The sequence below is a fragment of the Microplitis mediator genome, chromosome 7 (assembly GCF_029852145.1).
Source record: "Microplitis mediator isolate UGA2020A chromosome 7, iyMicMedi2.1, whole genome shotgun sequence".
NCBI lineage: Eukaryota > Metazoa > Arthropoda > Insecta > Hymenoptera > Braconidae > Microplitis > Microplitis mediator.
In genome coordinates this window covers 17,555,672-17,844,029 of record NC_079975.1, presented here as the reverse complement: position 1 = coordinate 17,844,029, position 288,358 = coordinate 17,555,672, and the positions used below count along the sequence as shown (strand labels likewise).

The 288,358-nt window shown below is 33.2% G+C and overlaps 3 protein-coding genes and 1 long non-coding RNA gene across 4 annotated transcripts; all 4 read right to left on the bottom strand.

Moving 5' to 3' along the window:
* Positions 1-17,770: 17,770 nt before the first annotated feature.
* Positions 17,771-21,491, bottom strand: LOC130671946 (uncharacterized). The gene is made up of 2 exons (XM_057476096.1): positions 21,408-21,491; positions 17,771-18,997 (listed from the first exon to the last, which is right to left on the bottom strand). Exons 1-2 carry the CDS (start codon positions 21,489-21,491, stop codon positions 17,771-17,773), a joined length of 1,311 nt encoding a protein of 436 aa, XP_057332079.1.
* Positions 21,492-46,232: 24,741 nt separating this feature from the next.
* Positions 46,233-46,916, bottom strand: LOC130671945 (1-phosphatidylinositol phosphodiesterase-like). Its single transcript, XM_057476095.1, has one exon. The coding sequence runs from the start codon at positions 46,914-46,916 to the stop codon at positions 46,233-46,235; it is 684 nt and encodes a 227-aa protein (XP_057332078.1).
* A 33,555-nt stretch (positions 46,917-80,471) lies between these two features.
* Positions 80,472-81,164, bottom strand: LOC130671944 (uncharacterized protein F54H12.2-like). The gene has a single exon (XM_057476093.1). It carries the CDS (start codon positions 81,162-81,164, stop codon positions 80,472-80,474), a length of 693 nt encoding a protein of 230 aa, XP_057332076.1.
* Positions 81,165-109,015: 27,851 nt separating this feature from the next.
* Positions 109,016-260,901, bottom strand: LOC130671872 (uncharacterized). Its single transcript, XR_008990601.1, has 4 exons — positions 260,708-260,901; positions 196,203-196,342; positions 109,367-109,588; positions 109,016-109,281 (listed from the first exon to the last, which is right to left on the bottom strand). It is a non-coding gene; the product is annotated as an uncharacterized LOC130671872 (long non-coding RNA).
* Positions 260,902-288,358: the final 27,457 nt, after the last annotated feature.

Genomic DNA, 288,358 nt, shown 5'->3' with positions numbered 1-288,358 from the left:
GAGACGCTCGTATAATATCTCAGCCAACTTTGAGGAAGAAAATATCACCCAAATCAGTACAAAACTTACTGAAGCCATTATTGATGCAGCTCACTCTGCTGGTATGAAAAACTCACCGTATCTGAATCTACAGAAGTACCAAAGGTCTCAACAGCAAAAGCAAGACTGGTTTGACACTGAGTGCCGTACTGCTAGCAAAGTAGTCAAGAAAAGTTTCGCCGAATGTAAATCTACAGGTTTTAAAAATCCTTAGCTCGAGGCATATAGAAAAGTCAAGAGAGACTACTATAAATTAATTAAAAATAAAAAGAGGAAGAAAAAATTGATGATCCTAGACGCTCTAGCAAATACTAGAAACTCAGCTGAATTCTGGAGGACTATTAAAAGAGTCAAACACTCACAACTTATGCCAAATCCAATATCACTTGATGTTTGGGAGGACTTTTACTCCAAAAACTCCTCTCCAAATGTACCAGATACCACAATGTTTTTCGGAGTAGAGCATCCAGAGCTAGATACAGAATTTACCATGGAGGAACTGGATAAGGCGTTCGCCAGTTGTAAAAATAATAAGTCACCTGGTCCAGATAACATTCAAAATGAATTTTTGAAAAACATGCCATATAACTGGAAACTATATACTTTATGCCTACTTAATAAAATTTTAAGAGAAGAAACTCTACCGGAGCACTGGTTTACGGCCCTTATAACCCTGTTACATAAAAAAGGTGACAAACTTGATCCTCAGAATTACCGTGGCATTGCCTTGATCAATCATTTAGCTAAACTGCTTACTAACTTGATAAACAAACGACTAACAAACTGGGCTGAGAACAGTAAGATCCTTCCGGAATCGCAGTCTGGTTTCAGAGCTGGCAGAGGATGTAACGATAACTTATTTACACTAATGTCTGCACTAAACTGCCGGCTTCGACAGCGCAAAGCACAACAACTTCTGCTTCTTGTTGACTTTAAAAGAGCCTTTGACTCGGTTCATCATGATCTACTGTGGAAAAAGCTCTTCAATGCTGGCTGCAGTGCTAAAATCGTCAGACTACTGAGAAATATTTATAATTCGGCCAATTTTAAGCTGAAAGTGAATGGAGAGCTATCATGTGACTTTGAGTTAAACGAAGGCGTACTGCAGGGGGAACTGCTTAGCCCTCTTCTCTTTCTCATATTCATTGCTGACCTGGAACAGTACTTGAGAGAACCGGGATGTGAAGGCACTAACATTGATGGCCATTTAGACATCATCCTCCTGCTATATGCAGATGACCTCGTCATTCTTGCCTCCTCACCTACGGATCTGCAAAAGAAAATCGAGCACCTCAAAAAGTACTGTGATAATAATCACTTGAGCGTCAATATAGATAAAACTAAAATTCTAATTTGTAGAAGAGGTGGTAGGCTGCCAGTAATGAAGCAGTTCCTCTATGGAGATAAGGAAATTGCTATTGTGGAGTCCTACGAATATCTCGGTATTAAAATCGCATCTTCAGGTTTTAGCAGAAAGTCAGCATCGGCAGCAATTAATAAAGCCAAACTTGCCTTCAATTCTGTGCACGCTACACTCATCCAAGCTAAAACAGACTCTTTTGAGTGTATCAACAAGCTATTCGATAGTATCATCACTTCCACCCTTTTATATGCCTCACCCATCTGGGCAGTTAGATACTTGGATACAATTGAACAAGTTCAAACCGAGTTCTTCAAAAGAATTTTTGGCCTGCCTAGAAACACCGATGGAGCCGTCCTAAGAATCGAACTTGGCAAGCTGCCTCTATCATTTCAAGTTATCTCGGCTACGTGGAATTGAATCATCAAAATCCTTGATATGGAAGATGACAGGTATCCCAAAGTATGTCTTCAGCGTCTAATGACACTTAAAAACTACTGCAGAAGTGACAAGCACAACTGGTTATGCCTTGTTCTTAATCTAATCAATAAAATTGCCCCGGAATTAATACCATCCCTGGTAAAACTAGAACCGGATAGCTGGAAAGCATTCAAGCAGTACTTTCTTACAAAATACAAAAGTTACCTGCACCAAGAAGACCTGAGAAGAGCCACCAATGCTCATCACCTTCAATTACAACTTCCAAGACCAGCTGATGGTGCAAGATCTGAATTCTTAAATAAAAGAATCTCTTTTCCTGTCCTTAAAGTTATTATACAAGTGAGGCTGGCAAGCAAGTACTACTCTCACTTGGTCTTTAACCAATCTTTCTATAAATTTCATCCATGGCAGTTGTGTCCCATTTGCAACACTGAGCAGCTTGATTCCCTCGAACATTTATTTTTTAATTGTCCAATCTACAAGCCCTATCGAAAATTTTATTTGAATGCCCTCAGAGCAGCACCTGATCAGCAATGGAATTTCCTGATAAACTGTGACTCAAAATCAATGAAAAATGTATACAATTTTTTACAACATTGTTGTAGATTAAGAGCATTTTGCTTAAATGAGTAACTTACTTTAACTTTGTAATCTGATGTGCTTTAACCATACTATTGCTTTTTTCTATGTTTTTCTATGTTTTATTTATTAACTTTTATATGATTTTATTTTTATATTTATCTATATATTATTTTTATAATTACTGGTGCAATTGCGTTTAATTCTATGTTTTGTACTTAATTACTATTGTATGAAAAATCTAACCTTGTTGTTATAGACTTGTACATGTCTGTGGAAACAATAAATGAAATCTATCTATCTATCTATTTTTAGAGTAAATTAATAAATTTTTAAAAATAAAATAAATTTTGGAAAAAATAAATTAAATTGTGAAGTAAATATTGAAATTTTAGAAAAAATTAATAAATTTAAAAAATAAAATAAATTTTGGGAAAAATAAATTAAATTGTGAAGTAAATATTGAAATTTTAGAAAAAATTAATAAATTTAAAAAAATAAAATAAATTTTGGGAAAAATAAATTAAATTGTGAAGTAAATATTGAAATTTTAGAAAAAAATTAATAAATTTTTAAAAATAAAATAAATTTTGGGAAAAATAAATTAAATTGTGAAATGAATATTAATATTTGAGAGGAAATTAATGAATTTGAAACTAAAATTGTTCTTGGGAAATATAATTTGCATCGTGAAGGGAAAATAATTTTTTTTTGTTTTGAAACCAAAAAAAAAAAAAAAAAATGTATATAAAACCAAAAGACACTTTGGAAAAATCTTTATATAAAACTTTGAAGGTATCATTATTTTGGTTTAGGGGAACAAATTGTGGTCCAAATGATTATATCAACCGCAAGTTGGTTTGGGTTCTTTTGGGTTTGAGTAACAATAATTAGTAAATTAAAAATTGTGCTTAGTTTTGGTGTCATAATGAATTTCTGGTTTTAATGATGCGATTTATTTATCTTTACCCTCAAAAATTTTGACGGTTTGTATTATCACAACATTTTAATTAGCCTTTAGTCATTGTTGACTAAACCTGACCATAAGAATTATTTCGTTTTTGGGAGGTTTAATTGCAGAGTGATTAAAGGGTGCTGATAAATGTCCGATGAGCAACGTCCATATTCCTTGAGAAGTAAGGGGGATGATGGTCTTGTGAGTGGGTTACCCCTACCTACGCGTAAGAAACGAAATTTAACTTTTGTCGATTCGGGTCTTGGAACGACCGGCATCCCTGATCTCACTGACGACGAGAGTTCGCCAGACGAGAGAGACGAAACTCAACACCCGACAACAAATAATAATAATAATCAAGACAATAATAATCAGATTAATAATAATCTAGATAATAATCAAAACAATAATAATCAGATTAATAATAATCGGGATAATAATCAAAACAATAATAATCAGAATAATAATAATCCGAATAATAATAATCAAGATAACGGTAACAACCCTGAAAACGTAGAAACAATAGCTCTTTAACCATTTAAATATGGTGGAAACCTAAACATGCAAACCTCTCAATAAGACAATTTATAGATAAATTGAGAAAAATATAGATAGCCCGAACTGGGAATCGAACCCAGACCAATTCGGTAACGCGCCGAGTGCTCTACCAGTTGAGCTATCCGGCCCTATACTATATTCCGTTCAATTTGATCTATAACTTATTGAGCCACACCGTCCTTCTTACGGTAATACACCATTTAAATATAGTGGAAACCTAAACATGCAAACCTCTCAATAAGACAATTTATAGATAAATTGAGAAAAATATAGATAGCCCGAACTGGGAATCGAACCCAGACCAATTCGGTAACGCGCCGAGTGCTCTACCAGTTGAGCTATCTGGCCCTATACTATATTCCGTTCAATTTGATCTATAACTTATTGAGCCACACCGTCCTTCTTACGGTAATACACCATTTAAATATAGTGGAAACCTAAGCAAATCGGTCCATATCTTTAAATGATGCCTTAGTTTGTGTTCCTCGGTTTGATGGTGTCCCGAGTGATTTGATAGATTTTACAACTTGTTGTAATGAGGCGAAGGGAATGCTTCCCGACACCGCGGAAGCTAACTTGGTCAAATTAATTTACGGTAGTAAGTTGAGTTCAAATGTTAAAGATTCGTTAAATAATAAAATCCCTGCTACAATCGAGGAGCTAGTTAAAAATTTAAAGAAAAATTTCATTCCAACTAAATCGCTTTTTCAACTACAAGGAGAATTGGGTCGTATTTTTCAAAGGGAAAATGAGTCTGTAATTAATTATGTAAACAGGTTGAGGAAAAAGGCGAGAGAAATTGTCGACTGCTATCAGTCCCAAAATGCCGAAGCGACCCCTGCACAATTACAAGAGTTTAAAGATGGAATTGATAAAAATATAGCTGATTGTTTTACAAATAATTTAATAAATGAAATAGATCAAAGAAGCTGTTTAGAGATTCCCAGTTCCAAAAAAACAGAAAAATATTAGGGAGTTTCTGGGTTTAACGGATTATTATAGACGATTCATTGAAAACTTTTCTCAAACGGCTAAACCGTTGACTAAGCTTTTGGAAAAAGATGCCGATTTTGTTTGGACTCCCGAGGCTCAGAACTCATTTGAAGTTTTAAAGGAATCTTTGTGTACTGCACCAGTGCTACAATACCCTGATTTCTCCGAGCCGTTCATCATTACAACAGATGCTTCCGGAATTGCTGTAGGCGCAGTGTTGTCTCAGGGAGAAATAGGTAAAGATCGACCCATCGCGTATTACTCTAGAGTCTTACAGGGGGCCGAGCTGCGTTATGACACCTACGAAAAGGAAGCCCTAGCAATAGTCCAGGCTGTTAAAAATTTCTGACCCTATGTGTACGGTCGAGCTTTTACTATAGTAACCGATCATAAGCCTCTAGTTTGGTTTAGAACTGCAAAAGACGGTAATGCTAGAGTCCTTAAATGGCGATTACGGTTAGCGGAATACGAATATACAGTAGTTCATAAACCAGGGAAAATAAACTTAAATGCAGATGCTTTATCTAGAAATCCAATCGAAAATGTAAACGTGACCACTCGCGCTCAGGAAAAATTTAGGGAACAAGAATCTCTGGATAGTCGACTCCAAAAGATAATAGATAGTGTGGAAAATGTAGAAACGGTTCAGAAAACAACACAGGATAGTGTTGTGGAACCGCCTAAGAGAGGGAGGGGTAGACCACGAAAGATGGTAAGTACCTCCCCAGAACTTGACTCGGATCCAGTAAACGAGAAGTCGTTAATTGGTGGGTCGTCTTCTTCAAAGGAATTGATAAACCCTGACCCCCATTTGTCACAGGTACCTGACAGGGCGGGAAGTCCGGAGATGGTCCCCGGGAAAATACAGGATAGTATTATCGGACCGTCTGAAAATTCCAGGGGTAGACCACGTAAAGTGGTGATCGATTCTGAGAATTTTAGGGAAGCGATATGGGCTGAAAATTCTTCTTCAGACTCAGAAACTTCACACGGTAGCGACTCTAATACCGAGGATGAATCTTCGTCCGATGTCGAGTCGCAGAGTCCAGTAGTACAAGGTACAGTAGGACTAAAGGAAAATGAGGTGCATTCAAAACCTTTTAACATAGTAACGTCGCGAGAATTATTTCAATATAGACCGGATAGTCTAGTGTATTTCCTTGACTCGAACGGTTGTCCTTGTGATAACGGTTCCCAAGCTTTAAAAAGATTAAATAAACTACCAGTGGTAAAGGCCACGGAGACTGGACAAGTCACCTGGTCTAGTATTAATAAAAAACATTATTTCGGGTTAGTAATACTGAACACCAGTGGGGAATCCTCCATACGTATTCAGAGTAATATAGGGAAAACCCTGGTAGATTAAAGGGTATCCTGAGGGATAAAAGTTTAAAGACATTCTCAATAGCATTCTCCGAATACATTGCTAATGTGCCTTGGGTTGAGGTTCTGAAAATGTTGGTAGATGTTTTTGAGCATGTAGATATAAAGGTAATAATATGTTTAGGAAAGATACGATATGTTCCTCCTGAGGAACGGGATAGAATATTTTTCGAGTCTCACAATTCACCTTTGGGAGGGCATAAAGGGGTTTCTAAAACTTATCAACGAATTAAAAATAATTGTTTTTGGGAAAACCTGAAAGATGACATTTAACGTCGCATTCAGCAATGTTTGGATTGTCAGTTGAAAAAACTAGTAAGAATTAAAACGAGACAGCCTATGTTAATTACTGATACTCCGGGGACTGTATTTGAGAAAATAGCGATGAACATAGTTGGCCCATTGCCGGTCTCAAATAAAGGGAACGAGTATATTTTAACCATGCAGGATTTATTATCTAAATTTTGTATTGCTGTACCAATTCAAAATATGTTGGCCATAACTATAGCCGACATTTTTATCAAATGTTTCATTTGTCTGTACGGAGCTCTTAAGGCACTCCTTACAGACCAGGGACGTAATTTCGTTAGTACATTTATGCAAAGAATAGCTAAGCGTTTTAGAATTAAAAAAATTCAGACTACAGCCTTTCGACCCCAGTCTAATGGGTCTTTAGAAAGATCTCATCATGTACTGGGGGAGTTTTTTTAAACAATACGTAGAAAAAGAGAAAAATTGGGATGACTGGTTGGAAATAGCGACGTTTTCGTATAATATTTCCATGCATGAGGGGACCAAATACACCCCCTTTGAACTAGTATACGGCCGTATTGCCCGCGTGCCTACGTAAGAACCTTTGCATGACTTAGATCGCCTCCCTACTTATGATAACTATATTTGCGATTTGGTGAAGCGATTGATAGAGATTCGTAAGCTTGCTAGGGAAAATCTAATAACGGCGAAGGAAAAACTAAAGATTCATTATGACCAAAATTTGAAGGTAACAGAATTTAAAGAAAATGATTTGGTATTCTTATTGCGGGGGCCCAAACCCAACAAATTTGGCAACCATTATGATGGGCCTTATCAAGTTTTAGAAGTTTTACCCAATGGGAACATTAAACTAAAAATCAAAAATCAGGTTAAGACAATACATCCTAACCGTTTAAAATTAACTAAGATCTCAGATTCAGAAGTCAAAAAGCAATTAAAATCAAAAGTAAAGGGGAAGGGCAAGAGCAAAGATACAGATCCTGATTTCAGGATTTAGAACATATTAACAAATGTTTGTTTTACAGGAAGGATATGGGGACCTTGAAGGCTATTTCGTACTTGTATTTATTACTATTCGTAATAAATTCTGGTAACGCGATTATTGGTAATGATTGTAGTAACAAGATAACTAACATGTCCACTATTTCCTTGGTGGACATAGAGGAATGCGAAGTCGAGGCGGACCGTGTGGACATGTCTCTTGTGGATATGTATTTGCTACAAATAAATGATTTTGAACACACAGAGATTCTACAATGCAAAATTGAAATTAATAGATTAGTTTATTATTGCGGTTTTTGGGAAGATTTTTATATAGTTAATAACGCCTATATGGAATATGTCCACACGACTTCGCGCGAGGCGTGCCAGATAGCGCACGGTCATGGTACGTTTCGTCTCGGCATCGCAATTATAGATGGGTTAGTTTCAAACACTACTACTACGCGTAGTATAACCTTTGCCGGAAGGGCAGGTCCCGATGGATCATGTAAAGGGTCCCAATATTCTGATCCTTACGGTACCTGGGACAATGTTGTTGTCACAGGAAGCGTAACGATCACGATCCAATCTTCTTGGGCTAGGGTAAAGGTAGAATCTGGAAGGATCCACCTACCTTCGGGTCATCCTTGCAAATTAGAAGCAGGATCCTGTATTGACCCCGAAGGAGGTTATACGTTTTGGAACCCATTACCGAAAAACTTTTGTAAAACGAATACCTATTCGGTATTATATAAAGGGGTAGCAACTAAGCTTAAACGAGAACAAGAAGTTATTTTCTCAGTAAATGTAAGGGACACTAGTTTTTCATTAATTGTAACCGGTGATGAGACCTCATGTGGCTAATCATTGTTTAGAACTGAGCACCCTAAACTATTTATAGTTCAGGGGACTGGTTTGGGAATGTTGGAAAAGGATAATGTTGTTACAATGCACCCAGATAATATGGATATATTCCTGTATATAAATATCAAATTTATTTATGTGGAACGTTACATTAGGTCTCAGATCCGTGACTTATATAAAGATGTTATGACATACCGTTGTAAATTAGAGAAGGAGGTTCTACGAAATAGCCTGGCCATCGCCTCTACACAACCAGACGAGTTTGCTTTCCGATTTATGGGGGGGGGGGCCCGGTTACATGGCAGTTTTGGCGGGTGAGGTCATCCATTTAGTCAAATGTATCCCCGTGGAATTAAAACTAGCACTATCGGAGAGATGTTACAATCGCCTCCCGGTAAAAAGGGGAAATCAAACGCTCTTCCTTACGCCTCGCACCCACGTCATCACCACACAGGCGACCGAAGTACCATTTCATTTATTCTTTATAAGTATTCGTTACTGACCAGCTAATATTAACAAGGAAGTTATAAATTTTTAAAGATGTGTAAGTGAAAAAATAGTTTAATAATTTTACTAATTTTTCTTTATTTTTTTTCTTTAATTTCTATCAACTCCTTACAAGTTACATAATCTAATTACTTTTGTTTCAGAGACTCGGGTGCAAGAGACATGCTTGGTACAAGCAAGATTAGTGCAATTTGAGCATCGTTTTTCAGTCGATTAGTTTTGAATATGTTAATTTGTGGGATGAAAATGCTTGGGAGTGAGTTATAATTAATAAATTTATTTGTTGCTCTCTATATCAGTTATAAAAAATTATCGGACATGTATAAAATAAAAATATTTTTACAGGGAATTGGCTAAAGAAACAAATTTAATTAACAGCAAAACTCCATTCGAATGTTTTAAGCATTTCTGTCAACTGTTTCACGAGTTTAAGGTAAAAATAACAATAAAAATAATAATAATAATAATAAACCAATTTTTATTATACTTCTTTCAGTATCACAAAGGAGTTTCAAAAAGAGGAGAACCTTGTGAACATTTTGTTTGGTACCCGGAATTTAATCAATACTACTACACACTACAAGGGCGTACGATTGATTACTTTGAACAATTCAAGAAGTTCTCATTTTTGATTTAACTCATCCACGCATCTCACTACATCTTGAATTTACCAAAAAAAAAACAAAAAAATTAAATAGAAATAGTTGGTTACTTAGTGTTTTATTGATTCACCTTGCGGTTATTACGATTTCTTATCATTAAATAAATACATAAATATTGAATTAATTTGTTTATAAAATAAAAATAAAAACATATAACTAATCTCATAGACTCTTTTACTATACTCTAAACATCATATTCCTAATCTATCGTTTCTACTACTTTGCACTTTTTCTTATTGCTGGTTTTAATGTTCGTTATTTACACTTTTGGATCGCCACTCTTCATTTTTTGCTTCTTGTCTGCTTCCATCAATACATTTACTATTTTTATGAACATCTTACACATTTCTTCGTTAAACTCGCGTTTCAACATGTTACATAAGTATTCATATTTACTTCCTTCAGTCTTCATCTCATCCCAGATTTTTATAAACAGTTTGTCCCCACTTCCTGTTGTCTCTCGTATTTCTCTACATTCCAATGTGTGGGCTAGTGTTTCCAGTTCAGTAGGTATCCAATCAAGGGCCAGTTTTTTTAATGAATAATAAATTGATATTAAACGTTAATAAACAAAAATAGCTTACAGTTGAAATACGTTTTTTTAGAATTTTTACAAAAATATGAAGATTAGGACTAACTGGCCACCTCAACATATTATTTTCTACTAGAAATTTAAAATTTAAATTGCGCGCTATGGAAAGGCGCTGTCATCTAGCCAATGAAGGTTCAGAAACCTCATTTTCAAATTTTAACACTGAATAACTATTATTCCCTTTTAATTTAATTAATTAATTTATCTGTATCATCGGAATCTGGGTAATGAATTTTCTGTATCATCGGTAATTTGTGTAAAAGATTTTCTGGATAAACGGGAATCTGTATAATCACGATCTGTGTAATCGCAATATGTATTAAAGGAATTTGGGTAATTGCGCCATCTGGGTAATCGGAATCTGGGTAAAAGACGTCGTCCCTCTGACAATTAAAACTTGACTTGTGTGACTAGTGCGACGCATGCGTGTATGAATTTCCTGCCTCGTGTCGAGAAGACCGACGCCATTATTCTTGCGTTCATATAATTTCGAGTGACACCACGTGTTTTATATAATCAATGAAATTTGCACTCATCTCGAGTAAATAATTAAAAGTAATTAATTAACTACATTAAGAGTTCATAACTCTATATAAAAATATAATTATTTTTATAATTGCGAGCACCGGACCTCAGAAAATAAATAATAAAAACACCAAGCATTCCAGTGATCTACAGCCTGTTCCTGAGGAGGTTATTTCGACGGAAAACTGTACAGGTGCTTAACTACTATTTCATAAATTAATTCAAGTGCTCATTAAAATAAAAGACTCAGTTTTATTATTTATTTAATTATCATTATGCTCAATTTCTCAATTAAATTAAACGTTATTTTTCGCTCAGTAGCCTCTGCAATCATGCTACCACGTGTTCAACAAATAAATTAAAATCAGTGTAATTTATTATGAACTCATTAAATTTAATTAAATTAAGTGATCATTATCATTAAAACTTAATAACTAAATTAGTTATGCATTCAGTGCTATTAAAAATAGTAATTAATGTGTTCAATAATTAACTTCGCTCGGTAACCTCTGATTTCATGTTACTTTTCATTCTGACACTCTTGCGATCAACTCAGTGTTCAATTAAAATCAACTTAATTATTTTAATTCATTTATTTACTCGAGCTCAATTCAATAATTTGTATTCAATCATTTACGTATTCATAAGCTCAGACATTTAACAGTATTGCTAAATTAAATCAACGATTTAATTTGTAACCCAGTGATATTTTGTGCTGTGACAAATAAAAATATTGTTATATTTTTAAATACGCGTATTTTTCCAACATCCTAACCACCAACCAGTCCTGGCATGCATTTATTTTATTATTATTACAACATGATGAAAAAACATAAAAATTTCGAACAGCCATAACTTCAAAACTAATCGACCGATTTAGCCCGGGAAAAACGAATTATATATGGCTTTATATAAATGCAACATATATGGCCATATATAGAAATTGGCGATATCTAACGATATATAATTTCATACGGCCATATATAGCTTGATATGACTATATATAACTTGACCTGACTATGTATAGAAATTTTAACTGAATTAAAAAAATTTTTTTTTTTTTTATTATTTTGGCAACGCAGAGATTATCAGACCTGCGAATAATTAAATTCCTAATCGAATTGGAAATTTTGATTCAGAAAAAAAACGCAAGACTTATTAATGACCGCACCCGCTTCAGTAGGATTCGAACCCGGAACCTTCCGTACGAGAGACCGACGCTTTGACGACTAGGCTATGCGACCGACAGTTACAACGAAGCTTAGGTGTGCTACTTAAGATTGAAAGAATATAATCACTTTCGAAAAAGCAAAATATAATGACGTTGGTTGATTGATTATTGTTATTACAGTAAAAATTGGTTGATTGATATTCGATGTGTATGATATTGAGATGTAAGAAATTTTCATGTTCACTTTTATGTATGACCATACATTATTTTATACACCTATATATAGTTATATACACTGGTCACAAAAATTAAGGGATAGAAAAAAAATCCGAAATTTGTAGGTGATTTTCAACATGCTGTAACTCGGTGAAAAATGATCGTATAAGAAAATTAAAAAAAGGAAATTGTAGCCTGAAGTTTCTAGTTTTCAGATTTGGACCTCAAATTTTTTTATCATCCACGGTTCCGGAGTAATCATAAGAAAACCAACGAAAAAAAATTTTTTTAATTTTTGCTGGTCTTTCAATACCTCTATGGGCGTCATTAAATTTTTTTGAATAATCCGACCGTATGAATTTTCTAGGAAATTTTATGCCTTTTAATTTGGCCGCCTGAAAAAGTGTCTACGACAATTTGGCGCCGAGTTATCATTGACCAAAGCAAAAAAGTTCATTTTGGCTTTGATAATCAATAACTCCGGATGCATTGGTCGTACAAAGAATGGAAGCAGGGTTTTGAAAACTGGAAAATATTCTCTATACGGTAAAATTAGTGGTATTTGATAGAAAATTTTTTTTTAAAGCGATATTGTTTAGTAAAAAACAGGTCAAAATTCACAAATTTAAGGATATTCGGAAATCTTGCTATAACTTTGGATATAACAAATGAACAAAGGATATCTTCATCTTTTTTTCAACCTCAAAGTGTCCTAAAAGAACCCTGAAAATTTCAAATCGCTGCGAAGCCCGAAGCTTTAAATTTATCGATTTTGTCAAAAATCTCCATAATAGGTAGTTTCTCGATTTTTGTTCATTTTTTCGATTTAAAAATTTTTTTTTTTACCGATTACCTTTATTTCCTTGATCAAAATGTTTGATTGTCGAAAAAAATTTAAATAAAAAAAATTTGAAAAAAATTTTTTTTTTCAAAATTTTTTTTTTTGTTGTATTCGCAATAATTTATCATTGTCAAAAAAAATTCCTCAAATTTTTTTTACCACCGGCATTAGCGTTACCCAAAGCGTATGTTTGTTAATAACATTCAAAGCAGACGCAGTTACAGCGGTAAAAACGAATTTGAGGAATTTTTTTTGACAATGATAAGTTTAGCGAATACAACAAAAAAAAAAATTTTGAAAAAAAAAATTTTTGAAAAAAAAATATTATTTTCAAATTTTTTTTTTTTTCAATTTTTTTCGACAATCATTTTTTTGATCAAGGAAATGAAGGTAATCGGTAAGAAAACATTTTCAAATCGAAAAAATGAACAAAAACCGAGAAACTACCAATTATGGTGATTTTTTACAAAATCGATAAATTTAAAGCTTCGAGGCACTAAGAAAGAAAAATCGCAGCGATTTTAAATTTTCAGGGTTTTTTCAGGACACTTTGAGGATAAAAAAGACGGAGATATCCTTTGTTCATCCGTTATATCCAAAGTTATAGCAAGATTTCCGAATATCCTTAAATTTGTGAATTTTGACCTGTTTTTTACTAAACAATATCGCTTTAAAAAAAATTTTTCTATCAAATGCCACTAATTTTGCCTTATAGAGAATGTTTTCCAGTTTTCAAAACCCTTCTTTCATTTTCTGTACGACCAATGCATCCGGAGTTATTGATTATCAAAGCCAAAATGGACTTTTTTGCTTTGATCACTTTTCAGGACTTTTTCAGGCCGCCAAATTAAAGGGCATAAAATTTCCTAGAAAAGTCATACGGTCGGATTATTCAAAAAAATTTATTGACGCCCATAGAGGTATTGAAAGACCAGCAAAAATTTCGAAATTTTTTTTTTGTTGGTTTTCTTATGATTACTACGGAACCGTGCATGATAAAAAAATTTGAGGTCCAAATCTGAAAACTAGAAACATCAGGCTACAATTTGCTTTTATTACTTGTCTTATACGATCATTTTTCACCGAGTTACAGCATGTTGAAAATCACCTACAAATTTCGGATTTTTTTTCTATCCCTTAATTTTTGTGACCAGTGTATATTCATATACAATAATAATCGAAAACTGTATATTCCCATGTATTGTTATACATGTCCGAATCAAGTTACATATGGCCATGTATAGAATTTGGGATGTATGAAATTTTCATGTTCACTTTTATGTTTGACCATATATTATTATATGTACCTATATATAGTTATATATATTCATGCATAGAAACAATCGAAAAGTATGTATTTCCATTTATTGTTATATATGTCCGAAGAAAGTTACACATGGTCATATATAGAAATTGAGATATATGAAATTTTCATGTTCACTTTTATGTATGACCATATATCACTATATATACCTATATATAGTTATATATATTCATATACAATAACAATCGAAACCTACATATTCCCATGTATCGTCATATATGTCCCATATATGATCTATATATGACCATATATAATTCGTTTTTCCCGGGAGCTCATCTTCTAATTTGATCACGATAATCACCTATAGAATAAGTGTGGAAAATTTCATTAACCCTTCGTTGGTCGCGATATGAGCGATTCTCCGCGTTTTTTTTTCAATTCGTTATAGAAAAAAAAACAATTTTTTCCAACTTTTAAACATTTAGCTATTCTTTCTTCAATTCATTTAGCATGCATCTAAAGAGTTTCTAAAGTTGGAAGTATTTATATTAATTAGATATTAAATAATAAATGTCTTAAGAGCAAAGAATCGCGGTGATTCCCCGTATGCGTGATCAAACTCGACTATGAAATTTTATTCCCAGCGTTGCCAATTGTATGAAACTGTAATAAATAAAAACAATATGGCTGCCATCAGCTGTTATAGTTGTTATGCGCATGACCCATAAAGTTATGAATATTTTTAATCGTGCAATGTTATTGTGAGTAATTTTAATATAAATATAAATAAATAAATATAAATATAAATAAAAATAAATAAATATCATTATATTGCATTAAACCGGTACGTACTTTTGTCTTTGATAAAATGTATGAACATAACGTTTATGATTAGAATTAAAGTCATGATACTACATTACAATTAAATACTCTAAAAATTACTCTAAACCAAGATGATGAGTTTTATTTTAACAAGAAAAAAAATACTAAATGGCTCAAAATTCCTCCTCCAGCTTCAAAAACAAAAAGAAAAAACCTCGTTGTTCATCTCCCAGGAGTTAAACCAGTTGCTCGAGAATTGAAGACACCTATTGAATGTTGGAATTTTTTTTTTCTGAGTCCACAATTGAAGACATCGTAAACTATACAAACATTAAAATTAATCAATTTTCTGAAAAATATTCTAGAAATCGGGATTGTCTGCCGACAAATCCTGAAGAATTACGGGCTCTACTTGGTTTGCTATATTTGGCAGGTTCCTTTAAGATGTCACACGTAAATGTCGCAAGTCTTTGGGCTACAGACGGAACAGCACCGACGTTTTTCCGATCAGTTATGTCTTACAAACGTTTTTATCTACTATTAAGATCTTTGCGTTTCGATAATATCGAAACTCGACAAGAGAGATCAAAAATAAATAAGTTTGCACCGGTTCAAGAGTTGTGGGATAACTTTAATGATCGATGTCAAAAAGCATATATGCCCAGCGAATATCTTACGATCGATGAAATGATGTCAGGTTTCAAAGGGCGTTGCAGTTTTAAACAATACCTTCCGGCTAAACCGGAAAAATATGGATTAAAATCTTTTGCCTTAACGGATGCTCGGACATTTTATACCACGAAAATGGAAATGTACATCGGAAAACAGCCAGATGGTCTTTTTAAAGTGGATAATAAAGCTGCGAGTATTGTTAAAAGAATTGCAAAGCCTATATTGAATACCGGAAGAAATATAACTGTCGATAATTGGTTTAATTCAATCCCACTAATAAAAGATCTCGCTTAAAATTATAATACGACAATTGTTGGTATTTTGCGCAAAAATAAACCTGAAATACCGCCTGATTTTACTAACGCTAAAAAAGAAAACGTTCTTAGTACATTATATGGTAATCATGAAGGCATTTCCCTAGTTTCCTATGTACCGAAGAAAAATAAATGCGTTTTAGTGGCATCAACCATGCATGACAGAAATGAGATTGATGTTACTACTGAAGAAAAGCAGAAACCGGAGATAATAACGTGTTATAATAGTACTAAAGGCGGAGTAGACGTTGCGGACAAATTGAAGGCGGCATACAGCGTTGCGAGATGTAGTTGTCGGTGGCCTCTAACTGTTTTTTTCACAATCTTAAATATTGCTGGTATTAACAGTCATATAATCTATAAACTAAACAGCAACGAAGACGAAAATGGCAAAATTAGTAGAAAAGATTTTCTTAAAAGTTTAGCTTTTAGTTTAACAATGCCTTTTCTCGTAAAAAGGTCTTCTCTGTGTACGTTACCAGTCAAATTACGACAACAAATAAAAGGTATTATCTCTTTCCAAAATCCCAGTGAAAATAATAGTAATAATAATAATAATAAAAATGTTATTGATAATGTTAAACCTGGTTTATGTTATTTATGTCCAAAGAAGAAAAACCGAAAATCCAAAACTACTTGCTCCAAATGTACAAATTATATCTGTAAAGAGCATACCATCACTATATGTATCGAATGTCACGAAATTTCACTATCTGATGCTGAAGACTACTAGTGGTATGTTAGCTCGGTATTGGCAGGGTGTGGAGTATAGGGTGGGGACAATCGAATCGATTGCAGCGCCTGCAGTGGACGAAATATACGTTAAATCGCACTTGTCTTGTTAATAGTTAAATGAAGAGTTAAAAAATAAGAACAAGTAGTTGTTGTGTTGTTAATTGCAAAAATACTGACAGAAATAGTAATTGCAAGTTTTATACATTTCCATCCATGATGTTCATCTTTGGCTAAAAATTATTACGGGGAATTTTTTAAATTACAAATTTTTAACACAAAGTATTTTTAATTATTGAGTTTTAAAATTTAAAATTACGAATAATTGAAATCACTTTAATTTCTTTACTTAATGCAAATTAATAATTTTAACTTTGAAAAAATTATAATTATAATTATTTTAACTCATTTGTTATTATGACTATTATTGTTGTTATTATTATTATTACAAGCTAACCTTATGTCGTTCAAAATAATATTTATTTTGTATTTATTAAAATTTTTTATACTTATTTTTTTCAATACAATCTACTCTATATTTTTCCACCTTTCAAATGTGGTATCACACATATATTTCGCAATCTTTAAAAATTTTAATTATTTGTTTATAAAAACTTTCCGTATTCTCTCTGCGCTTTTTGAGGATGATTTAATGCGTTCGACAGATGTCGTTTTCGTCGCGCACCCGGCCAATAGCTAATGAACGAAGTGATTTTATGGTTTAAAACCATAAGAATTCTTCGACTGTTATAGGGATTGGCAAATGGAAAAAATATATCGATATATATCGTATCGATATTCTTAGACAATATCGATATATACTGAGTAAAAAATATCGATATTTCAATATATCGATACTTTTACTCTCAGGAGCACGATTACCGAAAAAATTGTTAAAATATTCAAATGTGAAAAGACATTTGGTACTTTTATTAGCTTTGCTTATTAATACAATACATATTTAACTATTATTATTACAATAAACATAAAATTATTCGTCAACTTAAAAATTTAAACAATTCTTTTTTAGTCAAACCAATATTCATCTGATATAGATATCAGAAGCACTATTTCCTTGATATGCTCTCTGATTAGTCTGCTTCTATTATCCGGTACAACTAAGTTGACAGCCGAAGCAAGTCTTTCAGACAATACTGAGGAAGCTTGGCAGATTAAATACTTTAATGCAATTTCAGAGAGGACCGGCGTAAAATTCCGACAATTCACCCAGAATTCTACGGGGTCTGATTTTCTTTCTGTTAGTGGTTGGTCTAGATACTGTTTAAGTTCATTAGGAACACTACCAGAACTTGAAACTTCTGCTCTATTTGTGCTGAGGGATATGAGTTTTTCATGTCTACACCAAATTGACGATTCACTAGGTTCTGGTGCTGCTTGAATTGGCCTTAGATCTGGAGAACGCTGTCCTCTACGTCTGTGCTCCGTGCGAATATCATTGCTAATTTTTGTTATAGCATGTGACACGGCAATTGGAGACGTAAAATGGCGGCGTTTGAATCGTGGATCTAATATTGTAGCTGCCGAGAAAAAAGTATTGTTATGAAAGGGAATGAGTTTTTTGTCGATTTTTTTTAGTAAAGCCTCTTTAACAGTCTCTCCCAGAGTGGTCGATGGATTTGTTTGATCCGTTACTTGGCGCAGCAAATTAGAAACAGGAGTTGCTAAGCTTGACGTCACATAATTTGCCCCACTTATCTCTTCAGTCGCTTCTTTAAACGGACCAAGAAGGGCAATAAGGTCTCGTAATACGTTAAGCTGCAAAGTTGCAACCATATCAGGTGTTTTTTTATTGGTTTGACTTTTTGTGGCCAAAATTTTTGCTACAAGAGCAGATAATTTAACAAATCGTTCCAACATATCTAAGCACGAATTCCATCTAGTGCTGACTGCTTGAATTAGTGTCAATACTTCGCCTTCTTTTTTTCCCGATGCTTGTTGTTCAGCTCTTAGTTGGTCCGAGGCATTTACCGATTGTTGAAAAAATGTTACTATGCTTTTAACATGGTCACAGAGTGCTGAAAACTCATGAGTTTCTCTTAGTACCCCATCAACAAATAAATTGAAGCAGTGGGCCATACAGGGAACCCTACGATCATTTCCAATAAATAATCGCAATGCTGCGACCATGTTTGCGCCACCATCAGTGGTGATAGAGACGATTTTACTTTTGTCTATAACATACTCTTCACATATTTTATCCCAAGTTTCTTTGATGTACTCGGCTGTATGACTCTGAAAAAGATGTATAATTATACTCTGTATTAAATGAAATTACCAATCGAAGTAATTGAGAAGTGATAGGTTTGATCTTCTAATTTAAGAATTCCATCAAGTATACCTGTGATAATTTCTGCGGACATAAATTTATACTCTGAATAGTAGGTGAACTCTTCCCTATTATGGGGTCAATAAGATGAACCGTTAATACTAAAAAGCTTCTGGTTGAATTAGTAATTGTAAGTATATCACTTGTGAAGCTTAAATAGTTTGCCTGATCATACCTGTCCATGCTTGTTCATGCCTGGTCATATATGTTCATGTCTGTTCATGGCTGTTCATGTCTGCTCATAGATCTAAAATTTTGTTGACCAAGAATCTATCACGTATAAGATTTTTATTACTTGAAGTTCATACGAAACTTACTTTTCAACAAAATCTCTTAGGTCAGTGGGTAGCGAGTTACACTTTCGAGCGCAAGGTCCACGGTTCAAATCCTGCACACGCCCGAATTTTTTATTTTTTTTATTTTTATAGCAATAATTATATACATGTATAATTGAATATAGTTATACATACTTATATATAATTATATAGGGCCATTTTTTATATATAATTTTTTTACCCGGATGGGCATGAACAGACATGAACATACCTGATCAGACCTGAACATGCCTGATCAGGCCTGGTCAGGCATGGTCATTTTTCATGTCTGAACAGGCATGAGTCTTAAGACTTTCAGTACTTGAAGTTCGTACGAGACCTACTTTTCAACTCAATCTCTTAGGTCAACAGGTAACGCGGCGAACTTTCAAGCGCAAGGTCCACGGTTCGAATCCTGGACACTCCCATATTTTTTATTTTTTTTTTGATTTTTATAGAAATAATTATATATAATTGTATATAGTTATGCATAACACAGGTCTACAATGATTTTGGTGCTGCTAGAAGTAAAACTGATTTCAAGTCCATTCGGTACCCTGATAAAAACTTGATACTTCTTTTTTTAATGCTACGTATAGTTTTCGAAATTTTCATTTATTAAAAAACAAAAGAACATTTAATTCAAAACAGTTAAATACATTTAATTACACATATTATTTCACAGGTTAGAAGCTTCTCTTTTTAGATTTTCTCCGATGGATGTCTTCAGGACATTCCCGTGTAATACTCCAACAGTAATCTGCCATCATATGCTCATCCCAGCGACCTTGGTATCTATCTTCCATCACCTTTAAATCTTAATGAAAACGTTCTCATTATAGTGCCGGATAGTTCAACTGGTAGAGCACTCGGCGCGATACCGAATTGGTCTGGGTTCGATTCCTAGTTCGGGCTATCTATATTTTTCTCAATTTATCTATAAATTGTCTTATTGAGAAGGTTTGCATGTTTAGGTTTCCACTATATGTAAATGGTGGCATATCGACGGCATATCAATAGTATTAATTTGAAAAAAAAAATTATTGATTATAATTACATTAATTATGATAAAATACGTTTTTTAGGTTATTATATCGATCGATACAAACCTGAACGTAGCTTCATGATTTTGACAGCTTCGCACGACATCTTGTGGGCTAATTAACCAAAATATAACCGACAATTAGCGGCACCAAACAAAAAATTTTTTTTTGTAGACCTGTGTAATTATATATAATTATATAGGACCATTTTTTATATATAATTGTTTTACCAGAATGGGCATGAACAGACCTGATCAGACCTGAACATGCCTGATCAGGCCTGGTCAGGCATGGTCATTTTTCATGTCTGATCAGGCCTGAAGACTCATGCCTGCTCATGTCTGATCAGGCTTGAACATTTTTTCCCGGGATATCTGTTTTCTATCAAGCGAGTCACCTAAAATTGAGAAAATAACAGTTATCAAACTATAATTTTAATTAAAATATTCGATAGATGTGCTGAAATACCTTTTTTCTAGATGGGAGTTTGTAGAGAGGACTAATCGTGCGAACAAATTTTTGAAGGCCATTTTTTTCCACACATGATAGTGGAATATTATCTTTACAAATCATGTAAACTAGTGCCTGAGTAATTTCATTGTGTTTTTGTCCACCTTCTAAAATGTATAAGGGAAACAACCAATATTTACTTATTAAAAAAACCAGAGAAAATAAAGCAATAGTATTAATATAGAGTCATGTCTAATTTATCAATATTTTCTCCAATTCATTAAGAGATATCACTAAATGTTATATATAGTGAAATAGTAGAATAGAAAAGGGATTTATAGTTTCACATTCAAAAAGTAATATTTTATAAAATTATGGCACTAAGTAACCTTCAAAACTTGAACTTCTCTCTAAGCAACTGATAAGGGTGGATTGTTTCTGTTTTTTTGGTTTTATATTATATTATATATTATATATTTCAATTGTAACATGAAACCTATAAGACATACCTCAATAACAGGATCATCATCGTCTCTTGTTGGAGTATTTGTAATTCCATTGTCAGCTTTTGCTGTTTTTGATGAACTCTGCATTTTTACAAATTGCATGTAAGCATTATAATGCTTTGTTTTCAAGTGTGCAGCCAAATTGGTAGTGTTTCCGCACGTCTTGTACGTTTTGCCGCACAAGTTGCAAGAAGCAGGTAGATTATTTCCTTTTTTTGAAAAAAACTTCCACACTGATGACATTGTTAAATAAATAATATTAAGCACAACCATATAACGAACCACGCTGCTAAATGCCACTTCCCGCCATTAAACTATATACAACAAGTTACACATACACATACAACTGTCTTTGACACTGTGACAGACACCAAAGAGCCATCTATAGAGATTTTTTTTTGGTTTTGTTCACCATCTACAGAGGGATACTCTGCGTATAATTATATACGATATTACAATAACAAGAAATATATAAATAATAAAAAATATAATAAGGCGTTTAAAAAATATCGAATTTGATATTCAAAAATAAATATCGAATATCGATAATTCGAGATTAAAAATATCGACGATATTTATCGATTATTTTCTGAAAAAATATCGATATTTTGATATATCGATATTTTTTGCCCTTCCATAGACTGTGATTATAAAGTTATTAGATTATCTTTCTGTGATTTTTAACTTAATAAGAAGTCATTAGTTAAAAAAAAATATAATATCTACTGCTATGCCTTGGGAAATTTTTGGTATCTTCTTGAATAATAGCGTCACTCGAATTTTAATTTGAATAAAGTTTCATTTATTTATTGAAAAATAACACAGAAAACTTCACTTTAAATATATTACAAATATAATGGTAGTAAATTGATTTGAATGTCTTACAACTATGATAATAATATTTCTAATTATAAAACTAAGGAATGATACTTCTATTCTATTTAAATCAAAGTTATTCTTAATTAATAATTCTGTAATTATTCTTAATTTTTTCGGTCCTTCTTTCTGACTAACTACCGGCAGTCAGCGATTGCAGGTGATGCTAAAACTGATATTATTACGCTCTGAGAAAAGTTGAACAATAAGTAGTCATGCGGCCGATAGCGAGCGTAAGAACATCACTGTCAGCACTTTTGGAAGTGACCGTGAAAATAATGTACGGAGGCATAGCACCCCCACCCTTAGAATTAAAAATCTTCTCAATTCTTTACAACGTAGATTTTTTTCACCTTTTATAACTAAGACAAATCTTCAAATTCAGACAGCTGGAATTTAGATCTATGGTTTTTAATTACCCGTGTAAAAAAAATTATTAAGAAAAGGTCAAAAAAGTGTTGACTATTCTAAACTTCAAAACGTGACACAACGACGAACTTTTTTTGAACATTTTTTAAACTTTTGAAAATTCACGAGTGAAATCAATAAATGTCTTAATATTATTAAAATATGCTAAAACCAAAAATGGCCAGAAATAGTTCGTAATCCGTTTATTCTAAACGTATTTTGCATAAAAAATGTTAATTTGTGGTATTAAGTCAATTGTTTTCTTCTGTGCATTTTTAGAAGTTTGAAAATCGTTTAAAAAAAGTTCGTCATTGTGTCAAGTTTTGAAGTTTAGAATAGTCAACACTTTTTTAACCTTTTTTCAACAATTTTTTTTACACGGGTAAGGCAATCTGTTTATTTGCTTCTATTGCAGGAGGAAAATTTAAATTTGATGAGATGGAATGTGCGTTAATTAGAACGTTCATAGAAATTCCATTCTATACAAATTCTTGATTAAAGGTTTGAACATTATTAGAATTTCAAGGAGAAAGTTGCATACCTTTTTTACAACAATTATAAATTCTAGTTATCATTTTTTTCAAGATTTCGTACAGTTTCAATTTAACAATTATATCTAATATTACTACTACGCCTAAGCCGTACAATATATATGAAATCCAACTTATTGCTTTTTCATAAGTAGTTTCCGTTCTCTCATGATTTCCTATCCCTACTGCTTCTTTACGTATTTCAGTTAGTGAAGTGCCATATTTAGTTAAATCGCTCAATTTTACATCGGGTGTTGCTGTAGGATGAATTTTAATTGAACTGAAATTCAAAGATGGGTCTTCTAATACCTGAAAATGTTCGCTGAAATTATAAGTAATAAGTGGCCTCGCAGATTGGAATCACGGTGGAAACACGGTGGGTTTGTTCCATTTTACCACTATGATTACGCGGTGTATCCACCATGGTTCCACGGTGGCTTTACCACTGTGTATACACGGTGGATACAGCGTGGAACCACGGTGGTGAAATAGCACAAAACCACCGTGGAATCACGGTGGATACACCGCGTAATCACAGTAGGAACACCGTGTATACACAGTGGTCAAGCCACCGTGGAATCACGGTGAATACACCGCGTAATCACAGTGGATACACTGTGTAGACCCGGTGGTGAAATGGGACAAACCCACCGTGTAACCACGGTGGATCTACGGTGTTTCCACCGTGATTCAAATCTGCGAGGGTGGTATAAATGCTTTGTTATTATCATTATTTCTTTCTATGTAAGAGTTTAATATTACATCATTTGTCAACGCATTACAACCAGGTGCAATCCGTAATAATTTTGTACCATTTATAAGTTTGTTTTCTACTACATCCCCGCATATAATTTTTATAGTATCTGGTATTGGAGCTGAATACAACCATTCACGACTATTCTTTAATTGTATCCAAGCTGTATATTGCATTGTTATTACTTTAAGATCGCAATCGTTTTTATCTAATTCTACAGGATCATTTATGATTTTACTTAGACAAGAATCATGTTTTTGAATGTAATATTTAGGATGAACCGTTTTACAAAAATAAATTGATTTATGGTTTTTACAATTTTCCAAGAAATGTTCATCGCTAGGAGTATATAATCATTTTTCATTGTTTGTTATAATATAGTCATGCGGATTTGAAATATATATTGCTAAATTTTGATGTTATATTTTCGGTGCAGGGATTGCTCTGTATGCTTTATAATAGCCTAATTCTAATAGAGGCACTTTGATAAGATGAATAAACCTATACTCTACTACACTAATTGTTACTTCGCTTATCTCTAAATATTCAAAGTTATTACCATCATGGAGAACAATAGGCATTTCATTTGCACCCCTTTCATTTTGAATTAATTTTATAGAACTCATTACTAATGAGTCATTAGTAGTTCTGGTGTCAATAATTGAAGATTTACTTGATCCGTTTTTGCAAAAGTAATACATTGAGTGAACATATTAACATTTCTACTAAATTCGATTAAACCTAATTCAAGTTTTAAACACAATTCAGTTATCAAAGAATTTTCTTGCAACAATTTTTATTGTTCAACAATAAGTTGCATATTTTCATCAAAATTGTGGAAATTTGATTTCATGTCAGCAAATTTTTTATTATACTCTCTAAATATACTTTCAGTTTTGTGTAGAGTTAATTGTAAAATATATGTTTGATTTTCAAATAACTCCCCAATTCTTTTATTATCTTCATGAACTGCATCAATTTCCGAATTATAATAGTCAGCGTCATCCTGACTCATAGTTCCAAAAAGTATTTTAGTGATTTTACCAACAAAGTCGAAAACTCCCCTTTCATTTCTAATTAAGTTAGGTACCCCTAAAGCAGAAAATAATTTATACTTATCTTGCCTAATACTTTCTAATTGATTTTTTAGTCTTAAAATCAATCGTGTTTCTGTGCAATTATTTTGACATATTGAGTCGACCTTATTGATGCTTCTCTAGAGTTCCGATTCTTGAAATGATAATTCATCAAGATTAAAATAGGATACAATATTGTGGGTTTCGTGAAAAAACCTTACATCTCCCAAATATTCCATGTAAACATTTGGTAGAGTAGAAAAATTTAGTTCCTCGTAATTTTTACCCTCTGATTTGACCAAGTAAATTAGGATTCTGAAACAAATTGATATTAGCATATTTTAATTTATTAGCATGCACTACTATATTTTTATTTCTCTTTTCTAATTTGTAGTTAACGTCAGATAATTTTTCGATTACTTTATAAGGCCCTTCAAACGGCAAATTAAGAGCGTCAGTCTTATCATTTGAATTACTTTCCTTTCGTAACCATACCAAGTCAACTGCTTTAAACTCCTTCGGATTTATCATTCTATCATACCGTGTTTTCGTTCTTTGCTTGCTTTCCAACATAATTCGTTTACTTTCTTCAACAGTCTTCTTTATTTTACCTTGTAGATCGGATAAATATTCTTCATATGTGATATTATTAGTCCTTAGCGATGATAAATCTTTAGGATTATATCCAAAAACTAATTCAAATGGTGTGAACCCTGTACTTTCATGTTTGGAAGTATTATAATATAAATTTGCTAGATGAAAAAAAAAAAAACCCCGAGCGACACATCAGTTTTAAATCTAAATTCAGACATGGCGCCATCTGTTGATTTTTATAAGAACTCTAACGGCACCCCTGGTATTTGCGCCTGCGTTTAGCTCGCACATGCGCCCAGAAACATCTAGTAACAGAACAGTCTGGATAAAAATTCTAAATCTTGCTGAGTTTAATTAAAAGTCAGCTAATTAAGATAAAAAATAAGTTAATATAAAATCTAATTTTATTCTTTTATACAATTCATACTTTTTATCCAGCTAAAAAGTGAATTTGTAAAAAAGAATTCTCTCGAACCCGATCGAGAATCTTCCGGCTGACAATTCTCGAAACTCGTCAGTCAAGTATATAAGCCAGTGCGCCTGGCGCTGCCAGTCAGTCTTACATTCAAACGATTACTGTAAACATCATGCAATAAACTAAAAGTCATCTCTTAAAAGTAAAGTATTATTAATCTAAGTGTGAGTAATTAATCCATCGATAAGAAAATCATCTCAATTGTGTGATCTACAAAACTAATCTAGAGAAAATCAACTTTCGGTGACTTCTAGACAAGGAACTCATCTTGTTCAAGGCTCGCTCTTTCGTTTCACCCTGCTAGATGACCTACAAGCTCCCTTGCGGTACATGCTCGAGAAAATCATCGTACCCAAGGCCCGGCTGATCATCTTCTTGTAAGGTACATCTACAGGCTTCCTTGAACAAATTCTAAAAGTCTCTTCCTGTTAATAGAGTCAGCATCTCTTTTTCTGAGAGTTTGTGGTATTAAGAAAGCGTTCCAGTCGTCTATATAAACGCAAGAACTACATTGATTAGTTTACACGTGAAATTATAATTAATAAATACTTGTGTTCATTATACTAAATTTAGTTGTAAATGAAGTTTCAATAAAATCTATTAAAAACTGACTCTCTACCTCTTGTTCTTTAACAGTTTTCATTGGAAAAATAACCCAAATAATCCTTTAGTACTTGATGACTCCTTTCTAGACTGCCGTTACTCTCAGGATGAAAACTCTTCGTTGTAATGTGATTAATTCCTAACATTTTTTGGAAATTCTTCATTAAATCGCTAGTGAAATTCGTACCTCTATCCGTTAGTATATTACGTGGAAAATTAAAATAAGTTGCGTAATGTTTCAAAAATTCATCTATCACCGTAGAAGCAGTCATATAAGGAATTGGTATGCCCACAAAATATTTCGTTAAGCAGTCTTGAATTGTTAAAATGTATTTGTTACGTCTCTCTGTTAGTGGTAACGGTCCACAAATATCCATAGCAATTTTATCATTGAAACACTTCGGAATATCAGTGATTATCGTTGGCATTTTAGTTGGATGTCTGTTCACTTTATTTTTCTGATATACTTGACCTTTCTTTACGTAATTTTCAACGTCTTTTCTTAAAGTATTCCAAAAATAGTTCTCAGAGATTCTATAATAAGTTTTCTTTATTCCACTATGACCTCCTAGGATGCTGTCATGGTTTTCTTTCAATATTTTTTCAATTTCTTCATTCTGTGGAATTATTCTCTCTTTATCATGCAGAATTATGAGAGTATTTCCTCTACCAAATACTTCTTTCCATATTTTTTCTATTTCTTTCTTAGGAAGTCCAGTTAATTGAGCACACCCATTATGATCAACATGAAGTTCCTTGAATTCTTCAGCAATGCTTAAGTATAATATTTCAAATATTTTTTCACGTAATTCTTTTTTTGTTGTGTGAGAATTCACTTCAACAATTATATGAAATTCTCTATTTTCTTCACCATAATAAACTTCAATTGACCGTGATTCCCCAGTGAACACATCAACGTAACAGGGATGTCACGTTTATAGAATGAAAACTTCCGGTTACGTAAAATCGTAAGTCACATGTACATCACATCTTTATAACATGTATATCACAATTTCACACTCGTTTACGTAACATTGTTACGTAACATAATGAACGTAAATGTGATGTTAATGTGACGTACATGTTACATTGGTGATATAACAGTGATGTTATTTGAATATCATATTTCCATAAGATAGAAGTCATGAAAAAATACAAATTTTACGTTGAGGTTATATAACAGTGACTTCCAAGTGACATCATTTTCTATTCAATTGTACAAAGCACTGTTATGTGCTAGAAATTATATTTGCGATATTACAAAAAAAAATTTATAAAGAAAAGATGTAAGAGATATTGATATGTGATTTTTTGGCTGAAAAAACATATATACTTTTTTTATACGAAAGTACATTTTTTTAAAATAAATATTTAAAAATCTCCAAGTTCTTACTTTTGTTCATTTTTCTCGATACTGAAATATTATTTTTTTTTTTTAAGTATCGTCCCATATGGGTCGATACCAGACAAAAATGTATCCGTTGGACTTGTTACCTCAAATGTGCATTCGATTGAAGGGTAAAAGATGGATCATATGTATCCTTGAAGGAACAATTTGCGCGCCCATAAATATCTTAGCGGTAGATTCCTGAACTACCAAATATTTATTGTGCAGCGACTGCATGTTATCACGTTAGACACTTTATTAATTTTTCCACCTGCTTGTAAATAATTATTTTTATTGTTATTGATTTGTATTTAATTTAATAGAAAAGAATAATAACAATGAAAATTAGAAAAACCAAATAAAATGTTTAATCATAAAATAAATATATTAATAACAATAAAAGTAATTATTTCAATTATTTATAAGCAAATGAAAATACAGATGTAAATTTATATAAATTAAAAAAGGGTTACTCCACCGATTCAACATAAACCTCAGCGGGTTTCAATATCAAATATTATTATTTACATAAATTTAATGTAAAAATATAAAACAAATACATAATTTTTATGCATCACCTTTTCTATCTCAATGCCGTCGAAATACGAACATCATTTTAAAGTAAAATTTTTTACATAAATGTGATGAAATGTTTCGATGTAAAATAAATACAACTATTTTTTACGTAAGAATGCTGTAACAATATAAACATATCCGAAACATTACATTGTAATGTAAATGTGACGATAAAATAGAATCACCAAGATTATGTCACTTATAAGTCGATTTTGTTACGTAATTCCGAGGTAATATCTAGTATTTAAAGCTAACGTTAGTATGTGATATAAATTTAACGTCACATTCAGGTCACTAATGTGATGTCACTCGGTCAGTAACATGCATGTAATTTTAATGTCACATTTACGTCAAAAATTTGACGTACCGTTTACATTGCAATGTAAATCAGCAGAATGTAAAATTTACGTTGAATTTGTTACGTTACATGTTCTCTAGCTGTGATATCACTGTTACGTTAGTGTGTTCACTGGGTCATTATTTCGAACGAAAGAAACATCAACACTACCCTCAGGTATTGGTGAGTTCGTCAGATTCAATTGTTTTCCTAATTTAATAACATCTTCTTGATTTCTGAGTTCTTCTGAGTGATCTTCAATTTGATGTTCCAAATCTTGAAAGTGATGATCTTCCTGTGAAGCTTGTTCTTGCACCTTTTCGTTGCTTTGTACTTCTGTTGTGCGTAATTTTTTATTTTTCTCACCACTAGTTTCTGGTGTTTCTAATTTTCTTTCAATTCCTTTATTCTTTTTAATCTCTCGAGATTGACTTTTTAAATTTCTTGCTTGTGTCTCATTATCTTCTCGTATTCTTTTTTTAAAACTAGATGTAATCGTTTTTCTTTTTCTTTTACTTCCCACTGTAAGTTCTTTGGTTTCTTGTTCTATTTCTGATTCTGAATCTATTAGATCATCGGCATTCATTCTTCTAAACACTAAGACTGGATTTCTGGATAGTGCATCGGCGTTTGTATTCAATTTCCCTTTCATGTAAATTATTTTATATTCATATTCTTCCAAAGTTATCCTCCATCTCAATAGTCTTGAATGTGGGTCTTTATAATTCATTAACCAAACCAAAAGACGATGATCTGCAACAATTTTGAATTTACGTCCATACAATTATGGATGAAAATGTTTAACACACCATACTATTGCCAATAATTCTTTCTCAATAGTTGAATAATTTTTTTCTGCTTTATTTAGAGAGCGGCTAGTATAAGCCACCGGATGATCTCTATTATTTTTTATTTGAGACAATATACCACCAACAGCCGTTCCTGAAGTATCAGTTGTGAGAATTAATTCTTTCGAGAAATCTGGATAAATCAGAATTGGTTCTGAAAATAATTCCTTTTTCAAAATCGTAAATGCATCTTGTTCTGGTCCCCAATGAAATTCTACATTTTTTCTGTAATAAAGTTGTTAAGGCTTTTGCCTTTTTACTATAGTCCTTAATAAATTTCCTGTGATAACCAGTCATTCCTAAAAACTGCTTAATTTGTTTGACATTTTTTGGCGTTGGGAATTCTAAAACACTTTTACACTTCTCGGGATTAGGTTTAACTCCCTCTTCCGTGATAATATGACCCAAATTCTCTAAGTCGCTGGAAAAGGATATTCAAATTTTTATTATGTTCGGCCAATGTCTTCCCATAGATGATAATACCGTCGAGATAAACAAAATATATTCGTCCAATAAGTCCTCGCAACGCATTATCAATCATTTTTTGGAATGTTGCAGGAGCGTTCTTTAATCCAAATGGCATCTTCAAATATTCAAAGTGTCCCTGAGGAGTACTAAATGCCGTTTTCATTCGATGTTTTGGATTCAGAGCAATTTGATGAAATCCACTTGCAAGGTCAAAAGCAAAAAAATATCTTGAATTTCCAAGTTGGTCTAAAATTTCTTCGATGTTAGGTAATGGATAAGCATCTTGAATAGTTTTGTCATTTAATTTTCTAAAACCTGTTACAACTCTCCATTTTTGTTTCCCCGATGCGTCTTTTTTTTTTTTGGGCACAATCCATAAGGGCGAGTTGTAGGGTGAATTCGAATTTTGGATTATCCCATTTGTCTTCATCTCTTCTACTTGTCTAGTTATTTCTTCATGTTGAGCAGGTGGAAATCTGTATTGCTTAACATTTATTGGAATTTCATCGGTTGTTTCTATTGTATGTTCAGCTAAATTTGTAGTAGGTAATGGATCACCTGGTAAGTAAAATATATCCTGGTATGAATTAATAATTTCCCAGATTTCGTTTTTTTTCTTTAAGATATGAGATCCACCAATTTAATGTTATGCCTTGGGAATTTTTTTATAACTTCTTGAATAATAACTTCACTCGAATTTTAATTTTGATAAAGTTTCACTTATTTATTGAAAAATAACACAGAAAACTTCACTTTAAATGTATGACAAATGTAATAATAGTACATTGATTTGAATGTCTTACAACTGTGATAATAATATTTCTAATTATAAAACTAAGGAATGATACTTCTATTCTATTTAAATCAAAGTTATTCTTAATTGATAATTCTGTAATTATTCTTAATTCTTTCGGTCCTTCTTTCTGACTAACTACCGACAGTCAGCGATTGCAGGTGATGCTGAAACTGATATTATTACGCTATGAGAAAAGTTGAACAATAAGTAGGCATGCGGCCGATAGCGAGCGTAAGAACATCACTGTCAGCACTTTTGGAAGTGACCGTGAAAATAATGTACAGAGGCATAACACTACATAATATAATGTTCAATATTTCAATAAACTATTTAGTCACTAAATAGTATTTTTTGAAAGATCATATTCAAAACGATTAAAAAAATTTCAAGTCACTATTCTTAAATAATAATTCTTAATATATATAACCTTCATTCTTATTATATATTTTTATGTATAATTCTTAATTACATGTGAATGTTATAAAATGTAATTTATCAATAAAAAAAAAAATATTAATTTACGAGAAACTTTTATCACCCGACTGATTTCATTGATATTTTGCACTAATTATTAATTTTTATTTCATACTAATTCAAATTTTTCCCGCGCTTACTTAAAAGTATACTTGACAACACTGTAAGAAAATTATCATTGCGGCTATTCCCTAACCGCGCGACCAACAAAGGCGGGCAGTCAAGCGCGACCCACGAAGGGTAAAGATCTGATGAGAAGTGTGGATACTATCGTAATGACCAGTATTATTCATAAAGCATTGTCACAATCGGAGAGAGTGAGGGGACGGGCGAAGGGTTATATTTAATTAATTAGTAAAGCTACCCAAGATATTTATTCTATTACTCAACCAAGGAGCCTAATAGGACCGTCACGTGGCTAGTGTGAGAATGTTTAATATTTGGCAAGTTTTTGTATACTAAATAAGTCTATTTCGTACCGAGCGGAAGTACGATAGACAATCCCGATCGTTGACCTGCGTGGCTTTAGGGTAGGTCAGGGATTTTAAAGCGAGAGGGAAGCAGGTAGGTGAATATGGGCCCTCGAGAAGTCCCTGTTCTTTTACGTCTGTCTCTTACTGTACCCGTTAACTTATGAATGTTAGAGTAAGAGGTATAAATAAGAGGAAGATGTTTTTGATAAAAAGAAAAGAATCTGTATATTCTGATATAAAATTATAATATGGTTTACATTGGGTATATTATAGGTTTAACAATATGTATATATATATTTTGACTTACCACTCAGGTGGAGGTGGTTTACAAATTTGCGCTGATCACACTCTCTCTCAATTCACCGATTTAAATTTATGATCGCGAAATTGTTTTATTTAATTCGCCGGAACACTGCACTGTGGCGTCGTGATTTTACCTCAGAGGAATTAACTGCACTATTCGGACTCGGAGCTACTGGGGTGCCAAGCGGATACACTCCCCTATCTACCGAATACGAACGCGGATATTGAAATTTGTTTTTAGGATTACGATCTAGGAGTCTGGATTCCTAGGCTATAGACCGTCACGAGACCGATGATCCTGATTTGGGTGAGTCGAATCGACCGTGATTTTCGCGAGTTTGAAAATTTAGGCATTTGGCCAAGAAGCCCGATTGCCTGAGCGGTGGACCGTCACGTGGACAACGATTAAAATTTTACCTCTGATTCGCGGTACTAACCGGACTTAAGCCGTTAGAACTAATCGGTACTTTGTTAAAGTCTGGAGAGCTTCGGAGAGATTATTTTTGATCGACTCGAGATCCGGCAGAGTTTAATTCTGATTAGCGATTGACTGCCTTCGTTAGGTTTTCAGCAGTTTATATACTCTAGTTTTGATGGGAAAGTCATAGATTTCTGGTGCAATCGTTGGGTCCATCTCATTAACATGATGAGTAAGTACACGATTCCGGGAATAACTTTCTAAAAATTTAGAAAAGTCCATATATGGACATCGGGTGATATCGTTTTTGTCAACAACAACGGATGAGTAAGTGCTCTAATAGAAAAACAAATGGCTAAGTGCGTAGATCCGATTCGTCACAGCCTGGGAACGTATGAAGTGATTTCGAAATATGTAAATTAGATGGTCGTAAAATTTTTATGACCGTTGAGTTAATTAGGCCTGGTGCGCACGTGCAGGTGTCTCGTTGAGTCGCAGCTATACATACTTTGGGTACTACGCCTGTACGCATACATACATACTCTCTTATAAATGTGTTGTGAATAGGTGTACGCAGGTAAGTGTCGATGCAAGATGAGTATACGGCTAGACGACATAATTGGGTTTGAGCATAGGCTCTGCTCTTTTGATGGAGAGAAAAAGAGAAAGGTATATTGTCATATCGGTCGATCTCTGTTTTCTTACTCATCGTGTATGCACTTACATAGGTACCTGAGAAGATCTCAACACAAAGATTTTGGGTGTGGCTTTGTCTACTGTTTTAATGAAAGAAAACAAATTCCAAAATAGCAGTTAAATCGCAATTCATATGTATCAATCGTTACAGCATACAAGTACATTTAAAAAATAATAGGCGATAAAAGAAATTCTTTTAAAATATAAAATAGCTGTGAAATTTACAGGTTATTCGGTTCACAATAAAATTAAACTGACGAAATTGGATTATAATGGGAAATGCTTAAGTTATGTGCAATAAAAACTAAAATATTCTGTGACGTTTGCTACGTAAATATTAAAATCATTGGATGTCGCAACACTGAGATCTCTAATGAAAAACAACCCCGGGACTCAGATTTCTCGGATGTCCCACTTATGGTGAAAGCATTGGAGAGATCTGGTGGCGTCATGAAGTGAATATCCAAGGGTAACCTACCCCATCTGGTACCATACATTCACTTTACCTTCTAAAACATCCCTTCCAGAGACTCAGGGTGCGCAGTAGACCCCTAAAATATGTATATAAACCCCCGAGAATCTTCCAAAGACATTCAGTCGCTCTCAGTTGTAACCAAGTAAAGACTAAACTCAGTAGTGCAAGCAAGTCTGTTCTACGCTCGAATAATACCATCGTCCAGGTCTAATTGGCACAGAGAAGTTGATTCACCAAGCGAATTGAGCCCCATGGTGGCAGCAGCAACGCTCAACTTGTGAGTACCCTGCAATTGATTCGCTAATAAAAGAATTACGCTCAACTTGTGAGTACGTTCTTCGGTGATCAAAACACTGATATGTACCCCATTTAGGCTCTGTGGCGAATTAACGCTCGGTGTGAGTAGTATTTCCGCACACAACGCTCAACTTATGAGTACGGTGCGGGAGTCGATTCACTAAAAGGAATTACGCTCAACTTGTGAATACGTTCCACATCTGATTCGAGTCGCGAATAGACTTGTTCATTGCAAGTGACTAGAAGATTCACTGGTCGCACCCAAAAGGGGTAAGCAAACGCACTACTTAAAAACCTACCGCATTACTAACACTAGATTGTAACAGGAATTAATAAGCATTGTAAACACATTAGTAACAGAATATATTCTTCTCTTTCTCTAAAACAAGTTTCATCATTTCCACAAAACCTTCACTTTCCCAAATCGTAGAGATTAAGACTTCTCGAGGTCTTTCCGGCAGTACACCTCTCTTTGATTCCTAATACCCTAATAGCCACGCAGGGTAAATAAATTGGGAACCTGATCGAATTCGCATCCGCTCGGCGAATTACTATCAAACTAATCACGTCCATCAAGGTAGGCAAATAAAATACTAATCATAATAAGCGCGAGTTACGACACATGTATGCAACCACCCTCGATACTGAGTACGTTGCTTTAATATATTTTTAACGTCTAAATCGACGCGTATTAATTAAACGGGAACAAAGTAGCCCGCTATTTTCTTTTAATGATTTCTTTATTGTGCATCGATAACCGCGAATTATCTAATTTAGGTATTAAAATACCTACCCCGGACGTGACAGTTAAAAATTTGGTGACAGCGGTGGGATCCGCTGGTGCATTCTCTACTTTCATTTCTATAAAAAGGGAAAGGATTTTGTTTGATTGTTAATAAATATAAATTATTAAAAATGGAGAATTTAACTCATCATCAAAATATTACGGAAGCCATACTTACAAGTATGGGTGAAACAATGGCACTTCAACAAGCTATGCTTCAAGTGCCTAGTTTCGATGGCAAAAATATGCCATTAAAAGCATTTTTTGAAGATATCGAAAATGGTTATGCATACATACCTGAAGGATTAAGAGACGCCTTCTTCAAAGGTGTAAATGTGTTTATGGGAAACGCAGTGGTCACAAATAAAAACAACAAGTGCTACATTTATGCCATGAATTCTTATGAAGATGACGTTGAAATTGAAATACCTCCTCAGGAAATATTTCTATTTGAGTGCGGTGAAAGTTCAGAAGATTTCTTTGATCTAACTTCTGACAGCTATACTCCAAACGAAAATAAAGATCGTTTCGAACAAATAATCGAACGATTACGTATTGATCATCACACTGACATAGAACGTGAACATATTTATGAAATCATCAAAGAATTTCCGCATCTGTTTCACTTACCCGGAGACAAACTCCAAGCTACAACTATACTTCAACATTCTATACCTACCATAGACGACGTACCTATTAATATAAAGCAATATAGGTACCCTCCAGCGCATCGTGAAGAAATGAACAAGCAAGTTCAAAAATTATACAAAGATCAAATAATAGCCGATTCAGTCTCCCCATACAACTCACCACTATGGATTGTGCCCAAGAAACCAGACTCTCGAGGAAATAAACGTTGGAGAATGGTTATCGATTTTCGCGGACTAAACGAGAAAACTATAGGAGACGCTTATCCATTACCCAATATTTCTGAAATCCTAGAACGATTAGGAGGAGCGCAGTACTTTTCAACTTTCGATCTCGCTAGTGGATTCCACCAAATCGAAGTAAATCCTAAGGACAGACATAAGACAGCTTTCAGTACACCTAGCGGTCATTATGAATTTATGAGAATGCCTTTTGGTTTAAAAAACGCCCCTGCAACCTTCCAAAGGGTAATGAATTTGATCCTACTAGGCTTGATAGATACAGAGCTATTCGTATATCTCAACGACATTGTCATATTTGCGGCAACTCTCGCAGATCACGGAGCAAGAGTGCGACGTCTCTTCAAACGACTATCTGATGCCGGTCTTTCACTGCAACCGGACAAGTGCGAATTATTAAGTACAGAAGTTTCCTATTTGGGACACATCATTAGTAATAATGGCGTTCGCCCTGATCCCAGTAGAACTGAAGCAATAGAGAAATTTCCAACTCTCAAAAGTGTTACAAATATTAGAAAATTTTTAGGCCTAGCCGGCTACTACCGTAGATTCATTGAAAACTTTTCAAAGCGTGCAAAATCACTATCAGACTTACTACGCAAGTCTCAGACATTCTTATGGACTGATAATCAACAACAAAGTTTTGACGATTTACGAAAGGCACTCTGTACAATGCCTGTATTACAATATCCGGATTTTACTCGACCATTTATCCTCACTACCGACGCATCTGACTACGCTATTGGTTCTATCTCTAGCCAAGGAAAGATTGGAGAAGATAAGCCTATAGCATATCTATCTAGACTTCTTAAACCAGCTGAGAAAAATTATACAACCACCGAGAAGGAGTTTCTAGCCGTGATTTACAGTATACTTCATTTTCACCCTTATCTGTATGGTCGAAAATTTACTCTTGTTTGCGACCACGAGCCACTTAAACGGATAGATTCAGTAAAACCTCCAGTACAAAGGCTAATACGATGGAGAACACGCCTACGTGAAAACGAGTACGACTTTCTCTACAAACCGGGAAGACTTAATACCAATGCCGACGCATTATCTCGGAACCCAATAGAAGCACAGGTACTTCCCGTACTACCCATGTCGTATGAAGCAAATAAAAAAGGAAACCCGAGGACTGCATCATCTATCGCTTCATCTACTCGTCAAAGAACCCAAGAAAAAACGGAAACAATAGCAGACCGAGTAAAACGTATACACCGCGGGATACCTGACCCGACCCCTGCGGCGCTCAAGAGACCAGTAGATAAGAAACCCAAGGCTGTAACTAAGCCTGCTGCAACTACTACTGCAAACGCCCCCGCAAAGAAAAGGGGACGGCCTCCTTGAAACCCTCCAGTTGAACCTCCTCCAGTACCGAGGGGTAGAAACAGTGGTTTCCCCAGTCTCGTTTCAAAATTACCTCCTAGGAAACCTGTAGTTCATTCTCCACCCCCATTAACTAATTACACCAAAACTCTAAGATTTGTATTCGATGACGGAACTCATTCCTCAGAAGAAGACCTAGAATCAGTTGTTCCGCCACCTGAGATAAATAATAAAAATATTGTGGACATTTCCCCACCTCCAACTACAGATACAGAAGACTCAAATGAATTTTGGTGGGACCCAAAGGGAATTCAACGGCCTACTACGAGTAAAGAACCCGATAAATCTGCGAATCGCGAATCTATAACGTTTAGACATCCAGTCGGAATGTCAACACCGTACGGCAGCACTACAGAAGAATCAAGTGAAGAAGAAACTGAGCCTATCTATAAACACTAGAATAGACGTTCTGAGCATTTACCACCTATACCAGAAGGTCAGGATGAAAACAACGCTGAAGACGAGGAACTTGAGCCACGACCTGTACCACAGATACCCAGGAACGTATCATCAACCATACCATTAGAACTCTACTATCCAGACATTGAAAATCACCCAATAAAACTCATTACCCGATATACTAATGAAAATTTGACTTATTTCAAAGATAACTATCTTCACTTTATCTCAGCCGACTGTGATTTCACAACTCCTATCTTTCAATTACTAATTGATCTGAATCAAATTGATCCACAGGATCTCAAAATCAAGCGACCTCGAGTAAAACAAGTATTAGTTACAACACACGGAAATCACAAAATACTTAGCGCAGTATTGAAAGCGAAACATTATGAAGATCATTCTACTCACGACATTTAAAATGTGTTAGAAACAGTAAAAGACATCATAAACATATATGGACTCAAAAATCTTAGAATTTCTAAATCAGGAGACATGCTGGAAAATTTGAGCCAATCGACAATATCCGATTTACTCTTAGAATCATTAGGCGAATGTGATTGTTTAATTACAATTTGTCGGGGTAATATAACGATACCCAGTGACGAAATTCGTCGAAACATTATATCAGAATATCATGAAAGCTTAACTGGTGGCCACAAGGGCGTAAATAAAACTTATAAACGAATAAGAGAAAGATTTTATTGGACAAATATGAAAGATGACATCGCAGAGTACATACGGACATGCTCAAGTTGTCAAGAACAAAAACTGGTCAGGGTCAAAACTCGAGAACCAATGATAATTACGGACACACCTACTGAGCCCTTCGATAAGATCTCTATAGACACCGTCGGGCCACTACCGAGTACCCCCTCTGGTAACAAACACATACTGACCATTAAAGACAACTTAACGAAGTATTGTATTGCCGTACCAATACCTGACATTGAAGCGGAGACGATTGCTGACGCCTTGGTCCGTAACGTTATTTTACAGTATGGCTCACCACGCATTATCTTAAGTGATCAGGGTAGATTATTTATAGGTAAAGTATTCCATCATATTGCCAAGACTTTTAAAATAAAACATCTTACTACATCTGGCTATCACCCACAAACAAAAAGGTCCCTTGAGAGAAGCCATATAGTGCTTGCAGAATTCATCAAACATTATATTGACAACTATGAAGAATGGGACAAGCTAGTTCCATTCGCAATATTCTCGTATAACATATCTACTCATGAATCCACGAACTTCACGCCATTTGAATTAATATATGGAAGAAAGGCTCGAATACCGAGTTCGTTTCCTTCCCCTGATCGCGCCGAAACATACGGTGGTTACCTAGAAGATCTTATCAAATGCATGACCGATATGAAGAACCTTGCCGCTAAAAACCTCATCCGATCTAAGTACCGATCAAAAAGATACTATGACACAAAAATTAACCCATGTACATTCACACCTGGAGCTTTGGTCTATCTTTTAAAAGAACCTAAAAAGGGTAAATTTGACGCTCAATATAAAGGACCATACACAATCATTAAACTACTAGAAAACAATACGGCTATAATAGAAGATTTGGAGGGTAAACGGTCTCTAAAGCATGTAGACAAATTAAAAATTTGTAACACTCGAGACACCGATTCTGACTAACCTCTTTTCCATCATTAAAATATATTTATGATTTCAGTATAATTATTCCAATTGCGTAAGACTGCAGCCAATCAGTCAATCAATAGTGAATATACCAGGAAAACACCATGGCTTTTGAGTATCTCATACCGATATTGTCAGTTATACTACAAACCCTACAATTTACAACCGGCTTCTTAGCCTACGACTGCGGCCTGTCCACCATGAATATGACTACACTCTCTTTATTAGATATTAAAGAATGTACCGTTCTGGACTCCAATCCTGCTATAAAAGAAACAGAAATTCAACTACTCCAGGTAGCAGAATTTCGGAAAATCCATGTGAGACAATGCAAGGTAGAAATCCATCGGCATATCTTTTATTGCGGAGCATTAGATCACCTCTTCGGCGAAAGACACGGTAGCATCGAATATATTATGGATACACCTCGACACCGTTGTGAAGATTTACATCGGACCGGTGTCATAACTATCCAGACAACTGACCACGCCGACATCGCTGGTAATACCACCACTATACGTCCAGTCACCTTAGCCGGACTAATGAAAGGGGGCGGTTACTGCAAGGGTGAATCATATTCAGACCCATACGGAAGTTGGGACGGTGTCGTTGTATACGGTCAAGCCACGATAACGGTACAGGATTATGAAGCAACCGTGGATTTAGCTCAAAACGAAGTAGTTTTAAGGTCAGGCGTACGATGCCGCTATCAAAATCAAAAGTGCATAGACGTCGAGGGAGGAAACACCTACTGGGATCTACTGTCGACAGACATTTGTGATTCTTATAAATTCACCGTTTTATATGAAGGACCTGCTAAAAGAGTAAAGGATACTCTCTTAAAAGAAAGCCCGGAAGAAATCTATACAGTAACTACAGACCAAGGAATGACATTCGCCTTAGCCACTAGAGGGTATCTTCCAAATTGTGGAGCTAGAATCATTCGTACAGAGCACCCCAAACTGTACATTGTCGACAGAGCAACTAGCGAATACTTCGTGAAGACCCAGAAAATAATATTAGCAAACATAGACCCATATACATTCGTTGACTCAAAATTTGTCTACCTCGAACATCACCTACGTGGACAAATAGTTACCCTGTATCGTGATGTTATAAGGCAACCGTGTGAACTCGAGAAGAAGGTATTACATAACGCTCTAGCACTAGCTTCAGTAGCGCCTGCAGAATTTGCTTATCAATTCATGAAAGAACCCGGATATATGGCTCACGTCGCAGGAGAAGTCATACGGATAGCCAAATGCATCGCAGTCGAAGTACGCCGCCGTGACGCTCCCACTTGCTACCAAGAATTACAAATCACTCGAGGAAACCAATCATTTTTTATGTTACCTCGAACCCATATAATTACTAAGGTCGGGACAGAAATCGATAATAACCCTTTACTTTCTCCCATGTATCGACTAGACGATAGATGGTATGAATTAGATCCAAAACATACCCGGTCAAATCCACCCGTAGTGCTTGTCGCAAGAACCAACCTCACCTGGTCATACGTAGTATTCAAAGGATAAGCCGAGGGAGGAATATACTCAGAAAAAGATTTGAGCAATCTCAGAAGACACATGTTATTTCTTCTCGAACGGCCAGCCGTGTTAAATTCTCTTGCACGAGGTGCAACAGGACAATATGTATCCGACACAAAGATCAATGTCAACACACTAATTGACGAAAACGCGATCCGGAAAAAGCTGGAAGAAGCTTGGCAAAAGATATACGGATTCTTCTACGCAATAGGAACCTTTGATGTCACCGCTTTTGGAGCCTATTTAACCCTCCGAGCCATTAAATTTGCCATAGATGTCCTCATTCATGGCTACGCCCTACACGCTGTTTACGGATGGAGCGTATAGTTGGTAGGAGCGTTATAGGACTCAATGACAAATCTTTTGCTCCATCGACACGCAATGACGAAAGATACAACCGATTTAGAGGACGTAGAGATGCAGAACGTGAATGATACCCTTCTACCTCATGGCAATAATCAGACAAAAGACCCAACATATGTAAATACTTATTGTCCGTATCAACAACCGGGAGAGGTAATCTACAATACCCCAATAGCCAGCAGGAAAAACTTCAATGGCCAAATACATTTCTCAGGCCCAGACCTGAAACTCAAAGACCAGGCAACCACGACAAGAGAAGAAGTCGACAACAACATAACTGCTGGGAATACGACAAAAGACCAAACCGATCAACCAAACTGATAAATAGTGAATACAGTAGGACAGTAACATAAAGGAAGGGAAGAGTAAGGAAAAGAAACATAATGCTAAAAATATATATATAATACACAAATACAAATATAACGGCAAATAATTAGAAGCAATAACGTTTCTTCATTTTTTTTTATTTATTTCATTTACTCAAATTTACATAATAAAAATAGACGTAAATACACACATAAAAGTACAAATCAAGTTTAAATACAACCGCACGGTCGTTGAAACATGGAGTAATTCTGCCGGAACTTGAAGTGAGCCAGCAGGAACATCAAGGCCCTTGGGCACTCCAGCCGGACCACCCAATCGAAGAATCTCAATGGAGACATCCTTTCCACCCACTAAAAAAAAAAAAAAAAAGAGAAAAAAAAATATATATAATGATAAATAAATAAATAAATCTAAAAAAAAAGGGAGAAGAGATAGAAGACGCAGTACTTACCGATAAAATTGATCCCTCGTGGATTCTCCAGCGGTCCTCCGGTCTCCAGGGAGCATGATCATACAACCACCGCTCCTCGGTCAAGTTAATTGGCCACACTATGGCCAGGATTGGATCAAGAAACGGTACCAAGACCAAATCAGGATGCCGCATCAAGATGAAAGGCAACTCCAGCAGCCTACGGTCCCCAAAGGCCAGGAACCCGTCGTACAACGCCAACTTATCCACAACCTCAGGCCGATCATCATAAATTAAATCGACGCCCATGTATGATGATCTACGGAGGGCTTCCTGATGCTCTTCATCAGAACCGGACACTTCCTCATCAGATTCACCCAGTGCAGATTCTTCCTCATCAGACGACTCCGATTCCTCTGAAGATTCTTCCTCATCAGACGACTCCGATTCCTCTGAAGATTCTTCCTCATCAGACGATGACTCTAATTCTTCTGAGGAATCCTCCACGACACGACGACGTTTCAAATTCCGCTGATCCTCTTCTTCCTCACGGATCTGCTTCTCCCGACGAAGATCCTCGAGCTTGTTCCCCAGGTTATCCTCCAAATCAGATAACTCAACGGAGCTTTCACCATCAGATGACTCGGTCGAATAGACTTCACGATACATATTCGAATTCATCGTCCGAACAAAATTTTTGAACTAACTAACAACTACACCATCCCGGGATTATATACACGGCAGTTCAACCTACAAACCCAAACTTCAAAATATGAACAGAAGAAAATCAAGGGAAGGGTACCAAGAGAAACCCGCAGAAAACAGAGAAGAGAAAATCTATATGAATAATATATATATATTAATTAACCTAAAATAAGGGAAAGAGGATGCATATGCTAAATTTCACGGGACTTTAGTGTATCCATCTTCGATATAATCTTTACTAATATTAGAATTTCTTGTTTTTCTTTTTTTTTACGATCTTTTTATTATCAAGTATAACTCATAAAAGTCGTAAAAGTCAAAGACAAAAGGCTACAGAAGGTACACTTATAACCTGTAACAAGGTAGCCAGAGAAGAAAAAAAGAGGGAAAACATCCAAATAGAAATTAAGATTTCCAATGATTTTGTATTTTTACTAACCAATTTAGAATATTTCATTTACACAGTAGTGTAAATTATAAAATCATCGAGGACGATGATTAATCTAAGCGGGAAGGTGTGACGTTTGCTACGTAAATATTAAAATCATTGGATGTAGCAACACTGAGATCTCTAATGAAAAACAACCCCGGGACTCAGATTTCTCGGATGTCCCACTTATGGTGAAAGCATTGGAGAGATCTGGTGGCGTCATGAAGTGAATATCCAAGGGTAACCTACCCCATTTGGTACCATACATTCACTTTACCTTCTAAAACATCCCTTCCAGAGACTCAGGGTGCGTAGTAGACCCCTAAAATCTGTATATAAACCCCCGAGAATCTTCCAAAGACAGTCAGTCGCTCTCAGTTGTAACCAAGTAAAGACTGAACTCAGTAGTGCAAGCAAGTCTGTTCTACGCTCGAATAATACCATCGTCCAGGTCTAATTGGCACAGAGAAGTTGATTCACCAAGCGAATTGAGCCCCATGGTGGCAGCAGCAACGCACAACTTGTGAGTACCCTGCAATTGATTCGCTAATAAAAGAATTACGCTCAACTTGTGAGTACGTTCTTCGGTGATCAAAACACTGATATGTACCCCATTTAGACTCTGTGACGAATTAACGCTCCGTGTGAGTAGTATTTCCGCAAACAACGCTCAACTTGTGAGTACGGTACGGGAGTCGATTCGCTAAAAGGAATTACGCTCAACTTGTGAATACGTTCCACATCTGATTCGAGTCGCGAATAGACTTGTTCATTGCAAGTGACTAGAAGATTCACGGGTCGCACCCAAAAGGGGTAAGCAAACGCACTACTTAAAAACCTACCGCATTACTAACACTAGATTGTAACAGGAATTAATAAGCATTGTAAACACATTAGTAACAGAATATATTCTTCTCTTTCTCTAAAACAAGTTTCATCATTTCCACAAAACCTTCACTTTCCCAAATCGTAGAGATTAAGACTTCTCGAGGTCTTTCCGGCAGTACACCTCTCTTTGATTCCTAATACCCTAATAGCCACGCAGGGTAAATAAATTGGGAACCTGATCGAATTCGCATCCGCTCGGCGAATTACTATCAAACTAATCACGTCCATCAAGGTAGGCAAATAAAATACTTATCATAATAAGCACGAGTTACGACACATGTATGCAACCACCCTCGATGCTGAGTACGTTGCTTTAATATATTTTTAACGTCTAAATTGACGCGTATTAATTAAACGGGAACAAAGTAGCCCGCTATTTTCTTTTATTGATTTCTTTATTGTGCATCGATAACCGCGAATTATCTAATTTAGGTATTAAAATACCTACCCCGGACGTGACATTTCAACATTTTTTCATTTCTTTAAAAATTTCAAGGCTATAAAATTATTGGAAGAAATAGTCAAAACGTAACACTTAAGGTCATAAATAAAAGCTTATTAGCCAAGTCTTACGTCGTAAGACGGCTGAAAAGTTACTTTACACGTTTATAATATTCATTGATTAAATAGAAAAAAAGAGAGCTAGGTTTCTTGATTATCAAGACTATCAGCTATTTCTCGCGCAAGAGCTCATATTGGGAGATCGATAAGAAAAAAAAAGAGAACTAATACTTAATTAGGTTATATAGACGATGTCACTCTATGAAGCAGTCGCCGGTTCTCTAAAAATCATTGTAATAAAAAAATATATATAAAATAATGAAATCGTTAAAATCTCTCGGCTTGTCTCCGTGCTCACGGTTAGCTGACAAGCTGCTACCCAATATTTGACGAGGCTCATTCGTATCCAGTGATAAATAAATTATACGTGATACCTAGTGATAATTTTTACGATCCCTTTGTTTTATAAAAAAATACTACGTGTGATAATTAAGATACTGCTTCTATATCTCTTATCAGCCGCGTTACTCAACCCAGAGGCAGCCATGCCGGCGCCGAATTTTATGATAGCCCGAGTTATAATTTTTAAAGTCTTTTATAACTGCAAAACCCACCGGTCTGTAACTATAACTCTTAGTTTTCTAGTACAAAATCTAGTCCCTTCGTACCGCCGACCCAGTTACTTCTCCCATCGCACCAAATAACATTCTTACCTGATCTATGCATTCCCCTTTGTTGCCAAGCAATCCCTACTAGATAAAAATTCATACTTCTCCTCCCTTGTCGAATAAACTGTCCACATTCTCCTCTCTGCTACTAAGCAATCCCTACTCGAAAAATATTTCCGTTGTAAGATCCACTTACCTCCTTTATTTCAATAAGCTGCGCATCTAATCTATGCATTTCTCCTAGTTACCAAGCGCCCTTACTATAGGAGAGTTCTAGTCCCTCCTCCCCACTTCCTCTCTAATCACGGCGGCAGCCCACCTTCCGAAGCAAAAGACCTAGTAACCACTTTTCTCTGACGATTCTTCCACTCCAAGGAATCTAAGCATTGTTAAGAGGGGGGCCGGTCTACACTCACCGGTAGCCATTAAAACGCTTGGAGATTCCCCCGAAAAGATAAGACCTTCCATTTTGGTTTTTATCATTATCATTATGACTAGAGAAGCCTTAGAAATTCTAGGCCATGTACCCCCCACTACTATAGAGCACAGATGGAGAGACCTGCCTCCTCTCCTATCGTCTGTCGGCATGGGGTATGAGGTGAAAGGTGTGTGTGAGAGGAGAAAGGTGTTGGCGATGAGGTGTGTGCGTGGGGTATGGGAATCGGGCGTTTGGAGAAAGGTGTTGGGTGTGTGCGTGGGGGGTCAGGTGGGTTTGTTGATCTGTGTGATTTGGGTAGGTGATTATGTAGGATGATTTTTGATGATTTGGGATATGGGTTATTGATTATGATGATGATGATGTTGTGAGGTAATTGATGTAACGGTAGGTGATTGGAGTGGGGTGATTTTCCTATGGAGGCTGGGGTTTGTATTGAAGATAATGATGGGATGGGTTGTCAAATAAATGATTTACTGTTATATTATTTCTTATGTATTTAGATATTTGTGATCTTATTTTAAAAATATTTCTATTAATCTACTTTTTTTTTTCATTTACATATACTTTTATTCATAATTACTGATAACAATCTTGTCTAAAAGTTGAGGAAGTGGATGATCGGCCATAACTATATACAATGTATTCTTTGGATTACGAAAATATTTAGTCATTTTATAATTCATTCCTGGAGGATCTTCTTCCTGTAGAAAATATGCAGGTTCTTTTAAATATTTATTAGATATAGTATTAGGACCAATTTTGCCACCATGAGCCGATAAATAATTGATATAACATGACTTTGTGAAATAAGTGATAAACGTTTTATCTTGAAAAGAGACTATAGCTTTCCTTTTGTCATCACGATTGAACATTTTATCTTGAAAAGAGGTTATAGTTTTCCATTTGTCAACACGAGTAAAAGTAGGAGATATTTTCCATTGATTTTGCTGCTCGCAAGCCAAGCTCGCTACACATTTCTCAAAACCATTATTACCACGAGCCAACCAAATTTTTCCGCGATGTTTTCCAATAGTGTCAGTGACTGACCTAAATTGTACAAACAGATTACCAAGCGGCTTAATGTATTTGTTTTTTAGGATTTCACATTCTGTCATTGTGGTCGCTTCACTAACGTACTCATTTTGCATAAACATTATCACAAATTCGAGTGGATGTTCTCTTAAAAATTCTATCACTTGGTTCACGATATCACCAAACATCATACCCAAATATACGAAACCATGATGCATTGCAAAAACATGCTCAATGCTACGTACTCGAAGGTCAACTACTCGTACACCTGCTTTCAATTGTTCAGTTATGTTCAATTGTTGTGTTTGAGCCGCCAGTATGAAAGTTTTATATGTGGCAGAATTATGAGTACCAATCAATGCAATCGTGTTTATTTTTCGTGTCCCTGTCAACTTCGTAAGAAAGTAACTATGATCTCGGTAAGTCGTAGACCAGGTTGTAGACAAAGACACTAATGTCATCATCATCAATGATACATATATAAATATTGTCTTCATTATATAAAAATATACACTATTATTTTTTAATTATAGTCTACTCTATCCTGTCGGCACGAATCAATTTCGAGAACGTATTCAAAGTCTAGGTATAGTGCACAGTTTACATTAACTTCAAGATCATAATCAAAACGTACTTCTAGTCTCAGACTCCCGTTATTAACTAAATTCTAATGAAAAGCCTTCGTCCCCAACAGATCAAGTTTAATTCAAAAACATACAGATCGTATCTTCCATGAACATTTGAGCGTGAAATACAAGAATCCGTATTTCCAAAGTACAATGTATACTATTACTTTATGAGATAACTAATGAAAAATAAAATAGTGGGGAGTAGGGTTTATTACCTTAAAAGTCGATTTTTTTAGCGGGAAGTTAAAATTTTTCGAAAATCGTCGATTTTCTTAGCGGGAAGTTAAAAAAATTAAATTCGTAGATAGTTTAAATTATATACCTATGGCTCTGTCGATACTTCCGAAAGTATTTGGTTTTGCAGATAATAATACTTCAAATTCAGCAGTAAAAAAAAAAAAAAAGCCATTCGGCATCCGAAATGGAAGTAGATTATATATATATATATATATATATATATATATATATATATATATATATATATATATATATATATATATATATATATATATATATATATATATATATATATATATAATTTAATAATCACCAATCAAAAATTTCAAAGATATAAACAATGTCATTATCACCATAACACATGAATCAACTATGTGACTTTGAACCTTTATTAAAAGTGTAACAATTATCGTAAAACAAAAAATAAAAAAAAAAGGAGAATATAGCTTTTTCTATCAGCTATCAAGTTCTTTTTACTTGGTAAGGATAGATATACTCGTTAAAAAATTATACACGAAAAAAGCCGGATTTTTCGTTATTTTTGGAATTTCAAATGTCCACCATTTCTAAACTAGTAGACCGATTTTGCTCATCTTCGAACTTAACCGTGATAATCGTTCAGAGAATAAGTGTGCCAAGTTTCATTAAGATTCGTTAAAATTGTGGCCGTTATCGTCGCAACATGGCGCGTTCTATTACATATATATATATATATATATATTTTTTTTTTTCAAAGTTTCAGTACATATATATATTTTTTATCAACTTTCAAGTTTATTCAAATCAAAACAATTATTTATAAATTATTACAAAACAAAATTAAATTCGTTTTAGACAATTAAATGCAGCTTACAATTTTAACACCTTATAAAATACATTAACTCTCGATTTCGCCTTTTATTTTAAATAGTAACAAATAATTTTCAAATTTAACTTTTACAACATTTACATATATATATATATATATATATATATATATATATATATATATATATATATATATATATATATTTTTCAAAATTTCAGTACATATATATATTTTTTAGTAATGTTATTTATTTTTTATAATAAATACTTTTATTTTTAATAGTAACAAATAATTTTCAAATTTAACTTTTACAATATTCATATATATATATAGATATTTTTAACATTTCACTTACTCATTAATAATTTTTCTATAAGAATTCCCATTCCATTCTTAAAATTTCCCTATATTTATTCATAATTTAGTTTTTTTTTGTTTGTTACATTTTTTATAATTGATTTGTATACTTACTTTTTGATTATATACTTATTATTTAGTTATTTGTATGAAATTTTTTATAAATTCATATTTATGTTTGCTCGTTAACAAATGCTTCCTTATTTATCATATTTTAGCGTCTATTATATTCCTTATATATTCCTTAATAATTTATTTTTAAACTAATTTGATAATATTTTCTTATATATTTCGTTCATCATACTTACCTTTTCTATTCTTTTTCATCATTATATTTTATCTGCTGTTTTAATAATCAGAACTGAATATTCCTTAAATTTCACGTATATAGAAAAAAGTTTTTTTTAAGTAACTTAGTATAACTGTAAAATTGTACATTTAGTTCTATTCATAATGTGGGTATTTTATTTTTTTTAAATTAAATTTTTCATTAATTTTTATATTATTTTTTCAAAATTTCAGTACATTGGTGGTGCATTAATAGTATTATATGTATATAAATTTATTTATATAGTGCAATAATTATTTTGATTGACAATATATATATATATATATATATATATATATATATATATTAGACTGTTTCAAATTAAGCGACTATTTGTTTTTTTTTTGAAGAACTTTGAAAGGGTATGTTAAAATATGTTGGCAGTTAAGATATGAGCTCTTAATATTGATAATTAGAGGTGGCTGTTTATAATTTTCGGTTTTTCAATTAGTAACATGGTAAAAAATACATAACTTCCGAAAAAATCAAGATACAGAAAATTTCTTCCGAAACATTTTGTAGCAAATTTACCGATCTACAAAAAAGGTATTCTATGATTTTTGCATAAATTCAACCATTCACAAGATAACCGACGTCAAAGTTTGATACAATTCGATGAACTTGTTTTTGCTCGTTCTGAATTTTATACCATGTCGACTAATGAGAATTCAGGAATTCTTAATACAGTTTATTGTAGGAAATTGAATGCTCTACAAAAAAAGTCTCCTATCATTTTTCGATAAATCCATCTGTTCGAAAGTTATTGGAGCATGAAGTCAAGTTAGAGTAAATTTTGAGATCTTTTTACTTTTCCGGCGAAACTATCGGACTTATCATAAAATGTCATAAGATCTTTTTTGTAGACAATTTTATTTACTACAAATTATCATTGACAAAGTTTTTTGAAATTCTGCATTTTTTTCTAGTTATTTCCATTTTATTGCCAAGCACCGAAAAAAAATAGTTCTTATCGATTTTAAGAGCTTGGCATTAAAATGGAAATAACTAGAAAACAATGCAGAATTTCAAAAAAATTTATCAGAGATAATTTGTAGTAAATAAAATTGTCCATCGTTTTCTAGTTATTTCCATTCCAATGTCGAGCTCTTGAAATCGATCAGAACCACTTTTTTAACAGCTTGAAATTAAAATAAAAATAACTAGAAAACGATGCGGAATTTGAAAAAACTTTACTGACAATAATTTGTAGAAAATAAAATTGTCATCAAAAAAGATTCTACAACATTTTGTGATAAGTCTGATAGTTTTGCCGAAAAAGTAAAAAGATCTCCAACTTTACTTCGAGCTCCAATAACTTTTGAACAGATAGATTTATCGAAAAATGATAGGAAACCTTTTTTGTAGAGCGTTCAATTTCATACAAAAATATGTATTAGTCTATTCGATCCATTAATTTTTTTAATGAGTTAACAATACTTAAAGCTAAAGAAAAATTTTTCCCGTGTTATTTAAATGGGAAAGTCGAATTTTTCAATGAGCTAGGTCTGTAATCGACAGAATTTTTTTTCTTGCGCGAAATTTTTTTTTTTGTGTTGAACTATGATTTTTTCCACATGCACTTAAAAAAAAAAATCTGTCTCGGTTGACCCTGCGGGCCAGCCCCAAAACTTCCCGCTGTTTTCGTGCTCCTCGAGCTTGAAAACATTGTTGTGGATACATTTTCGAGCTCGAAAATACTTTTGTGTGCCATTGTTTTCGAAAAAAACCGATTTTAGCATTTCTTTCTCCCACGATATCTCAAGAACGAATTGACCGATTTTGAAGGTTGAGGTGGCAATCGGCGTATTTTATTGAGTTCTAGAGCTGATAAAATTTTGAAATTGTTTGGTTCAGTTGTTTCGAAGATATTCGCAAAAAACCATTTTTTACCATTTCTTTTGCCCACGATAACTCTCAAACGAATTATCCAATTGAGATGGCTGAGGCGGCAATCGACCCGTTTTATCAAGTTCTAGAGCTGATTAGATTTTGGAGTTGATCGTACAAGTCGTTTCTGAGAAATCAACTAAAAACTAAAAAAAAAAAAAATTTTTTTTTCGTAATTCGCTAATATTATCGAGTCTTCTCGATCAAATGATCTGAAATTATCAGAAAAGTTAATGGCTAACAAGCTCTTTTGATTGCCGCCTCAACCGTCCAAATCGGTACATTAGTTGAAAAGTTATAGACCGGTCACACACATACATACACACACACACACACACACACACACACACACACACACACACACACACATACATACACACACACACACACACACACACACACACACACACACACACACACACACACACACACACACACACACACACACACACACATACAGACACTCGGACATCATTTTGAAAATAGTCAGAATAGCTTCCTAGAACCTCAAAACGTCGACATCTGATGAAATTTCGATTTTCGCAAATCGGGGTGAAAACAATAACTTCCCAATTTTTCGAAAATCGTCGCTTTTCTTAGCGGGAAGTTAAAAAATGTTGCTCCGAAATGACGCACCCTAATATATATATATATATATATATATATATATAGTATAACGCAAAAACTATACGCTAATTGTTGCGCTGTAACTTCGTTCTCTGCCTTCCAGTCTCAATACGAATAGGGCGCTAGGTAATTTTTATCACTGGAATCACCAAACCAGTAAATCACGATAATTTTGATAATTTTTGATCTGTGGAATTATCTCATAAACCACGCATAAGTAAACTGGATAATTTATGATCTGTGGAATTATCACCAAAACCATACAGAAATAAAATTCTAACTAAAACTAAAATGCTCAGAACTTATAAGCAAAACAAGACAGAGACTAGAAAACTAAAAAACAGAGGTACGCTATGCTATGGTGTCGCTCAGTGTGTAGGTTTATGGAGAGAGGGAATGGTCCGGGTTAAATCATCCCAAACTCGTGTAAATTATGAGCGGATTTGCAATTTTCATTTAACAATAAACAAAATACTATAACATAATACAAAAAATCTTATAGTCTACTTGCCCTACTACGAAACTTTGTAGCGAAAAATTGCCGTAGTCAAATAAAGAATTGAAGAAAATAGAGAAAAATCTCGTGAATCTCCCGGTACAAAAACCCGGCAAAAAAAGTGTAATTTTTTTTGTTATTAACAAAAACATTTTGCAAGTAAAGCCTCAGTCTACTTTAACGGAATAGTGGATAAAGATTTTTCTCATGCAGTTAATGAAATGTACAAAATGAAATAATTCAATCTTTTATGAATCGTTTGGTCACAAAGTTTATACGAAAATGTTAATTATTAATTATGGAAATAATTATTTAATTTAATCAACACAAAAAAATACTAGCCTAACAGTTGCTGTTTGTACCGATGTGTAGATCAATATTGTCAATTCCGGCTCCGATTTATCTGTCTTTCCACGTGGCTGGCTGAAATCAATTAGTACACCCATAGGTTATCAATTGTATGCCGCAAACTGCTCGATAATTCAAACTTATGGTTTAAAATCGATTAAATTGAACTTCGGACTTCGCCGTGATTTTTCATGGAATTTTATCATTGCTGACGTCACTAAACCGATTATAGGTGCAGACTTTTTGAGTCATTATGACTTACTAGTCGACCTAAAACGAAAATGCCTTCGGGATGGCATCACTGGTTTATTGACACCCGGAAATTCTCACACGACATCGGCAGAAGCTAATAATAAAGCAGTTGATGGTAATTCTGCGTATATGGAATTATTAAGAGAATTTACCGATATTACAAGACCTGATGCTACTTAGCGTCAAACATTTAAACATTCAACGGTGCATCATATCCGAACGTCACCTGGACCGCCAGTTTCGTGCAAAGCAAGACGCCTGGCTCCAGATAAGCTGAAAATCGCACAAACAGAGTTCCGAAAAATGATCGGGGAAGGTATTTGCAGACCATCCAACAGCGCCTGGGCTTTACCACTTCATTTAGCGCAGAAGAAGTCCGGAGAATGGAGGCCGTGCGGTGATTGTCGACCGCTTCACGACAGAACACTCATCGATAAATATTCATTGCGATATTTCGACGACTTTGCCACATTTTTACACGGTAAAAATATATTTTCAGTCGTCGATGTCGCAAAAGCATTTTTGCAAATACCCGTTGCACCAGAGGACGTGCCGAAAACGGCGATCATTACGCCTTTCGGATTATTCGAGTTCCGGTTTATGACGTTTGGGCTTAAAAACGCGGCTCAAGCGTTTCAACGATTCATTGACGAGGTCACTCGCGACCTTCAATTCATCTTTCCGTACATTGAAGATATATATAACACATGGAGCATCTGAAAATTCTATTTGAACGTCTCCGTGAATACGGACTGGTAATTAATGAACCAAAATGCCAATTTGGTCTACCGGAAGTAAAATTTCTCGGCCATCTCATCACCAAAGATAGAATCAAGCCGTTACCGAAAAAAGTAGAGGCTATTGTCAATTTCGAGCCTCCTATCACCGTAAAAGCTCTTCGTCGATTTCTCGGCACAGTTAATTCCTACAGAAAGTTCGTCAAGAACGCTGCAGAAATTCTAGCACCGTTAAATAAAATTTTGGAAGGACCCAAAGTCAAAGACTCTCATCCAATCAACTGGACATCTGAACTTCAAGAGTCTTTCAAGTCAGCTAAACGCGCTCTCGTGGATGCTACTCTGTTGGTACACCCTAAAATCGATGCTGACTGGGCAATATTCACCGACGCATCCAAAATCGGTATTGGAGCCGTTCTACAACAAAAAGTGGATAACAATTGGCAACCACTGGCATTTTTCAGTCGAAAAGTGTCTCCGTCGATTCACCAATTGTCGACATACGACCGCGAGTTGAACGTCATCTACGAGGCTGTAAAATACTTTCGGCATATTTTCGAAGGCCGGCATGTTACAATCTACACCGATCACAAGCCGCTTCAGCACGCTTACAAACAGCGCACCGAAAGAGCATCGCCTTGGCGATTTCGTCGACTCGATTTTATCGGTCAATTTACCACCGATATTCGACATGTGTCGGGTATTGTCGCTGACACATTGTCACGCGTCGAAGCAGTATCTACTGCTATAACGTTGCAAGAACTTGCCGACGCTCAACAAACCGACAATGAACATCAGCAGTTGTTACGTCAAACAACTGCTTTAAATTTAAAGACGATACAACTCGATAACGGACCTGCACTGTATTGTGACACTGCGTCAGGTACAGTGCGTCCATATGTTCCAGAGCCGCTGAGAAAGAAGGTGTTTAATTCACTGCACTCGCTAGCTCACCCTGGAATCAAAGGATCATTAAAAATGATCTCCAAACGATACGTCTGGCCATCGATTAATAAAGATTGCCGTGAATGGGCGAAATCCTGCATCGATTGCCAGAAAAATAAAATTCAGAGACACGTGTCATCGCCGATCGCCAGTTTTGAACCTCCAACTGAACGATTTGAGCACATACACATCGATCTAGTATCTTTAGAAACATCAAGAGGCTTCAATCAGTGTTTAACGATCATCGACTGATTTACGAGGTTTCCTGAGGCTGTCCCGTTATCCAATGGAACCGCAAAAACGATAACACATGCACTATCGCTGCACTGGATTTCACGCCATGGAGTACCGAAACGCATTACTTCGGACCAAGATCCGCAATTCGAATCGTCGTTATTCCAATCGTTGATGAAAATGTACGGAATAAAACACTTACATACCACGCCGTATCACCCGCAAGCCAACGGTCTCGTCGAACGTTTACATCGTCAGCTGAAATCATCACTTTTGGGTCACCAAGAGTCATGGTATGACGCATTACCAGCCGTTTTGCTCGGTTTACGCGCTGCTTGGAAAGACGACATCCAGACGACCCCGGCTGAATTATTGTACGGTGAGCCAATTCGTTTACCTCATGAGTTACTCACTCCTAGTAACAAAACTACACCTCACGATATCATTAACACATTAAAACGTCATTTCAATTCATTGGCACCGGCCGAAATGTCGCGTCACGGCAAGCATTCTGTTTTCTGTTTTAGGAACCTTTGTACTTGCAGCCACGTACTGGTACGGAATGACCAGGTTGGACCATCTTTCTCGCTGCCGTACGAGGGTCCATATAGTGTAATAACCAGACACGATAAATACTTCATCGTCGATTTTCGTGGACGACAAATCGCCATTTCAATAGACAGATTGAAGCGAATCCAATCGACACGACGATGATAATAACAAACTCCCAGCCGAATAATACAGCAACCAAGACTCAAAATCGCCGAGTCCGGTTTAACATTTAAAAATTACGCGATTTAACTTTTTTACATAGAAGTTTTTTTTACAAAGTAATAATTCACCACTTTATTATATTCATTCATTTAATTATTTATTTATTCATATCATTTGTAAACATTCCATTGCTTTAATTATCGTGTATTAAATTTAAAAAAAAAAAAAAAAACAAAGGGAGTACTGTAGCGTTGCTACTAGGTGACGCGATCGATAAAATTCGATAGTTTCCGTCGAACATCGATTATTTTATTTATCCATCTCTACCACATTGGTGGGGACAATTAGTAATAGACCGTGGAATTGTACACACGCATCCAGGCTTCTTTTTACTGTATACTGAACCGATGTTGAGGTCCACCCCCTTTAATAGTGGGTGAATCAACCGTCCGTTACCCATTTCTGACTTTCGTAAGAAATAGGCCCGTGTCCCTTTTAGCCAGTGGGCTAATTATTTGGTAACTGATCCTGGTGTTACCCGGTTCGTAAGGACCAGACGACCAGTTGGCCTTGAATTTATATATGCCGAGTGCATCTATAGGATCGGGAGTCGTGGGGCATGATAAATTATATGAAAAGATAGACTACAGGTATTTGCGTAGCAAGCCAAAAGGGTGATAAGCACAAGAGGTTGTAAAAAGATATAATAATAGTATTGTTATACTTACCTATAAGTTGCTGGTTTAATGATACAGGTAGAAAATAGCAGGTATCAGTTAAAAGCAGAGACAATTGTGGTCTAAGCATCACAATTGTCGATTAAAAACCACAAGCAGGTGGATTACGGGGTTGCCGTCTTCTATAGGAAATGCTATAGGCTATGGTGTACGACCAAGGTCGTACGAGGCTGCGCAAGGCATACCTTTACGGGGTTTCCGTCTTCTACAGGAAAATGCTGCAGACTAGGATGTGTAAGTAATTCACACGAGGATACGGGAAAGTGTATCCCCACGGGGTTTCCGTCTTCTGTAAGGAAAGGATACAGGTTATGGTGTATGATAAAGTCATACGAGGATACATAAAAGTGTATCCCCACGGGGTTTCCGTCTTCTGTAAGGAAAGGATACAGACTATGGTGTATGATAAAGTCATACGAGGATACGTAAAAGCGTACCTCTACGGAGTTTCCGTCTTCTGTAAGGAAATGCTATGGGCTAAACTCATCTAAGGTAATGCTTAGAAACTACTAGACGAGTAGGTAAAGTTTAAAGGTTAAAACGTAAATTATATTTATTATAAAGACATAATGAAAGTGAAATGAGAAAAGAACCTAACTGATAATTAGCGGCGCGCAGGCCTTTTTATAGATTCACGTCGGTGCTCACGCGCCGACGTGGTGCGCATCCCTTTCATTTAAAACACAAATGGAGAGGGATTATGTAATAATAATAATAATTAATCAATACGTTAGCAGGTAAGCCAGATAACATATGGTAAATAAACTCGGTAACCGTCTACTATCATGGTATGATAATGAGGTATCTTGAACCTCGTTACAATACCTACAATCACTGTGTTGCTTCCGTTTATTCAAAAAAAACATTTGTTTAAATTAATTAGTTGGTTTTAATAATTTATATTATCACCTCAACCACTAAATATATATATTGTAACGGGTTTTTCACCACCGGGGATCTACCGGAGTGAAGTCCGAATACACTTACGATTATTGGCAACCTTGTTCAAAATTTATAGTTGGGCGCCAGGTGATTTTAATATCACCAAATAAACAATTATCAAAAATGTCGACTCAGGGTGGCGGATCGGGGAAAGGTCAGGCACTTAAGATTACGATAAATAATTGATCAGAATTAAACAAAATTAATTAATCGTATATTGAACACAGGATAATAAATTGATCGGTCTCACAAAAATAATCGGTTACAAACAAAATAATAATTTGCCGTTGTCGGCTTGACTCGATATAAACAAAATTATCAAAAAAAAGTCGTAGTTGATCGAAAAACACGATTAGTTCATTGTTTGGAGAAAACACAGTCGGTTGACGAAATTAAAATAAAATCATTTTATTTTTCACACAAAATACTTGACGAATGACGTCAGAGTATTGTAAACGTAAGACTCGACTCGGTACGAATGAGACACGGATAATCCGTAATTCTCAGAATTGCTCGATGAAATAAAATAAAATATAAAATAATGTTTTATTTCGGTAACACGTTAAATTGCACGATCATATATTTTTTACGTGTAATTAATTATTAAATTAATTATTATTACGTACGCACTGCACATTTTTTATTAATTATTGCACTCGTACACTTTGGTCAGATTCGCGCCGATGCTTCGGCTTGTTCACTTGTTCACGAACTCGGTTATTGTCGGTCGCACTTAATTGTCGCGAATTATTGTTCGTTGATCAAACTCGGATTGATCTTAAATGTCGTACATCGAATTGTTCAAACGTCGGAATCGAATTCTGTTCATTTGGTCGGGTCGAATTGTTCAGATAAAAAAACGTGGCCATGCAGTACGGCGTCTATCCCGGATCTCTCGTTTCAATCCATGCGTTGGATCGTTTGCTCGGTCAAAGTCGGAATTCTTCGTCATAGATGTCACCAAAAGTTGCTTACCGGGTAATTATTTATTATTTCAAATAATTTTTAAACCACGGGTCGATGTCGAATTTTCCTCATGTTACAATATATATATATATATATACATATATATATTTAGTGGTTGAGGTGATAATATAAATTATTAAAACCAACTAATTAATTTAAACAAATGTTTTATTTAAATAAACGGAAAATAACGCAGTGATTGTAAGTATACAGTAAAGTAAGTAGCCTGGATGCGTGTGTACAATCCCACGGTCTATTACTAATTGTCCCCACCAATGTGGTAGAGATGGATAAAATGAAATAATCGATGTTCGACGGAAACTGTCGAATTTTATCGATCGCGTTACCTGGTAGCAACGCTACATATATATATATATTGTTACGAAGTTGCTTCATGCGCCTCCGCCATCACTCGATCCCAGGTAATATCACGTGGAACGGTGCGTCGGCACGTCTATAAAAAGGAGCGCAATCAATTGAATGATAGCATTAACGGTTTAGCAGTCTAGAATCCTTATAATATTCTACTCAGTTATTACCAGTCAGCCCAGTAGTGCTGTATTACAGTTAGTAAATCAGCAGTAAAATCAACACTTAGTTTAATTTTACCTCAGATTGATCCAAATCACATTTAGTTGATTTGCGGAAGCTCCCGTTAATTAATTACGGTGATTAATTAATCAGACCGGCCAGTGTGTGTGAAAGTGGCATAAATTAAGTCTTGTTTTTATTAAAGCCTTAATTAATATTATATACCAGTGTTGAGTGAATTCACCTGTTATCCTGCCCGCCTTTATCGTTAAGGTATAATAAGCTCATACTCGTCCAGTCTACGATCCAAAAGGGGTATCCAGAAGGATCCAGCCAAGTCCAAGGTCAACAGGGACATCAACATCTCCACGAACTGATATTTAGGCTAAGTACTAGTGTTAGCCAAGATATGTAAGGCCAGTTCGGGTATTTATCATAAAATAATATAAAAATAGAGTCTCATTGGGTCTGAGTTACCAGGGTAACCCACGAAAAGGCTGTTAAAACATCTCGTACAGTTTTAAACGGCAACCCACCGTTTCAATGGCGCCCAACGGGTTTTAGTTAGTATAAACTAATTAAGCCTATTGTTTAATCAGTTAATTAAGCCTGCATTACATTGCCGTAAGCAATAACGCCGACGGGTTTTAGTTAATTTGATTAAGCCATAAATTACATCATTTAATTATATAAATTCAATTAATCACTGTATAATTAGACCTTACAGACGTAAAACAAAAAATATCAAGTAGAGTCTGCGAAATAAAAATTTAATAAGATCTGAAAAATTATCGTATAGCAAGCGGGTTCAATTATATAAAATTGTTCCAGAACATTCCTAAAGCCTTGACTTTTTAGGCGTTTTATCAGAAAGGAAACGCACACCGCCAGTTTTTATATTTTTTGCTGTAAAAATATATCATTTTTTTTTCTCATTTTTAGTTTATTTTTGATTTTTTGTTGAAAAAATTACATTTTTGTTTAAAAAGAAAACTACCCGGGAGTAAGTTTTCTAAAGAATTTCTTTTTGCCCAGGAACGAACAAAGAAAAGTGAAAAATCATTCACTTAACTTATTATTTTAGTTTAGAATTATTATTTTTAATTTCCAAACCGGAAATAATACAAGAAAAATTACTCGAGAATTATTTTTCTAAAGAATTTCTTTTAGCTCGGGAAAGTAAACCAAAGGAAGCGAAAAATTCCAAGGAAATTATAAAAACGCATTTTGCAATACCAGTGATAACCATAGTTATAAGATAAAATATTGTTAAGGGTTTTTTTACAAGTGATTACAGTGAAAATTATTGTAAAATTAATTATAAGTATTTTATAAAAATAGATATTAAGAATATTAGAATTAAGTATTCACTATAAAAGTATAAATATTTTAGTGAAAAATATTTATCGAAAGATAAAAACACCGGATATAACAAAAAAAATTTAAGTAAAAGTCTAAATAAAATCAGTAGAAACCAGAAAATTCTGGATATAAAATTTTGTTACAATAGAATTTCAGTAGAGATTAAAATCTTAAAGCAAACAGAAAATAGGTTCTGCTAAGTAAATAAAATTAACTGAGTGACAAAATCAGAAAAATAAAAGATTTAGAGTGTGTATAAGCATTAAATTAAAATTTAGTCAAGTAAACAGAAACTCTTATAATACAGAGACTAAAATTTTACTTAGTAACAGACCAAAAACAAAGACTTAAATTTATACATATAAAATAATAATAATCTGCTTAGTAACAGAAAAACAAATACGACAAATATACCCGAACAGCCAGGGATGACTCATTGTCACGACTAAGCGTTATCAAATATAAAGAAAATCAGACCAAAACAGAATAGGCGATAAGTCGCAAAGGCGGCAAATATTTAAATTTGAATTCATTTGTTACAGAGTTCTACTTAGGAATTCATCAAACTTACGGTCGGTAATAAAGAAATTCAAAGGTCATATATAATACCTAACGCCATCTACCGGTAACAGTTGTTAACAAGTATTTATGTCTCTTTCTGAATAAAGACGCAACTATAAAGTTGTTGACAAGCCAAATTTATTACGCATCACGTATTCAACAGTAAATAAAGTTTATTACACAAAATAGTTTTTTTGCTGAAATAAAATAAAACACGTCAGAAGAAATAAAATATATATTTTAACATTGAAAATTAAACCGTTTCAGGATATAAATTGTAATATATTCAAGATAGAATTTTATATAAAAATTTAACCACGTGCAAGCAGGTATTGATTTAAATATTTTATAATATAAATTTAGTATTGAATCTGGTAAAAGGTTAAAATAAAATAGTAAATTTTAGTTTAAATTAATTTTTGCACAAAATAAAATTTAAAATATTTTTCGATAAAATTTGTTTTGTTGATCCGTGATTCGTGACGTCGAATACTAATAGAAACATATTGAAAGTTAACAGGTGTAAACAAGCGGCAAGGACAGTAAATTTTGGTCACCAGATAAACTTTGAAACAATCAATCAATTTATATTTTTTTTCATTTTTTTCTTTTTTTCTGTATTTTTTTTTTATAAAATTTATAGATTTATTTTCGGTTTACTCTTTGAAATAAATTATCAAGATGGTCAAGACGAGAAAAACCAAGAACTTGGAAAGAGTGGTAAAACCCTGAACGAGACAGTTCAGAAATTGAAGGAGAGACTTGACAAAAGCGAAATTCAAGAATTGGACCAGAAAAATATCGAAATCGACGGACACTCAACCAAGAGGGAAAGTATCAACAACCAGCAATCTCAGTCAACAAACCAGGGAATATTGAAACAGATCCCAGTAATAACCGAAAATAGAGCTTTAAATAAGCCATACACAATAGTAAGAACAGAGCAATGGAAAAATGCAGAGAATTACAACTTTAGACGAGAAATGGAAAATGAAAATGTATTACTACACGATCATCCCCAGAACAGTGATACATCAATGAGGGATGAAAATCTAACGTTTTTGACAAAAAATGAAAAAATGTGGAGACTGGATAAATTAAAAGCTCAAGTATTCTTGGAAAACATCGAGAAGATGGAAGAGCTTCAAGCAAAAGAAGCAGAATGGGTCAAAACAACAGCAAACTGGATCCGATGGGCGAAATCAAGAATACAATACGAGACAGACGCAGCATCTCGCATTGAACTAATTGTGTCGATACCACAAATTACTAATAAAAAATTAATAAGAGATTTAGAACAAGAACTTGGATTGAGAAAAAACGATAATGGTCATTGGCAACACTCAATTGTAAATTACATAGCAGGAGATGTACAGCTATTGTATGATACAGCGGAGCTGGATGGAATACGAAACTCTACACAAATATTCCACAAGCAGCAGCAAGATATGAGGTCACGCGAACAAGAAAACGTGAGAGTAGATAATTACGGTACTCACGCGGGACATCAACCAGCGCAACAACAGCAAGATAGAACGTATCAACCAACACAACAACAGTACAGACCAGAGTACCAACAACGTCAACAATATAACAGACCAGAATACCAGAGCCAATATCAAACGTATAGGCCAGACTATTTAAGCCAATATCATGGACAAACAAGCTGTCCAATAACAATTTCTCAAAGCTACAGAGAAAGTTCAATGAAAAGAATAACGGATAAAATACATCTGATGGAAACTTTAATAAGGGTGAAAGGACTGCGATTCACAAGATCATCACAACCTAAGCAGTGGATCAAAAAGTTAACAGACGTATGCAGAGAACAGAAATTCGATTTTGAAGACAGGTTGGAATTATTAAAAATTGCCATTAATGAAGAAGAATGGATAAACCAGAACTGTGACTTATGGTCGAATTGGGACGAAGTCGAACGGTCATTCAAAGTAACGTTCTGCAAAACAATGAAAGATACGGATGTGTTGCAAGAATTATTCAACACATACCAGAGGAAAAACGAAGACACCCAGGAATTCATCAGAAACATGAGAACAAAATTCAAAGAATTAGACAGACCTCTAGGCCTTAAAGGAGAGCTAGATATACTAATACCGAAGTTAACAGCAGAGATGCAGACTGAGCTGAACACTATGCCAGTTATTTCATCTTATACTCAACTAGCTGAAGCAATAGCAATAGCAGAAAGAAGACTAGCAGACAAAAGGAAGGCTAGAGATGTAAATAGGTCGACTGTGAGGAGACTACAAAACACCAGGGCCTCAGTATCACAAACTGACACTGATTCACAATCAGGAGACGAGAAACGAATACAACGACTCGTCAGAAAAAAGAGACACCTGAGAAAACCAGCGATAAAAAACTCTCCAGATCAAGAATCACAGAGCGACAAATCCAACGATAAAAAAATTAATGTCGTATTCGAGAAAAGAAATAATACTAAATACAGAGACAGATCAAACTCGAACGATCGCAACAAAAGCTCAGGATCAAATACATCCAGATCATCAACAAAGACGGTCAGAGGCACTTACATTTGCCTTAACTGCGGAGAAAGAGGAGGACACAGATCCCGAGACTGCAGGAATGAACGAGTAAATATCTGAGTAAAATGTTTGAAAGTAGGTGAGACTGTTAAGACATGCTGCTGTATAAAAAACTAGTAACGTGGGTGCAACAGGTGAAGGGGGTTGTACTCGCCCGACAGCAATCACCCCACGCCACACTTTGGAGGGGACGGGAGGCATGCAGTCAACACCCAAACGGGAGAGACACAAATACAGATAACGGCGAGCTATCTAGCGAGTCAGACTATCTATTCAGAGCAATTACGGTGATTGTAACCAGTTAGTGAGTGCCAGCATGGGAAACTGCTTAGCAAAGTGTTGCGGAGGCGATTACTTGGTGCCGAGTCCAATCAGAGAGAGAGAGGGACTAGCCAGTGATCAAGAATTACAGAGATTTACGCTTAATGTACCAGCAGGGGCAACACTGGGCTGTAGAATGCAGATAAATGTGAGTAAACATTTTATTTGTCAAGTAAAAATAAATAAAATCATTTGCACGGCATTATTCGACTTGGGTGCGAGTAGGAATTTTATCACATTAAAGGTTGCAGATCAAATACCGGAAAACATAATTAAAACAAAATTCGATTCAATTAAAAATTCATTTTTATTAGCAGAAAACTCAGCTATAATAAGCATCAAGAAAATATTCGTCAATATTGAAATAGACGGTGTCGAAATAAATACATGGTTCGAAGTATTTCATAAAATGCCAGACGACATCATCTTTGGTATGAAATTTATGATGGACCACGGCATCAATCTATGTGCTGATAAAATCATGTGGATGTGGAAACACGACAACCAACCCAAGGTTTGTCAAGAATTTAAACCAGGTAACCACATATGCACAATATATTTAAAACCAGATGAACAAGAAGAACTAACCAGATTTCTAGATGCTGAATTTAAATTAATGGACTAAGCAGATCTAGGTACATTAAAAGGAGTTGAATATGAAATTGAATTAAACGACTTTTTACCGATACGAGTCAAACCCTATCGACGATCAACCAAGGTCACTGAGGCTCTACATAAAATTATAGAACAACTATTGGACCAGAAAATTATCCAGCCGAGCACCAGTGAATGGAGTTTCCAACCAGTAATGGTTAAGAAGAAATTATTACCAGGGCAAGATGCGGACAACATTAAAACATGGAGGATGTGCATCGATTACAGACCACTTAATAAAATCATGAAGATGGTAAATTATCCGATGAAAGAATTGACACATCATTGGAAGTAATCAGAGAAGGTGCGTACCGAAGTGTAATAGATTGTACAAATGCGTATTATCAAATTCAGATTAAACCAAAACATCGCAAGTATACTGCGTTTGCTGTAGAAGGAATGGGGTCATTCGAATTCGTCAGAATGCCGTTTGGACTGTCCACAGCGCCAGGAACATTTCAGCGAAATATGGATCTGATAATACAGACAATGAAAAAAGTTTTACGCCAGCTTAATTTACCAGCGTACTGGATCAATTATATCCATCTGTATATGGATGACAGGGTCATCGCAACGCCGACTTTCGACATACATCTACAGACTCTGGGGATATTATTTCAAGTCTTCAGGGAGGTAGGACTGCATATCAAACGAGAAAAATGCTGTTTCTGCGTTGCCGAGATGAAGTATTTGGGGTTCATTGTAAGAGGGAATGAATTATACCCAGATCCAGACAAGCTGAGCGCAATTAGAGACTACCCAGAACCATATAACAAGAAACAACTCAGAAGGTTCTTGGGAATGGTAAATTGGTATAGAAGACACATGAAAATGGTAGCTATGATTTAAAATCCACTCACTTCCATCACCAGTGAGAAATCAACTTGGACTTGGGATCCTGAACAGCAAGAAGCGTTCAAACAAATGAAAGACCTACTACTGAATGCACCAGCGTTGACTGTACCAGATTATAACTTACCATTTATCCTATATACAGATGCCTGTGATACCGGGATTGGAGCAGTATTAACACAGAAAGCTCAAGACCGGGAGTACCACATCACTGCTATCAGCAGATCGTTAAATAAACATGAATGCAATTATACAACCACGGAAAAAGAGTGCCTAGCAGTTATTTGGTCTTATCAATAACTGAGGGGTTACTATGAGGAATATCCAGTAACTGTTGTCACCGATCATGCAAGCTTGAAATGGCTACAAAACATCAAGAATCCGAGAGGACGACTAGCCAGATGGGTAGCAGAGTACTTACTATGGACTATAACTATAGTTCATCGACCAGGTATTAACAACGAAGCGGCTGATGCTCTCTCACGAGCATACGAGGGTGTTGAACCCGAGACAGAGAAGCTCAGTGGAATCACCGAGATACAACAACAGTGGTACACGAGGAAAGTCAAGGAGGTCAAGGCTACACCAGACCGGTTTCCTCAATGGAAATATATAGATAACCACCTATATTATTATCGACCACGGCACCCAACACAAATATTTGAAGATGCGCCAGAACATTGGAAACTCGTCGCTAAACCAGAGACGCGCATGTCGATAATCCAGAATGCGCATGACGAACTAGTATCTGGACATGGAGGCATAACCCAAACATACTACCACGTGTCAAGCCATTATTACTGGCCGAATAGGTACCACGATATCTTAAATTACGTAAATAATTGCGAAGTCTGCAAAATTCACAAACCGGACACTAATCCACCGCAGGTAGCACCAGGACATAGACCGATAACTGAACTATGGGAGAGTGTATCAGTTGATACTGTGGGACCATTGCCCAGATCTCAACACCAGAAAACACATCTCATTGTTTTGTGTGATATGTACTCAAGATATCTGGAGTCGCTAGTTCAACAAAATAACAAAAACAAACAATTATTGTAAAGTGCAAAAAAAATAACTCTAACACTAGTACGTTGCACAGGCTAATCAGTTCTATTCTTCCAGTATGAATTCATTGGGGAGCCTGATCCAGACTTCATCCAACTCTCGACCAGGAGAAGAACCAGACAGAAAACTGTTACGGAATCAGAGGTTCCACGGTAAGATTGGCGATAGAAACTCTTACTGGCTCAATCCAGCGTTTGCAACAGCAGCTGGGTATCTTAATTTTGAGATTCCTGTGTCCATGAATGTCACATTACTGTCCGGGTTTCATCGACGAAACAGCAACGTGTTGGTTTATGAAAAGAAAGATTCTGTACTGGTAGTTCCAGAAAAACCAGTACAAGTACCAGTGAATTTACCCAAGATGCCGATTCCATCTATCACCGTACCATGTCAAATTGGTATCGGTCAAGTAAACGCTGGGTTACGTTATCCTGCACTTGGGGATGGAAGTGTGCAGTTTCGTGGGTCAAAGTTTGCCCCGCTAGCTCTTATGAAACTCTGACTTACTGAATTTACTTTTATAATGCCTTAGCAATAAATTAAGTTACTCGAACCGGCCTTACAATCTTAAACTAATACTAGTACTTAGCCCAAGGTTCAGTTCGGCGATGTATATTGTCCTCGATGTCCTTGGACGGGCAACTGGTTGATCCTTGGAAATCGCTTCCTTGGATCGTGATACTGGTACCCAATGTACCAGTAATAATGTAGGTAAGAAGACCTTTAATTGTCTAATGTGGACTTGGGAAAGCACAGGCGAATTCACTCGAACACTGGTTTCAGTTAATCGAATAAGTATTTATTCAACTAATAATTAACTATTATGCCACGTCGCACACACACACTGGTCTATCAGTATCGTTACTGTACTTAACGGTACAGGGCTTCCTACTAATTAATTCAAATAACCGTCTCTGGCATAACAACAAATATGAGTTATTATTTATTACAAACAAATATGATGTAATAAATACGGGATAATTTATTTAACTAATTATCACTGACACTAGACAAGTTACCAACAAATCTGAGTTAAGAATAAACTAATAATTAGTAATGACGATCAGCGAACAGGTCAATTACTAAGTGACAATTAGCAGTGAATAAGAATTTGACTGTCTACTCAAAGCTAACGACGAAAAAGCACCGGTAACGCGTTAACGCGCTCTTTTATAGACAGAACTGCCGCACTAGATCATGTGACAGTTCTGTCACGATGATAACCGGAGGCATACGATGCCAACATCGTAACACCACCCCTCTTAACTTTAACCCGGGTAGTGTCAATGATAAAGCGACAATTACGGGGTAAAGTTGATAGCAATGTTTTTCACGCCGACAGTAACATCCCATTCACTCGATACAATATTATTCATTGACACTGTGGCAAGAGATACTGGCTTCACAATAACTCTAGCGAGTATCTCTTTGATATATCAAAATATAATTATCTCTGAGTAATAAATAGTTATAAAATATTAAGCAAAAATATAATAAGTATTATAAATTCTATAATCATTACAAGTATCATCACGTCGACTCAGTTCTGGACTCATCATTGTCCTTTTTCTATTCACTACCTTTCAGGTACGCTAAAAATAGAAATAAAAAAAATACAAACAAAAATACTGAATTCAACATTATTGTAGTAATACTGGTGTTCTCTTTGGAACAAAACAAATAAATAATAATTAGAACGGCATGTTTACATGCGCTGATTAATCTGAGCAATAGTTTCTTTGAGTAATTACTGTGGTCATAAATAAATAAATATTTTGGATGTACCGTGCGTTTGACAAAAAATCAAAAAAATAATAATAATAAAAACTAAAAACCGGTTTATAATAATGAGCACTACTGTCTTTATGTAATACTGGTTTCTCGAGCAAATCTTGATCACGCTGTCAATAACTATCACACGTACATATTGTCACGTCCGGGAAATTTTTAGGGCGGCAAGATCTGGTACGCCCTTCGTGCAGCTTAGGTCATCTTGACTCGGTTTCTGCATGGTTAGCACGAATCGTTTATGAACGGATGTTGAGTAGAGCAATGGCGACAATATCCTCTCATTTCCCTGTAACCGTCGGTGTTCTAGTGCTGATATGGACACGTGTTATTGGTGTGTCCAAGTCTCCGACAATTGGTACAGTAACAGTCGCCTCTAAGTTCATTTTGGCACTTGTCGTGGATGTGCCCCTTCTCTTTACATTTCAGACATCCTGGTTCTGGGACGGAAGCCAGTCTAGTTTCGATAGTCTGGGTGGCAATGGTCCTGGTGGACTTTGGTGCTATCGCTTCTGCAATTTTCTTCACTGTCTCTCGCCATTCAGCTTGCGACAGCATGTTGCACAGGTTGGAATCAATTAACTTGAGGTCTCTCCCAATCATCACTTGGCACTTAACCTTCATTGATGGAATCGGGATATCTGGTATGTGTACTAGTGTCAGTACTGGTTCCTCAGGCGTAATTAGCACTGAGTTCTTCTCGTGGTACACTAATACATTGGATAAGCGCCGATGAAAGCCCGCTGCTAGTGTAATTTTAGTTGTTACGGAGATATCAAAATTTAGATACCCTGCTGGTGTGGCAAACACTGGATTGGCCCAGTAAGAATTCCGGTCGCCAATCTTTCCATGAAATCTACAGGTCCTCAGTAGTTGTTGATCTGCTTTCTGTTCTTTTGGCATTTCTTTTCTGCTGTACAGAAATTGTCCAAGTTCCGCCATCCTGTGAAAGAACTGTTATTAGACTGTGCAATGTACTAGTATTAGCTTATTTATAAGTTACAATTTTTAGTTCATAAAAACCTAACCGACTCATTGTTCGACTTTGGTTAGATTCCGATTAGATCTGCGTGGTATTTTCAGATCATTAATACTAAACCTACCAACAATATTCTTATCTTTATCACAGACATTTACCAAACTATTTGAATAAAACTTTGTATATACAGTGGGCCTTTACGAGGAGGTGCGAGCGTACCTGCGAATTCATCAACCTTTTTACTCAATTGTTTATTTTTAATAAATACCTCAGCACCAATAACGATATTAATGTTAGGGACTGGTGCTTGCTCATCCTGTCTGTTTTGAGCCTTGATCATAAACGACTCGATGTAGTGTCTCAGCTCATCGATTAAAGATAACACGGTAGTTCTGTGGTCTGGTTTATCTAATTCGGTTAGAACTTTTCCTCCACGGTGAAGGTCTAAGTACCGGGGGTCACGGCCGAAGTTCAGGTAAGCTGGGCTTACTGTCAGCGAGCTGTGAACAGAAGTATTATAAGCATAAACAAGTTCTGGGAGATTCTGGTCCCATCTGGAATGTTTATCTGCAAGAAAAGTTCGAATTAAAGATTTTAAATTTCTGTTTATTCTCTCCACAGGGTTAGACTGTGGATGATATGTAGGTGTTAACTCGTGTACTATATTGTTTGTCTGTAGATATTCAGAAACAACTTTGTTGACAAACTCAGTTCCGTTGTCGGTTACAACAACTCGTGGGTAACCCCAACGATTAAATACTGAGCGTAAACAGAATACTATTTTATTACCGGTTGGTTCTGATATAGGCTGGACTTCCAAATACCTTGAATACATGTTACATAAAACGATCAGATGTGTCTTCTGATGCTGTGACTTGGGCAGCGGTCCAACTTTATCGACTGATACACTTTCCCAAAGTTCTGTAATCGGTCTGTGCCCTGGTCTTACTTGCGGTGGATTGGTATCTGGTTTTCTGTATTTTACAAACAATACACTGGTTCACATATTTTGTCACATATTAGCGATATCCTGTGTCATAAAGTTTCTGCCTGCACCTGTGTCGAACAATGTCTGCTCCTTCAGGTACGGTAATTACTTGTTGAATCACTGGTTTGGGTACTGCTGGTGGCTTTTCCCGTATAGGAGTCAGCACATAGTAGTCTGCACCGCAGCACTTAGCTATACAGTTACCCATTACGACACTACTTTGGACTCGGTTATTAATTCTATCTTTATAATTTATATTAGTCTCGATTTTATTTAATTCACCATCGTCACTTTGTTCTGACTCGGCCGATGACTGATGGTCGTCTGATATTCCGTCACTTTCCGTTTCAATGTGTTGGCGGGATGGGTGGCCTTCCCCCTCCTGCTCCAAAGCGCAGTCTACTAACGTTGTCGCGAGTACGGGAAACTGCGTATATCGCACTCGCTCAGTTCTTTCTACAGCTACAGTGTTTTGCTGTTGCTCCCTCGGTGAAGCATCGCACACAAACATCGACTCTGTCTTCCTCGCAATTCCTGGTTTTACGTCCACCTTTCAGTCCGCAATTCGAGCACGTGTAGGTGCCTCCTACAGATCTACTTGTGCCTCTGGAAGTATTGATCTTGATCTTTTCCTGTAGCTGTGCTGGTTCTTTCTGTCGAAGACGACGTTAATTATTTTATCATCGTCTTTTTTATAATTTATTGATTTATTTTTATTAATGGCAGTTCTCCTGCTTTTTCTTTGAACGCGGCATATTGTCATATTCTCGTCTTCTGAATTTGAATCTGTCGATTCATTCACTGAATCTTTTGCTGTTTGCAGCCGACGGACTGGTATTTTCCTAGCATCTTTAACTCTTCTGATATCCGCTACTTCGCTTTCCGCGATGGATATTGATTCAGCGAATTGTTTGTATGTCGTTGCTTTCGGCATCGAGTTCAATTCTCTCTGAATCTCCACGTTAAGCTTTGGTTTTATTACTTCTAGTTGTTTTGATGTTGACATTGGATCTTCTAATTCAGCGAATTTGCTCCTCATTTGTCTCACAAATTCCTGTGTGTTCTCGTTTTTTTTCTGGAATATGCTGAATATCTCCTAGAGTATTTCCGTGTCTAATGTTGTCTTACAGAATGCCACATTGAATGATTTTTTGACATTCTCCCAGTTCGTCTATGTGTTCACGTTTTGTTTGAACCATTCCTTTTGATTGGCTATCGCTATTTTTAACAGATCAATTCTCTCTTCAAATTCCATCTCTTGTTCAATGCAGGTCTCAGTGAATGCTTGTAGCCACTGCTTAGGTTGTGAATCTGCCGTATATTTAAGATTATTACTTCTTATCGATGTTTCCATTGATTTTATTTTATCGGCTCTTGTTTTCATGTTGTCTTCCCGTGTGTTATACGTAGTATTTACCGTTTGGAATCCCTGGTGACCTTGATATTGAGTTCTCTGTCCTGGTCTGTACGTGTTTTGTATGTCTGGTCTACTGTGCGCATACATTTGAGGTTGCGTATACTGCAGTGAATATTTGTTGTAATTATTCATGGGCATGTTTTCATTCTCACGTGATCTCATCTCATGTTGCGTTTTCTGGTATATTTTGGTTGAGTTCTGGATTCCCTCCAGATCTTCTGTATTGTCCCAGAGTTGTACATCCTTTACTATATAGTTTATTATGGAATTTTCCCAATATCCCACATCTCCTTTTCTTATTCCCAGTTCTTTTTCCAATTGTTCTACGTGTTTTCGACTGGTAAATTTTAGCATCGACTCAATTATTTCGATGCGGGCCGACAGGTTTTTTTCTGTCCTTACTCTGTTTTTGGCCCAGTTGACGATATCAGCCATCATCTTGCACCATATGGCGTTGTCAACTTGTAATTCTTCCGTTTATATTATGTTCGACATGAATACATCTCTTTTAAGTTTGTCTGAACCCCATATTTTCTTTGAACGCTGGGCTTCAGTTACTTAATCAGCAGTAAAATTAACACTTAGTTTAATTTTACCTCAGATTGATCCAAATCACATTTAGTTGATTCGCGGAAGCTCCCGTTAATTAATTACGGTTATTAATTGATTAGACCGGCCAGTGTGTGTGGAAGTGGCATAAATTAATTCTTTCTTTTAATAAAGCCTTAATTAATATTATATACCAGTGTTGAGTGAATTCACCTGTTATCCTGCCCGCCTTTATCGTTAAGGTATAATAAGCTCATACTCGTCCAGTCTACGATCCAGAAGGGGTATCCAGAAGGATCCAGCCAAGTCCAAGGTCAACAGGGACATCAACATCTCCACGAACTGATATTTAGCCTAAGTACTAGTGTTAGTCTAGATATGTAAGGCCAGTTCGGATATTTATCATAAAATAATACAAAATAGAGTCTCATTGGGTCTGAGTTACCAGTGTAACCCACGAAAAGGCTGTTAAAACATCTCGTACAGTTTTGAACGGCAACCCACCGTTTCAATGGCCATTGTTGCTAGACGACCTGCGGGACGTGGCCTATTTCCTAAGACCTCCCTGCTTCTACTGCGGTCAAGGTCTTCGGTGATTTAACGGGCTTCGATTTTGAAATATATATATATTTTTAACTTCCCGCTAAGAAAATTGAAAATTTTCAAAAATTCGGCAAGTTATTGGTTTTGGTCCGATTTACGAAAATCGAATTTCCATCAGATGTCGATGTTTCGAGGTCCTAGGAAGCTATCCTGACTAATTTCACGATGATGTCCGAGTGTATGTCTGTGTGTACGTATGTATGTATGTATGTAAATATTCATAACTCTTGAACGGATGAACCGATTTTGATCGTTGAGGTGTCATTCGACGCGGCTTGTTAATGTCTTGAAGCCGTAGAAATTTGAACTTAATCGGTAGAGTGCGTTTAGAGATATTTCAAAAATAAAATTTTTTCGAAAATGTTTTATTTGGATAACATTTAATTTGCTCCATGGGTTGATTTCAAAATCTAATCAGCTCTAAAACTTTATAAGCCGCGTCGAATGCTACCTCAACTATCGAAATCGGTTCATTCGTTCAAGAGAAACCGTTGACGACAGAATTCAAAAAAAATTTTTTCCTTGGTTTTTTTTGAAATTTCTCAAAAACGACTCGATAAATCGAATCCAAAATTTGATCAGCTTCAGAACTTGATAAAACGCGTCGATTGCCACCTCAACCATCAAAATCGGTTAATTCGTTCGCGAGATATCGTAGGAGAAGGAAATGCTAAAAAATGATTTTTTACAAAACAATGGCATACAAAAGTATTTGCAAGCTCGAAGAGCTCGAAAATGTATTCACAATAATGTTTTTGAGCTCAAGGAGCTCGAAAACAGCGGGAAGTTTTAGGGCTGGCCCGCAGGGTCAACTGACAGACCGATTTTTTTATATGGTTCAGGTTATGTAATGATTTATTTTATATAATTGTAATTTATGTTTTTCTTAAATAAAATTTTATCCATTGTAAGTGTGTTTCTTTAATGTTTAATTAATTGTACCCATCCTATTTTGCTTTCTTACCATAGATATTTAACTAAGTCGATTAAGTAATGTTCACTTGAATGTTACTAGTCATGTAAGACATATTTATAAAATATACGCATACGTACATGTATATATATATTCATAATATTGTAACGAGTGTGAAACTGATCTTTAAAATATTTAAATAGCTAGAAACCAAATGCTTTCTTCTCTTGTTTTATAGAAACGCGACTAAATAGCACATGTTTGTATTCAGTAAACTATATATTGTAGTATTTCAACTTATAAATTAATATCCCTTATACGCTACAATAATAACACACTTAAAGTAAAAATAATAACACCACAAGTAATAGCAGTAAAAAGAATGCAAGAGTAATATATAGATTATTGAATACAAATAAGTGCTATTTAGTCGCGTTTCTATAAAACAAGAGAAGAAAGGATTTGTTTTCTAGCCATTCAAATTTTTCAGAGATCAGTTTCACATTCGTAACAATATTATGAATAAAAAGGGGACCAATGCAGAACCACCCACGACAACCACCTGCAAGGATAACTTAAAATTATTTTAAATACATCAATACACACTATACAAGAGTAAAGATTAGTAGTTACTAGGGTATTCTCCCCGCCGCTATTGTTCTCGAACAATAGTGTCTGGGGCCCTCGTCCCCCTCGGGTGGAGGGGGACTGGGCCAGACGCTATCGCTCGGAAAAGTGGCGTGGGAGAATACCCCAGCGTCTTTTTTTTTTATCACAAATTTTTACAAATATTACTTATGTCTAAAGGTTACATTTTTTTTTATATTTTTTTATAATAGTTTTACAAACATTTCTTACGTCTAATGGTTATAATTTTCTTAATAATATTTTTTACATTTTTATAACATTTTTTACTTTTTTAATTTTTAGAATTTTTTTTAGAGTACTATTTATAATATTTTTTTATCCATCATATTCGAATAACAATTTTTTATCTTTGATATTTTTAAAGAGAGGTCTTGTATCGTACTTTTATAAAAACATATGTTTTCTTAAAACATATGTTTTTTATGAGTCACCGGCTTTTGTGTTCGTTAGAGAACAATGCAAACATATATCAGGAGACTAGAAAATATTTGGAATCCGATTAGAAGTGTAGCTCTCACAATAGTATGTGCACCTAATACTTGTGACCCTTACAAAGGACGCTACGCATGCTATATAACTTTTTTTATGTGTCAATAGGGGTGCCTTAATGAAATAAAACTTTACTTTAAAAGAATGAAAATGAAGATTGTACGCGCGGCTTCAAACCAATGGACTCAGTTCAAACATTCATTTAGAACGTTTGCACTGACTTCCATGGGTTCGTAGCCTTGCTTACAATCGTTTTGAAGAAAAAAAAAAATTAAATATTTTTCAAATATGATTAGACATATATATATATATATATATATATATATATATATATATATATATATATATATATATATATATATATATATATATATATATATATATGTTAAAGGCACATAAAAACTTAGAAATTATATATTTAATACTGATGAATGAAAATAGATAATTAATTTTACCGAAATAAAAAAACAAAAGAAAAATAAAAAATTAAAAAATAAAAAATCATTTATATAACAAGTGCACATTTCTAAAACAAAAATCAAATATATATATATATATATATATGTATATATATATATATATATATATATATATATATATATATATATATATATATATATATCATGCGTGCGTATAGTCAAAAAAAAAAAAATTATATATTTGCTTACATACTAAAAACAAAATCCTGACGCAGTTTTCCTGTACAATTTTGAATACTTGAAGTTGATGTCAATGAACACTTTTTCTTATATTTATTCTTAATAATGGCACGGAACATTTTCACAACAATTTGATCGTTTATTTTTGTATTTCTTCCAAACTTTTTAAGTAACGACTGGTAACAGTGACCATCACTAAGCCAATGCAACAAAACAATGCAGTAGTGCCCACAAAGTGATTTGCTCATTAAACGGTGGTAATCCATAGCTGTCGAAGTAGAATCCTCGCCCATCCTGACTAAGATGTATTGCGACCCAGTGAGTTCCTGGTCTGGTATGGTCGTCTGTGTTGCAAATGAGCGCGCATGGTCTTGTCCATGGGATTTCATCTGCAGCGAAAACACCTCCGACCGTGACATTCGTATTCGGTAAAACTTCAAGTAACTCTGCCGTGTTCATTAAACGTTGCTGCTTCTACTACACACGGCTTCCCCCTTTTGGTAAGATGGCGGCGGTAATGTCGACACTAGCGGCGCGACGGTTTTACGAATTACGGTGGTGCCTCTGCCACACACGTCTTCCCCATTTTGATAAGATGGCGGCGGCGATGTCACTTTGATTCTACGAATTAGGAAGCTGTTACTACCAGACTCGTCTTCTCCTTCTTGGTAAGATGGCGGTGAATACGTTGGTGGTGCGATATTAGCACAAGTATTAGATGATTACTCTATATTACCCGACATCGCTATTACAATTGATTTAGGTCTAGATTTTTTAGATGTTGTTCTTGGTGGTGGCGCTGGTTTAATTTCTTGAATAATTTTTTTTTATTTTCCCCTGCAGTAAAATAATTTATCCATTGTTCGTCTTCGTCATTTTTTATATCATCAAACTTGTCTATTAATGTTAACTCTCCAGTTAAAATATTATTTTCAATCCATGTTTTCAATTTGAAAGCATTATGAAGCGCACATGAGTACTCATGCTTTGTATTTTTTTTTATTTCACCGTGATAAAAGCACAAAAAATTATTTAAAGGTAGCATGTAAAACTGCGGGCAATATTTTTCCAAGTCAATAACAGGTCTAGAAATAATTGTTAGTAAGAAATTTTTTTTTCTTCACCTCGGACGTATATCAATACTGTATTCGCTGTAGCTTCAAATAACAAAGACTTGAGTGACTCAAAGGGCGTTGTCCCTTGGCACCAGTCTAATCGATGATAAAATGTCGTCAACCAGAAATTACGCCTACACACTTTTGTACTTAAAACACTTTTTGGTAATGGCGGACCTATTGTCCAATGTCCTATATGTCTACCTATAACAGGTAGTATAGCTAATTCTTTTGGTATAAATAAGCCATCAGGCCCAGCTAAACCTTGTATGTCTATAATCAACTCGTTTAAATGATGAGTCATTTTTATAATATTTTTTTTTTATTCACTCACTCACTAACTAGAAAAGGATAGATAGATAACACACGCACAAAACTCCTAAGCTAACTGACTGCTCTTCACTTAACCATATTCTTTTTATCCATTGTAGTCTACTATAACTTGGCGGGAAGAATCAATTTCTAGTATATTATCGTACTCAGCATAGAGTATACAATTTAAACTTGTAGTAGTGGCTCTATCAAAATGAACTTCAATTCTTAGGCTGTAATGCTTTACCTGGTACTTGCTTACCATCAACGTAAAGACAAAAAAAGTTGATGTCCTGATTATTAAAATTAAATGGGTTTAATGTTTTGTCACCGTTGTATGCTCGATTATCAACAAAACCGATAATCACTCTTTTAGGTAGCTGTCCTAATATTGCATTATCTATTGTTTGACTTAAAATACCTGCATGTAATACAAATGATTTCATTTCAACACGCGTCAGGGGGTACTTTGCCGTTGTTTGTGACAATGCCTTGGCGTGACCCAAAAGTATACCTGGCGCTAGTTTAGCTTTTCTTACAATAAGTGATGCCTCAAGTAAATGTATTTTGTAATTTTTATTTATTTATTTATTTATTTATTAGAAACGAACGCCAATCGGCAGTGTACATAAAAATTATATTATAAAAAATTTTGTTTGATTGCAACATTAGAATTATATTACTTATATATATAATATATTGCACTATATATAACTTGCTGGTGATATAGTATTTAGTTGACCAAATTTGAAAAGAAAAATAGAGAAAAATAACGGAGAAAGGATTATAATATGTGTAATGAGATTATTAAACATATTGAAAATATTGAACACGGAGCGTCCATGAATGCTAGCTATTTAATATAAATCTCGTGACATCAGAATTGAAACTTGACAACGATCTTGCGAAAAAGTCGATGTTTGGTGTGAATTCGTTGACCAAGTTGGATATCCTGTTCCTTGGCCCGTGGTAAATGTAATTTTTGGTTGTTTTAATTGTGTTTAACAGTCTACTCGTACGGAGTCCTGGTCTTGGCTCGATGAACTCGAATTGATTGCTAATCTCTGGAGATTGTATCTGACCGTGGATTGACTTGTAGAAGAAAGTTAGATCCGCAACTTGACGACGTTTAAACAGGCTTTTGATCATAATGTGATTGTATACTTCTTCTGTTGATAAACGAGTTCCCCTTGTGTACATGTAGTATGATAAGAATTTGCAAAATTTTCGTTGTATGTTTTCAACCCTATCGATCATCTGTTGCGTGTGAGGTGACCAAATTACACATCCATATTCCAATGTCGGACGTACCAGTGTTTTAAATAAATGTATGAGAGTGTGAACGTCTTTAAACTCTTTACCTGTCCTAAATAAGAAGCCCAGTGTTCTGAAAGCTTGTGATGTTATCTTGTCCACATGACACGAGAAATTAAGCCTGTTATCTATGATAATGCCCAAATCTTCGACCGTTGATACCTCAGATAGTTGATATTCGTTGAGATGATAATTGGCTGCGGGTGGACTTGCTAGTCTAGAGAGACACAGTACCACACATTTACTTTTGTTTAGATTTAGTTTATTCTGTTGATACCACGTATAGAGGGTGTTGATGTCATGCTGTAGAATATCTATGTCATCGTTGCTATTAATCTTCCTGAAGATCTTTAGGTCATCAGCATATAGTTGGTATTCCGAGACGAATTTGTCGCTGATGTCGTTTATGAATATATTAAAGAGTATTGGCCCCAGATGCGATCCTTGAGGGACACCTGAGGTGACTCCATATGCTTCTGATATGTGGCCATTCACTCGTACTTGTAGTTGTCTGTCAACTAAGTATGATTCCAGCCATTCCAGTGCACCACCTTTAACATTATATTTTTTTAACTTATTGACCAGTATATTGTGATTTACCATATCGAATGCCTTTGAAAAATCCGTGTAGATTGTGTGAGTGCTTAATCCTTGGTTCATAGCATCCAGAACGTATCCCGTATATATGTATAGATTCATTACTGTGGACCGTCCTCCCACGAATCCATGTTGTCTGGTGGATATAATATTCCCGAAGGTTAATATTATTTGTGGCAGGATAATTTTCTCGAATAGTTTAGCGATTGATGACTGAATACACACTGGTCTATAATTAGTTATGTCGCTTCTGGATCCTGCCTTATGAATAGGACAGATGAAGGAAGATTTCCATACTGATGGGAATGTACCAGATTTAAGTGATGTATCAAATATGTGCGTTATGGGCTCAGCTAATCCGATTGCGCAACTTTTCAGAAGTAGGTTTGGAATACCATCAGGTCCTGCACCTTTCTTGGGGTCCAATTTACACAGCTGGTTATATACAACGTCATACCACACCTGAAGCTCTGATAATTCCATTCCTATGTTGTGATCCTCGTTGTGATCATCATGTAAAGACGAATCATTGTCATCATTATTAGTTTTGTAAATGCTTTTAAAGAACGATGCAAAGAGATTGCTTACTTCTTCTCCATTACTAGCTATAGTATCTTTCCAGGTCATGGTAGCCGGAATATCTGCGTCACTTCTTCTTTTATTCTTGATGTACGTCCAGAAGAACGCAGCATCTTGTTTAATCATTGATTCTGTTTTAATTATATAATTATTGTAACACTCATTGCTTAATTTTTTGCAGATATTTCTGAGTTGTTGAAATGTATTGTATAGTTGCTTTGTTTTGTGTTTCTTATATTTTGCGTGGGCTGTATTTTTTTCACGAATTTTGATTATCAATTCTTTGGAAAACCAAACCGGATAGTTACTAGCTTTCTTGTTGTATAGAGGTACATTAGGGTGGCGCAAAAAAACCGACTATTTTTTTTTTTTCAATCTCGCATGAAAATTTGTTGGTTTACGATGTTTTAAGAAGCCTCTCCACAAATCAACTCGATAAAAAATTTTTAAGAGGTCGCTCACGAATTTTGAAAATATCGAAAATGATCGAAAGTAGGATTTTTATTAAAAAAATTTTTTTTTTCTCGTGGCAGCAATAGTTTATATTTGTAAAATCATGACTATGCTGAAAATTTCAGCCCAAAATTTAAATATTTAAACGGCGCTCAAGAATTTTGAATGTTTCCGAGCGCAGTCTCTTGGACGTTTTTGAGCGACCCTTAAATATTAATAATAAAGCTTCTCGATTTTTTCACCATCAATTTGCATGACAATGAATGGAAATATAACCCGAGAAATAGAAATAATAAGTTATTTACATACTTTTTTATTTTTTAATTCAATTTGTAGGTTTTTTCGCTTATTCAAAACTGACCGAATTTCATTGTTTAAGACTGTTCTGTATATTTTTGGGTATGCAAAAGTTATATTTAAGTGAAATGACTACAATTGAGTTATAAAAACTAATTCAAACTATTAATTACATATTATCAGTTAATATTCGAAATTCTTGAGCGCCGTTTAAATATTTAAATTTTGGGCTGAAATTTTCAGCATAGTCATGATTTTACAAATATAAACTATTGCTGCCACGAGAAAAAAAAAATTTTTTTAATAAAAATCCTACTTTCGATCATTTTCGATATTTTCAAAATTCGTGAGCGACCTCTTAAAAATTTTTTATCGAGCTGATTTGTGGAGAGGCTTCTTAAAACATCGTAAACCAACAAATTTTCATGCGAGATTGAAAAAAAAAAAATAGTCGGTTTTTTTGCGCCACCCTAAGGTACATGCTGGATAATTCCCTCATTTATTACATTGTATAGCAAGTTGACTTTATCGTCTAATGAGTCTAATTTGTATAGTTCGATCCAATTGTATGACAAAAAGAATCCATTTAATTGTGGGTAGTTTCCATTCTTGAAAATGTATTTTAGTGAACTGTTCGCTTTCAGGTTAGCTAACGTATCTACCTTTATGCTTAAGCTGGGATGGTGTTTGTCTTCATTGATAATAGGATCTCCTCTAGTAACTTTGACGTTCGTGTTGCTGAAGCAAAGGTCCAAAATTTTATTGTAGTCATTAACGACCAAGTTGAGTTGTTCACAATTAACTAGAAACATGTTGCTATACAATTGATTTATACATTGTGCCTGTGGGTAACTACTAGGTAGATTGTAGTCTCCTAAAATCAACAACTTACAGTCACGATATTTGTTTTTTAGAAATTGAATAGTATCGGTGTATTTGTATTGTCCATAAGACGAAATGAATCTTTTGAATGTACTAAACGTAAGCGCATTTCTACGCCGTTTAATAAAAATTTATCTTGATTAAAAATATTACAATGTAGATGCCCGAGTAAATCAAATTTCGCGCCGTTTCTGGTAATTCCCGCACGTTCTTCTAGTCCGTCGTTAGTAACTTTGTTGTCATTTTCACCTATACCACCTACAGGATGATCAAAGGCACCACTTGTATCATTAGACCACAATGTTAAACCTAAATGTGAATTCTTAGCATCACTACTATAATTTAATAATGTTTCAATGTATGCTCTATAAGCATAAGCATTATTAGGCGGTGAAATTAATTTTTGATTGAAAAATACATCAATCTGATTAAACATTGAGTGTAATAAATTATTTATAGGACCAACTTTATCGTCCGCTGCGTAAGTATTGTCAGCAGCAATAATTTGTGCTCGTACCTTTAACATTGTATGAGGTAAATCGATGTATTCATCACCGTGCCCCGGTATAACAAATTCAATAGGTGAGTCGTCTGTTATTGAAGAAACTGAATTGTAATGCGTCCATTCTGAATATTCGATGCTCGTTTGTGTTGGTGGTATAGTAAATAAGTCCAATTCTGACTTAACACACTCGCTTGAATGAGAATGTAGAAAAGCCATTATTATTATTATATATTATTGTCAAAAATATCTTGCACTGAACGTTTTTTCTTTTTTCTGGAACCACTTTTTTGTTTTAATTTTATGTTTAATTTTTTTCCTTTTTTTTACTGATTGTCTTTTTACAATATTTTTTAGTACGTTTTTTTGTCGTTTTCTTACGAATAGGACGCTTGCGTACGCGGCGGCGCTTCAAACGAGACTGAATAATTTCGCTGCTTCCATTATAATTATAACCAGAGCCTGTCATTATTTTATCGATTTTTTCTTGGGCCTTACGTTTTAAATTCAAACCAGCATCCGTTAAACGATGTTCTAGAGCGTCTCTCAGGGGTATACGGCGTGTTGAAACATCACTGACAACATTCAACCCTGCATGAAGTGCTTCTTTACCAACAGCCCGAGCAGCTTTACCCAAAAATGGTAACACACATCGAAATAAACCACCCAAAAAAGCACCAATACCGTGGCCACACTGGTAAGGTGTACCTACTTATACTCGTCCAAACCGATTATATTTTTCAGTGTAACCCCCACCAGCCTGTACTTGGTAATGATTCATTTTTTTTTTTGAATCACTAATCAACACGTTTAAAATGAAGTGTTACGTTTAATGGCCCGTATTCAAATGGTATAGGATTACCTTTACCGTCTCTTATATCTATTTCAATTGTTCTAATCGATGATTGTAATAAGGGTATATAATTTGCAGGTGCAAAATTAGTTGCACGTATACTACCATATACATATTTAGTTGCTGTATTAAATGGAACTATACGTAATAATGATGATTGTATATCACCTATGACGTAGGGTGCACAAACATCACAATAGATGAAAAAATTTTCAGGTAGGGCTCGGGTTAAGCTTATAGGCCGCTCACCTATTATTTCGTAGTCATCCGGTTGTAAGTCTGGAAAAGGAACGCCTTCAATACCGATGGCCGCTCCATTGAAACCTAACACTGTCCATATTTTCGGCGACAAATTTAATAAATGAACTTTATCTTTACACTCTTCCCTTCTACAGTATCTTCGTATAGTAACGTATCCGTTTCTTGAATTGTAATGGAATGCAAAGTGAAATTTTATAGTTGGTATACGATTGAGTGCCCACATAAAATCATCAGGATTCTGATAAATACCGCGTTTTAGGTTATGTTGGCCTGTTTTACGTAATTGTTCTTCTGTTTCAGAGCCACCAATAAAAGCAGCATACGAATCATTATGATCACGTATGTGCAAAAAATTACATGGATATTGTATTTCAGTTAATGCCATAACCCATTTACCAGATAATTCAATTTGATGCGGTAAATAAGTTGTAAATCTAGATGCCGTATTAGATGGAAAATATTCCATACTACTGTCACTAGGTAAAATCATTGTAAATTTGTTCGTAGGATTCGTCATTTTACATTTGTAGCAGGTATCCAAGAATTAAATTTATCGGGGTAACCTAACCACTTGACAAATACTTGTTTATTACGGCCCTTGCCTTTACTTTTGATAACCCGTTCAATTTCAAATTCTTCTTCGTCAATATTTTTGTTCACTAAAGTTAATTCTTGTTCATAAAAAAACCCATCAATGTCTTCACCTTCTAAATCACACAACTCGTAAATAGGCAATAATTGACGTCGTTCAACTTTTTTAATTTTAAAAACTTCTTTAGTCCAATTGGCTTCATAACCTTTCTCAAACGTAGCTTTTGTTTTACTGATACGCACTAAATCATTTATACGGTATTTAAACGGATGAATTTTTTTACGTTTATTATTGGTATTTTTTCGTTTAAAAGTTGACATTATATTATTACGCGCTTCAGTTACATTTTCCAGCGTTACTGATGCAGGTGTCATTTTCGTCGATGAGTGACGTGTATTATTGTAAGCTTTTATAAGTAATGGTAGTATGTCTATGTAACGATTAGTTTTTTTATGAGTAAAATATCGCCACATACGTTCTTTTATTGTACGATTTACACGTTCAACAACAGCAGCTTTAACATCAGGATTACGTGCGACTCGAAATTTAATATTACGTTGTGCCAAAAAATCTTGTACATTTTTGGCTACAAATTCTTTTCCACGATCTGTTTGTAAAACTACAGGTTGGCGGTTACTGTCTGAAAAAATTGTTTTAAATGCATTTTCTACATGTAATGAAGTTTTGTCTTTCAATGGTTCAGCCCATACATATTTACTTAATACATCGATAACTACAAGTATATAAGAATAATTATTAATATAAGTTTTTAATGAACGTAAATCAACAAGATCGGCTTCCCAAACATCATCAATATTTGACACATCATAATGTAACCGTGGAAATTTATAGCGAATTGGTTTATGAAGTATCTTGGGCCTGTAACCAATTTTTAATATCTTCTTGTGGTATTTTATTTTTAAATTTTTTCAAAAGATTCGTCCCACCTGTATAACCTGTAGGCTGCTCTACATCATAATACGATTGTTCAAAATTTAACGCATGCTCAGCCATCCCGTTTTTTTTTTTCGTTCGACTTCTTGTTGAATAACGCGTTGGTTGCTGTGGTGTTTCATGCTGTTGCTTTGTCACTGAAGTATTGAATGGTGTATCCTCATCCTCATCTTCGGTTATAAGATCGCTATTATTTAATAATGTATGCGGCGTTCTTGGAACACTTGGTGTTGTTGTAGGCGTCACTGTAGGTGTTCTCTTTAAAAAAAAATTTGTTACCAACCAATGTTTTTGGTGTATTTATATCTTGAAGTAGCTGACTAAACTCGGGTCTTCCTACTGCTTTGAATGTTTTTCTGAACCTGAGGGCGTCATTGACTAAATCCACAATGTTAGCACCTTGTACTTCTTTACCATCAATAGTAACAGCACCACGGTTGTCCCATTTAATAGGTTCATTACCACTTATATTTAGGTAGTCTATCAACGCATTAGCATTTTGACGATGTTTTTTAGGTACTTTATCTAAAATAGCTTCCTTTGAATATAATGTATTTGGTTCAAAAGCATTATGAGAATCATAAGTAGTAGTATAGTCAGTATTCGTAGAATATTCGTCTTTTTTTTTCTCGAACGACGTTTCTGTAGCATGGGGATTTACAATAAAAAATAAAAATCTTCTTAATGCTTCGTTGTAGGCTTTCCATTTTTTATCAGTCATTATTGTAAGGTGAATTTAAAATATTTGTCAATTCAGCGTCTGAACGTGTTATAGGCGTACCTGGTGTTTGAGAAGACGGTAACATTTGAAGAACCAATTGAGAAAGAATTTGATTAGCAGCTTCAGTATTGTTGGCTTCAGTAGAATCATCTTTTTGTTTTTGTACCTTCTCCAAGTTTTCTTGGGGTACAAGTACCATTTTCTTCGCATGTTCCATTAAATTATTTTCGAAATAAGTGCACTAATAACTGGTGCTAATAATAAAGGCAAAAATGCTCCATCTTTTTGGTTGATAATTTTTCGTTTTTGTGATACAGGATTTAAATTTTGACTTAATTTACGAATAACAGTTTTATGGTTTTTAAATTTTTTTATTCCTCGGGTTTTAAAGTAACGTCGCCACGACAAATATTCAGCGCACATTCACAAATAGATCTAATAAGATCACGATCAGCGTGACGTAATAATGCTTGCCGTTGCTTCGGTGATGCAAAACAAATAGCGTGTAGTAGAGCAATATTTTTTTTACCGAGAGATTTTTTAGGTGATTTATGTCTTATTCGCGCCATTACATTCGTACAACTGGGACTAAATCGTCAGTATGACCTGTTTTTATATCTTTAGGTACATAAACGTAATTATAAGGATCGATAGGAAAAATACATGTACGTATACGGCAATTTTCAGGTGTCGATTGCTTCAAGTCTATCGTTAAATAGCCATGCGGTTTTGATGTAGCATCAAAATATGCTTCTTGTAGAAATTTAGAATTTTCCGGATAAATTTGACATGCAAAATGTAATCTTTGGGCTCTGTCACGTGGATTTTTAAAAATTTTGATATAATTTGTATTTAATGAAATGTCCCGTTGACCTTTTCCTTGATGAAATAAATTTTGTGAAATAAATATAACACTTAAATTTCTATGATGACTACCTTTAGTAAAAAGATCAACCACAGCAGCGCCACCACTGTTTGCTGCTTCGCGCATTAAATCATCAAGAATCACTAATTTTGGTAAATTGTCATTAGCAAAGTCACTAGAGTTTGGTAAACCTTCACGAAATTCTATGTTGATGTAATCAGTGTATCCTGACTGCCACTCTGCATAGTAAAAAATTATTTTATTGAACTTAATATCTACAATTTGATCGAGTTCTTTGAGAAATCTTTTAACAAAAACAGTTTTCCCGCACCCCGTTGGGCCACACACAATCGTTGTAAATGGATGTTTCCAACGTACATGCATATTATTTTTTTTTACGTTCACTACCTATGGCACCGTATTTACCACCATTCCCGGAACCGCTGTACTTTTCACCATTTAAACTTCCTGGTGTATACTTGTTACTACTTGAGGACGACGATGACGACGACGATGATGATGATGAATACTTTTCACCAAATTTACGTAAATTTTCAGAAGCTGAATTACGCGACATGATGATATTGACTGTACAATAACTTATTATAGAATGAAGAAAAAAACTAAATTACATCTATTTATAGGATTAGGGGAAACAAATGGGACTTACAGGGCCTTGAACACTTATTGATTTTTTAAATAAATAAACCGTTTTAAAGAGTATATTTTTTATTTGAAAATATTCATGCTACAGCAATTTTTAACACGAGCTTTAAATAATTCTATACATTTTTATTTTATTTATTTTTTCTTTTTATTAATTTATATATATATATATATATATATATATATATATATATATATATATATATATATATATATATATATATATATATATATATATATATATATATATATATATATATATATATATATATATATCACAACTATGAATTTCGCTGTCTCTTATAACCATAAGGATATGATATACTATCACTAAACTATCGCCGTTTAGTTGAAGTTACAGACACAGTTTTTATTTCATCACGGGATATTACCTGGTGGTCTTTTGTACGTCTTATAGAACGTGTATTAATTTTTATATTATCTATTTCTTTTCGTTGGCATATTGAATCAAAATTTATTTTATTATTTGTACTAGAATTCAAACGTATACCTTTTATTTTACAACATTCAGAAATTTGTCCAGTTTGCGGGTTTTTCACACGATACCCATAAAATTTAGGCCCTCCTGACACAAAAGATTTTATGAAACTACCTGTACCATAACTAGTTAGCTCATTCGTCAAATTTCCTAAGAAATTACCTGTAGGTGGCTCGTATTCATTTGAATTTAAAGTACTTCTATAGATGACCGAGTCTGTATCGTAATACAATACACGCTCACCGAGTATACTGAGGTATTTGAATAGCTCGAGACGCACTTGAGCTGTTGTATATGCAGCAATAACAACATTGACGTTAGGTGACGACTCGAAATCGTCATTTCGATACCGCCAGTTAATAATCATTATTGTTTCAGACACATCAGAGACCGATGTAACTTCTATTCGTGGGTTAAACATTAATTCGTCATATCTACTTTTTTCTCGTACTATTTCACATTGATTCATATTTTCACGTTGCCCAAACTTACCCCACAATGAATTTAACATTATTTTTGCTAAAGCTCTCAAACCGGGGTTATTTTCTATATTTTGTGGCTTTAATCGTATACGTTCTACTGCGTAAAAGTCATCGAGAAATTTTTGTTTTTGTTCTTCAGTAACGCATTCTGAAGGATAGCCCGATGCTTCTGTTTTTTGCTTATAACTAGGATTTATGTATTCTGTAAAAATACCCCTTTCATTAGTTATAGGATCATATTTTGTGCATAAATAATGCCATATTTCATCTATTTTATTAATTTTATAACCGTGTTTCAATGCTTCTTTTAATTCACACGTAACCCATGTACCTATTAACTCGCGTTCCTCGTCTGTATGTTCACAATCATCTTGATTCATAGTGTCACAGCACGTGCGGCACAGTGGAAACATAAGTTTACCATGAGATTTTACAGGTAATACAGGATGATACATTCGGCCTGGTGGTAAAATAGAACATTTTATCAGACCTTCTACATGATTTATATCATTATTTTGAATGAACTGATTACATTCTTCGCCAAAATATATTGTAGGATGCCCCACAGGGTATACACCGGTTTTTAAAATATACGGATATAATGAACACACATTGACATAATTTATTTTTCCATTTTCATTACATTCTTAATAAATCGCTGTATTACCTGTACGACCACCAAAAAATGCATCACGAGGATCTAAAGGCTTATTTAACAAAAATTCTGAAGATTTTATAAACTTCATAATTTCAGGGTTTGATTTTTTTTAAGGCTTAAAATTCGCATTCCCATATTTCTTCTAGTATATAACCATCGTTTTTCATTCTATTTCGAATATCAAGTGTGTTAGTGTATCTTGTATTTAATGTTTCATTTGATAGTTTATGAATAAATTTATCTCTATTGTGTGGAAAGTAGTTGGGACAGCCATGCCAGTAGCACCCATGAAATCGATAAGCATATTCCGAGTTATTTGTAGGATCTTTACGGTAACCGTCTAAGTAAACACCAGAATATGTTCGATACTCTGATTGTCTACCAGTGTGTATAATTACTGTATCTAATTCTTTTTCTTTCCAAAATAACCATTCTAAAGCTACTCTCGATTGATTTACGCATCTACGGTATCCGTTTGCAGGTATAAGACCAATTTGCCGGTCCTTTAAAATATTGTTCTTGAAGGCTCCCATACAAACAGACGCTATTGTTATATAATCCGTAAAGGGACAAATACTCCAATATTTTAACATCAATTGACGAAAGTACGAACATGCACGCCTTAATATAGTTACATCTATTTGACAATATTTTACAAGTTCAATGTTAAAATTAAATATATAATTATTCTTTTCTAAAGGATTATACCATTCATTCAATTCGTACTGTGCTTTGTTTTTCATAGTGCTATATCCATAATATTTTTAATCTGGTAATTTACCGACATAATTATAATTTATTTCTTCATTAAAAAAATGTGGGAAATAGCCTTTTTTTATATCACCCGAAAAATTAAATGTCTTGAGTAATGAAGATAACGGCAGAAAAAAGTAATTTAAACTATCAATAAATTTTATATTATGAAATTTTAATAATAATATTTTAGATCCACATAAAATTAGATCAGGATTTAAATTTCTTTCATGAATGAAAAAATATAGTATAAATTGAGAATCGTATGCCTTTGCATTGTGAGCTATACAAATGACAGAGCCTACATTTTTACCGGTATCTAAAACATAATTTATAAAATCTTCAACAGGATCTTTACGTTGGTCAATCGAATTAGCTGAAGTGCTAGGTACAGAGATCACGCTATCATTTAAAATTATTTCACGTACCCCACAAAAATCACATACAATTTTTTCAGCCTCATTATTTTGTGAATTTATATCATTACAATACTCACACGTTTTTTGTACTACACACAAATTAGGAACATGAATAGTAGTATTATCAATGTTATTTGATTTATTTTCTTGACGGCATTCAAAGTCATAATAAATAAAAACTACTCGCTTGGAAATTTTTTTAGACTTCTGGTTTGGATTATTTCTAAGTGGTGTAATGTAGCATCGGTGCGCCATATGTGTTGATATAATTTCATTACAATTTTTACATTTATTCGTATCTGTGAGACATTTATGAATTTGATTGATAAGTTTAAGCTTATTACATAATTTACAAAACTTGAATTTCATACAAACAGAATTTTTAGCTATTTTGTTTACAGCTAAGGGTTGACTTTTGTGGCTGTTAAAACAATCATCACCATAAAATCTTCTATTACAATCATTAGATACAATTAGTTGTTTAGTTTTATCACATATATCTGTATCAAAGCATGCATCACATCTATATTTACATTTATTTTCACCAAGAGAATGATAAATTTCCTGGCTATAATTTTCGTTACATTTTTCGCAATAATAAGCCCGTGAAAATAGTGAAGATGGTGATTTAAGCACATCATAATGACCTTTGAAAGAGTTATTAGATACCGGTTCTTCACGATAAAGTATATTTAAAATATCACAGTAAGAATGGTTCGGAAAAAATATTTTACTATCAAAAAATAAATGAGTTTTTGGATCTTTAACTAAACTAAAATCATAAATTACAATAGCTAAATTATACGTCATTTTTATATATTGTTGAAATATATGAATTTCAGGCAGACCGCAACCTTCTCTTGGAATTTTAATACCAACATGCTGTACTAATTCGATTGCCAAAGAAGTTTGGGCTTGACCGTGGGGATTGCGTGTTATTCTTTTATATTCTACTGTATCAAATAAAAGAGCTTTCGCTACGACAAGAGCTCGCGGGAAGCATAAATTATCGTTATTATTTATGGGTACTGTACCATTTATTTTTCCTGTTTTTCTACTTTGGTTACCTGCACCTGCACGAGATTTAGCGACATTTATTTTTATTACAAAACAATCGTCGCTTGAAGCTACAGAGTTACTTTGTGCTATCTTGTGAACTAAATCCCATATATCCTTGAATGTTAAATTTTCAAAAGGACGCATCGATAGCCATGCTTCGTCTAACTGCATTTGACTATATTTAAAAGCTAGGCCTACACGATCTTGACTACTTAAATTTAGTTTATTATTTATAATATTGTAAACATCTTTGAAAGCCGTTTGAAACCACTCGACGGGATTTACGCTTTCATCCACAGGCTTTATTCTACACTCTATAGATTTCACAATATGCCTAAAATATTTTGAAGTGTGGTCAGAAGAGTTCAAAATTAACAATGGTGGGTTTTGCTCTTCTTGTTGAGATAAATTTATTATACCACTTGAACCTGGAGCTGGTGAAACTCGGTCCTTTGCAATATTTTCTATTCGAAAAAAAAAAATAGAAATCGTTTTTTTTTTTTTTAAAAAATGACAAATAGAATAAAGGAAAGCTATAAAAAAAAAATTTCACTTTAAATATTTACCAGTTTCTTTTAATTTAACAGGATCTTGCGAGCTTTGGTTATATTTACCAACACTATTATTTGAATTTTTATTATCACTTTGATTATCACTCAGTGTATTAATACTATCACTCGAAGTATTTTCACTTGTACGATTTCCATTTAAACTATTTTTACTTTGAGTGTCATCATTATTTGAATTGTTAACTACACGATTATTTGTACCATTATTATTAGTAATATTGCTGTATTCTTCATTGTTTCCTCGAAAATCGTTACTGCGTTGTGACGCCATCGTATATTATCGGATAACTGCGTAGACATTCAACCTGCATGTGAGTTATATATATAATGGTTTTTATGTGAAGTTATATTTATTCGAAAAAAAAAAATCTAATTTTCATATGAAATGTATTTCTTTTGTGGATATATATATGCATATAGTGTCGTCTACATCATGGAGTTTCTATAAAAAAAGACGTAGTGGGAGTTCAACTAACATAAAGCAGCTTTTTTATTTAAAAATTATTTTTAAATATTAAAAATTTTTTTGTATAATTTCTTTGAAAAAAATTGTTGAAAAATTGCAATTTTTTAAAAAATATTATACATCCAATAGAATTTACCTTAAGTTGCTCTAAGGTATCCCTTCCACACTGACCGCTGCTATTGTTACCTGCGAATATAAATTTCGGCAGAGCCAAGCAGCATCACAGTCAGAAAAATTTTCCGAACCTCGACAGATCGAACTCTGTTGCAGTTTTTAAAAAAAAAAAAAAAAAAAAAATGAAGAAAGTAAGTAATTCTATTTTTTTAAATTAATTTTTATATATCTTTTTAATTAATTTTTATATATATATTTTTTTTATTCATTTTTTATATATTTTAGTCATTTTTATTATTATTTTATAAATTTTATTGTTTTCTATATTTTAATTTCTTTTTTCTTTTACAGAATATCATGACACCGAGTTTGAGAGAGGCATTGCGTGAAGCAGTGAGTATTCTTTTATATACTTTTATTTTTAAATTTATTTATTTCATTTTATTTATTTATTTTATTTGTGTTTTTTTCCAGAACTGGGAAATCCGATTCAGACGGAACACCGATCGATTATTTAATATTTCTTACTGGTGGGAGGACGAAGAAGGTGAAGCCATGGAGGGCTTCGACATCTTCAATGTAGCGATGCTACACCATATTGCCGAGAACTGGCGTCGACAATGGGAGTGGGAGGAAGAGGTAAATGTTTCAGCCTTATCATTTACGATTTATTGTTGATAATTTATTAATGATTTTTTTTTTGTATTTTCAGTCCATTGTAACAGGGTACATTTAGTATTAAAATGAATTCAATATTTGAATTTGAATTTCGTTTCCCGCCGTTAACCGGCCAACGACCTCGTAAGTTGCGAGTTAGTGATGCGACTTGTCACCGGGCGTCGCACGATCACCTAGACCCGAATATTTGCCACTCCCCTAGACTAAGTTTTTCGGGAGTGAACCGAAATGGTGGAACGAGACTATAAAAATACCAACGGAACGTGGAATCGACAGAGTTGATCAGACGACCAAAAGGATCGGACGCAAAACAAATTCGAGGTAAATAATTACGTCTGTACACGCTTCACGTGGAACGAGGCGATTACATTAATTAAAATAAAAGTTATTTAGGCTCTCTAAAGCCATTTGTTAACCGATTAATAAATTACAATTTACTTATACGTACTGTTCATTGACAGGTTATAATTTACAAATTTCAACCCATAAGATTTTGATAATTATTGGCGAAGAGGAAATACGACAAGGAAGCCGGACAACGGAACCTGGAAATATAATTAACGCCAGAAATTAGCAGCCGGAGCAATTCATCACCTGAAATTTTCCAAGGACTGCTGAATTAAATTTGGAGGTAAATTATAATTAATTCAAGCCGCTGATTAATTTTATTAATCTGGCAAATTAATTATAATATATTACTTAATATCTTTCCGTTGGTCTCGCGTAAAGAAACGGATAGTTCAGGCTCTCCAGCCGTTCAATCTCGTGTTCTCGAAAGTTCCGTCGCGTCAATTGTCGTCAATATCCGGTCTAAACTCTGTAATAATTATTCAAGGCTCCCTAGCCGGAATAAAAATAAAGTCATCGCATAAATAATCCGGTAATTAAAACAATTAATTTGTTAATTTATTCCAGGCTCTCCAGCCGTTATAAGTTAATTTATTAATTGATCTTGAGATTAATACAGGCTGGAATTTATTCCGTCGGCCGCATTAATTCTAAGATTCATTAATTCAATCGATTTACTCTATTAACGTCAATAAAATCGGGAACCGCGTGACGCCAATTCACCGGCCGAAAATTCTAGTCAACCCGAAAACAAATTCTACCCTCGCAGATTTGAATCACGGTGGAAACACCGCTGAAGTGTAAACACCGTGGATCCACCGTGGTTACACGGTGGGTTTGTTCCATTTCACCACCGGGTATACACAGTGTATCCACTGTGATTACGCGGTGTATCCACCGTGATTCCACGGTGGCTTGACCACTGTGTATACACGGTGTTTCCACTGTGATTACGCGGTGTATCCACCGTGATTCCACGGTGGCTTTGTGCTATTTCACCATCGTGGTTCCACGGTGCATCCACCGCGTAATCACAGTGGAAACACCGTGTATACACAGTGGTCAAGCCACCGTGGAATCACGGTGGATACACCGCATAATCACAGTGGTAGAATGGAACAAACCCACCGTGTTTCCACCGTGATTCAAATCTGCGAGGGTAGTCAGAACGTGATTATTAAATTAATTTTAAGTTGAATAAAATATCTAAAATTTAATTAAAAGATACTAGAGTTTGAGTAAATTAAATTGTGAGTAAAAAGTGAAACGGATTATTTTAAAGTGAAATAAATCTATTGTGAAAATTGTTAGTGAAAAATTTAGGAATTGAAAATAATAATTGTATAAAATTTGTGGCAAATTAATTATAAAAATTTAATTAGAGAAAGTTAATTAGGAAAATTTATAAGTGGAAAAGATTAATTAATTTATAAATAATATTAAACAAAAAATAAATTAATTAATTGGAAAGGACAGTAAGTTATAGAAAGAAAAAATTTATATTGAGTATTGGAAATTATGAAGTGTTGAAAAATTGAGTGAGAAAGTTAATGAGTAGAGTCACTTAGTTATAGAGTCAAATTAGAATAAAGAAAACTGTGTCTGTGATTTAGGTCTGGTGGACATGTTAAGATTAGATTGGTTATACATCCAGGGGATGTTTTAATTGTTTAAGGAAAATTTTAGTTAATGTCCAGGGGACAAAATTTGTTAATTGGTATTAAGGTTCAACGTCCAGGGGACGGTATTTTAATAATAATTACTAAGGTTAATGTCCAGGGGACAAATTAATAAGGTTTAACGTCCAGGGGACGATTTTTTAACGGGAGTGTGTGGGTGTGGAAACGTCCGGGAGACGTATTAGTTTGTCATAAGAAAACCGTCCAGGGGACGAGGTTATTAGTTTGTCATAAGAAAATTAGTTTGTCATAAGGAAAACCGTCCAGGGGACGAGATTATTAGTTTGTCATAAGAATATAGTTTGTCATAAGGAAATTAGTTTGTCATAAGGTAATTAATTGTTATTAAAGGTTAAATAAATAAGGAGCAAGGTGCTTAAAATAATTGAAATTGAAAGCAAAGTTTGAATAAAATTTATTTCAGCCTGTTCACTATTCCTCTCCTCTCTCACAAAATATAAATTTACGAACGACCCTGAGCATCTAAATAAAATCTAATTAACATCCGGTTCTGGAAGGCCGAGTCCATCTTCCAGTGGCGCCCTAATATTCAACTATAATACTTAGGTGCGACCAGACTTGGCAAGCTAATCACTCTGTCATACCATCAAGCTGTGGGCAATGCCGACTGAAAGGCCCATGAGAGTACCCGACGACGAAGACGAATTGAAAGAAGAAAAGGAGTGGGTGTTTACTATATACGGAGTAGATTTTCAAAAAAATAAATAATAGAGAAAATAAAAAATTAAAAATATGTCATTATTATGATGTAAAAGTAAATAAAAAAAAAAAAAAAAACTTTTGATTTCATTTCTAGTTTTACGTCCTATCCCATTTTTAATTATTTTTATATATTAGTTTTTACTTTTTTCAAATTTTTTTCTTTTTTCATATAATTAAAGTCATTAACTTTTATGATTTAATATTAGTTTTTTAATACTAGGTTTTTAGTTTCTCTAATTTTATATTAGTCTGATACACTTTAATATATTTTTTAATATTAGTTGTATTTTTTAAGTTTTAATTTTAATAATACTAATTTTCATAGTTTTTCCGTGTAAAAAGAAGGTTCCTATATTATCGGAGGCCAATAAAATTACTACATTCTGCAAAAATATTTATAAAGAATAATTATAGAAATTTGAATTATTTTGAAATTTTATTTATTCTTTTTTTTAAAATACTTGTGCAAAGTTACAAGAAATTTTTACATAATATTTGTTTTTTTTTTTAATGTTGAATTTTTAATTCATTTGATCACCATCAATATCATCATCATCGGCGTTCTCGCTTTCTGACGTAGCGTTCGAAATAAATAATCGACGACGTGAAAGGCCAGCTGTAAACAAAAAAAAAAAAAAAAAAAAATGATTAGTTTTTTGAACTATACATATATTTTTATAATAAATTCATGAAACTTACAGCGTCTGGTAGAATTGGGTGAACGACGTGTTTCAATTCATTCATCACGATTTAAAGCCGTGTTTGAAGCGGTGTTTCAACCCATTCACTATGATGTAAAACCGGTGTTCCAAATGTAAATTCCAGAGATGCAAACAAATCAGGTGAGGACGGTGTACGCAAGCTAGGTGACCCACCTTGCGATTCGGTCCGTCTAACTACGCCTGAGGGTGGTATCCTTACTTCAGGAGAAAGCTCAGGTGTACTGTCCCATGTTCCAGGTACCCAGCCGTTCCTTCTCAGCCGAAGAAACTGCCTTGCGCTAGATGGCGATGCGTTCCTCCAAGCTTCTCAAGATCTCGGGCTCAGTGGTCTTACTCCTGATAACTGTATATAATCATCATCATCATTATTATCATAATTATGGTCATCATCTGCATGATAATTATTATCATCATCATCATCATCATCGCCGTCATCATCATCGCTGTTGATCAGTGGTAGCTCTTCGTCTTCTGTCATAAGCGTATATTCGGTTCCAACGCTTTCCGTGTCGTCCTCGTACCAGTTGTCTATATCTGGTGGTTGGCTTAGGTCAATTTTTACAATTTTTAAAATAATTAAAAAGCACTTTTTAAAAACTTACGCTTCTCATTTGCTCACATGTGAGCGTTTTGACGTCTTGAGGAATTTCCATTTCATCATCAAAATACTCCGAGTACGCCTTGTTGATGTCCTCAATCTCCATTGTAATATCGTCTTGACTACTACTACTCCTTACTAAATCGCCTCCAAAGTTACAATGGAAATATTCTTCGATAGACAGTGCTATATCCTTCTCAGCACTGATGATCGCTTTCTCAAGCCTGGTTAGGCATTGCATTGGTACTCTGGTTACGTACATTTCTCAAATAAACTTCAAGTTCGCGTACTGCAACAATTATATCGTCAGAGCGCCACTTGCACAAATTTAATTCACTAAAAGGTAATGGTTCGAGCGTATACACAGGTAAACGCGTGGTTGGGATGCGATAAAACAACGACTGATTATCGAATTTCATGCAACGTAACAAGAAATTTATTGTTGATTTATTTCCACTATATAAACCACGATTAATTATTGTTTGCCAAATTAAACTTTTGAGTTTTAGTGATGTCTCTGTAATTCGGGAAGTATATCTTAGCCCATAGTATTTTAAGTCTACTAAAAGATCAATATCACGTTCAATTGTATACTTATTTCTATAAAGAGAAATTTAATCTTCAACACCCCGGATAAATGCCACTAAATTATTCTCGGTTTTCGTAAATAAAGTATTCTCTGTTTTTGGAAATGGTATATCTTCATTAGAATTCAGATAAGGTAGATATGAAATACTAGTAGAGTACTGTAATTCCACAGAGTGTATTACGCGACGATGTTCACTTCGATGCACCAAAAACTGCACTGTGTCGAATCTTTCGACTCCGTCTTTTTTTAATATTTTTTTTAAAGACATCTGAAGCACGCACCCGATACTGGTTCCACGCTCTATTATTTGTATACTAGAAAATGAAAATTTTAGAAAAACTAGATCAGCCACTTATATACTTCTTCTATTATTAGTTATTCCATCGTAATACAAATGCGTTTCTACGGCGACGTTTTGATGGTGGTGGTACTTCGACTTCTAAGAAAGTCTTCTTCAATACACTAACCAGATAATTGACAATTTTTTCCAAATCGTAATTTTTTTCGTTTTCAAGAATTATATTAACTTTTAATTCTTCACTTTTAATTTCTTTTGTCTCTGTATAATTACCACTCAGCTTAATGGTTATATCTACATCAAATGGTTTTTTCTTTTTCAATAGCACCAAATCGGCATCAATCCTTCGTGCTTCTTCTTCTTCTTAAAAATTATACATAAAAACACATGAAAATTAATTTTGTATCATTTTTTGTTTTCAAGAATAATTGAAAAAAAATTTATACTTGCCCTTTGTTACTACCGTGTGTGACGCCATGTTTTATTTTAACAGTGAAGAATAATTTTCCGTCTTACTTACCTGTTATTGATTTTTATAAACAACTTTAACCCCTCCACTATTATTTAAATTAATTCATCCCTTCCATTTTGTAACAGAAATATACTTCAAATAATAAAAGTCACTGATCGGGCCCCATTTGAATTAGTTATAATCGACCGTCTGAAGCGTCAACATGGCTACGTTAAATCAAGAACTTGTGCTCTCAGTATCTTACCCGTTGAATAAGTCTTTTACCAAGACTTTGGGCGTTGGCTACGAGTGGCAACCCCAGACAAAAGAATTTCATCTAGTTGTACAACTAGTTGCTACCTCTCCACGGTCAGTTATCACGTTAAGTATCGGTGAATGGAAAACATTGTGTAATAGTTTAGACATTATTTTAAATTATTTTTATCATACTAACAGTTTAATCGCACCTTCTCAACGTCCAAAACTTGAACCTCTAAAAATTAGTGAAAGTATTACAGTTTCATTTACCACGAGTTATGACACTCAATCAGTTCTAATATCTAGTAAAAATAATAATGCTAAAATTTATATGATGTTTATTACTATTAAGCAGTTAAAACATATAAGAAGTTGGGTTTCTCTAAAAATAGACAGTTTAAATAAAGTACCAACTGATAAATATAAAAGTGCTATTGTGGACGCTGTTGCTGAGGGCGCCTGGAAAAATATAATGAAACACGACATGGATAGGCTGCCAGAGCCTAAAACAATAGCCTGTTATATGACGGATAATTTCAAGCCTTTATACACCACAAGTGCCACAAAACTGGATACTCAAAATGTCAGTACTCTGAAATATTATGATTTCTTTGGTGAGCTTCTTACTTTTTACGTTCTTGAATTATCACGGGAAGCTTTGGCAATTATACCTACTTTGAAATTTCGCTAGGGATCAGAATCAAATAGCGAAAATTCATACACAAGTCAACAGTTTGAAGTGAGAACTCCAACTTTTACAACATTCGAATAAAAAAAAAAAAAAATTTCTAAAACTTCAAGTTATCATAGTTGGTACTACCACGATCAATATGTTCAACATCAACGTTTAAATATTTCTATTTTATTACAAATTAAATTTTTAACTGTGAGAAAGTTTTATATACAATAGCATCTATTGAAACAAGTTTTTTTATTCAGTATTTCTACATTTTTATGTTAACTACTTGTTTAATAATAATTTTTCAATATATTATTATTATTCAAATATCAGTTTACATTGCTTCGATAGTTAATTTTTTTGTCGCAGCGATCGCCATTGCTGCAGTAGCCGCCATTCGCAGATCTATTGTGTCATTTCATTGTTAACCGTCCGCTGCCATCTTTTATAACTTGTGAGTCATGGATATCGTCATTACAGTACAAGGTTTTTGGGGTAACAAAGGTACATTTATACCTAATGAAATTTGTGCTGTGTCTATTCAAGAAGCCTCATTTATTGCTCATTGGATTATTAAACCATCAGAAAATTACGAAGATCTAACTAAAACTTGGCGATCAGCAAATAATAATTTTACATTGACGCAACATGGAATCGAGTGGTTTGATGGTGATACAGAAAGAGAGTGTGTGTACAATAATATCAGACAACTAGTGAAACTATCAAATAAAATTTATACTGTTGGTTTTCACTCTACTAACTTTCTCACAAGTTTACTTAATCGGGAAATTATTAATATCGAATCAGATATTGGCGGTACTTCATCAGACCTACTCCCACCTAAAAGTGGTATGTGTTTTCTCCATACTCTTAAACGTTATACAAATCCTAATCGAAATTTTGTTCGTGCATTCAACATCACGATTCGTGTTAAAAAATTCATCAAAGAAAGATGTGTACCAAATACAAGTTATCTGCTGCCACTTTCTAACGTTCATAGTACCAATAATGACTCATCCAACGGATATCGGCAACCTAAACGACCATCGACACCAGTGTATATTTCAATGAACAACCTCAGTACTTCAACCAACGCCCAAACATCATCCTATCAAAATAATCATTTTGAGTCTGATAATTCAGTAACATACAAAAATTTATGAGAATACCCTAGTAACTAGTAATCGGTTCGAGAATTTAAGAAACACTTTTTTCTTTCATTTAGAAAATAATACTTTTCAAAGTATTATGGACATTGTGATCGACATCCAAGGATTCTGGGACAATAAAAATGAATTTACTCCAAAGGAAATCGCTTTAGTTGCAACCACTGAAAATATTCTGGGTCACTGGATAGTCAAGCAACCTTTTCCGTACCACAAACTACCACCTAAGATTCGTGAAACAAACGATTGGGTTACCTCCAAGCATCACGGTATTCATTGGTCAGAAGGTGACACTCAACTCCACTAAGTGCTAAACATCATAACGAGATACGCAAGGAACACTCGCGCAATCTTCACAAGGAGAGAAATCAAGGCTACTTATGTGCAGCAAGTACTGAAACGTGATATAGTTAATCTAGAAACAAGGAAATATAACTGCCCCAAGTTCGACGTTATTCGAACATCATCAACCACCTATACAACACACGGACAAAGAAAGAAGTATTACTGCGCACTGACCAACACAATCTGCTTAAGACAGTGGCTACGAGATCAGCGAAAAACGTTTCCTTTGTAAAAATACAATTCCCGAGAAATCTCTGGCTCGGTTTAGATATGCAGTTCGGCTATATCGTCTCGTCTATAATCATCCAAGATCACTGGTTCAAACGAACGCGCATAAGAAAATTGCGACGATTGCGCCGCAGTGAATTATATCAACAACACCCAGACCAACTGGAACTAGAAACAGACTTATGCATAATTCCGAAACCTATAAAAATCGACAAGGACATAAAAGCGAGCCCCTTAGAAATACACGCCGCTTGGGTTATTGCCCAAGATAAGAACCTTGAGATACAAGTCATGAGAAATTATTAGAAAAGCAAGAATAACCTCAGAGAACAACGCAGAATACGAAGAGCCCAACACGAATACGATTCAGAATAAGTTTACAAAGTAGATTTGTTTCGGCTGATTGGAGAAATACCATGGGCTGACGATCGGACTATTATTTACCTCGGAGAAATCATAATCAGATTATCCAACCTGATTGCAGTCAAACGTTTTTATCAATGACCTTCAACCTACTGCTACCTCGACCTCATGGTCGATATATCAAGATTCTAAGAGGAGCCATACTCACCGTCTGGCTTGCATTCATGCAATCACCAACCATGCACGAGTTTATACCACCCATATAACCCCCCATCTGATATAACCCGAGATCCACCAACTTATATGGATAACATGGCTTCTGAATGTGATAGAATTGAGTACACCAAACAAAACGCAGAAAACAGAATCGCCGAGGTAAAGCAACCAAAATACGATATTGCAAAAGAAAAATCCGGAGGGAGAAGAACTCACGAAAGAAACAAAAGAAAATAACTACTGACGAAAAAAAAAGGAGTAACAATTGACTACGAACAAATTGCCGACTTCCTCACATGCAGAAGAGGCAAGTAACAAACCTACTTACCTTATAACTACTAACAAATGGTAAAAAGGGATCACTAACTAACAATACTAATAACACTATAAATTAACTTATCAAGTTCGAAAAAAAAACGAAAAAAAAAAAAAACAAAAAAAACACAATAGAAAAATGAAAATAATAAATAATAATATAAACTATTGATTTAGTTGATTAAATCGCAATTTATATATATATATATCAATTGTTACACCTCTACCCTTCAAGTCATCATCGTCCTCGTTGACTTTGATTATGCAACTTGCGCAAATAAAAGCAATTAGAACTGATTAATATGAATTGCGTTTTAATCTTAGTAGTTACTAGGGTATTCTCCCCGCCGCTATTGTTCTCGAACAATAGTGTCTGGGGCCCTCGTCCCCCTCGGGTGGAGGGGGACTGGGCCAGACGCTATCGATCGGAAAAGCGTGCGTGGGAGAATACCCCAGTGACTTTTATGTTAATTTTGTTAGTTGTTAGTTTTTTAGTAATTTTTTATATTTTAATTTTTATATTTTTATATTTTTATTATTTTATAGAACTTTCAAAATTGACGTTGCTATTTTAATATTTTTTTGTAGTTTATATCATAAATTTTTGTATGTTACTGAATTATCAGACTCAAAATGATAATTTTGATAGGATGATGTTTGGGCGTTGGTTGAAGTACTGAGGTTGTTCATTGAAATATACACTGGTGTCGATGGTCGTTTAGGTTGCCGATATCCGTTGGATGAGTCATTATTGGTACTATGAACGTTAGAAAGTGGCAGCAGATAACTTGTATTTGGTACACATCTTTCTTTGATGAATTTTTTAACACGAATCGTGATGTTGAATGCACGAACAAAATTTCGATTAGGATTTGTATAACGTTTAAGAGTATGGAGAAAACACATACCACTTTTAGGTGGGAGTAGGTCTGATGAAGTACCGCCAATATCTGATTCGATATTAATAATTTCCCGATTAAGTAAACTTGTGAGAAAGTTAGTAGAGTGAAAACCAACAGTATGAATTTTATTTGATAGTTTCACTAGTTGTCTGATATTATTGTACACACACTCTCTTTCTGTATCACCATCAAACCACTCGATTCCATGTTGCGGAATAACTAATAATAGAAGAAGTATATAAGTGGCTGATCTAGTTTTTCTAAAATTTTCATTTTCTAGTATACAAATAATAGAGCGTGGAACCAGTATCGGGTGCGTGCTTCAGATGTCTTTAAAAAAAATATTAAAAAAAGACGGAGTCGAAAGATTCGACACAGTGCAGTTTTTGGTGCATCGAAGTGAACATCGTCGCGTAATACACTCTGTGGAATTACAGTACTCTACTAGTATTTCATATCTACCTTATCTGAATTCTAATGAAGATATACCATTTCCAAAAACAGAGAATACTTTATTTACGAAAACCGAGAATAATTTAGTGGCATTTATCCGGGGTGTTGAAGATTAAATTTCTCTTTATAGAAATAAGTATACAATTGAACGTGATATTGATCTTTTAGTAGACTTAAAATACTATGGGCTAAGATATACTTCCCGAATTACAGAGACATCACTAAAACTCAAAAGTTTAATTTGGCAAACAATAATTAATCGTGGTTTATATAGTGGAAATAAATCAACAATAAATTTCTTGTTACGTTGCATGAAATTCGATAATCAGTCGTTGTTTTATCGCATCCCAACCACGCGTTTACCTGTGTATACGCTCGAACCATTACCTTTTAGTGAATTAAATTTGTGCAAGTGGCGCTCTGACGATATAATTGTTGCAGTACGCGAACTTGAAGTTTATTTGAGAAATGTACGTAACCAGAGTACCAATGCAATGCCTAACCAGGCTTGAGAAAGCGATCATCAGTGCTGAGAAGGATATAGCACTGTCTATCGAAGAATATTTCCATTGCAACTTTGAAGGCGATCTAGTAAGGAGTAGTCAAGATGACATTACAATGGAGATTGAGGACATCAACAAGGTGCACTCGGAGTATTTTGATAATAAAATGGAAATTTCTCAAGACGTCAAAACGCTCACATGTGAGCAAATGAGAAGCGTAAGTTTTTAAAAAGTGCTTTTTAATTATTTTAAAATTATTTTGAATTTTAGATTAAATTATTTGTACAATTTTTCAGTATTCATTGAACCTAGAAAGTCGACGAAAGCTGTTGCAGTAGTTAAACCGCAAAGGGTTCAAACGGTGCCTTGGTGAAAATTGACCTAGGCCAACCACCAGATATAGACAACTAGTACGAGGACGACACGAAAAGCGTTGGAACCGAATATACGCTTATGACAGAAGAAGAAGAAGAGCTACTACAGATCAACAGCGATGATGATGACGATGATGATGATGATGATGATGATGATGATGATGATGATAATGATGATGATGATGATGATGATGATGATGATGATGATGATGATGACGATGATGATGATGATAATTATCATGCAGATGATTATGATGACCATAATTATGATAATAATGATGATGATTATATACCGTTATCAGGAGTAAGACCACTGAGCCCGAGATCTCGAGAAGCATGGAGGAACGCTTCGCCATTCAGCGCAAGGCAGTTTCTTAGGCTGGGTACCTGGGACATGGGACAGTACACCTGAGCTTTCTCCTGAAGTAAGGATACCACCCTCAGGCGTAGTTAGACGAGCCGAATCACAAGGCGGGTTACCTGACTTGCGTACACCGGTCTCACCTGATTTGTTTGCATCTCAGGAATTTGCATTTGAATCACCGGTTTTACATCGCAGTGAATGGGTTGAAACACCGGCTTCACATCATGATGAGTAAATCGAAACACGTCGTTCACCCAATTCTACCAGACCCTGTAAGTTTCATGAATTTACTATAAAAATATATGTATAGTTCAAAAAACTAATCAAATTTTTTTTTTTTCTGGTTACAGCGGGCCTTTCACGTCACCGATTGTTCATTTCAAGCGCTACGTCGGAAAGCGAGAACGCTGATGATGATGATGATAATTATATGAATTAAAATTTATAAATTAAAAAACAAATATTATGTAAAAATTTCTTGTAACTTTGCACAAGTATTTTTTAGAAAAAAATCAAATTACAATATAATTCAAATTTTTATAATTATTTTTTATAAATTTTTTTTATTTTTGCGCAGGTAGTAATTTTTTTGCCCCCCGATAATACAGGAACCTTCTTAACACGGAAAAAACTTAAAAAAAAATTAGTATTTGAAATTATAACTCGGAACCTTCAGTGTCAATGTGAGAATTATATCATTCCAAATAATAAATTTTATAATACGTGTCGTCAATTCCCTAAATATCAGTTACGATTTTTAAAGCTCAAATAGTAATTTTTTCTTGCATAGACAATAAATTTTCATTAAAAAATTTGAAGAAATCAAAAACTAATATACAAAAAATAATTAAAGATTTAAAATGGGATAGTTCGTAAAACTAGAAATAAAATCAAAGTTTTTTCGTTTTGTTTTTTCAGTTTTTTTGTGTTTTATTTTACATAATAATAATACTAATAAAATTATTTAAGTACATTATTATGTATTAATCATTTTTAAATAATTCTTCCGGTGCTTGGAAGACTGACGGTCCGCTTCTTCCTCGTCCGCGGGTGCTCTCTTGCGCCTTTGTATTTCCATTTCCCACAGCTTGCAGGACTGAAAAAAAAAAAATGTAATTGTTAATAAATTAATAACAACTAATATATCCTTGTAACTGTGATTTTAATTTATAATTATTAGAGTGGATATGAATCAACGGAACAGTAAAATGATAAAGTTTAAAAATTTACCTCTTGCTCCCATTCCCATTGGCGCCGCCAATTCTCCGCAATGTGGTGTAGCATCGCTACACTAAAGATATCAAAGCCCTCGTGCTTCGCCTTCTGCGTTCTCCCACCAGATATACACGTTGTATTCCCGGTCAGCTCGCCACCTGAAACGAATTTTATAGTTCTGGAAAAAATAGATAAATAAAGAAATATATCAATAAAATGAAATAAATAAATTTAAAAATAGAATTATATAAAAGAATACTCACTGCTTCAAGCACTGCCTCTCTCATAGCCGATGTCATGTTGTGTAAAATGTCCTGTAAATAGCATGATGTTCTGTAAAAGAAAAAAGTAAATATAATATAGAAAACAATAAAATTGAAAAAAATAATAATAAAAAAATGAATAAATAACTAATTAAAAAATAGAATTACTTACTTTCTTCATATTTTTTCTCTTTTTGTTTTTTTTTCAACAAAAATGCACCACAGTTCGATCCGTCGAGATTCGAAAAATTTTTCTGACTGTAATGCTGCTTGACTCTGCCAAAATTTATATTCGCAGGTAACAATAGCAGCGGTCAGTGTGGAAGGGATACCTAGAGCAACCTAGGTATATTCTATTGGGTGTATAATATTTTAGGAAAAATTGCAATTTTTCACCAATTTTTTTAAACTAATTGTACAAAAAAAAATTTTTAATATTAAAAAATTAAGATGCTTTTTGTCGGTTGAACTCCCACTACGTCTCATTTATAGAAACTTCACGATGTAGGCGTCACTATATGCATACATATATAAATATGTGTATATATATATATATATATATATATATATATATATATATATATATATATATATATATATTAGGGTGATCCAAAAAATAACAAATTTTTTTTTTTTTTCTTCCAAACAGGTTCAAAAGTTTCATTTAGATAAAAAAAGACGCCTGTGAAAATTAGAGCTCTTAATATTAACATTAAGAGGTTCCTCATCGCACTTTTCTATTTTCCATAAGAATAACATGGGAAAAATTTTTTTACGTCTTCTGATTTTTATAAGTAGCTAACGATGCGTCATAGGAATAATTGGTAGGCATATTTTTGTAGGGAATCGAATGCTCTACAAAAAAAGGATTCTTATCATTTTTTGAGGAATCTATTTGTTCAAAAGTTATTTGAGGTTGAAGTCAAATTCATATTAAATTTTGAGATTTTCTACTTTTCTGGCGAAACTATCAGACTTATTACAAAATATCATCACACCTTTTTTGTAGACAATTTTATTCCCTAAAAGTTATTTCTAATAAAGTTTTTTCGAATTCCGCATTGCTTTCTAGTTATTTTTATTTTAATGTCATGCTCATAAAAAAATAGTCTTCTGATCGATTTTAAGAGCTTGACATTAAAATTAAAATAACTAGAAAACAATGTGGAATTCGAAAAAACTTTATAAGAAATAACTTTTAGGGAATAAAATTGTCTACAAAAAAGGTCTGATAACATTTTGTAATAAGTCTGATAGTTTCGCCAGAAAAGTAGAAAATCTCAAAATTTAATATGAATTCGACTTCAACCTCAAATAACTTTTGAACAAATAGATTCCTTAAAAAATGATAAGAATCTTTTTTTGTAGAGCATTCAATTCCCTACAAAAATATGCCTGTTAATTATTCCTATGACGCATCGTTAGCTACTTATAAAAATCAGAAGACGTAAAAATAATTTTTCCCATGTTATTCTTATGGAAAATAGAAAAGTGCGATGAGGAACCTCTTAATGTTAATATTAAGAGCTCTAATTTTTACAGGCGTCTTTTTTTATCTAAATGAAACTTTTGAACCTGTTTGGAAGAAAAAAAAAAAATTTGTTATTCTTTGGATCACCCTGATATATATATTAGGGTGGCTCATTTGAAACGACTATTTTTTTTTTTTTGGTCCATTGACGGAATATTGTTCTAGACATAAAAAAAAAATTTTCCACAAAATTTGAGCCCTTAATTATAATTTTAAAAACTCGCTAATTGAATTTGAAATTTTCCCATTCATTTAGCATGTAAAGTGGAGGTTTTTTTTTTTAATTATCTATAGCTCTGCTGCATTTCACGTTTTTTTACTGTCCATAGGCAGAAATTGTAGGCAAACCTTCATACTTCAAAAGTTCCTACAGTAAAATTTATGTGACAGGAACGGGGTCAGAGTTAAAAAATGTAAAAGTCGATTTTTATCGATTTTTGCGTATTTTTTGAGTTTTTCGTAGAAAATATTGTAGTTACCGAAAAAAGGTAAATAACAAAATTGTAGGAAATCAAATTTGCTACAAAAAAGGTCCTGTAAGCCAAGGCTGTAAAATCTGTTGTTTCTGAAATAAATTGAATTATACATATGAAAATTCAAGATATCTTTGCAGTATATGGTTTGTTAAATAAATAATTTAATTTTCATTTATTAAATGTTTTTTTTGAACATCATATTACTTTTTCATGAAAATATAACTTAAAAAAAATTTATCGGACGGTTTCAAAAATTGATTTTTCCGATTTTCTTCGATTTTTGGTATTTTTTAGTACCCCTCAAAAGAGGCTTCCCGGTAAATTTTGAGATCTTTTTGATTAATGGTTCAAAAAATATCGAATTTTCAAAAAAAACCGCTCTTTTTATGGTTTTTTGATCATAACTTTCGTAATAATGGTCGAAATTCAATGTTTTTTTATTCAAAATTTTCGTTTTGAGTTGGCCTTTTCAGACAAAAATGCATAACAAATATACAAAATGTTTTTGATCGAGATTCTGCAACTTTTAAGCCCGGTCCAGTAGTGGGCCTCCATAATTACTATTTTTTTTCGATTTTTCGAAATTAAAAAAAAATTTTTTTTTTGCTATAAATTATTATCAGTACCGATTTTTGACATTGTACACTTGTTTTTCTAGAATATTATAAATTGATTCCGATATTTTTTCGTTCTGAGTAGGGATTTAAAAGCAGTAAGTAAAAGTTAATGTTATTTATAAGCTGTTATAATAAATACTTTTATTTTTTAAAAAGCAACTATTTCGAAGCAAAAGAAACATTAGATTTGCTATACAATACAGCTAAAATCATTACAGGAGCTCCAAAATTTCATATAATTATTCGGAAAAGCGACAAAACTGTATCACAAACGTTTTTAATTATTTCCGTGTTCTTTCGAAAATTTTACATTAACGATTGTTTTATGAACTAGAGGACTCCTTAGTGAATATAGCTTCGTCGCTTTTTCGAATAATTATATAAAATTTTGGAACACGGTTGAAAACTTAAAATTCAAAAATCTCGATCAAAAACATTTTGTATATTTGTTATGCATTTTTGTCTGAAAAGGCTAACTCAAAACGAAAATTTTGAATAAAAAAACATTGAATTTCGACCATTATTACGAAAGTTATGATCAAAAAACCATAAAAAGAGCGGTTTTTTTTGAAAATTCGATATTTTTTGAACCATTAATCAAAAAGATCTCAAAATTTACCGGGAAGCCTCTTTTGAGGGGTACTAAAAAATACCAAAAATCGAAGAAAATCGGAAAAATCAATTTTTGAAACCGTCCGATAAATTTTTTTTAAGTTATATTTTCATGAAAAAGTAATATGATGTTCAAAAAAAACATTTAATAAATGAAAATTAAATTATTTATTTAACAAACCATATACTGCAAAGATATCTTGAATTTTCATATGTATAATTCAATTTATTTCAGAAACAACAGATTTTACAGCCTTGGCTTACAGGACCTTTTTTGTAGCAAATTTGATTTCCTACAATTTTGTTATTTACCTTTTTTCGGTAACTACAATACTTTCTACGAAAAACTCAAAAAATACGCAAAAATCGATAAAAATCGACTTTTACATTTTTTAACTCTGACCCCATTCCTGTCACATAAATTTTACTGTAGGAACTTTTGAAGTATGAAGGTTTGTCTACAATTTCTGCCTATGGACAGTAAAAAAACGTGAAATGCAGCAGAGCTATAGATAATTAAAAAAAAAAACCTCCACTTTACATGCTAAATGAATGGGAAAATTTCAAATTCAATTAGCGAGTTTTTAATATTAAAATTAAGGGCTCAAATTTTGTGGAAAATTTTTTTTTTATGTCTAGAAGAATATTCCGTCAATGGACCAAAAAAAAAAAATGGTCGTTTCAAATGAGCCACCCTAATATATATATAATATATATACATACATATATATATATATATATATATATATATATATATATATATATATATATATATATAGATATATATATTACAATCTCAATTAATTATTTAGTTACCTACATATTTAAACCTTAAAACTAAAATTTAAATTTAACTAATTAAGAACTAAACTAAATCTGCGCTTATATAAATATATTATACTCAATATAACTCATAGTAAATTAAATAAATTATCATTAATAATATATAATTAAATTAAACTAAACCCTGATTTAAAAAAATTATTAAAAAGTATTTAAAATGATTTAATTTTTAATCATTTTAAATACTTTTTAATCCTTCAAATCATTTCTAATCCTGTCTCTTATGGACATTTAACGTGTGAAATCATTTTTAATCATTCTTTTTAATCAGGGAAATTTAAACTAAACTAAATCTTAAAAACTAAAACTAATAATAAAATAAATGGCTACTAACATATGAATAAACTTAATTTAATTAAATTATGACTAATTAACCTAATTATAAATTATTACTAAAGGGGGTATGAATAAAAAAGTAACACGTAGGAATTAGCGTTTGACTATATATCTATTTTTTTTTGTTGCCTGATACATCATTATTATTTAAATTGGTTTTATTTTTTTATCTTTTTCTTTCCTCTTCTTCTTTCCAAACGCTGAACCACTGGTGGGGTACTTATTCCCCCTCAATATCCCGCAGTAGTCCCGTTTCTGATCTAAAAAAAAAGGGAGGGAAAAACATAAGAAATTAACAAAGTGATGTTAAGTTTGAAAGAAACACAGGAATTTTTCTTTTCTTACCTTCTCAGGTCCTACGCCGTTTTTATCATACAGGCCCAGGACCTCCAGCCGAACCCGAGGCCCCGCCACGAACCAACTTAGGGTGAAGTGGCCCCCGACCAGCTCCAGTTCTGGGGGGAGCACCTTTACCATCCTTCTCAGCTGCCTCAAAAGCTCCAACCCCACGAGTGGGCTAATCGGGCGCGTTAAAGCCTCCACGATCACCCCGATCCTAATTATTTGCTGAAAAAAAAAAAAGGGAAAGAGAAAATTTATTGTGGTTCTTTTTTTTCCTAATATATATATATATATATATATAAAACAAAACTTCCGTCAAAATGACACTGGCTCCTCATACTTTGGAACCAGGTTGAATAGCCCAAGTATTGCCGATTAGTTGTGTACATCCTAGTTGCTTACTACGCCTGAGAACAAACTACACACGTAAAATCCATTGGAATGCGTACCGAGATAAGACGGCGACCGGAGATCAAATTCGCTCGTGCAGACGTGGCAAAATGAACTTGCAATTAAACATCGCTAGATGTCGGGTCAATGCAGATTTGCACCAATTGCGAACTATTCTCTCCCGCTTATTTCTTTACATTATATTTCTCAAATTCATATTTATGCATATGTGTATGCACCATATGCATGTGGAAATATTTAAAAATAATTATTATTTTGATCAAATAATAAATGCAAACCTAAATTTAATTAATCATAGTATAGTATTTAATCCTTATGGTGATGGAAAATCGTAGATTTTAGGGAAAAACCATATAAATTCATATTAATAGATAAAATAAAAAATATATGTGTAAACGCACATATATATACTAAGGTGTGTCAAAATAAAATGATATTTTTTTTTTAAGGTCTCATAGTCTCAAAAGTTTCTTTGGGACAAAAAAAAAATTCTCCTAAAAAATCAGCTCGATATCTCGAAAATTGAGCTGGCGGTTTACAAGTTCATTTTCCCATTTAAAATACATGTAAAAAATTTTTTTTTTAGTTTTTCGAGGAAAAATCTAAGAAAAAAATTTTTATTCCAATTTTGAATTTCACACTCTTATAGGAAATTAAATTCCCTACAAAAATGTCTTGAATTGTCATGCTCGTAACTACAATATCAAAAAAGTAACAAGCTCCCAAAGTTAAAAAAAAAGTTTTTTTTTTTAGGTATAATTATTGTTTTTACTTTTTTGTTATTGATTGGTTGTATTTTTTTCTTCTAATTTTAATTTCCAATCTTCTATATATAGCTATTTTTATGTAAGAAATATTTAAAAAATAATTTAAAACTGTGACGATTAACTTTTTTTGTGTATTGGTGTCAATCACTCGATAAAATAAATTTTTTTATTATAATAATGTTCTGTAGCGGTTAAGTGAGTTACTAAAACGTTTTAAATTTGAAAATTTGATTGAAGATGTTATATAGAAGATTGAAACTTAAAATTAGAAGAAAAAAATATCACCAATTAATAACAAGAAAGTAAAAATAACAATTATACATAAAAGAAAAATTATTTTTTTTTTAACTTTGGGGGCTTGTAACTTTTTTTATATTGTAGTTACGAACATGACTATTCAAGACATTTTTGTAAGGAATTCAATTTCCTATAAAGGTGAGAAATTCAAAATTGGAAAAAAAAGTTTTCTTTGATTTTTCCTCGAAAAACTAAAAAAAAAAATTTATACATGTATTTTAAATGGGAAAATGAACTTGTAAACCGCCAGCCCAATTTTCGAGATATCGAGCTGATTTTCTAGGAGAATTTTTTTTAGGTCCCAAAGAAGCTTTTGAGACTATGAGACCTTAAAAAAAAAAAAAAACATTTTTTTTTGACACACCCTAATATATACCATAAATATTGGAGAAAATCCAAATCTAATCTTATATGTTTTAAATAGCCTCATATATCTAGTTTCGAGACATTTTTAAAAAATTTGTAAGCATTATCGCGAGCTTTTCAAAAGAGGAGACATATGTTTAGGAAAGCAAGAGAGTTTTGCAACCCTCTTACTTTCCGGGGGATTGTTATGTCCAAATAATTTTTTTTATTTTAATTATTTAAAATAATTGTTTCTGAGCTCCTCTTTGCAAAGCGCGCGAAAACGCAGCGTCAGCTTTTTCACCTTTTTACGCAGCGATGAATAGTGGGATGACAACTGCAATAAGTTTAACGAATAAACAATAAACTGTCGTCACCTTCCACCAATGACGATAATTAAAAATTCCCCATCAATTGCCAAGCAAAGTCTATAAAAAGTCTGAGCACCATGGCTCAGCGCCTTTAGTTTATTTTTGACTTCCTGGTCCGCGTAAACGGCGTCGATAGCCCGTAATCTTATTGCAGAAATCTTCCGACGTGGGAATAAGTAATCGTCGCTGATATAGGTATCCGGCTGATTAATTTTGTGTAGGATATTATTTTATCTGTTACGGTTTTCCAAATTTACTCTAAATAAATTGTAAATCGATCTAGGTATCCGGCTCATTGAGTTCGTGTAGGATATTAATTTATTCATTTACAAAAATTCAGATCAATAAAACCGTAAATCAATCTAGGTACCTGGCTGAATAATTTCGTGTAGAATATTAATTTATTCATTTACGGTCATTATTAATAAATTAAATTGCCAATTGAGCTAGATACTCGGCTGATAATCAACTATCGTGTATCGTATAATTTTCAATTGCAATTGAAAGATCTCGAAGATCTATCCGGTTCGAGTGAATTGTGACACAAATCACGTGAATTTGTGATCTCGCTTCGTGCCGAGTTTCTGCGCATAAATACCCCTTTTGGATGTGAAAAAAAACGCAATTATATGAAAGTTGTGAAAAACTAGAGTGAACAAGTGACGTTTAGTTAAAACGTTGTAATTTAGAATACTAAATAAAAGATCAAGTTCATCACTCAAGACGTTCAATTTTATTCGAAAATAGTACATAAGATATCATCCTACCAACTCAGCCGCACCCATTCTACTAACCTTACAGGAAGGCCGAGTGAGCTGTTCAATTCTGGAGGGATGATAGCTGCTGCACTAGAAGAATTGACATCGAAAGGTAGGTGAAAGAACTATTATTCCATCATACTTAAAATATTTTTGGCTTAAACAAGAGCACCAGTCTCTTCGAAGACGTTTGGGTTCTTAATTTTCGAAAAGATCCACTATAAATAATAAATTATAGGAAGATAATTTCTTCCTCGTATTCTTTATTGTTGTCCGCACCCTCCAACCCGCTTGTCCAAAAATTACTATCGCTACCAAAGGGAGTAATCCCGGATAAATAATTAACAATTAAGCGGCGGACAAAACAAAGGAAATATTGTGGAAACATAGCTGAGACTTGACTCCTCTTCCGATTTTTTACCTCCAATGAAATGATGACTACAAATATAATCATGTGGTTTGGGATACCATCGTGATCCACAACACTTAATAAGAAATAAAATGAAATTTTTAATTAATTTTTTTATACAAGATGTATGAATGATATTAGTTTGACACTTGCTGTTACAGACATCAGACAATGTTTTTAGTATTAAGTAAATAAATGAATGAACACCTCAAAATATAAATTTTCTTTATTATTGTTCGAAAATAATAATAAACTGTCTATAAAAAAAAACTATAAATTTTCTGATGCCTGCAATTTTCAGTGTCACTTTCATGATTGAAATTAAGGTTATGGTAGTACTTACTTTTCCCTTCTTACTGCAGCTATCCATTTTTTTCTTTGTTTTAATTTCCATGACACAACAGGAAATTTATAAAATTGGCAATCACTTTTTATACTTGTATGTTAACAGTTTACAAAACAACAACTTAAGTGGCTCATTTTTTTCTTTTTAATTAAAAACACAAAAAAAATTAAAATTATTACGTGTATTTGATATACTGAAAGAATAAAATATCCTCCGTTAGTACCAAAATCATCGGTAGATTGTACTGGCATCGATTTGGTTTCCCCTACCATGACTTCGCACGGAGCGAATAGTATGTGTCGTTACCTATTAGTACAGGTAATTCTTGGTAGCATTCTCTTGTATCTCGTCTTTTTACGTCCACTGCTATATACTTAGCGAATCTTATTACTTCACTTGAGACATGATCAATATATCACGGTTTCTTCATGAATTGGAATGCAAATTTATCAGGTGCTAGCATAGCTATAATAAGTGCATTTTGCAAAACCTTCTTTTCTTACTCACATTCCTGTCTGATCATATCGTTGTACAGCATCATGATCTGGTTGTGAAGGTGGCGTTCTAGATATACAAATTTAGTGTCGATGTAAGTGAAAAGATCCATAGATTGCGTATCTATCCTGTTGGCGTCGTTGAAAAATTCGCTATTTTCGGAGTCAAGTATGAAGAGTCTAGGATGTTCAGTCTTAATCAGTTTGGTGGCGCAGTTTGCAATATGACCCTTCGTCGTTAGTGCGAATTTTACGCCTCCAGTAGTTACTAAATATACTTCTTCTCCGAATTTCCTATCGACGTGATCTTGTATCTTGTTAGCTGTTCCTTCATAGAGTATTGAGAACTTGCGTGAGTTGCACTGGTCAGGCGGTAGCAAGACCCAAAAGGTGTTTCCTCCTTCGATGTCCATACATTTTGCTTGCTAATATTTGCATCGTACTCCAGATTATAATATTACTTCATTTTGATCCAGATTAATGGGAGTGTAGTAGTCTTGCAGAGTGAAAGTAGCATGTCCAGTTACAGTGACTTTTTCCCATTGGCCGTATGGATCGGTATATGATTCCTTTGTACAACCACCACCGGCGGTGAATGAACGTGCTAGGGTGATCGGGAATCTAGTCGTTGCGTTTTTCTGAACACCTGCAAGTGTAGTATCTCGGTACATGAAGAGTCCGCTATCATGAACCGATTTGCAAACTTCATGACTTCATTCTTGCATAAACTCCATACTATTGCTCGTTTCTACAAACAAGTGGTCAAGTACGCCACAATGATAAATTGTTCGTTGGATGTAAAGTTTGCACTGAATTACTTTTATAAGAGAGAAACTGCTGGATTGCAACAGTTGGACCTTGGTGTTTTTAATTGTTGGTTTCGCGGCAGGCATATTGCAATCTTTAATATCTAGTAGGGATAATGAAGTAACGTTTATTGATGGGGCCTAGGGTGAGCCAAAAAAAATGACGTATCGAATTTGTGGGTTAAAATGAACCTATTTACCGAGAAAAAAATTTCCCTGCAAGGAAGGATTTTTAGCTCAATTTTAAAAGGTGTCGGTAGGCATTCAAAGTTTCCCATTTAAATAACACGTAAAAAAATCTTTTTTCATTAAAAATACCATAACTTTTGAACCGTTTAGGATAAATTTTTTTACATCGCAGATTCTTGTAGAGAATAAAATTTCCTAACAAATCTACCTCAGGGTCATTTTTTTCAATTTAAAAATTCGTATATTTAAAAGCTTTAAAAGGGTAAAAAATCAAAATATGCAGTTTTAGTGTTTTTTGATTAAAAATGGTCGTGTTTAACAAAAAAAAACTTAAATTCAAATAAAATAGTTAAAAAAATATCGTTTATAATCTATATTTGTCAAAGAAAAAAGTTCTTATATTTATTAATTTTTTGTTGCAAAATTAACAAAATATTTTTGTATTTAAAAAACTTCATGATTGCCTTCGTTTTAAAAAATTTTTTCTCACAATTATTAACGTTATTAATTACAAAATTTAGATTTTTCAACACTTAAATGATTTCAAGAAATTAAGTAATAATTTACTTAACAGCTGTCGGTAAAAAGTAAAATCAGCTGTTTCCGTCGTTTAAACAATTGTTCATAAAGTGTAGCTTCCTGGAAGAGTCGATAGTGGTGCTCTCTTGAGGCATTGCCGTCAAATATTCATTAAGTTTTTGTTTCTTCTGACAAGCATTTTATTTAAGAAGTTCTGTTTGTTTCGATTACTCAATCATAATATGTCATTGAGTTCTAATGGACGATAGTGTATCTTTTTTTAATTAATAACTACAAAATAATTTCTGTTTATAACCTCTCTGTTCTAATATAACAAACCTGTCACTTAGTTCTCCAAATATTAAAAATAAGTAAGAAAAAAGAGTGCTATCAACTTATTAAAAATTATAAAATGGCTGGAAATTCAATATTTGTAGTTGGTTTTGAAACTAGCCAAATTAATAAGCGTAAACTTCCAACGAAACGACAAATCTTAAGTTTATTCTTTTATAAACATAAGTCCTTTAACCTAACTATTCGGAAGAGTGCTACAGAAGTTGCCAATGACGTAATAAAAATATGGAGTAATTTTAATCTTCCTAAAATTAAGCTATTTTATGTTATGGGCAAAATTGAATGTTTATTTCGGGAATGGAAATCTCTTTTAAAATCCCGAAATAATAAAAAAACTATTGCAAAAAAAATAAGGAAAGGGAGTTTACTCAAAAGTTAGATATGTTGTTTAATATTTCTAAGAAATCATCAGAACAATTTTTAACTGATGAACAAAAAGCTTTGCTAAACGAAGATACACGACTTCGACGTTCAATTGCAAAGTCTGCATTAAGTGACATACGAATTCCAGAGCTAGAATTACCAAGTAAGTTATTTCGTTCAAAGATTATAATATTTTTTTTTTGTATAAATATTAATTACACTTTCTTAATTCATTTAAATTTTCAGGTACGAGTCAAAGTACTTCTTTTTATGCTTCACCTGAACAGGAGCTTCAAAAATCTATTTCATCATTTTCCAATGATTTAAAACGATTTGCTTCAGATTTAGAAGATCCCTATCCTGAAAATCATAAAAAACCAAAGAAAATCGACGTCATAAGTCCTGCAGTAGTGAGTGCTCTCGATCAAACTAATACTAGCAGCAGAAACGCAGTATATATTCTCGCTGCCTACTCTGAGTCATTAGGAGTGCCAGTTGAAGATACTTATTTAAGCTACACTACTATTCGAAGGCGTCGATTAGAAGCTAGAAAAGATATCGTAAATGATTTGAAAGACAAAATCCAATTTCCGAACAATCTTTTTCTTCACTGGGATACGAAATTTCTTGTTGACGTTTGTGGATATGATAAAGTTGATAGGCTTGCAGTTGTTGTATCTGGTTCAAATTTCGAACAGTTACTAAAGATACCAAAAATCGAAAGCGGGACAGGAGAGCAACAAACTTGGTCAATAATTGACTCATTAGATGACTGGGATATTGCTGACAAGATAAAAGGCTTATGCTTCGATACAACGGCTTTCAATACAGGTAAACGAAACTTGGGTTAAAGTTTGACTGTTTTTCAGTTTTAATTTATTACATTTATTATTATAGGACCGCACAGTGGTGCATGTGCGACATTGGAACGTATGCTTGAAAAGAAATTTCTTTATTTCGCTTGTCGACATCATGTTTATGAGTTGGTTCTTCAGAAAGCATGCCAAACTTGTTTACCTGCAATGTCAGGTCCAAATGTTTCTACGTTTGAACGATTTCGGCAAACTTGGAAAAATATTGATCAGAGTAATTACATAACTGGATTGGACAATAAAATTATACGTAATAAAGTCATCGACGAAAGAGAAAATGTATTGGAATTTATTTCGAAACAACTCCATGTATGAACTATTTTTGGTTATTTAATTAGTTTCAGTCAATTCGAGCTTTCAACCATTTAAATACTAAAAAACATGATTATTGAATTTTTCCAGGAACACCATCCTCGAGATGATTATAAAGAATTTCTGGAACTAGTCTATATTTTTTTAAATGGCACACAAACTTATCCTATTACATTTAAAGCTCCTGGAGCAACTCATCATGCGAGATGGATGTCCAAGGCCATATATTGCCTCAAAATGTATATGTTCCAAAAACAATTTAATGTTGGTAGTAAAAAAGATTTGCTTGGATTGGGTGACGTTTGTAGTTTCATAAGTATTGTTTATGTGAAAGCATGGTTTGAAGCTCCTTGTCCGATAAAAGCTCCAGTTCAAGACTTAAATTTTTTGAAAACTTTAATCAACTATAAAAATATCAACAAAAAGATCTCAAATGCTACTGTATTAACATTTTCGCGACACTTATGGTACCTCACAGAAAGACTTGCAGCAATGTCCTTTTTTAATTCTAGTATAAGTTTGGATTTAAAAAAGAAAATGATTAATGCTACGAAAAAAGACGAAAACGAAGTTGATGAAAACAAAATTACATTAACTAAAACACAACTTGACACGATATGCTCAAAAAATATCAGTGATTTTATCACAAAAAGATCGTTAGAATTTTTTGAGTTACTTGAGTTATCACCGGACTTTTTAAATATTGAGCCAGAACATTGGGCAGAAAATAATTCATAGAAATCATGTTCCAATATTGTTAAAAACATCAAATGTGTTAATGATATCGCTGAACGAGCTATTGCGTTGATACAGAAATACAATCGAACTCTAACCAAAAATGAAGAAGAAAAACAAATCATCTTACAAGTAGTGCAATTACATCGTCAGCAATATCCTAATTGTAATAAATTTAATTTTATTAAGGACTAACAACAGTGTTTACATGATTTCAAATGCAATAAAATATTAATTATTAAATATAATAACTTTTCTTTTGACAAATATAGATTATAAACGATATTTTTTAACTATTTTATTTGAATTTAAGTTTTTTTTTTGTTAAATACGACCATTTTTAATCAAAAAAAACTAAAACTGCATATTTTGATTTTTTACGCTTTTCAAAGCTTTTAAATATACGAATTTTTTAATTGAAAAAAATGACCCTGAGGTAGATTTGTTAGGAAATTTTATGCTCTACAAGAATCTGCGATGTAAAAAAAATTTATCCTAAACGGTTCAAAAGTTATGGTATTTTTAATGAAAAAAGATTTTTTTACGTGTTATTTAAATGGGAAACTTTGAATGCCCACCGACACCTTTTAAAATTGATCTAAAAATCCTTCCTTGCAGGGAAATTTTTTTCTCGGTAAATAGGTTCATTTTAACCCATGAATTCGATAGGTCATTTTTTTTGGCTCACCCTAATGGGGCCCCACAGTTGTATGCCATAAATCCGTACGTCAATTGGACAGCTGACGTTACCCAGAGGATGAATTTTATCCACCCTATGGTGCTCGGATTTTTACTCGTTTTACCTGGAGTAATTTTATATAACTAAAACATAACGATTAGTAGGACATACGGGAAATAGTGATATGTTAATCAGATTGTGTGTCAGTGTTAGTATTAGTAGAATCTCTAGTATTACAGATTTTTAACTTATCCATGTGTTTAGGAGAACGTTTGCCCTTTTCATGCTCAATTATAGCGGTGTTATTATCTAACAATTCAGCTAAAATATACGGGCCTATATAGTGTGAATCGAATTTACCTTTTCGAGGTTTTTTTATAGCATATACCTGATCTCCAACATTCAATGTACCGGGGTTCAGGTGAGCTTCGTAGTAACGTTTAGAGCGGTGTTTGGATCTACTTATATTAGATGCCGCAAAATGTCTCATGTCATCCATACGGTTGACTAAGTCGTGTAGGTCAGTTCCATAAGTTTCGGTTTTGTCGGGAGGTGGAAAAGAACTGGGTATACGCGCTCTTTCACCGTATATAAGTTCGAAAGGGGTGAAATTAGTGGATTCATGTACAGAAATATTATATGAAAACATTGCGAAGGGAACGAGTTTGTCCCAATCTTCATATTTATCTACGTTATGCTTGATAAATTCTGCCAATACTATAAGACTACGCTCTGGAGATCCATTAGTTTGTGGATGGTACCCTGAGGTAGTTACTTGCTTAATTTTAAAAAGCTTGGCTAGGTGATGAAATATTTTACCAACAAACGATCTACCTTGATCACTTAATATTACGCGAGGTCACCCAAACTGAATAATCACATGACGAGCGAGTGCGTCTGCAATTGTTTCAGCCTTTATGTTTGGTATTAGCACTGCTACGCAATATTTTGTGAGATTGTCTTGCACAGTGAGGATATGCATATTACCTGATGGCGTTTGAGGCAGTGGTCCCACTGTGTCTATTGAGATTTTGTCGGAGGTCTCTGCAGGAGTGTCTGTGATGATCATTGGTTCCTTAGTCTTGATTCGGACCAATTCCTGCTCTTGACAACTTCTGCAGGTGCGAATGAACTCTGTAATGTCGTCTCTCATGTTTGGCCAGTAAAAACGTTCACGAATTCTTCGATATGTTTTAGTGATACCTTTATGACCACCTGTTAGGCTCTCGTAATATTCCGTGATGATATCTTTGCGGACATCTTCGTCTGGTATGGTTACACTTCCATGGCAAATGGTGAGTGAACATTCACAGTCATCTAAGCATTTCTTGAGCACGTCAGTGACGAGTGACTGGCTTAAGCCTTCAAGCATATCTCCTGGTTTTGAGATTCGCTAAGTTTTTACGCCGTAGTGGTTCAGTACATTTTTGACGGTTTTTAGCACATCTTTTAACTCTTGTATGGAAAATGAGTCAAAGAGATTTTTCTTTCACACTGCACTGAGGATTTTATGTTTACCGTGTGGTGTTATCAATACTTGATTAATTTTGGGCTCCTTCAATTTCAAATCCTGTGGATCGATCTTATCTGTTTCTATTAGTAGTTCTGATGTGATAGTTGTAAGTTCACAATCAGCAGAAATGAAATGCAAGTAATTATCTCTGTAGTATGTCGAGTTTTCATTTATTGTGTGCAAAGATATTTTATTTTCATTTTTCTCCATACCGGGGTAAAATAATTCGCAGGGAACAGTATCAGCTACAGATTTCTTTTCTCTCGGTTGTGGTTGTTGTACTTCTTCATCCGTATCTGTACTTGAATGAATTTCGTCGATAGTCGGTAAAATAGGTGGTAAATTAGATAAATTGGGTGGATTAGGTAGATTAGCCCATTGTCTGCTTGCTGCGCCCCGTGGTATTATGTCATCTCTCTCCGAATCTGTTGTAGATCCTTCCAAGATAACTGCAGGAGTCGATCGTCCTACAGGATGTCGAAAGGTTACGTTAGATGGTCCGTGGGATTGTGCTTCGGGTTGCCTAGTTGGAAGTGGCGATTCGTAAGTCGGATCTTCAGCACGTTGACCCTAGTAATAGTTTTCATTTCCTAAGGATGGTCCAGGTGATACTTCAATAACATTTCTAAGCAGTGGGTTCTGTATTGGTGCAGTTAGCGCAGGTGTTTCTTTGCCTTGCTGATTATTTACGTATGTCAGTTGATAGTCAGTCGTTCGAGTTTTTTTAGATAGTGGTCCTGGTTTTTCAGAATTTTTGGAAGGTGGTACGCGATTACTAGCGAGGCTCGGAAAAGCACTGTCTCTGGCATGCCGTACTGGTGATGTCGGATCACTTGATTGGACGGTAACTGGTTGTTTCCGAGGTCGACCAGGTTTACGTTTTTCTGGTATTGGAATATCAGCAATAGTTTTAACAATGAAAATATTTTCACAAGTTTCAATGCGAGGTAAAAATCCAGTTTTTAGATCTGTCTTGCAAAGATTTATTGGTATTACTGTTCAAATTCTGGCTTTTAACAGAAATAATGAGGGTTCGTCTTCACTCCGAAATGCAGTTACAGAAAGTGTATTAAATGGTTCACCTTTGGTATTTTCAAGCGGGATTGGGTGTACGGGTTCGGAATCTGCGACTATGGTAGTGTGGTGAAAAGATAGTTCAACCTTTTCTTTAGTTAGAAAGTCTATGCCGACAATTCCATCAGCTGGAATTGGCAAAGGATTTTCGAGAACGTGAAATTTCTCGGGATTTGAGAAGAACGAAATCTCAGTGGTTCCTAAAGTGTCAAGTCGCTCAGTAGTGATTCCTTTTATGGATACTGAGTCCCAAGTATCCGTTACTATGCGAGGGGCCAGTGCGTCTTTTCTGATTACATTTATATCAGCACCCGTGTCGACTAAGAAACGAGCTCTGCCGTTTCGCAACTCGGGAGCTGTTAGAGTAACAACTGGTCCTCTACCCTGGACTTCAGACCACATTACGAATTTTCGACGGTCAGGAATCTGATTGATGGTGGACGCGTTTCCGTGGGGTTCACGCTGTTCGATGTCGCGTCGTTCCGTCGAACCGCGTTGGAGTTTAACGGTTCTTTAGATGGCGCAGGAGAAGTTGGTCTTGAATTACTCTGTTGGTTTTGTGGATTACTATTGAAATTGTCATTTCGATAATTATTTCTACTATAATTATTATAACCATTATTAGCGTATCTTTGGTTATTATTATCATAATTGGTACGATTACTGTAATTATTGGGGTTGTTATTGTTATAATTGTTGTTAGAACTGTTCTGGTTGTTATCCTGGGGAGAATAATTTTGATAGTGTGGTGTATGGCACTGGAGGTGGATATGCTCCAGGAGGTGGGTATTGGTATGGCATCAGAGGTATATATGGCATTGGGGGGAAGTATCCCGGTGGAGGATAGTATGGGTAGTAACTTCCAGGTGATCGACTTCGCGGACGATAAGGTGAACTACTACGCTCAGGATAGTTACGTTCATCACGTGGTGAAGTTGTGTCTCGCAACGGAGATCTACTATACGAATTAGGAGATCTAGTACTGTCTTCGCGAGTGAGTCTGAACTTACTGTTCGAGTTCTACGCGGTAAATCAAGATTTGCGGATTCGAATTGCGCGTAGGCCAAATAATTAGAGTTACGGTGAGAGCTACCTCGAAGGTCTTCCTCAAGCCGTAATGCTATTTTATATGCATCGTCGAAAGCGCCAGGATTTTGCACACTTACTCCGTATATTAAATCGTCTAGTAATCCGCGTTTAAATGACTCGAGGGCTAAGCCGTCTAGCATTTTCTTCATTGTGGTTACCTCGGCATCGTTATTCAAGCTTTCTTTCAGTGCCGTTACTGCGTTAGCGCGAATTTTCTTTATTTGGGTATAGTAACTTAGAATTGATTCCTTTCGTTTGAGTCAAATAGCTTGGATTCCCGGTTGTTACTTTGGGCGTCTGGATGTTTGCCCGATCCTATTGACTCTGTCCTGAACGTCTGTTCAGTCTGGTCGTTCCGGTCTCTACTGTCTTTTTTGCTGCTGTCTTGTAGTTTTATTAATTCCGCTCGATTATTTTCGGTTGTTATCGGAAAACCCGTCCCTTGATTAATTATGATTGGGCCTAGCGTGAGAGTATTTTCGAGTAGCGCGCCTGGCGACAAGTCGAAAAACTTAATTGAATGCTCGTTTGGGGTTGCCGGTAGGGTAGACGACCATCAGTGATAAATCACGATTTTGGTCAATAAAATGACCCAATTTACCCCGTTACAGTATGAATATGCTTCTAATGTTTATAACTTGAGTTTCAGCTGGTGGCGGCCTTGTGTCCAGTTCATCTGTGGGGAATGTTGGAGCAGTCTCCCCCGAGGGTCAGGGCCATTCTGGAAGAATTTTGGGAGAAGTGCTCACCGTCAGTACCTATTTGTGCGTACTGTGGCTAGGGTATCCGCAGGACACGAAGTTTCCCAAGAAAAATAAATTTTAATTAGTTTTTTTTTAATTAATTGACATGTATATATGTATCTCTTTCTTTGTATACCCTTATGTTTCGTATACCACACCTCTTTTTATAAAAATGAAAAAAAAATCTAAAGAGATAATTATTTAAATTCGTGTGTAAACTTGATTAGGTTAAGGGTTCCATAAATCCCCTTTTCCATTTCTTTAATTAGTTAATAACCTTAGATTTTAAGGATGTTAAGTTTTATTTCTTCCGTTTGTCTTCGTCCGTTTCCTACTGCTGGTAATCGTTGGTAGGTGTTTGACGTTCATTAGATCCTTGTAGTAGTTTTTAAGCTTTTCTCTTTTAGTTTAATAATAATTCATAAGATTTTGAGTATAGATTTTAGTCTTTATCATTGTCTCATATACGAGAGAAGGAAAAGGTTACAATTTTTCATTAAATGAATTCATTTGCTTTTACCGGGCTGGTAAGAGCAGTGAATTTGATTTTATATGGCTGGTTGTAATTTCTTGGCTTTTGGTGCGTAGATCTGTACGGAGTGATAGAAAGATGAGAAGTATGAAATAGCCGCTGCAGTAGGTATTACTTTCGAGATTTATTCTTCCTTGTCTCTCTCGTAGATTTTTCCCTTTTGGGGAAAGGCTGGGACGTTGAGGCAAGCATGCTTGCTTCAAGTGGTCCCACTAAATCTTCTCTATTGTTGTTGTCGTCGTGTGTCGGTGCATATGGCAGGTTCATTGACTGCTCATGGGGGTTTTCGAAGTGAAGAAGGTCCAGGGGAACGACTGAGGTCGTGTATTATCCCTCAAACTACGCTCACCATCAATGGTTATTTTAACTTATAGCTAAGATTATAAACATTTGACAATGTAATCTTAATAATCAGCAAGTGACTTATAGTTACTTGTGTTATAAAAGAAAAGTGATATTGTATTATTATGTATCAAAAAATTTTGTTTTCGAATATATATATTGTGACGTTATTTTTCGTATGGGGATCAAATAAAAGTAAACGTCACAAGCACCGACGAATCTTTTTGTATTTACGAGCATGGTAACTCAAGACTTATAATTTAGCTTACAGTAATTTACGATTTTGATACAGATTTTTGATTAAGTTATAGTTTAAGAATTAAATATGGAGTAACGTTTGGCTACAGTTATGGATTTTTGATAAGAAAAATAAGAATTAGAATCAGAATTATGGAAAATTATTACGGGATATGGTTTGAGATTAAAGTTGGGAAAATGATAGAGTTTGAGTTTTGGATTTGGTATTTTGAGTATGTGGACGAGTCAGTGTTACTGTGGAGCGGGACTTAAATTAGTCACCCGGTATCATCTGATGATAGAACCTAGTTCTATCCCTCTGAGACTTCTTGGTTGATTGCAGAGGTCTAGCTGAGATGCTAGCGCTCCAGTATATAAGGAATTTGACGGATGCAGAATGGGATCAGTTTTGGAGTTTTGGTTTGGCAGGCCTCAACAGTAATTCTGTGACCGTTGCTGTTGTGGAAGCCGTGTGGTCATTTTTAAATTATTAGTCTGACAGGCCTCAGAGGACAAGTCATGACCACTTGTACTGCTGAGGAAGTTATAGGTCACTTAGTTTATAAGTTTTATGATCCCAGCTGAAGTCTGTTCCAGGAGAGCAACTGCCAAGGACATCCATACTCAGAATGGGTTTAGTGAGTACGTTTGGTGAGGACTTGAGCCGCCAGTTACCGATATAGTAAAGATTGAGTTGGATTTAGGAATTTAGAATATAGAGGTCAGTTATTGATAACGATAGAATTGAGTTTGGGGTTTTAGAATTGCAAATTAAGAGAGAGAAGTCAAAGGAAGACCTTCGAGGAGAATGGACGTGAGCATTCGACTCTAGTCGCTTGAAGCGAGTAGACGTGTGCAGTAATGATTCTACAGTTCAAGGCATTGCGGAAAGCTACAGATTAAGATTATTGCTACAAAAGTATTATTTAAACAGTGTAAGACGTTACTTGATATTTATTTATCAGTAATCAGGTATGATATAATTATTATAAATAATTAATCGAATTCGAGTCAAAGTCTTGAGGTATTATGCTACTGTTTTTAATTAAAGAAAAGATTCACGATCTGAGAGAATTATGATAATATTTTTACATTTTTAGAGTCACGTTCACGTTTTATTGTTAATATTATTTTATAAAAAAATTATAAGAAACATGTTTGAGTGTTGAACCAATTATTGTCTAATTAACATCGAAATGAGATCCATGTACGTTAGTTTTACGATTTTGCTAAAGAAAACGTTCTAGAGTATCGAATCCGATGATCCATAATTATTGTTCTAGTTTACCAAATATTATTTGATTATCGTTGAGTTCTAGTTAATTAATTAATTTATTTATAAAATATCGATACGTATCATTTAGATGTCAATTTACTTCCTGTTAAAATTAATTTCATTATAGTAAGCATTCGTTATAGAGAAAAATATTATTTGTGCTAAGCTACCGTATTTTTTTTATTGTTAAATAGAGTTTTGAGATTATTGCTGTTAAATAAAAGTTGCAAATTCAATATTAATCTACATGACTTTGGAATGATGTAACCCGGACCACTCCCTCTTTCCATAAGCCTACACACTGAGCGACACCATGGCATACCGTAACTCTGTTTTTAGTTTTCCAGTCTCCGTTTTGTTTTTGCTTATAAGTTCTGAGCATTTTGTTAAGTTTTAGTTTCAGTTTTACTTGTGCGTGGTTTCGGTAATAATTTCACAGATCAAAAATTATCATGTTTTATCAATGCGTGGTTTTGAGGTAAGTCCACAGATCAAGAGTTGCTCGAACTATCTTCCTTCAAATTTACTCAGTAACAAGTACTTAAAGCTCAATAACTTATGAACCGTTAGGATTACGAAACAACTAATTGAATACTTTTTTGTAGAGAATTAAATTTCCTACAAGAATAAGAACGCACAAGCATTCAAACCAATACAATAAATCATACTATGCTGAATAAATAAATCCATCATTCAGAATCACATATTATAACCGCGAGAACGCATTGTTGATAAGTGTCCTGTGTTACTGCTGAAAGTCCTGTATGACAGAGTGATTAGCTTGCCAAGTCTGGTCGCACCTAAGTATTATATTCGAATATTAGGGCGCCACTGGAAGATGTACTCGGCCTTCCAGAACCGGATGTTAATGTAATTTTTGATGCTCAGGGTCGTTGTAAAATTATATTTATATATATTATATTAATTAACATTATTAATATTATATTAACTAAACATCCCCTGGATGTACCTGAAAATCTGTCCACCGGACCTGAATCACAGACACCGTTTACTTCACACTAAATTTATCCTATTAACTAATGGACTCTAATTTATCATTACTTATTAACTGTTCATTTAATTTTCCTTACTCAAAATTTTTCGTATCAACTTTTTCTTTACTCAAGATTTTCCTTCACCCGACTTTTATGACTCGACTGCACTAATATTCAATATAACTTTCTACACTAGCTTGACACATTATAATTCACTGAATTTTCCAATTATTAATTAATTAATTTTTTAGTTTAAATATGATCATTAATTAATTAATTTTTCCACTCGTAATAAATTTTACTAATAAAATCGCCAACATTATTTTTCATTAATACTTTCAAATTATAATTTTCTTACTATTAATTTCTACTAATTAATTTGCCATTATTTTATACATTAATTACTTTTAATTTATAATTTTCTTTTCACTAACAATTTTCCCAATCAAATTTATTTCACACACAAAATAATCCGTTCTTAATTTTACTCAACGTTTAACTTATCAAAACTCTAGCGTCCTTTTCATTGACATTCAATATTATTTAGATATTTTAATTAATCCACTTAAAATTAATTTATAATTAATTAACGACTAGATTTTATTTACGTTGACTAGAATTTTGGCCAGTGAGTTGGTGTTACGCGGTTCTGGATTTCACCGATGTTAATTAATCCAAGTTTTATTCTTAAGGAATTAAAACGGCTATGAAAATAAATGCCAGCCTGAATTAATTTTTCACACGATCACGAATCAATTTATAACGGCCAGACAGCCTTGATGATTTGCAGCAACTCTTAAATTTCTAGCAGGTGTTCGGCTTTCCAAAATAAGTAGTCGCTGTTGCGAATTTCTCCCAATATAAAATATCTTCCTCCCGTCACTCTGGGTTATTCTCCAAAAATTCCTTTGGTTGTCGCTCGTATTAATTATATCTGTTAATTGTTTTTCGTCCGATCCTTCTGGTCGTCTGATCAACTCTGTCAATTCTACGTTCCGTTGGTATTTTTATAGTCTCGTTCCATCATTTCGGTTCACCGGAAAACTTAGTCTAGGGGAGTGTCGAATACTCGGGTCTAAGTGATCATGCGACGCCCGGTGACTAAGTCGCATCACTAACTCGCAACTTACGAGGTCGTTGGCCGGTTAACGGCGGGAAACGAGATTCAAATTCAATTAGTTAATTTATTATACACTGGTCACAGAAATTAAGGGATAGAAAAAAAATCCGAAATTTTTAGGTGATTTTCAACATGCTATAACTCGGTGAAAAATGGTCGTATAAAAAAACTAAAAAAAGCAAATTGTAGCCTCAAGTTTCTAGTTTTCAGATCTGGACCGCAAAATTTTTTATCATGTACGGTTCCGGAGTAATCATAAGAAAACCAACGAAAAAAAAATTTTCAAAATTTTTGCTGGTCTTTCAATACCTCTATGGGCGACAATAAATTTTTTTGAATAATTCGACTGTCTGAAATTTCTCGGAAATTTTATGCCCTTTAATTTGGTGGCCTTAAAAAGTCTCTACGACGATTTGGCGCCGAGTTATCATTGATCAAAGCAAAAAAGTCCATTTTGGCTTTGATAATCAATAACTCCGGATGTATTAGTCGTACAGAGAATGGAAGCAGGGTTTTGAAAACTGGAAAACATTCTCTATAAGGCAAAATTAGTAGCATTTGATAGAAAAATTTTTTTTAAAGCGACATTGTTTGGTAAAAAACAGGTCAAAATTCACAAATTTAAGGATATTCGGAAATCTTGCTATAACTTTGGATATAACGGATGAACAAAGGATATCTTCGACTTTTTTACAACCTCAAAGTGCCCTGAAAAAACCCTGAAAATTTCAAATCGCTGCGATTTTTCTTTCTTAGTGCCCCGAAGCTTTAAATTTATCGATTTTGTCAAAAATCACCATAATTGGTAGTCTCTCGGTTTTTGTTCATTTTTTCGATTTGAAAATGGTTTTTTTACCGATAATCTTCATTTCTTTGATCAAAAAGATCGATTATCAAAAAAATTGAAAAAAAAAAAATTTTGAAAAAAATTTTTTTTTTTTTCAAAATTTTTTTTTTCAAATATTTTTTTTTTTCAAAATTTTTTTTTTTGTTGTATCTACAATGATTTATCATTGTCAAAAAAAATTCCTAAAATTTTTTTTACCGCTGTAACTGCATCTGCTTCAAATGTCAACTTAATAAACATACCCTTTGGGTAACTCTCATGCCGGCGGTAAAAAAAATTTTAGTAATGATAACTCGGCGCCAAATCGTCGTAGAGACTTTTTAAGGCCACCAAATTAAAGGGCATAAAATTTCCGAGAAATTTCAGACAGTCGGATTATTCAAAAAAATTTATTGTCGCCCATAGAGGTATTGAAAGACCAGCAAAAATTTTGAAAATTTTTTTTTCGTTGGTTTTCTTATGATTACTCCGGAACCGTACATGATAAAAAATTTTGCGGTCCAGATCTGAAAACTAGAAACTTGAGGCTACAATTTGCTTTTTTTAGTTTTTTTATACGACCATTTTTCACCGAGTTACAGCATGTTGAAAATCACCTAAAAATTTCGGATTTTTTTTCTATCCCTTAATTTCTGTGACCAGTGTAATATCAAATGTACCCTGTTATACCTGACACCTTACCTAAACCTGTGTCACGGCTGCTACATTCAAAAATTTTATTATTTTTCCTCCCAAATAAGTACACACTAAGATCTCTTGCACTTAGACCTTTTTTATGACATCCGACTTACTGACGCCAGCAGTCGTATCGGACAAATATACTTACCTGAGCGTTGTCAACGCTTTACAATTAGGTCATATTGTACTAATGGACCACGCGTATTATCGATTTCTTTTTCCTTTAAATTTCATCGTTTTTACTTAACGTACTTTTAAAATTTATGTATCCATTCCCATTTAAGAATCTAAGGATAAGATCGATAATCTTTTCTTTGATTTTTCGTCTTAAGCCATAGACCACCCAATTCATGTGCAACTGGATGTGATTCTTGGAAATTAGAGGAAGCTAATGGAAACCACCAAATTTATGGCTTCCTGCACAAGCGCTGTTCGGCGACAAAGTGGCGCCAGGTCATCGGCCTACTTAAAAGTCAAAATCTCTTTCTCAGGGATCACACGTGTGCATGGACCTAGAACTTTCGAGTGGGTCCGAGTCTTTTCGTATGGGAAACAAGTTACCACCACTTTTCATAGGTGAAGACCATATAAAAAGACCATAGACTTTGGCTCATCAGTTCTTTTGGGATTCAAACTCTGAACCATACTGAACTCCGGACACTTGACGGTGTTCGTGGCTAGAAGATTGATGTCCCGATTGAGTATTCGGTTAATGGTAGCCGGGCATACGAACCGGACCTTGATCGACGTAAGCACTCGAATGATCGGTATATCATTTTCTACTAGTCTCAGGAGAATAATTGGCGTGTTATTAAATTCACGATTTGGTTGACGGTAGCTGGGCATACGAACCGGACCTTGATCGTCGTAAGTCGTGATTTAAAATCAATCGGAAGCGCCGGTAGCGATGATTATCTTCATCTTATTTTAATCATTTTATTTCATTTTAATATTGAATTGTGCCACGATAAGCGTGACGAATTAAAGAATATTATACCGCGATAAATGCGAAGATTTTAAAGAATTATTTTACCGAGAAAAATGCTAAGATTTTACAAACAAATTTATAGTTTAAATTACCACGAACAGCGCGAAGACTTTTTATCAAATTATATTTTACATAGCCTAGGAAGATTTTGAAACCCATAAATAATTAAAACAAACTTAATGAATCGATCAATTAGAATCATATTCACCGAAACCTCACCTAAACCTATTTACGGTAAGTCAAACCATTGCAACCATTGTTGGTATTTTTATTATTTTATATATGTAAAACTGACTATTTATTTATTTATCTAATAAATTTTTATTTGACCCTGAAGCTCAGCTCCCTAAGGGCCATAATACAAAATATACATTAAATTAAATTATAGTATAGTATAATATTAATAATCATTTTAATAATACTAAATAACACTTATAACGTAAATTTTAAAGTTACAATTACTATTAATGTTCATTGACTTAATAAGAAAGGTATATGAAAAATATATAAAAAGAGATCGAAACATATACATAAAATATATCTTGCATATTTTAATTATTATAAATCTGTAGTTCTTTCAAAAAATCTAGTATAACAGGCTGTTCTAAACTCAGTATAATTATTCATAGCTACTTTTTCCGATGGCAATTGATTCCATAATCTAATAGCTGATAATAGAAATGATTTCTCATATGATAGTGTTTTACAAGATGGTTGATAAAAAACATCATTTTGTCTCGCTGCACGACCACGAACAGATAAAAGTATACGGAAATTTTCTCGCAGAATAGGGTCATGATTAAGATGTAGCATTTTATACACTATACAACAAATTAAAAATTCCCGTCTACTTTGTAATGTTAACCAACCAGGTTGTTTTCTGTATGGGGTTATATGATCGTAACGACGTAATTGAAAGATGAATCTAATGCATGCGATGAATTTCCGTTGTAGTCTTGTTTGAAGTACACCAGATATGTTTGAAAATACAGCAGAACAGTAATCAAACGTAGGAAATACTGGAGCAACCACTAGCTTTCTTCGCATAGTAGTAATGAAGATCTTATTATTTATCTTGAGACGAGCAAGACAACTCATAGCTCGATTACTAGCAGCAATAGCTTGCTCATACTACGACAGAGTATCATCAATAATAACTCCAAGATATTTTAATGACTTGACATATTCAATGGTCTTCCCGTTTACTACTATTTTCAGCGCATTAACACATATGGGATCTCTCACATGTTGCGGGCTACCTGAGATAATAGCTTTCGTTTAACAGAATTTAATCTTAAATAATTTTCAGTACACCAGCTATTGATCTTTATGATAATGTTGTTGAGTTTTTTTATAGTTTCATCGATGATCAACAACGAGCATGTTATATAAACATAGTGATCATCAGCATAGAAAATGTGAATACAATCGATTAGAGATCCCAAGTCTGAGATAAAAACAGCATACAATAACGGCCCAAGAACACTTCCTTGAGAGTATTTTCAGAGAAATTGTAGGCACGAAGCTTCTTCAATAGTAATAAATGATTAACACTATCAAATGCTTTTGTAAAATCAAATGATACAGCAATTGTAATTGAACGGTTATCTATACCAAATCGGATAGGATCACAGAAACGTAGTAAAGCTGTCTGTGTACTCATTCCTTTCATAAATCCTGTTTGATAACGATCTAGTATGTTATTGCCTACTAGATATTCTACAATCTAATCATGGAGGGTGCGGACAACAATAAACAATACGAGAAAGAAATTATCTTCCTATTATTTATTATGTATAGTGGATCTTTTCGAATATTAAGAACCCAAACGTCCCCGAAGAGACTAGTGCTCTTGTTTAAGCGAAAAATATTTTATGATGGATAGAAAATTAGTTCTTTCACCTACCTTTCGATGTAAATTGTTCTAGTACAGCAGGTATTATCCCTCCAGAACGTTGCAGCTCGCTTGACCTTCCTCCTAGGATTTGGGTTGAGTGAGCGCGGCTGGGTTGTAGGATAAGATTTTATGTACTACTTTCGAATGAAAACCGCAAGGTTGGAGTGATGAACTTTGTCGTTACTTAGATGTTTCAAATTACAATGTTTCAACTAAACGTCACTTATTCACTCTAATTTTCACAATTTTATATTTAATTTGTATTATAAGATTACTTATCTTTAACAGATATTTTTATAAGATTTTAATGCGTCCTTTTTACACCCAAAAGGGATTTTAGGCACAAATTAGCTCGGCACGAGATGGAATCGCAAATTCACGTGATTTGCGTCACTGTTTCAATCGCATTAAATAGTTTTTATGATCCGACAAATATTGTATTAGACGCACGGTTACTGCAGTGACGTCAGATCGTATTTTAGATCAATATTTGAGGATTTTTAATAAATAATTTGAATTCAACTACTGACTTTTCAACGCCGAAGCTGATTCCTGCAATAAGGCTTAGGTTAACAGAAATATTAAAAATCCTCTTATCGACTTTTCAACGCCTTGGGCGGATTCCTGCAGTAAGGTTAATAGATTTTTTCAATCTTAGACTATTTCTTATTGAATTTTCAACGCCGAAGCGGATTCCTGCAATGAGGTTTAGGTTAAAAGAACTATTAAAAATCCTCTTATCGACTTTTTAACGCCTAGGGCGGATTCCTGCAATAAGAGTGCACGAAATTCCGACATTCGAATCTTCGCGGACTGTAAGTTATATGTACTGTTTAAATAATTAATAACTAATTAATTACTAAGTGCGAGGATGAGAGGATCTGGTGTGTGTGAATTGGCGGGCAATGAATAAATTTATTTAACACTGAGATTTAATGAATAACCACTACAAATTATTTATTTACAATATGTACACTTTATGAGAATTGATTATTATGAGACTGGTAATTATTTAATCTGATAAATGTTTATTTAATGAGAGTTTCACTCGCGATCAACACGTGGCCAAGATGGCGTCGAGGCGCGAAAAGTGCCGGTACACGAGGGGAGACTAATTAATGCAAAATAATGCTGAGATAAACAATGAGACCAAAAATAATGCAATAAATAATTAATATAAATTATAATGAACAAAAAGCACTGAGAACTTTACTGAGAACGCAAGGGATTATGATTTTACGAGACGATTTTTGAGAGCACGAGGCATCAGCCATGAAATCACTGTAACTATATGAGTGAGAGAGAGCGTTGAAGGGTGAGTGAGACAGCGCATCCGTCTTCTTCATCCCCACTCTCGCGGTCCCTTGAATGAGAATGCGACTAGCGGAGCCGCCTATAGTAGATGACTGACCGGTAATGCAGGCGATAAGATATCGACGGTGAGAATTGCACAGCTAAGCGCGGGAGATTTGAACATGTACATACTGGCCCTGAGCTATGGGTGCTCAGGCTATTTATAAACTTTTGCTTGGCAATTGATAGGGGATTTTTAATTATCGTCATTGGTGGAAACTGACGACAGTTTATTACTTACTCGTTAAACTTATTGCAGTTATCCTCCCACTATTTTTTGCCGCATAAAAGTTGACGCTACGTTTTCAAGCTCTTTGCAAAGAGGAGCTCAGAAATAATTATATTAAATAATTATTATAATAAAAAAAAATTATTTGGACATAACATTTGCATTGAGTATTCTCAATATTATTGTTTGTAACCCTTTTGTATTTTAAGTATCTTTGATCCTCGATAAATAACTACTATAATAATAAGATACTAGCTTCACAAGGCTTTTCAGCAGCTCACCGATTTTATCCCTTATTCTCTACCTGTTTAGCCGCTCAGAAAGATAGTTCACAGTAGGGGGTACACAATCTTACGTTTACCGCTCGACGTTTGATTGTAAAATTAAATCAGACACATCATAGTGTAACAATCGTCACATATGGATCGCGATTTAACCATTTAATTAATTTTCCATTTTTGTCCATTTTATAAACAAAAAGTACCTAGCCACACCCAAAATCTTTGTGTTGAGATCTTATCACCTTTTCGCAGGTACCTATGTAAGTGCATGCACGATGAGTAAGAACATACAAAGATCGACCGATAGGATGATATACCCGTCTCTTTTTTTCTCCATCAAAATGTCAGAGACTATTCTCAAACCAACTGTCATCTAGCTCTATACTCATCTTGCACCCACACTCTGTATAATATTTTCCTGTGAAATTTAACCTGACAATATACGCCACATGGTTTTTTTTTATATATACATTTGTCTATTAATTTACTGTCCTTTTTCTCCGGCATTCAAGTGCTGGAAATTTGAGCCATAGTAAACCTAAGTAAGACGGAGAAAGAACATGGTCTTTTCGAGGGCCCATATTCACCGACCCAATATCCCTCTCGCTCAGAAATCCTGGACCTACCCTAACGCCACGCAGGTCATTGAACGAGGCGGTCTATAGTACATCCGCTCGGTACAAATAGACAAATAAGTTATAAAACTATACGAAATTATAACATTCTTATATCAGCCACGTGACCCAAATTCCTTGGTGAGATGACAGAATAAAAATAATTTCATATTATAATTTATAAATTAATAATCGGTGCCCAATCATATGTTCTCACACCAACCACGTGAAGTTCAACCGAACTCCTTGGCTGAGTTATGGAACGAGGTAATTCGGTACTCCGATAGTAAATAATAAATTAAAATAGCCCTTTCACCCGTTGCCTTCACTCACTCCGATCGTGACAGTCGATGAATTCGGTGACAGCGGTGGGATGCGCTGATGAATTGTTCTTTTCATTTAATTTTTCAAATTTTCTTCGATTCTTATAAATATAAAAATTCAACGTCCTGCCTTATTGAAATTTCTGAGCTATATCCAACTTGTAATTTTTAAGTACATACTTAATTCTCAAAATTTCATACATTCAATAAATTCTCGAATTTGAAAATCTATACACTGAAAATTTTAAATGCAAAATCCAAAATATTTTCTATTTTTTAAAAGAAATTTATCTATAAAATTTCGTTTCAAATTTTCTTTGCAATTTAATATATTTGTATTTTACTCAAAAAGCGAAATTTTTCTTTTGACAGTTTTAAAGTAAAAATAACTCTGATTTAATTTTCTTAATGATTGAAATTATTTTCTAAAAATCATAACTAATGTAACTTTCTCAATTTGGTTTTAATAAATTCGCTAAAATTCTATTCATCGCATAGATTCGAAACGGGTTAAAAATCAACTCAAAATAACTTCAAAAGAAAATAATTGAACTCAAACTTATAACCTTTGCCTGAGACCCCTTTTCTATATTAATCTTTATTTTACTGCAATCAAAAGTTAAATGATTCTTTTCTTGAAACTTATTTGCAATCCTATTTCCGAAAATCTCTAACTTTTATTATATTTAAAAAATTAGAGCTTTATTTAAAAAGTCCTGCAATTTCAATTTTAATACTTCAAATATTCTTACAGTTTATTGTTGCTTACAATTTTATTAGCTACACAAAATATTACCATTACACGTTTATGCCTAATTCATCTAAGACGTACTGAACAAACAAAAATTAAATTTCACGTAGAAAGATCAATTGCACTAGTAGAGGACGCACCATCGTGCCCTTTCAAAATATTTACTTGCTAATAAATCACAAAGTTTTATTAATTACAAACTTATACCAGTCGATATACCTAAACGATTTTTGAAATGCAATTACAAATTATCGTCTCTTGACCCACGTATGCAAATATCAAACGAAAACTCAATTAAGATACAGATAAATTCAATTATTAAACTTAGAGTCAATTTAACCCTTCGTCACCCGCATCACTTTTTCATCCTTCGTCACTCGCGCGGTGAGCACTGCGCCGCCGTGTTAAATCAAGCGCGCTGTTGCCACATTTTTCAGATTGCTAAATCTATATAAAAAATAATCTAACTAAAATTTTTTTTTAATAATTAATTTATCGAAATTAAAAAATAAAAGATAGATTTTCCATTTTGTTTAAAATTTTTTTTATTTGAATTACTCCGTTTCAATTAAAATTAAATTTTTTTTAACACCAGTATTATTAAAAAAATCGCTTGCTCATAAAATTATTACTCAAATGTATTTTAATAAATTATTTATTGTTGATATTATTATTATTATTATTGTTAATATTATTAATTCTATAATTATTAATAATGCTTCTATTGTTACTAGTATTTTTTCATTATTTTAACTCAAAATTAATTAAAAACAAAATAAAATTCAATTACCTGTTGTGGTTATAACCTCGAAATTCTTCTTGAATATTATACACAAATTCCATATAATATAAATATATATTTGTAAATATAATAATTAATATTTGAATAAGATATTTTTGTTTGTGACAAAATACTTATTACGCGTAGAATTATTCTTAATTATTAATAAAAAATGTATTTCTATTAAGAGAGAATACCTAAAAGTCAAACCTAAATATTTATATATCTATATCGTACAAGAGAATATTACCACACACAAGTTGGCAGCAGCGCGCGGCGGAAATTTACCGGTTACTAACTCGCACTGGGCGGCGTCGCGCCGCTTTTCAATTTCTTTCGCATGAAAATATTTTTTTTTAACAAAATAATTTATTTCTTAGGAGCGGCTAATGCTAGAAATTCTTCTAGAATGTCTAATTCAAGCATTCTAATTTTTTCGAAGTCATCCGTCACCGTAATTATGAGAAAATTGCATAATTGTAAAAAAGGCGGCGCCACGCTCATTGAGCGAGTGACGAAGGGTTAAGTAAAAATAAATTTGTGATTTTCCAAGGATCAGTCGATTTTTTATTTTATAGTACTATTGGGTTTTACGTACAAACTACTTGCTACCTTTTGCAACCAAAATTGCAAATTATTTTTGGTAAATCTTGGATCATTTATTACTCACACATCGCTTATCTCATTGATTGAGGTAGCTTAAAAGACTGCGGAATTATTGTCGGATTCTATTCAATCGTTCATCGAATCGATTAGGAGACCGCAGACTTTTTGACGGATTCCAGGCGATTCATTCATTATTTACTTATCCACTCATCTTCAAGAAGCCATAAAAACGTAATATTTCGTAAGATCAGTTATTGTAGTACTCTTACTCTTTAATTGATCAGTGGAGCGATTGTGAAGAGTACCTTGTACGTACAGGTTAGAAATATCTAATGAGACGCAGAAAACGCGCTGGAAGAAAGTATCAGTTACGAAAATTAGTTGCTATATACCATAGGGAAGACTTACCATACACTCCCGTAACAATACCATTATCCTTACATAATCCAACGAATACTTTACAAAATCAGGAAATAAATCACCCACATCCGGCAGAGAAATATTTTTAGTTCTACAAAATAATCTTATTTCATTTTTATTTTTCACACAATTTAAACATTGTCCAATGAAACGCAGTAAACGCGCTGGAAGAAAATATCAAATACGAAAGTTAATAGCGATACTAGATAAGGGATCACTGGGTTCGTATCCTGTAAAAAGAGAAAAATTAACAAATACACTGAGAAAAAAATACTTTTATCAAGAACACTTGCTTGATACAAGAACATATATTCTTGATAATTTTTAAGAATATATAATTTTGTCTCAATAATTCGTAGAACTAAAGGAAATAATTTAATTCAAGTAAAGCTATTCTTTTGTTTACTCATAATATAATATCAAATTCATATAAAAACAAAAATAAATTCGATGCTCTTTTCTCAAGGAATTGATAATTAATAACAATAAAATAAATGTTTTGAACGGATTTCTTGAACAAAGAAATTCATGTTTGGAAAATAGTATTTTTTTTTCTCAGTGTACTGTAAAAATTCAGAAAGTAAAAAATTCACCTGACAGCAGTGTTGATAAAAGTCCTGAAACTAAGGATAAACAAACACAAACAGATACAACACCCCATTCAAGTAATTAATAAATCTTAAACACTACTCATTCTACCATAAACAATTATAAATACAGAGCTATTTGAATTTGGTAACGATTAATCAGTAGATAAATTTTTGTTTTTATCAGCGTAACCTTTTACTCGCGTCTGACTATCGCAAATATAGTTTCCCTTGTTAACTTCTTAATGCTTACTAGGATTCTCATTCTTACTATTTCTATATTACTCCTATAACCTTCTCCCATATAATTAATCGAAATGTCGGATCATGAAGAAGACGAACGCCAGGCGCCTCCGCCAGGTGGCAATATCCGAGTGCCCCCACCTAATATCGATAATAATAGGTTGGGCCGACGAGGCAATAATGATAAATTTGACCAACAACTCAATAATATCACCCGACATGCGAATATAACAGATCAAATGATCACGTCCCTCGGGGAAAGAATGACGCTACATCAAGCGTTAATGCAAGTACCAACTTTTGATGGTAAAAATATGCCTTTACAAGCGTTTCTACAAGACGTAAAAAACGGTCTTACAATCGTACCAGGCAATCTCAAAAATACGTATTTTAATGGAGTTAAACCCAAACTTACGGACACCGCTAGAGATGCGATCGCGGATGAAACAATTAATACAATAAACACTCTTAGAGATGCGCTTAAAGAATATTTTGCCACCAAGAAAACGTATCCACAATATTGCGTGGATATACAAGCTATTCGACTTAAACAAAACGAGTGTATCTTGAGCTACTATACCCGAATTAAGAAAATTCGCACTAATACAGTAATCGCATTGAACATAAGCTTTAATAACGAAGTCGAGGTAACTGCGATGAAAAAAATGCTAGACGGTTGAGCACTCGAGTCATTCAAACGCGGACTATAAGATGATTTAATATACTGAGTACGTGTGCAAAATCCTGGTACACTCGACGATGCATACAAAATCTCATTACAGCTCGAGGAAGACCTAAGAGGTAGCTCTCATCGTAACTCTAATTATGTAGCCTACGTGCAATCCGAATCCGAAACCTTGATCTTCCGCGTAGAACTCGAACGGTAAGCTTTCAGGACGAAGAACACCGAAACGCAATACCGTTCTGATTCACTCGCGAAGACAATACTAGATCTTCTAATTCGTATAGTAGATCTTCGGTGCGAGACACAACACCACCACGTGATAAACGCGATTATCCTGAGCGCAGTAATTCACCTTATCGTCCGCGAAGTCGGTCACCTGGAAGTTGTTATCCATTCTATCTTCCACCGGGATACTTCCCCCCAATGCCATATATACCTCTGATGCCATACCAATACCCACCTCCTGGAGCATATCCATCTCCAGTACCATATAATACACTATACTATTAAAATTATCCTCCACAGGATCATAATCAGAATAACCCTACTAACAATAACCCCAATTATTATAATAATCGTAATAATTATGATACCAATAATCAGAGATATGGCAACAATAACTTATTAGAAAATTTCTGCTTCTTTTCCATCTTCCTGGAGACGATCTTCCAGCTACAACAATGATGACACATTCTATTCCGACTGTAGACGAAGTTCCTATATCTGTCAGACAGTATCGATTTCCGCCTGTACCTAAAAAAGGGATTGCTCGACAGGTGAATAAATTTCTGAATGACGGTGTAATAACCGATTCTGTTTCTCCATATAATTCGCCTCCTTCGATAGATCCAAGGAAACCAGATTCTAAAGGTAATAAGCGCTGGAGTATAGTAATCGATTTTCGTTAATTAAATGAGACAACCATAGGCGACGCTTGTCCTCTTCCAAACATAGTCGAAGTTCTTGACAGACTTGGAGGAGCTAAGTATTTTTCAGTTTTCGATTTGGCTAGTGGTTCTCATCAAATTAAAATGGACCCAAAAGACCATCTGAAAACTGCATTCAGCACACCTAATGGCCACTATGAATATAATAGAATGCCATTTGGACTGAAGAATGCCCCAGCTACCTTCCAGAGACTTATGGACCGAGTTCTTCTAGGTCTTCAGGACGTTGAACTTTCAGTATATCTCGATGATGTTGTTATTTTCGCATCATCATTCGAAGAGCGAGGCAAAAGTGTTCGACGACTTTTCAATAGATTAATTGAAGCTAGTCTAGTCCTCCAATCTGATAAATGCGAATTTTTGAATCTCGAGGTCGCATACCTTGGCCATATTATTGGCAATGGTGGTGTACCTCCAGATCCAAAGAAAACAGAAGCTATCGAGAAATTTCCAAGGCCAAAAACAGTAACTAACATCAGAGAGTTTCTCGGTCTAGCCGGGTACTATTGTCTTTTCATTGAAAATTTATCGGACCGTACAAAGCCGCTAACAGAACTACTTAAGAAAGATAATCCGTTTATCTGGACTTCAGCTCAGCAAGAGAGTTTTGACGACTTGCGTAAAGCATTATGCACATCCAAAGTTCTACAATATTCTGATTTTTCTCAACCTTTCATACTTACTACTGATGCTTTAGATCTCACAATCAGCGAAGTACTAAGTCAAGGAAAAATTGGTGAAGACAGACCGATAGCATATCTATCAAGATTACTCAAATCGGCAGAAAGAAATTATACGACTACCGAGAAAGAGTGTTTGGCAGTCATTCATGGTATTCTACATTTTCGACCATACTTATGCGGTCAGAGATTCACTCTCGTATGTGATCATGAACCATTAAAATGGATTGACTCTGTCAAGCCACCTGTACAGCGTTTGGTCCGATAGAGAACAAGATTCAGAGAGTATAAGTATGTTTTCTATTACAAGCCAGGACGATTAAATTTAAATGCAGATGCATTATCAAGAAATTCTGTCTTCATGCCGGTATTACCTGCGGCCAAGGCTGAAACAGCGGCGAGACAATCTAGCTCGATCGCCAAACATTTAGAGCGACTGCGATGATCTGATACAAACGCGTCAATAGCAAACGCTAGCACTATATGTGAGAGAGTAAAGTTGCGAAGATTAGCGAGTAATCCTTCATGAGCACCTCCACCTCTAATCCAGCATGCAAAAACAATCGCTCGAATCCCATCATCTCAAACGGAGAAACGTAAGCCTGGTCGACCTGCAAAGCAATCGCAAACCACTCAAACCACGGCTCCAGTACCACCAATAGCTTACGGTGGCAGTAGTGCTTTTTCCTAGTCTCACAACTAATCGTGTTCCACCTTCCAAGAGTTCTGACAAACCAGGACCTTTGTCCACAAAAACTCGAGCGACTGATTACCAACTGACATACGTAGATAATCGAGAGGACGAAGAAACTCCTTAATTAACTAAACCTGCCCAGGTACTGTTGCCCAAAAATATTGTTGAAATGTCACCTGGACCGTCTTCAGGAAATTAAAATTACTACTGGGATCGACGGGGTGAGAACTCATCATATGAGTCTCCAAGAACGGAAGCTCCTGCTAAAGTACCAGGACCTCAACCGAACAGACCATCGAATATAACCTTTCGACATCCTGCAGGACGATCAAGCCCTGCAGTCACTTCTGATGGATCAACATCAGAATCAGAAGCTGAAGAAAGAAGACCGCTAGAGGCAGCAAGTAGACGATGGGCTGATTTACCGCCTATCAGTGAGAGTCCTTTAAGTACTGGTACGGATGAAGAAGTTCAACCACAACCGATACGAAAAAAATCCGTAGCTGATACTGTTCCTTGTGAGTTATTTTATCCTAGAATGAAAAATAATGAGAGTAAACTAACTCTGCACACATCTAATGAAAATCTGACAACTTCAGAGACAACTATTTACACTCTATTTCCGCTGACTGCGAATTTCCAACTATTCCATCACGACTGTTAATAGCGACAGACAAAATAGACCCTCATGATTTAAAATTGAAAAAGCCAAAAATTAATCAAGTACTTATAACACCACATGGTAAGCATAATATCCTTAGTGCAGTGTTGAAGAAGAATGACTTTGACTCTTTTTCTATACAAGAGTTAAAAGATGTACTGAAAACTGTCAAAAATGTATTAAGCCATTACAATATGAAAACACTACGAATCTCAAAACCTGGAGATATGTTAGAAGGTTTGAGTCAATCAATCGTCACTGATCTTCTCAAAGAACGCCTCAACGACTGCGAATGTTCACTGACGATTTGTCATAGTAGTGTAACGATGCCTGATAAAGATTTCCGTCAGGATATCATCGCGGAATATCACGAAAGTTTAACGGGTAGTCATAAGGGTATTACCAAAACATATCGAAGAATTCGTGAGCGTTTCTACTGGCCTAACATGCGAAATGGCGTCACAGAATTCATTCGAACCTGCAGAAGTTGTCAAGAGCAAAAATTAGTCCGAATCAAGACTAACGAGCCAATGATCATTACTGACACTCCGTCAGAACCATTCGATAAAATATCAATCGATACAGTTGGTCCATTGCCCTTAACACCATCAGGTAATATGCTTATATTGACGATACAAGATAATATTACAAAGTATTGCATAGCTGTACCGATTCCCAGCATAAAAGCTGGAACTATTGCAGATGCACTTGCACGACACGTAATACACTTATCCAAAAAACTAAAGGAACATAAATATTTTACAAATTTTTCAGTGATTAATGGAAGGCTGTATTTTTGTAAAAAATGATCGTATCGAAAAAATAAAAAAAGCGAAGTGAAGCTTGAAATCTCTAGTTTGAAGATCTTTCAGCAAAATAATTTTTTGAGCCACGGTTTTTGTGGAATCATAAGAAATAGCTCGAGACAAAATTTTTCTAAATTTTTTGATTTTGTTTTTTAGGTCTATGGGACCGGGAAAATTTTTTTCGAAAAAACCAATTTATGACACGTTTAGGAAATTTACTCAGCTACAATTTGCTGTTTCATGTTTCTCTCTAGGACAATTTGCTGCTGAGATGTCATCTATCAAATGAAAAAGGATCGTTTTGTCTTTGATTATCGATATCTCAGCAACTAAGGGTCGCACAGTAATTTGAAGGGCAGTTTGAGAAACTTGAATAAATACCCTAGAAGCTTCATTTATAATTTTTATAAAAAAAATTTTTTTTATATTCTTAATATCAATTTGAAAAACCCACAAAAAATCGACATTTTATGGTTTTTCAGTTTATCAACCGCTACTCTTAGAATATCGATGGAAAGGTTAATGTTGCCACGTAATTTTACAGCTCAATGTACCCCCAAAAACCCTGAAAATTTCCAGATTGATGCATTGAACCGTTTGTCCGGGCCGATTGCTCAGAGTTTAATAAAACAATTAAAGGAACAAGTTTTGTTCCTTAACTTGTGTAACCATTACCAAATTGAAAAAATTAATTTATTTTTTATTTCTTTTCATTTTTGCGTTAGTTATTCAGTAAATGTAAGGTCAAGAAAAAAACAAATAACATCTGTGAAAAACGAGATAAACCACGAATTTCCTTACGTTTTTTTTACATTTTACTCGCTTTTTTTTTCGTTCTTTGAAAATTCAATTTTTTTTCTCTCTTTACCGTACATTTACGGTAAGCGATCCTTTTTCATTTTAAGGAGGGTCTATAGCAATTTTCGTCCAAGCTTTTCTCACAAATAAAACCTCTAAACGCAAAAAGAAGAACGAGGCTCGATGCATTACTCTATAATCTAGCAACCTACGTTTTTATTTCTCAAAAATGTTCATTTGTTCAAGAGAAAAACGTGGAAAAAGTTTCCATTTACTGCACAAGTGCAACAGAGATAGTACCGTTCGTCGACTTGAGTGTGACAGAGAAAAAAGTTTAGACCCCTCTTAAGGCTGATATCTCAGCAGCAAATTGTCCTAGAGAGAAACATGAAACAGCAAATTGTAGCTGAATAAATTTCCTAAACGTGTCATGAATTGGTTTTTTCGAAAAAAATTTTCCCGGCCCCATAGACCTTAAAAACAAAACCAAAAAATTTAGCACCAAAAAATTTCCTGCAGTTACATCAGAAGGATCAAAAACAGAATCGGCAAGAGATGAAATAATACCAGGCGGAACAGCAAGTAGACGATGGGCTAATTTACCTTATTTACTACCTAATTTACCAACTATCAACGAAAATCATTCAAGCACAGATACGGATGAAAGAGTAAAACAACCACAACTGAGACGAAGAAAATCTGTAACTGATACTGTTCCCTGCGAATTATTTTACCCCGGTATGGAGAAAAATGGAAGTAAAATATTTTTGCACGTAACAAATGAAAACTCGACATACTGCAGAGATAATTACTTGCATTTTATCTCTGCTGATTGTGAACTTACAACTATCACATCTTAACTATTGATAGAAATGAACAAGATAGATCCACAAGATTTAAAGTTAAAGAAGAAAAAAATCAATCAAGTACTGATAACACCACATGGTAAACATAAAATCCTTAGTGCAGTATTAAAGAAAAATTACTTTGACTCATTTTCTATACAAGAGTTGAAGAATATACTAAAAACCGTGAAAAATGTACTGAACCACTACGGCGTAAAAACTTTGCGAATCTCAAAACCAGGAGATATGCTTGAAGGCTTGAGCCAGTCACTCGTCACTAACGTGCTCAAAAAATGCTTAGATGACTGTGAATGTTCACTCACCATTTGCCATGGAAGTGTAACCATACCAGACGGAGATGTCCGCAAAGATATCATCGCAGAAAATCACGACAGCCTAACAGGTGGTCATAAAGGTATCACTAACCCATATCGAAGAATTCGTGAACGTTTTTACTGGCCAAACATGAGAGACGACATTACAGAGTTCATTCACACCTGCAGAAGTTGACAAGAGCAGAAATTGGTCCGAATCAAGACTAAGGAACCAATGATCATCACAGACACTTCTGCAGAACCCTTCGACAAAATCTCAATCAACACAGTGGGGCCATTACCTCAAACATCATCAGGTAATGTACATATCCTCACTGTGCAAGACAACCTCACAAAATATTGCGTAGCAGTACCAATACCGAACATAAAGACTGAGACAATTGCAGACGCACTCGCACGTCATGTAATTATTCAGTTTGGGTCACCTCGCGTCAAATTAAGCAATCAAGGTAGACCATTCGTTGGCAAAATATCTCACCACCTAGCCAAACTTTTTAAAATTGAATAAGTAACTACCTCAGGGTACCATCCACAGACTAATAGATCCCTCGAGCGTAGTCACATAATATTGGCAGAATTTCATATGATATCGCCGTACACGAATCCACTAATTTTACTTCTTTTGAACTTATATACGGTAAAAGAGCGCGCATACCCAGTTCTTTTCCACCCCCTTATAAAACCGAGACTTACGGAACTTACTTACATGACTTAGTCAACCGTATGGATGACATGAGACATTTCGCGGCATTCAATTTAATCAAATCTAAACACCGCTCCAAACGCGCTACGACGCTCACCTGAACCCCAGTTTTTTGAAGGTTGAAGATCAGGTTTATGCTATAAAAGAACCACGATAAGGTAAATTTGATTCGCATTATAAAGGCCCGAATATTATAGCTGAATTGTAAGATAATAATGAAGCTATAATAGAAGATGAAAAGGGCAAACGTTCTCTTAAACACATAGATAAGTTAAAAATCTGTAACACTAGGGATTCTACTAATACTAATACTGACACTCAATCTGACTAACATATTACTATTTCCCACATGTCCCACTAATCGCTATGTTCTAGTTATATAAAATTACTCCAGGTGTAAGAAGTAAAAATCCAAGCACCATGGGGTGGATAAAACTCATCCTCTGGATAACGTCAGCTGTCCAATTGACGTACGGATTCGTAGCATATGACTGTGGAACCCCATCAATAAACGTTACTTCATTATCCATGCTAGATATTAAAGATTGCAATATGCCTACCGTAAAACCAACAATTAAAAACACCAAGGTTCAACTATTGCAATCCGGTAGTTTATCGTTTATAAAAATTATTCAGTGCAAACTTTCCATCCAACGAACAATTTTCCATCGTGGCGTACTTGACCACTTATTTGGAGAAACGAGCAATAATATGGAGTTTATACAAGAATTAAGTCATGAAGTTTGCAAGTCGGTTCACAATAGCGGACTCTTTATGTATCGAGATACTACTCTCGCAGGTGTTCAGAAAAACGCAACGACTAGATGCCCGATCACCCTAGCAGGTTCATTCACCTCCGGTAGTGGGTGTACAAAGAGATCGTATTCCGATCCTTACGGCAAATGGGAAAAAGTCACTGTAACTGGACATGCTACTTTCACTCTACAAGAATACTACTCTCCTATCAACTTAGACCAATATGAAGTAATATTACGATCTGGAGCACGATGCAAATATCAGCTGTTACGTCAAGATCGAGCGGGAAAATATTCAATATAAAATTTATTTTATACGGAATACAAATTTTATTTCTCGCGCGAAGCAACTTCGTTCGGTACTTTTTTTTGTGTTGCTTCTTATCTTCGACAGCTGCACAGAAGGCTAACAAAAAAATTTCTAATCAGACCACCCAAATGCAGTTGTGTGAGCCGAGCACTACTACATTTAAATCGTAACAGAGGTACAACTAAAACGGTGACTAAGAGTTTAGCACAACGAGTCTCGAACCGCGACTCTTTACCTCCCGCGAAGTGCCACCAAATTTTACTAGCCTCTGTTTGCCGCGGCATCCGGTCTTTTGTTCAATTAAAAGTCGGTCCATATTCTAATCATTTTTATATACGGCAATACATATATTCCTCTTCAATAAAAAGAATATGAAATTGCGGTAGCTTCTTCAATGCTAGTTTTTCGGAGGCAGCTGTGTCAATATCAAGACGAACGACTTATTTCGTAGCTGGAATACATAAGAAACGCATCCGGTATAATAGCTAGACAATAAAACTCGAACCCGTTCAATTGCCCATCAGCTAATAAAAATTCAGTTATCAAAGTCTTTGTTAAGTTGGTGGCCAACCAACCGTGACGCTCTCTTGATAAGACCTAACCCTTCACGTTTCGTCTTAATTACCTTACCTGTCCACTAAATCTGTAGTCGCCTGACTTGGATGCTCCCCTACTTCTCATACATAGTTCCGAGTCCCAAGACGGAATACTTCCCCTCAAAATGACACTACTCAGCCACTTCCCCTATGGTATTCTCCCTACGATCGGTCACTCGCCTTATCACCATATGGACGGCCATATTGGTTCGTTTTCCTCTAACGATCCCTCCCTGAGCACCTGGCTAGAAACAAAGACCGCGAGGATATATAAGGTACAAAATCGTCTTCATCGCGGGTCTCCAAGTCTTCTCCATTGTATTGCTCGCCTTTTATCTACCGTTTTGACACTTCTCATCTTAACATATCGTCTAACTATTCAGAAGCGATTAGATCTATTTCAATTTCACTTTTGGTTCCAAGAACCCAGTCTAATTTTCGATACATCTCCATTGAAATACGGTTTAATTTTCCATCGAAAATTCCTACTACTTTTTAATTATCAAATCCGAAGTACAATTATTGCCTATTTTTGGAAAGCGGGGCCTAACTTAACATTATTCTAAGATATTCATTTTTATTCACGCAGTTATTGCTCCGGGTCGGGACTCGCGATTATGCGAATAGTGCAGGTTGAAGTGGAAAATTATCTAGCTTTCTGTGCGCGTGTAAATTTGGGCTTTTAAATTCAGCGAAGTGATTGTGAATAACCCGGCGCAACCTGAAAAGAGCCAACCTCAACGTGATCGCTTCCATTCAACGCTACTCGAGAGGGTCCAACTTGCCACGGGGTATCCCAGCAATTGTCCAGCCTACACTAAGCTACAGCAGCAAGCACTTGTTGTATTGTAACAACAACCATCTTGAGACTTAATCAAAACTGCCTGTATCTGTAAGTCCTGACATTTTCATTTTAACATTAAGAAAAATATACATATTTCTGACCTATATCCATGCTTGGCACCGAATAACGTGGTCCCCGTTACCCGAGTAAAGAACTTAAGTGTCTTGACTCGAAATTAAGGGACTGTCATATGTTATGCCTCTCTGGACGTAACACAGCATGGAAAATGTATGGACATCGATGGAGGAAACACCTTCTGGGATTTGCTACCGCCTGACCAGTGCAACTCACGCAAGTTCTCCATACTCTATAAAGGGACATCTAGCACGATACAAGACCACGTCGATAGGAAATTCGGAGAAGAAGTATATTCAGTAACTGCTGGAGACGTAACATTCGCACTAACAACAAAAGGTCATATTGCAAACTGCATCACCAAACTAATTACGATTGAACATCCTAGACTCTTCATTCTTGACTCCGAGAATAGTGAATTTTTCCACGATGCCAACAGGATAGATACTCAATCTATGGATCTTTTCACGTACGTCAACACTAAATTTGTATATCTAGAACGTCACCTTCACAACCAGATCATGATGCTGTACAACGATATGATCAGACAGGAATGTGAGCTGGAAAAGAAGGTTTTGCAAAGTGCACTTATTATAACTGCGTTAGCACCTAATGAATTTGCATTTCAGTTTATGAAGAAACTGGAATATATTGCTCATGTCTCAGGTGAAGTAATAAGATTCGCTAAGTGTATAGCAGTGGACGTAAAAAGACGAGATACAAAAGAATGCTACCAAGAATTACCTGTACTAAGAGGTAACGATACATATCACATGTTACCACGAACTCACATATTAATTAAAACTGGAACACAAATTGACTGCAACCCTTTATTAACACCTATGTATCGACTGGAAGACTCATGGTATGAACTCAATCCCAAACTCTCTTCAGTACCAAACCCAGAATAACTCACAGCTTCAACAAAACACTCTTGGAAGTATGTACCAGATCAGGGACTAGCAACAGGAGGAATCTACTCCGACAACGACATCGTGAAATTAAAAGACCATATGATGTTCCCTTTGGAAAGGACTGCTGTATTAAACACCATCGCTAGAAGAGCAGCAGGACAGTCTGCAGCTGATAATACAATTAAGATCAACAATTTTATTGATGAAGAAGCCATAAGGCTATCCCTAGCCAAAGCTGGCGGAAAAGTATAGGACTTCTTCAACACAGTGGGTACTTTCAGTGTAACACTCTTTGGAGTACATCTCACATTCAAGGCAATTAAATTCGCAATTATCACTTTGATCCATTGCTATGCGCTACCTACTATATACGGATAGAGCGTAATGGGAGCATTTTGGGACTCTGTCACCAATCTCCTACTACATCTGTCCAAATTGGGTAAGGACATTACGTCCGAAGATGTAGCGCTAGTAGAAAAAGAAGAATTTAAGGTCATCACCAATCAACACATTTATCCGTATTTGCCATACGCACTACCCAACCACACCAGGGAAGCAGTTGACACGGCTCCTAGGACAATCAATACTCAGAATCATTTTCCTCAAGAACTGGATCTTCGTGAACCAAGGACCGAACATGAGAATACACGACAACCACCAAACTAACATCATGCATGCTACTTACTTCCTTAAAATTATAACTTTAAGATTGAATTAAGTTTACCGAATCTCAAGAACCTAGTAAAAATTAAAGTAAATAATTTTAGTGCAATCATCATCGATATGGCAACACTGAACGAGATATTTCTGATCTTCATCACTATTCTGAACAACGTACTAGGAAGTGCTGTTCATCTGAAGCCACTGGAACCTAGTTCGGAACTTTACTACGAACACCTTGCCGACATCAACCTTACTCAAGACGAATGGAAACTAATCACTATAGTAGATCTAGGTTTTCACGAACAATAGATCCCGAATACTATGGGTATGCAAATAAATCTCTTAAACGAATACTGCCGACTGACAATTAGAGAAGAAGATTGTAGATGCCACATACAACTTGACGACTACAAGCGCATCATTCGAGAATCAACTGAGCGAATAAAGCTCATAAGACGGTTGGTCGGTTCTGGACAAGTAAATAATCGATCATCATTGTTTGAACAGAATAAATTGGCAATCCTTAAACATTATCTCAACAATTTCAATAAGATCGTTCTTACTTCTAATCCCGATGACTCAATTCTACTCTAAAAGAACAGACAAATAATCCACTCATGTCTAAATGAAGATTTAAACGGAATAATTTTACAACGTGGCAATTATTATAGATACGTAACCCCTTTAAGGGCGGGGTCTGGGTTTTCACTTTCGAAAAATCGATTTTTTTTTTTTTGTTTTATCTTATTGTTTAACATTTCAAGAATATGTCCTCAAAATTTTAATCCGATTTAAGTAATATTCTTGAAGTTATTGTTTAATTAGTCTCGGCGCCTTTAACGCTCTAACTCTAATAGCTACGGGCGGTTGGGATTGCAGTGCAGCTGTCGAGCAGGTATACAGGTTATTCATTGCTATTGTCCTGATCCCATATCCAGTTTTAGAAATATTTCATTTAGTAAAGCCAGGTGACTAAAACCATATAGATATATTTTATATTTGTACGTTTACTATACACTACATTATTTTCAAATAAGAAACGAGCTTCAGTTAGTGATTAGACGTTCGACCGTGCACTTGTAATTTTATTTTTTCAAAAAATTTCCTGAGCAATAATGCCGAGAGTAAGTAAAATTTCGCGAGAAGGCCGTCAAAGTGGAAGGACCTATTTGTGTCGATCAAAAAAAAGATCAAACCCGAAAAAAAAATAAAAGATGAGGCTACCACCAAAAGTGCTTCGGCGAAGAAAATAAAACTAAATACGAGTGCTAGTGTACCGGAAGATGTTGAAAAACATTTTAGAATCATAGATTTTTTGCTTGTGTTTTCAACCATCGCAAGTTTAGTAAAATGTGCTCAGTGTGATGGTTCAATCGAGTTCAAGAGCTGTAAAAAAGAAGGACTTGGCTTCCAAATCCAAGTCAAATGTACAAATTGTGATCCACGCTTTATACCGTCGAGTGAGAAAACTGGTCATCGCTATGAAATCAACACTCGTTTTGCCTTTGTAATGCGTACATTAGGTTTGGGTTTAGCAGGCTGCAATAAATTTTGCGGACTCATGGACATAGCAAGTAGTTTTCTATCAAAACAATCTTATTTGGATCTCATGAAATCTATTTGCTGCAGCATCGAAACGACTGCTGAGAAATTTCTTGTCTCGGCCGCAGACGAAGAAAAACAGCTAACACGTGCAAATTCGGAGTCAGACACTTTGACCGTTTCTGGTGATGGCACGTGGCCGAAGCAAGGCTTTAGCTCTTCCTTTGGCGTCACTTCCTTGATTGGATGTTGGTCTGGAAAAGTTATCGATATTTTCGTAAGTAGTTCGCACTGCCAGGCTTGCAAATTATGGAGAAATCAATTAAATACTGATGAATTTCAAGATTGGTACGAAGAACATATTGGAAATGATGAATGCCAAGCAAATCACACCGGACCATCAGGTAACATGGAAGTAAATGCTGTCATCGAACTGTTTCGCCGATCAGAAGAAAAATACGGAGCAAAAATCAGCAACTACATTGGAGACGGAGATAGTAAAACTTACGGCAATTTAGTAAAAGCTAAACCTTGAGGTGAAAATTTTATTATAAATAAAAAAGAATGTGTAGGTCACGTGCAAAAAAGAATGGGTAAACGTCTACGTGATCTAGTAAATAAAACTGTTGAACATAAAGTTGTAAAAACCGGAAAAAATGCTGGTAAAACAAGACAAAGTGAATTACTCGGTGGCAAAGGAAAGCTCACTGGAAAAGTCATTGATAATTTGAGTCGATACTACGGAGCAGCAATCAGACATAATTGTGATTCTTTAGAAGGAATGAAAAATGCAGTCTGGGCAACGTTCTACCACCAGCAGTCAACAGACGATTACCCTCAACACCATAAGTGCATGAGCGGTGAGAACTCGTAGTGTTCGTATCGAAAAGCTTTGGCCACAACAGGAGTGGAAAATTTCAATCATGACTACACTCCACTTCCACAAGATGTCATAGAAGCGATCAAACCGATTTATGAAGATTTGAGTAAAGACGAACTTCTAGAAAGGTGTCTTGGAGGTTTTACTCAAAATGTCAACGAAAGTTTGAACCAGCTGATTTGGAGAATTGCACTGAAAAAATTATCTGGCAGCAGACAAATTGTTGAATTTGCATCTTATGTAGCTGCATGCACATTCAATGAAGGTGCTGGTGCTCTTCTAACTTATCTGTCTGACATGGACGTCAGTGTCGGCCCAAGCGCTCACGAGTATGCATCATCTACGGACAGCAATCGCATTGATAGGGCCGAGTTCCAAGCTGTGCAGCAGAGCAAAGAAGCCAGAATAAAACGAAGACTTGAAAAAAAAACAGGCTGAAGACATCGACAATGCTGAAGGATGTGTGCTGTATGGAGCTGGAATTGATGATTCTGTGTAAGTTTAAAAAAAAAATTTTTTTCTTCACTTTTTTGCTTCATAAACTTTAAACGCGTTTTTCTCAAAACTACTTTTTCGAAGTCCGTGTTCACTGCCATTTGAAAACTACTCGACCGATTCATTTCAAACTTTGTACACATTTTCTTCATATAAAATACCTCCCCCCTACGTTTAGTAAAAATTTTTTTTTTAACATTAAGGGTGTTTCCCACCCACAAAATGGCGGAAATTTTAGTCGAAAATAACGGTTCACACTTTAGATGACCGCCAAAAATTTTTAAATTAAAAAGAAAATAATCAGAGAACGTTGGGGGGAAGATTTGTTTATAATTTAACTAAATTTTTATGGTTTTTCATTTTCAGATAATTTCCGGCCGAGTTACAGTGAACACCGCAAATTGTTTTTTTTTCAAGACGTCCTGGGGGAAGCTCTGTCACGGGCTAATGGTTTAATATTTTTGCATGAAAAATTTACAGAACATAGTCAAAACTATGCTCAATAATGTATAGAAGGTTTCAATAAAATTGCTCAATCGATATTTGAGATAAAAAATCACAAAAATAGTGTTTTTTTTTACGCTGAAACCCAGACCCCTCCCTTAAAGGAAATGGGAGGTTCAATTAACAAAGAAAATGTAACTTATTCACTTTACGTTATGCGATTGAGTTCTTAGAGTGTTCAGGCTCGAAACTGTTTGGAGTACGATAGTTACTAAACTATCGAACTCATATGGGAAACACTTTGGAAGCGGTTAATCTCGCTTTAGCCGGAAAAATCTCTCTAAAAATCCTCAGTCCGAAAAAAATCTCAGAAGCTATGGAAAAATTTAGCAAAAACAATCCACAGCATCAATTTCCTATAACTGCTAAAGACTCTTATAATGAAAAAGCTTCTCAATTAATGAAAATTGAGTACGAACCGCTCAACAATAAATGAATTTTGACACTTCGAATACCACTAATGCAACCAACAAAAAACAAATTGTACATACTTCACGCCTGTTTGGTTCAACAGATTTTTGGAAATAACACCAAGGGTTCAGCCTATATCCAACTCCGATGAGACTACTTAATGATGTCTACAAACCACGAGAACTAATCGCTGATTCAAGAGATTGAGCTTAGACAATGTCAAAAGTTGGAAAGGTCTTATATTTGCAAACCAAATTTTGTAATATATGAAACCGCCGTTCACACTGCGTGTGAAGCCGATTTACTTGCCAACTCAGATCTTGGATCATTCCAGAGATGTGACATAAGATTAAGCAAGATCCACTACGTATACTTGAAATCCTTAGAGAGTAGTAGAGGCAGAATCCTGCGAGACATGTCTAGCCCCCACCCTGCGGCCCTTGGCGCCAGGGTTTTCCCGAGAGGGAAGGGTGAAGAGGGAGGGGCCTCTTGACGTCAGAGGGAATTCCCTAGTGGTGGGGATGTTACTAAAATAGGTATAGTGAAAAATGACGTTTACGTGATAATAATAGAACATTAACGAGTTATAAGAATGATAATACTAATAATAAATTATAATAGATAATAATAATGCAAATAATTGATAATAATAGGTAATAATAATGATTATAATTAGTAAAAATAATAGTCATAAAAATAATAATAAAAGTAATAACTCATTAAGTTGAGGTGATTAAATGAAAAGACGAGGGATAATTTTTTTTGAATTTTTATTAATCAATTTTCTTCATACTCTCAAGCATACGTGTGAAAACATTTTTTTAAAATCTTATTTTAGAAAATTCTTATTTTACGTTTTACTTATAAATTTGTTCTTTAAATATAGTGTCTTCATCATCCATAGTATAATCATTATGATAATAATGTATCGTAGACCGCTGCGTTTGCTGTAGGTCTATTTGTTTTATAACTTCTTGAACTAATTCTACGTAAAAATGAATTTATTCCCAGAAAAATGGAAATCCTTGGTCGCTGATACTGGCATCCATCCTTATTAATTTTTCGTTATATTTGTACAACTCGTTGAAATGCTTCTCCGTAAAGTTTATTATAGTACTGGTATTTGGGACATCTCTAGTATTTTGAATAAGATGTTTCAAAATATATTTTGATACGTTATTTATCGTAGATTTGGTGTATTGTTTGATAGGTAATTCCTGGATATAATTTAACCACTGATTGACTCGTTGGCAGTAATATTTAAGAGCAGCAGCAGTTGCTTCAAGGAAAAAAATACGTATGTCTCGGTGTAATAGAATAATGCAACGCTCATTTCTAAACTCCGAAAACTGGATTTTCAAATCCTCACACTCAATTATAACGAATTTACAATAAAAATTTGATGATTTTTCTTCATAAAAATAATCTCCAATAATATTTGTTGATTCACAAAGTTTTTTCCACTCGTTCAAAATTAGTTGTATAATACTTCGGGGTTACGTACCAATTACTTGTATAACAGGGCGAAACTCGTTTTCATAAAATTTAAAGCCACAGCATAATTGCTTGGTTTTCGATTTATTTAAGAAAATAGATTTAGATAAATACATGTATTCTTGAGCAGTCATGGTGGAGTTGTTAATAGTTTACAGAATTAAGAGAAACTGAATAATCTCGATTCTTCAAAAGTCAATAGCTATATAAAAAAGAGTAGAGGGAGTAGGGGAAAGGGCTCTCAGTTCCGCTACGGCCTTGTGTGGCCTATTCTTTTAAATAACGGAGATTTTCATTATGGGGGGCAGAATTATCAAAAATAAGGTGGCTAATGGTGACGAGTATAAAGACAGATATTTTACTATTTTCAGAGGTATTACGTATTATACGTTTGTAGCTCTTAGCTTCTGTTTTTATCTAAAAAAAAGGGAAGATTTATTTCAACATGAATAATATGAATCTATCACTGTCACGTACAAGAAATTTTTTCTAGAGCGTAAATGCCTTAACATTAGTAGGAAAAAAAATTTCAAAAGTGTCTTATCAAAGTGAAATAGAAAAAATTACCAGTTCAAAAAATACCAATAAGTACTATAGAAATGAGTGTGTGTTATGTGTTAAAGGTTTTAATGATTATCATGAGCATCAGTGGAAGTTTTTAGCTTTTTTAGATAAAGAGTTGCATTATTTTAAAATGTGCGTTGTTATGCCTAGAGTGTGTATACCCAGCGAGTTACCGAAAGAAAACTATGAACACAGTTCGTGGAAAATCGAGTATCACCCTCCGTCACTTAGAAGCATAGCATGTGCTAGCATTCTTACATATGCTGATGCATTACCAGATTGTATCAACTTAGAACATCTTACAAGGACAATGATGTTTAGTCCTACCAATAAAGTGTTATGTATGAACAGATCATTCAATCTTGACAAGCCAGTGGAAGAAAAACTAATGTTTGAGAATACCGTAGGAACAGTATACCACTGGACTGTAAAGCGCTACTATCTTCCTTTTTTTCTGTTACTCTCTATTGCAGAGGAAAAGAGAAAACCACACTGATTTAAAATTTTAAAGTCATAAAAAAAGTCTGTGTGAGGGGGGTGGAATGTTGTGAGTACTACATGACTGAAAATGGAGAAGGGATGAAAAGGAAGAGTCCCTGATACAAGACCAAGTAGAATAGAAAAGTGGTCAGTACATTTTTATACTTACAAGTGTGAGGTTTAAAACAAAAAACAAAAAAAATGTGTTTAATATACCCAGTTGTTGATAACGATTTCATGCATCCATTACTAAATGATGGATTTGATGAAGAGATGATAGCGGCTATGAAAAAGTACGAAATGATAGCAGCTGCTGAAGAAATTGAAAAACAGAATAAAATCAAGGAGCTCCCGGTCGACGTTGAAAACATAAGGGGAGTAAAGTTTGGAGGTGTATATCCAAATACACAGGAGGCAGTCCAAAAATTAATGGAAATTTCGGAGGTAGGTGCTAAAAGGGCTAAGCTAGTGTTGGAAAAGTTCCTCGAGACTCAAGGCGCGGATGCATATCAATATGCAAGTAAGATATTTTGTGACACTTTTTCTTTATATGTATAGCTATTTAAAAAAAAAATCTCATTATTTTTTCTGTCCTGACTTCAGAGCATGCGGCACAAAACTTGCTGTGCCAGGAAAAAAAAAAGGAGCTGCTGGCAAATTTTATTAACAGCGATTCGTCAAATTCGCACTTCTTCGGTAATTAATTAAATTTTTATTGTAATAAATTTGTGAAAAAAAAAACTAATTATAAAAAAATTGTTTGTTTTCTAGGTTCTTTATCATCACCTCCGACCAAGGACTAAAAGCGCAGAGCTAAAAGCGTTTCTGCTGAACCAGAATGCAATGGAGAAGAGGGAAAGAAAAAGAAGAGGAAATATACTTGCAGGAATAACAAAAATTCAAGAAGTCAAGAAAAATAAAAAAAAAATAATGAAAAAAGTTTTTGAATGAAATTAAATAAAATTTGTGAATAGTGTAACGAGGTTTATAAACCCTCATTATCATACCATGACAATAGACAGTTACCAAGGGTATTTACCTCATGTTATCTGGTTTACCCGCTTTAATATTACTTAATTATTATTATTATTTCATAATCCCTCTCCATTCACGTTTTAAATGGAAGGGATGCGCACCACGTCGACGCGTAAGCATCGACGTGAATCTATAAAAAGGCCTGCGCGCCGCTAATTATTCAGCTTTATCTAATTTCTCAACTTTACTATCACTATGACTTTATAATAAATACAGTTTATTCTTTAACTCTCTTTTTAACTTTTTAACTACCTGCTTACGACTAAGTATTCAGTATTATTTAAGTATTTTCTAAATAATAGAATAATCATTAACTGCAATGATTATTCTCGTGTAAACCTACCTACACTTCCTAGCCTATAGTACCTGCCTATAGAAGACGGTAACCCCGTAAGATGTATACCTGCTACATCCTTTTCCTACAATACCTGCTTGTAGAAGAGTGTACCTGCCACGACCTCTCCCCACAATACCTGCTTGTGGAAGCGCGTACCTGCCGCGATATTCTCCTACAATACCTGCTTGTAGAGGTGCATACCTGCTGCACTCCTTTCCTACAATACCTGCTTGTGGAAGCGCGTACCTGCCGCGACCTATCCTGTAATACCTGCTTACAGAAGCGCGTACCTGCCGCGATATTTATCTATAATACCTGCTTGTAGCTATACCAGACAATTGTGATACAGAGCTCACAATTGTCTTAATTATTTATTGCTCTCATTCATCGATACCAGTGAACCAACACCTCACAGGTAAGTATAATAACACTATTATTATACCTTTGTAATTTCTTGTGCTTCTCACTAGTTTGGCTCATTTTGCAAACACCTGTAGTCTACTCTCTCTCTTTCTCATATATTACTTATTTATAACAAGCCCCACGACTCCCGATCTTTTATATGCATTTCGCATATATAAATCTATGGCCAACCGGTCGTCTGGTCCTTACGAACCGGGTAACACCAGGATCAGTTACCAAATAATTAGCTTACTAGCTAAAAGGGACACGGGCCCATTTAATTTAAATGGGTAACGGACGGTTGATTCATCCCTACTAGAGGGGTGGACCTCAACTTCGTTTCAATAGTTATTACTGATTACATTAATAAAAACAAATAATTAAAAAAATTTCTTTTCTTTCGAACACCTCTCCCTTTATTTTAAGTTGAAAATTAAGTATTTTTATTTAAAATCAAGTATTTTTAATATAAACTGAAGTAATATTTCATAAGTGAAGGATTTAAATATTGTTATTGAATTAAAAAAGAAGTTGAAAAAAAAAAATTTGAAAAAATTAAGAAAAAAATTGAAACTTTTTGAAAATTTAGGCATGTAAATCTCTTTCTCTCTTTCAATTTTTTCACACATACTATTTAAGTAAAATATGTATATACATATATATTGTAACATGAGGAAAATTCGACATCGACCCGAGGTTTGAAATTATTTGAATATAATAAATAATTACTCGGTGAGCAACGTTTGGTGATATCTATGATCACCATTCCGACTTCGACCGAGCAATCGATCCAATGCTGGGATTGGAACAAGAGATCCAGGATAGACGCCGAACTGAACGGCCACGTTTTTTTTTTATTTGAACAATTCGACTCTGAACAATTCTCGAATCCGACGTATGAACGATTTGAATGACGACATGTGAGATCAATCTGAGTATGATCAACGAACAATAATTCGCGACAATTAATTTCGACCGACAATAACCAAGTGCGTGAACAAGTGAACAAGCAGAAGCCTCGGCCCGAAACTGAACAAAGTGTACAACCGATTTGTTAATAAACGAGTGAAGTGCAATAATAATTAATTAATGAAATAATTAATCTCTCGTAATAACTGTATGATAGTGAAATTGAACGCGTTACCGAAATAAACTATTATTTTATATTTTATTTTAGTTCGTTCGAGCAATTCGGAGAATTACGGATTATCCGTGTTTCATTCGCAACAGCAGTCTTGTCACCTCGCCGTGTAAGAATACTCTGACGTGACTCGTCAAGTATTTCTTTAATACTCCCGCTGTATGTGTGTCTCTGGACAATAACATTATTTTTATTTTAATTTCGTCAACCGACTGTGTTTTTTGAGGAATGAACTAATTGTGTTTTCCGATCAACTACGACTTTCTTCTGATAATTTTGTTTATATCGAGTCAAGCCGACAACGGCATTTATATTTTGTTTGTAACCGATTATTTTTGTGATACCGATCAATTACTTTCTGATTAATATACGACTAATTATTTTGTGTTAATTCTGATCAATTATTTATCGTAATGAATAATTTTGAATAAGGTTGCCAAAAATCGTAAGTGTATTCGGACTTCACTCCGGTAGATCCCCGGTGGTGAAAAACCCGTTACAATATATATATTGTAACATAACGGAAATTCGACATCGACCCGTGGTTTTAAATTATTTGAATATAATGAATAATTTTCTATTTTTTTATTTGAACAATTCGACCTGACCAAACGAACAATTTTCGATTCCGACGACTGAACAATTCGATTCGCTACATTTAAGATCAATCCGAGTTTGATCAACGAACAATTAATCGCGACCAATAATTTCGACCGACAATAACCGATTTAATTCAATAATAATATTTAAATCCTTCACTTATGAAATATTATTTCAGTTTATATTAAAAATACTTGATTTTAAATAGAAATACTTAATTTTTAACTTAAAATAAAGGGAGAGGTGTTCGAAAGAAAAGGAATTTTTTTAATTATTTGTTTTTATTAATGTAATCAGTAATAACTATTCACATATTTTATTTAATTTCATTCAAAAACTTTTTTTATTATTTTTTTTTTATTTTTCTTGACTTCTTGAATTTTTGTTATTCCTGCAAGTATATTTCCTCTTCTTTTTCTTTCCCTCTTCTCCATTGCATTCTGGTTCAGCAGAAACGCTTTTAGCTCTGCGCTTTTGGTCCTTGGTCGGAGGTGATGATAAAGAACCTAGAAAACAAACAATTTTTTTATAATTAGTTTTTTTTTTCACAAATTTATTACAATAAAAATTTAATTAATTACCGAAGAAGTGCGAATTTGACGAATCGCTGTTAATAAAATTTGCCAGCAGCTCCTTTTTTTTTTCCTGGCACAGCAAGTTTTGGGCCGCATGCTCTGAAGTCAGGACAGAAAAAATAATGAGATTTTTTTTTTAAATAGCTATACATATAAAGAAAAAGTGTCACAAAATATCTTACTTGCATATTGATATGCATCCGCGCCTTGAGTCTCGAGGAACTTTTCCAACAGTAGCTTAGCCCTTTTAGCACCTACCTCCGAAATTTCCATTAATTTTTGGACTGCCTCCTGTGTATTTGGATATACAACTCCAAACTTTACTCCCCTTATGTTTTCAACGTCGACCGGGAGCTCCTTGATTTTATTCTGTTTTTCAATTTCTTCAGCAGCTGCTATCATTTCGTACTTTTTCATAGCGGCTATCATCTCTTCATCAAATCCATCATTTAGTAATGGATGCATGAAATCGTTATCAACAACTGGGTATATTAAACACATTTTTTTTTGTTTTTTGTTTTAAACCTCACACTTGTAAGTATAAAAATGTATTGACCACTTTTCTATTCTACTTGGTCTTGTATCAGGGACTCTTCCTTTTCATCCCTTCTCCATTTTCAGCCATGTAGTACTCACAACATTCCACCCCCCTCACACAGACTTTTTTTACGACTATCAAATTTTAAATCAGTGTGGTTTTCTCTTTTCCTCTGCAATAGAGAGTAACAGACTACTAGACTACTAGTAAACAAACTAGAGTTTGCAGCACAAGTAGGAGTTAGAATACCTGAGAATGGTTGTGAAATAGAAGAACTTAAGCTGTTTCAGAATTATTTCACACCACAGGAGATAGAAATTGTACTCTACGGTCTAAAATCGTGTCTCTCGAATAAACGACATGAAAAAATTTATAATGGTACCTTAGTTATTGAAGCTTCAGGGTTTGAACTCATACTTTGAATATTTTATATTATGATGAAGAAAATCATTATTCATACATCAAGACAATGACAGCATTCCAGTCGGTGCCATATTATTGCAAACCGTGTAGAGAATATTATGATGTCCCGTTTAGAAACACTTGTAAAAATCAATGCAAACAATGCCGAACCAATACTATCTGTGCGGATGAAGATGTCAAAATATGTAATGTATGCAACAGACTATATTTTGGTAAAATTTGTTTTGAAAACCATATACGCCCGGGATCATATGGAGCAGGATCATTACCTACAGTATGCGATAACATTCAATTCCGTACTTCGTGTAACTATACGACATATCCTAAAAAACATCCACATCAATGTGGAAAAAGTAAATGTCTTATATGTAATGAACTATGTGAGCCCGGTCATTTTTGTTATATTTCTAAAGCGTCGTGCCAAAAAGTTTATGAGACTAAATATGTACTATATGTTTTTTATGACTTTGAGACTCGTCAAGACGACAATGTGCCAGGCGATAGTTCGGTTAATTTTCACGTTCCTACGTTATGTGTTTCGCAAATAAACTGTAATTAATGTTGTGATACAAGTTCAGATGAAAAATGTATTAATTGTGTAGTGCGTGAACGTATTTTTAAGGGTCCTGAATGTGTGAAAAGTTTTGTTGACTATACACAAATGTTAAGTAGTTTAAAAAACTGTACGAAAGTAGTTTGTATTGCTCATAATGCTAAAGGGTTTGATGCGCAATTTATTCTCTGTGAGGCTATCAAAAATAAATATAAAGATATTAGAATTATTATTAATGGTACAAACATTACTTTGCTGGAGTGGAATAAAAAAAAAAATTTAATTTATTGATAGCTTAAATTATATTCATATGCCACTAGCAGCTTTACCGAAAGCACTTGATTTGAAGGACTTAAGAAAAGGCTATTTCCCTCATTTTTTAATAAAATAATTAACCAAAATTACATATCCTCACAAATTTGAATCACAGTGGAACCACCGTGGAAGTGTAAACACCGTGAATCCACCGTGGTTACTCGGTGGGTTTGTTCCATTTCACCACCGGGTATACGCGGTGTATCCACTGTGATTACGCGGTGTATCCATCGTGATTCCACAGTGGCTTTGTGCTATTTCATTACCGTGGTTCCACGCTGTATCCACCGCGTAATCACAGTGAAAACACCATGTATACACGGTGGTAAAGCCACCGTGGAATCATGGTGGATACACTGCGTAATCACAGTGGTAAAATGGAACAAACCCACCATGTTTCCACCGTGATTCAAATCTGCGAGGGTAGGCTGTATGCCAGATAAAAAATTTTATGGTCCTGATACTATGAGTACTACAGAGCGTGAAATATTTTTGCAGTGGTATGAAAAACGGGTAAATGAAAATAACTATTTTAAGTTTACTAAAGAAATAAAATTTTATTGTCAACAAGATGTCACTTTTCTGAGACTTGCTTGTATAAAATTTCGTAATTTAATTTTAGAACGCGGTAATGTTTGCCCTTTTGCGGAATGTACAACAATAGCTTCTACATGTATGTTATTTTACCTTAATTTTTTAAGAGAAAAATAGGTATCGTACCACGCACAGGGAGATAATCAGTCTCGTATTGCAATTGAATGGCTATTATGGGTTGAACATGCTGAAAAAATACAAATTATGGATGAATTGAGGAATAGAGAAGTAATAACATTAAATAATGTTAAGTTAGATGGATACAGAGCAGATGAAAATCGTAAAAAATATGCGTATCGATTTCATGGATGCTACTGGCATGGGTGTCCAAAATGTTTTAAAAATAATCGTGATATAAAATACAATAAAAATAAGGATAAACTAATATTTGATACTCCAGACTCACGACATCAAAGAACATTAGTACAAAATTTAAAAATTCGCCAAGCTGGTTATGAAATAATAGAAAAATAGGAATGTGATTTTATTAGTGAAAAAAAAATTATCCCCGTATAAATGCATTTCTCAGCACTGCTAAATTTTTTTCAATTAATCCTTTAAATCCTCGCGATGCTTTTTTGGTGGTAGAACAGGTAATATTAAAACTTATTATGACATTAAACAAAATAAATCGGGTGTGTACATTGAAAAAATTAAGTATGTGGATGTATGTTCATTATATCCTTGTGTATAAAAAAATGGTGTTTTTCCCGTAGGACATCCTACAGTATACTTAGGAACCGCATGTAAAACTATATGTCCTAATAATAATATTGAAAATCTCCAAGGCTTAATAAAATGTCGAATTTTGCCACCAAGAAACCTATATCACCCCGTCTTACCGTTCAGAGCGCATGAAAAATTATTTTTTCCCCTGTGTAAGACATGCTGTGAGGAACAAATTCAAGTGGATTGCCCTCATGAAGCTGAGGCTGATCGTGAACTGTATGGCACTTGGGTCAGCTGTGAGCTTCGTAAAGCAGTAGAAAAAGGATATCATAATAAGGAAATAGATGAAATCTGGGCGTATAATACAATTAAATATAACCCCAATGATAAAAATAATGGAAACTCTCTATTTGTAGAGTATATAAATACTTTTTTTCAAATCAAACAAGAAGCGTCAGGATGGCCCAGTCAGTGTACAGATAATAAATCAAAAGATGAATATATTTCGGGGTATGAGAAGAGAGAAGAAGTGAAATTAGACCCATGTAAAATAGAGAAAAATCCAGGTTTACGGTCAGTAGCAAAGTTATTTTTAAATTCTTTCTGGGGAAAATTCGGACAACGGGAAAATATGTCAAAAAAATCTATTGTAAATACATATGAGGAGTTTATAGATTGTTACGATGTTGAATCGTACGCCCTCGTATATCATCGATAAAAAACTGTCACATGACTCAATATGGCAGTACCGGTTATAAAAGGGCGCGCCAACGTGTGTCCGTAGCTTTTTCGCTTCAAGCATTTGACATGTTTGCTTATAGTCGTTGCTGAACGGAAGTATCTTGAGTAATAGAGCAAGATACTTATTAATTTATTCTCAGATCATATATTGTTTCGTAACCTGTGCTAGTGTCAGTAATAGTTTGATAAGTAACTATTCCGCATATATTATTACTATTGTTTATAATATATGATAATTCTATTTGTTATTATACACATCTGGGTTATTTGAATAAATTAATAGAAGTTCCTGTACATGAAACTACTATAGAGCACAGATGGAGAGACCTGCTCCCTCTCCTATCGTCTGTCGCCATGGGGTATGAGGTGAAAGGTGTGTGTGAGGAGAAAGGTGTTGGTGGTGAGGTGTGTGCGTGGGGTGTGGGAATCGGGCGTTTGGAGAAAGGTGTTGGGTGTGTGCGTGGGGGGTCAGGTGGGTTCGTTGATCTGTGTGATTTGGGTGGGTGATTATGTAGGATGATTTTTGATGATTTGGGATATGGGTTATTGATGATGATGATGATGTTGTGAGGTAATTGATGTAACGGTAGGTGATTGGAGTGGGGTCATTTTCCTATGGAAGCTGGGGTTTGTATTGAAGATAATGATGGGATGGGTTGTCAAATAAAAGATTTACTGTTATATTATTTCTTATTTATTTTGATATTTGTGATCTTATTTTAACAATATTTCTATTAATCTACTTCTTTTTTCATTTACATATACTTTTAGTCATAATTACTGGTATTAATCTTGTCTAATAGTTGAGGAAGTGGATGATCGGCCATGACTATATACAAAGTATTCTTTGGATTACGAAAATATTTAGTCATTTTATAATTCATTCCTGGAGGATCTTCATCCTGTAGAAAATATGCAGGTTCTTTTAAATATTTATTAGCTATAGTATTAGGACCAATTATGCCATCATGAGCCGATAAATAATTGATATAACATGACTTTGTGAAATAAGTAATGAACGTTTTATCTTGAAAAGAGATTATAGCTTTCCTTTTGTCATCACGATTGAACATTTTATCTTGAAAAGAGGTTATAGCTTTCCATTTGTCAACACGAGTAAAACTAGGAGATATTTTCCATTGATTTTGCTGCTCGCAAGCCAAACTTGCTACACATTTCTCAAAATCATTATTACCACGAGCCAACAAAATTTTACCGCGATGTTTTTCAATAGTGTCAGTGACTGACCGAAATTGTACAAACAGATTACCAAGCGGCTTAATGAATTTGTTTTTCAAGGATTTCACATTCTGTCATTGTGTTCGCTTTACTAACGTACTCATTTTGCATAAACATTATCACAAATTCTAATGGATGTTCTCTTAAATATTCTATCCCTCGCAGATTTGAATCACGGTGGAAACACCGTGAAAGTGTAAACACCGTGGATCCACTGTGGTTACGAGGTGGGTTTGTTCCATTTCACCACCGGGTATACACAGTGTATCCACTGTGATTACGCGGTGTATCCACCGTGATTTCACGGTGGCTTGACCACTGTGTATACACGGTGTTTCCACTGTGATTACGCGGTGTACCCACCGTGATTCCACGGTGGCTTTGTGCGATTTCACCACCGTGGTTCCACGGTGTATCCACCGCGTAATCACAGTGAAAACACCGCGTAATCACAGTGGTACAATGGAACAAACCCACCGTGTTTCCACCGTGATTCAAATCTGCGAGGGATCGCTTGGTTCACGATATCACCAAACATCATACCCAAATATACGAGACTATGATGCATTGCAAGAACATTCTTAATGTTACGTACTCGAAGGTCAAATACTCGTACACCCGCTTTCAATTGTTCAGTTATGTTCAATTGTTGTGTTTGAGCCGCCAGTATAAAAGTTTTATATGTGGCAGAATTATGAGTACCAATCAATGCAACCGTATTTATTTTTCGTGTCCCTGTCATGTCCGTAAGAAAGTAACTATGATCTCGGTAAGTCGTAGACCAGGCTGCTAACAAAGACACTAATGTCATCATCATCAATGATACATATATAAATATTGTCTTCATTATATAAAAATATACACTATTATTTTTTAATTATAGTCTACTATATCCTGTCGGCACGAATCAATTTCGAGAACGTATTCAAAGTCTAGGTATAGTGCACAGCTTACATTAACTTCAAGATCATAATCAAAACGTACTTCTAGTCTCAGACTCCCGTTATTAACTGAATTCTAATGAAAAGCCTAAGTCCCCAACAGATCAGGTTTAATTCAAAAACATACAGATCGTATCTTCCATGAACATTTGAGCGTGAAATGCAAGAATCCGTATTTCCAAAGTGAATACATTTCTATCTCTGAGTAATTATCCCTTTTAAATTCTGATTGTAACGGTTAATCCAAAACTTGTTTTCCATCAATGTATAAGCAAAGATAGTTTGAGGAAAAGTGATTGGATGATATGGAGATTGGAATTAGTCTTAAAGAAAAGAGATAGGGCTCTCAAATATGATTTTTTAAGATAATCATATATAGCTAGGATGACATACAATGTATACTATTACTTTATGAGATAACTAATGAAAAATAAAGAAGTGGGGAGTAGGGTTCATTACCTTAAAAGATCTTTACAGGACCGCTTAGTATTCCTCCAGCTATTAAAAATAGTGGATGTTAGATTACTTAAAAAAGTTTTTTAGTCTGTGTGTAAGCAAAGAAGTTAATTTAAAATGGCTCAAAGTCGAGTTGGTAATGAGAGTGCATTGTGGGTGAATTTTGACGATGAATTTGATGAAGAAGAATTGGAGAACAACGCAAAATTTGTTAAAGCCCAAGAACGTCTACGAGATATTAGAGAGGCAAAGAATCTGATGAGTGATAGTGATGATCACTTACTTCTGGCCGCAGCTGAACAATATGAGACAATCGATGAATTATCTGAAATTATAACAAAGGCTGAACGAACAGCCCGAGATGTATTTGACGAATCTACCAGTACACCCGATGGACTTCAATTTGCAGGTATTTACAATTTACATCAATATTTATAATTTTCTTTTGTGTTAAATAAAAAATTACACGTTATATATATTTTCAGAAGAATTCGTGGAGGAAATTCTTAACAAGGAAAAAAAAGTGTCTTTGAATGAAGAACAGAAAAAGTTCTTCAGTCAAGAAGAGGATATGTTTGCGATCTCACAACCATACAGCGAGGAAAAAAACATCATTAAAAATTTAAGCCATAATGTTCAAGATGGTGATAGTTGGGAGCTAAAATTAAAAGAAATATGTGCAAACATTGTTCATACAATCAATCATGAACTTGGTGAACATATCACAATGAATATGCTGGCAATTATAAATGAATATAATCATGATGGTAATTAAAATTAATTTTTCATTTATCTTTATAGTAAATTTTTATTCAATCATTTTTTATTTTTTTAGGACAAGGAGGTCTCACTGATTTCATTGAAGAAAAAAAAATGCAAGTGTATTTAAACTTTTAAAAGACCTGTTTTTTTTTTTTTAATTACATAGAAGAGGATATCAATCAAATTTTAGAGTTCGATGAGAATCTCTTTCAACAACAGGAGCAACAAGACATCAATCAAATTTTAGAGCTCGATGAGGACCTCTTTCAACAACAACAACAACAAAGAGGGTCTTCGAAAAGAAAAAGAAAAAATATTAAAGTTGTAGAAAATAAAAAATTAAAAAAAAAAGTTCACATAATCACCAAATTACATTGTGTAGCCAATGAATAATAATAATAATCATCATAATTATCATAATCATTATAATAATAAAATTTGTAAATTCCATTAAGATTTTAGTCTGTCGATAAAAAATTATTCAATCGAAAATATTTTTTATTACTTATTATTAAGAACCTTTTTGATTTATAATTTAGATAGACATATATGTATATATGTATATATATATATATATATATATATATATATATATATATATATATATATATATATATATATATATAGAAATAATATTAAATTAAATTAAAATTTTAGGTAAATTAAAAAGAATATCTTTAGTATATTAAATTTTTATTTATTATTTTCTTCTCACACACACTCATACTTACAAAATTAGTTTTTCAAATTATACATTAGCTAGTACATTTTTGATTATATATTTGCCCTCTACCAGATATATTTATATAAGGTTTATTTAGCTTATTTCTATTCTTTAACTTATCTCTTATAATATTTTTGAACATTTTTAATAGTATTTGATCGTTTTGTTCTGTATTTTCATTAAACAATTTACAAAATGATGATAAGGAGTTGTTATTACATAACCAATGCAAAACAACAATGCAATATTGGCCGCAATAATTAGAACCAATATTTTGTAAATGATGTTTATTCCATCGGAAGTTTCTGCTGTTTCTTCCAAGTCGTTGAACAAATCTATGATCGTTTGGTGGGCGTCCGAAGCTGTCGAAGTAGATTTCGTAGCCATTCTTGTTCACGTGGAACGCGACCCAGTGGGTTCCTGGTTTTGTATGATCATCCGTGTTTGCGATGATAGCACAGGGTCTGGGCCAACTCCAAGGAATTTGGTCAGCAGCGTAGACTCCTCCAGTGCAGGCATCGGTGTATGGTAACAGTTTTAATAACCGCCGAGTATCCATAAAACTAACCGTACAGTGTGGTATCTCACTGAATACTAAATTTTATTTACTAATTCTCTGTTTCATATACTTTTTATTAATTATGATCTACAATAACTTGTCTTGAAGAATCAATTTCTAAAATATTATCAAATTCCAAGTACACTACGCAGTTCACATTAACTTCAAGAGCAGTAGCAAAACGTGCTTCTATTCTCAAACTTCCAGTTTTTATCAAATTCCAATGAGAAGCTAGATTTGCTGATAGATTAGGTGTTAAATCAAAAGCATAGAGAGTGTATCCGTGAGTACACTCGATACGTGAGATGCAGTTACCCGTATTTCCAAAATAGATGCCTGTTCCACTAAATAGTGTATTAAATGCTTCTAACTCTAAATAATTGTTCCCGTAATTTGGCTGTAAGGCTCGACCCAAAAGCTGTTTCCCATCAATGTATAAGGAAAGATAGTTTAACGAAAATGTTTGGAAATTGAAGGGGTTATGAGTTTTTGACCCATGATATGCTCGATTATCCACAAAGCCAAGTGTTATTCTTTTAGGTAATTGACCCAATACAACATTGTCACTGGTGTTGCCGAGTATACCCTGGGGTGAAACAAATGATATTACTTCAACTCTAGTTAAAGGATACTTTGCTGTTGTTTGACTCAGAGTCTTTGCGTGAGTAATTGAAATACTTGGGCTGATTTTCACTCTTCTGACAACTAACATTGCTTCTGTAATCTTGACAATGTAGCTATTTGCACTTCCATCCATAAGACAAAATGCGTTTTTTGAGCGAATTAATCGAATTCTCATTTCGACTCCATTAAACAAAAATTTATCTTGATTAAAAACATCGCAATGTAAATGTCCCATCAATTCAAACTCTTTTCCTTTAGACGAATAAGCGATACGTTTATCTAGACCAGTATTTTTTTGTGCTACTACAGCATCCATTTCATTCCGAGTATCCGTAGCCCATAAAGTCATTTTTAGATGACTTCTCTTTGCGTCAGCTCCATAATTTAAAAGTGTTTCTATGTAAGCCCTATAGGCGTAGGCATTATTGGGCGGGGAAATCATTTTTTGATTGAAAAACACATCTACTTGATTAAATATTGTATGTAAAAAATTATTTACTGGACCCACAATATCTTTTTCATCTACTTTACCATTAGCTTGTACAATTTTTGCTTTAATTTTTATCATAGTATGTGATAAATCAATGTATTTCTCGCCATGCCCAGGTACGACAAATTCTATTGGTGCGTCGTCCGACAAAGATGACATTGGATTGTAATACGTCCATTGTGATTGTTCAATACTTGTTTGTGTAGGAGGTAATGTGAATAAATCTAGTTCTGATTTTGCGCACTCAGCCGAATGTGAATGTAAAAACGACGTTTTTAATTAAATATATCGTACACGTCACGTTTCTTAGGAGAATTTTTCACTTTACGCGTTTTTTTAGTCGATTTTTTCTTTTTATTGAATTTACTTTTTCTTTTAGCTGTTGTTTTTTTCTTACTGTTCCGCTTCTTTACCCTACCACTTCTGGTCGTCTTATGAGTAATTTTGCGTATGCGCTTTCTTGTATATCCAGAGCCTCTCATGATCTCATCTAATTTTTCTGATGCTTTTCTTTTTAGACGTAATCCTGATTCTGTAAGCCTATGGTCCAATACCTGCTTTAAAGGAATTCGTCCCGTTGTGAAATCACTCAACACATTAGCACCTGCATGAAGTGCCTCTTTTTCTATAGCACGTGCTGCTTCACCAAGAAATGGGACTACTCTGCGAAAGAGCCCTCCGAGAAAGGCCCCTATTCCATGTCCATGCTGATAAGACCCAACATAAACTTTACCAAATCTATTATATTTTTCAATGTATCCTCCTTCCGCCTGATTATTGTAATACTCGATGTAATGAGACATTTTTAATCAACTCTTTTAAAGTGTAGTGTAACGTTCAATGGTCCGTAGTCAAATGGTACAGGATCTCCGACATTATCTCTTATATGTATTTCAATTGTTCTAAATGAATTTGATAAAACAGGAATATAATTAGGAGCGCCATAGGTGTTAATAATCATCATACCATAGGTATATGAACTTGCATCTATAGGTATTATACGTAACAGTGCAGAGTTCACATCCCCAGTTACATAGGGGGAGCATATAACTGAATATATGAAGAGACTGTTAGGTAAACCTCGTATTAAACTCAGAGGTCTTTTACTTATGCTTGTGAATTCATAACTCCTTCCATTTCTATTACCGATTACAAATTTTTGCTGTTTATTTCCATCAGTATAGCGTTCAAAGCCTAAAATATCTAATAAAGTATTTGAAAGTTCAAGGCGATGACTAGTGTTGTTACAAAAAGGAGGTTCACATATTCGTTTTATTTTAGTATATCCTGCATCATTTATTTCAAAATGAAAATGCTCCATTGTAGGAAGAAAATAAGTCAAATTATGTGTCAATCTATTTGGATCATTATAAAGTCCAGGCGGAAAATAAAAATCATCACATATATCTTTTGATCCTTCAGCTCTTATTAAACATATTTTACTTTCTTGTTTCGATTGTATATGAAGAAAACTTGCCGGAAACTGTATCTCTTCCAAACCAACGACTCATTGACCTTCTAATTTAATATGTTCAGGTAACATTGTTGTATAATTGGTCGCTGTGTTGTTAGGGTAGTAGTTCATGCTACTATCACTAGGTAAAACCATATGAAACTCTGTTTTATTCATTCTGATATTGTTGATGCGAGAACCCAAGAATTAAATTTATCTGGATATCCTTGCCACTTGACAAAGTATTGTTTATTTTTTCCTTTACCCTTGGATTTAATTATCTTTTCGATTATAAATTCGTCTTTTTCAAAATCTTTATTAACGCGCACTAATTCTTGTTCATAAAAGAAACCATCAATTTCTTCACCATTTAAATCTTTTAATTCATAAATAGGTATGTTTTGCCGAAGATTTGCTTTTGTTATTTGAAAAATTTCTTCAGTATAACCAGCCTCATATCCTTTCTCAAACACTGACTTATATTTACTGATCCGAATATAGTCGTTTACCTTATATTTGAAGACTTTCTTTCGCATTGCTATTGTTGGAAACTGTTTTTTAATATTATTCCATGCGACTTTAGCATTATATATAGTTACAGATGATGGTTCCATTCTAATTGAACTATGCTTTGTATTATTTTATGCATCAACTAATTGCTGTAAGATATCTAAATAGCGATAGGTTTTATGATGAGCAAAATATCGCCACATGCGTTCTTTCAAAGTTCGGTTTACTCGTTCTACTACTGCACATTTAACATCAGGATTGCGAGCTGTTCTAAAGTTTATATTTTTTAAATTTCGAGCTCCAGAATAAGAAACAGGATTAGATGGATCATAATACTTTTTTTTGAGTATTTCTTCTTCTACAGTCGCTGCCATTTGAATAAATTTTTATAAAACTGCTTTTTGTTTCCTCCTCCTTGTAAAGGCTGCCTTTTGTAAATAAATCAACAATAGACCCATTAGATGATTCCCGCATTAAATCGTCTACTACCACTAATTTTGCCAAGTTATCGTCGAAATCACCGGATTGAGGCAGACCTTCTTGGAACTCTACCAATGACTTATCATAATCTGCGTATCCCACTTGCCATCCCGCATTATAAAAATTAATTTCTTAAATTCTGTATCGCAAATTTCGTGGATTTCTTTTAAGAAACGCTTAACAAAAAAGGTTTTTCCACAACCAGTGGGTCCAGAAATGATAGCAGTAAATGGATGTTTCCACCTTGCATCCATTTTAACTTATGAAATAATAATGAAGATGTAGGAATATTTATAGGAAAGGTAACTTAAATTAAAAATTATAAGTACAAAATTTCATTTCTTTTCTCTAATTTATTTATTTCATAATTTCTTTACATATAAGTTTAATAAAGTGTATTTTCTTCATCAGTTGGTCTAATTACAAATTCAAATTTATTATACTCTCCTCCATGGTAAAGAAGATATAAAGTTTCTTCTTCGATGAATTTATGTAGTGCCTCTAGTGATGCAGGATCCTTTTGAAATACTACAGTAGTACGCTTAGGTAGATAAATGCAAAACTCGCCATTGAGAGCAGTGACAATACTATCACCGAATTTTGTTGAAACAGATTTCAAGTCAGTAACGTTGAATTCCTTATTTATGGTCAGTTCTGACATTTTATTTTTTGGTAAAATGTCTTTCAGAGTTGCAGAACTGTTTATCGCTGACAGATTCATGATTAAATCTGTAAAATAGTATAAATATTCATTAAAATTTACAACTTATGACAATATATACATGAATATACACTGGTCACAGAAATTAAGGGATAGAAAAAAAATCCGAAATTTTTAGGTAATTTTCAACATGCTGTAACTCGGTGAAAAATGGTCGTATAAAAAAAATAAAAAAAGCAAATTGTAGCCTCAAGTTTCTAGTTTTCAGATCTGGACCTCAAAATTTTTTATCATGTACGGTTCCGGAGTAATCATAAGAAAACCAACGAAAAAAAAATTTTCAAAATTTTTGCTGGTCTTTCAATACCTCTATGGGCGACAATAAATTTTTTTGAATAATCCGACTGTCTGACTTTTCTCGGAAATTTTATGCCCTTTAATTTGGTGGCCTTAAAAAGTCTCTACGACGATTTGGCGCCGAGTTATCATTGATCAAAGCAAAAAAGTCCATTTTGGCTTTGATAATCAATAACTCCGGATGTATTGGTCGTACAGAGAATGGAAGTAGGGTTTTGAAAACTGGAAAACATTCTCTATAGGGCAAAATTAGTGGCATTTGATAGGAAAATTTTTTTTAAAGCGATATTGTTTGGTAAAAAACAGGTCAAAATTCACAAATTTAAGGATATTCGGAAATCTTGCTATAACTTTGGATATAACGGATAAACAAAGGATATCTTCGACTTTTTTTCAACCTCAAAGTGTCCTGAAAAAACCCTGAAAATTTCAAATCGCAGCGATTTTTCTTTCTTAGTGCCCCGAAGCTTTAAATTTATCGATTTTGTCAAAAATCACCATAATTGGTAGTTTCTCGGTTTTTGTTCATTTTTTCGATTTGAAAATTTTTTTTTTACCGATAATCTTCATTTCTTTAATCAAAAAGATCGATTATCGAAAAAAATTGAAAAAAAAAAAATTTTTCAAAAAATTTTTTTTTTTTTTCAAAATTTTTTTTTTCAAAAATTTTTTTTTTTCAAAATTTTTTTTTTTTGTTGTATCTGTAATGATTTATCACTGTCAAAAAAAATTCCTAAAATTTTTGTTACCGCTGTAACTGCATCTGCTTTAAATGTTAACTTAACAAACATACGCTTTGGGTAACTCTAATGCCGGCGGTAAAAAAAATTTTAGGAATTTTTTTTGACAATGATAAATCATTGCAGATACAACAAAAAAAAAAAAATTTTGAAAAAAAAAAATTTTTGAAAAAAAAAATTTTGAAAAAAAAAAAAATTTTTTGAAAAATTTTTTTTTTCAATTTTTTTCGATAATCGATCTTTTTGATTAAAGAAATGAAGATTATCGGTAAAAAAAAAATTTTCAAATCGAAAAAATGAACAAAAACCGAGAAACTACCAATTATGGTGATTTTTGACAAAATCGATAAATTTAAAGCTTCGGGGCACTAAGAAAGAAAAATCGCTGCGATTTGAAATTTTCAGGGTTTTTTCAGGACACTTTGAGGTTGAAAAAAAGTCGAAGATATCCTTTGTTTATCCGTTATATCCAAAGTTATAGCAAGATTTCCGAATATCCTTAAATTTGTGAATTTTGACCTGTTTTTTACCAAACAATATCGCTTTAAAAAAAATTTTCCTATCAAATGCCACTAATTTTGCCCTATAGAGAATGTTTTCCAGTTTTCAAAACCCTACTTCCATTCTCTGTACGACCAATACATCCGGAGTTATTGATTATCAAAGCCAAAATGGACTTTTTTGCTTTGATCAATGATAACTCGGCGCCAAATCGTCGTAGAGACTTTGTAAGGCCACCAAATTAAAGGGCATAAAATTTCCGAGAAAAGTCAGACAGTCGGATTATTCAAAAAAATTTATTGTCGCCCATAGAGGTATTGAAAGACCAGCAAAAATTTTGAAAATTTTTTTTTCGTTGGTTTTCTTATGATTACTCCGGAACCGTACATGATAAAAAATTTTGAGGTCCAGATCTGAAAACTAGAAACTTGAGGCTACAATTTGCTTTTTTTATTTTTTTTATACGACCATTTTTCACCGAGTTACAGCATGTTGAAAATTACCTAAAAATTTCGGATTTTTTTTCTATCCCTTAATTTCTGTGACCAGTGTATATATCATACAATAGTAAAGCTACTTACATTTGTACGTAATAATTCAAACTGATGTTTCCAAAATCGAGTATACTTCACACTTCTTGCAGAGACTACACTCAGAACTTTTCAAATACAATTTTAGTCGTAGAAGAGAAGTATAATGTAAAACGAAGACTGAGGATTCGATTGAAGGTGGCAGGTCTTATAGCTTGATCCCCACCAGAAAGTTAATGATGAAAAATGGAGGGAATGTTATAAAAAACGTTTAAACAATATAATACTCGAAAAAGAAAGTATTGGTGAGAAAAGAAACTTAAATTAAATGATAAAAATACAAAATTATATTTTTTCCAGTTTATTTAAAATTTTCGCTCATAAAAATACAATAAAAGTTTTTACAGAAACTTACTAAACGAAATGTACTTAACTAAACAACAATTCTAATTTCTAAATATTACAAAAAATTTTCTTATTTTTAAAAATTTACAAAGAGTTTTTTCTAAATATTTTTCTTACTTATAAAATTTTTTTATTTATAAAAATTTTTTTTATGTCTAAATAATTTACAAAAATAATTTATTTCTTCAAAATGCACACAAAAATTTACAATTTTTGATTAATTTCTCTTAGCTCTTTTGTAACCATGTGGGAGAGTACTTGCTTCTCCTACTCTACGTCTCTTAGGGCCTGTAACTTGTATCTTTTTTTTATCTTCATTTTTTGTTAAGACCTGATGATATTGGTCTCTACGGATACTCGTAAATGATACATCAAATGCCGGTTTCTTGTCAACGACAAGCGAACGCATTGAATTATAATTAACTAATGTAGAAGTTGATACATTCAATTTGATACTTTTTAATTTACAACATTCAGCTGTTTTACCCTTCTTATAGTCCTTCACTATATACGCATAAAATTTGGGGCCACCAGATAAAAAAGATGTAATATATGCTTCTTTACCATAATCTTTTTCTAACTCGTTAGTGAGATCACCAAGAAAATCTCCTGTTTCTAAAACTTTTCTTTTATTGTCGGTTACATAAATTACTGAATCAGTATCAGAGTATAAAACTTGATCACCGAGATCTTCCAAGTAAGAATATCGCTTAAGACGCGCTTGGGCAGTGGTAAAAGCAATAACTACGTTCGAACGATTTGAAGGAATATAACTGTCAGAATTATTTTCCCAATTAATAAAGATAATATCTTGATTAATGGGTACAAATTCCTTAACTACTACGTCTGGGTTAAAAACTATGTTACAAAATTCTTCATAAGATTTTACGATGGCTTTTTTTCTCATATTTTCACGCTGACCAAATTTTGCCCAAAATGAATTGAGAAATAATTTTGCTAACGATCTTAAACCAGGGTTTTCTTCAATTTTATCGCGTTCTAGATTTATACCTTCCCTCTTTTCATACTGAACTATATACTCTTGTTTTGATTTTTCATCAATACAATGATTTGGCCATTCCGATGCCTCCTGTTTTATTTTTAAAAATGTATTTATATACTCGACAAATAATCCCGTGCTATTTTGATCGTTTCGGTCATATTTTACTACTTGATAGCCCCAAATTTCATCAATTTCTGTAATTATATAGCCGGTATTTACAGCTTTTTGGAGTTCGCATGTTACCCATGTACCGTATAACTCGTGCTCTATTTCATTTTCATGAAGACAATCAGATTGTATTTGATTCTCACAACAAGTCATACATAATGGAAAAAATAACTTATCGTGCATGCGTACTGGTAAAACAGGATGATATAAATGTCTTGGTAGTAAGATTCTACATTTAATTGAACCTTCGACATTGCTAATGCTATTATTAGGAGCGATAGTTTGACAATCGGGACGAACATAAACTTTTGGGTGCCCTACGGGAAAAATACCGTTTTTCAAAACCCATGGATATAATGAACACACGTCGACATAGTGAATCTGTTCAATGTCTTCACCATGAATATTTTTTTTAACGTCATAATATGTTTTGACGTTACCCGTTCGACCACCAAAAAAGGCATCAAGAGGGTTTAACGGACTAACAGATATGAATTTTGAATTACTGAGAAATGATTGTAGCGACTGATTATTTTTCTTTTCGCGTATGAACTCCCATTCCCATATCTCAGTTAAATCGAATCCACTATCTATAATTTTCTTACTCTGAAATTGATGAAATTCATAACGTGTGTTCAGGGTAGTAGATTTTTTATTGCTGAATGTTCCTTTAAACTATAACAGGGTATATCTCAACCTTGCCAAGTTTGGCCCCTTTATTAATTGATGTTAATAAAGGCGCCACTGGAAGATAAGACTCGGCCTTCCAGAACCGGAGATGTTAATATTATAAATCAGGGTCGTTGACAATGTATAAGAGTGAGGAGATTGAGGGATGAAATTAATTTCTACCCACAATTTTATATCAATATAATTTTCACTTTTATTTAACAAATCACAATTATGCCTACCGGGCTTTTATTTTACTTATAACTCTTTATAACACGTTTGTCCACCGGACTTTTATTCTTAACAACTAATAAACTAAAATTTTGTCCACCGGACTTTTATTAATTATACGAACGAGTCCCCTGGACTTTTACACGAAATGGCCACCGGCCTGATCCCATGGATCTTTTATTAATTACGACGAATGAGTCCCCTGGACTTTTATACGAAATGGCCACCGGCCTGATCCCCTGGATCTTTATTTAAATTAGTCCCCTGGACTTTATACGAAAATGGCCACCGGCCTGATCCCCTGGATCAAATTAAAATAGTCCCCTGGACTTTATACGAAATTGGCCACCGGCCTGATCCCCTGGATCATATAAAATAAAATATAGTCCCCTGGACTTTATACGAAATTGGCCACCGGCCTGATCCCCTGGATCATATAAAATAAAATATAGTCCCCTGGACTTTTACGAAAATGGCCACCAGCCTGATCCCCTGGATCAAATTTAATTAAAACAAATTGGCAACTTGCCAGATCCCCTGGATCTATTCTTTTAAAACGTTTCCACAGGAAACTAAATTTTTCTCACACACACACACACGTTTTAATACTTGAGTCCCCAGGACTTTCTTCATACTCACACACACACGTTATAAATTTATTTGTCCACAGGATTGATTCTTATACACACACACGTTATAAAATTGTAATTTATTTCCCGAACATCATTTTATTTATTCCAAAACTTTTATCATTAAAATTTCCACGATAGTAATTTTATTTCTTTTATAATTTTGTACTTTCAGTTTTTCGAGTATCAAGTTGTTGAGTAAGAATTTACTGACACCGAAAAACTGTCGCCCGTGAATGACGCTATCTTTCTCTAACTCGCATTAACAATTTTATTTCATAATTATGACTGACATCAATTTACCGATAAATTTTATTACTTATAGTTATTTATCCTTTTATCATTAATTCACAGCACTTTTACTTTCCTTCAGTCTTTTTAATTGTATAATATTCTTATTAAATAAAATTATTAATTCACTATTTATATTTTCTTATTAACTAGATTTTATTATTAAAAATTTCTGGCCCTCCTGCCAAGAAATTTGATTTTTTAATTTAATTTTAATTGTTAGTAAATTCTGGCTTTCTTGCCGAGAATTTTATCCGACGGACGGCGTGTAAGTTAAATTTTGAATTCTGGCCTTCCTGCCGAGAATTCGTAATTTATTTTAATCAACCGGAAATGGCGACTGCCCACGAATCTCTTAATTATTAATTAATTAATAGTTAAATAAATTGTGGCCTCCTGCCGACGATTTATTTACCTCTTTGTAATTTTCTTTCCAACTGATCGTAGCGTCTCTTGTCTCTCCAGCCTTTCTGCCGATTTCCGTTGACACGTTCTTTACCAATAATTTTTCTCCAACACTTTAATTGGCTCAAAATGGTATATAGATATCTGTGGATAGTTCAATACATGTAAGTAATTATAATTGTAGTGTATCGGCTACCGGCCAGATACACGATTTATTAAATTAATTAATTTATTGCTTCTAGAAGGTTCCACAAGTACCTCTCTAGAGTATATATAATTACCTGAATTTATAAGTTGGTTTTGCGTCTAACTGCAACGCCGGTCCGTCCAACTGTGTGTCCTTTTTGCCTCGTGCACTCACTAATGTAGATTAAGTTCGCGACCTTTCGGCAATTATCGGGTGTCTCCCCATTTGATTAATTCTAATTGGTTCTGGAGGACGAGCCTCCAAAATTGGCGCTCCCAGTGACAAGTCGATAAACTAGATCACGGGGTCTATCGGTTTTAGGTCATGAACCAACCGCGGGAATCTTATTCAAATTTAAATTTTAAATTATTGTAATTTATTAAATTTACCCCGTTACAAAACTGAGTATTATCCCGGGTTATTTTAAAACAACTGGGACACCCATGCCAGTAACAACCGTGGAATTGGTACGCATACTTTTTACCATTTGGACCTTCTCTAAAACCATCTAATTTTATACCATTAGGGGTTTTGATCTCGCGACCCCTCAAAGCGTGAGTTATTTTTATATTATTCTTATACTCAAGCCACGAGAGCCACTCAATTGCAACTCGTGATTGGTTGTCGCCCAAACGGTAACCAGCACGCGGTATAATTCCAATTAGATTTTCTTTTAAGAAATTACGGCGGTAAAATAACATGCACGTTGAAGCTATAGTTCATACATTCAGTAAACGGACAAACATTTCCACATTCTAAGATAAGTTTCCGGAATTTCGTACATGCTAATCGTAAAATACTTACATCTAATTTACAATAAAAAATAATCTCTTCTTTAAAATTAAATATTTTTCCCTCATTTATTTGTTGATTGTACCATTCTAAGAAATCTTCTCGGTCCTTTTTTGTACCCATTGATTCAGGACTGTAATATTTTATGTCGGGTAAATAGCCAACATAATTCTCATTCTCACGAGAATTAAATAAATGAGGAAAATAGCCTTTTTGAAGGCGATCTGCAAAGCCAAATGCTTTCGGAAGTTTCGACAGAGCCATAGGTATATAATTTAAACTATCTACGAATTTAATTTTTTTTTATTCAGTTCGAGAAGTGTAATACTTGTACCATTTATTATAGTTTTTATATCATCATATTGCCTTGTAATTACCTCTGTTAGAATAAATTGAGCATCGAAACCCTTTGGATTGTGAGCAATACAGATCACTTTCTTACAATTTGGCAAATTACTTAACTCAAAAACATAATCTATGAACCTTTTTACACAATCTTCACCGTAAAAGATGGTCTCACTTATACCACAATTAGTGCAGTTGACTATATGTGGGTTAAAATAAATATCGGCATTATTACAGCATAAGTCACATACAGCCTGGGCAACACAGAGTGTCGGAACATGTAGATTCACTGTATCACTATTCTGCAGTTTAGTATCCTGTCGCGTTTCAAAGTCATAATAAATAAACTTAACGTATTTTTTTGAATCTTGCACCTCTTTAGCTGGAGGGATAAAACAGAAATGTCCTTCTTCGCATGGTTTATTACATACACCACACATTGTTTTACCACACGCGTGTTGGTCCTTAGAGAGCCTTGGGTAAACAAAAACTTTACACTGTACACAAAACTGAATATTTTCACAAACGGACTTGCTACCTTCATATGAAGCAGACTGAAGATGATAGTTATAACAATCTTCCCCATAAAATGTCCTCTTGCAAACATCACAAAATGTACTATCGTTAGTGGGGTTGCACGGTGGTTTTTTATAACCTTTGTAGCAAATTAGAGGACAATTTCTATGTTCATATGGATTCCTGAATGGCTTGCGACAGGGTTCACAATAATGCCGAGTTGCTTGAAGACTCAGAATTGTGCTGATGTTATAATGATTTTCTTGCGGATAATAGAGAATCCGTAATGTATAAAGTACACTTCGATTTTGGCGTGTCACGACAGATGAGCCGTCAAAAATGACTTCATGTAGTCTTTCAGATAGCTTGGTTTTCAATCGATAAATTGTTATGGCAATCTGTTGATGAGCATAGTAATCTTGAAATTTTTTCACTTCTTCAAGGCCACATCCATTCTCAGGTATATGTGTTATACCTGCCACTGCTATCAGTTCCCTTGCCTTGATCTCCTGATAACTGAGTTTTTTTATAGTTCGACACTGTCGAATTTTCTGCCATTCAACATGTAATGGTCCACTTGATGCTTTGGATGCTAATTTGTTCTGAGCTACAAGAGCTATGACAAGAGCTCTTGGTAAACAAAGAAATTGACAAATCATTATTAGTCATTTTTGTAACACCATGAGGACGTTTTTTATCACATTCTTCAGTCCATTTCTGTCCTAATATTGTTTCAATTACATGAAGCTTTATTTCAAAAGTATTAGTTACATTGAATCCTCCTGCACTTTGACAAACTGAATTCACCAATTCCCATAAATCATTGAAATCATAATCACGAATAGGCCTCATAGTCTGATAAATATTTTTGACGGCAAGCCCTCTGAATGCAAAACTCAAGCAGAACAGATTGTGACCGGCTCCTCCTGCTTCTTTGATTTTATCATACACTTCACGAAATGCTCTCAACGTCCAATCGACAGCATTAGATTCTGTTGGTATATCTCTGATACGAAAGCTCATAACGTGAGTGTTTACTCCGTACCTTTCCAAACGTTATACTCCATTGGAAATTTGAACAAGAGCTTGATTATTATGGTAGTTATCGTTGACAATGTTTTGGACTTCCTCAATTGCTTCATTATTATTATAATTCTGACCCTCCAAATTTTGATTGTCACCATCTTCGTTCATTTCCTCAACTCTTCCACCTTGTTGTTCATTGCCTTTTGAGAAAAAAAAAAAACGATTTATTAACTACGAAAAATATTGTAGCGGCTGAGGCAGCCGTTTGGCACGCGCGTGGCTCGGGCGATCACCGAAGTTAAGTAGCATTGAGCATGACCACTACTTGGCTGGGTGACCGTTTAGCCACGCGTTGGGTTCGAACGAAGGTCTCTGACCGTTAGGCGCGGGATGAAGATCCAGTGATCGGTAAAATGGGAATTTTATCGATCACTGGAGCTTCACCCAAACCGAAACTGTACTGGCTAGGTTTTCTCTGTGGTTTCCCTACGCCACTACACCTCCATTGCACAAGGGAAGTTGTAGGGCATCACCGTAATGATGCAGTACAGTATAAGCACAAGTCGGGCCACAGCCGCACAATGAAGGCAGAAAGAGAAGTAAAGCAGTTGCGATATAAAGGCAAAAAGTGTAAAAGGCCGTTACTACGGCTATATACTAGAAAAACAATTTAAAAAAAAAAAACTACGAAAAATATTAATGTGCAATTGATTAATAATTGTGAACTTACCTTCTAAATTTCTCTCCAGCATGTTTGGATCAAAATTTGATAATTCATCATCGAAATCGAATAATGCAATTAACTCTTGCTCAAACTCATCACTTATTTCAAATTCATTAAGAGTCTCCATCATATATCCGAAAAAGTCGGAGACTTTAAACACATAAAATTTAACAGTAGAAAAAGTAACTTAGCTTCAATCAAGAGGAGTAAAATGTAAAGGAAAAGAAATAACTTTAGCTTAAAAGTCACTTTACTCCTCACCACTTCTCCCTTTCCGTTATATTTCGAATAATCTCTTACCTAATCACGATTTGATTTTACTCCTTCCCTTTGACCTTTAAATATTTTCTCTATCATGATAACTTTTCACAAATTAATACTCAGTAAGAATCGTAATTAGTTACCGTTAAGATCGAAATCATGGTCCTCTCAGATTTTCTTTATTTTTCCAATGTAATCCCACTCAATAAATCGGAATCAAAGAAATTGTGTTGCGGGTTGAATTATAGCGATAGAAGTTTCAAGCCAGTAGTTAAAATAATTAACGCATATCAAAAAAACGAAATACGATTAAATGAGTGTGGATGGGAAAAAATATGTGATTCAATTGATAAAATAACTGATTACTTCGATGAGGTACAGTCAGCAGGTTATCATAATAAATACGAGAAAATAGTGTGCCAAGGCCTAAAAATTACATTCTCCCAATTCAAAGGAGAGCGTTGTATCATATTAATACATCAAGGTACACGGATTTTCCTACTCAGCCCTACGGCTGACTCACTGAAATCAATCTACCGAAGGGTCAACTACTGATTAAATTACTTAAAAGTACTACCTATTCAAGAATACATAAAGGACTCTGAAAAAAATGTCTTAAGATTCATCCTAAACAATTTATTACAAGATTCAATTGAAACCCCTGATACTGTGACGGTAATGAAGTATCTTCAATCACATTTTCCAGAGTTATACAAATACAACGAACGTTCAACTTCAATAAAAACTAACATCGGAGGGCTCAGCTTCACATTTTTCTGGGAACTATTATATTTCCATGAAGAATTCATACAAAAAATTATGAGTGAAATAGAGTACAAACAATCATTCGCTTACATACAGTACCACCACTATAACAGTATAGAAGAAGAAAATACTTAACTAAAATATTATCAAAAATATAGTTATAACCTATATAATTACTTAATGTACAATTAAATAAAGAAAATTTATGAAAAATTTGGTTTTTATAAGTATGTATAATCGAGTGAGAAAAATATCAAAATAAATAAGAAATAATATAACAATAAATCTTTTATTTGACAACCTATCCCATCATTATCTTCAATACAAACCCCAGCCTCCATAGGAAAACCACCCCACTCCTATCACCTACCGTTACATCAATTACCTCACAACATCATCATCATCATCAATAACCCATATCCCAAATCATCAAAAATCATCCTACATTATCACCTACCCAAATCACACAGATCAACGAACCCACCTGGCCCCCCACGCACACACCCAACACCTTTCTCCAAACGCCTTTATTTGGATAATTATTCAATAAATACATAATTATTCCAAATAAGTGATTAAACCAGAGTTTGAGAGAATTCGCCCTGAAGCATCCTGCCCACTCCTTATAACGAGTAATTAAGCTGCCGCTGATACCACTGATCCAAGGAGGCGATTTCCAAGGGTCAACCAACTGCCAGTCCAAGGACATCTAGGACAACGATCACCAAACTGAAACCTTAGGCTAAGTGCTAGCATAGTTTAAGATTTGTACGGCCAGTTCGGGCTATTTAAGTAAAGACGGGTCTCTATTTCCCTGAGCTAATCGAGGCAAGACCCGTGAAAGCTATATCCACCATCTTAAATATCGTTTGTACATTTACCCAGCGTTACAAGATCTAGTTTTTAACCCTGAAGTAGAAATAACCGGGCTTGTACCTGTCAATGAAGATACAATTTTTGTGACCTGGGATAATAACATTGATAGCTATGCCCCTTCAAATCGCGCAAATGTAGTTATTGCCGCCTTCACCACTGCACAAGCTAGACTTAAATTGTATAGTTATTTGGATGTTCAGAATGAAAATGTATTGTATTATGATACAGATTCTGTTATTTATGTAAGTGATGGCTCTAATGAATTACCAACCGGAGATTTCCTTGGTGATCTTACCGATAAGTTAGAAACATTTGGTGAGGGAAGTTATACATCGTCTTTTGTCTCAGGAGGTCCAAAATTTTACGCGTATACTGTTAAAAAGCCAGATGGTTCAACAGCTGAGTGTTGTAAACTTAAAGGTGTCAAGTTGAATGCTTCTACAGCAGAATTGATTACTTATCAAACAGTGCGGTCATTAGTTGAAGATGAGTTACAACCTCTTACAGTTAAATAAACTTTTAACAAAGAAAGAATCAAAAGTTATTAGAGCTACCGGCCCAAAACGCCACAGAGTAGGCGAAGCTGACAGCCTTCCTTACGGTTATAAAAGGGTTAAAAGATAATTAGAAGGGTTCGAAGAAAATTAAAAAAAAAGATAAAAAGTAAAAAAAAGTAAAGAAATTAAAAAAGTAGGGAAACTTTACTAAATTTTTTTTTTTGTTAAGTTATTGTACAGTATGAATTATTTAAAAATATTTTGTATGATATAGAATTTTTTTGTAAATTGTGAGTGTATTTTAAATGTCTAAAAATTTTTTAATGTAATAATTATTCAATAAAACAATTATAATGCCATAATAAACTCTAATTCATATTTTCTTTATATATTTCCTCGTGTAACATTCTGACTAAATGTTAATTCATATTATTTATTATTTAATTAAATAAGAATTAAATATTTTCTAGGTAGACATCATTGGAAAAGCTATAGACCTCCTGTGATGTCACTGTTCGACTCTAATAGTTTTTAAATTTTGAAATGTTGAAGGGTTTAAATTTAAATAATTTTTATGTAAATAAAGAACATTTTACGTGGAACTAAATTAAAGATTCTGATAAAAAACTTCTTGCCAAACATAAAACTATTTTACGGAAACTGACTAGCAAAAGTAATAATTGGGCGGCAAAGAAAAAACTAATACCCCAAAAAGGTGGGGCATTTTTACCCACGCTATTGGCCCCACTGCTTGCTGACTTAGTGTCTCATCTCCTTCAAAGATATGGAGTATGCAAAAAAGATGGTTCTTGTCTCACACGATGATATTGGAAAATTAAAACCTATAAATTCAGGTCAAAAAAACTTCGAACAAGTGTTATCCACTCTGGCCGAGCAGTGTTTACCATCTGCTCAGGCTCCTGGTGACACAATTTCTCATCTTGATGCAGAACTATTTGAAGTTTTTTGAAGCCGGATATTTAAAAGATATTAACACTCCACAAGAGTTTGTAGGCAATAGTAGTTTTTGGAATAAAAATCTACTTATGCTAAGCAGATTACTCGCGGCTACTTCCACGCCTAATCGTGCTTCACAAAATAACAGCAGGTCATCTGATAATTCGATGAGTTTTCAATCTTTTTCTGACATCGATACTACTGTTCAGAAAGGTGGTAATAAAAAACAAATGTATAAAAACTCCTTTACATGGCTGCGACTATAGAAGAAACTCTTGAAAAGAGTATTTTGATCCTACCAATCCCGTATCATATTCCGGAGCTCGAAACCTCATTCATAAGTTCAAGCAAACTCTTCCCGAAGAAAAAATTAATGATACTAGACATCGGCATACAATATGTAAATTTCGAAGATTACATTATGACGTTTCAAATATTGATGATGAAAGGGAAGCAGACCTTGTAGAATTAAAATCTTTAAAAACATATAACGATGGTATTTCATTTCTCCTAGTTGTTATAGATATATTAAGTAAATATGCATGGGTAGAACCCTTAGTAGATAAGTCGGCACGTACTGTACTTCAAGGTTTTAAAAGTATTTTCTACCGTAGTAATGGGCGTATACCTGTAACTTTACAAACAGACGAAGGAAAAGAATTTGAAGCCGGTAGTGTACAAGAGTATTTCAAATCGAGAGATATACACTTCAGGACTGCACGTAATCCTGATGTAGAAGCAGCGATTGCAGAAAGATTCAATCGTACACTGAAAGAAACAATGTGGCGTTATTTTACTCACAAAAAAAGTTATCGATATTTAGATGTTTTACAACAAATAGTTAATGCTTACAATCACACAAAACATAGCTCAATAAAAATGGAACCTGCTTCAGTTACTATTAATAATGTTATAGTAGCACAACGTAACCTTAGACATCGTTTTTCTGAAGCGATAGCCTAGGGTGAGCCAAAAAAACCAACCTATCGAATTTACGTCTTAAAAAGGACCTATATATCGAGAAAAAAATTCTCCCATTGGGCAAAATTTTTAGCTCAATGTTGAAACGTAGTTGAGGTCCACCCCCTCTAGTAGGGATGAATCAACCGTTCGTTACCCATTGTTCCGTCGAGAACGGAAGTCTTAAAATGAATTGTCATCATAATAATATTTAAAAATTAAATATTTAAACTGGTCTCCATCTAGCGGTGCTAAAATTCATCTCGTCGCCAACTCGGGTCGCACCGCGAACGCGCGCGCTAAACATAGCGTCGGTTTCTCCGTGCATCTTCGTTGCACTCACGCTTTTAGTATATCTCTGTCGTTCGGGTGTCTGATTTTTTCCGTTCCGTCGAAACGACGACCCGGCGTCACCGCGTCTTTTCGTCAGTTGACCACAAGTCTTCATACGGTACGCACTTGCTGTGAACATTCTATCCAATAAATTGCCAAGCCAATATTAAAAATTAACAATAATTGTTAATTAACTGATTATCGATTACGATTTCGTGACATCGTGCCAAGACAAGTATTAATTAATACGGTTTCATATTTTTTGCTAATTATTTCGTTGAGTTTTAATAATATTTCGGGAATTGAATAAAGACTGGGTGTTTTATTACGTCGTAGAAAAGGCAAGCCGGGACTTGTTGCGCGTGGGTCTCACCCATTAAATCTCGAATACTTAATCGTGTTTCTATTAATTATTCAATAGGATTGAATTTGATATTTGATATTAATATTCGTATTAATATTAAATAATAATCGCTTCAAATAATATTGAATATTTAATAATTATTAACTTACATTAATTTCGGTCAAATCGCCGGGTCTATTCGTTTAAATCTTAAATACTAATTACCTTTGCAGTGATTGAACATAATTAATTATCATACATACGTGACAATCATAATACAAATTAAAACTAAAATTTGATTTGTCCGCGCTTTAATTACTATCAACGCACTTGGCCGTTGCTTTAATTACTATCAACGCACTTGGCCGTTGTTTTAATTACTATCAACGCACTTGGCCGTTGTCATATAGATATCATATCTAACCTCATTCGTGCAATAGTCACGTGCTAACAGTATCTATCAATCCAATTGATTGAAATTCAATTAACTGCAGTTAAATAACAACCTCTGTTGCAAATAATAATAATCATAATAATAATTTAGTGTCATCATATTGTCATTGGAATATCCCATTACAATTTTGACATTTCAATTCATATCGCCGATCTGATCAATCGGTAACATCGTCGCGACGCATGTCATAACACAAACATTTAACGACGCAATTGTTCTCAATTGAAAGCTTTCACTTATTCGTTCGCTCGCTAGTACTAAGTACTATGTAACTGTCCCGCAGTGGACTCTCTATCATCGCATATACAGACGTGTATATTCTGGTACAATTTCATAACAAATTCCGACGATTTAACATCGCATAAACGTCAACTATATTTAAACTCTCGTGCATATCATCACAGTACACATTCACACACACACACACACACACACACACACACACACACACACATCTCTATATTTCATTTTGTGTCAATTGTTCAACGAGTTACCCTCATTATCATAGCTCAATCTTCTTAATCTTTCTCATTGTACTTCTTCAAAGGGTTTTATGCCGTAGTGCTTTCCCTAATTTTTTGGGTCAAAATATATTCTTTATTTTTGATATACCCAAACCACGACTTTCATTGAATAATACCTATTCATCCTATACATCCTCATAATTATTTAATTCAAAAAACTAGATCATTAATTCAATATTTATTTACAGGTAAATTTAGATTTTTAAATATAAAATTAAAATAAAAATAAAGGGAACATTTTCCCACAAACACCCATTTTAATTAAATGGGCCCGTGTTCCTTTTAGCTAGTAAGCTAATAATTCAGTAACTGATCCTGATGTTACCCGGTTCGTAAGGACCAGACGACCGGTTGGCCATAAATTTATATATGCCAAATGCATATAAAGGATCGGGAGTCGTGGGGCATGTTATATACTAGTAATATATGAGAAAAAGAAAGTAGACTACAGGTGTTTGCAAAGCAAGCCAAACTAGTGAGAAGCACAAGAAATCATAAGAGGTATAATAATAGTATCATTATACTTACCTGTGAGTTGTTGCTCACTGGTATCGATAAATGAGAGCAATAAGTAATTAAGACAATTGTGAGCTCTGTATCACAATTGTCTGGTACAGCTACAAGCAGGTATTGTAGGTGGACATCGCGGCAGGTACGCGCTTCTGTAAGCAGGTATTACAGGATAGGTCGTGGCAGGTACGCGCTTCTACAAGCAGATATTGTAGGAAAAGGATGTAGCAGGTATACATCGCTACGGGGCTACCGTCTTCTATAGGCAGGTACTATAGGCTAGGATGAGGATACAGCAGGTATGCACCTCTACGGGGTTGCCGTCTTCTACAGGCGGGTACTGTAGGCTAGGAAGTGTAGGTAGGTTTACACAGGAATAATCATTGCAGGTAATGATTATATTATTATCTAAGGAAGTACTTAGATACTACTGGATACTTAGTCGTAAACAGGTGGTTAAAAGTTGAAAGTTAAAAAAAAAGAGTTAGAAGATAAACTGTATTTATTATAAAGTCATAATGAAGGATATATAAGAAAAGCTGAATAATCAGCGGCGCGTAGGCCTTTTTATAGATTCACGTCGATGCTTACGCGTCGACGTGGTGCGCATCCCTTCCATTTAAAATGCGAATGGAGAGGGATTATGTAATAATAATAATAATTAAATAATACTAGAGCGGGTAAACCAGATAACATGTGGTAACTACCCTCGGTAACCGTCTATTATCATGGTATGATAATGAGGTATTATAAACCTCGTTGCAATGTTAAAAGGTGTCGGTAGCCATTAAAAGAAAGTCCTGGGAGTCGAATTTTTAAACTTGATATTTCGTATACTAACAGGCTATCAAAGTCTAGAGAAACAGAATCATACATATTTAAGGCTTCATTTGGATTTTCCAAATACTTTTCTTTTATTGTGATCGATAACAAAATATTATTTGTCACAACGTGGAATTTGTTGGTGATTTCATTGCACTACATGTAGAACAAATTTTCTCGTAGTATTGATATTTTTAATAATAAAGCCTTAAATTTGTATCATTCTGTTTACTCTAGACTTTGATGGACTGTTAGTATACGAAATATCAAGTTTACCTTTCCCCGTATAGGGTGGGGGCTAGACATGTCTCGCAGGATCCTGCCCCTACTACTTTAGAGAAAATTAAAGGTTGGATTTACTCTATGACACATCTGAGCTTACTTCAGGTCCAACACCCAGGAAAATCTACAGAATACGTAAAAATATCTGGCACGGAAACATTAAGCCTCAGCCAAGAAGCCTCTATAAGAACTGGCTATGTAAACTTGGTTGGATCTGCATATTCCGATCTCGAGATTCCGCTTCAACCACAACCTACCATTGGACTTAATATAACTCAGTTGTTTCCAGAAATAAGGGACTATGAACCTCTTAGCTCGACCATCTACACAAAAGTATCCCTCATCGACTCATATGGATTTTTATCCTATGACTTTACTTTGGATCAAGTAAAGAGAGAATTACGAACTACTAATTCGCCCAAAACACACAAACATTTAACTCCTTACCTCTTGCATGGAATAGCACTTATTTCACGAATTCTATCGGGGTACCTAACATTTTTGACTAGAAAATTAACCTACAACTTAATTTTTTGTTACATCAGGAATAAATTGTGAACATTAGAAACCGGAGTAACTTATCAGCAGTGTGCCGACATCCACGAAGATTTGGAACTTTTTGACTCTAACGAGCGAAAGTTATGTGCAAAGGTCTCCTCGGCAATAGGCTTACCACTGACGAGGTACAAGACGCTAGTATAATCAAGATCCAAGAACATAACAACTGGAACAAAAGTTTCGAAGATTTCTGTGAACTCACATCCTTCCTGATCTATCGAAACCACTGAAAAAAGGCACAGGCTATAAGACAATTACGGACAACCCTACGAGTACGAAATAACCTTCTTTGCGAAGATTTTTCCAACGAAGTAGCATACAACATAGACCCAATCGAGGAACCTCGAGCTTATCAAAAATTTTTAGGAACTTTCAAGATATTTCTTCCATCATCGTTAGACATAACTGACCTGGGCCAAGCTTGCCGCGCCAGTCATTACGGACATTTTAGGAAAATGTTTCTGAGAGAATACTGGATTGAGAATTTCTTACATTGCTGCGTCCAACACAGTTACAGAGTCAGCTCATTACAAAACTGGTTCGAAAACTTAAGAAACACCTCCTTTTTCCATCTGTGAAATAATACCTCTCAAGGTATTATGGACATTGTGCTGGACATCCAAGGATTTTGGGACAATAAAGAAGAGTTCATTCCGAAAGAAATCGCCTTAGTTGCGACCACCGAAGACATTTTAGGTCACTGGATAGTCGAACAACCATTCCCATACCACAAACTACCACTTAAGATCCATGAAAGAAACGATTAGGTTACTTCCAAGCATCATGGTATTCATTGGTCAGAAGGCGACACACAACTTCACCAAGTACTAGAAATTATGAAGAGATACTCAAGAAACGCACGTGCAGTCTACACAAGAGTAGAAATTAAAGCCACGGATTTGCAGCAAGTATTAAGACGTGATATAATAAACCTAGAGAAACTGAATATACAACTGTCCTAAGTTCAGCGTTATTCGAACGTCATCAACCACTTGCACAACCCGAGAACAGAAAAAGAACTATTTCTGCTCACTTACCAATGCAATCTGCCTTAGACAGTGGATACGGGATCAACAGCTAAAAACATTTCGTTTGTAAAAACACGATGTCACATAAAATAGCCAAACACTTTCCGAGAAATCTCTCACTCGGTTTGGACATACAATTGGTTTACATCGTTTGTTTAATAATTCTTCAAGATCACTGACATAAACGAACGCGCATCAGAGCATTACGACGACTGCGCCGTAGCAAATCATATCAACAACACCCAGACCTACTAGACCTAGGAAGCGACTTACAAATTCTAGTTAAACCTATATAATTTGACGAAAACATGAAAACGAGCCCTTTAGAGATACACGCCGCTTGGGTTATTGCTCAAGATAAGGACCTCAAAATGTCAGTCATGAGAATTTATTGGAAAAGCATGAATCACATCAGAGAACAACGCAGGATACGGAAGGCCCAGCAAGAATACTTCCAGGAAATAGTTTACAGAGTAGACTTTCTTCGGCTATTCGGAGAAATACCATGGGCAGACGTTCGAACTAGTCTTTACCTCGAAGAAACCATAATCAGGTTATCCAACCTGATTACAGTCAGACATTTCCATCAGCGGCCTTCAACCTACTGCTACCTTGTGCTTATGGATGATCTATCAAGATTCTACGAAGAACCATACTCGCCATCCAGCTCGTATTCATGTGATCACCAGCCCTGTGCGAGGTTACATTACCCATTTACCATTTCCAGTATAATAAACCGAGGTTCATCGACGTATACGGATGGCATAGTTTCCATAAGGGGTAGAGTTACATACATCGAGCATAAACGCAAGACACAAGCTCATCGACGCGAAACAGCCAAGATACGAGGTTGTAAAATCAAGATCCGAAGGCAAAAGAATTCACGGAAAAAGTTAAAACGAAACTAGCCTCTAACCAAGCGATAAGGGTAACAAGGAAATACTCACAAATTGCCGACTCCTCTGCATGCAGAAGTAGGGCAAGTAATAAACATATTCACATTAGAATTATTAACCGTCGTTAAACAAACTGTTAATTGGCATTATTCGCATAATCTAAAGATCTAACCACATTCGAAAAAGAGAGAAAACAAACAAACAAAATTTGCGTAAAACATAAAACAAAAAAAAAGAAAAATTAACATATACATTTTTTTATATATATAATAAAATTATAATTAACATTTTCACTAACAAATCATGTATGCTTGAATGTGTAAGTACTTATACTTATGATACCTGGTCTTTACCCATCCTTAAACAATGCAAAGGATGTCGGAGCTCATAAGTATGTGTAATTACGCACTAACTACTCTAAAGTATATATCTATAAATATCACGAATAGTTACATAATATGCCTCGAATAAGAGATAGATGAATTTAGCCCGTTAATTATCATTCGAAATATACCCTACTATGTCGATAAATATTTATATATATATATATATATATATATATATATATATATATATATATATATATATATATATATATATATATATATATATATATATATATATATATATATATATATATATTGTAATATGAGAAAAAATTCGACATCGACCCGAGGTTTGAAATTATTTAAATAAAATAAATAGTTATCCGGTGAGCCAATTCTGGTGACACCTATGAGCAAAAATTTCGACTTCGACCGTGCAAGCGATCCAACGCATGGATTGTCACGAGAGATCCGGGATTGACGCCGAACTGAACGGCCACGTTATTTTTTTATTTGAACAATTCGACCCGACCAAACGACCAATTTCAATTTCGACGTACGAACAATTTGAATTACGACTGAAGATCAATCCGAGTTTGATCAACGAACAATTAATCGCGACCAATAATTTCGACCGACAATAACCGTTTTGTGAACAAGTGAACAAGTCGAAGCCTCGGCCCGAAACTGAACAAAGTGTACGACTGAATTGTTTTGTTAATCAACGAGTGAAGTGCAATAATAATTAATTAATGAAATAATTAATTTCGCGTAATAACTGAGTGATAGTGAAATCGAACGCGTTACCGAAATAAAATATTATTTTATATTTTATTTTATTTCATCGAGCCATTCTGAGAATTACGGATTATCCGTGTCTCATTCGTACCGCAGTCGAGTCTTACGTTTACAATACTCTGACGTCATTCGTCAAGTATTTTGTGTGAAAAATAAAATAAGTTTATTTTATTTCGACAACCGAACTGACGTCGTGTTTTGATCCAATATTATTCTACGAGCAATTTTAATTTCGTTTATATCGAGTCAAGCCGACAACGGCATTTATATTTTATTGTAACCGATTATTTTTGTGGTACCGATCAATTACTTTCTGTTTAATATACTACTAATTATTTTGTGTTAATTCTGATTAATTATTTATCGTAATCTTAAGTGCCTGACCTTTCCTCGATCCGCCACCCTGAGCCGAGTATAGTTTGATAATTGTTTTTTTTTTTTTTTGGTGATTATAAAATCACCTGGCGCCCAACTAATAATTTTGAACAAGGTTGCCAATAATCGTAAGTGTATTCGGACTTCATTCCGGTAGATCCCCGGTGGTGAAAAACCCGTTACAATATATATACACATGTATACATATATATCTATATTATTATTATTCATCGGCTACATAATCTAATTTGGTGATTATGTGAACTTTTTTTTTAATTTTTTATTTTCTACAATTTTAATATTTTTTATTTTTCTTTTCGAAGACCCTCTTTGTTGTCGTTGTTGTTGTTGTTGTTGAAGGAGGTCCTCATCGAGCTCTAAAATTTGATTGATATCTTTTTGTTCCTGTTGTTAAAAGAACTTCTCATCGAACTCTAAAATTTGACTGATGTCCCCTTCTGTGTGATTTAAAAAAAAAAACAGGTCTTTTAAAAGTTTAAAAACACTTGCATTTTTTTTTCTTCGATGAAATCAGTGAGACCTCCTTGTCCTATAAAAATAAAAAATGATTGATTAAAAATTTTAATGTAAAGATAAATGAAAAATAAATTTTAATTACCATCATGATTATATTCATTTATAATTGCCAACATACCCATTGTGATATGTTCACCAAGTTCATAATTGATTGTATGAACAATGTTTGCACATATTTTTTTTTAATTTTAGTTCCCAACTATCACCATCTTGAACATTATGGCTTAAATTTTTAATGATGTTTTCTTCCTCGCTGTATGGTTGCGAGATCGCAAACATATCCTCTTCTTGATTGAAGAACTTTTTCTGTTCTTCATTCATAGACACTTTTTTTCCTTGCTAAGAATTTCCTCTACAAATTCTTCTGAAAATATATATAAAGTGTAATTTTTTATTTAACACAAATGAAAATTATAAATATAAATATAAATTATAAATACCTGCAAATTGGAGTCCATCCGATGTACTGGTAAATTCGCCAAATACATCTCGGGCTATTAGTTCAGCCTTTGTTATAATTTCGGATAACTGATTGATTGTCTCATATTGTTCAGCTGCTGTCAGAAGTAAGTGATCATCACTATCACTCATCAGATTCTTCGCCTCTCTAATGTCTCGTAGACCTTCTTGCTCTTCAACAAATTTTGCGTTGTTCTCCAATTCTTCATCAAATTCATCGTCAAAATTCACCTACACTGCGCTCTCATTACAAATCCGACTTTGAGTAGTGTCTTTGTCTGCAGCCTGGTCTACGACTTACCGAGATCATAGTTACTTTCTTACGGACATGACAGGGACACGAAAAATAAATACGGTTGCATTGATTGGTACTCATAATTCTGCCACATATAAAACTTTTAGACTGGCGGCTCAAACACAACTATTGAACATAACTGAACAATTAAAAGCAGGTGTACGAGTATTCGATCTTCGAGTACGAAGCATTGAGAATGTTTTTGCAATGCATCATGATCTCGTATTTTTGGGAATGGTGTTTGGTGATATAGTGAACCAAGTGATAGAATATTTAAGAGAATATCCATTCGAATTTGTGATAATGTTTATGCGAAAGGAGTACGTTAGTAAAGCGAGCACAATGACAAAATGTGAAATCCTTGAAAACAAATTCATTAAGCCGCTTGGTAATCTGTTTGTACAATTTTGGTCAGTCACTGACACTGTTGTGAAACATTGGGGTAAAATTTTGTTGGCTCGTGGTAATAGGGGCTTTCGGAAATATGTGGCGACTTTGGCTTGCGAGCAGCAAAATCAATGGAAAATATCTTCTAGTTTTACTCGTAATGACAAATGAAAAGCTATAGCCTCTTTTCAAGACAAAATGTTCAACACTTATTTCACAAAGTCATGTTAAATCAATTATTCATCAGCTCATGGTGGCATAATTGGTCTTAATACTATAGCCAATAAATATTTAAAAGAACTTGCGTATTTTATACCCTATGAATATCCTCCAGGAATAAATTATAGAATGACTAAATATTTTCGTAATCCAAAGAATACTTTGTATATAGTTATGGCCGATCATCCACTTCCTCAATTATTAGACATAATTGTTATAAGTAATTACGAATAAAAGTATATGTAAATGAAGAAAAAAGTAAATTAATAGAAATATTGTTCAAATAAGTTAAAAAATATCTAAGTAAATAAGAAATAATATAACAGTAAATCTTTTTTTTGACAATCCATCTTATTATCTTCAATACAAACCCCAGCTTCCATAGGAAAATCACTCCACTCCAATCACCTACCGTTACATCAATTACCTCACAACATCATCGTCATCATCAATAACCCATATCCCAAATCATCCTAAATAATTATTTTTACAGTTTCCTAAGCAGTAAGTCGATTTATCGATATTATTCAATTGTGTAATTTTTTAGGTAGATTTTTTGAAAAATCTAGGTATTGTATTTGTCCTCATGGTCGATTTTTCATGGAATTTTGTCACAACCTATCATAATTAGTTGAGTAGAGTTCGAAAATACCATTCGTTGGAAAATTTATATATATATAGATATATATATATATATATATATATATATATATATATATATATATATATATATATATATATATATATATATATATATATACCCCAAAAAGAATTGCTTCTGTTAAAAGAAAAGTAATTAAAATACCTACTGGTAGTTATGAAATTGGAGATATTGAGAAGTACATACAAAAGTCATTACCATGACTTAGCATCAGTATAAAAGCAAATAATTGTTACGTCCCAGCCTGTATGGCAGATGACGTGAGCTTTTACTTCCTTAATTACCGACCTGAAATCCAACAAATTATATCGAATATCAATAATCAAGTGATTCCCATAATATTTAATAAATTGTATGGAATAATATAACTTAATAATAGAATAATATTATTTAAAATATTTGAAAGTTAGAATATGAATAATAGTTGACCAAGTTATTTTTCTATATTTTATCAAATATGAATAAGTGCTGACGCCTCGAGTTAATCCTCGAGACGTGCAGCTGCACAAACAACTATTTTGTTTGAGATAAATTTTGTTCATAGATAAGTGACTGATTTGTTAGTAACAAAAGTGGAGAAATCGTGAGAACTAAGTATTATCAATAAATATTAGAATAGATCATTCGAGAACATGCGTTATCTCGAATGACCCCTTCATATGAATCGATGCGCGGGTCTGATGCCAAAACGTATTGATAAGAGTTACTTCAGTTTTTCTCGATCAAGAGAAGTCAGTCTGAATAATAGAATCATCGAGAGCAGTCAGGCTCAGAATAAAAACGCTTAACTTTGTTCTCACCTTCTCGAAGCTATTGTTGAAAATAACCTAACAATATCATAAATTACCTCAATTGTATACGTTTCACAATTCTAAAACTATCTCGTTATTCATTGAATAAAACAGATCCAGATATTTAATAACAAATAAATATAACCAGTTTATTTCAACCACCAAATGGTGTCTGTTAAACCCATACTTAATTATTATGTATAATTATATGTAAGTTTTTATCACGTCCAATTTAACTCGACCGCTCAACTACGCCAGCGCCAAAACATTAACCAGGACGTAACAACTTATATATAATTAAAATTGGTTGCAGCGACGGATTCGAACAGCCCCCGAATAGATTGGTCAAATCTAAAAAATCGGAAAAATTTTTTTTTATAAAAAAATTGACAACAAGTTATCAGAGTGAAATTATATCGACATAAAAAAAAGTAAAATTGTGAAACAAAAGTGAAAAATTAAGTGAGAATTGAAGTGAGTGAAATGGATAATGATGAAAATTCAAATAAATGAAATTAAAAATTCATAAATAACTAAAATCATATCATGAAAAAAAATGAAATAGTAATATTGAACAATTGGAAGAAAAATTCGAAAATTTTTTTTTAATATCCGAGATCTGAAATATAATTTTATTTCGCTCTCATGAAATAAAAAATGAAGAAAAATATATAAAAATAAAAAATAACAAAAATTTCAAATTAAACATTTAAGTCGAAAGTCTTAGTGAGTGAAGTTAGTAAATAATAAAAAAAAAAAAAAAAAAAAATTTCTATTATAAAAATTAAAAATAATACTAAGTCGAATGAGCAGAGAACCTAAAAAATTGTTTTTTTTGCTGACCTGCCGATGCAACGAAATTACCATCATCATTCACGGCTTCCGATGGACACAGTTCAACACCAATAAGGGAGCATTCCACTTGTCGTTCACGTCTATTTAGATAGGATTTTGAGGCGTTTTGAGCGTTGTGAACGCTTAGTCGAACGCACCCTAAGTGCTGAGAAATCTACAACATTGTGTATACCTGCTGACTTTCGCCATCAACCTTCCGACGGCAACGAAGATCTTCGCATCAATCATAAATTATTTTTACAGTCTCCTAAGTAGTAAGTCGATTTATCGATATCATTCAATTTTGTAATTTTTTTTTGCGTTATATAAATTTAAAAATATAAATTCACAAAAATGTCTAAATTAGAACTTATAGAAGTTTCTCTCACAGAGGCAAAAGATACAATAGATATACTAGTAAATGAAATTCAAAAACTAAGATCAGATCATAAACAAATAAATAATACATTTAATGAAAATTTTGAAACCGAACTACCGCAACGCGTAAGAGAGGAGATGAATAAATTAAACATCGCAAATTCAAATCCACAATTAATAATAAATCCTAACAGAACTCAAAATAATGGTAATATTAATAAAATTGATTATAACGACTCTCTTAAAACCATCCCAGACTTTGACGGCACAAAAGACGGTTACCCAATAGAATCATTTACAAAAGCGTGTAGAAATGCTAAAAAAATTTTTAAAGACGATAGTGACGAAGAATTTTTAGTTAAATTATTACAGACAAAATGTAAAGGCGAACCTTTAAAAAGAATTAGTACCGTAGACCCGACAAATATCGATGACTTTATTTCATTTTTAAATTTACACTTTAGACAAAGTGAAGAAATCTCACTATGGATGAGAGAATTTGACAACTTTCAACAATGCCCAAACAAACGCGTTAGAGACTTGACCCTGATTAAAAAAAATGATTTAAAATGATTTCACACGTTAAATGTCCATAAGAGACAGGATTAGAAATGATTTGAAGGATTAAGAAGTATTTAAAATGATTAAAAAACAAATCATTTTAAATACTTTTTAATCATTTTTTTTAATCAGGGTAACTATAGAATAAGCCAACACTTGCAAAGTACATTATCGGAAATTGAGTATACCGAAGGGGAAACATAGCAGAAAAAGCTACTTGAGCTAAAGAAACTGCTATTCGTTTATTTATATCAGGTTTACACCCAGAATTTGCTATTTTCTTACAAGAAGATAAATACCCAGAACTCGACTCTGCGACAAAATCAGTCGAAAAGGTAAAAAAACAGCTACAACAAATGAGAAATGTTGATAATTTTTTTAATGTATATGATTCTCGAACAAAAAGTAAGGATTACCACCACGTTTTAACCTCACACACTCAACAAAATTTTCAAAATAATACTGACTTTACCCACAACATTCGTAATACAAATAATTATCATAAAAATCCAAATCAATATCAAAAAAATAATCAAAACTACGATGAAAAATCGGGACAAAATAAATGCCAGAATCAGAGAAATTTTAATCAAAATATTAAATTTTGTAATTTCTGCAGAAGAAATAATCATAACATCGAAGAATGTAGAATTTTAATGCAAAGAAAAAGTATTGAATCTAATCAAAATATAAATAAAAATATTTCACAATGCAATTACTGTAAAATGAACGGTCATTGAATGAATAATTGCAGGAAAAAAATGTATGATGAAGGACATCAGTAGTATAGGGCATAACTGGGGAGACATGTCTAGCCCCCACCCTGCGGCTCCTGGTGCCGGTCCTATGGGATTTTCCTGAGGGGAAAGGGTGAGGGGGGAAGGGGCCCTGTGACGTCAGAGGGAATTCTCTTTGTCGGTGAGGGGGCCCAAATGACTTGTCAAAATATTTGACGAGATGGGCGTGGAAGACTGGGTGTACTGGATTGAAGGTGTCAAAATTAATGATATGGGTATAGAAAATTTTAATTGACTGCAGGTGTGCAGGATTAAGGTGAGAGTCGGGAAATCAAGGTACAATAGACCATTGGTATAAATATATTTGGCAAGATGGGCGTGGATGATTTTGTGTAATGGAATGTAGGTGTCAAAATTAATGAGATGAGTATAGAAAATTTTAATTGAATGCAGGTGTGCAGGATTTAGGTGAGAGTCGGGAAATCAGGGTACAATGGACTGCTGGTAAAAAAATTTTTTGACGAGATGCGCCGTTGATAATTTTAATTGAACACAGGTGAGATGATTGTTGGGTGTAATGGAATGCTTAGATGGAAAACTGGTGTATGAGGGTAAATTTGAATAAGAACAGGTTTTTATTTCGTTTTTTTTTTTTTATTTAACATTTTCTTCACACGCACATTCATATTTATTAAAACATAGATTTTATTTTAAGTATATGTATTTTAATAGTATAAACTTATAATAAAATTCTATACGATGGTGACTTCATCACCCATGGAGTAATTGGCAAGGTAGTAGTTCAGGCTTGAGCGATGTGTTTGTTGTAAATCGATAACTTTGATGATGAGTTGAACCAAATCGTCATGGGAATAAATTAGTTCCCAGAAGAATAAAAATCCATGATCGGAAATATTTGCTTCTATTGAAGTAAATCTTTCGTTAAATTTAAACATTTCATCGAAATGATTTTCTAGGTAATTTATAACTGTGGAGGTGTTTGGAACTTCTCTTGTATTCAGTACCAGATTTTTTAGAACATATTTTGATATATTATGGATAGTAGAATCAAGATAATATTTTAAAGGTAATCCTTGTAGATGGTTTAACCAGTGATTGACTCTCGTGCTGCATAATTTGAGAAAGTTAGCAGTCGCCGCAAGGAAAAAAATTCGATTATCCTGGAGTTGTAGTATAACGCAGCGTTCATTTTAAAATTCTGAAAACTGAATTTTAAAGTCCCCGTGTTCGATTTGACAGAACTTGCAATAAAAAGTAGGGTTTTCTTCATCGTAAAATTAATTATTGATGGTTTCCATGGAGCTACTTAATTTTTGCTACTCATTTAGATTTAATTGTATTTCACATTTTGGTTGTACACTGATGATTTGCACGACAGGTTTAAAGTCAAAACACAGTTCATGGAAGATTAAGTATCACCCTCCTTCACTTAGCAGCATAGCAAGCACTAGCATCCTTGAAAATGCGGATATATTATCTCAAAGTATCGACTTAGAATATCTTGTTCACTTATTGAAGTTTAACCCAACCACAAAAGTGTTAGCTTTAAACCCCCCATTGAATCTTGACTATGAAATCGAAAAAAAAACCAATTGAAGAGATGCAGTTATGTGAATTACAGTATTGGAGTAGTGGTCGGCACTACATTCCTTTTCATCCAGCGACTTTATATTGTTGTGGAAAAGAGATAGATTCGGTCAAATGAATAATGTATATCATTAAAAGTTAGAAAACTGGAAATAGTAAAGTCATTTGTGGTGGGGGTACAGGGATAGATTTTCTATAGAGAGCAGGAGGATTCAAAACCTAACAGTCAGTGGTTATATTTGGAAGTGAGCCCTACAGTGAAAAGTTATCAAATATTAATGATGTCAAGTGAATTAGGAGCAATGCATCCTCTATTAAACGATGGTTTTGATGAAGAACTCATAGCTATTTGTGAGGAGTTTAAGAAGCAGCACCAGCTTGTTATGGAGAAAAATAGAGCTAGTATAACTCTAGATTTATTTGAAGACTCGGGGGAAGATATGTTTCCTGCATCTCAGGAAAAATATATGAAAATGCACGGTTTGCGTGGAAATTTGTCACAATTCAGTGAGCAGGGTTCGTTAGTCCATGATTTCCCAGAGTTTTGGCGATCTTCATATACAGGTATTTACATCAATTAAATTTATATGAACTTCATCATATAATTATGTATTAATATTGAGTTTATTTTATTGTTGGAAGCAGAGGATATGTGCAACATAACATGCACCACAATACTGAGAAAAAAACGTTAGCACAAAAACCTGAAGTTTACGAAATCTTAAAAAAAATTACTTGAGAAACATTACAAAGAATTATCACTGAGTGAGAAGCTCACATGAATATTAATCTTGAGTCTGTCTATCAAACGTGGGTGTATGCGCGCTCAGGTAATTACAATAAGTTAAAATTTTAAATCAAATTTTACATGATTTTTATTTTTCATTCTATTTTTTAGATGAGTTCAGTAGGAGAGAACTTCTGAAGGATAAAAAGAATGAAGTTGTTTTTGATTATTTAAAGTCATTTTTTTTTAGATGGAATAGGTATATACAATCACTACCCTAGTAGCAATTTGGTAAAAGCCTTGTGCCAACATGGGTCAAGATACTTTAGAACGATTTTAGATCAAGAATTGTACAAGAATTGGTCCAGATTCTTGACCAAGATTATTGGTCAAGACTTGAGCCAAACTGTGGTCAGAATTTGTCAAGAATTTGACCAGAAATCAAAGGCTACCATTGCTAAACTTTGGGACTATCCTATAGAGTAGAGGTTCTCATTCTACATTCGTTCCATTTACAATACTGCAGTCGAGAAGTAAGTTCTCTGTAGAAAATGAATCTAGTTTTTTCAAAAATACGAGTGACAGCTTATTACATTCGTCATCAAATTCGACAAGACATTTTTTTTACAAATAAAATTAGCAACTTTTATAAGTCAAAATCAAATAGAGAAAACGAGAGACTGATTAATAGCAATAACTCAAATATTAATAGAGGAAGCGTAAAATTAAAAAAACGATTATTAAAGAAGAAGTAATTTTCTATGAAATTGTCACAAGTTCTGGAATTCTATTCCCATTATTTATAATTTTAATTTTTCATCTTAATCTATTGAAAAACTTCCGAAATTTTTAAAGTGCTAAAAAATTCTGAAAATCAATTTTTCTAGGCATTACTACAAGCTCAATGCGTAATTGTAAAAAAATTACATTTTTAAACTTGTTGACTAGACTGTAAATGAGAACCACTGCAATACTATACTTTTCACATTCAAGTGGAAAGGAGGGGAATAGATGCGTGCTAGTCGTCTTTTGCGTTTCTCGCGTAAGTCTATGTCAAGACTCTGGGCCAAGAATCTGGTGAAATTCTGGTCACAGACTGGCCCAAGCCTGCCGCCAGTCTGGATAAAGAATCTTGATCAAATGTCTTGGTCGAGAATTGTCCAATTCTTTACAAAGTGCTTCTCCAAGTATCTTGCCAAAGAATCTTGCCCAATTCCATTGCTACTAGGGTAAATTCATGATTATTAATAATGAAATATTTTCAAAATTTGGATCTCATTATTTTTTATCTGATTTTAGAATATCTCTCTTCATCAAAACCGATCGCTTAAATCAAAGAACCAGCTATAGTAGCTGAAAAAATTAATGGGTCTCAACATGAAGATTTGACGTTGAGAAAAAGAAAAAAAAAACCACAAAAGATAAAAATTCGAAAGGTCAAAAAAATTGATAAGAAAATAAAAATTTTAAAGAACAAAACAATTAAAAAAAAACTACGTTAATGTTTGAGTAAAATTGTATGATATTTATAAAACAATAATAATTTATAATTCGGATTGTATTTCAATTTTAAAAATATAATAAATAAAGAAAATAATAAAAAATATTTCTTACTAATTAAAATTTCTTCCACACCCTATTCCCGTCATTAATTTATTTTACTTTAAGTTAACTATAAATATTCTGAGTAGGATAAGTAAAAAAATAGCAGTTTGAAATAACGATAAAAATAATTTATATTTTTTTCATTTTTATCTTCCCGCTAAGACAATCTACGATTTTCGAAAAATTGGGCAGTTATTGTTTTCACCCCGATTTGCGAAAATCAAAAGTTCACCAGATGTCGACGTTTTGAGGTCTAAGGAAGCTATTCTGACTATTTTCAGAATGATGTCCGAGTGTCTGTATGTATGTATGTGTGTGTGGGTGTGTGTATGTATGTGTGTGACCGGTCTATAACTTTTTAACTAATGAATTGATTTGGATGGTTAAGGCGGATATCGAAAGAGCTTGTTGGCCATCAACTTTTCTAAAAATTTCAGATCATTTGATCAAGTAGACTCGAAAATATTGGCGAATTACGAAAAAAAAAATTTTTTTTTTTAGTTTTTTATTAATTTCTCAGAAACGACTTATACGATCAACTTTAAAATCTAATCAGCTCTAGAACTCAATAAAACGCGTCGATTGCCGCCTTAGCCATAAGAATCGATTAATTCGTTCGTGAGGTATCGTGGGACAAAGAAATGCTAAAAACGGTTTTTTGCGAATATATTTGAAACAACTGAGCTAAAAAATTCCAAAATATTATCAGCTCTAGGACCCAATAGAATACGTCAATTGCCGTCTCAACCATTAAAACCGGTTAATTTGTTCGCGAGATATCGTGGGAGAAAGAAATGCTAAAAAACGGTTTTTTCGAAAACAATGGTATACAATTAATTGTTTTCCCATGGAATCACCTAGTTTTTGGCACTCATTTAGATTAAATTGTAGTTCACATTTTGGATGTACACTGATTATTCTTGCGACAGGTTTAAAGCTGATGTCGTAATATTTTAAGCCGCAACTGTTTTGTATGCGATTTATTTAATAGAATTAGTTTCAACAAATACACGTAGTCATGAGTGTTTATGGCTACGAGCTTGCTCTTGTGCGGTCTCAGAATAAAACTGAATATTATTTTTTACTTAAAATCATGAACAAAATAAGCGGTGGGGATTTAAAGACTAAAAAATTAAATTTGAAAAGTTCTAAGTGTGTGTGTAAGCTTGACAAGAAACTGTGAAGTATACTCAATTTTGCTTACATCAATTTGAATTATTACATTGAAATGTAAGTAACTTTACTATTATATGATATAAATTCATGCATCCCTTGTTACAAGGTATAAATTTTGATCTATTTTACAGATTTAATCAAGGATCTCTCACCAATAAACAATGCTGCAACTCTGAAAGAAATTTTAACAAAAACGAAAATGTCAGAACTGATCGTGAATAAGGAATACAATGTCACTGACTTGAAATCTGTTTCAACGAAATTCGGCGATAGTATTATGGCTGTTTTCAATGCCGCATTTTGCATTTATTTACCGAAGTGTACTACTGTAGTTTTTCAAAAGGATCCTGCATCACTAGAGGCACTACATAAATTCATTGAAGAAGATACTTTATATCTTCTTTACGATGAAGGACAGTATAGTAAATTTGAATTTGTAATTAGACCAATTGATGAAGAAAATACACTTTATAAAATTTATATGTAAAGAAATTCTTAAATAAATTAGAGAAAAAAAACGAAATTTTGTACTTACAATTTTTAATTTAAGTTAGCTTTCCTATGAATATTCCTACATCTTCAATACCATTTAATAGTTCTCAAAGTTGAGCCTTTGACTCCTTTCGCTCTCTTTTTAGCTTTCATATTATTATGAGTTCTGAATGCATAATGCTTAGCTCTAAGTTCTACAAACTCGCTCATAATTTCACCATCATTCTCGTCTTTCATGAGGCCAACAACTTTTTTATTTTCTAATGGAATACCATAAATATTGTTTGGAGGGTAATCAGAGGTGTGAAACATTTTAATATCACGTTTGATGATTTCATATATATTCGGAATCTTAAAATAGTAAATGAAACTATCAGTATCTGTATACATAAGTTTTGATTCGTCTTTACTAAATTGTTTTTTAATGTGATTATAATGAAAATCGTAAATATAAGTTTTTGATAAATCAATTATAGTAAATCCAACGTAAATCGGATCATTAAAATTAGCTTTGACTCTTTTTAACTCAACTAATAATAATTCTTCATCAAAAATGGTAAAACTATGGAAATTCGGTTTTGATATTAATGATTTCGCACCGTACCTACCATACCATTTTATTACTAACTTAACATCTTTATATTTTCTCACATTTTCCATTGTTTTACCAAATACTGCATTGTTCGTGAGTTTGTAAAAGTTCTTTTCAAATTCATTTCTAGCATTTTTTCGACATTCTGTATTTTTATTAATGTATGGTTTTAACCATGCCGATTGTTTGAATTTGAGAATCCTATGAACTTTCAGAAGTTTCATACCTAAAGTAAGATACTGTTGCAAATTCTTATAATGTAAAACATATTTTTTTTTAGAATAAAGCGTTTTTGCCAATTTTGCTTGTTTCCAGTTCAGAGGTACAAAGTGTTCAGGGCACAATAGTAGGTTTTTATGCAGTTCATGTAATTTGATTGGATATTCTAAATCTACTTCTAATACATATCGTTTAGAATGATAAACATTAAATCAAGTATTTATGTTATCAGGAGTAATATTTTCCTTCTATTCAAATGAGCTCTAAGGTAATGGCATACTCATTGCACCCCCATACAAATTGTTTACATCAAAGTACATTAAATATGATTCTTCTTTATTTTTATCGAAATCATCACCCATAAAACGATTGTTAGCTTGCGCATATCAATTTGTACATTAAGATATTCCACCTCTAATACGTTTCCCAATGAAGAATAGCATTTCTGGATCGGTTAATAATTCTAATTCAGTATTTGTCATTTTTAACATTGCATCTAAACTAAGTCCTGGTGATGTAAAATAGTGTAACGGGTCTAGCTCATAAGTCATCTGACAACTATAACGAAAATTTTTAAAAATATCAGTAGAGGAGGGCATGACTGGCGAGACAGGACTTACCCCCTCCCTGCGGCCTCTGGCGCCGGTCCTAGGGGGTTTTCCCGAGGGGGAAAGGGCGGCGTGACGTCAGAGGGAATTCCCTTTGCCAGCGCGGGGGCCCAAATGACTTGTCAAAAGATTTGACGTGGATGATTGGGGGTTAATGGATTGTAGGTGTCAAAATTAATGAGGTGGGTATAGAAATTGGATGCAGGTGTGCAGGATTTAGATGAGAGTCGGGAAATCAGGGGTACAATTGACCGGATGTATAAAAATATTAGACGAGATGGGCGTGGGTGATTGTGTGTAATGGAATGTAGGTGTTAAAATTAATGAGATGGGTGTAGAAATTGAATGCAGGTGTGCAGGATTTAGATGAGAGTCGGGAAATCAGGGGTACAATGGAATGGTTAGATGGAAAACTGGTGTATGAGGGTAAATTTGAATAAGAACAGGTTTTTATTTATTCTTTTTTATTTATCATTTTCTTCACACGCACATTCATACTTATAAAAACATAGATTTTATTTTAGGTATATGTATTTTTAGTCATAATTACTGCTAACAATCTTGTCTAATAATTGAGGAAGTGGATGATCGGCCATAACTATATACAAAGTATTCTTTGGATTACGAAAGTATTTAGACATTCTATAATTCATTCCGGGAGGATATTCATCGGGTAGAAAATATACAGGTTCTCTTAAAAATTTATTAGCTATAGTATTAGGACCAATTGTGCCGCCATGAGCCGATAAATAATTGATATAACATGACTTTTTGAAATAAGTGTTGAACATTTTATCTTGAAAAGAGGTTATAGCTTTCCATTTGTCATCACGAGTAAAACTAGGGGATATTTTCCACTGATTCTGTTGCTCGCAAGATAAAGTCGCCACACATTTCCCAAAACCATTATTTCTACGAGCCAACAAAATTTTACCCCGATGTTTTTCAATAGTGTCAGTCACTGACCAAAATTGCACAAACAGATTACCAAGAGGCTTAACGAATTTGTTCTCTAGGATTTCACATTCTGTCATTGTGTTCTCTTCACTAACGTACTCCTTTTGCATAAACATTATCACAAATTCGAACGGATATTCTCTCAAATATTCTATCACTTGGTTCACTATATCACCAAACATCATTCCCAAATATACGAGATCATGATGCATTGCAAATACATTTTCAATGCTACGTACTCGTAGGTCAAATACTCGTACGCCTGCTTTTAATTGTTCAGTTATGTTCAATTGCTGTGTTTGAGCAGCCAGTAAGAAAGTTTTATATGTGGCAGAATTATGAGTACCAATCATTGCAAGCGTATTTATCTTTCGTGTCCCTGTAATATCCGTAAGAAAGTAACTATGATCCCGGTAAGTCGGAGAATATGCTGCAGACAAAGACACTAATGGTGCCATCGATAATACAAATACAAATATTATTTCCATTATACAAAAATATACACTATTTCTCTTTAGTTATAGTATACTATAACCTGTCGTGACGAATCAATTTTGAAAACTACCAAACTCAAGGTATACTATAACTGGTAACCAAGTATAAGAGAGTAGAGGGGGAAAGATTCAAGTTTTTCCTAACTTTCTTTGATTAACTGGATTAAAGATATGAGTTTATGTATTAGTCTCTTACGAACACTCCTACATCATGGATCTATTTGATATTTCGGAAATTGATGACGAGTTTTTACAGGCGTTTCTCGAGTCAAACGCCTTGCCGGAAAATTTAGTGCATTTGAATAGTGAAGAATTAAATTCGCAAATACCGTCTCCTTTCCGCGTAAATAATGAATATGACGAAATTCTTAGTGAATTTGAAAATAGGCCTTCTTCAAACCAAGTGTATGAAGTTGATGATTTCGATGAAAAGTTATTTGATGGTATGTTATTGATTTTTATTGTTTTTCTCTTTGAGTTATGAATAATATTATTATTTAAAAAATCTTATTTTGTAAAGGTACTGCGCAAGATGGCGGCGGAGTAGCTGATGATAATAACTTGCTGAATCTAAATGTATTAGGATATAATGATGTGTTTCAAGTTGGTGGTGATGGTAATATTGTAGAAAATAATGGTGGCCGTAATGAACCAGAGAACGATGGGGTTGAAGATGATGTTGTGAGAGACATCGCAGAGATAGATGCAGCTGCTGATCGTCCACTTATTCAGATTTTTGACTGTGTAGAGCGCCTGGAAAAGTATCGAGTGAATACTCATGCTATGAGATTCAGAATAAGTCCTGTACCCCAGGGAGATAATGCAGTTCAATGGACAGTAAAAGCTTTTCGCGAGGTGTATGATAGAATAATGACTGCGGGTGGAGCAGGTAACAATCGTTTCTATCTCAGCTTTCGTTTCGAGGGGCTACAGGGTAATGCTGCATATCAAAGCATGAGACCAATAGAAGGATACAAGTTTGAAGAATTATGGGATTTAGTTAATAAAATTTCTTAAAGTGCAGGAGGATTTAATGTCACTGATACTTTTCAAATTAAATTACACATAGTTGAAGCTATGGCTGGACAAAAGTATAGCATTGAATGCGACAAAAAAAGACCCCCTGGCGTAATAAAAATGAGTAATGACGATAATCTTTGTCTACCAAGAGCATTGGTCGTAGCATTAGTAGGGCAAAAAAAAAATAGCCGCAAAAGCATCAACTGGGCCTATACATGAAGAATGGAATCGCATACGCAACTCAAGAAATAAAATAAAATCATATCAACGTGACCAAGCGTTAGAACTTGTTGCATGTGCCGATGTAGTCATACCTGAAAACGGACGTGGGTTAGAAGAAGTTGAAAAATTCCAAAACTATTTCGCAACACACCAAATAGCAATAATAGTTTACAAATTAAAAACTGACCCTGGGAATAAGCAACATGAAGTTATTTTCGATGGTACAGCGCAGGTGACTGTACAAAATCAAAATGTTGCACATACGCTTAGGCTTGCTTATTATCCAGATGAAAAACATTTCAAATATATTCAGACAATATTACGTTTTCAAGCATCAAGACACTATTGTGAACCATGTCGTGTGATCTATAAAAACCCGTACGATCATAGGAATTGTCCCCTGGCATGTATTAAATGCTATGCAAAGCCTCCGTGCGCGATCACAACGTTTAAAAAAATGTGTAATATATGTAATCGTTTATTTTACAGTGCTAAGTGTTTTAATTATCATCAGCGACAGGGGTCGTATCAAGGTCATCCAACAGTTTGTGAAAGTGTACAGTTTTGTTCAACATATAAAATTATTATTTATCCAAAAACTTCGAAGCATGAGTGTGGTAAGACTATGTGTGATATATGTAGTAAATTATGTGAATCTGGACATTTATGTTTCATGCCTGTGGCTAAACCTATAAAGGAATCTAAAAAGTACACAAAATTTATCTACTACGACTTTGAAACACGTCAAGACGATAAGCTGCAAGCCAGTGCTTCCGTCAATATTCACATACCTACTTTATGTATAGCTCAAGCTGTTTGTAACTTGTGCTGTAATAATGAAGATTTAAATCTTAATCCTAATATAGTAAATTGTATTAATTGCGGTATAAGTGAAACCATCTTTTATGGTGAGAATTGTGTTAAAGAATTTGTAAACTATATTTTTAAATTAAGTAAGTTAAAAAATTGTAAAAAAGTTGTATGTATAGCGCATAATGCAAAAGGGTTTGATGTTCAGTTCATTCTCACTGAAATTATTGCTAAGCAGTATGATGATATAGATACTATAATAAATGGTACGAGTATCACGTTAATGGAACTAAATAAGAAAAAAATCAAATTTATTGATAGTTTAAATTATATTCTTATGGCTTTAGCGGCTTTACCTAAAGCTTTTGGATTTTCAGATCGAATGAACAAAGGGTATTTCCCGCATTTATTTAATACAGCAGAAAATCAAAATTATGTAGGTCCTATGCCTGAAAATAATTATTATAGTCCCGATACAATGAATGTGGTAGAGAGAAAAGTATTTTTACAGTGGTATGATGAAAGAGTCAAATCAAATAATTTATTTAATTTTAAGGAAGAAATTATGTTTTATTGTCGATTAGATGTTAGCATTTTACGTTTAGCATGTAGTAAATTCCGTAATTCTTATACCGCAATTAATACAATTTACTATATTAGGATTAAGATTTAAATCTTCATTATTACAGCACAAGTTACAAACAGCTTGAGCTATACATAAAGTAGGTATGTGAATATTGACGGAAGCACTGGCTTGCAGCTTATCGTCTTGACGTGTTTCAAAGTCGTAGTAGATAAATTTTGTGTACTTTTTAGATTCCTTTATAGGTTTAGCCACAGGCATGAAACATAAATGTCCAGATTCACATAATTTACTACATATATCACACATAGTCTTACCACACTCATGCTTCGAAGTTTTTGGATAAATAATAATTTTATATGTTGAACAAAACTGTACACTTTCACAAACTGTTGGATGACCTTGATACGACCCCTGTCGCTGATGATAATTAAAACACTTAGCACTGTAAAATAAACGATTACATATATTACACATTTTTTTAAACGTTGTGATCGCGCACGGAGGCTTTGCATAGCATTTAATACATGCCAGGGGACAATTCCTATGATCGTACGGGTTTTTATAGATCACACGACATGGTTCACAATAGTGTCTTGATGCTTGAAAACGTAATATTGTCTGAATATATTTGAAATGTTTTTCATCTGGATAATAAGCAAGCCTAAGCGTATGTGCAACATTTTGATTTTGTACAGTCACCTGCGCTGTACCATCGAAAATAACTTCATGTTGCTTATTCCCAGGGTCAGTTTTTAATTTGTAAACTATTATTGCTATTTGGTGTGTTGCGAAATAGTTTTGGAATTTTTCAACTTCTTCTAACCCACGTCCGTTTTCAGGTATGACTACATCGGCACATGCAACAAGTTCTAACGCTTGGTCACGTTGATATGATTTTATTTTATTTCTTGAGTTGCGTATGCGATTCCATTCTTCATGTATAGGCCCAGTTGATGCTTTTGCGGCTATTTTTTTTTTGCCCTACTAATGCTACGACCAATGCTCTTGGTAGACAAAGATTATCGTCATTACTCATTTTTATTACGCCAGGGGGTCTTTTTTTGTCGCATTCAATGCTATACTTTTGTCCAGCCATAGCTTCAACTATGTGTAATTTAATTTGAAAAGTATCAGTGACATTAAATCCTCCTGCACTTTAAGAAATTTTATTAACTAAATCCCATAATTCTTCAAACTTGTATCCTTCTATTGGTCTCATGCTTTGATATGCAGCATTACCCTGTAGCCCCTCGAAACGAAAGCTGAGATAGAAACGATTGTTACCTGCTCCACCCGCAGTCATTATTCTATCATACACCTCGCGAAAAGCTTTTACTGTCCATTGAACTGCATTATCTCCCTGGGGTACAGGACTTATTCTGAATCTCATAGCATGAGTATTCACTCGATACTTTTCCAGGCGCTCTACACAGTCAAAAATCTGAATAAGTGGACGATCAGCAGCTGCATCTATCTCTGCGATGTCTCTCACAACATCATCTTCAACCCCATCGTTCTCTGGTTCATTACGGCCACCATTATTTTCTACAATATTACCATCACCACCAACTTGAAACACATCATTATATCCTAATACATTTAGATTCAGCAAGTTATTATCATCAGCTACTCCGCCGCCATCTTGCGCAGTACCTTTACAAAATAAGATTTTTTAAATAATAATATTATTCATAACTCAAAGAGAAAAACAATAAAAATCAATAACATACCATCAAATAACTTTTCATCGAAATCATCAACTTCATACACTTGGTTTGAAGAAGGCCTATTTTCAAATTCACTAAGAATTTCGTCATATTCATTATTTACGCGGAAAGGAGACGGTATTTGCGAATTTAATTCTTCACTATTCAAATGCACTAAATTTTCCGGCAAGGCGTTTGACTCGAGAAACGCCTGTAAAAACTCGTCATCAATTTCCGAAATATCAAATAGATCCATGATGTAGGAGTGTTCGTAAGAGATTAATACATAAACTCATATCTTTAATCCAGTTAATCAAAGAAAGTTAGGAAAAACTTGAATCTTTCCCCCTCTACTCTCTTATACTTGGTTACCAGTTATAGTATACCTTGAGTTTGGTAGTTTTCAAAATTGATTCGTCACGACAGGTTATAGTATACTATAACTAAAGAGAAATAGTGTATATTTTTGTATAATGGAAATAATATTTGTATTTGTATTATCGATGGCACCATTAGTGTCTTTGTCTGCAGCATATTCTCCGACTTACCGGGATCATAGTTACTTTCTTACGGATATTACAGGGACACGAAAGATAAATACGCTTGCAATGATTGGTACTCATAATTCTGCCACATATAAAACTTTCTTACTGGCTGCTCAAACACAGCAATTGAACATAACTGAACAATTAAAAGCAGGCGTACGAGTATTTGACCTACGAGTACGTAGCATTGAAAATGTATTTGCAATGCATCATGATCTCGTATATTTGGGAATGATGTTTGGTGATATAGTGAACCAAGTGATAGAATATTTGAGAGAATATCCGTTCGAATTTGTGATAATGTTTATGCAAAAGGAGTACGTTAGTGAAGAGAACACAATGACAGAATGTGAAATCCTAGAGAACAAATTCGTTAAGCCTCTTGGTAATCTGTTTGTGCAATTTTGGTCAGTGACTGACACTATTGAAAAACATCGGGGTAAAATTTTGTTGGCTCGTAGAAATAATGGTTTTGGGAAATGTGTGGCGACTTTATCTTGCGAGCAACAGAATCAGTGGAAAATATCCCCTAGTTTTACTCGTGATGACAAATGGAAAGCTATAACCTCTTTTCAAGATAAAATGTTCAACACTTATTTCAAAAAGTCATGTTATATCAATTATTTATCGGCTCATGGCGGCACAATTGGTCCTAATACTATAGCTAATAAATTTTTAAGAGAACCTGTATATTTTCTACCCGATGAATATCCTCCCGGAATGAATTATAGAATGTCTAAATACTTTCGTAATCCAAAGAATACTTTGTATATAGTTATGGCCGATCATCCACTTCCTCAATTATTAGACAAGATTGTTAGCAGTAATTATGACTAAAAATACATATACCTAAAATAAAATCTATGTTTTTATAAGTATGAATGTGCGTGTGAAGAAAATGATAAATAAAAAAGAATAAATAAAAACCTGTTCTTATTCAAATTTACCCTCATACACCAGTTTTCCATCTAACCATTCCATTGTACCCCTGATTTCCCGACTCTCATCTAAATCCTGCACACCTGCATTCAATTTCTACACCCATCTCATTAATTTTAACACCTACATTCCATTACACACAATCACCCACGCCCATCTCGTCTAATATTTTTATACATCCGGTCAATTGTACCCCTGATTTCCCGACTCTCATCTAAATCCTGCACACCTGCATCCAATTTCTATACCCACCTCATTAATTTTGACACCTACAATCCATTAACCCCCAATCATCCACGTCAAATCTTTTGACAAGTCATTTGGGCCCCCGCGCTGGCAAAGGGAATTCCCTCTGACGTCACGCCGCCCTTTCCCCCTCGGGAAAACCCCCTAGGACCGGCGCCAGAGGCCGCAGGGAGGGGGTAAGTCCTGTCTCGCCAGTCATGCCCTCCTCTACTGATATTTTTAAAAATTTTCGTTATAGTTGTCAGATGACTTATGAGCTAGACCCGTTACACTATTTTACATCACCAGGACTTAGTTTAGATGCAATGTTAAAAATGACAAATACTGAATTAGAATTATTAACCGATCCAGAAATGCTATTCTTCATTGGGAAACGTATTAGAGGTGGAATATCTTAATGTACAAATTGATATGCGCAAGCTAACAATCGTTTTATGGGTGATGATTTCGATAAAAATAAAGAAGAATCATATTTAATGTACTTTGATGTAAACAATTTGTATGGGGGTGCAATGAGTATGCCATTACCTTAGAGCTCATTTGAATAGAAGGAAAATATTACTCCTGATAACATAAATACTTGATTTAATGTTTATCATTCTAAACGATATGTATTAGAAGTAGATTTAGAATATCCAATCAAATTACATGAACTGCATAAAAACCTACTATTGTGCCCTGAACACTTTGTACCTCTGAACTGGAAACAAGCAAAATTGGCAAAAACGCTTTATTCTAAAAAAAAATATGTTTTACATTATAAGAATTTGCAACAGTATCTTACTTTAGGTATGAAACTTCTGAAAGTTCATAGGATTCTCAAATTCAAACAATCGGCATGGTTAAAACCATACATTAATAAAAATACAGAATGTCGAAAAAATGCTAGAAATGAATTTGAAAAGAACTTTTACAAACTCACGAACAATGCAGTATTTGGTAAAACAATGGAAAATGTGAGAAAATATAAAGATGTTAAGTTAGTAATAAAATGGTATGGTAGGTACGGTGCGAAATCATTAATATCAAAACCGAATTTCCATAGTTTTACCATTTTTGATGAAGAATTATTATTAGTTGAGTTAAAAAGAGTCAAAGCTAATTTTAATGATCCGATTTACGTTGGATTTACTATAATTGATTTATCAAAAACTTATATTTACGATTTTCATTATAATCACATTAAAAAACAATTTAGTAAAGACGAATCAAAACTTATGTATACAGATACTGATAGTTTCATTTACTATTTTAAGATTCCGAATATATATGAAATCATCAAACGTGATATTAAAATGTTTCACACCTCTGATTACCCTCCAAACAATATTTATGGTATTCCATTAGAAAATAAAAAAGTTGTTGGCCTCATGAAAGACGAGAATGATGGTGAAATTATGAGCGAGTTTGTAGAACTTAGAGCTAAGCATTATGCATTCAGAACTCATAATAATATGAAAGCTAAAAAGAGAGCGAAAGGAGTCAAAGGCTCAACTTTGAGAACTATTAAATGGTATTGAAGATGTAGGAATATTCATAGGAAAGCTAACTTAAATTAAAAATTGTAAGTACAAAATTTCGTTTTTTTTCTCTAATTTATTTAAGAATTTCTTTACATATAAATTTTATAAAGTGTATTTTCTTCATCAATTGGTCTAATTACAAATTCAAATTTACTATACTGTCCTTCATCGTAAAGAAGATATAAAGTATCTTCTTCAATGAATTTATGTAGTGCCTCTAGTGATGCAGGATCCTTTTGAAAAACTACAGTAGTACACTTCGGTAAATAAATGCAAAATGCGGCATTGAAAACAGCCATAATACTATCGCCGAATTTCGTTGAAACAGATTTCAAGTCAGTGACATTGTATTCCTTATTCACGATCAGTTCTGACATTTTCGTTTTTGTTAAAATTTCTTTCAGAGTTGCAGCATTGTTTATTGGTGAGAGATCCTTGATTAAATCTGTAAAATAGATCAAAATTTATACCTTGTAACAAGGGATGCATGAATTTATATCATATAATAGTAAAGTTACTTACATTTCAATGTAATAATTCAAATTGATGTAAGCAAAATTGAGTATACTTCACAGTTTCTTGTCAAGCTTACACACACACTTAGAACTTTTCAAATTTAATTTTTTAGTCTTTAAATCCCCACCGCTTATTTTGTTCATGATTTTAAGTAAAAAATAATATTCAGTTTTATTCTGAGACCGCACAAGAGCAAGCTCGTAGCCATAAACACTCATGACTACGTGTATTTGTTGAAACTAATTCTATTAAATAAATCGCATACAAAACAGTTGCGGCTTAAAATATTACGACATCAGCTTTAAACCTGTCGCAAGAATAATCAGTGTACATCCAAAATGTGAACTACAATTTAATCTAAATGAGTGCCAAAAACTAGGTGATTCCATGGGAAAACAATTAATAATTATTTTTACGATGTTAAAAATACCACCTTCTATCACAAGCTGTGTCGAATAAAGTGCGGAGACTTCAAAATACATATACCTAAAATAAAATCTATGTTTTTATAAGTATTCGTGTTAATGTGAAGAAAATGTTAAATAAAGAAAAACGAAATAAAAATCTGTTCTTTTTCGAGTTTACCCTCTTACATTAGTTTTCCATCGAAAAATTCCATTGAATCCAACAATCATTTCACCTGTATTCAATTAAAATTATCTACGCCACATCTCGTCAAAAAATTTATATACCAACGGTCCATTGTACCCTGACTTCCCAGCGTCTCACCTAAATCCTGCACACCTGCATTCAATTAAAATTTTCTATACCCATCTCATTCATTTTGACACCTACAATCTATTAATCCCAATCTGCCACACCCATCTTGTCAAATAAATTTTGACATCAACTTTTGACGTCACGAAGCCCCTTCCTCCTTCGCTCTCCCTCCTCGGGAAAACCCCCTAGGGCCCGCGCAATGGGGCCGCAGGGTGGGGGTTAGTCATGTCTCTTCAGTGATACTTTTCAAATTAAGTTACACGTAGTTGAAGCGATTGCAGCTCAAAAGTATAATGAGGAATGTGATAAAAAACGTCCGCCTGGTGTATTGAAAATGAGCAACAGAGGTAATCGTTGTCTACCAAGAGCTCTTGTGACATCTCTCATATTTTAAAAAGAATTAGCAGCAAAAGCATCAGCAAGGCCATTTCGAGAAGAATGGAATCGTATACACAACTCTAGAAATATAGGAAAATCGTATCAGCGTCACAAAGCACTAGAACTTGTTGCACTGGCAGGTATAGAAATACCTGAAAACATATGCGGAGTAAAGAAAGTTAAAACATTTCAAGAATATTTTACTTCTCAGCAAATAGCTATAATTATTTACAAGTTAAAAGTCAACCCTTGTGAAATACAGCATAAAGTTATTTTCGATGGCACAGCTACAATAACTTCACAAAATAAAAGTTTGATACATACATTAAGACTTGTATACTACCTAGATGAAAATCATTTTGAATATATTCAAACGATTTTGAGTTTTCAAGCGGCCAGGCACTGTAAACCGTGTCACACAGTTTATAAAAACCCGTATGATCACAGAAATTGTCTCTTATCATGTGTTAAATGCTATGCAAAGCCACCGTGCGCAGTCACACCGTTTAAAAAAATATGTAATATTTGCAATCGTCTATTTTCGAAGAAAAATGTTTTAATTATCATCGGCAACAGGGGTCATATCAAGGTAATTAATCAGTTTGTGAAAATGAACAGTTTTGTTTAACATGTAAAATTATTATTTTTCCGAAAACTTCAAAGTATGAGTGCGGTAAGGCTATGTGTGATACCTGCAATAAGTTATGCGCTGTGGGCCATTTATGTTTTATACCTGTGGCTGAACCTACAGTTGAGTCTAAAAAATATACAAAATTTATTTACTGTAACTTTGAAACGCGCCAGGACGATAAGCTCCAAGACAATACATCTGTAAATATTCATATACCTACTTTATACGTCGATCAAGCTGTTTGTAACTTATGTTGTGATAATGAAGAAATTAATCTTGATCCTAATTCAGTTAATTGTATTAATTGTGGTATAAGTGAAACTATTTTATATGGCGAAGATTGTGTTAAAAAATTTGTAGATTATATTTTTGAATCAAGTAAATCAAAAAATTGTAAAATAGTAGTGTGTATAGCTCATAATGCCAAAAGGTTTGATGCACAGTTTATTCTTACTGAAATCATTACAAAGCAGTATGATAATATAAATACCATAATAAATGGTACGAGTATTACATTAATGGAATTGAATTAGAAAAAAATAAAATTTATTGATAGTTTAAATTATATTCTTATGGCTTTAGCTAAAGCTTTTGGATTTTCAGATCGAATGAACAAAGGGTATTTCCCGCATTTATTTAATACAGCAGAAAATCAAAATTATGTAGGTCCTATGCCTGAAAATAATTATTATAGTCCCGATACAATGAATGTGGTAGAGAGAAAAGTATTTTTACAGTGGTATGATGAAGGAGTCAAATCAAATAATTTATTTAATTTTAAGGAAGAAATTATATTTTATTGTCAATTAGATGTTAGCATTTTATGTTTAGCATATAGTAAATTCCGTAATTTAATTTTAAAATGCGGCTGTTCCGTCGAAAACGGAAGTCTGGAAATAATTGTCAGCATAATAATATTTAAAATTTAAAACATTTAAACCGGTCGCCATCTAGCGGTGCTAAAATTCATCTCGTCGTCAACTCGGGTCGTACCGCGAACGCGCGCGCTAAACATAGCGTCGGTTTCTGTGTGCATCTTCGTTGCACTCACGCCTTCAGTATATCTCTGTCGTTTGGGTGTCTGAATTTTTCCGTTCCGTCGAAACGACGACCCGGCGTTACCGCGTCTTTTCGTCAGTTGACCACAAGTCTTCATACTGTACACACTTGCTGTGAACATTCTATCCGCTAAATTGCCAAGCCAATATTAAAATCAACAATAATTATTAATTATTTGATTATCAATTACGATTTCGTGCCATCGGGCCAAGATAAGTATTAATTAATACAGTTTCATACCTTTTGATAATTATTTCATTGAGTTTTAATAATATTTCGAGAATCGAATAAAGACCGGGTGTTTTATTGCGTCGTGGAAAAATAAGCCGGGACTTGTTGCGTGTGGGTCTCACCCATTAAATCTCGAATACTTAATTGTGTTTCTATTAATTATTCAATAGAATTGAATTCGGTATTTGGTATTAATATTCGTATTAATATTAAATAATAATATTCAAAGAATATTGAATATTTAATAATTATTAACTTACATTAAACTCAGTCAATTCACCGATCTATTCGTTTACATCTTAAATACGAGTTACCTTGTAGTACTTAAACACTAATTAATTGTCATATGTACGTGATAATCAGAATACAAATTAAACCTAAATTTTTATTTCTCCCCGCTTTAATTATCATCAACGCACTTAGCCGTTGTCATATAGATAGCATATCTAACCTCATTTATACAGTAGCCGCATGGCTAAAGGCGTCTAACAATTTATTTGATATTTAACTTCAATTTAAACAATTCTCACTTAATTAATGACAAGGCGATAGTCAAAATTTAAACAGTTCTCATTTGATTTAACGACAAAGCGATAGTCAAAAATCAAAACAATTTTCATTCAATTTAACAACAAAGCGATAGTCAAAGATTTAAAGACTTCTCATTCAATTAACTGCAGTTAAACAATAGCCTCTGTTGCAAATAATAATAATAATAATAATAATTAACGTCGTCACATTGTCTTTGGAATATCCCATTACAATTTTGACATTTCAATTCATATCGCCGATCTGATCAATCGGTAGTATCGCCTCAGCGCACCGAAAGCTTTCACCCATTCGCTCGCTATTTAATACCAAGTACTATTTAACGGTCCCGCAGTGGACTCTTTACTATCGCATTAGTACCAAGTACTATTTAACTGTCCCACAGTGGACTCTTTGCTATCGCATTAGTACCAAGTACTATTTAACTGTCCCGCAGTGGACTCTTATCATCGCTTTAGTACCAAGTACTATTTAACTGTCCCGCAGTGGACTCTCTACCATCACAGTACACATTAACACACACACACACACACACACACATCTCTACATTTCATTTTGTATCAATTGTTCAACGAGTTACCCTCATTCTCATTATCTCAACATTCTCAATCTTTTCATTGTATTTCTTCAAAGGGTTTTATGCCGTAGCGCTTTCCCTAATTTTTGGGTCAAAATATATTCTTCGATTTTGATATACTCAAACCATGAGTTTTATTAAACGATACCTTTCACATCCTACCCATCATTATAATAAATTAATCAAATTCCAATTACTAATTTAAATTAATTTACAGGTAAATTTAGAATATAAAAAATAAAATAAAAAATAACATTCAATAAAAAGGGGAACATTTTCCCACAAACAGCGGCAACGTTTGTCCGTTTTCAGAGTGTGTAACGATAGCATCAACCTGCATGCTGTTTTACAGACGAAAATTTTAAAAGATCAGCAGATTGGTATTGGTATAACGGAGTAAAATTAGATGGCTACAGAGTGGATGAAAACGGTATAAAATACGCTTATCAATTCCATGGTTGCTTGCCAGAGCACGGGTGTCCAAAATGTTTCAAGAATTATCGCGATCGCTCCGTATTCAAAAATAAAGATAAAAACCAAAAATCAACAAGTCCGAATTCACGGTATGAGTGTACGCAAATACAAGCCTCAAAAATTAGAGAATGTGGATATGAACTCTCAGGGATGTGGGAATGTAAGTTTAATCTCGAAAAAAAAAATGGAGATTTACAAATATTTATTGATAGCTCAAAAGTTATGCCAGTTAATCCATTAAATCTACGTGATGCATTTTTCGGAGCACGTACTGGTAACGTGGAAACATATTACGATCTTAGAAAAAATTCTTCCGGGGAAGATATTGAAAAGATCCGATATGTAGATGTATGCTCATTATATCCTTGGGTTTTAAAAACAGGTTTTTTCCCGGTTGGACACCCCAAAGTTTACGTAAATGGTGATTGTGAAAATATAGCGCCAAATAATAATATTGAAAACATACAAGGGCTAATAAAATGCAGAGTGTTACCTTCAAGTAGTCTATATCATCCAGTTTTACCTGTTAGAGCGCATGGAAAATTATTTTTTCCTCTATACATGAGCTGTTGTCAAAATCAAATTCAAACCGAATGTCCACATGAAAATAAATGGGATAGAAAGTTTTACGGTACCTGGGTGGCATATGAGCTCCGTAAGGCGGTAGAAAAGGGATACGTCATTCAAAATATTGACGAGGTTTGGTATTATCATGTAGTATAGTATAACCCAAAAGACAGAAATACTACAGGCCTGTTTGTAGAATATATAAATACTTTTTTAAAGATTAAGCAGGAGGCCTCAGGATGGCCGAGTCGATGCACAGATGAAAGATTAAAACGTGAATATCTAAGTAAATATGAGGAACGGGAAGGAGTTGAATTAGATCCTTCAAAAATTGAAAAAAATCCTGGTTTGAGATCTTTACCTAAACTATTTTTAAATTTGTTTTGGGGTAAACTTGATCAGCGGGAAAATATAAAAAAAAAATCAATTGTGAATTCGTATGAAGAATTTTGTGATTCAGTTTTCAATCCTAAAATAGAAATATCTGAATTTGTACCGATTAACCAAGATACGATTTTTGTTAATTGGGCAAATAATTTAGATAGTTTTACTCCATCTTACAGGACAAATGTAGTAATTGCTCCTTTTACAACCGCGCAGGCTAAACTTAAATTGTACAGTTATTTAGAATACTTAGATAGTCAGGTTTAATATTATGATACAGACTCTGTAATTTACGTTAGTGATGGTTCACGAGATTTGCCAACTGGTGATTTTCTTGGAGATCTAACTGACAAAATAGAAGGATATGGAGAGGGTAGTTACATTTCATCATTTCTATCTGGCGGTCCCAAATTTTATGCGTTTGTTGTACAAAAACCCGACAAAACTACCGCCGAGTGTTGTAAATTAAAAGAGGTAAGATTAAATGCTGAAACATCTGAACTAGTTAACTATAATACTGTACATTTTCTTGTAGTCGATAATATGGAACCTTTTAATATTCATTACTCAGGTATACGCGGGGATCAATAACATCAGGTCTTGACAAAATAAGAGTCAAAAGATATTCGACCGACGGGCCCTAGAATGCGAAAAGTAGGAGAATCAGATAACCGCCTCTATGGTCACAAAAAAGTTAAAACAGAATAAATAGATAGATAACATTTTTATAAATATTTTGTAGAGTATAGAAACACTTTATCAATTTTTTGCAAAGTATGAGAATGTATGAAAATTCGACAGCTGCACAGAAGGCTAACAAAGGAGTTTCTAATCAGACCACCTAAATGCAATTGTGTGAGCTGATCACTACTACATTAAAGTCATAACAGAGGTACACCTTAAACGGTAACTAAGAGTCTAGTACAAAGAGTCTTCCTCTGCGACTCTTAACCTCCAGCGGAGTTCCACCAAATTCTACTAGCCTCTGTTTGCCGCGGCATCCGGTCTTTTGTTCAATGAAGAGTCGATCCATATTCTCATAGTTTTTATATACGGCAGTACATACATTTCTCTTCAATAGAAAGAATATGAAATTGCAGTCGCGTCTTCAATGCTAGTTTTTTAGGCAGCTGTGGCAATATCAAGACGAATGACTTGTTTCGTAGCTGGAATACATAAAAACGCATCCGGTATAACAGCTAGACAATGAAAGTCGAACCAGTTTAATTGCCCGACAGCCAATAAAATTCAGTTATCAAAGTCTTTGTTAAAGTCGATGGCCAGCCAACCGTGACGCTGTCTTGATAAAACCCAACCCTTCACGTTTCGTCTTAATTACCTTACCTGTCCACAAAATCTGCAGTCACCTGACTTGGACGCTCCCCTACATCTCATACCTAGTTCCGAGTCCAAAGACAGAATACATTAGATCCGTTTGGTATAGGAGCTATACGAAACTTCATAGTAAGGCTATTTACTCTATACCTACTGAGGCATTTGACTCCGTTGAAAATTTCAATTAATGGCTGCTTAAGATTATTATTTTCAACGCCAACGTTTTGAGCTTTTACGATTTCCTCTTCATTCTCATCAATATTTTCGCCTATTGTAACATGAAGTCCTTGAACATCATCTCGATCTGCGGTGATATTATTCACCGCAGATCGAGAATCCTTGTGAGCAAAAAAATTGTCCTCTAATTTGCTACAAATGCTATAAGAAACCGCCGTGTAACCCTACGAACGATACTATATTTTGCGATATTTGCAATAGAACGTTCTATGGGGAAGATTGTTATAACTATCTTCTTCAGTCTAGTTCATATGAAGGTAACAAGTTCCTTTCTGGAAGCATTCAGTTTTTTGTACAGTGTAAATTTTTTGTTTATCCGAAACTCTGTAAGGTCCAACACCCGTGTGGTTAAACAATGTGTGATGTATGTACTAAACCATGCGAAGAAAGACATTTCTGTTTTATTCCTCCAGGTCAAGAAGTGCAAGATACAAAAAAATACATTAAGTTTATTTATTATGACTTTGAAACACGACAGGATACTTAATTGCAGAATAGTGATACAGTAAATCTACATATTCCGACACTCTGTGTAAATTTTATTGTAAATTAAATGTAAGTATTTTACGATTAGCATGTAAAAAATTACGAAAACGTATCTTAGAATGTAAGAATGTTTGTCCGTTTACTGAATGTATCACTGTAGCTTCAACATGCATATTATTTTACCGCCGTAATTTTTTAAAAGAAGATCAAATTGGAATTATACCGCGTGCTGGTTACCGATTGGTTGATAACCCAATCACGAATAGCAATTGAGTGGCTCTCATGGCTTGAGCATAAGGATTATAAAAAAATGACTTTCGCTTTGAGGAGTCGCGAGATCAAAACCCCTAATGGTATACAATTAGATGGTTTTAGAGGTCCTAATGGTAAAAAGTATGCGTATCAATTCCACGGTTGTTTCCAGCATGAGTGTCTCACTTGCTTCAAAATAAACCGTGATAATACTCGTTATGAATTGACTCAGTCTCAGAGTAAGGAAATTATAGATAGTGGATTCGATTTAACTAAGATATGGGAATGTGAATTCATACGTGAAAAGAAAAATAATCAGACGCTACAATTATTTCTCAGTAATTCAAAATTAATATCTGTTAGCCCGTTGAACCCTCGCGATGCTTTTTTTGGTGGTCGGACGGGTAACGTGAAAACATAGTATGACGTTAAAAAAAATATTCATGGTGAAGACATTGAATAGATTCACTATGTCGATGTCTGTTCTTTATATCCATGGGTTTTGAAGAATGGTATTTTTCCCGTAGGACACCCAATAGTTTATGTAGGTCCAGATTGTCAAACTATCGCTCCTCATAACAACATTAGAAATGTCGAAAGTTCAATAAAATGTAGAGTCTTACCACCAAGACATTTATACCATCCTGTTTTTCCAGTACGTGTACACGATAAGTTATTTTTCCCATTATGTATGACTTGTTGTGAGAATCAATTACAATCAGAATGTTTTCATGAAAATTAAATAAAGCACGAGTTATACGGTACATGGGTAACATGCGAACTCCAAAAAACTGTAAATACCGGCTATATAATTACAGAAATTGATGAAATTTGGGGCTATCAAGTAGTAAAATATGACCGAAATGATCATTATAGCACGGGATTATTTATCGAATACGTAAATACATTTTTAAAAATAAAACAGGAGGCATCGGGATGGCCAAATCATTGTATTGATGAAGAATCAAAACAAGAGTATATAGTTCAGTACGAAGAGAGGAAAAGTATAAGTCTAAACCACGATAAAATTGAAGAAAACCCTGGTTTAAGATCGTTAGCAAAATTATTTCTCAATTCATTTTGGGAAAAATTTGGTCAGCGTGAAAATATGAAAAAAAAGCCATCGTAAAATCGTATGAAGAATTTTGCATTATAGTTTTCAACACAGAAGTAGTAGTTAAGGAATTTGTACCCATTAATCAAGATACTATCTTTATTAATTGGGAAAATAATTCTGACAGTTATATTCCTTCAAATCGTACGAATGTAGTTATTGCAGCTTTTACGACTACCCAGGTGCGTCTTAAGCTATATACTTACTTAGAAGATCTCGGTAAACAAGTTTTATCTTACAATACTGATTCAGTAATTTATGTAACCGATAGTAAAAGAAAAGTCTTAGAAACAGGAGATTTCCTTGGTGATCTCACTGACGAGTTAGAAAAATATTATGGTAAAGAAGCATACCCTGGTTGAGAAATCCGATTCACTCCAATAGGATTTAATCCGAAATTTCAAAATGAATCTTATTGGAGCGAAACGGAAATTTCCGAAAAATATATTATTTTTCGATTGAAACCTATTGAATCCCATACAAAATTTTTATAGGAATGAATCGGTTCCAATCGGAAAATAATAACGAAATAAAAGTATTATTTTCCAATTGGAACCGATTTATTCTGATTAAACTCAATCAGATTTCTATCGGAATTGTTAACCAGGAATATTACATCTTTTGTATGTGGTGGCCCCAAATCTTATGCGTATCTAGTGAAGGACTATAAGAAAGATAAAACGGTAGAATGTTGTAAATTAAAAGGTATTGAATTGAATGTTTCAACTTCTACATTAGTCAATCATAATTCAATACGTGCTCTTGTCGTGGAAAAAAAACTGGCATTTGATGTATTGTTTTTAAGAATCCGTAGAGACCAATTTCATCAGGTCTTAACAAAAACCGAAAATAAAAAAAATACAAGTTACAGGCCCTAAGAGACCTGGAGTAGGAGAAGCAAGTACTGTACCATATGGATACAAGAGAGCTAAGAGAAATTAATTGAGAATCGTAAATTTTCGTGTGCATTTTTTAGAAATAAATTTTTTTGTAAATTTTCTAGTTATAAGAAGAGTTTTTGTAAATTTTTATAAATAAGAAAATTTTTTTGTATTATTTAGAAATAAGAATTTTTGTTTTGTGAAGTACGAGTATTTTTGTGTGAAATACAATAAAAATTTTGTTTATTTTTTGTGAAGTACGAAATTTTTTTCTGTAAAACTTTCATTGTATTTTTATGGGCGAAAATTTCAAATAAATTGGAAAAAATAAAATTTTGTATCTTTAACATTTAATTTAAGTTTCTTTCCTCACCAATACTTTCTTTTTCGAGTATCATATTGTCTAACTGTTTTTCAAAACATTTTCTTTACATATTTCACCATTAATTTTCTGGTGGGGATCAAGCTTTATGACCTGACACCTTCACTCGAATCCTCAGTCTTCGTTTTACATTATACCTCTCTTCTACAAAAAAAATTGAGTTTGAGAAGTTGCGAAGTGCAGTCTCTGCAAGGAGTGTGAAGTATACTCGATTTTAGTCACATCAGTTTGAATTATTACATATAAATATAAAAATCCCTCGGTCTCGGAAGAGTAAACCCTCTTATTGAACTCCCTAAGGAGGAATTTAAGACGGTCGTCAGGAATGCTGAGCAGCAAAAACTGCTCAGTACACACATGGACAAGTCCATGCACAGCGTGTTCTTTAAGCACGTGCGTGATCATGGCTTGTCCACCCAGCTGACGTTTTCCTTCCTTAAGTCAGCTGGCCTGATGTCCGAGACCGAATGATATATTTTTGCCGGTTACGTAACAAATGATCCGAGGACAATTGATCCGCGACAATTAATCCGCGACAATTGATCCTTGCGACGATTGATCCGTCGATAAAATGCGTGTAACATGAAAAATTACGCCCTTTTTTCACTAATTTGTGTGTGAGTATATTTTTTATATTACACGCACACAAAATTAGTGAAAAAAGGGCGTAATTTTTCATGTTACACGCATTTTTTCGACGGATCAATCGTCGCAAGGATCAATTGTCCTCGGATCATCGGTCGTGTCACCATTTTTGCCTGCCAAGATGGTGTAATCAACACCCTCGAATACCGTACTAAAGTACTCCAGATGCAGCTACCCGACACTTTGTGTAGGGTGTGTAAGCAACATCTTGAGACGCTTATGCATCTCTTGTCAGCATGTCCTGTGCTGGCAAGAAGTGCATACATTCAGTCCTAGGAGGAATGAAACAGATTTTTGTGTCTGCACTGGCTAGAATACCAACTTGTTCAGCGCAAGTTGAGTTTCTGGCATCGCGGATGCAAAAGGTTGTTCTCCTCGGATCCCTCCGTTTACTTAGGCAACAAAACTTGGCCTGCTACGCATGCTGATCATCTTGTTGATGAAGCATCGCAGCAGTAACGATTTGGCGCTCAGGTGAGGCCCTCTGTAGAGTCGGACTACCGGGGATAACCCCCTGAGCATTTAACGAAAAATGAAATAATAATAATAACAACAGTAATAATAATAATAGTGATAATAATAATAAGATTTTAAGTTGAGGTGATTAAATGAGAAGATAAGGTATAATTTTTTTTTTAATTTATATTAATCAATTTTCTTCATACTCTCAAGCATACTTATAAAAAATTTTTTTTTCAAATCTTATTTTAGAAAATTCAGATTTTACGATTTAATTATCAATTTTTTTAAAAATATAGTGTCTTCACCATCCATAGTATCATCATTATGATAATAATGTATGGTAGACCGCTGTGTTTGCTGTAGTTCTATTTGTTCTATAACTTCTTGAACTTATTCTTCGTGAAAGTGAATTAACTCTTAGAAAAATGAAAATCCTTGGTCACTGATACTGGCATCGTTTATCGTTATAATTTTTCCGTTATATTTGTACAGCTCGTTAAAATGCTTCTCCGTAAAGTTTATTATAGTAGTGGTATTTGAGCCATCTCTAGTATTTTGAATAGGATGTTTCAACATATATTTTGATACGTTATTTATCGTAGATTTTGTGTATTGTTTGATAGGTAATTCCTGGATATTATTTTTACCACTGATTGACTCGTTGGCAGTAAGATTTGAGAGCAGCAGCAGTTTAGCCAAGTAAAAAAAATACGTATCTCTCGGTGTAATAGAATAATGCAACGCTCATTTCTAAACTCCGAAAACTGGATTTTCAAATCCTCACACTCAATTATACCAAAATTACGATAAAAAATTTGATGTTTTTTCTTCGTAAAGTTAATCTCCAATAATATGCGTTGATTCACAAAGTTTTTTTCACTCATTCAAATTTAGTTGTATAATACTTCGGGGTTGCGTACCAATTACTTGTATAGCAGGGAGAAACTCGTTTTCATAAAATTTAAAGCCACAGCATAATTGCTTGGTTTTTTATTTATTTAAGAAAATAGATTTAGATAAATAAATGTATTCTTGAGCAGTCATGGTGGAGTTGTTGATAGCTTACAGAATCAAGAGAAACTGAATAATCTCGATTCTTCAAAAGTAAATAGCTATATAAAAAAGAGTAGAGGGACTAGGGGAAAGGGCTCTCAGTTGCGCTACGACATAGTGTAGTCGATTCTTTTAAATAACGAAGATTTTTCATTATGTAAAGGGTGGGGGCAGAATTATAAAAAATAAAGCGTCTGATGGTGATGAGTATAAAGACAGATATTTTACTATTTTCAGAGGTATTACGTATTATCCGTTTGTAGCTCTAAGCTTCTGATTTTATCTAAAAAAGCAAAGATTTATTTAAGCATGAACAATATAAATCTATCATTGTCGCGTTCAAACTTAAAGAAATTTTTTCTAGAGCGTAAACACCTCAACATTAGTAGAAAAAAAATTACAAAAGTGTCTTATCAAAGTGTAATAGAAAAAATTACGTTGAAAAAATACCAATAAGCATTATAGAAATCAGTGTGCGTTATGTGTTAAAGGTTTTAATGATCATCATGTGCATCAGTGGAGGTTTTCAGCTTTTGTAGATGAGGAGTTAAATTATTTTGAACTATGTGTTGTCATGCCTAGAGTGTGCATACCCAGCAGGTTACCAAAAGAAAACTATGAACACAGTTCGTGGAAAATCAAGTATCACCCTCCGTCACTTAGAAGAATAGCATATGCTAGCATACTTACGTATGCTGATACTCTGCCAGATTGTATCAACTTAGAACATCTTACAAGGATAATGATGTTTAGTCCTACCACCAAAGTGTTATGTATGAACAGATCATTCAATCTTGACAAGCCAGTGGAAGAAAAACTAATGTTTGAGACTCCCGAGGGAACAGTAGACCACTGGACTATAAAAAGTTACTATCTTCCTTTTTATCCTGTTACTCTCTATTGCAAAGGAAAAAAGATAACCTCACTGGTTTAAAATTTTAAATTCATAGAAAAAAGTCTGTGCGAGGGGATAGAATGTTGTGAGTACTACAGGACTGAAAATGGAGAAGGGATGAAAAGGAAGAGTCTTTGGTACAAGACCAAATAGGATTCAAAAGTGACCAATACATTTTTATACTTAAAAATGTGAGGTTTAAAATAAAAAATGTGTCCAATATACCCAGTTGTTGTTGATAGCGGTTTCATGCATCCCTCACTAAATGATGGATTTGATGAAGAGATGATAGCCGCCATAGACGAGATTGAAATAATAGCAGCTGCGGAAGAAGTTGAATACCAGGACAAAATCACGCAGCTCCTGGTTGAGGTTGAAAACATTTGGGGAGTCGAGTCTGAAGGTGTGTATCCAAATACACAGGAAGCGGTTAAAAAATTAATGGATATTTCAGAGGTAGCTGCTAAAAGGTTTAAGTTACTATCGGAAGAGTTCATCGAGAATCAAGGCGATGATACATACCAAAATGCAGGTAAGATATTTTGTGACACTTTTTCTTTATATGTATCGTTATATAAAAAAATCTCATTATTTTTTCTGTCCTGATTTTAGAGCATGAGGCACTATACTTGTTGCGTCAGAAAAAAAAGAGGAGCTGCTGACAAATTTGATCAACAGCGATCCATCAAGTTCGCACTTCTTTGGTAATTTATAAAATTTTTTTTGTTATAAATCTGTAAAAAAAAGCTAATTATAAAAAATTGTTTGTTTTCTAGGTTCTTTATCACCACCTTCGACCAAGGCCCATAAACGCAGAGCTAAAAGCATTTCTGCTGAACCAGAGTGCAATGGAGAAGATGGAAAGAAAAATAAGAGGAAATATACCCGTAGGAATAAAAAAATTCAAGAAGTCAGGAAAAATAGAAAAAAAAATAAAGTTGGATATAATTAAAAAAAAAATTTGTAAATAAACTATTAAAATAGTTATTACTGATTGCTTAAATAAAAAGAAAATAGCTTAAAAAAATCTTTCTTTCGAGCACCTCTCCCTTAATTTTAAGTTAAAAATCAAGTATTCTAAGTTAAATTTTTTCTAATATAAACTAAAATAATATTTTATAAGTAAAGTATTTAAATATATATTTATTAAATGAAAAAAAAATATATATACATATTTCAACAGAAACTGTCTATAAAAATAATAACAATAAATAATCATTGAAGTTGGGCATAAAAAAAAACTAAAAAAAGAATAAATTAAAGAAAAAAAAAAAGGTGAAAAATTACAAAAAAAAATTTTTTAATTTAGTCATGTAAAACTCTTCTTCTCTTTCAATTTTTCACGCATACTCTTCGAGTAAATATGTATATATATATATATATATATATATATATATATATATATGGGGCATTCCACGCCAAATCGACCACTTTTGACCCCGACCCCTTCCGATTTGGCTGAAAATTTTTTTTCCTTTAACGCACATCGCTATTTCAATTTCAAAAATTTTCCGCCAAATCGAAAGGGGTCGGGGTCAAAAGTGGTCGATTTGACGTGTAATGCCCCATATATATTGTATATATATATTAGGGTGGGTTGAAAAAAACTTTTTTTTTTGTTTTTCTTAGAATGGGGGTAGAATTTGTACCTAAAAAAAAAATTTTTTCAAGAAAAAAAAAATTTTTTTACTCAACATTTTGAGGTGGACCACTCGTTTTTTAAATAAATAATTGATTAAGCGGGGTAGTTTCAACGAAAAAAATTTTTTTTTGTCCAAAATCGTGGAAAACATCTAATAATTGTCGAATGTGATTTATTTTTACTTCACTTTCATTTTAATTCAAAAGAAAATGCTTTTCATTTTTGAATTTTTTACTTAAATTACAAAAATAATAGGAAAAAAATTTTTTCAACTCCTGACTTTCAATTAGCTTTCAAGGGGACACCCTACATATTCTAGAACACCATGTAATTTTTTTCGTTGGGACTACCCCGTTTGATTAATTATTTATTTTTAAAAAGATTGGGCCACCTCAAAATGTTGAGTAAAAAAATTTTTTTTTTCTTAAAAATTTTTTTTTTTTTTTATAAGATACAAATTCTACCCCCATGCTAAGAAAAACAAAAAAAAAGTTTTTTTTTAACCCACCCTAATATATATATATTAGAGTGGTCCAAAAAAAAAAGTCTCTTGCCTATTATTCCAAAAGCTTCTCTAAGATATAAGAAAAATTCCCTCTAAAGCACACCTTTATATCTCAATTCTTCACGAAGCTCAATAAAGTTGTATTTTGCCGTTTAAATAACACGTAAAAAAATTTTTTTTACATTTGCATCCGGTAAAAATACGAAAAAAAATTTTTTCTGTATTTTTCATCAATCATTCTTGTAGGAAATTTAATTTTCTACAAAAAAGTATAAAAATAGTTTTTTCGTAATCTTAACGGTTAAAAAGTTATTGAGCTTTAAGTACTCGTTACGAAGTAAATTTGAAGGGAGATAGTTTTAAGGCAACTCTTTGATGGAATTGACACCATTACTAGATAATTTATTTAATTATTATAGATTTGAAATAATTTTCAACTTTTTGAAAAGTTTTTTGGTGACTGCATGTATTTATTTCGAAATTAATTAATTTCTAAACTGGTTATAATAGTTAAATAATTCAACAATCGTTTATATCATTATGAATAATTTTTCTTATTACAATTTGAATATTATCTCGAAATTTAAATCAAGAGCAAGCTAGTGCTTGAGGATGGATACTGAATTTAATTTTCTTCATATTTGATTAAATTTTCTTTTATTGCGAATATTTGAAGCTCAATAACTTTTTACCCGTTAGGATTACGAAAAAACTAATTCAGTACTTTTTTGTAGAGAATTATATTTCCTACAAGAATAATTGATGGAAAATTCAGAGAAAAATTTTTTTCGTAGTTTTACCGGATGAAAACGTAAAAAAAATTTTTTTACGTGTTATTTAAATGGGGAAATATCAATTTATTGAGCTTCTTGAAGAATTGAGATATCAAGCTGCGTTTTGGAGGGAATTTTTTTTATACTCAAGAAAAGCTTTTAAGACAATAGCACTTGAAAAAAAAAAAAAAAATGTTTTTTTTGGACCACTCTAATATATATATATATATATATATATATATATATATATATATATTTCAAAACCTGAAATTCAAAATCTAATTTTTGAAATAATACTTTTATAAAATTAATAACATTGATATTTAAAGTTCAGCAGTAAACGAATTTTAAAGGAAAAAAATTATTAGTATTATTAATTGTTTCATATTTATTATGTAGTTATGGAAAAAAAGAAAAAAAAACGTATGCAATATTTGAGACTTGGAAATTAAAAATACATTTTTATTTTTTTTTCTTCTCTTTCGCTCTAACCCTAATCATTGTCACAGAAAGACTTTGCAGGAGGGACTGTCATTAACGGTTGACTCAATATTTTTGTTTGGTAAACACATTAACTTGCCTGGTAAAATCACTAAATCATTAGAAATCACATGTGCATCGTTTCTTGACTTTCAAATTTGAAAAAAAAAATACAAAAAAAAATGTTCATGTTTTTTATGTAAAGAAGTGTCATCTGATAATGAAAACATTCAGAGTGTTTCAAGTTACTTGAAATCAACTAAACAAGTTTCGTTCTAATTAATGACAGTAAGAATGCATCCGTACAGAGTAGAGGGAGGTTTTGTTCTAAAATACCCAATAAGTTATATACGAAGAAAAATAGATAGCGAATGGTGTAGAAGATGGAAGAAAGAAAAGGAATCCTGTTTATTACATCGATGATATGTATCTAATATTTAATTTTCCTTGAGAGAGTCAGTCAGTTCGAAACATTTACCGAGCAGCGGTTACTCGCGTTAAATGAAATACCATTTAATTTAGTGCACTTACGTGATATAGACTTTTCTGTGCAAAACGAGCCTCACAATCAGTCAAATATCGAGAATAAAGATATTGAGATTTTACCGGAATTCAGTATTACACCTGCATCCAATCAAGATCTCGTGATAGATGATGATTTCGATGAAGGTTTATTTGACGGTATGTTATTAATTCTATTTTGTTAATTCTTTTGTTTTAAATAAGCTAATAGAAATTAAATTTAATCAATATTATCATTTTCCTACAGATATTGATCAAATTGGAGGAAAAATCATTCAAGATAATAATGCTGGCTACGAATTTGATGATTTATGGAATCTTGTCAATAAAATTTCTTAGAGTGCCGGGGGATTCAATGTCGTCAACTCATTTCGTATTAAATTATATGTCCTTAAAACTCCAGTGGGTCAAAGTCATAGTATTGAATGCGATAAAAAAAGACCACTAGGTGTCCTAAGGATGTGCAACAATGATAATCTCTGTTTACCGAGGGCACTTGTTACTGCTTTAGCAGGTGAGAGAAAATTAAAAGCAAAAGCGGCAACCGGCAAACTACATGAGGTATGGAATCAGGTCCGGGACTGGAGAAGAAAGTACCAGCGTGATAGTGCAATAGAGTTTGCAGCACAAGCAGGCGTTAAAATACCTGAAAATGGATGTAGGATAGAAGAACTTAAGCTGTTTCAAAATTATTTTACACCACAGTAGATAGGAATTGTATTCTACGGTCTAAAATCTTGTCTCTCGAATAAACGACATGAAAAAATTTATGATGGTGCCACAGTTGTTGAAGCTTCAGGGTTAGAATTAACTCATACTTTAAATCTTTTATATTATGACGAAGAAAAACATTATGAATATATTATGACAATGACAGTATTCCAGTCGGTGCCGTTTTATTGCAAACCGTGTAGAGAACATTACGATGCCGCGTATAGGCACACTTGTAAAAATCAATGCAAACAATGCCGCGCCAAGACTACCTGTTCGGACAGAGATGTAAAAATATGTAATGTATGCAACGGGATATTTTTTGATAAAATTTGTTTTGAGACCCATATATTCCAAGGATCATATGAAGTAGGATCAGTATCCACAGTATGTGATAACATTCAATTCTGTCACTTCGTGCAACTATGCGACATATCCTAAAAGACATCCACATCAATGCGGTATAAGTAAATGTCTTTTATGTAATGAACTATGTGAGCTCAGCCATTTTTGTTATATTTCTAAAGCGGTGTGCCAAAAAGTTAATAAGACTAAGTACGTACTATATGTTTTTTATAACTTTGAGACTCGTCAAGACGATAACGTGTCAGGTGATAGTTCGGATAATATTCACGTGCCTACATTATGCGTTTCGCAAATAAACTGTAATAAATGTTGTAATACAAGTGCCGATGAACAATGTAATAATTGTGTAGTGCGTGAGCATATTTTTGAGGGTCCTGAATGTGTGAAAAGTTTTGTCGACTATATACAAATGTTGAGTAGTTTAAAAAACTGTACGAAAGTAATTTGTATTGCTCATAATGCTAAAGGATTTGATGCGCAATTTCTTCTCTGTGAGGCTATCAAAAATAAATATAAAGATATTGAAACTATTATTAATGGTACAAACATTACTTTGCTGGAGTGGAAAAAAAAAAAATTAAATTTATTGATAGCTTAAATTATATTCATATGCCACTAGCAGCTTTACCGAAAGCACTTGGTTTAAAGGACTTAGAAGAAGGCTATTTCCCACATTTTTTAAATAAAATAATTAACCAAAATTACATAGGCTGTATGCCAGATAAAAAATTTTATGGTCCTGATACTATGAGTACTACAGAGCGTGAAACATTTTTGCAGTGGTATGAAAAACGGGTAAATGAAAATAACTATTTCAATTTTACTGAAGAAATTAAATTTTATTGTCAACAAGATGTCACTTTTCTGAGACTTGCTTGCATAAAATTTCGTAATTTGATTTTAGAACGCGGTAATGTTTGCCCTTTTGCGGAATGTACAACAATAGCTTCTACATGTATGTTATTTTACCGTAGAAATTTTTTAAGAGAAAATCAAATAGGTATCGTACCACGCACAGGGTATCGCATGGGAGATAATCAGTCTCGTATTGCAATTGAATGGCTATCATGGGTTGAGCATACTGAAAAAATACAAATTATGTATGCATTGAGGAATAGAGAAGTAATAACATCAAATAATGTTAAGTTAGATGGATACAGAGCAGATGAAAATCGTAAAAAATATGCGTATCAATTTCACGGATGCTACTAGCATGGGTGTCCAAAATGTTTTAAAAATAATCGTGATATAAGATACAATAAAAATAAGGATAAACTAATATTTGATACTCCAGACTCACGACATCAAAGAACATTAATACAAAATTTAAAAATTCGCCAAGCTGGTTATGAAATAATAGAAAAATAGGAATGTGATTTTATTAGTGAAAAAAAAAATTATCCCCGTATAAATGCATTTCTCAGCACTGCTAAATTTTTCTCAATTAATCCTTTAAATCCTCGCGATGCTTTTTTTGGTGGTAGAACAGGTAATATTAAAACTTATTATGACGTTAAACAAAATAAATCGGGTGCGTACATTGAAAAATTAAATATGTGGATGTATGTTCATTATATCTTTGTGTATAGAAAAATGGTGTTTTTCCCGTAGGACATCCTACAGTATACTTAGGAACCGCATGTAAAACTATATGTCCTAATAATAATATTGAAAATCTCCAAGGCTTAATAAAATGTCGAATATTGCCACCAAGAAACCTGTATCACCCCGTCTTACCTCTAAGAGCGCATGGAAAATTATTTTTTCCCCTGTGTAAGACATGCTGTGAGGAACAAATTCAAGTGGATTGCCCTCATGAAGCTGAGGCTGATCGTGAACTGTATGGCACTTGGGTCAGTTGTGAGCTTCGTAAAGCAGTAGAAAAAGGATATCATATTACGGAAATAGATGAAATCTGGGCGTATAATACAATTAAATATAACCCTAATGATAAAAATAATGGAAACTCTCTATTTGTAGAATATATAAATACTTTTTTTTAAATCAAACAAGAAGCGTCAGGATGGCCCAGTCAGTGTACAGATAATAAATCAAAAGATGAATATATTTCGGGGTATGAGAAGAGAGGAGTGAAATTAGACCCATGTAAAATAGAGAAAAGTCCAGGTTTACGGTCAGTAGCAAAGTTATTTTTAAATTCTTTCTGGGGAAAATTCGGACAACGGGAAAATATGTCAAAAAAATCTATTGTAAATACATATGAGGAGTTTATAGATTGTTACGATGTTGAATCGTACGCCCTCGTATATCATCGATAAAGAACTGTCACATGATTCAATATGGCAGTACCGGTTATAAAAGGGCGCGCCAACGTGTGTCCGTAGCTTTTCCGCTTCAAGCATTTGACATGTTCGCTTATAGTCGTTGCTGAACGGAAGTATCTTGAGTAATAGTGCAAGATACTTATTAGTTTATTTTCAGATCATATATTGTTTCGTAACCTGTACTAGTGTCAGTAATAGTTTGATAAGTAACTATTCCGCATATATTATTACTATTGTTTATAATATATGATAATTCTATTTGTTATTATACACATCCGGGTTATTTGAATAAATTAATAGAAGTTCCTGTACATGAAGGTGCAGTAATAATTAAACCAGTAACATCAGTGTGCTAGTGAAGTGGCTTTATTTGGATAATTATTCAATAAATACATAATTATTTCAAATAAGTGATTAAACCAGAATTCGAGAGAATTCGCCCTGAAGCATCCTGCCCACTTCTTATAACGAGTAATTAAGCTGCCGCTGATACCACTGATCCAAGGAGGCGATTTCCAAGGGTCTACCAACTGCCAGTCCAAGGACATCTAGGACAACGATCACTAAACTGAAACCTTAGGCTAAGTGCTAGCATAGTTTAAGATTTGTACGGCCAGTTCGGGCTATTTAAGTAAAGACGGGTCTCTATTTCCCTGAGCTAATCGAGGCAAGACCCGTGAAAGCTATATCCACCATCTTAAATATCGTTTGTACGTTTACCCAGCGTTACAAGATCTAGTTTTTAACCCTGCAGTAGAAATATCCGGGCTTGTACCTGTCAATGAAGATACAATTTTCGTGACCTGGGATAACAACATTGATAGCTATGCCCCTTCAAATCGCGCAAATGTAGTTGTTGCCGCTTTCACCACTGCACAAGCTAGACTTAAATTGTATAGTTATTTGGATGTTCAGAATGAAAATGTATTGTATTATGATACAGATTCTGTTATTTATGTAAGTGATGGCTCTAATGAATTACCAACCGGAGATTTCCTTGGTGATCTTACCGATGAGTTAGAAGCATTTGGTGAGGGAAGTTATACATCGTCTTTTGTCTCAGGAGGTCCAAAATTTTACGCGTATACTGTTAAAAAGCCATATGGTTCAACAGCTGAGTGTTGTAAACTTAAAGGTGTCAAGTTGAATGCTTCTACAGCAGAATTGATTAATTATCAAACAGTGCGGTCATTAGTTGAAGATGAGTTACAACCTCTTACAGTTAAATATACGGCTATACGTAGAAATCAATATCATCAAGTTTTAACAAAGAAAGAATCAAAAGTTATTAGAGCTACCGGCCCAAAACGCCGCAGAGTAGGCAAAGCTGACAGCCTTCCTTACGGTTATAAAAGGGATAAAAGATAATTAGAAGAGTTCGAAGAAAATTAAAAAAAAAGATACATAAGTAAAAAAAAGTAAAGAAATTAAAAAAGTAGGGAAACTTTACTAAATTTTTTTTTTGTTGTTATTGTACAGTATGAATTATTTAAAAATATTTTGTATGAGATGAAATTTTTTTTGTAGTGTGAATTTTTTATCCATTTTTCAACATATTTTGTATGATATAAAATTTTTTTTGTAAATGGTGAGTGTATTTTAAATGTCTCAAAATTTTTTAATGTAATAATTGTTCAATAAAAAAATTGTGATGCCATAATAAACTCTAATTCATATTTTCTTTATATATTTCCTCGTGTAACATTCTGACTAAATGTTAATTCATATTATTTATTATTTAATTAAATAAGAATTAAATATTTTCCAGGTAGACATCATTCGAAAATCTATAGACCTCCTGTGATGTCACTGTTCGACTCTAATAGTTTTTAAATTTTGGTTGAAGGGTTTAAATTTAAATAATACAAAATTTAATATGAATTTAAGTATATACTTCAATAAAAACTTAAATTTCAAGTCAGTCGGTCACCGGACAGAGGTCCTGGGCCTAAGATGTTCGTCGGCTGACTGCCTATTTTGTCTCCGCAGATCTAGTACAAAAAAATTACAAAATTATAAATCGTCCGACGTCGCATCTCAGGTTACCCTAGAGAACGTCGTCGAGGCCCGGGTCTCATGCCTCGTCATGAGTTTAGACTACAGGCCACGACGGTGTTTGCAGAAATCGCTTATCTGCTTTAGTTACTCTGTTGAAGAATTTTTCTTCATCAGAGTGACCAAAGTTTTATTATATATAGCCCAAAAAAAATTCAAAAATTTATATTTAAATATAATTGAAGCCAGAACGTAACACTCGCAATCAAGAATATGTTTCAGATATCAATATGGATTCAAGGTGGAAACATCCTTTTACTTCGATGATTTGTGGACCAACGGGGTGTGGAAAAACATTCTTTGTTAAAATATTCTTAAGAGAAATTAAAGAAATTTGTGATACAGAGCTTAGTAAAGTAATATTCTATTATTCAGAATGGCAACAGGCTTATAGCGAATATGATAAATCTTTTGTAGAGTTCCGTGAAGGCTTACCTCAGTCTGGTGATTTTGATGATAATTTGTCAAAGTTAGTCGTCATAGATGATTTAATGCGTGAGTCATCTAGCGGGTCTATTGTCGATTTATTTACAAAAGGTAGTCATCATAAAAATCTGAGTGTTATGTTTCTGTCTCAAAATTTATTTCATCAACGGAAAGGTCAACGTGATATATCCCTTAATACAAATTATATTATAGTATTTAAGAATCCTCGTGATCGTGCGCAAATCTCACATTTGGCTCGGCAAGTATATCCTGAGAACCCAAAATTTTTACAAGAAGCAGATTTCGATGCTACTTCGAAGCCTCATGGTTACTTATTATTAGATTTTAAACAATCTACGCCTGAAAATCGTCGTTATAGAACATGCATTTTTCCTACTGATCGTTATTACTATGTTTACATACCACCGAAAATTAATGATATAAAAGGATGTAACCAACACTACAATATACCAGTTGTACGATTGTAATGGCAGGAGAAACGAGTAATTCTCTACGCAGCAATTTTGCTGAAGAATTCATTGGCAGCAAAAACTTTGCTTTACTTCAAGCTCTTGTTTACGCAACACCTAAGCAACTTCACGCTATATTATGTCACGCTAAAAAAGATTTAGTACGCGCTATATGTGAGTGCTGCTTAAACATTTTACGTGGGAATATACCGATAAAAGATTCTGATAAAAAACTTCTTGCCAAACATAAAACTATTTTACGGAAACTGACTAGCAAAAGTAATAATTGGGCGGCAAAGAAAAAACTAATATCCCAAAAAGGTGGGGCATTTTTACCCACGCTATTGGCCCCGCTGCTTGCTGACTTAGTGTCTCATCTCCTTCAAAGATATGGAGTATGCAAAAAAGATGGTTCTTGTCTCACACGATGATATTGAAAAATTAAAATCTATAAATTCAGGTCAAAAAAACTTCGAACAAGTGTTATCCATTCTGTCCAAGCAGTTTTTACCATCTGCTCAGACTCCTGGTGACACAATTTCTCGTCTTGATGCAGAACTATTTGAAGTTTTTTGAAGCCGGATATTCAAAAGATATTAACACTCCACGAAAGTTTGTAGGCAATAGTAGTTTTTGGAATAAAAATCTACTTATGCTAAGCAGATTACCCGCGGCTACTTCCACGCCTAATCGTGCTCCACAAAATAATAGCAGGTCATCTGATAATTCGATGAGTTTTCAATCTTTTTCTGACATCGATACTACTGTTCAGAAAGGTGGTAATAAAAAACAAATGTATAAAAACTCCTTTAAATGGCTGCGACTATAGAAGAAACTCTTGAAAAAGAGTATTTTGATCCTACCAACCCTGGCGATTTTAGCGCCACGGTGACCTTACAGTAAAAACACCGTTAAAACACCGTGGAACGACTGTGAAAACGTGGTTGTAATGCAATGAAATCACGGTATTTTTTGTGCAGTCACGCCACTGTATTCCGACCGCGTTTCCATTGCACTTAAAGAGTGTTTCCACGGTGTTTCGATCGTAAGGTCACAGTAATCTCACGGTGGTTTTACGGTGAAACCACCGTAAAACTACGGTGCGCTCCACAGTGGTTTTCAGCGATATCCACGGTGAGTTTACAATGGCTTTCCGATGGCTTGACAGTTTTTTAACCGTGAATTCACCGTATTTCCACAGTGAGTTCATCGTTCCATGGTGTGTCCATAAATTTTATAGCGAAAAAAAAAAAAAAAAAATTAACGCCGACTCGGAGGATCGATCCCAGCGCCTTCGCATTCAAAGTCTGATCTGCCATCCACTGTGCCAAATCACACACTTGAGTGTAGGGATTGATTATATTTATATAAGCACAAATGAACTTTAGAAAATTAAAGATATCTAATAAGTGATTGATTTTCTGATTTGTATTACATTCAATTATATAATTGTTTATAGTGTGACGAGACCAATACCGGTATACCCACTAGTAGCGGGACAATAAATACTTTTTTTGGTAAATTATGTAAATGAGAAGTTAAAATTTTTCAAACTTAACCATACAATATTTTAAATTTGAAATCTAAGTTTTTTATAAATAAATTCATTATTCAAACATCGAAATATCCTTAACTATCTCACTAATGATCTTATTAGCTTATTTTCAAAAATTTTAAAAAAGTTTGCGTACTTTACAACAGTTATGAATGCGGTAAATTGAAAAATTTCATAGACTTTATAAGATTTATGAATCATTGTCAAATCATTTTTTTCGAATAATGTTACATTATTTAGTCGTATCTAAAGTATATTACAAAATATAATGATTCACAAACCTGCGCGGCATATTTACTCAGAAATCGCTATTAAATAGAATTTGCTAGAACTCAATTATATAAAATTTTGCATTATTGAATAAAAACAAAATTCACTTTGGGACTAGAAAAATTTTTTGACGCAATAACATTTTATTTTCGCCTAAAAAAATTTTTTCTTGAATTCAGAAAATTCTTTCTCGCCACAAAAAAATTTTTTCTCACCTCCGGGCGGAAAGCGTCAACTTTTGTCCCGCTGTGCAAAACGAAGTTGCCGCTTTCCGCCTCCGTCGAGGAGAAAAATAGTATACACTCCTCGGGAAGTAAATAAGAAAGCCTCAGACCACATGTTTGTTGACCTCGGCTTCGCCTCGGCCAACAATTACATGTGATCTGAGACATTTCTTACTTTACTTCCCTAGGTGTGTAATATACTATTGCTTTCAATTCATTATGCTTAAATTTCTTTAGGGCAAGTCAAAATTTTCTTGGGGTGAGTGCAACTTTTTGGCGCCAAGAAATTCCTTTTTTTTGTGTACTCATATTGATAAGATAACTTAAAATGATAACACTATCTTTTTTTCGTTCTAATTACTAGAGCTTTCGTTTACTATCCTACTTTTCGGTAGCAAGCAAAATCAAATCTAGGTCACGCAAGTTACCCTGCACCTATAGTGGCGCTTATCAAAACCGCCGCAAATCGGTCCTCTATGCCCATTAATTATCAAGCTCTTGATTACGTATAATCTTATTATTTTCAATATTAAATTTTAAATTCTTGTTCGAGTCGTTAATATATAAATCCAAAATTTATACAATTTAAATAGAATTATTTAATATAAAATTCATTTCGATTTTTTAATTTTTTTATTCAATATTACAAATATTTTAAATAATTAAATTATTTCTGTTGAATATTATTGCTGTTTTAAATTTTATTATTCATATTTCAATAAATTTCAGCATATTGAAAAGTATCTTCAGACGGATTGTCAACTACCCAGTATAAGTAAGCCCCTTTGTTCATTTACATCAAAAATTCTCAACATTCAAGAATCGTAACCAACTATCAAGCCACCTGACAACATTTTATTTCGAATCTCATTTCAACTAAAAACAATCTGTTCTCCGGCTCAGTCAAATATTGTACCCTGTGAAATTATTATATTTAATAAACCAACTGTAAGTTCAATTATTTGTTCATTTATTTAGTGAAAAGACACATCCATTCACCTCGTAGATCATATTTCCGTATATTGACATACTTGACACTAAATAGTGAGGTCCCCGCTACCGGAGTAAATGGCTTAAGTGCTTTGACTCAAAATTAAGGGACTGAATAATTTGTGTTCGTCATTCTGGACGTAACACTATCTCTAATCTCAACATTCGATTTATCAAATCCTCACACTCAGTGGTCTTTTTTGTCTTCAAGAATTCAAAGTGTTTATACAATAATTTTCATGCATATGACGTATTAAGGTTAGCACAATTTTTTAACTTCCCGCTAAAAAAATTGAAAATTTTCAAAAATTCGGGAAGTTATTGGTTTCGGTCCAATTTGCATAAACCGAATTTCTATCAGATTTTGACGTTTTGAGGTTCTAGGAATCTATCCTGACTAATTTCACGATGATGTCCGAGTGTATGTATGTGTGTACGTACGTACGTATGTATGTATGTAACTATTCATAACTCTTGAACGGATGAACCGATTTTGACCTTTGAGGTGTCATTCGACGCAGCTTATTAATATCTTGAAGCCGTAAAAACTTCAACTTAATCGGTAGGGTGCGTTCAGAGATATTTCAAAAATTTTTTATTTGGATAACTTTTAATTTGCTCGATGGATTGATTCCAAAATCTAATCAGCTCTAAAACTTTATAAGCCGCGTCGAATGCCACTTCAACCATCAAAATCGGTTCATTCGTTCTAGAGAAACCGGTGACGAAAGAAATCAAATAAAATTTTTTTTTTGGTTTTTTTGAAATTTCTCAAAAACGACTCGATAAATCAATTTCAAAATTTGATCAGCTTTAGAACTTAATAAAACACGTCGATTGCCGCCTCAACCGTCTTGATCGGTCAATTCGTTCACGATCCCGATGAAAAAAGATTTTGTCTAATCATATATGATCATGCATAATTGTCTATATATGATCAGATCCAAAAATTGGCCAGGTCTGACCATACATAACTTGATCTGTTTATACATGATCATATGTGATTACATATAATCATGCATGAACGAATATAGTCATTTTTAGAATCTCATTTAGAATATCTGTAAATTATTAATTAAGTAGTTTAATTAGGATTTATTGTCTTCATCAATATCAATGTCGGTTAAAATTAAATAAAAAAAAAAAAATCATTAACCATCGACAATTATTTTACTACGAGGTCACCCATCCAATTTATGTCCCACGCCGATGCTGCTTAACTTTGGTTATCGATGGTTTGTAGTCTGATCCTCTAGTCTGTTATACACTTACAATTAAGAAACGTTTATGGCATTACTTAACTCAAATAATCAAATTGATACTTTATACTTTTAAATTGCTGCCGAAACCTTTGAACATTTTTTAAGTATTGGGGATTTAGGTTTGATTGATAGTTAACAGAATCAAAATTTAATGACATCGATATTAAAAAATTGTCATATTATTTAATATATATATATATATATATATATATATATTTAAATATTTATAAGTTTCATATCAATGAAATCTGATCAGATTTAATCATACATAGACATATATTACTACATATAGGTTTATATCAGTCACGTCTGATCAGATCTAATTATATATAAGCCTATATCTAATTATATATGGGTTTGTATCAATCATGTCTGATCAGATCTAATCATGTATAGACTTATATATGATCATATATGGGGTTATAACAGCTAGGTATGATTATATCTAATTATATATAGACTTATAGATGATCAGATCTGATCATATATAGACTCATATATGGTTATATATGGAGTTATAACAGCCAGGTATGATTATATCTAATTATATATACTCATATATGATCAGACCTGATCATATATAGACTTATACATGATTATATATGGGGTCATAACAGCCAGGTATGATCAGATCTAACTATATGTAGACTTATATATAAATAGATCTGATCATATATAGACTTATGTATGATTATATATGGGGTCATAACAGCCAGGTATGATCATATCTAATTATACATAGACTTATATATAATCAGATCTGATCATATATAGACTTATATATGGGCTTATAACAGCCAGGTATGATCAGATCTAATTATGTATGGGGTCATATATAATTATATATAATTATATATGACCCCATATATAATCATGCATGATTATATATAACTTCATATATGATTATATATAATCATATATGATCATATATATGAACATATATAATCATATATGATCATATATATGAACATATATAATCATATATGATTAGACAAAATCTTTTTTCATCGGGGAGATATCGTTGATTAAAAAAATAGTGAGAACCGTTTTTTTTCGGATATCTACAAAAAAATTGAATCATTCGATTTCAAAATCTAATCAGCTCTAGAACTTAATAAAACGCGTCTGTTGCCGCCTCAATCATCAAAATCGGTTAATTCGTTCGCGAGATATCGTGGGAGAAAGAAATGCTGAAAAAAGTTTTTTTTGAAAACAATGGCATACAAAAGTATTATCGAGCTCGAAGAGCTCGAAAATGTACTCACAAAAACAGCGGGAAGTTTTGGGGCTGGCCCGCAGGGTCAACTGACGCCCAGATTTTTTTTTTCACTTTTTCGAGTGAAAAATTTTTCGCTGTAGATTCTTTTTTTAAATACGCTGTTAGAAAGTAAAGTAGTAAGTGATTGCTATCAAATATTTGAAATATCTCTATCAATATAATTATTAGATGAATTTGATTTTCATATTAGAAACGATTTATTGTAAAACTGATTTAAAATAAGATGTAAGAATTATTTGATTATGAATTCTATATTAATCTTTGTGAAAGAAATTATTCGAAATGTAAGATAAAAAATTTTTAGAACGCCAAAAAATCCTTGTGGGTGATGTATTTTGAAAGCTTATTTTTTTCTTTACAAGAAAATTTGTTTTTTCACTCAATTTATATTTAGATAATAAAACATATATATATATATATATATGTCGGAGATGATAGAATAAAATAGGGTTTTCCAATGGGACGGGAAATTCCCAATACCCAGTCGAGACTAGTTTTTATAGTAACTATTAAATAATAAAATTTGAATTCTATAGTTGCTTACAACTTAAGCAGATTATGTTTATTGCGAGAGGCTTGGGCTCGCTGTGACATCTGTTCACCAAACGTAGCCACGGTCACAGGATGGGTATAGTAAGACACAGAAGACAAGATAGTAAAATAATATCAGACAGTTGTCCTTCTTTAAATATTTTGACAAAAGGTTTTTAACGAAAAGTACAGAGTTGGTACTAGTTGAGTCAGTTAGTTCTGATCGAGCATACGTTGCGGAAGTATAAGTTTTCCTGTCAACCGTGGATTCGTTCTCAAGCCGAGTTTACTGTAGTATTTGTAAATTATTCGATCAGGTTTTATTTGAATATTATCGGACTGTTGTGTATTACAATTATTATAGTTTCCTGCGCAATCAATTATCCCTCGCAGATTTGAATCACGGTGGAAACACCGTGAAAGTGTAAACACCGTGGATCCACCGTGGTTACACGGTGGGTTTGTTCCATTTCACCACCGGGTATACACAGTGTATCCACTGTGATTACGCGGTGTATCCACCGTGATTCCACGGTGGCTTGACCACTGTGTATACACGGTGTTTCCACCGTGATTCCACGGTGGCTCTATGCTATTTCACCACCGTGGTTCCACGTTGCATCCACCGCGTAATCACAGTGTAAACACCGTGTATACATGGTGGCAAAGCCACCGTGGAATCATGGTGGATACATCGCGTAATCACAGTGGTAAAATGAAACAAACCCACCGTGTTTCCACTGTGATTCAAATCTGCGAGGGATTGCATTAATTAGTACTTAGTGTATTTTGATATTTGTACGACGCTATCTTTATTATATTACTTATCTAAGAATCATTATTTGTGAACAATACTTTAATATTAAATCACTGTTTGCATAAATATTATTTATTTATAATCTGTAATAAAAATGAGTAATATTTAATAATGAGACCAATACTCTGAATAATGCCCAAGCTCGTACTGATTTTCCGACGTATATATATATATATATATATATATATATATATATATATATATATATAAACGACGACGACAAAATCTTTCTTTTTAAAATCGTAATAAAGTTGCAATAAAACTAATTTTAAGAATTTAGTTATGTTTTATACAACATTGTAAATATAAATTTTGATAAATCGACGTTTGAAACAAACGTGTTATAGTATTCAACAATAACGATTAAAATAAGAAAAAAAAAAAACAATTTTCAATAGTTTCTGATATTTGGTATTGATTTAACAATTTTCACAAGATAAAATTAATTAACTAATGATAAAATTGAAAAAACATTTGAATAGTTTATGATGAGGTCTAATAAACGAAGTTTCAGAAATTCCATATTTATCATAAATATTTTAGCCACTTTAAGGGCTATCAAATGTAGTCCAAATTTGAGCATCTTTCTTGTTTTCTCAGATTTAATATATTTTTCATATTTTGCGATTTCCAGGTCTTCTAAACACCTGTCTCAACTTATCATTGAGCGCCAGATAGAATAAACAGTCAATTTGTAATTGCTGGTACTGTATCTTCCCACGTGAGATCCTTGATCGCTACAGCGCATCTAGAAGGTCGACTTATTCAATGATAAGGTGTGAATAACATTCACTTGAGGACGCAAAACAGTTATAGGCTGTTGGCAGTGTGCATCATAAATAGCTCTATTAAAAGTTAAAATCAAATTGAACTCTTTTCACATTGGGTTTATAACGTTGATTAAAATGTGGAATTACTGTTAAACATATTCTTTATGAAAGTCATTTCAAATTTATACAAAAATTAAATAATGAAATCTAGCTAGAATTCTAGAATTCAAATTATGAATAGTAGATGTTGAAATGTAAGTTAAGCATTGATTTTGATGAATAAATATAATAAAATTATTTCTTTTTTTTTCTTGTTTTTTATGAGTAATATGAAATGAAAATTGATTAAAAACATTTTTATTGCATAACGAAAGTTAAAAAGACAAATTTTGTATTATATAATAATTACATCCAAGCATACTGTTCTACAGCAAAATAAAAATTATTGAATATTGTATGTAAAATTTTTATTCAACGCAGGCCTGATTTGCGCGCTTTACGACGTCTCCGTTGCGAACCCTAAACAGCTGTTTATCGACCGGTGCAAAGAAGTTGAGTAAAATCAAAATAGATGTCCTCGACTTTCACCGGCGTTGTGAAAAGTGAGTGGTGAAATGACATTTCACCGCGCGTCTCAAGATTTTGAACTGAGCTCCATCTATCAAACATCGTAAGAACTCGTTGAACGACTTAAAGTTTTTTGTCAAAATCCATGTTGAACGGCTAGTACACTAAATATGGTTACTTCAATTCATCATACGGGAAGTGCGTTATACCGCGTGGTTGTGTTGTATTAATTTTGTCAACAAATATTCAAATTAATAATTAAAACATCCGAGTAAATTTTATATCAATTAAATATAAATTCTGAATTTTAAAGCCGATGGTTTGTTGTAATTTTGTGGGTGCACCGTGTCTCTAAACAGCCACAGACTTCGCTTCGCGAATTGTCATTAATCGCGTAAATCAGGCAATTGTTAAATAAAATATAGTGCATAGTAGGACACTCAGATAGTCTTTATCCGTCAAGCGCAATAGTTTCAGCACACGTCTCCGGGTCACATACACGGGCCTTCGCAATATAGTATTTAAAAATTGATCCATCCACAAGGACTTTTTGACTGATTTCTAAATTATGAGTAATATTAGTCAATGGAATTATTTTATTGCAACTGCATGAAAGTTAATCATTATTTTATTATTTCTTTGATTGTTTTCAAATGTGTCAGCTTATGTTGATTCTATTTTTCGTGGATAATGATATGATTTATACGAATTCATGTTGTAACAGCTTCAATATCTATAGTAAAACAATTATTTAAACTTGAACTGAAAAAATTTACTTTCTTAACTAGTAAATTTAAAAAACGAGTAAAATATTTTTTGGAAAATCAAATAAAAACTTGTAACATTTAAAATCTTTTGATACTACAAAAAAAAATAGCGAACTTTGATAAATATCTAATCCTACCAAAAACAAATTCTCTGTATAAAATCGCACCAAGTACACGTTTAAAATTTTTTAAAAGTAAAAAAGTATTATTTTTTATAAAAAAATAAAGTCAAATCGTAATAATACCAAGTACCTAAGATAATTCATAATTATAGAAAACGTTTTCATAAAATTTCAAAAAAAATTGAATGACAAAATTTCAATGTACTTGGTGTGCTAACAAAATAAAACATCTTTCGATTTTATTAGAAATTAATTTTAGAAGTTAATTTTGCTTGAATAAATTTAGTGACGCACACCAAGTATATCGAAATTTTGTTATTCAATTTTTTTTTAATTTTATGAAAATGTTTTCCATGATTTTGAATTATATTAGGTGCTTCCCTGATTAAAAAAAATGATTAAAAAGTATTTAAAATGATTTGTTTTTTAATCATTTTAAATACTTTTTAATCCTTCAAATCATTTCTAATCCTGTCTCTTATGGACATTTAACGTGTGAAATCATTTTTAATCATTTTTTTTAATCAGGGTTGGTATTTTTTCGATTTGACTTTTTTTTTTTTTTTATAAAAAATAATATTTTTTAACTTTTAAAATATTTTAAACGTGTATTTGGCGCAGTTTTATGCAGAGAACCTTTTTCTGGTAGGATTTTTTTTTTTTTTTTGTAATGTTATTATATTTTCCAATTTTTGGAATTATGTGATGGATAATTTATTGATGGTCAACAATAATGTATTAATTAGAGATAACTGTACGTACTTTCGACGCAATTGCTAAATAGAAATTCTACTTTAATTGATCTATAATTATAGCACTAAATTTCATGATTTTTCCCGATAGCCAGATTTTCTGGTTAAAAAGCTGCTGTCGATGAAATGCGATCGAGTTGTCGACAACTTTCAGCTTTTGTAACTATTGACTCCAAGTTGTTGAGAAAAATAAAAGCAACTCTCCGTCAACTAGTAAAGTGCATACTTTTGCCAGTAACTTTCTCAGAAAGTTGACAGCCGGTTGCCGTCAATTTATTGAAATGCCAATTTTTTCGGTCAACTTGACGATAAGTTGCTGCAGTAGCTTGTCGCTAACTTGCTGTCAGCTTGACTTTCAGAGTTAATACTGCTTAGCGAATAAAACTATACCATAAGGTTATTAAATCATAAATTTCACGTAATCATGAAAATTTTTTTTTGCAATTTTTAAAGTTTTTTGATGGATTTTGAAGTAATCATTTTATTTCTTAGTAACCATCTTATCATTTATAAAACAAGGCTTGGATTACTTGAATTTTACGATGTTTGCTTATTCCTACGTCACTATGAAATAAATTACAATAATTGACAATTTAATTAAAAATTTTCTAGACAATAATGAATTATTTATCAAAAGTTTAATTGAAATAATTTTAATATCTTTAATTACCTTCATTAATGATAACATAATTAAATGCTATACATTTATGTTTATTGTGAAGAACACGTCCATCAACCGCAGCCAATTGCCTCCACAATAGCAACAACTATCCTATTAGCAACGCTTGTTCAGCGAAAGCTTACTCACTAATTTTTTGCTAAATTTAAACAATATGTTTTGAACAAACTGACCCGGGTCGAAATATCTAGCCTCATCGAACCCAAGTAAGCCTTAGTCCAGCGTCACTGAGTAAAAAGAGCATTTTGAGCCTGAAATAATGCTCAATGAGACTTGAATGGTGATCAAAGAGCCTCAAATAATACTAATCGAATTTAAATTACATAGTCGAGTAGTAGCTTCATTTGAGGCTCCTCGAGGCTTCTTGAGGATCTTTGAGAATCATTTGAGGCTCAAAATGCTTTTTTTACTCAGTGAGGCTGGATGGAGGCTTACTTGGGTTCGATGAGGCTAGATATTTCGACCCGGGGAATTTTTCAATTCTGGAGCAAAGATCTGTTAAATTGGATTTAATGACATATAGCCCTCAACTTTTCTAAATCAACTTTTTGTCTAACATTTAGATATAATGTGCTTGACACATTTTTTAAAAGTGAATCAAAACTTCTCCTTTTGGATTATTTTCGTCAATTTATTGTTAAATTCAAATAATAGATCTTGAGCGAAGGCAAACTGCAGATATTAAGTTGTTTTCAACTTTCGAATTAAGTGACCATCAATGTATCTAATCAGCAGAAAGTTGAAGTCAACTAGTATTTAACGACCCAATAAGTGAAATACAATCGAGAAATGATTTAAAATTATTTTTATCAACATTTCTCAAAACTTTCAATTTAGGTGATGGAAATCTATTACCAGATAAAAAATGCTAACTAGCAAAAAAAATTGAAATCAGTTTGATTGAAATGGTTTTCAATGTTTTCTTTTTTTTTTTTTTATGACAATTTGCATATATGCAAAAAAACTAAGTTGAATTGAATTGTAAAGTAAATTTTCAATACAGTATACTGAAATAACAACTAATTTTCAATATAAATTGTTTAATAAAATTACAACACTTGTATTGCAATATTACTAAACAAATTTTCGATAGATGTTTAGTAAAAATACAATAAATATGCTGTAATTTTTGTAAACTTGGTTAAAATGGATTGTCTAGTAAATTTAAAATACAGCATACTGAAATTACAAATCATTTTCAATATAAATTGTTTAATAAAATTACAACATGTGTATTGTAATATTGCTAAAAAAATTTTCGATTGATGTTTAGTAAACTTAAACAAATATTTTGTAATTTTCCTAAATGGAGTTGGAATAAGTCGCTTAGTAAATTTGCAAAACTGAATGGTATTATTACTAAATTGTTATGCGTTAAAACTTCCAACATTTTTGTTGCAAATTTACTATAAAAATTTGTAATAGTGTGGTTTAAATTATTTTGATACTTTTTTCCGACTCTTTGCAAATAATTATTGTCAACATTGAACAAAAAAAAAATATGCATTCTTCTACTGGTATTCAACTATTGGTTCCCTTTTGCCATTTGAAATACTCGTGAAAAGTCTTCATTTTAGTTTTTCGTTATTATTATGATTATGAAAACAAATTTTTTTTTTCAATTTCGATGAGCACATTCTTGTAGGAAATTTAACTCTCTACAAGAAGTACTTGATATTATATGTATGTTATATGTATGAGAAAAAAAGTTACAGGGCTTCAAGTGTCAACGAAAAATTAAGTTCACTTTTGCAAAAGGCACATTTGAAAGTACTTTCGTAATAAATTAATTTGAGTAAAAATGTCCATAATAATAAATAAATAATAAAAAACATCAAATAATGACAAATGTTTAAATTCGCGTTTATATTTATTAGATTCTCTGTACATAATTTAATCTCATTAAAAGACGAATCCTTTCAAAAACAATAGACCAGGAATTAATCGAGCTAAACAAAAGATGTTAAAAGATCAGGAGCTTAATATGAAACGAGAGTTTCATGAAAAAAAAAAAATGTATGACTGCAAAAAAAAATATTTGAAATTACGAATTCAAAATGTTACGAAAGTATTAAAATCTACAAATGAAGTATCATTGCAAAATGAATTACGTTCCTTGGAGAACCAACTTAACGATTTGGAGCGGTTAATTAAAATTGAGGAGCTGGCAATTTTACAAAATACACTCCATATATAAAAAGAAATTGTTTAACACCGATAAGTAACGAAAAATTGATAAGTGCAATTATAATCTTGTTATTTTGTTGTAATAATACATTAAAATGTTTTTTTAATACAATAAATACTTATTTTTTGAGCCTGAAATCGTTTCTTTTTATTGTAACAGAAAATGTCTAAAGCTATACTAAATATTTGTTCAAGTACTGGTCCCGAGGCGTTCAAGTACTGCTCCTTGTCGCAGTTTAATGTTCAACTACTGGGGTTCTTAAAGCATTTTTTTAAATAACTAAAAAAATTAATTTTCTATATGTAATACCAATTTTTTTTTTTTTAACATATTTAGAATTGAACATATTTTATTAAGTCACTCTGATTTTGTCAGTTATAATGAAATTTACCTGTTAAAATTATGGTCAAAGACAATACACTGTCATATGTGTTCAAGTACTGGGTATTTTACCTTAGATAATTTTTTTGAATTAAAAAGATACCCTCGCGGTTTTGGAAATACCGAAATAATAATGGAATTATACGGTATAAATACTGCATAAATATGGTATTATTCAAGTTATTTTGGCCAGTTTTTTTGCCGCATTACTACCAAAAATTTACGAAAAAAATTCAGAATATTTACGGTAATAAAACAGAAAAAATACGGTATTTTAACAGCATTAAAACCGTAATTATACAGCATATTTTCGGCATTTTTGCAGCATTAAACCGTTCTACCCGGAACAAAAATTATATATAATTATATAAAATTTTATTTAATTATATATAATTATACATAACATTATAAAGTTATATGTACAATAACTGTCATGAAAAAAAAAAAAAAAAAAAAAACCCGCCAACTCGTGGGCTCGATCCCGAGTCCTAATGATTCAAAGCCTGATCTGTTAACAATTATGCCAAATCGCTTATTCGAAAGTTGATACTAATTGTATGTATATCTATACAAACAAACTTAAGAAAATTGAAAACCTCAATTTTCCCGGATTCTTATTTTCACTTTCATTCTTTTGTTTCAATAAGAAATGTGTGAACTAATAGAATAAAATATAAAATTTTACACTTTGCACATTTTCGATGATTTTAACCGCAGAAGCAAATATAAAATAAAACCAAATTGTTTACAATTTTTCATTATATCAGGATAAATCTGGCAAAATCGCAGGATATCTACGGTATAGTTACCAAAAAAATACGATTTTATTATTATAAAATTATCGCATTATTGCGGTATTTATATAGCATTTTTTCGGTAAAAGTTCGGCATTTTTATAGTTTTTTTACGGCATTTTTTTGGTAAAAGTTCGATATTTTTATAGTAATTTTACTATAATAATCTGGTAACTCTACAGTATAAGTACAGCAAAAAAACTGGCCAATATAACCATATTATTACCAAATTATTACGGTAAATTTATGGCATGTGTATAAATGCCGAAAATTTACGGCATTTTTACGGCATTCGCAAAACCGCGAGGGTAACTTTATAAAAATACGTTTTTAAAAGTAAACAAATTTAACGAGCTATTTGAAAAATCTTTTTATTGCGTAGAATTGTGAGAAAATACTGAAAACTGATGTAAAAAATAATACATAATGACAAATATAGCAATTAATGATTTTTAATAGGAAAAAAAAAATTTTTTTAATTCCCGATAAAAAATGATTTTATCTGATTATATATGAGTATATATGATTATATATGAGATCATATATAATTATAGATAATCATATATGGAATTATACATGATTATACATGGAATTATATATAATCATATATGAACCTATATATAATTAGATCTGATCAGTCCTGGCTGATGAAGACTAGATACAATCATGTATATTATACATTGTATAAGCCTATATAAAATCAGATCTAATTATAAATAAGTCTATATATAATTAGATCTGATTAGATCTAACTGATAGAAGCTAGATATAATTATATATAAGTCTATATATGATCAGGTCTAATTATATATGTCTATACATAATTAGATCTGATCAGACATGACTGATGTATATAGGTCCAATATATACACATATATATAACATAATGTGACAATTTTAATATTAATGTTATTAAATTTTTATTTTGTCAACTATCAATCAAACTTAAATCCCCATTACTTAAAAAATATTCAAAGGTTTCGGCAGAAATTTAAAAGTGTAAATCGATGTCGATTTATATATGGATATTTATAAGTTTATAGATAAAAAGATTTGATTATATCTATCTAATGAATTTTATTGTAATTTATGTACAAAACTAAATTCATTATTACGTGCATTATTTATGTAGGATTTATCAATTTGATTATTTGAGTTAAGTAATGCCATGAATTTTCATTAATTATAAGTGTATAGCAGACTAGAGAATCAGACTACCATCCAGCGATTACCAGCGTTAAGCAGTATCGATGTGGGTCGTTAATTGGACGGGTGACCCTTCAGTATAATAATAGTTAACCGCTAGTATTTTTTTTTTTTTCAATTTAAATTTAACCGACCTTTATTTTAATGAAGACAATATATCCTAATTAAATTACTTAATTAATAATTTACAGATATTTTCAATGACATTTTAAAAATGATTATATTCGTTCATGAATGATAATATCTAATCATATATGATTATATATGATCAGATCTGGCAAATTTTCAGATCTGATTATATATGGACTCATATATAATTATACAAAATCATTTTTTATCGGGTTTTCAAAAATAAAAAAAAATAGTAGCCACGGAGGTCCCACGACCAAAACCACCTGAAAAGTTGTGGAATAGATAGTAGTTTGTTGTCACAAATTTTCAGGAAAATCAAAATATGCATGATTTTCAGAAAAGGACTAAAGTTTTAAAACTCGAAAATAACGCGAAAAAATTTTTCCAAAAAATTATTCGTATTTTTTTTCTAAAAGTACATGGAAAAACGAAACTTATTCATTCTTTTAGTTTTTTCATTTAAACCATTTTTCAAAAAGTTATAAGCAAAAAACCATGAAAAGAGCGGTTTTTTTGAAAATTCCATATCATTTTGAACCAATCTTCAAAAAAATCTCAAAATTTAGGAGGATGAGTTTTTTGATGAGTACTAAAAAATATAAAAAATGACGGAAATTAAAAATTAAAATTTTTAAAACCGTCCGATTTGGCTTGGAATAACCCATATATAGTATGTTGAGTTCAAAATATACAGTTACTAGAAGAAAAGTAAACATTAAAAGAATAAGCTAATCTAAGCCAAATCTCTCAAGAGTAAAGACACATCCTTGAGCGCACATTTCCAATGAAGATAAATTTTTTGTTTGTTTAAGGAGGTTCGAACGAAACTAGTGAGTCAAAGTAGTTTCTGAATTTTTTGGTTTACTTAATTTCCTAATAGTAATAATAATTCATTATTTTAATTTATAATAACATAAGAAATTCAGAAATCAATAATTGTTACTTATTTAATAAAAGAAAGCAAAGAAATGACTTGGTTATTTTTGACTTATATGGTTTTATAAAGCTATGTGGCAAAAACACGTTTTAACTTCTTAAACAACGATATTTAAATTAAAGTGGGAAAAATGTTTTTTTAACCTCGTCTCTCTTTGCAATTCTACGTTTGTCTTTTCTCTCAGCTGCTTTTATGACTTTACTAAACCCTCAATAATATGCATGCGTATAAAAATGTATCTCTGTCGATGAACGAGATTAAAAATAAAGTTTAACGTCAATTATTTCGATAATTACAACGCTAACACTGTATTGTTTAAATATTATCATATTTTACAAATATTAAAGTTTATGATGCGTGGTTTTTATTTCTTAAACTTGGGTGGTTAATAACGAAAAAAATAGAATAAGTCATGGTAGAAGCTTGTCAGCCATAAAAGTCTGTGTATAAAAACTTTAAAAATGTCATTTTTAAACCTTTTTTTTCTAAGATACTAGCCGGTAGATCGTTTTCAAATTTTGAGAATACATCTATAAAGTACTCATTTGTGTATATACTAAGTTTCAAATCTTAAAATTGGAAATTTTTTTTTGCACAAGATTCTCTCAAACCTCCTTAATGCATTGAATTATTTGAATTCACGATTGCCATACGTAAATTTCCACCAACATTGATAAAATAAAAATTTTTTCAATTGCCTAAAAAGCTTATAAACCGGTCTGTCTTCGCAACTACATCTGCTTCCACTCAGGTAGTAAACCACAGGGGTGCCAGACATAGTTGAGATTCTTACTGAATAGAGGTAGTCGGAACGGAATTCGAGTTCTATTTTCTAAGAAGTACCCAGGAAACAAAACTGTCATGTCATGAATTTTTGACGGACACATCGACAAAGTAAATTAAGAATGCCCATGTATGTAACTGACCATTTCTGTACCCCTCAAGCCTGCACAGTATTCTTTATACAAAAAGCCACTTTAAAGTAACAGGTTCTGGTCGACGGAAAATTTAGATAACATAGATGTGAAAAATTTAAGAAATACATTGTTAAAAATATTTTGAATTTTTGTAGATAAAGTGCCATAAAATTTCAAAAATTTCTTGTAAAATCGATTTAAGTACGTTTTTTTCTGAATTTTCAAATTCAAACTTAAATTTCAAAACATTTGATTGAAATTTAGGAAAAAAATTTGAAAATTCAAAATATATTTTCAATTTTAAAATTCAATTATGAAATTTAATATAAGATTTTTAATTTTCAAATACATATTTTAATTTGAAAGATTATTTGAAAATTCAGTTAAAAACTTTTTAATTTTACAATCAAAATTTTGAAAATTCAAATTATTGTAATTGAAGACGTAGCCTATTCGTTGCAATTATTATTTAAATAATATTCTAAGAACTAAAATTGATGGTAAAAGTAACAATGACTAGAATATTATTTACTCATTTATAAATGATAAAGTTTTAATTTACAAATTAAATAATAATATGCAATAGTTTATTATTAAAAAAATAAAAAACAATGTTTATAGTGTAAATTTTTGAATTTTACATCATTATTGATAATTTCAAATACAGTTATTTAATTTTATAAGATAAAAAGTTTTTCAAATATTAATAAAAGAATTGAAATTAACTTTTTTATTTGTATTATTTGTATTATTTGAAACCTTACAATTAGATTTAAAAATCAATAACAGTTTCTTAAATTTAAAGAAACTAACTTTTTAAAATTAAGGATTACACTGTAAAAAATCCGGAGTGAATTCGGAGTGAAATTAAATCCGAATTCACTCCGCATTCACTCCGCCACTCGGAGTTCCGGAGTTTTAAAAAAAATCACTCCGCATGCGGAGTGAATTGGGAGTTTTTTTTAGCGGAGTGACGCGGATTTTATTTCACTCCCAATTCACTCCGGTCCGGAGTTTTAATACTTCCCAGGTAGAAAATTGTCTTAGTCGGACAAGTTTGAAACTTCAAAATAGCTTTATTTTAGCTTAACATCTAAGTCTTGTTTTGTAAGCTTTATTCTAGGTTGTTATTAGAATGAATTCTATGACATGACTTTAGAGTGTAACTAACCTGCAAATATACCTTGCTGTTAACTCTTTTTCCACGCGTATGATAAGAATTGTTCTAAGCTTGGATCCTAAACTTAAAACTACCTCATCTGCTAACATTACTCCAAGCGTACATTGAAAACTGAAGTTTGAGGTTAATTAGGAGTTTGTGTTATTGTTTATAAGTGATAAATAAGTTCAATTTTATTTGCAACATATATAAAGAAAAATATTTACTAAGAAAGTAAGTTTTGATTTTGATTTTTTGAATTTATTGAATCACAAGTTTTTAATGCTCATAACAAAAAAATTTGAATTTTTTAGAACGTCCTGACTCTCTTAAGTTAAATCAGTAAAAATGTTACTGATTTTTTCAGTAGTTACAAAATTTACTGAAAGATCAGTAGCTTTGAATAAATTTACTGACTAATCAGTGAATTTAGCTTCACGGCAGTAAAGAGTGCCATCTACTTGGAAGCTTGTTTGTTAGACAGAGGTTGATTGCAAGTTATAATCAAAGTTTATTATTTATATTGCAATATTATTAGGGTAACTTTAAAATATTTTAACAAACAAAAGTTAATTTATAATTTATATACTAATAAAACTTATATATTTTTCTCTATTCAATGTGACTAGAATAATTTTGAAATGTATTTGTAGTTAATTTACATCTAAGGTAATGCATAACCTCAAATCGTCTTATTAATTATTTTATGTTTTTAAATAAATATTATTATTATTTTCAGATAAATGTTTATAACTATTTTCAATGGAAAATTACTACAATTTAACAGACAATTACTTGATTAGATTGAAATGGAAGACTTATTAAATGAATTTTACTTTCAGTATGTGATTCAGTAAGTGAATCAATAATATTTTACTGATTTGCAATGATATACTTGGGACTATTTACATTAGTAAGTATTCACTAATTCAGATTTAGAGAGCACATTACAAGCATAAAACTCATTACGTTATAAATTATATTGTTAAAACGATGAATGACAACCATAAAAGAATATTTACTGTTTTATATTTCTAAAATATATATAACACTATACATTTAATGCCCAATATCTGATGTTTATGTACAAAAAAAAAAATCATGAAAAATTTTTCTCTGTAAACATGTTTTCAAACTTAAATTACCAAATCTATTCTAGCTAAGAATAAGATATATTTTTAACCTTATAGTAAGCTAAATTGTCACTGTTTATGCAAGCTAAAACTGCAAGCTTTATGTGAGCGATCCAAAGCGTTACCAACTGACCTTGTGTTAACCTTAGTTTGTTAGCTAATTTTAGGCTAAAACTGAAAAAATTAGCTTAATACAAGCTAATTCCATTGATTACTTTCTACCTGGGTTAACTAAATTTATATTAATGTATATTAAACTGCTAAACAATGTGTGTGTGTGTGTGTGTGTGTGTGTGTGTGTGTGTGTGTGTGTGTGTGTGTGTGTGTGTGTGTGTGTGTGTGTGTGTGTGTGTGTGTGTGTGTGTGTGTGTGTGTGTGTGCGAGTGTGTGTTTGCGTGCGTGTGTGGTTGGGTGTGTGCAGGTGTTTGTGTGCGTGTGTGCGAATGTGTGCTTGTGTGTGTTCGGATGTGTGCAAATATCTGCGTGTGTGTCCGCGTGTATGCAAATGTGTGTGTGTGTACAAATGTGTGCGTGTGTACAAATGTGGGTATGTATGCATGTGTGCAAATGTGTCTGTGTGCAAATGTGTGTGTGTGTGTGCAAATGTGTGCCTGTGTGCAAATGTGTGCGTGCGTGTGTGTGCGAGTGTGCGTGTATGTCTAAATATGTGTGTGCGTATGTGTGTGTGTATCAGCTGATCAATTATGTAATACACGAGTTTTTACTTCGATTTTATTGAGTGGAGTTATTTTTTATTAATAATATTTACAAAACTCCGCTCCGGAGTGAAATTCATTCCGAAGGGATTAAATTAATGAAAAATTATCTACTCCGCGAAAACTCCCCTGCGGAGTGAATTTCACTCCGAGGGGAGTGAATAATTAAAAATTTATTCACTCCGCATTCACTCCGGATTTAATCCGCATTCACTTCGCGAATTTTTTACAGTGTGTAATTTGAAAATTAAAAAATAATTTTTAAATTTTATAGAAAAATTTATTTAAAATTGAAAAATTGTACATTGAAATTCAGTAGGCGGTTTTGAAATTTCATATGAAATTTTGGAAATTAAAGTATTTCTCATTTTAAAATTCAAAAGAAATATTTGAAAAATGATGTAGCTGATATTAAAATTCATATATTAAACTTGAATGTTCATGACGAAGTTTTGAAAATTCATTTACAATAATAACTGAAATTGCAGTGACTTTTGTATTTGTTAATTGTTTCAAAGACATTTCATGAAAATTTAAGGTGAAATTTCTAACAGTGTACATTTAAAAAATTAGGCAACCAAAAAATAGGATTTGGGCGATACCACAGAAATTCGTTTCGCGAAAAATTATATAAGAAAAAATAAAATATAAGTGTAGAAAAAATAATTACCAATACAAGTTTTAAAAAAAAATTGTCCATAAAACTGAAAAATAATAATAATTTAAAACTAACTGTAGAATGAAATTTAATTTAAAATAATACGCTAAAGTCAAGTGTTTTTAAATCCAATTCTTGATGAAAAATTTTCTATCTACATTACAAATTACAATGAGCCACGTACCGTGAACGCCAAAAAAAATTCAACTAGAAAGAAAATATTTGTCTCGTTTTCGTATTTATAGAGAATTATTTTAAAATGATTAATTTTACGTGATATTATTGAAAATCGATTTGTTAAAACTAATAAAAAAAAATAGGGAATAAAAACCCTAAATCATGGTTTTATATAAATTGGAAAATCAAGATTCGAAAATCTACCTTTTTATTAAAATTATAAGAACTTACCCCATTGTTGATGATGCTGTTTATCATGGTAACTACTGTCTCCACTTAATTTATATTATTTATATAGTATTTTCAAAATTATTTAATTATTTTTTATAATACACGTTTAAATGTTTTATGCTAACATCGCAAAATGCGCAGGTATTTCAGTGGTTGAACTGCAGTACAAATATGAACCGGCATCGGCTATCCACTCGAAAAAGAACTCTAGGACTATGTTTGTTTGAGTTTGAAGTGATCTAAGCGGTGTTGAACTGATCCGTTCACGCATGCGCAAACCGCAGTTCCTAACTTGCTTTAGGGCGGATGTCTATGACGCAGATCCCAACGATACAGATGTGTCGATGATACAGATTCCCATTACACAGATTCCCGATGATGCAGATAATCAACCACCCAGATGACACAGATATAATTAAATCACCCAGATCCTGATGACACAGATTGAGTTTCTTACTTGCTGACGGTGGATCCAAAAAAAATATTCAGTGTTTTTTAATTCCAAAAGACGGCGCCAAAATATCAATAAATATACAACCCTGGCGGATCCGATTCCATTGAATCCCCTGAAATCCCACCGTGTAAATGAGAAAAAATTCCACACAACATACACTTAAATTACACCGTACTCCTCCGGGTTACACGATTTTTACCTGCTATTCCCACCGGAGCTTTGATGAAAGAAAGAGTACACCAATACTACACTGACTTTACACGACGACTGTTTCAGTGGAAATTTAAATTTTATGCTTAAATTACATCGTATTACACGATTTTGACTCGCTATTCCCACCGGAGCTTCAATAGAAGAAAGAGTACACTATAACTACACTTATTTTACACCACGGATGATTCAGAGGAAATGTAAATTGTACGCTTAAATTTCATTCTATACAACGTATTAAATAAATTGTAAATTTTTGTTCATATAGTAGAAACTCTATACTTTTTACAAAAATAATTTTTTTTTGTAAGTCCAAGTTTAATTTCTGAGAATTAATATTCATGAAAGCATTGGTAATAAATACTAATGCCACGATGTAAAATAGGATATACTATGATACCAACAAAAAAGGTACTCATCACTATGTCAAATGACAGAGGAGTACTCGTGCCAAAATTGCTTCCAGCATTGGAATATAACACTTCTGAAATAAGTCTCTTACTAGAGACACAACAACCCGTGGGCGCGATCACGTGGCGAGCATATCCGCATGAAAAAACTTTATATGTGAAAAAATATACTTAAAAATATATGAATATTATAATGTGATATATTGCACAATATATAAAATAATATTTATATTTTTGCTGTATCAAAATATGATAATACACTGGTCACAGAAATTAAGGGATAGAAAAAAAATCCGAAATTTTTAGGTGATTTTCAACATGCTGTAACTCGGTAAAAAATGGTCGTATAAAAAAACTAAAAAAAGCAAATTGTAGCCTCAAGTTTCTAGTTTTCAGATCTGGACCTTAAAATTTTTTATCATGTACGGTTCCCGAGTAATCATAAGAAAACCAACGAAAAAAAAATTTTCAAAATTTGCCGGTCTTTCAATACCTCTATGGGCGACAATAAATTTTTTTGAATAATCCGACTGTCTGACTTTTCTCGGAAATTTTATGCCCTTTAATTTGGTGGCCTTAAAAAGTCTCGACGACGATTTGGCGCCGAGTTATCATTGATCAAAGCAAAAAAGTCCATTTTGGCTTTGATAATCAATAACTCCGGATGTATTGGTCGTACAGAAAATGGAAGCAGGGTTTTGAAAACTGGAAAACATTCTCTATAAGGCTAAATTAGTGGCATTTGATAGAAAAATTTTTTTTAAAGCGATATTGTTTGGTAAAAAACAGGTTAAAATTCACAAATTTAAGGATATTCGGAAATCTTGCTATAACTTTGGAAATAACGTATGAACATAGGAAATCTTTCCTATGTTCATGGTTCGTAATACGAAATTTATATTTTTCTCAATTTATCTATAAATTGTCTTATTGAGAGGTTTGCATGTTTAGGTTTCCACTATATTTAAATGACCATTTAAATAAAAAATACCAAAAATCGAAGAAAATCGGAAAAATCAATTTTTGAAACCGTCCGATTTGGCGTGGAATGCCCCATATAGATAAATTTTTTTTTGTTATATTTTCATGAAAAAATAATATGATGTCCAAAAAAAACATTTAATAAATGAAAATTAAATTATTAATTTAACAAATCATATACTGCAAAGATATCTTGAATTTTCATATGTATAATTCAATTTATTTCAGAAACAACAGATTTTACAGCCTTGACTTACAGGACCTTTTTTGTAGCAAATTTGATTTCCTACAAATTTGTCATTTACTTTTTTTCGGTAACTACAATATTTTCTACGAAAAACTCAAAAAATACGCAAAAATCGCTAAAAATCGACTTTTACATTTTTTAACTCTGACCCCGTTCCTGTCACATAAATTTTACTGTAGGAACTTTTGAAGTATAAAGGTTCCCCTACAACTTCTGCCTATGGACAGTAAAAAAACGTGAAATGCAGCAGAGCTATAGATAATTAAAAAAAAAAACCTCCACTTTACATGCTAAATGAATGGGAAAATTTCAAATTCAATTAGCGAGTTCTTAAAATTAAAATTAAGGGCTCAAATTTTGTGGAAAATTTTTTTTTTTATGTCTAGAACAATATTCCGTCAATGGACCAAAAAAAAAAAAATAGTCGTTTCAAATGAGCCACCCTAATATATTTATATATATATATATATATATATATATATTAGGGTGGCGCAAAAAAACCGACTATTTTTTTTTTGATCTCGCATGAAAATTTGTTGGTTTACGATGTTTTAAGAAGCCTCTCCAAAATCAGCTCGATAAAAAATTTTCAAGAGGTCTCTCACGAATTTTGAAAATATCAAAAATACTCGAAGTTCAGATTTTTATTTCTAAATTTTTTTCTTTCTCGTGGCAGCAATAGTTTATGTTTGTAAAATCATGACTATGCTGATAATTTCAGCCCAAAATCTAAATATTCGAACGGCGCTCAAGAATTTTGAATATTAGCTGATAATATGTAACTAATAGTTTGAATTAGTTTTTATATTTTTTTATAACTCAATTATTGTCATTTCACTTAAATATAACTTTTGCGTAACCAAAAATATACAGGACAGTCTTAAACAATCAAATTTGGTAAGTTTTGAATAAGCGAAAAAACCTACAAATTGAATTAAAAAATAAAAAAGTATGTAAAAAACTTGATATTTCTATTTCTCGGGTTATATTTTCAATCATTGTCATGCAAATTGATGGTGAAAAAATCGAGAAGCTTTATTATTAATATTTAAGAGTCGCTCAAAAACGTCCAAAAGACAGCACTCGGAAACATTCAAAATTCTTGAGCGAGGTTTAAATATTTAAATTTTGGGCTGAAATTCTCAGCGTAGTCATGATTTCACAAATATAAACTATTGCTGCCACGAGAAAGAAAACAATTTAGAAATAAAAATCCGAATTTCGATTATTTTTCATATTTTCGAAATTCGTGAGCGACCTCTTGAAAATTTTTTATCGAGCTCATTTTTGGAGAGGCTTCTCAAAACATCGTAAACCAACAAATTTTCATGCGAGATCGAAAAAAAAAAAATATTCGGTTGTTTTGCGCCACCCTAATATATATATATATATATATATATATATATATATATATATATATATATATATATATATATATTAGGGTGGTCCTTATTTTGGACATATTTGAATTTCTATGCTCCCAGAGGCTTATGTGGTTCGAAATAAATAAAAAAAAATATACTCAAAGGTTCAGGTCTCTATCTCAATTTTAACCCGTGCCGCACAGCGATGTAAGTTTCCCATTTAAATAACACGGGGTTTTAGGCATTGAACAATTAATTTTTTATTCCGGCTAAAGTAATTGTTCGAAAAATTTGAAACTCTGTAGACTTTATCCTTATATTACCAGCTACTCCTCAGAATTTTTACAGATTTTCAGCTACTATAAATTTGGAAGTACAGCATGATGAAAAAACAGAAAAAAATTATTTTTTTTATTTTTAGCTAAAATTTTTTCAAATAACATATGAAATTACTCTGCATCCTTATGAGAAGTTCTTACTTTTTTTCATTCTCGCAACTAAGTGGGTGAACGGTATATCTTTGTTGCACTAATACAGTAATCAGGAACTTTGCATTAGTGTGCAGTAAAGTGTTCCTTAAAAGGATTTTTTGAATTTATTACGATCACTTTACAAACGGCTTCAATTGCGACTGAAAAAAATTCCCTTCAAAAGTTTGAGCTCTTAATTCCAACGGGATCACGTGCCTCAAATTTTGTTTTTGTGATTTTTCAAGTTTATTATATTTATTTATAGAAGCGATCTATTTTATTAATAAGTTATTATAGTTAGAAAATTGTAAATAAATAATTATTCCGATATTATAATACACAAAACTATCAACCTTTTGTTTATTATTTATAGCTCAAAACAAATAATAAACTTAAAGGTGAGCAGCTTATTTAAGCAAATATTGAAAGAAATTTAATTTATTGATAATATTTATTGAATGTTATACTAAGGCATAGTATGATTAGTGGCATAGATATATCGATCTCAGATATCAATTGAATGCATTATGTATTTATGAAAAAGACACAAAGTCAAATAACATAAAAAATAAAATTTCTTGAAAAAATCACAAAAAAAAAATCGGTCTGTCAGTTGACCCTGCGGGCCAGCCCCAAAACTTCCCGCTGTTTTCGAGCTCGCTGAGCTCGAAAACATTATTGTGAATATATTTTCGAGCTCTTCGAGCTCGCAAATATTTTTGTATGCCATTGTTTTGTAAAAAACCATTTTTTAGCATTTCTTTCTTCCACGATATCTCGCGAACGAATTAACCGATTTTGATGGTTGAGGTGGCAATCGACGCGTTTTATCAAGTTCTGAAGGTGATCAAATTTTGAAATTGATTTATTTAGCCGTTTTTGAGAAATTTCAAAAAAACCAAGGAAAAAATTTTTTTTGAATTCTTTCGTCAACGGTTTCTCTTGAACGAATGAACCGATTTTGATGGTTGAGGTGGCATTCGATGCGGCTTATAGAGTTTTAGAGCTGATTAGATTTTGGAATCAATCCATCGAGCAAATTAGAAGTTATCCAAATAAAACATTTTTGAAAAAATTTTATTTTTGAAATATCTCTGAACGCCCCCTACCGATTAAGTTCAAATTTCTACGGCCTCAAGACATTAACAAGCCGCGTCGAATGACACCTCAACGATCAAAATCGGTTCATCCGTTCAAGAGTTATGAATATTTACATACATACATACGTACGTACGTACGTACACACATACATACACTCGGACATCATCGTGAAATTAGTCAGGATAGCTTCCTAGGACCTCGAAACGTCGACATCTGATGGAAATTCGATTTTCGTAAATCGGACCGAAACCAATAACTTCCCGAATTTTTGAAAATTTACAATTTTCTTAGCGGGAAGTTAAAAAATTTTGCAGTAACTCTTCCCTTTAGAATTAAGAGCTTAAACTTCAAGGGAATTTTTCATGTTGTAATTGCAACTATTTTGAGAGGTGATCGTAATAAATTCGAAAAATCTTTTTAAGATATACTCTACTGCTCATTAACGCACTATTGTCTTATTTAGCGAAGTGCGCTTTAATTTTTTGAAAATATTCGTTTGGTCATAAGAAAAACTCGTCCAAAGTCCTGATTACTGTATTAGTGCAACACAGATATGCCGTTCACCCACTTGGTTGGAACTTTTGATAAGGATGCAGAGTGGTTTGACATGTTATTTAAAACAAATTTTAGATAGAAATAAAAAAATTTTGTTTTCTTTTTTTTCATCATGCTCTACCCCCAAAATTATGGTAGCTGAAAATCTGTCAAAATTCTGAGGAGCAGCTGGTAATATAAGGATAAAGTCTACAGAGTTTCAAATTTTTCGAACAATTACTTTAGCCGGAATAAAAAATTAATTGTTCAATGCCAAAAACCCCGTGTTATTTAAATAGGAAACTTACATCGCTGTGCGGCACGGGTTAAAATTAAGATAGAGACCTGAAACGTTGAGGATATTTTTTTTTATTTATTTCGAACCACATAAGCCTCTGGGAGCATAAAAATTCGAAAATGTCCAAAATAAGGACCACCCTAATATATATATATATATATATATATATTCTGGGTGTCCCAGAATATATATATATATATATATATTCTGGGTGTCCCAGAAGTAAAGGTACAAAAAAAATAGGCATATACATCTCGTAAATCTGAGTAGGAAGTCCTTTTGCCATTTTTGCATCTGAAGCAGCTGTAATTAGTTATTAATTAAAAACCATCAGCCAATCAGTGATCAGGATACAGACGAATGTCAAGGAGTGGGAAAAAAGTGAGCAGCAAGATCCATGACCCTTCTTTACCTGAAGGTACCTGCTGCTTGCCCAAAATAGACCCATAGAAAAAATAATTATTTGTAGGTAAGAAAATAATTTTGGTCACGAACTTTTTCAAAAATTTTTCAAAAATTGTTTTTTGTCTAAATCGTTTTGATAATATTCCTGCAATTAACAAGCTTCAGAAACTTATTCTTCAATGAGAAATTTTTGCCCATTTGATCTATTAATAACTATGAAAAATAATTTTATCGGGGCCTTGCTCTCAAAGTTTGTGACAAAAATTATTTTCTTACCTACAAATAATTTTTTTTCTATGGGTCTATTGAGTACAAGCAGCAGGTACCTTCAGTTAAAGAAGGGTCATGGATCTTGCTGCTTACTTTTTTCCCACTCCTCGGCATTCTTCTGTATCCTGATCACTGATTGGCTGATGGTTTTTAATTAATAACTAATTACAGCTGCTTCAGATGCAAAAATGGCAAAGGAACTTCCTACTCAGATTTACGAGATGTAAACGAGAAATTTTTATTCTGTCAACTATCAATCAAACTTAAATCTCCAATACTTAAAAAATGTTTAAAGGTTTCGGCAGCAATTTAAAAGTATAAAGTATCAATTTAATTATTTGAGTTACGTAATTCCATAAACTTTTCTTAATTAAAAGTGTAGAACAGACTAGAGGATCAGACTACAATCCATCGATAACCAAAGTTAAGCAGCATCGACATGGGACATTAATTGGACGGGTGACCGCGTAGTAAAATAGTAGTCAACGGATAATAATTTTTTTTTTTATTATTTATTTAATTGTAACCGACATTTATATTGATAAAGACAATAAATCCTAATTAAAATACTTAATTAATAATTTACAGATATTCTATATGAGATTCTAAAAATTACTATATTCGTTCATGCATGGTTATATATAATCATATCTGTTCATATATAAACAGATCGTTATGTATGATCAGACGTGGCCAATTTTTGGATCTGATCATATATAGACAATTATGCATGATCATATATGATTAGACAAAATCTTTTTTCATCGGGCAAATATTGAAAGAAATTTAATTTATTGATAATATTTATTAAATGTTGAACTAAGAAATAATATGATTAGTGGCATAGATATACCGATCTCAGATATCAATTAAATGCATTATGTATTTTTTAAAAAGTCACAAAGTCAAATAACAAACGAAAATATTTCTTGAAAAAATCACAAAAAAAATTTTGCCGTAACTCTTCCCGTTAGAATTAAGAGCTTAAACTTTACGGGAAAGTATTTCTGTTGTAATTGGAAAAAAAAGCTCCTGATTACTGCATTATAATACTATAACACTATAGTGCAACAAAGATATGCCGTTTACCCACTTGGGTGCAAGAATGAAAAAAAGGAAGAACTACTGATAAGGATGCAGAGTGATTTGATATGTTATTTAAAAAAAAATTTTAGATAGAAAAAAAAAAATTTTTTTTCTTTTTTTTCATCATCCTGTACCCCCAAAATTATAGTAGCTGAAAATCTGTAAAAATTCTTAGGAACAGCTCCTAATATAAGGATAAAGTCTACAGAGTTTTAAATTTTTCGAACAATTATTTTAGCCGGAATAAAAAATTAATTGTTCAATGCCAAAAACCTCGTGTTATTTAAATGGGAAACTTACATCGCTGTGCGGCACGGGTTAAAATTGAGATAGAAACCTGAAACTTTGAGGATGTTTTTTTTATTTATTTTGAACCACATGGGCCTCTGGGAGCATAAAAATTCGAAAATGTCCAAAATAAGGACCACCCTAATATATATAAAGACTATAATTTTCAATATATCGAGAAAAATATAATTTTTAATATATTCGAAAAATATAACTTCCCGGGAAAAAATGATCAGACCTGACCATGCGTGTTCATGTATGATCAGGCCTGAAATTAGACCTGATCATGCCTGTTCATGTATGATTAGGCCTGAAATTAGACATGTTCAGGCCTGATCATGCCTGTTCATGTCTGAAGCGTTAAATACAGTCAGGTCTGATCATGCCTGTTCATACCTGTCCATGCCTGGTCATGTCTGTTCATGCCTGTTCATGTCTGAAGCGTTAAATACGCTCAGGCCTGATCATACCTGTCCATGCCTGTTTATGCCTGGTCATATATGTTCATGTCTGTTCATGTCTGCTCATAGATCTAAAATTTTGTTGACCAAGAATCTATCACGTATAAGATTTTTATTACTTGAAGTTCATACGAAACTTACTTTTCAATTAAATCTCTTAGGTCAGTGGGTAGCGAGTTACACTTTCGAGCGCAAGGTCCACGGTTCAAATCCTGCACACGCCCGAATTTTTTATTTTTTTTATTTTTATAGCAATAATTATATACATGTATAATTGAATATAGTTATACATAATTATATATAATTATATAGGGCCATTTTTTATATATAATTTTTTTACCCAGATGGGCATGAACAGACATGAACATACCTGATCAGACCTGAACATGCCTGATCAGGCATGGTCATTTTTCATGTCTGATCAGGCCTGAAGACTCATGCCTGTTCATGTCTGATCAGGTCTGATCATTTTTTCCCGGGTTCAATATACCGCAAACCATAGATTTAAACATATAAGTTCTTCCATGTATGATCAATTATATACAGACAATATATCACTAATTATATGAGTCAAAATATATATAAGTTTTACTATATTATACTTTATAAATTACATATATACCATCCATATATGACAAAAATATATTGAGCATTATATGAGATAATATATATAAAGAAATATAAAACGTAATATAAAGAGAAATATATTATTAAGAATATATAATCCAATATATGTAGAAAACATATATTCATAAATATATATATTTTTGCCGCCATATATTTATCACATATTCACCATATATATTTTCATATATTTTTAACAATATATAGCTTTTCCATGCGGGTAGAACTACTTCCGCTGCTGCTTATAGCACCGGTGACCTCCCTCTCCTACATATGAGGCATTCCATGCCAAATCGTCCTACTAATGACTTTTGCATCTTCGCTTTCGCTGAAATTGGGGCACTTTTTTGTACCCCTAGAAAAAGCTTTTCATGAATTTTTTCAAATTTTTTCATCGAGCCAATCGGGAGATATGAATTTTATGAGATTTCGGGGATTTTTTTTTTAAATAGCCATAACTTAGTGGAAAGTTGTCCGATTTGGATCTTCTTTTTTTCAAAATTCGTGTTTTTTGATGAATTCTCTAAAAAAATTATGCAAAAAATTATTTATTATGTATTTGATTGTTTTTTTTTAATTTTAAACTTAAAACAGCGATTTTAAGATTGTTTGTATCCTTCGATTTTTTTTTTTAAATTATCAAAAATATTACTCCCCAAAACACGAATTTTAAGCATAGTCTCGTAATGGGACAATGATCGGTTATAATTTTTTTTTAATTTTGAAATTAATTATATTTTTTTTTATGTCTTATTTTATTATTTATGTATTATTATACGCGGTTTTATGAGATGATATCTGAAAGAATACCATACATTATGATAATAAACAATTAAAGTCTAAATTTAAAGTTCTAGGTTTAATTTTATTTATAACTTTTATAAGGTTTCTTTTATTTTTTTTGGCGTTTAAATATTTTACAAGAATAAGTCTCAGTTGAGCTAGATATCAGTTTCATTGTAAGAGATCCATCTGTATTTGGCATAGCGCAATGATACTTTTGTGTACCGGTGATGGTTTTAGCTTTGGAATAACGTATACACTAATGCAAAAAATTAAAAGAGCAGAAAAATTTTATAAATTTTTTATTGATTTTTGGAAGGCTGTAACTTAGTGAAAAATGATTGTATCGAGATTGAAAAAAAAGCATTTTACAGCTTGAAATTTCTAGTTTTGGTGCATTTTTTTCAAAATTTTTTAAAAGCTCCGGTTATTGCGCAAACATGAGAAATACCGCGAGACAAAAAATTTCTTTTCCGAAATTTTTTTTCTTTTCCGAAGAGCCCACGGACCGCGAAAAAATTTTTTCAACTAAACGAATGCATAGTTCGTTTAGCAAATTTATTCAGCTTCAATTTGGTTTTTTTTTTAACCTCGTAGGACGATTGTCGCAGAGATATCAGCCTTCAAACAGCAAATGATCCTTTTGGCTTTGATCATCGATATTTCAGGTACCAATGATCGCACAGAAAGTTGAAGGGCGGCGGTGAAAACTTGAATAAATTCCCTACAAGACCCTGTCATCATTTTTTGAAAAAAAATTTTTTTTTTTGTTTTTAACATCCATTAGAAGTAAGCACAAAAAATGACTTTTTTTGGTTTTTTAGTAAATCAACCGCTACTCTACAAATATCGATAAAAAAAATAATGTTGCCAGGGACTTTTTCAACTTAATGTACGCCCAAGACCCCTGTAAATTTTTAAATTGATCCATCGAACCGATTTTTGGGAATCATCGATCAAATTTTTGCTAAACAATTAAAGAGCAAGTTTTGTTCCTTTAATTGTGTAATCATAACCAAAATGAAAAAAATTTTTTTTTTCGACTTTTCTCAAATTTTTGCGTTGGTAACTCAGCAAATGCATTGAAATGACAAAAAAATTAAAAAATTTCCAAAAAATGTCAAAAAAAATCGAAGAAAAAAGAAATTGAAACTTTTTTTTTGTGTTCTAAATTTTGTTTTTGACATTTTTTTGGAAATTTTTTAATTTTTTTGTCATTTCAATGCATTTGCTGAGTTACCAACGCAAAAATTTGAGAAAAGTCGAAAAAAAAAATTTTTTTCATTTTGGTTATGATTACACAATTAAAGGAACAAAACTTGCTCTTTAATTGTTTAGCAAAAATTTGATCGATGATTCCCAAAAATCGGTTCGATGGATCAATTTAAAAATTTACAGGGGTCTTGGGCGTACATTAAGTTGAAAAAGTCCCTGGCAACATTATTTTTTTTATCGATATTTGCAGAGTAGCGGTTGATTTACTAAAAAACCAAAAAAAGTCATTTTTTGTGCTTACTTCTAATGGATGTTAAAAACAAAAAAAAAAAATTTTTTTTCAAAAAATGATGACAGGGTCTTGTAGGGAATTTATTCAAGTTTTCACCGCCGCCCTTCAACTTTCTGTGCGATCATTGGTACCTGAAATATCGATGATCAAAGCCAAAAGGATCATTTGCTGTTTGAAGGCTGATATCTCTGCGACAATCGTCCTACGAGGTTAAAAAAAAACCAAATTGAAGCTGAATAAATTTGCTAAACGAACTATGCATTCGTTTAGTTGAAAAAATTTTTTCGCGGTCCGTGGGCTCTTTGGAAAAGAAAAAAAATTTCGGAAAAGAAATTTTTTGTCTCGCGGTATTTCTCATGTTTGCGCAATAACCGGAGCTTTTAAAAAATTTTGAAAAAAATGCACCAAAACTAGAGATTTCAAGCTGTAAAATGCTTTTTTTTCAATCTCGATACAATCATTTTTCACTAAGTTACAGCCTTCCAAAAATCAATAAAAAATTTATAAAATTTTTCTGCTCCTTTAATTTTTTGCATTATGTATTTAAAGTCTCCGTTGCTTTTTCATAATCTGCAGTAGTTGAATATCTTACTTTTATTTTTGGCAAGTTATTTGGTTGCACAGCCCATTGATACAATTCTTGGGGGTTTGACATTCGTTTATCAAATGGTAGTTAAAGACTAGCTCTTGCTGCAGCTCGTTTTAGTGTTCCTCCTACACCGTCACAAGGTCCTTTGCCATGGTAACTGGCAAAGAAATGCCATTCAGCATTTACTCCAAAATCTTCTTTGTGATAATATAAATTAACAAAGTTTTTGAAGTTTTTGAATTGTTGCGGAGCTCCATCGGAAAAGTAATAGATCTTTTTAGCAGTATCGGACAAAGACTTTATAAAATCAGTAACGATTTTCAAAAAGACGTTAACTGCAGTCGAGTCATGTATGTTACAGTCCGATATGATCACTAAACTTCTGTGCAATAATTCGTTATTGTTCTTAAAATAAATTTTAACTTATAGTCACTTAATTTTTAGAAGCGTATCGCGGAATGTAATTAAGAATCAAAACGAATGTCAGATGTCAGGCGAACGCAGCACCACATAGTGGTTGAGTGGTTAAATACTAACGACACCAGTGACCATCACAAATGTTCTTTTTTTTGTATATGGGTCATTTCAAACCAAATTACCAGATTTTGAAAATTCAATTTTTAGATTCAGTAGATTTTTTTGTTTTTGTACGAATCAAAAGACACCTACCCCTAAATTTTTAGCCCTTAATTTTAAAAATCCTCGAAGATATTAATTTGTGAATATCGCAAAAAAATAACGGAATGGTAATTTTCAGAAATTATGAACTACTGATTAGTTAATATTTTATATATTCTGGCTAGTTATTATTCTTTATATTGAAATTTCGGTAGGAAATCGCCAATAGTACATAAATAATAAAAAAAGACATAAAAAAAATGTTATTAATTTCAAAATTAAAAAAAAATTATAACCGATCATTATCCCATTACGAGACTAGGCTCAAAATTCGTGTTTTGGGGAGTAATATTTTTGATAATTTAAAAAAAAAATCGAAGGATACAAACAATCTTAAAATCGCTGTTTTAAGTTTAAAATTAAAAAAAAATAACCAAATACATAATAAATCATTTTTTGCATAAATTTTTTAGAGAATTAATCAAAAAACAAGAATTTTGAAAAAAAAAAAAGATCCAAACCGGACAACTTTCCACTAAGTTATGGCTATTTAAAAAAAAAATCCCCGAAATCTTATAAAATTCATATCTCCCGATTGGCTGGATGAAAAAATTTGAAAAAATTCATGAAAAGCTTTTTTCTAGGGGTACAAAAAAGTGCCACAATTTCAGCGAAATCGAAGATGCAAAAGTCATCAGTAGAACGATTTGGCATGGAATGCCCCATATATACATATATATCTCTCTTTACTCCCGAGTTATTTTTCTCTTAGTTAAAGCATTTTTTTTTTTTTTTTTTGGTTGGAGCATATAAAAATTTTTGCACTTAAAAAATTGTACTTATTTCGAGAAAATTTATTGTCTTCAAATCAAAAAATGAAATATTGTTTCAAAAAACTAACACATCTTTCTTTAAGAAAATATCTCTCATGTTTAGAAAAAAAAACTCTTAAAACAAGTAAAAACTTTTTTTGTTGAAGCATAAAAATATGTTGACTTGAGGAAAAAAAAATTTTGATTTAAGATAATTATTTACTACGTGCAAGAAAATTTCAATTTTCTGAATCGTTAAACAAAATCTCTTGTATCAAGATTAATTTTCTTGGTTCAAGTGAACTGTATTACTTTGTGAAAAATAAGTTGTAGAAAGTGAAATGATTTACATAAAAGACTCTATCACATTTTAAGATAAGTCTGATAGTTTCGCCGAAAAACTCAAATAATACTAAAATTTACTATGAATCAAACTTTGACCTCGAATAACTTTCAAAAAATTAACTTTATTGAAAAATTATAAGAGACTTTTTTTGTAGAACGTTCAATTTTCAGCACAAGTATTCATTGATTTTTCCGATACACTAATTCCCTGGTGAGTGATAGAATTCTAAACTGTGAAAAAATATTTTTCCTATGTTATTTAAATCAGAAATCGAAAAATGCGATGGACTGCCTCTAAAACTTGAATTTAAGAGCCGATCTTTTGACAGAATTTTTATTTTAATATATTTCATCAATTTCTGGTGGTACCCAAAAAAAAAATGTTGTTTTCCGGCACACCCTAATTATTATATTATAAAATAATTACAACTTTTAGTATTGATTACAAATACATTTTACAATTATCTAATAATCTTGCACCAAGTAAATAATTATTTTGATAATTTTATCTTATGTCAAAATATTTTTTTTTCAAATCAACATATTTTTATGCTTAAATTGAAATGATTTCAATTACTTAAAGTGTTTTTATTTCTTAGTATGAGAGATATTTTTTTTAAGAAAGTTTTTCGTTAAAAGTGAAAATGAATTGTATTTATTAATCAAACAATTGAAAGCAAAATATACACTAATCCAGAAAATTAAAGGAACAAGAAAATTTTATAAATTTTTTTAGTGATTTTTGGAAGGCTGTATTTTCGTGAAAAATGATCGTATCGAAAAAATTAAAAAAGCAAATTGAAGCTTGAAATCTCTAATTTAAAGATCTTCCAGCAAAATAATTTTTTGAGCTACGGTTTTTGCGGAATCATAAGAAATAGCTCGAGACAAAATTTTCCTAAATTTTTTGGTTTTGGTTTTTGGGTCTACGGGGTCGGGAAAATTGTTTGGCTCGTTTAGGAACTTTATTCATCTACAATTTGCTTCTTTTTTGTTTATTTGTACGACAATTTGCTGCTGAGAAATCAGCCTTATAATAAAAAAGGATCTTTTTGTCCTCGATTATCGATATCTCAGTAACTAATGGTCGCACAGTGATTTTGAGGGCAGCTTTAGAACTTGAATTAATACCCCACAAGCCTCATTTCCGATTTAAAAAAAAAAAAAAATTTTTTTTCATCCTTAATATTAATTTGAAAAACCTACAAAAAATGGACTTTTCATGGTTTTTTAGTTAATCAACCGCTGCTTTAAGAATATTGATGGAAAGGGGAATGTTGCCAGGTGATTTTGCAGCTTAATGTACCCCCAAAAGCCCTGGAAATTTTCAAATCGATCTATTGAACTGTTTTTCCGGGCCGATTGTTCAAAGCTTTACAAAACAATTTAAGGAACAAGCTTTGTTCCTAAATTCGTGTAATCGTTACCAAAATGAAAAAATTAATTTTCTTTCGGATTTTCTTTCATTTTTGCGTTAGTTATTCAGTACATGTAAGGTAAAGAAAAAGAAAAAAAATCTCCAAAAACGAGATAAAACAAGAATTTTTTTACGTTTTACTCGGAGTTTTTTTTTCATTTTTTATTATAAGGCTGATATCTCAGCAGCAAATTCTCCTACAAAGAAACAAAAACGGCAAATTGTAGCTGAATAAATTTCCTAAACGAGCCAGTAATTGATTTTTCGGAAAAAAATTTTCCCGACCCCGTAGACCCTCGCGGAATTGCCATAACGGTATTTCTACGGTATTTTCCTAATATTTTTTGGGTATAAGCATTGTTACGGTATACCCACGGCATAAATTTTTATTTTATTTATTTATTTATTTACTAAAATTTTTAGGCCCTGAAGCCTTAAATGTGGTATGTTTGTGAAATTTTATTACCGTATTAATACCGCAAATATATTGTGTTGATACCAAATTTATACAGGGACTATACCGTATTTATACTGTGGTTATACCGTATTTACGCTCTCGCTATACTGTATTTATACGATGATTATACTCCATTTATATGGTTTTTATGCTCTACTTAAACGTCGGTTATACCGTATTTATACGGTTGCTATACCTCATTTAAACAGTGGTTACACGGTATTCATACAATGTTCGGACCGTATTTATACGATGTTTGTGCCGCATAAATATGGTGGTTATGCCCCATTTATACGGTGATTATGCCGTCTTACTCTTACAAGCTGAAAAATACCTTTCATATCTTTCAGTTTCATTAACAAGCAATCTTCAGATTCTATAACAGATGCAATGTGTTTTACTACTCCTTGCATTCTTAAATGACTCATCACTTCACTATGTTCTGCTTTCAATTGTTCAATAAAAAAATACAGTTCATTTTCACTTAAAAAAAAAAATTTCTTTCGTATTAAAAAATAAAAACTCTTGAAACTGGTAAAAATTTTTCAATTCAAACATAAAAATATGTCGACTTGAGGAAAAAAAATTTTGATTCAAGATAAAAATTTCAAGATAATTATTTACTTGGTGCAAGAAAATTTTAGTTTTCCGAATCGTTGAAATAAAATTCCTTGAATCAGGAATTTTTTTCATGATTCGAATTAACTGTTTTTTTTTATGTAGTAATAATTCGCAAGAACATTAGTTAATTTTGAAATACAATGAGGATCGATATTAATAACTAGAATTATTTTATGATTAAAAATTATAAAACTTCTTCAATTTAAACATGTCTAAACACTGCAGTGTTTATGTAGTTTGGGTACTTTGACTTAAAAGTTTTTTTTAGCTCATAAAGTTCTTTATTTGTACGTTATGAAAACCTACACGCGACTTTTAAATTTTAGTTTCTCTACACAGAAAATACAGTTAACTTGAACCAAAAAAAATATTCTCAATACAAGACAATTTTTTTTAACGATTCGAAAAATAAAAATTTTCTTACACCAAATAAATAATTATTTTGAAATTTTTAATCAAAATTGAATCAAAATTTTTTTTCCACAAGTTAACATATTTTTATGCTTTAATCGAAAAATTTTTACTTGTTTTAAAAGTTTTTATTTCTTAATACAAGAGATATTTTATTGAAGAAAGCCATGCCAGGTTATTGTAGCAATATTGCCTTTTTTTCTTGGAAAAAAATAAAATTTCTTGGAATAATTACTATTTGTCTAACGCAAGAATTTACGTATGCTCCAACCAAGAAAAAAAAGTTGCTCAAACCGGGAGAAAAATTTCTTGGGAGAAAAGATATATATGGAGATGAGGGAAGTCACTGGTGCTAGGCAGCAGCAGCAAGAAAAGTTCGGTGCTCGCCACTAGATAGCGCCTACGACTTGTAGTGTCCCTGGTAAGAAACTTATTTCAGAAGTTTTATATTCCAAACTTGTGACTATTCAGGCTCGGGTACTCCTCCGTTATTTGACCGAGTGATAAGTACCTTTTTGATGGTAATATAGTACATCCTATATTACATATAAAGATACAAATATTTATTATCAATGTTTCCTTAAATAATTTATCTCTGAATTTGAACTTGAACTTTAAAAATAAAATATTTTAATCACAAGTCTTTAGAATCTCTACCGTATGGTTAAAAATATACGAATGACATAATACATTGTACAGCAATATATAAATATATATATATATATACATATATATATAAATAATTAAATAGAGCCATTTATCATTAATAATTATACATTATTTTTTTTTTTACCCTGTACTTAATAAATTCCGTATAAACACCTTAGTAAATCAGTAGAATTGCTGTGTGAACTCGGTAGAAATGCCGTATAAATTCAGTAGAAATACCGAATCATTACGGTAACAATGTTATATTATTACGGTAGAAATGCGGTATTATTACAGCACAAATGCCGTATTTTTACGGTAAAAATAACGTATTAATACGGTAGTAATGCCGTATAAGCTCCATATAAACGCAGTATAAGCTCTGTAGGAATACCGTAATTAAATTTCACAACCATACCGTACAAATACGGTAAAACTACTTGTTATCGACTACGTTTATGCTCTTTTAATACAGTGTTCAAACCGTATCATGAAAACCGCGAGGGTCGACCCAAAAACCAAAACCAAAAAATTTAGGAAAATTTTGTCTCGAGCTATTTCTTATGATTCCGCAAAAACCGTAGCTCAAAAAATTATTTTGCTGGAAGATCTCTAAACTAGAGATTTCAAGCTTCAATTTGCTTTTTTATTTTTTCGATACGATCATTTTTCACAAAAATGCAGCCTTCCAAAAATCACTAAAAAATTTATAAAATTTTCTTGTTCCTTTAATTTTTTGGATAAGTGTAGAATTATATGGGTCATTCCACCAAATAAAATTATTTTTGCGGGGCGACCCTCGTCGATTTGGTTCAAACTTTGTGGAGTCGTTCTATATATTAAAAAAAAAATTCTCTGAAAATTTGAGCCTTTTATTTGCAGCTGTTTCAAAGTTATGATTTTTTGGATTTTTTAAAAATTTTTGTTTTCAACTTTTTCATTAATTTTTTTGAAGGAAATTTTTTTTTTTTTTAAATGAGCACATAACAGTTTTACGTAGGAAAAATTCTCAGCTTTCCAATAAGAATATCCATTTTTTATTTTATGTTACAGAAGACCTTTTAAAATTCGATTAAAGGCGAAAAAACGATTTTTATGACTGTGCGGCGCTTGATACATCTATCTTGATATTTTTTTCTGAAAGCTGAGACTTTTTCCCAAAAAATATGTGATTTTCACGATGTGCATATTTTTTGTTTGAACAAAATTAAATAAAATATAAACTCTCTATGATTAAAAAACGTTAATTCTTATTTGTTTTGAGGATGTTGATACATTTTTAACACATATATATCTTAAGTTATCAAGAAGAGGTGAGATAGTGCACTGCTTGTGTTTCTTTCACCGTTTTTGACTCCAAGTATCGTGCGTCTAAAACATTTATTTTCTATAAAAAGTCATCATTCCCTGATTAAACAAAACGATTCGAAACGATTTGTAATGTTAAATGCCCATAAAAAGGGTGATTCAAAAGTATTCAAAAGCATCAAAAAGTATTTAAAATTTTTTTTCCAATCGTTTTGAGTCGTTTCTTTTAATAAGGGTTGATTATAACAGTGAAATCAACGCTGGTAGAATTTTGAATATCCGGATGTATAAATTTTGTGGTGTGAGGATATGTTTTCAGGTATGTATCTGCAGTAAAGCTCTAAAAACAAAAATTATAAAACTATTTTTCATGATACCAGCATCAATGGTTCAAGTCTAGGAATCAGTAATTTGAACTTTGATTCTTGAGTTTTGTTCAATAGTGATTTCAAACTATTGATGTCATCTGCGTTAATGACAGTTCTGACTTTGTAATCAAGTTTTATAAAAATTTGTGTACATAATAAATAGTATTTATGGTTTCTGTTTAGTTATAAATTGCAAATCATAAGTTAGGCGTACACTAATGGTTGATCACACCATTGGTCTTAATATAACTTGATTCTAAATAGCTGCTGACACTGATAATAATTTTCAATGCAGGTAATCATGAAAAAAATAGTGTGTAACACTAAATGAAACACGACTTCAGATTGCAATTACTGTCAGCTTTTGCCTACGGCTCGGGCAGCCTACTTTACTTTCGTCTGACATCGTTTTGTTTCATCTCTTGCCACACAATGAACTATTACAGTTTGTTAAAACTATAAAATTAATGACTTGCATTTAAATAATTATTGATTTTGTTCAAACAAAAAATATGCACATCGTGAAAATTACATTTTTGTGGGAAAAAATCTCAGCTTTCAGAAAAAAATATCAAATTAGATGTATCAAGCGCCGCACAGTCATAAAAATCGTATTTTCGTCTTTAATCGAATTTTAAAAGGTCTTCTGTAACATAAAATAAAAAATGGATATTCTTATTGGAACGCTGAGAATTTTTCCTACGAAAAACTGTTATGTGCTCATTTTAAAAAAAAAAAAATTTTCCTTCAAAAAAATTAATGAAAAAGTTGAAAACAAAAATTTTAAAAAAATCCAAAAAATCATAACTTTGAAACAGCTGCAAATAAAAGGCTCAAATTTTCAGAGAATTTTTTTTTTAATATATAGAACGACTCCACAAAGTTTGAACCAAATCGACGAGGGTCGCCCCGTAAAAACAATTTTATTTGGTGGAATGACCCATATATAATTATTTAAAATTATATATAATTTTTTTCACTCGGGCGCTTAAATTACATCGTATTACACGATTTTTACATGCTATTCCCACCGGAGCTTCGATGAAAGACAGAGTACACCAAAACTACACTTATTTTACACGGCGGCGGTTTCAGTGGGAATTTCAATTTTACGCTTAAATTACACTAAATTACACCAAAATTTAAAAATTTTTAAAATACGCTAGAAAATGCAAACAAAACGTCGTAAAAACTCCGAGGAAACACAGTAGAAACCTCTTGTCATCATAGCAGACAAAACACCGCTTTTTAACGAAAAACACCGTTGAAACTCCGTTTATACGTCGATTTTTTAGCGAGTTCGTACGGTGGCGCTTGAACCACTAGAATATACAGTGGAAACTCAATGGTAATAGAATGTAAAATGAGTGTCAGTAAATTAGTGTGAAATAAGGGTAAACTAAAAGTGAAATTTTCACAAACCCACCGTGTGATACACGTGAAATTCCGGGGTATTTTCAGTGTAATTCGGATTACACTAAGTTAACACTGGAACCCACGGTGGAAACGGATCCGCCAGGGATGAAACATGTTCTCATACGTGGGACTAAGTACATCCGGTGATAGTTTATTATTTGATTATTGATTTGGAAAATACACGTATGTTAAAGATATCCTTATTTTATACAATTTAAATGATGGAGAAATTCTTATGATATACACTAATGGAAAAAATTAAAGGATCAAAATAAAATTCCAAATTTTTGGGCGATTTTCAACAAGCCATAACTTTGAGAGAAATGGTCGTACAAGAAATAAAAAAAAAGGAAATTGTAGCTCCAAGTGTCTACTTTTTGGATTAGAACTTTAAAATTTCTTAGCGTTAGCAGTTTTTGAGTAATCTTAGAAAAACCAGCGACAAAAAAATTTTCAAATTTTTTAAATTTTTTTATTGGTCTCCGGGCGTGGAAAAAATTATTTTTGCTTAACCATTATGAGGATCGGATACCTTCATTATTCAGCTTTAATTTCTTTTTTTATGGACCTTGATACGTCCAGTTCTCGCCGAGATATCGGTCTTCAAATGGAAAAGGATCCTTTTGTCTTTGATTATCGATATCTCAGAAACCAATGATCGCACAGATAGTTGATGGTGGGTTTTAAAAACTTGAATAAATTTCCTTCAACGATTAACCATTGTTTTTTCGAAAAAAAAATTTTTTCCTATCGTCACATAAATTTGAAAATGCCACAATTAAAGGGCTTTTTCTGGTTTTTTGGAAAATTAAGCGCTGAAACGAAAATATTGTGGAAATCGATAATGTTGACTGTGCATTTTACAGTTCAATATGTCCACAAAAATCCTGCAGAGAGCAAGATTAATCCAACCAGCCGTTTTTTTGTTTCACGCGATCAAATTTTTGAAAAAATTAAAGGATCACGTTTTTTGCTCTGAAAAGCTCATAATCTTTAACAAGATGAAAACAAACATTTTTTCTGAGCTTTGTCCACAATTTTATTGCAGACAGTGCTTAAATTTCGAAAAGAAAAAACTTTTTTTTCGAAACAAAAACTTCAAAAAAAAAATTTTTTCAAAAATATTTTTTTTTTGGAATAACTTTAGGAAATTTACTAAACCAACACCCAATAATTTTTAACACGTTTACGTCGCTGCATTCCGTGATTTTACTGATCTCTTAGTAATTAAATTCAAAAAAAATTTTTTACAGGCGCATGTATTCATGCATGAGCTGAGATAAGTGGATATTTCTTCCTAGAATTGATGAAAAGTCTAGCTTTGCACCCATTCCTGTCAGACGGGTGAGAAAAGTACGCAGACTTTTATTTCCTACACCGAAAAGAAATTCAAAAATTATTTTGCGGTCGTGCAGTAGCGTGTTTTCATTCATCAGCTGAGAAAGAGGGATATTTTTCGATGGAGTTGGTCAAAAATTGAGATTTCTACCCGTTTCGGACAAACGGGTGAGAAAAGTACGCAAGAGCTTGCTACAGCGATAAAAAAATTAAAAAATTGATTCAGCGGTGATACAAGTGCATGTATTTATTTATCAGCTGAGATATGTTGATATCTCTTGAAAGAATTGGTCAACAGTCTTGCTTTTTACCCGTTTATTTAGACATACGGGTGAGAAAAGTACGCACGATTTCATACAGTAGGACCTTGTTATACGACTATTAATATCTCTTTGAAAAAATTGCGATACCTAGTTTACAAATAAGACAGGAACATAGTCTTATAACGAGATCTGATTGTACCACACCAAAAAAAAAAAATCTGTCTATCGGTTGACCCTGCGGGCCAGCCCCAAAACTTCCCGCTGTTTTCGAGCTCCTTGAGCTCCTTGAGCTCGAAAACTTTGTGGTGAATACATTATCGAGCTCGAAAATACTTTTGTATGCCGTTCTTTTCGGAAAAAATAGTTTTTTACCATTTTTTCTCCAACGATATCTCAAGAACGAACCCTGATTAAACAAAAGTATTTGACAGGATTAAAAAAATTTATATCCTTATAAATGCTATCGAATCCTGAAAATATGATTCAGAAGGATTTAACATGATTCAAATTTTTTAATTCTGTTAAATACTATTTAATCCTGAAAACATGATTTAACAGGATTTGAAATGATTTAAACTGTTAAATACTTTTAAATACTTTTTAATCCTAAAAAGATAACGAAATATAAAAATTATTTCAGGATTAAAAAGTATTCGGTAGCATAAGAAATTTTAAATACTGGTTCAATCCTTCTATATCCTAAAAAGGTTATGAAATAAAAATATTATTTCAGGATTAAAAAGTATTTGGTAGCATTAGAAATTTAAAACACTAGTTAAATCCTTCTATATCCTAAAAAGATAACGAAATAAAAAAATTATTTCAGGATTAAAAAGTATTTGGTAGCATTAGAAATTTAAAACACTAGTTAAATCCTTCTATATCCTAAAAAGATAACGAAATAAAAAAATTATTTCAGGATTAAAAAGTATTCAATAGCATTAAAAATTTCAAATACTGGTTAAATCCGTTTATATCCTAAAAAGATAACGGAATGAAAACATTATTTCAGGATTAAAAAGTATTCAATAGCATTAAAAATTTCAAATACTGGTTAAATCCGTTTATATCCAAAAAAGGTTATGCAATAAAAAAATTATTTCAGGATTAAAAAGTATTCGGTAGCATTAGAAATTTTAAATGCTAGTTGAATCCTTTTATATCCTAAAAAGATAACGAAATAAAAACATTATTTCAGGATTAAAAAGTATTCAATAGCATTAAAAATTTCAAATACTGGTTAAATCCGTTTATATCCTAAAAAGATAACGGAATGAAAACATTATTTCAGGATTAAAAAGTATTTGGTAGCATTAGAAATTTCAAACACTTGTTAAATCCTTCTATATCCTAAAAAGATAACGAAATAAAAAAATTATTTCAGGATTAAAAAGTATTCGGTAGCATTAGAAATTTCAAATACTGATTAAATTCGTTTATATCCTAAAAAGATAACGGAATGAAAACATGATTTCAGGATTAAAAAGTATTCAATAGCATTAAAAATTTCAAATACTGGTTAAATCCGTTTATATCCTAAAAACATAACGGAATGAAAAAATTATTTCAGGATTAAAAAGTATTCGGTAGCATTAGAAATTTTAAATGCTAGTTGAATCCTTTTATATCCTAAAAAGATAACGAAATAAAAACATTATTTCAGGATTAAAAAGTATTCAATAGCATTAAAAATTTCAAATACTGGTTGAATCCTTTTATATCCTAAAAAGATAATGAAATAAAAAAATTATTTCAGGATCAAAAAGTATTCAATAGAACTAGAAATTCCAAATGCTAGTTAAATCCTTTCAAATCCTTCTACTCCTTTCGATTATTTTAGTATTAAAAAGTATTTAATATGATTAATCGTGAATTTTGAAAAAGGATTTACAGTATTTAGCAGGATTTGAAAGTATTAAAATTTTAATCCTTTTTAATCCTGTCAAATACATTTTTTTAATCAGGGAATTGACCGATTTTGATGGTTGAGATGGCAATCGGCGTATTTTATTGAGTTCTAGAGCTGATAAAATTTTGAAATTGTTTGGTTTAGTTGTTTCGAAGATATTCGCAAAAAACCGTTTTTTATTATTTCTTTTGCCCGCGATAACTCTCGAATGAATTATCCGATTGAGATGGCTAAGGCGGCAATTGACGCGTTTTAGTGAGTTCTAGAGCTGATTAGATTTTAAAGTCAATCGTTCAAGTCGTTTCTAAGAAATCAATAAAAAACTAAAAAAAAAAAATTTTTTTTTTCGTAATTCACCAATATTTTCGAGTCTACTAGATCAAATGATCTGAAATTTTCAGAAAAGTTTATGGCCAACAAGCTCTTTCGATTGCCGCCTTAACCATCAAAATCGGTTCATTAGTTAAAAAGTTATAGACCGGTCACACACATACATACACACACACACACACACACACACACACACACACACACACACACACACACACACACACACACACGCACACACACACACACACACACACACACACACACACACACACACACACACACACACATACATACATACAGACACTTGGACATCATTCTGAAAATAGTCAGAATAGCTTCCTAGGACCTCAAAACGTCGACATCTGATGAAATTTCGATTTTTGCAAATCGGGGTGAAAACAATAACTTCCCAATTTTTCGAAAATCGTCGATTTTCTTAGCGGGAATAAAAAAAATAATAATAAATAATAATCTCTTAGAAATTTCAAAGTTGTGCCCATTTAATTATCAGCCTAGATAGGTTACATTTGTTCATGAGAAATTATTATAATTAAGAAATTTTATCCGTTTTGAACAAACGGGCTAACGAGTTACTCAAGCGTTCAGTACATCTTCATTTTAATTTAAAATTTTTATTTCTACGCTTTTTCAATGTTCCCTTGTTTAATATCGTTTTTCGTTCTGTTCTGGCCATCTATTATTTTTTTCCGAACTTGCAATTTGAATTTTTGATTATCATTTGTTTTTTTACAGAAATTTTTATTATCAACTTTACCATCATTTACGTAGCTCTGCCTTATCTGATTTTTCTTTTCGCCATCAGCTTTTTTTTTACCAGAGCTCTTAGCATCATTTTATTCCCCTAGTTTTTCGGCAAAACTCCCGACAGGTTACCGTCAAATTATGGAAATGTCAACTGTTGCGGCCAACTTGGTGACAGCTTGCAGCAGTAGGTTGTCGACAAGTTTCGGCCAACTTGGCTATTTGGGTAGAGGTAACTTTTTACCAGAAAAAAAAGTCGGTAATGTTCATTCGTACCATTACAGAAGGTAAGCAAACATATTTATAAAATCGTCTCCAATTTGACGGTAAAAAAATACTTTACGATTTTTCAAGTCATATTAACGAAAAATTGATATGATAATTTGCCTGAAAATTGAGGACAACTTTTTGTCGTCAAAAACGGAAAATTCCGAAGTGACGGACATTTGATGAAAAATTCAAAGAAACTCTTGTAAAGTAAACTTTTGCGATAGCAAACTGTGCTATTAGGGAATGTACTGACAGTTACGGCCGAAATTTAACTTCAAGTTGACTGCAAAGTACTGTCATTCAATTAGTTGATGGCAGCTTTCCTACGACTTTCTATCAACTTTTCAAAAAGCAGATGTAAATTCACGACACAAAAAAATCTACGTAGAATACCGTAAAATTCAGGTGGATTAACAGTAAGCTACGGTAATTTACAGTAAATGGGTAAATAACGATGGGTTTACCGTAAACTACGGGATTTCTAGCGTAAATTTACCGCAAATTTACCATGGAGTACGGTAAATCTACCGTAAAAATTCAAGTGGGTTACCGAATTACCGCAACTTACGATAAATCGGTATTGTACAGGGGATTACCATAATTTACGGTGGGTTTACCATAGTCTACGATATTGAAATCTGGAAAAATTTACGCTTCTATAGATATAGTATTTCACTTGAATTTCGCAAGACTTACTCAATTTCGTATAGGAATTGCTACTAAAGTTATTGAAAGTTTGAATAAGCAAGTTTATTTACAATTTGAGCCTACAAAAAACATTCTTATCACTACTTTCCTCGTTGAGTTAGTGATTCATTTCATTGAGACGCACCAAGTACATTTGTATCAAATAAATTGTTATCAAAAAAATTTTTTTTTTCAAAACAGTATATATGAACTTGGCATATATTTTGACGATTTCTAATATTTTTTTAAAGTAATACAGTAAATATATATATCATCGCATTTTGAACGTGTACTTGACGCGATCTATTACAGCTTTGCTGTTTTTGGTGGGATATAAAATATCCGAAAAAAATAATAAAAACGGTGTTTTTTTATTTCTTTGTTGAGAATATTATTTAAACAAACAAAACGACTTACATTACATTATGTGGTGATTGAAAGAGAACATGAATCTCTTGAACAAACCAACTGATTGAGATGGTTGAGGCGGCAATCGACGCATTTTTTTGGGTTCTAGAGCTGATTAGATTTTGAAATCAATCGATCGAGTCATTTCTGAGAAATTTCCAAAAAACTATAAAAAAAATTTTTTTTTTCGTATTTCTTCTATACCTTAGAGTCTAATTGATCGATCGATCTGAAATTTTCAGGTAAGTTGATGGCCAACAAGCTTTTTTGATTGCCGCAAGAATCTTTCTTATCGGTTAATTAGTTAAAAAGTTATAGCAAGTTGTAACCGGGATTTGGTTATTGTTAAAACATCATGCTCGGGAAATAACTAGAACCTGGTGCCTGCCTACGGTAACTGGACAACGAGGGATAATTTAACATCTTCTTACACCAATTGGAAATTGCCACGAGGCAAAGTTGCAGGACGCATGCGCTAGCCTAGAGGACGAGGTAATAACTGACTCGCCGAGGGGCAGAACGGACAATTCTGGGTCAGCTACAGTTGAGCTCACCTCGCTTACCATTGTTATACTTGTTATCACACATATTCATTTCTACTCGATACCTGTTTGGAATTAATTTGGAAACAATCTACGTCCATTATACACCTTGTGGAAATATTGTGGAGTCCAGGAAAGCAGTGGAGTTTGTCTGGTCGGAGTTTGTTTGGTTGGAGTTTTGGAGATTCGGAATTTTGTCTACGACGGAAACTTGGAGATGTGGACCTGGGCTGATTTGGATGCGAAACGTGAAAAGATCGCTGAGTCACGAGACGTAGATGTCTTCACTTCATAAAGTTTATATAAATTAATTCTTACTCTGGTAAGATTGAATATCATTTGGATTATATAAATTGGATTTATTATAAATAATTACTCTCAGTTGGAGAGCATAATTAAATTGGAAGTTTTATTAAAGTCGAGAGTGAGAATTAAATAATATTGTAACAAAAATTTATAAAGTAAATTCAAGATAAATTATAAAGTCGAGTCAGTGTTTTGTGCTCGCCATTTTGGCGTTAGTAAATTATCAAGGTCAACTTCACTCTCACTAGCTTGTGTCGTTAATTATTGTCACGGTTTTATTTAATTAATTATTGTAAAGTGGGGTCTGTTGTCTGGGTAAATTGGTTAAATAAA

Coding starts and splice junctions, on each gene's coding strand:
- LOC130671946 (XM_057476096.1), bottom strand. CDS start 21,491: ATGCAGAGTTCATCAAAAACAGCAAAAGCTGACAATGGAATTACAAAT. Junction 18,998..21,407: donor ATGATGATCCTGTTATTGAG/GTATGTCTTATA, acceptor CATCTTTTTCAG/AGTCATACAGCCGAGTACAT.
- LOC130671944 (XM_057476093.1), bottom strand. CDS start 81,164: ATGGCTTTTCTACATTCTCATTCAAGCGAGTGTGTTAAGTCAGAATTG.
- LOC130671945 (XM_057476095.1), bottom strand. CDS start 46,916: ATGCATCATGGTTTCGTATATTTGGGTATGATGTTTGGTGATATCGTG.